General features: G+C 44.0%; 3 protein-coding genes across 7 annotated transcripts; 1 reads left to right on the top strand and 2 right to left on the bottom strand.

Moving 5' to 3' along the window:
• Positions 1-22,421: 22,421 nt before the first annotated feature.
• Positions 22,422-24,005, bottom strand: LOC139565956 (putative nuclease HARBI1). Its single transcript, XM_071386668.1, has 4 exons — positions 23,682-24,005; positions 23,497-23,612; positions 23,289-23,400; positions 22,422-23,194 (listed from the first exon to the last, which is right to left on the bottom strand). The coding sequence occupies exons 1-4, from the start codon at positions 23,881-23,883 to the stop codon at positions 22,824-22,826; spliced, it is 801 nt and encodes a 266-aa protein (XP_071242769.1). The 5' UTR covers positions 23,884-24,005; the 3' UTR covers positions 22,422-22,823.
• Positions 24,006-25,649: 1,644 nt separating this feature from the next.
• On the bottom strand, positions 25,650-27,787 carry LOC139565967 (myb/SANT-like DNA-binding domain-containing protein 4). Its single transcript, XM_071386706.1, has 9 exons — positions 27,384-27,787; positions 27,014-27,084; positions 26,750-26,926; positions 26,598-26,659; positions 26,429-26,515; positions 26,300-26,341; positions 26,058-26,231; positions 25,943-25,978; positions 25,650-25,844 (listed from the first exon to the last, which is right to left on the bottom strand). Exons 1-8 carry the CDS (start codon positions 27,539-27,541, stop codon positions 25,943-25,945), a joined length of 807 nt encoding a protein of 268 aa, XP_071242807.1. The 5' UTR covers positions 27,542-27,787; the 3' UTR covers positions 25,650-25,844.
• A 40,422-nt stretch (positions 27,788-68,209) lies between these two features.
• dock4b (dedicator of cytokinesis 4b) lies at positions 68,210-215,022 on the top strand. 5 transcript variants are annotated; one of them, XM_071386968.1, is made up of 52 exons: positions 68,210-68,402; positions 107,817-107,900; positions 110,556-110,596; positions 110,943-110,998; positions 111,320-111,416; positions 112,327-112,475; positions 112,957-113,041; positions 126,316-126,467; positions 133,144-133,225; positions 133,374-133,434; positions 133,633-133,765; positions 134,297-134,385; positions 150,877-151,002; positions 157,132-157,256; positions 157,950-158,112; positions 161,802-161,908; positions 163,747-163,900; positions 164,938-165,035; positions 165,270-165,353; positions 166,158-166,258; positions 169,805-169,886; positions 170,348-170,518; positions 174,946-175,138; positions 175,532-175,668; positions 176,469-176,603; positions 177,236-177,334; positions 177,628-177,722; positions 177,858-177,933; positions 178,041-178,141; positions 178,267-178,325; positions 178,476-178,624; positions 178,818-178,903; positions 179,737-179,763; positions 180,032-180,188; positions 180,668-180,761; positions 180,899-181,047; positions 181,730-181,816; positions 181,946-182,050; positions 182,440-182,581; positions 184,849-185,015; positions 186,680-186,766; positions 187,297-187,473; positions 193,034-193,117; positions 193,247-193,366; positions 193,550-193,674; positions 194,309-194,429; positions 194,628-194,709; positions 201,226-201,335; positions 201,563-201,635; positions 203,296-203,415; positions 204,557-204,618; positions 212,558-215,022. In XM_071386968.1, exons 1-52 carry the CDS (start codon positions 68,366-68,368, stop codon positions 213,023-213,025), a joined length of 5,964 nt encoding a protein of 1,987 aa, XP_071243069.1. In that variant the 5' UTR covers positions 68,210-68,365; the 3' UTR covers positions 213,026-215,022. The 5 variants fall into 5 exon arrangements, with proteins under 5 accessions (XP_071243069.1, XP_071243068.1, XP_071243072.1 ...); XM_071386967.1 differs by having other exon boundaries at positions 111,320-111,440; XM_071386971.1 differs by lacking the exon at positions 179,737-179,763.
• Positions 215,023-288,358: the final 73,336 nt, after the last annotated feature.

Genomic DNA, 288,358 nt, shown 5'->3' with positions numbered 1-288,358 from the left:
CACCTGGATTGTACAACATTTACACATTATTATTTTTTTATGTGCTCAAATTGGTTGCTGATCATTGCTAGACAGCCATTTTCAAGTCTTGCCATAGATTTTCAATTCAATTTAAGCAAAACTATAACTAGCTAACTCAGAAACATTCAATGTCGTCTTGGTGAGCAACTCCAGTGTATATTTGGCCTTGTGTTTTAGGTTATTGTCCTGTTGAAAGGTGAATCTGTTTCCCGGCGTCTGGTGGAAAGCAGACTGAACCAGGTTTTCCTCTAGTATTTTGCCTGTGCTTAGCTCTATTCCATTTATTTTTATCCCCCCAAAAAACTTGCTAGTCCTTGCCGACAACAAGCATACCCATAACATGATGCAGCCACCAACATGCTTGGAAATATGAAGAGTGGTTCTCAGTGATGTGTTTACATTTACATTTACATTTAAGTCATTTAGCAGACGCTCTTATCCAGAGCGACTTACAAGTTGGTGCATTCACCTTATGATGTCCAGTGGAACAACCACTTTACAATAGTGCATCTAACTCTAAGGGGGGGGGGGGGGTTAGAAGGATTACTTTATCCTATCCTAGGTATTCCTTAAAGAGGTGGGGTTTCAGGTGTCTCCGGAAGGTGGTGATTGATTCCGCTGACCTGGCGTCGTGGGGGAGTTTGTTCCACCATTGGGGTGCCAGAGCAGCGAACAGTTTTGACTGGGCTGAGCGGGAGCTGTACTTCCTCAGAGGTAGGGAGGCGAGCAGGCCAGAGGTGGATGAACGCAGTGCCCTTGTTTGGGTGTAGGCCTGATCAGAGCCTGAAGGTACGGAGGTGCCGTTCCCCTCACAGCTCCGTAGGTAAGCACCATGGTCTTGTAGCGGATGCGAGCTTCAACTGGAAGCCAGTGGAGAGAGCGGAGGAGCGGGGTGACGTGAGAGAACTTGGGAAGGTTGAACACCAGACGGGCTGCGGCGTTCTGGATGAGTTGTAGGGGTTTAATCGCACAGGCAGGGAGCCCAGCCAACAGCGAGTTGCAGTAATCCAGACGGGAGATGACAAGTGCCTGGATTAGGACCTGCGCCTGGTTATCAGAAGGGGGAAAGGAGAAGATTAATTGTGTGTCGTCTGCATAGCAATGATAGGAGAGACCATGTGAGGATATGACAGAGCCAAGTGACTTGGTGTATAGCGAGAATAGGAGAGGGCCTAGAACAGAGCCCTGGGGGACACCAGTGGTGAGAGCACGTGGTGCGGAGACAGATTCTCGCCACGCCACCTGGTAGGATTCAGGAGGGAGGAGAAGGTGGCAAAGAGCTTCCTAGGGTTAGAGGCAGATGCTTGGAATTTAGAGTGGTAGAAAGTGGCTTTAGCAGCAGAGACAGAAGAGGAGAATGTAGAGAGGAGGGAGTGAAAGGATGCCAGGTCCGCAGGGAGGCGAGTTTTCCTCCATTTCCGCTCGGCTGCCCGGAGCCCTGTTCTGTGAGCTCGCAATGAGTCGTCGAGCCACGGAGCAGGAGGGGAGGACCGAGCCGGCCTGGAGGATAGGGGACATAGAGAGTCAAAGGATGCAGAAAGGGAGGAGAGGAGGGTTGAGGAGGCAGAATCAGGAGATAGGTTGGAGAAGGTTTGAGCAGAGGGAAGAGATGATAGGATGGAAGAGGAGAGAGTAGCGGGGGAGAGAGAGCGAAGGTTGGGACGGCGCGATACCATCCGAGTAGGGGCAGTGTGGGAAGTGTTAGATGAGAGCGAGAGGGAAAAGGATACAAGGTAGTGGTCGGAGACTTGGAGGGGAGTTGCAATGAGATTAGTGGAAGAACAGCATCTAGTAAAGATGAGGTCAAGCGTATTGCCTGCCTTGTGAGTAGGGGGGGAAGGTGAGAGGGTGAGGTCAAAAGAGGAGAGGAGTGGAAAGAAGGAGGCAGAGAGGAATGAGTCAAAGGTAGACGTGGGGAGGTTAAAGTCACCCAGAACTGTGAGAGGTGAGCCATCCTCAGGAAAGGAGCTTATCAAGGCGTCAAGCTCATTGATGAACTCTCCAAGGGAACCTGGGGGGCGATAAATGATAAGGATGTTAAGCTTGAAAGGGCTGGTAACTGTGACAGCATGGAATTCAAAGGAGGTGATAGACAGATGGGTCAGGGGAGAAAGAAAGAATGTCCACTTGGGGGAGATGAGGATCCCAGTGCCACCACCCCGCTGACCAGAAGCTCTCGGGGTGTGCGAGAACACGTGGGCAGACGAGGAGAGAGCAGTAGGAGTAGCAGTGTTATCTGTGGTAATCCATGTTTCCGTCAGTGCCAAGAAGTCGAGGGACTGGAGGGACGCATAGGCTGAGATGAACTCTGCCTTGTTGGCCGCAGATCGGCAGTTCCAGAGGCTGCCGGAGACCTGGAACTCCACGTGGGTCGTGCGCGCTGGGACCACCAGGCAGCGGCCACGCGGTGTGAAGCGTTTGTGTGGTCTGTGCAGAGAGGAGAGAAGAGGGATAGACAGACACATAGTTGACAGGCTACAGAAGAGGCTACGCTAATGCAAAGGAGATTGGAATGACAAGTGGACTACACGTCTCGAATGTTCAGAAAGTTAAACTTACGTTGCAAGAAATCTTATTGACTAAAATGATACAGTGCTGCTGAAGTAGGCTAGCTAGCAGTGGCTGCGTTGTTGACTTAGTTTGAAAGTGTAGCTGGCTAGGTAGCCTCGGTAACTGGCTAGGTAACCTCGACAATTACTCAAAACTACACAATTATCTTGACAGCAAAGACAACTATGTAGCTAGCTAACACTACACTAACCAAGTCGTTCCGTTGTAATGTAATAGTGTTGTGTTGGATTTGCCCCAAACATAACGCTTTGAATTCAGGACATAAAGTTAATTTCTTTGCCAAATATTTTACAGTTTAACTTTTTGCAGTGCCTTATTGCAAACAGGATGTCTGTTTAGGAATATTTGTATTCTGTACAGGCTTCCTTCTTTTCACTCTGTCATTTAGGTTAGTATTGTGGAGTAACTACAATGTTGTTGATCCATCCTCAGTTTTCTCCTATCACAGCCATGAGACTCTGTGACTGGTTTAAAGTCACCATTGGCCTCATGGTGAAATCCCTGAGTGGTTTCCTTCCTCTCTGGCAACTGAGTTAGGAAGGATGCCTGTATCTTTGTAGTGACTGGGTGTATTGATACACCATCGAAAGTATAATTAATAACTTCACCATGCTCAAAGGGATATTCAGTGTCTGCTTCTTTTTTTTTACCCATCTACCAATAGGTGCCCTTCTTTGCGAGGCATTGGAAAACCTCCCTGGTCTTTGTGGGTGAATCTGTGTTTGAAATTCACTGCTCGACTGAGGGACATTACAGAAAATTATATGTGTGGGGTACAGAGATGAGGTAGTCATTCAAACATCATGTAAAACACTATTATTGCACACAGAGTGAGTCCATGCAACATATTATGTGACTTGATAAGCAAACGTTTACTCCTGAACTTATTTAGGCTTTCCATAACAAAGGGGTTGAATACTTAGTGACTCAAGACATTTCAGATTTTCATTTTTCATTAATTTGTAAATTTAAAAAAAAACATAATTCTACTTTGACATGATGTGGTATTGTGTGTAGCCCAGTGACACAAAATCTGAATTGAATCCGTTTTAAATCCAGGCTGTAACACAACAAAATGTGGAAAAGGTCAAAGGGTGTGAATTCTTCGTCATATTAAAATGTGAATATATCGTCATATTAAACACTGGGAAAGGAATCTGTTTTCCATTATTTGACCCATTGATGCACTGTACAAAGTATCAAATGCTATGGCATACTAGTCCTACAATATGAAAGGTTTAATACAGTGTTTACATGTCAAATGAATGAGATCGGAGCCCGGAATTCTATCCATTGTATACAGTGATGTTCCTGCACTTCCAAATCTGCCACCCTTCTGAAACTGACTATCTGCAGTTGGTTGAAATCCAGAGCTCCATATGGACTCCATACGCTAAAGTGGTAATAGTGTAAAGTCATTGTCATCTGGCCATGCCATTTAGTAGATTAAAAGGACATTTAGCAGCTCGTTAGGTGTCAGATGGGTGTAGGGTAATGACAGTACTCTCTCTCACCTGTTCTGCTGTGCATTCCTCCTTACTGATGGGCATCAGTGGGCTCCTGAGGCAGCTGCCATTTTCCTAACCTGCTGTTACGCTGTTCCTCTGACACTAAGATCCACTATCTATCTCCACTAGAGATGGACCTGGGCCAGGACTCACTACGTACGACGTAATGACCTATGAACTCAGTGAGGAATTAGACCTAGAGATCAAGTAGCTGGACGTTTGTATGTACAGGTCATTTTTCGTTCAACTCAGGTGATCCGATTGAGATAAAACATTTATTTGACAGTTCAAGCAATTATCTCCTACTAGCAGCCCTCTTTGACTTCCTGAAGTGTATTTGTTAAGATACTTTAGAGCCTGTCCTACATGTGGTTGATGAAAAACAGAAATGTGCTCTGTGTCTGGCAGAGTAACAGATTGGTTACTTCTCCCCACTGTATGTGTCCATTTTCCAGGTTTCTTTCCACAGACAACTATTTCCTGGGCATGGAATCAATGGAGGGCTGAACTGTGGACAGACTTAATGAATTCCACTTCCTCAAACCTCCTCCTCCCCATTATTGGAATTGCCTCCATCTTCTTTTCACGGGGGGCTAAAACGGAAAACGTTTGGCAGAAGTGTGTTTTAAAAGAGTTCAGACTTGCTACTATCAATAGGTTCATTTAGAAGACAGCCAAACTTCAAACATGAGAGAGTGTATACCTGCTAAGTGCCCTGTGCAGCAAGCAATACTGACTGAAAAATATCCTAAAAACTAAACCTATAGTTCTGAAATGAAGGTATTTTGTACCCTAGCTGTTGAACTATCTTAGTAAATAAAGAGTCATATACTTTGATTCCAATTAGAGACAAACGTATTTCTACACCAGACCCATCATTACAAACATTGATACTGAGTCAGGATTTGTCAGTAACACTAGTTCAAGTCAGGGACAACAGCAATAGCAATTCTACACTCAAACCAATTATTTACCAATAGCTAAAGCAGAAAGCAGATATTACAGTATATTATAGCATCAGTGCCCATGAAAACTGTCTCTGTGAATGGGACGCTCTCTGTTAAATCCAATCTGAAGTAGACGTCTTGCCCCAGGGCCTTGATAACATGGCTAGGATGGATAGTATGACGGATAGTTCGCTCCGATGGGTTGCGTACCTGCTGATGTCCGACTGAAACGGCACAGGGTCCTCTCTCTAGCCCTTCTCTCTCGTCACTCTCTATTCTATCTCTATCGACCCCTGATTCCTTTTTCTCAACCTCTCCCTTTCTCTCAGAATCCTTCCTAAACTCATACGGGAGATTATTGAGCCACAAGTTTTTTATTAGTTCCCCTCAGGGTTGAGAAACATGCACAAATCACCATGCCCGGGCTACATCTTAACCAGACTGGAGGCATGTGAAACAGGGATCAAGTGTGTTTCCAACCCAATTTTTATACATGAGAAATCTACACCCGAAAGATAATACTATCATGACTCTTGCTTAAAATTGCTCCAACAGTTCTCTGTGGGTATGCCACAGTCACGTAATCATTTGGACAACAGTTGGGTTATACCAGAGGTGGTTGTTCATACACACGGTCACACATCATTCTCAACCCTGACAGGACTGCAATCTCTCACCAAAAAAAAAAGATCTATATATAAAACCTTTTTTTAAACGTGAACAAAGAACAAATTGTTATTTACAATGACGGCCTGGCGAGAGACAAAAATGCCTCTTTGGAGACGTGGGCTGGGATTAAAAAGAAACAATGTAAGACAAAACGAAACAACGAACAACACAGACAGAAGACAGCAACAACAGCAACAACACAACAGCAAACAAACAGTGGATATGTGTGCGTGCAGGCAGGTGTGTGGTGTGTGTGCTTCTGAGATATGACATAAATCTACAAGGGCCCTCTGTCTCCAATCCTCTCCATATGGTTCATGTCTCATGCACCTGTAGTGAGCTATAGAGCCAGGGCACTCTGTATCCATTTTTTGAAAAGCTTGGCCCGAGACATCTTTAACTAATACATTTCTAATGAAGACAGTGGGGGTATTGTTCCACTTCCCAATCCAGTTTCACAGTAATGCCGAGGGGAAATCACTGCTGTAATCGCAGCATAATAGATATCTGATAAGAACAGCAAACAGCGAAAACACTAGGCCAATCAAACTCCATCACAGATAACACAATGCATGGAGAAAATAGGAACATTGTATTTTTCTACTCTCGGGCAAGGAAATAGTTTTCCATTAAAGGGATACTTTTTTTGCATGCTAGCAGATACCCATAGACTTCCAGTCATTGCGCTAACGCTAATTGGCTCACAAAACGACCTCTAACTTCCTTCATACTGGACACAGAGGCATACACACATACATCCATGAGTTCATCTGACTCTGGGGAAGTAAATGAAGGGCCTCATTTCAAAAATCTCCAAGTATCCCTTTAGGAATGTACACATGAAGCAGCTGTACTGTACACCCTCATACATGTATGGTAAGCGTTGTATGTCCATATTTAGTACAACAGAGGCTATTTGGTGTCGATCAAATTGATGTATGTGACTGTAGATGGTTGTAGATTCGTCAGTCAGTTGAAGCAGAGCTCTAGAAGGAGAGACCGAGATGAACGGCTGTAGATTTCTCTAAAAGCACAGACCTCCATCATCGTCACCATAATATCTCCCTCCCTCCCTCCACCTCTCTATCCCTCCCTCCATCCATCCCTCTCTCTGTACTCCACAGCCCTCCATCATTGCCACCAGCATCTCTCTATCCCTTCCTCCCTCCACCTCTCTATCTCTCCCTCCATACATCCCTCCCTCTGCCCTCCGCAGAATCTCAGTCATCGGCCATGAACTAATTGTCAGCATGTCAGACGTGATTTCTCCCTGATAGCAGGTCCGTCGTTTCCCTAATGTTCATATTCCCAAGGCTCCCTCTCCCTAAAGCCAGGATAAACAGCCTCAGTATCAGGTCCGATCTGATATCGATGTTAGTTAATGTATCCTGAGGCGGTAGCAGCAGATGTCAGTAGACAGGACCGGAAATCTTTGGTAGACTCCCTTTCTGGCAGTCTTGGAAAGCATAGGTCATCAGAGGAGAAAAGGACTCAGACGTTCCTAGCAAAGAAAATAAAAAAAAGTGTTTTATTTGTGCTTCAAAGTTTCAGTTCTGACTCATAGTGGTCAGAAGTTATCGTTGGCCGAATGATATCACTTCTCTGTCACGTTCCCTCTGCCTTTTCTGGAAGAGAAGAACTTGCGGTTGGGGACTTTGGCCGTGCCACTCAGGAACCTAGGAAACTCCATGCTGTGACAAGTTTCTATTCTTTATATCACGACTTCCCATTTGTGTCACACACATGGTTAAATAAACACAGTCAACTTCTCTCACTGAAGGGAGACTGGTAAAAGAGAAGGAATAGGTGGTGTCCGGTGATTTAAGAGACTATCCAGACACCTGTAGTCTGATGTTGTTTTCCGTGCACAAAAGGTTACAGACTGTGGGTTGCCTGGTGCTGTGAGTTGCCTAGCAACCCCTTTAGCCATATAGAAAGACTAGTTCTGATGAGGTTTAATATTACCACAATGATCTGCGTAAGAGAGAAGGAAATCACACTAGTTCCTCTTTCATAATTCATAGTAATACAATCCTTTGAGGCACTCTTTATTATTGGGAATGTGATCAGGTCATGTCTTTGTCACTATTGACTACAATAGCTATTATCACTCAACAACATTGCTTATCATTGACATCCTGAATAAATGTCTCTATTGAGAAGTTAAGGGTGGTTTGTCTCTATCCTAAGCTACAATCCCTTGACGCTTTGAGGCATCACTCTGCAATGTCTCCCGAGTGGCACAGCGGTCTAAGGCACTGCATATCAGTCCAAGAAGCGTCACTACAGACCCTGGTTTGATTCGAGGCTGTATCACAACCGGCTGTGATTGGGAGTCCCATAGGGCGGTGCACAATTGGCCCAACGTCGTTTGGCCGGGGTAGGCCATCGCTGTAAATAAGAATATGTTCTTAACTGGCTTACCCTAGTTAAATAAAGGTAAAAAATTTTTTTTTATCATGAACACTGTATGTGTTTACATGATTTGACTGATTATTTTTCTGTTCGTCGTCAGCACCATCTGTGTGGTGTGTGATCTGATACCATCATCACTCATGGAGAATGGCTCTGGTGAACCTGCAGAGAGGCTTATCCCTTCAGAGAGCTTACAAACAGCCTGGGACAAACACCAGTCTCCCAGCATCCCGTAAACCCCTAAACTCACTGGCAGGGATCATCAACTAGATTCATGCACTGGACGATTTCTTTCTTGAGTGGATGGTCAGAGGGCCGAAACCTAAAATAAACAAGTAGTTTGCAGACAGCAAACAGATATAATATTTGACTAAAACATAATTTCAAACCTTGCTTACATTTGTAGACAATCACATATATCTCTCTATTATACGTGGGAATACTATGGAACAGATTACACTATATATACAAAAGTATGTGGACACCCTTTCAAATTTGTGGATTCGGCTGTTTCAGCCACACCTGTAACTGACAGGTGTATAAAATCGAGCACACGGCCATGCAATCCCCATAGACAAACATTGGCAGTAGAATGGCCTTACTGAAGAGCTCAGTTACTTTCAACGTGACACCGTCATAGGATGTCACCTTTCCAACAAGTCAGTTCGTCAAATTTCTGCCCTGCTAGAGCTGCCCTGGTCAACTTTAAGTGTTGTTATTTTGAAGTGGAAATGTCTCGGAGCAACAACGGCTCAGCTGCGAAGTGGTAGGCCACATAAGCTTACAGAACGGGACCGGCGAGTACTGAAAATCGTCTGTCCTCGGTTGGAACACTCACTACCGAGTTCCAAACTACCTCTGGAAGCAACGTCAGCACAAGAACTGTTCGTCGGGAGCTTCATGAAATGGGTTTCCATGGCTGAGCAGCTGCACACAAGCCTAAGATCACCATGTGCAATGCCAAGCATCGGCTGGAGTGGTGTGCTTCCAACTTTGTGGCAACAGTTTGGAGAAGGCCCTTTCCTGTTTCAGCATGACAATGCCCCTGTGCATGTTTTCATTTATTTATTCATTTCTTGCAACAACAAAAAACATGGGGGGCGGGGGGGGGGGGCAATAAAATCACCCGCGGGCCAAATTCGTCCAGCAGGCCATCAGTTGGCGAATCCTGCTCTATGGAGTAGCAGCTATGTTTGTGATTACAGGAGAGGGAGAGCGATGAGGGAGTAGAAGAGGAGAGGGAGAACTAGGAACCTGGGGGGAGAGAGAGAAGTTGGGAGCAACAGAGAGGGAGAGGGAGAAGCCCTCCTGGCTCCTCCTCCGCAGAGCAGAGATGGCACCCAGGGAACCAGGCTTGTGCTCCAAACCCAGCTGCTGCACGCTTCCCTGCTTCTCCTCACCATCTGTGTTCTCTCCTCTGCTCTCTGGGTGATTCACTCCTCATTCACCAAGCCCCCCAACACCCCTCCATCCACAGGCTACATATACAGCACTCTACAAAATATATTATTAGTAGGGGGTGGATTGTAGTGATGGGCATTCCAGCTCTTTTCCGGCTCACCAAAAAGTGCCAGCTGTTTTGCCTCCCAAACGGCTCTTTAAAAAAAATATGTTTTGTATTTTTTCAAGTCAAACAGTTTGCGATAGTTTGACTATGATTGGTGTTAAAACAATTCTACTTAAATTATTAAATGAAATCATACTCTACCTTAATGTATTTAAAAATGCATTGGTTTGTTATGAAAAAGAATGCTATTAAACATTTGCATTTAAAGTATACCTTTTTAATGTATATTAACAAAGTGCATATAAATCTAACCATTCAAAACTAATATAATCTGAACAGCATAATAGAATAATGCACCATATCAAAGAAAAATAGATAACAATGTGCAAAACTGCAGCATCCCACTTAAAACATTAAACTGGTCCCTCTTTTCTCTCTCTTCTTTATTGCCATGTTATAACCAGCAGCACACGGCAATGCTGACCGTATTTTGCTTTTATGAGAGATTTTCATTCAGAAATGCAAGCTGCCTCACTTTTGAGGGGCTGATGCGGTATCTTCTCTCAGTAATGATTTGTCCCGTTTTCGAGAAGATCCTCTCAGAGGGAACGGATGTGGCCACTATGCAGTCTCCCTGTCATGACTTTAGTAAGCTGTAGGTTAACAGAGGCCTTGATCTTCCACCAGCTCAGAGGATCTGCAGATCTTTGGAGGTGCTCCTCCAAATAGGATCGGACCTCCATTATGACATCTGCTGAGGGATTCCTTCGTGCTGCATCCCCAGTTGTTCTCTCGTCAAACAGCATCCAATCAGCAGACGTTTGTGGCACTACTGCTGGTGCTTCTGCTCCATCTGATCCCTCTTCTTCCTGTTGCCCTGGTGCCTGAGCCAGCTGACTGCTGGAGCTGTCCCTCCCTGCTGCTGAGGTTATTCTTTGAAGAGCCTCATCAATTGCTCTGGCATCACTGAAGGATAACTTCTTAAACCTGGGGTCAAGTGCAGCGGTTTCTGTGGAACTTTCTGTCCAATGATGAACATAGGGTGTCCATCAACTCTGTCACATGTCCTGTGGTTACGTTTGCTTCTCTCTGGCGGCTGGCTGTGATTCGCTGCAGACCCTTACACAGGAGTATTATTTTTGAGGCTGTCATATAGCTGAAAAGAGAGAACAGTAACTTATTAGTTCAGGTTCATGTTTTGTCTACTGATACTACATTCTCCTCTACTGCTCATATACATATATAATACTGGATTAAATAATGATGTAGTAATAACTGCTTACTGTACCTCTCTCCACTGATCTCCACAGTGACCTGCTCAAAGGGTTCCAGGACTCTGCACACCTCATCCACCACCTCCCATTCCTCTTGGGTCAGAGCATCAACAGGTGCATTGACAATGGCCAGGGTAGAGATGATGGCATCCTTTGACTCAAGAAACTGCAGTCTTGTTTAGGCCTCAGCTCAGGCATCCCCATCTGGCGTTGTGTAGACTTTAGTTTTTCAGCGCCTACTGTGCTCCTGTGGAAGTATTCCACAGCTGCTTTCACTTTGTCCACAGTGGGCTTCATCACCTTCAGAGCATCTCTTACAGTCAGGTTGATTGTGTGGGCAAGACATGGATGATGGGTCCATTTTAAAGTGTTCATGGCTTTGCCCTGTCGCTAACACAACAGACCACTTTTCCATCTTCTTGCCATTCTCTGGCCACTCTCAACAGTTCCTCTGCCAAGTTCTCTGAGGTGTGTCTGTCGCTGAACTCAAAGCAGTCCAGAAGACAGCTAGACATTGGAAAATCTTCAATGAGGTGACATGTAACCGACATGTAAGAAGTGGTTACCCTTGATGACCAGCAGTCAGTGGTAAGGCAAACTGCAGTAGCTTTGTGGACTCTTTCCCGCACTGAAGCCTGTGTGCTCTCGTACAGTTGTGGAATAAGTGATTTTGAAAGGGTTTTCCTGCTTGGAATTGTGTATATTGGATTTAGACTATTGCTATAATTTCTAAAACCTCTGCCCTCCAAGATCGAAAATGGCTGGAAATCGGTGGCAATCATTTTAGCCAATGCAATATCAATTTGGCCTTGTTTTGCTACAGACATAGACTTTGGCATAAGCTGGTCTATAGAAGACTGCGTTGCTGTGGGTCGCGGAGTAGGCCTACTTGACTGAGTGGATACATCTCCACGTGTGGAGGTGCTGGCTCCACCACTATCACTAGCAGGCCCGCTAGTTTCTCGACGCTCCACTACAGCTAGCTTCACAGTTGGGTGCACAGTTCACATATGTGTGTCGGTAGAACCGGCTTTATATGAGATTTTGTTTTGGCAAATTCTACACTGTGCTCTAACATTGTCTACACTATTAAAATGCATCCAAATGCTACTGTGCTTCCGACTCATTTTCCAGCTGTTGTTTTCACAGCTGTCCTTCCTCTCTCCCCTCAGCTGCTAAGTGTGTGACTGTGTGAGTTGGCTCGGCACTCCCTCACCCATCTTTGGTTCATTGGTTGACACTGCGTGTCTGATTGACAGGAACAACAGATTAGTCTGAGCAGAGAGTCAGAACGAATGTGTGTGCGCTTGAGCATTTAGGCCTACATTTTTTTTCTCTCTCATTCTTTGAATGAGTTAATTCTATTCATTGAAATATTTTGATTATTCATATCTTAATTGTTTTCTATTTTTATGAATAGATTCGGCTCTTCTGATATGCGAGCCGGCTCCCAACGTTCACCTACATCGCGAACGACCCATCACTAGTGGATTGAGCCACAGATATGTAGACACTAGCCAGCAGTGATGAGTGACGTTCAGGGAAGACAACATGCTCCTGATAAAGGTTCCCTTCCTAGGTGGACGATCTGCTGGGTATCAGTGTATTTGTACAGTTAATCAATAGAAGTTAATTCATTCATTCACTAGCCTATGATGAAACCTGAAGGAGTGGAATGTGTTTCTCCTTCTTCACTATTTGCTCTCTGTATCACCAGAGGACACAAACAAAGACAAACAAATCTGTGCTGCATCGTATACCCCAAACTCACCCCTCGCTCTGGGGAATGGGGGAAGAAGGGAGACAGAGCGGGAAGAGGAGGAGAGAGGGAATGAGAAGCAGCAGAGCTAGGGAATGAGAGATATGGTGAGAGGGAGAGAGAGAGAGGGAGAGAAAGATAGAGAGAAAGAGTAGGATAGAGAGAGAGAGAGAGAGAGAGAGAGAGAGAGAGAGAGATGGAGAGAGAGCAATAGAAAGAAAGAGAGAGAAATAGCTGTGGGCAGTATTTAAATAAGTCTGGTAGTCAAACACACAGCTGAGTGTGAATTAATACCACTGTGTGCTTCTCTCCCGGTCCTCTACTGGAGCTGTTTCCCCACAGATCTCTGTCATCTAAAAAAGACCAACATCAAGAAAGGAAAGTAGGAAAGGTGAGGTTAAAAAACAGGACCTGGTGGATCGGAGGAGAGGACTTCCCCTTTCTTTCTCCCTCAGTCTGCCTGGTTTCCTGACCCAGAGAGAGAGGGGCCCCGGCCTGGGGAGAGATGGGCAGATCAAGGGCACTGGTAGGGTAGAACCAGGGAGCTGGGCCTCTCCCCTGAGTTCTACTACTACCTACTCCCTCCCTACTCCTTCTGGTGCAGACGCAGCAGGGTGGCGTGATCCACATACTGTAATGTAGCAGCTGGCAGACACCGCAGGTCGTCACCAAATGTTCTGGGTCAGCTCTAGTCTGGTTTTAGAAGGCTGATGTGTGTGTGTTTGAGAGAGAGAGAGATTGTGTATTTTGGTGTGTGTGTCCTACCTGCATGCCCCTCATATCAGCTGCAGTCACTGGTGTTTCTTTCCTCCTGTTTTATACATTTACATTTAACTAGGCAAGTCAGCTAACAACAAATTCTTATTTACAATGACGGCCTAACCTGGCCCAACCTGGACAACACTGGGCCAATTGTGTACCGCCCTGTGAAACTATCAATCACGGACGGATGTGACACAGCCTGGATTCAAACCAGGGACTGTAGTGACACATCTTGCACCGAGATGTGGTGCCTTAGACCGCTGCGCCACTCGGGAGCCTCAATTCATGTGGATTATAATGTCCAGTTCGTGTCCATTATTCAAGGCAGGAGAAGATGGCTCAGAGCGCAGAGCAGGACACAATAGGAATACTTTCAGCATTTAGCTTGTTGAAAATTGACAATATCATTTCTCTCTCAACCCTACTACCAGTATGCATTTACTTACTCAAATGTTTTCTCTTTTTTTGTCATGGTGGGATTGGTTTTGGCTTACAGAATAATAAATACATTCTGGGCGGTTCCAGAATGATTGTTTTGTATCATGACCTGACTAAGTTAGAACCAGCCTCAGCAGACATGTTAAGACTGCAGCACATACAGTAACACGTACAAAAAAAACTTGTGTTATTGACTGAGCACCTATATGGTTGTTGTTATGAGGTAACCTGTTGTTGACTGAGCACCTGTATGGTTGTTGTTATGAGGTAACCTGTTGTTGGTTGAGCACCTGTATGGTTGTTGTTATGAGGTAACCTGTTGTTGACTGAGCACCTGTATGGTTGTTGTTATGAGGTAACCTGTTGTTGGTTGAGCACCTGTATGGTTGTTGTTATGAGGTAACCTGTTGTTGACTGAGCACTTGTATGGTTGTTGTTATGAGGTAACCTGTTGTTGGTTGAGCACCTGTATGGTTGTTGTTATGAGGTAACCTGTTGTTGACTGAGCACCTGTATGGTTGTTGTTATGAGGTAACCTGTTGTTGACTGAGCACCTGTATGGTTGTTGTTATGAGGTAACCTGTTGTTGACTGAGCACCTGTATGGTTGTTGTTATGAGGTAACCTGTTGTTGACTGAGCACCTGTATGGTTGTTGTTATGAGGTAACCTGTTGTTGACTGAGAACCTGTATGGTTGTTGTTATGAGGTAACCTGTTGTTGACTGAGCACCTGTATGGTTGTTGTTATGAGGTAACCTGTTGTTGACTGAGCACCTGTATGTGTTATGCTGATGAATGAGGACCCAAAAGCGACGTAATAGTAACAGAGTCTTTATTCCAGTATAAAACAAATAATGATTCTCCTGGATATAAATCAATGGTAATCCAAAACAGGAAACTGAAATCCTCTCGTCAATAGAGAGGAACGACTGGAGACGCGACCACAGACTGCAGGTCGCTTCAGGAAGGCACAGGCCGTAGCTGACATAGACACCTGCTCACACGCAGCATCTGAAGAAGGCAAAAGAACACGACAGGGCGGAACAAGGACACAGGAACTGCAAACATCAAACAAGAATCCGACAAGGACAGGAGCGGAAAACAGAGGGAGAAATAGGGACTCTAATCAGAGGGCAAAATAGGGGACAGGTGTGAAAGAGTAAATGAGGTCGTAGGGAGAATGAGAAACAGCTGGGAGCAGGAACGGAACGAAAGAGAGAGAGAAAGAGAAAGAACCTAATAAGACCAGCAGAGGGAAGCACAGGGACAAGACATGATCAAAGACAAAACATGACAGTACCCCCCCACTCACCGAGCGCCTCCTGGCGCACTCGAGGAGGAACCCTGGCGACAACGAAGGAAATCATCGATCAACGAACGGTCCAGCACGTCCCGAGATGGAACCCAACTCCTCTCCTCAGGACCGTAACCCTCCCAATCCACTAAGTACTGGTGACCACGTCCCCGAGAACGCATGTCCATGATCTTCCGTACCTTGTAAATAGGAGCGCCCTCGACAAGGACGGGGGGGGGGGAGGGAAGACGAACGGGGGCGCGAAGAAAAGGCTTGACACAGGAGACATGGAAGACAGGGTGGACGCGACGAAGATGTTGCGGAAGAAGCAGTCGCACAGCGACAGGATTGACGACCTGAGAGACACGGAACGGACCAATGAACCGCGGAGTCAACTTGCGAGAAGCTGTCGTAAGGGGAAGGTTACGAGTGGAAAGCCACACTCTCTGACCGCGACAATACCTAGGACTCTTAATCCTACGTTTATTGGCGGCTCTCACAGTCTGCGCCCTGTAACGGCAAAGTGCAGACCTGACCCTCCTCCAGGTGCGCTCACAACGTTGGACAAAAGCCTGAGCGGAGGGAACGCTGGACTCGGCGAGCTGGGACGAAAACAGAGGAGGCTGGTAGCCAAGACTACTCTGAAACGGGGACAGCCCGGTAGCAGACGAAGGAAGCGAGTTGTGAGCGTACTCAGCCCAGGGGAGCTGTTCTGCCCAAGACGCAGGGTTTCGAAACGAAAGGCTGCGTAAAATGCGACCAATCGACTGATTGGCCCTTTCTGCTTGACCGTTAGACTGGGGATGAAACCCGGAAGAGAGACTGACGGAAGCACCAATCAAACGACAGAACTCCCTCCAAAACTGTGACGTGAATTGCGGACCTCTGTCTGAAACGGCGTCTAACGGGAGGCCATGAATTCTGAACACATTCTCAATGATGATTTGTGCCGTCTCCTTAGCGGAAGGAAGCTTAGCGAGGGGAATGAAATGTGCCGCCTTAGAGAACCTATCGATAACCGTAAGAATCACAGTCTTCCCCGCAGACGAAGGCAGACCGGTAATAAAGTCTAAGGCGATGTGAGACCATGGTCGAGAAGGAATGGGAAGCGGTCTGAGACGACCGGCAGGAGGAGAGTTACCTGACTTAGTCTGCGCGCAGTCCGAACAAGCAGCCACGAAACGACGCGTGTCCCGCTCCTGAGTAGGCCACCAAAACCGCTGGCGAATAGAAGCAAGCGTACCCCGAACGCCGGGGTGGCCAGCTAACTTGGCAGAGTGAGCCCACTGAAGAACAGCCAGACGAGTAGAGACAGGAACGAACAGAAGGTTACTAGGACAAGCGCGCGGCGACGCAGTGTGAGTGAGTGCTTGCTTTACCTGTCTCTCAATTCCCCAGACAGTCAACCCGACAACACGCCCTTCAGGGAGAATCCCCTCGGGGTCGGTAGAAGCCACAGAAGAACTAAAGAGACGGGATAAGGCATCAGGCTTGGTGTTCTTATTTCCCGGACGATAGGAAATCAAGAACTCGAAACGAGCGAAAAACAACGCCCAACGAGCTTGACGTGCATTAAGTCGTTTGGCCGAACGGATGTACTCAAGGTTCTTATGGTCAGTCCAAACGACAAAAGGGACGGTCGCCCCCTCCAACCACTGTCGCCATTCGCCTATGGCTAAGCGGATGGCGAGCAGTTCGCGGTTACCCACATCATAGTTGCGTTCCGATGGCGACAGGCGATGAGAAAAGTAAGCGCAAGGATGGACCTTATCGTCAGACTGGAAGCGCTGAGACAGAATGGCTCCCACGCCCACCTCTGAAGCGTCAACCTCGACAATGAATTGTTTAGTGACGTCAGGAGTAACAAGGATAGGGGCGGATGTAAAACGCTTCTTGAGGAGATCAAAAGCTCCCTGGGCGGAACCGGACCACTTAAAGCAAGACTTGACAGAAGTCAGAGCGGTGAGAGGGGCAGCCACTTGACCGAAATTACGAATGAAACGCCGATAGAAATTAGCGAAACCGAGAAAGCGCTGCAACTCGACACGTGACTTAGGGACGGGCCAATCGCTGACAGCCTGGACCTTAGCGGGATCCATCTGAATGCCTTCAGCGGAAATAACAGAACCGAGAAAAGTGACAGAGGAGACATGAAAGGCGCACTTCTCAGCCTTCACGTAGAGACAATTCTCTAAAAGGCGCTGGAGTACACGTCGAACGTGCTGAACATGAATCTCGAGTGACGGTGAAAAAATCAGGATATCGTCAAGGTAAACGAAAACAAAAATGTTCAGCATGTCTCTCAGTACATCATTAACTAATGCCTGAAAGACAGCTGGAGCATTAGCGAGACCGAACGGCAGAACCCGGTATTCAAAATGCCCTAACGGAGTGTTAAACGCCGTTCTCCACTCGTCCCCCTCTCTGATGCGTACGAGATGGTAAGCGTTACGAAGGTCCAACTTAGTAAAGCACCTGGCTCCCTGCAAAATCTCGAAGGCTGACGACATAAGGGGAAGCGGATAACGATTCTTAACCGTTATGTCATTCAGCCCTCGATAATCCACGCAGGGGCGCAGAGTACCGTCCTTCTTCTTAACAAAGAAAAATCCCGCTCCGGCGGGAGAGGAAGAAGGCACCACGGTACCGGCGTCGAGAGAAACAGACAGATAATCCTCGAGAGCCTTACGTTCGGGAGCCGACAGAGAGTATAGTCTACCCCGAGGGGGAGTGGTCCCCGGAAGGAGATCAATACAACAATCATACGACCGGTGAGGAGGAAGGGAGCTGGCTCTGGACCGACTGAAGACCGTGCGCAGATCATGATATTCCTCCGGCACTCCTGTCAAATCACCAGGTTCCTCCTGAGTAGAGGGGACAGAAGACACAGGAGGGATAGCAGACATTAAACACTTCACATGACAAGAAACGTTCCAGGATAGAATAGAATTACTAGACCAATTAATAGAAGGATTATGACATACTAGCCAGGGATGACCCAAAACAACAGGTGTAAAAGGTGAACGAAAAATCAAAAAGGAAATGGTCTCACTGTGGTTACCAGATACAGTGAGGGTTAAAGGTAGTGTCTCACATCTGATACTGGGGAGAAGACTACCATCTAAGGCGAACATGGGCGTGGGCTTCCCTAACTGTCTGAGAGGAATGTCATGTTTCCGAGCCCATGCTTCGTCCATAAAACAACCCTCAGCCCCTGAGTCTATCAAGGCACTGCAGGAAGCAGCCGAACCGGTCCAGCGTAGATGGACCGACAAGGTAGTACAGGATCTTGATGGAGAGACCTGAGTAGTAGCGCTCACCAGTAGCCCTCCGCTTACTGATGAGCTCTGGCTTTTACTGGACATGACATGACAAAATGTCCAGCAGAACCGCAATAGAGGCAAAGGCGGTTGGTGATTCTCCGTTCCCTCTCCTTAGTCGAGATGCGAATACCTCCCAGCTGCATGGGCTCAGTCTCTGAGCCGGTGGGAGGAGATGGTTGAGATGCGGAGAGGGGAAACACCGTTAACGCGAGCTCTCTTCCACGAGCTCGGTGACGAAGATCTACCCGTCGTTCAATGCGGATGGCGAGAGCAATCAAAGAGTCCACGCTGGAAGGAACCTCCCGGGAGAGAATCTCATCCTTAACCTCAGCGTGGAGTCCCTCCAGAAAACGAGCGAGCAACGCCGGCTCGTTCCAGTCACTGGATGCAGCAAGAGTGCGAAACTCTATCGAGTAATCCGTTATGGATCGATCACCTTGACATAGGGAAGCCAGGACCCTGGAAGCCTCCTTCCCAAAAACTGAACGATCAAAAACCCGTATCATCTCCTCTTTAAAGTTCTGATAAACGTTAGAACACTCAGCCCTTGCCTCCCAGATAGCTGTGCCCCACTCCCGAGCCCGACCAGTAAGGAGTGATATGACGTAAGCGATCCGAGCTCTCTCTCTTGAGTATGTGTTGGGCTGGAGAGAGAACACAATATCACACTGGGTGAGAAAGGAGCGACACTCAGTGGGCTGCCCAGAGTAACATGGTGGGTTATTAACCCTAGGTTCCGGAGACTCGGAAGACCAGGAAGTAGCTGGTGGCACGAGACGAAGACTCTGAAACTGTCCAGAGAGATCGGAGACCTGAGCGGACAGGGTCTCAACGGCATGGCGAGCAGCAGACAATTCCTGCTCGTGTCTGCCGAGCATTGCTCCCTGGATCTCGACGGCAGTGTTGCGAGAATCCGTAGTCGCTGGGTCCATTCTTGGTCGGATTCTTCTGTTATGCTGATGAATGAGGACCCAAAAGCGACGTAATAGTAACAGAGTCTTTATTCCAGTATAAAACAAATAATGATTCTCCTGGATATAAATCAATGGTAATCCAAAACAGGAAACTGAAATCCTCTCGTCAATAGAGAGGAACGACTGGAGACGCGACCACAGACTGCAGGTCGCTTCAGGAAGGCACAGGCCGTAGCTGACATAGACACCTGCTCACACGCAGCATCTGAAGAAGGCAAAAGAACACGACAGGGCGGAACAAGGACACAGGAACTGCAAACATCAAACAAGAATCCGACAAGGACAGGAGCGGAAAACAGAGGGAGAAATAGGGACTCTAATCAGAGGGCAAAATAGGGGACAGGTGTGAAAGAGTAAATGAGGTCGTAGGGAGAATGAGAAACAGCTGGGAGCAGGAACGGAACGAAAGAGAGAGAGAAAGAGAAAGAACCTAATAAGACCAGCAGAGGGAAGCACAGGGACAAGACATGATCAAAGACAAAACATGACAGTATGGTTGTTGTTATGAGGTAACCTGTTGTTGACTGAGCACCTGTATGGTTGTTGTTATGAGGTAACCTGTTGTTGACTGAGCACCTGTATGGTTGTTGTTATGAGGTAACCTGTTGTTGACTGAGCACCTGTATGGTTGTTGTTATGAGGTAACCTGTTGTTGGTTGAGCACCTGTATGGTTGTTGTTATGAGGTAACCTGTTGTTGACTGAGCACCTGTATGGTTGTTGTTATGAGGTAACCTGTTGTTGACTGAGCACCTGTATGGTTGTTGTTATGAGGTAACCTGTTGTTGGTTGAGCACCTGTATGGTTGTTGTTATGAGGTAACCTGTTGTTGACTGAGCACCTGTATGGTTGTTGTTATGAGGTAACCTGTTGTTGACTGAGCACCTGTATGGTTGTTGTTATGAGGTAACCTGTTGTTGACTGAGCACCTGTATGGTTGTTGTTATGAGGTAACCTGTTGTTGACTGAGCACCTGTATGGTTGTTGTTATGAGGTAACCTGTTGTTGACTGAGCACCTGTATGGTTGTTGTTATGAGGTAACCTGTTGTTGACTGAGCACCTGTATGGTTGTTGTTATGAGGTAACCTGTTGTTGGTTGAGCACCTGTATGGTTGTTGTTATGAGGTAACCTGTTGTTGACTGAGCACCTGTATGGTTGTTGTTATGAGGTAACCTGTTGTTGACTGAGCACCTGTATGGTTGTTGTTATGAGGTAACCTGTTGTTGGTTGAGCACCTGTATGGTTGTTGTTATGAGGTAACCTGTTGTTGACTGAGCACCTGTATGGTTGTTGTTATGAGGTAACCTGTTGTTGACTGAGCACCTGTATGGTTGTTGTTATGAGGTAACCTGTTGTTGACTGAGCACCTGTATGGTTGTTGTTATGAGGTAACCTGTTGTTGGTTGAGCACCTGTATGGTTGTTGTTATGAGGTAACCTGTTGTTGACTGAGCACCTGTATGGTTGTTGTTATGAGGTAACCTGTTGTTGACTGAGCACCTGTATGGTTGTTGTTATGAGGTAACCTGTTGTTGACTGAGCACCTGTATGGTTGTTGTTATGAGGTAACCTGTTGTTGACTGAGCACCTGTATGGTTGTTGTTATGAGGTAACCTGTTGTTGACTGAGCACCTGTATGGTTGTTGTTATGAGGTAACCTGTTGTTGACTGAGCACCTGTATGGTTGTTGTTATGAGGTAACCTGTTGTTGGTTGAGCACCTGTATGGTTGTTGTTATGAGGTAACCTGTTGTTGACTGAGCACCTGTATGGTTGTTGTTATGAGGTAACCTGTTGTTGACTGAGCACCTGTATGGTTGTTGTTATGAGGTAACCTGTTGTTGGTTGAGCACCTGTATGGTTGTTGTTATGAGGTAACCTGTTGTTGACTGAGCACCTGTATGGTTGTTGTTATGAGGTAACCTGTTGTTGACTGAGCACCTGTATGGTTGTTGTTATGAGGTAACCTGTTGTTGACTGAGCACCTGTATGGTTGTTGTTATGAGGTAACCTGTTGTTGACTGAGCACCTGTATGGTTGTTGTTATGAGGTAACCTGTTGTTGACTGAGCAGCTGTTTGGTACTTGTTATGAGGTAACCTGTTATTGACTGAGCACCTGTATGGTTGTTGTTATGAGGTAACCTGTTGTTGACTGAGCACCTGTATGGTTGTTGTTATGAGGTAACCTGTTGTTGACTGAGAAGCTGTATGGTTGTTGTTATGAGGTAACCTGGGGCCTGTTGCACAAAACTAGGATAAGGGATTAAGCCAGGATATCTTGGTGATCCTGGCTCAATTGATCCGTAATCCGGTTGCACTAAAGATGGATAGGGGGCAGGAGGATATGTTATGGTATAAATTACCATGGAGATTTATTCTGTGGAGCTAGCCTGCTCCAGACCAGGCTAAATTCCAGGATCTATTTAATCTCATCCCTAATGTCAGTCAGCAGTCACCACAAATGGAAACCAATAGTTATTTCACTGCTCACTATACATTGTTATCACATATAACTAGACCCACTGTTATTATTTAAACGTTTGTGATCATTAATTTCAATGATTTTGGATAAAAAATGATTTTTAGATGATGTTGCTATCATTAGATAATTTACAGTTTCCCATAGACTATAAGGCTATATATAAAATGATAGAATATTAGGGCCACAGAGGGGAAAAAAACACAAGTCATAATATTGTAACCAGTTGTTTTAAAGGAGGACAGTTGTTAAAATGACAGATGTGGGGCATTTCGTGAAATTGTACTTCAGTATGGTTTCATAAACAAAGACATGCTGATGTGCCAGAATATTAAGTATCACATTGTCATAAGTATCAAAACTGTAAAAACAATATGTAGCTTTTCTGCAGAAAGAACCAGCCTCATAAATTTATGACTTTATCCTTTTTCTTCAGTGTGGCCCTAGTACTCTGTCATATAAACAAATACACATTCCATATGAATATAAAAACACAATGTGTAACATTATGTTCCTTTATTGAATAAGGACAAAACAAAGCAGGTAAACCATCAGCTCCTTTCGAAACTGAAGTCACAGTGACTCTACAAGATGGAAAGCACAGAATCCAAGCATATTATACAAAATGATACATACACATTCAAAGGTCTGTATATAACACACCCTGCATGTCTGCACACTAAAATAAATGCAGGACAAATCCATACACATCAACTGAACAGACAAATGAATGGATGCAGTAGCCTCCCTGCAGCCTTGTATTACACACAGTATACCGCACAAACATCATAAGAGGCCAAATTCGTCAAAAAACGAACCCAAAAAACCCCAAATTCCTCTGCCACCGCAGGACATATTTAACCAAAATTGAAAGCACACATACTAACTAAAATAATTCAACACATATTGGTCCCTCAGCAGCCGACCACTGTCGTCATCAGGGAAGATTGCCGGATTGTCCCAGTCCATGGCTGGTGGCACTCTGGGGGCCCTCTCCTTCCTCAGGCAGGCCACATTGTGGAGGACAGCACAAGCCACAGTAATATCACATGCCCTAACAGGGCTGACCCTTAATTTGTGAAGGCAGTGAAAGCGTGCCTTCAGGAGGCCAAAGGTCATTTCAACTCTGGCCCTGGTCCTGGCATGGGCATGGTTGTAGGCCTGCTGTGCTTCCTGGGGGTCTGTGAAAGGTGTCAGGAGAAAAGGCTGGCAGCCATACCCCCTGTCTCCCAGCAACACACCAGAGAATTCACCTGTCAACACAAAATCTCATCATTACTACCTCATAAACACAGTGATATTCTTGACACAGCCATGATGGTTATAAATAGGGGTTGTGTGGCTTACCTTGTGATAGGCACTGATAGATTTCAGAGGCCCGAAAGATTCTGGAGTCATGGACTGAGCCAGGCCATTTTGCCACAACATTGCTGATCACACAGTCAGCATTGCAGACCATCTGAAATCATAAGATGAGGAATATTACACCAATCAATGCACATCACTGGCAATGCAGAGTGTTCGTCAATGGACAATATCAAAAAGTTATGTTCACCTGAACATTAATGCTGTGAAAGGATTTCCTATTCACAAAATCGGCCTCGTGGGCACCTGAGGGGGCTTTTATCCTTATGTGTGTGCAGTCCACTGCACCAATGACATTGGGGAAACCTGTCACACAAAGTAATGAGTATCCTACTATGTGTTAACAGTTGTCCTGTAATTTGTAGATCCTCTTACCTGCAATCCTATAGAACTCCTCTTTGATGTCACAGAGTCTTCTGTGGCCAGGGAAGGAGATGAAGACATCTGCTAATGCTTTGATAGCCAGACACACACTCCTTATTGTGCGGCAAATTGTGGCCTTGTTCAGCTGTTCTGCATCCCCCACTGAGTACAGGAAGGCTCCACTAGCAAAAAAGCGCAAGGCCACACAAACCATTTGCTCCACACTCAGTGCATGGCTCCGTGCAGTGCGGTGCTTAATCCTGGGACCCAGTAGTCTGCATAGATACCTGATGCCATCTGCAGAAAACCTGTATCTTTCATATACAGTGGGGAGAACAAGTATTTGATACACTGCCGATTTTGCAGGTTTTCCTACTTACAAAGCACGTAGAGGTCTGTCATTTTTATCATAGGTACACTTCTACTGTGAGAGTCGGAATCTAAAACAAAAATCCAGAAAATCACATTGTATGATTTTTAAGTAATTAATTTGCATTTTATTGCATGACATAAGTATTTGATACATCAGAAAAGCAGAACTTAATATTTGGTACAGAAACCTTTGTTTGCAATTACAGAGATCATACGTTTCCTGTAGTTCTTGACCAGGTTTCCACACACTGCAGCAGGGATTTTGGCCCACTCCTCCATACAGACCTTCTCCAGATCTTTCAGGTTTCGGGGCTGTCGCTGGGCAATACGGACTTTCAGCTCCCTCCAAAGATTTTCTATTGGGTTCAGGTCTGGAGACTGGCTAGGCCACTCCAGGACCTTGAGATGCTTCTTACGGAGCCACTCCTTAGTTGCCCTGGCTGTCTGTTTCGAGTCGTTGTCATGCTGGAAGACCCAGCCACGACCCATCTTCAATGCTCTTACTGAGGGAAGGAGGTTGTTGGCCAAGATCTCGCGATACATGGCCCCATCCATCCTCCCCTCAATACGGTAGAGTCGTCCTGTCCCCTTTGCAGAAAAGCATCCCCAAAGAATGATGTTTCCACCTCCATGCTTCACGGTTGGGATGGTGTTCTTGGGGTTGTACTCATCCTTCTTCTTCCTCCAAACACGGCGAGTGGAGTTTAGACCAAAAAGCTCTATTTTTGTCTCATCAGACTACATGACCTTCTCCCATTCCTCCTCTGGATCATCCAGATGGTCATTGGCAAACTTCAGACGGGCCTGGACATGCGCTGGCTTGAGCAGGGGGACCTTGCGTGCGCTGCAGGATTTTAATCCATGACGGCGTAGTGTGTTACTAATGGTTTTCTTTGAGACTGTGGTCCCAGCTCTCTTCCGGTCATTGACCAGGTCCTGCCGTGTAGTTCTGGGCTGATCCCTCACCTTCCTCATGATCATTGATGCCCCACGAGGTGAGATCTTGCATGGAGCCCCAGACCGAGGGTGATTGACCGTCATCTTGAACTTCTTCCATTTTCTAATAATTGCACCAACAGTTGTTGCCTTCTCACCAAGCTGCTTGCCTATTGTCCTGTAGCCCATCCCAGCCTTGTCTAGGTCTACAATTTGATCCCTGATGTCCTTACACAGCTCTCTGGTCTTGGCCATTGTGGAGAGGTTGGAGTCTGTTTGATTGAGTGTGTGGACAGGTGTCTTTTATACAGGTAACGAGTTCAAACAGTTGCAGTTAATACAGGTAATGAGTGGAGAACAGGAGGGCTTCTTAAAGAAAAACTAACAGGTCTGTGAGAGCCGGAATTCTTACTGGTTGGTAGGTGATCAAATACTTATGTCATGCAATAAAATGCAAATTAATTACTTAAAAATCATACAATGTGATTTTCTGGATTTTTGTTTTAGATTCCGTCTCTCACAGTTAAAGTGTACCTATGATAAAAATTACAGACCTCTACATGCTTTGTAAGTAGGAAAACCTGCAAAATCGGCAGTGTATCAAATACTTGTTCTCCCCACTGTAGATGGTCATCAGGGAAGGCCAGTGGGTGCAACCGGTCCCTGAAGACCCTTTCTCGCCTGAAGGCTCTCCTCAGCACAAGTGCTTCTTCATCCACCCATCTCGCACGAATGGGCATGCCATTGTCAGAGCAGAAAGGAACACACAATTTTGGGCCTTCATATAGGCTAGTGGCCACACCTGGTGCTGGGGGGGTGGGCAAAAGAGGGCGATGCCTTATAACGATGACTTGGTTGTACTGATTGCTGGGAAAATAAAAAAAACCTTAGAAAGATGCCACCGTCCTGTGTGCTCACAATAAGAGCTCATATGTCATGGCTCACTTGACTTTACGAGAATATACCTAATTTTTATTTTGAGCTGTGTCATCTTCTTGGAGCTGGGGGAGGAAAGAAAAATAATGATTAATACATTTGTGTTACAGTTAGCATACAGTGTACATTGAAGGCATATCTCACCTCCCTCTCAAGTTTTTTTATTTCAAGGTCCAGTTTCCTAATTGTCCTCTTTTTTATTTCGGACTCCAGTGCAAGATTTTCCATCTTTTTCTTCTTGTACTGAATGTCTATGTCTGCCAGTTCTATTTGGCGCCGGAGGTGGTTGCCATACAACTTTCTGATAGCTTGTGAGCTCTGTGAACACAATACAATTAGCGCAGCTGGAATTTGGCAGGATGTGGTGTCCTTTTATTAATACGCACTATGTTGCCAGGCTGGTTTTCCCACTGTATAGCTTCTGGGTCCTGTAAAAGAAATTAGATTTTTTGATTTTGATGAGGACTCCTCACCATTGTAGAGTAAATAGTACTTTCACAGTCTTAACATGATACCTCATGCCTTCTGGAATCCAGAGAGATGGTCTCCTCCTCATCATCGTCTCCATCATGTGCTGTTGCTGCTGCACTGGGGCCTTCACCCTATCACATTTAATCGGATTCATATTGAAGCTAGTAGACAAGACATGCCAGGCCTACAGTATGCCTTTGATGGAGTACTCACTGGATCAGCATCGTCTGGTGCTTGTGCTGGTGGCTCTAACAGGAACACAGTGCTGCCAGACACTGCAAGGCAATAGGTAAACCAAAGTCAGACAGTCCAAATTGATTCAATATGAATGTGGTTGTATCCCATGTAGAGATGGAAGGACATACCTTGAATGAAGCGGGTGGCATCTTGGGAGGAACCTATGCTCGTCTCTTTCCCCCCAGGGATCCCCTCTAAGACGGGCCTGCCTTTATTTAGCTCCAAGGCCATGTCCTCTGCTGGGGTAAGGTCAGCCTTTGGTGACCCACCACCCGTGCCTTGTCTGTGGGTATTATTTTTCACTGCTAAAACAGTACAGACAATGTGTGAGCAGGCACCTTCTGGGTACAATATATGCTTGTGCTTTGTTAAATATTAGTCAGGGACCATACCATTCTGCAGAATGTTCTTGTATTTGATTTTGACCTGCTGCCATGTCCGTTTTGGCCCGTTCATGTTTAATCTACACACACACACACACACACACACACACACACACATTTAATGGAGTCACACTGCAAAAAATTACTTGGTATTTTTGTCTTGTTTTCAGTAAAAATATCAAAAAATGTATCATAGCTTTATACAGTGTGATGGAGTTACTTTACACAATTTCACTCATATCTGCAGTGCATTTCAATTAAAAATTTAACCGTTTCATAATTACAGTACAACTGCATTTTTGGAGATGTGAATTAAATATTTGAATTGTAATTGTGATGTTTCAGCGGAGCGGTGAGTGTGTAATTGTGCACTACTTACGCATTCAGGCGGTCTGCAATACTTTGCCACGCTTTTTCTCTTTGCTTTATCACTGTGGCGGTGTTGCCTTTCTTCTTAATTATATCTTTTACCTCCTCGTATGCCTCCATGAGGATTTGTGCTTCCGACGGGGAAAAGTACGCGGCTCTAGTTGCCATGGTAAATCAGTTAATCTGTGATCTGTGGCGGGGTCTATTTGAGTGAGCCGTGAGCGCGCACCTATCCAGGATTGGTTTCACCTGGCTTAATGAATCCGTGTCTGCTCATCCTGGCTTGGTCTTTGTGCAACCAATTAAGCCTGGACGCACATGTTTTGGCTTCATTGAGCTCAGCTGAGTCATTTATCCCGGATGTCTTAATTCTACTTTTGTGCAACAGGCCCCTGTTGTTGACTGAGCAGCTGTATGGTTGTTGTTATGAGGTAACTTGTTGTTGTTGTGTTGAGGGATAAACCTTCCAGGTTGAGAGGGCTTTGTCTGCTTTCTACCTGGCTGGTTTGGTCTGGAGGACACACACACATCACAGGAGGCTGCTGAGGGGAGGACGGCTCATAATAATGGCTGGAACGGAGTGAATGGAATGGTATTAACCACATGGAACCCATGTTTGATACCATTCTATTCCGTTCCAGCCATTACTATGAGCCTGTCTTCCCCAATTAAAGTGCAACCAGCCACCTGTGACCCACACGGGAGGGCTGACACAGTGTCCACAGGGCTTCCCTGGATGCTTTTTGTCTTCCTGTTCTCATTGATTCTGTAGTCTGCTCCTGACACTAACACAACGTTACAGGGAGTCCCTCTTCCTGCTACTGCTACTGCTACTGCGTGTGTGCGTGTGCGTGTGCGTGTGCGTGTGCGCTTGCACGTGCGTGTGCGAATGTGTTTGTGTGCGTCTGGCATCACGACCAGTAGTCTCTGACTCAATTTATAATCCTAAAACAAATGCAAAAACGGCAGCCCAATGACCCCTCTATGACCCTCTCAATGTTATTCACACATCAATAATGTTTTTTTTATTTTTTTTTATTTCACCTTTATTTAACCAGGTAGGCTAGTTGAGAACAAGTTCTCATTTGCAACTGCGACCTGACCAAGATAAAGCATAGCAGTGTGAACAGACAACACAGAGTTACACATGGAGTAAACAATAAACAAGTCAATAACATGGTAGAAAAAAAAGAGAATCTATATACAATGTGTGCAAAAGGCATGAGGTAGGCAATAAATCGAATACTTACAATTTAGCAGATTAACACTGGAGTGATAAATCATCAGATGATCATGTGCAAGAAGAGATACTGGTGTGCAAAAGAGCAGAAAAGTAAATAAATAAAAGCAGTATGGGGGGTGAGGTAGGTAAATTGGGTGGGTAGTTTACAGATGGACTATGTACAGCTGCAGCGATCGGTTAGCTGCTCGGATAGCAGATTTTTAAAGTTGTTGAGGGAGATAAAAGTCTCCAACTTCAGAGATTTTTGCAATTCGTTCCAGTCGCAGGCAGCAGAGAACTGGAAGGAAAGGCGTCCAAATGAGGTTTTGGCTTTAGGGATGATCAGTGAGATACACCTGCTGGAGCGCGTGCTGCGGGTGGGTGTAGCCATCGTGACCAGTGAACTGAGATAAGGCGTCACTTTACCTAGCATAGCCTTGTAGATGACCTGGAGCCAGTGGGTCTGACGACGAACATGTAGCGAGGGCCAGCCGACTAGGGCATACAGGTCGCAGTGGTGAGTCGTATAAGGTGCTTTAGTAACAAAACGAATGGCACTGTGATAAACTGCATCCAGTTTGCTGAGTAGAGTATTGGAAGCTATTTTGTAGATGACATCGCCGAAGTCGAGGATCGGTAGGATAGTCAGTTTTACTAGGGTAAGTTTGGCGGCGTGAGTGAAGGGGGCTTTGTTGCGGAATAGAAAGCCGATTCTTGATTTGATTTTGGATTGGAGATGTTTGATATGAGTCTGGAAGGAGAGTTTGTAGTCTAGCCAGACACCTAGGTACTTATAGATGTCCACATATTCTAGGTCGGAACCGTCCAGGGTGGTGATGCTAGTCGGGCGTGCGGGTGCAGGCAGCGAACGGTTGAAAAGCATGCATTTGGTTTTACAAGCGTTTAAGAGCAGTTGGAGGCCACGGAAGGAGTGTTGTATGGCATTGAAGCTCGTTTGGAGGTTAGATAGCACAGTGTCCAAGGAAGGGCCGGAAGTATATAGAATGGTGTCGTCTGCGTAGAGGTGGATCAGGGAATCGCCCGCAGCAAGAGCAACATCATTGATGTATACAGAGAAAAGAGTCGGCCCGAGAATTGAACCCTGTGGTACCCCCATAGAGACTGCCAGAGGACCGGACAACATGCCCTCCGATTTGACACACTGAACTCTGTCTGCAAAGTAGTTGGTGAACCAGGCAAGGCAGTCATTAGAAAAACCGAGGCTACTGAGTCTGCCGATAAGAATATGGTGATTGACAGAGTCGAAAGCCTTGGCCAGGTCGATGAAGACGGCTGCACAGTAATGTCTTTTATCGATGGCGGTTATGATATCGTTTAGTACCTTGAGCGTGGCTGAGGTGCACCCGTGACCGGCTCGGAAACCGGATTGCACAGCGGAGAAGGTACGGTGGGATTCGAGATGGTCAGTGATCTGTTTGTTGACTTGGCTTTCGAAGACCTTAGATAGGCAGGGCAGGATGGATATAGGTCTGTAACAGTTTGGGTCCAGGGTGTCTCCCCCTTTGAAGAGGGGGATGACCGCGGCAGCTTTCCAATCCTTGGGGATCTCAGATGATACGAAGGAGAGGTTGAACAGGCTGGTAATAGGGGGTGCGACAATGGCGGCGGACAGTTTCAGAAATAGGGGGTCCAGATTGTCAAGCCCAGCTGATTTGTATGGGTCCAGGTTTTCCAGCTCTTTCAGAACATCTGCTATCTGGATATGGGTAAAGGAGAAGCTGGGGAGGCTTGGGCGAGTAGCAGCGGGGGGGGCGGGGCTGTTGACCAAGGTTGGAGTCGCCAGGAGGAAGGCATGGCCAGCCATTGAGAAATGTTTGTTGAAGTTTTCGATTATCACGGACTTATCAGTGGTGACCGTGTTACCTAGCCTCAGTGCAGTGGGCAGCTGGGAGGAGGTGCTCTTGTTTTCCATGGACTTTACAGTATCCCAGAACTTTTTGGAGTTAGAGCTACAGGATGCAAATTTCTGCTTGAAAAAGCTGGCCTTTGCTTTCCTGACTGACTGCGTGTATTGGTTCCTGACTTCCCTGAACAGTTGCATATCGCGGGGGCTCTTCGATGCTATTGCAGTTCGCCACAGGATGTTTTTGTGCTGGTCGAGGGCAGTCAGGTCTGGAGTGAACCATGGGCTATATCTGTTCTTGGTTCTGCATTTTTTGAACGGAGCATGCTTGTCTAATATGGTGAGGAAGTAACTTTTAAAGAATGACCAGGCATCCTCAACTGACGGGATGAGGTCAATATCCTTCCAGGGTACCCGGGCCAGGTCGATTAGAAAGGCCTGCTCGCAGAAGTGTTTTAGGGAGCATTTGACAGTGATGAGGGGTGGTCGTTTGACCGCGGACCCGTGGCGGATACAGGCAATGAGGCAGTGATCGCTGAGATCTTGATTGAAGACAGCAGAGGTGTATTTGGAGGGCAGGTTGGTCAGGATAATGTCTATTAGGGTGCCCATGTTTACGGATTTAGGGTTGTACCTGGTGGGTTCCTTGATGATTTGTGTGAGATTGAGGGCATCAAGCTTGGATTGTAGGACTGCCGGGGTGTTAAGCATATCCCAGTTTAGGTCACCTAACAGAACAAACTCTGAAGCTAGATGGGGAGCGATCAATTCACAGATGGTGTCCAGGGCACAGCTGGGAGCTGAGGGGGGTCGGTAGCAGGCGGCAACAGTGAGAGACTTATTTCTGGAGAGATTCATTTTTAAAATTAGAAGTTCGAACTGTTTGGGCATAGACCTGGAAAGTATGACAGAACTTTGCAGGCTATCTCTGCAGTAGATTGCAACTCCTCCCCCTTTGGCAGTTCTATCTTGACGGAAAGTGTTATAGTTGGGTATGGAAATCCCAGAATTTTTGGTGGCCTTCCTAAGCCAGGATTCGGACACGGCAAGGACATCAGGGTTGGCAGAGTGTGCTAAAGCGGTGAGTAAGGCAAACTTAGGGAGGAGGCTTCTGATGTTGACATGCATGAGGCCAAGGCTTTTTCGATCACAGAAGTCAACAAATGAGGGTGACTGGGGACATGCAGGGCCTGGGTTTACCTCCACATCACCCGAGGAACAGAGGAGTAGTAGGATGAGGGTGCGGCTAAAGGCTATCAAAACTGGTCGCCTAGAGCGTTGGGGACAAAGAATAAAAGGAGCAGATTTATGGGCGTGGTAGAATAGATTCTGGGCATAATGTGCAGACAGGGGTATGGTGGGGCACGGGTACAGCGGAGGCAAGCCCAGGCACTGGGTGATGATAAGAGAGGTTGTATCTCTGGACATGCTGGTCTCAATGGGTGAGGTCACCGCATGTGTGGGGGGTGGGACAAAGGAGGTATCAGAGGTACGGAGAGTGGAACTACGGGGTCCATTGCAAACCAAAACAATGATAATGATAACTAGCCTGAACAACAGTATGCAAGGCATATTGATATTTGAGAGAGACATACAATAAGGCATAAAGTGATTGCAGGATTGCAGGATAACAGCAGCTAGTCCACTAACACAGCAACAACAGGTAAAAATGGCGACGACTAGGCAGAGAGGGTCGGATTAACTACACACAGATCCTGAGTTAAAGCACAGAGCCGACAGATAAAACACAAATAAACAGAATGGAGTACCGTGAATTAATGGACAGTCAAGCAGGCATCAGCTATGTAGCCAAGTGATCATAGTGTCCAGGGGGCAGCCGTAGATGGAGCAGGGAGGCCTCCACTAAGCTAGCACGCGGCGTTTAAAGTTAGTAGCCCGGGGGGTGGTCTGCTCAGACGGAGGCCGGTTGAGGGCACAGCGGATGGGGTATTCGTCTGCAGACCAGACGTGGTCGTGTCGACAGAGAATCCAAGCCGGATGGCGATGGCGAAAGAGAGGTTGTGAATTGTAGAATTGTGTTTGCTAACTGGTGCTAGCTTCGTGGCAGTGGCGCTAGCTGCGCTAGCTGCAAGCTAGCTGTGAGGATCAGAAGTAGTGGCTCAGGGATTACGGCAGGAATCCGGCGTTGTTGTCGAGAGACAGTCCGATGCTGGTAAATTGGTGAGTAATATCCAGGCTAATAACAGGGCTGGTGTCTGTGCAGAAGGTAAAAGCTGCTAGCAGCGGCAAAAAATGGCTAAATTAGCTTGTAGCTGATTAGCTGGTCAGCTACTGGGGGTTCTTGAAAGTGTTCCAAAGTTAAAAAATAATAGCGATTCCGTATCACATTGGGTGAGGTAGGAAGGTATAATCGAATTAAAAATCGAAAAGAGATAGAAAAAAAATGTTAAAATATATACAAGAAATACGAAAAAATACGAACGTACACGAGAGGACTAAAGAAACACGTCTACACTGCTACGCCATCTTGGATTAAAGCTTAAATTTAAATTTAAAGGATTAAATGTAGCGGCAGTAGATGAGATGAGTAAGGATTCAAGAGACGAGGCTTTTACTATCAAATGAAACATCATTGCTAATTATTGCTAATACAGGGTGATAATTTGGCTGTGGTGGCGGCAGGTAGCCTAATGGTTAAGAGCTTTGGGCCAGCAACCAAAAAGAAGGTGGTTTGAATCCCTGAGTTGACTACATGAAAAATCTGTCGATGTGCCCTTGAGCAAGGCACTTAACCTTTATTGCTCCTGTAAGTCACTCTGGATAAGAGTGTGACTAAACTGATGAATAAGGTTTACGGATGTTTTTATGGTAAAACTGGGATTCCACCAGTTTCTTGCTTCATCCAAACATGTCATCCCCCACCACCATTTCATCTATAATTGAGGGTTCACACTCTCTTTTTAGGATTCCAGATTACTTTATGATTTTAAGCCCTTCACCTTCCTACACCTCTCAGAGGTAAAACTCCCGTGATGCACTTTACTAATCCATGATGTGACCAACATCTAGATTTTTTTAAGTATAGAAAAGACTGGAGGCTAGAGATATGATACAACACAACCTTGCAAACAACATTATACTGGCCTTGAAAGACCGGAGGCTGTGAGGCAGATAGGTTTTTGAAGTTCACATTAAGGACCTCATAACAACCATAACAAACAACATTATAGAGGCAACGTGAGGTGATGTCAGATGCGAAATCGTAAAGCATCGCCAATATCTGCTGACTGACCTTGAAATGGTTATAACTTCCATAAATAAAATGTATAACATAAAAAAGCCCTCGAGGTACTGCCAACTGCCTTAACTACCTTCATGCATACATAATCTGGAAAATAAACGTATTCAAAACACTATTAAATCTTCTGCATGACATTTTCTTAGTGGAACAGTGGAAATACTGCACAGTACAGTGATAGGGAAGGCAGTGGCAAGGTAAAAACAGAGCTGTGATGTAAGAAGTTAAGCCCAAGGGCTCATAAAAGGTTATGGCACTGGAATGACAGTTTGAGGAAAAAGATAAGTTGAGCTGTATCACTACCAGTGTCACGTTCGTCGTAACGATGAGACCAAGACGCAGCGTGACGTGAATACATACTACATACGAAGAACACTTAAACAAACTAACAAAACGAACGTGACGCGATATACAACTAGTGCTGACATGCAACTAAACATAGACAGCTGCCTCTGATTGGGAACCACACTCGGCCAGAAACAAAGAAATACAAGACCTAGAAATAAAGAACATAGAATGCCCACCCAAATCACACCCTGACCAAAGCAAAATAGACATAAAAAGCTCTCTACGGTCAGGGCGTGACAACCAGGCCCTCTATATGGTCTAGTCTATGGTAGAGGTTAGTATCCTATGAGAGAGAGAGGATGAGAGAGAGAGAGAGAGAGAGAGAGAGAGAGAGAGAGAGATGGAAAATATTTGAGAAAGAGTTGTATCGGTGTACCTTTGTTTTCAGAAAGTATTCACACCCTTTGACTTTTTCCACTTTGTTGTGTTACAAGGTAGGATTAAGATATATTTTTGGGTGTAGATCGTTGGCAAAAAATGACTAACATAAAATGTTGCACAAATAATACACTAATATACAGTATATTGATTATACAGTATATACAGTTGAAGTCGGAAGTTTACATACACCTTAGCCAAATACATTTAAACTCAGTTTTTCACAATTCCTGACATTTAATCAGAGTAAAAATTCCCTGTTTTAGGTCAGTTAGGATCATCACTTTATTTTAAGAATGTGAAATGTCAGAATAATAGAAGAGAGAATGATATATTTCAGCTTTTATTTCTTTCATCACATTCCCAGTGTGTCAGAAGTTTACATACACTCAATTCGTATTTGGTAGCATTGCCTTTAAATTGTTTAACTTGGGTCAAACGTTTTGGGTAGCCTTCCAAAAACTTCCTACAATAAGTTGGTTGAATTTTGGCCCATTCCTCCTGACAGAGCTGGTGTAACTGAGTCAGGTTTATAGGCCTCCTTGCTCGCACACGCTTTTCAGTTCTGCCCACAAATTGTCTATGGGATTGAGGTCAGGGCTTTGTGATGGCCACTCCAATACCTTGACTTTGTTGTCCTTAAGCCATTTTGCCACATCTTTGGAAGTATAATTTGGGGCAATGTCCATTTGGAAGACCCATTTGTGACCAAGCTTTAACTTCCTGACTGATGTCTTGAGATGTAGCTTCAATATATCCACATAATTTCCCTTCCTCATGCAGTCATTTACTTTGTGAAGTGCACCAGTCCCTTCTGCAACAAAGCACCCCCACAACATAATGCTGCCACCCCCGTGCTTCTCGGTTGGGATGGTGTTTTTCGGCTTGCAAGCCTCCCCCTTTTTCCTCCAAACATGACGATTGTCATTATGGCCAAACAGTTCTATTTTTGTTTCATCAGACCAGAGGACATCATGAGGAAAAGTACGATCATTGTCCCCATGTGCAGTTACAAAACGTAGTCTGGCTTTTTTATAAAGGTTTTGGAGCAGTGGCTTCTTCCTTGCTAAGCGGCCTTTCAGGTTATGTCGACATAGAACTCGTTTTACTGTGGATATAGATACTTTTGTACCCGTTTCCTCCAGCATCTTGACAAGGTCCTTTGCTGTTGTTCTGGGATTGATTCGCATTTTTCGCACCAAAGTACGTTCATCTCTAGGCGACAGAATGCGTCTCCTTCCTGCGGTATGACGGCTGCATGGTCCCATGATGTTTATACTTGCGCACTATTGTTTGTACAGATGAACGTGGTACCTTCAGGTGTTTGGAAATTCCTCCCAAGGATGAACCAGACTTGTGGAGGTCGACAATATTTATAATTTGATTTTCCCATGATGTCAAGCAAAGAAGCACTGGGTTTGAAGGTAGGCCTTGAAATACATCCACAGGTACACTTTCAATTGACTCAAATGATGTCAATTAGCCTATCAGAAGCTTCTAAAGCCATGACATAATTTTCTGGAATTTTCCAAGGTGTTTAAAGGCACAGTCAACTTAGTGTATGTAAACTTCTGACCCACTGGAATTGTGATACAGTGAATTATAAGTGAAATAATCTGTCTGTAAACAATTGTTGGAAAAATGACTTGTGTCATGCACAAAGTAAATATCCTAACTGACTTGCCAAAACTATAGTTTGTTTAACAAGAAATGTGTGGAGTGGTTGAAAAACGAGTTTTAATGACTTCCGACTTCAACTGTAAGTATTCAACCCCCTGAGTCATTACATGTTAGCATCACCTTTGGCAGCGATTACAGCTGTGAGTCTTTCTGGGCAAGTCTAAGAGCTTTTCACACCTGGATTGTACAACATTTTTTAAATTCTTCAAGCTCTGTCAAATTGGTGTTGATCATTGCTAGACAGCCATTTAAGTCATTTTATTTGTGAAAACTCTGTTTATTCAGTTTTACACACATAAAACACCACAATAAACAATATACTCAACTAGAAAAAAATCGAATAAAGAATAGCTGTAAAGATACCGTACTTTAGACAAGTTAAACACACTGGGCAGAAGGGTACAAAGGTTAAAGGGCAATCTGCAGTTAATACAGGGACAGAATGGTCCCCTCGCCATTGTTTCTGTAAACAGATGAGGGACAGGGGTGGAGAAATACAACCACTCACAGACAGTCATGGCCACAGACCGACCATCCACTGGAGCAAAATGAAAGTTGTAAGAGTGAACAAAATAAAAAACTGGGACAACAAGCTCATTGTTAGTCTCTGACAGGACAAGAGGAATAAAGCATCCGCAAGTCACATTCCATAAGAATCAATAGGCACATCAACCTCAGTGTCCCCCCAGGAAACCCACAAAGAAATGCTCCTCCAACCCGTGAGCCACAGGGATGTCAAATACAGACTTATCTTTGTTTTAATAAGAAGGCCATCAGAGCACAAGCATCATAGAACAGTTTGGAGTTCCCAAGTGTATTGAATAAAAAAATATATAATTTCAGAGAGCACAACACATCTCCCACCCAATATTTATAAGATGGGGGAACTGCCATCTTCCAGTTCTGGAGTATTAGCCGTCCAGCTAAAAGAGTTGTTTAAAACGTCTTTCAGCTAGGGGGCAGAATTTTTATGTTTGGAAAAATAACGTTCCCAAGGTAAACAGGCTATTTCTCAGGTCCAGATGCTAGAATATGCATATAATTGACAGATTAGGATAGAAAACACTCTAAAGTTTCCAAAACTGTCAAAATATTGTCTGTGAGTATAACAGAACTGATTTTGCTGGCGAAATTCTGAGGAAATCCAACCCGGAAGTGCCTTTTATTTGGAAAAATCCCTGTTCCGTTGCCTGCCCCTCCTCCATTTAAAGGGGTATCAACCAGATTCCTTTTCCAATTGCTTCCTCAGGCTGTGACCAGGCTTTAGACATAGTTTCAAGCTTTTATTTTGAAAAATTAGCAAGATTTTTCAGGTGTCAGGTGTCCTTTGATTAGTTCCTGCGCGCGAGAGATGTAGCTCGACATTTTCTTTCTCTGTAGTATTGAATAGGTTACCGTCCGGTTGAAATATTATCGATTATGTATGTTAAAAACAACCTGAGGATTGATTATAAAAAACTTTGACATGTTTCTACAAACATTACGGATACTTTTTGGAATTTTCGTCTGCCTTTCAGGACCGGAACGAGCCTGTGGTTTTCTGAACATAACGCGCAAACCAAATTATTATATTATAAAACAAATCTTTATCAAACAAAAATAACATTTATTGTGTAACTGGGAGTCTCGTGAGTGCAAACATCCGAAGATTATCAAAGGTAAGCGATTAATTTTATTGCTTTTCTGACTTTCGTGACCAAGCTAATTTGGGGCTAGCTGCTCTTACTGTTTTGTCTAGTGATTGATAAATTCACAAACGCTTGGATTGCTTTCTCTGTAAAGCATATTTTCAAAATCTGACATGATAGGTGGTTTAACAACAAGCTAAGCTGTGTTTTGGTATATTTCACTTGTGATTTCATGATTATAAATATTTTTTGTATTATTTTTGAATTTGGCGCTCTGCAATTCAGCGGTTGTTTACGAAAGTGATCCCGCTAAAGGGATCCGTGCGGCAAGAAGTTTAAGTAACAGAGTACGACTGAATTCTTGACAGGGGGGTACCTATGGGCAGTACTTCAAAAATGGCTGTAAGAGGAGACGGATCTATAACAGTGTCATAGATACGTATACACACAGCAAAAAAAGAAACGTCCCTTTTTCAGGACCCTGTCTTTCAAAGATAATTCATAAAAATCCAAATATCTTCACAGATCTTCATTGTAAAGGGTTTAAACACTGTTTCCCATGCTTGTTCAATGAACTATAAACAATTAATGAACATGCACCTGTGGAACGGTCGTTAAGACACTAACAGCTTACAGACGGTAGGCAATTAAGGTCACATTTATGAAAACTTAGGACACTAAAGAGGCCTTTCTACTGACTCTGAAAAACACCAAAAGAAAGATGCCCAGGGTCCCTGCTCATCTGCGTGAACGTGCCTTAGGTATGCTGCAAGGAGGCATGAGGACTGCAGATGTGGCCAGGGCAAATTGCAATGTCCGTACTGTGAGACTCCTAAGACAGCGCTACAGGGAGACAGGACGGCCAGCTGATTGTCCTCGCAGTGGCAGACCACGTATAATAACACCTGCACAGGATCGGTACATCTCAACATCACACCTGCAGGACAGGTACAGGATGGCAACAACAACTGCACGAGTTACACCAGGAACGCACAATCCCTTCATCAGTGCTCAGACTGTCCGCAATAAGCTGAGAGAGGCTGGACTGAGGGCTTGTAGGCCTCTTGTAAGGCAGGTCCTCACCCGACATCACCGGCAACACCGTCGCCTATGGGCACAAACCCACCATCGCTGGACCAGGCAGGACTGGCAAAAGTGCTTTTCACTGACGAGTCGCGGTTTTGTCTCACCAGGGGTGATGGTCGGGTTCGCATTTATCGTCGAAGGAATGAACGTGACACCGAGGCCTGTACTCTGGAGTGGGAGCGGGATCGAGTTGGAGGGTCCATCATGGTCTGGGGCGGTGTGTCACAGCCTCATCGGCCTGAGCTTGTTGTCATTGCAGGCAATCTCAACGCTGTGCGTTACAGGGAAGACAGCCTCCTCCCTCATGTGGTACCCTTCCTGCAGGCTCATCCTGACATGACCCTCCAGCATGACAATGCCACCAGCCATACTGCTCATTCTGTGCGTGATTTCCTGCAAGACAGGAATGTCAGTGTTCTGCCATGGCCAGCGAAGAGCCCGGATCTCAATCCCATTGAGCATGTCCGGGATCTCTTGGATCGGAGAGTGTACGGACATATTCAATCAATCCTTATCCCAGTCTGCTGTTCCCACATGCTTCAAGAGGGCCACCATTGTTCCTGTTCCCAAGAAAGCTAAGGTAACTGAGCTAAACGACTACCGCCCCGTAGCACTCACTGCCGTCATCATGAAGTGCTTTGAGAGACTAGTCAAGGACCATATCACCTCCACCCTACCTGACACCCTAGACCCACTCCAATTTGCTTACCGCCCCAATAGGTCCACAGACGACGCAATCGCAACCACACTGCACACTGCCCTAACCCATCTGGACAAGAGGAATACCTATGTGAGAATGCTGTTCACCGACTACAGCTCAGCATTTAACACCATAGTACCCTCCAAACTCGTCATCAAGCTCGAGACCCTGGGTCTCGACCCCGCCCTGTGCAACTGGGTACTGGACTTTCTGACGGGCCGCCCCCAGGTGGTGAAGGTAGGTAACAACATCTCCAACCCGCTGATCCTCAACACTGGGGCCCCACAAGGGTGCGTTCTGAGCCCTCTCCTGTACTCCCTGTTCACCCATGACTGCGTGGCCATGCACGCCTCCGACTCAATCATCAAGTTTGCGGACGACACTACAGTGGTAGGCTTGATTACCAACAACGACGAGACGGCCTACAGGGAGGAGGTGAGGGCCCTCGGAGTGTGGTGTCAGGAAAATAACCTCACACTCAACGTCAACAAAACAAAAGAGATGATTGTGGACTTCAGGAAATAGCAGAGGGAGCACCCCCCTATCCACATCGACGGGACAGTAGTGGAGAGGGTAGTAAGTTTTAAGTTCCTCGGCGTACACATCACGCACAAACTGAATTGGTCCACCCACACAGACAGCGTTGTGAAGAAGGCGCAGCAGCGCCTCTTCAACCTCAGGAGGCTGAAGAAATTTGGCTTGTCTCCAAAAGCACTCTCAAACTTCTACAGATGCACAATCGAGAGCATCCTGTCAGGCTGTATCACCGCCTGGTACGGCAACTGCTCCGCCCACAACCGTAAGGCTCACCAGAGGGTAGGGAGGTCTGCACAACGCATCACTGGGGGCAAACTACCTGCCCTCCATGACACCTACACCACCCGATGTCACAGGAAGGCCATAAAGATCATCAAGGACAACAACCACCCGAGCCACTGCCTGTTCACCCCGCTCTCATCCAGAAGGCGAAATCAGTACAGGTGCATCAAAGCAGGGACCGAGAGACTGAAAAACAGCTTCTATCTCAAGGCCATCAGACTGTTAAACAGCCATCACTAACATCGAGTGGCTGCTGCCAACATACTGACTCAACTCCAGCTCACTTTAATAATGGAAATTGATGGAAATTGATAAAAAATGTATCACTAGCCATTTTAACCAATGCCACTTAATATAATGTATATGTATATACTGTACTCTATATCATCTACTGCATCTTGCCATCTTTATGTAATACATGTATCACTAGCCACTTTAAACTATGCACTTTTATGTTTACATACCCTACATTACTCATCTCATATGTATATACTGTACTCGATACCATCTACTGCATCTTGCCTATGCCGTTCTGTACCATCACTCATTCATATATCTTTATGTACATATTCTTTATCCCTTTACACTTGTGTGTATAAGGTAGTAGTTGTGGAATTGTTAGGTTAGATTACTCATTGGTTATTACTGCATTGTCGGAACTAGAAGCACAAGCATTTCGCTACACTCGCATTAACATCTGCTAACCATGTGTATGTGACAAATAAAATTTGATTTGATTTGAGTGAGGGCTAGGGCCAATCACCCTAGAAATGTCCGGGAACTTGCAGGTGCCTTGGTGGAGGAGTGAGGTAATATATCACAGCAAGAACTGGCAAATCTGGTGCAGTTCATGAGGAGGAGATGCACTGCAGTACTTAATGCAGCTGGTGGCCACACCAGATACTGACTGTTACTTTTGATTTTGACCCCCCTCCCCTTTGTTCAGGGACACATTATTCCATTTCTGTTAGTCACATGTCTGTGGAATTTGTTAAATTTATGTCTCAGTTCTTGAATCTTGTTATGTTCATACAAATACTTACACATGTTCAGTTTGCTGAAAATAAACACAGCTGACAGTGAGAGGACGTTTATTTTTTTGCTGAGATATATATCAGAGAAACATTTAAATATTAATTCCCAGAAACCAGACTGTTTGTAAACATACGAAACAATGTTGCTTGTTCCGTTTTTTACGGTTCTGGGAGTTTAGGGTTATGGCCGTGAGAGGTGCTGCCACCGCACCAATGTTGAGTATAAAACAACTTTGGTGAGGACTTGTTTAAGTGAGGCGCTACGAGGCCAGTCGGTGACCGCCCTCACCTTTACGGGGTCCATTTGGATGCCGGTGCTAGAGATAATGTGGCCCAGGAAAGAAACTTGGGATACATGTAACTCACACTTCTCTATCTTAGTTCATAGTTAACTCTGCAGGAGGCATCTCAGGACTTGGCGGATGTGCAGGATGTGTTCCAGAAGGGTCTTGGAGAAGATCAGGATGACGTCGAGGTAAACAATGACAAACCGATGCATCCCTAAGTGTGTCATTGACTAATGCTTGGAAGACTGCCGGTGTGTTCGATAATCCGAAGGGCATGACTAAATACTCAGTGGCCACTCGGAGTGTTAAAGGCAGTCTTCCATTCATCTCCCTCCCTGATTCTCACCAGATTGTAAGCTTTGCAGAGGTCCAGTTTGGTGAAGAATTGGGCCCCATGGGCCAAGTCCAAGGCGGTGGACATCAGGGGTAAGGGGTAACGATTCTTAATCGCAGTACTGTTCAGCCCTCTGTAATCGATACAGGGACGCAGGCCTCCATCCTTCTTTCCCACAAAGAAGCCTGGACGAGCTGGGTATGTATTGGAGCGAATGAAACCTGCCCCCAGCAACTCCCGGATGTAATTGTCCTTGATTGCTATTTCAGGGGTCAAGAGGGAATACAGACGGCCCCAGGGAGAGGTGGAGCCGGGGAGATGTCTTTCCCCAGTCTAGGTGTCCCGTGGACCAGGAGAATAGTGGATACGTAGCACTAGCCAGGGGTACCCTTGGATAAGGGGGTTCTCTGGAGCAGGGTTCAAAAGAAAATTAAGAGTCTCAGAGTGGTTCACCCCAACCTGCAGTAGAATGGGCTTGGTCTGATATTCCACCTGGCCGGAGCCGATGGGGTGTCCATTGAGGGCTTGAATCTGCAGATGGATGGGACATTTCACCAAGGGGATTTGTAATTCTCTGGTGAAGTATTGGTCAATGAGATTATCCGCGGCCCCTAAGTCCACGAAGGCTTGAATGTGGTGCTGACGGTTGTCCCAATGGAGGGTTGCCGGTAGTGTCAGACGGTGACCGGGGGTGTAACTCCACAGCTCGTCAGGGTCTCCCCTTGTCCTGGCGAGCCCTGGCGTTTCCCGTCAACTCTGGGCATGTAAAACGGAGATGGCTGAGAACTCCACAGTAGAGGCAGCAGCTGTCGCGCATGCGCCTCTCACGTTCCTGTGGGCTCAGACGTGTGTGTCCCAGCTGCCTGGCCTCCTCAATGCTGGGCTCAGGGGGCTTGGGGTGCTCCGGAAACCGGGATGGTGTCAAAAAGGCCATGTCTCACACATTCTCGGATGTCCATCCTGATGGCCAGCGTTATCAGGGACTTGAGGTCCTCTCCAAATTCCCAAGTGGCCAGTTCATCCTTGATGGAGTTAGACAGACCCTGGCGGAAAGCGGTGACCAGTGCCTCAGTATTCCACCCACTCTCGGCAGCTAAGGTGCAGAAATCAATGGCGAAGTCAGCCACTGGTTTTTCCCCTTGGCGGAGGTTGAACAGTTGGCTTGTTGTTTCTCGTCCGCCGACTGAGTGGTGGAAGACTCATCGCAGCTCGGCAGTAAAGACTAATATGGAGCTGCAGGATGGTGGTTGCTGTTCCCACACCGCCGTCGCCCACGTCAGGGTCTTGCCCGAGAGTAGAGAGACGATAAAGGCAATCATGGCCCAATCGGTGTGGGACGAGGAGGACTGTAGCTCGAACACCAGAGAGCACTGAGTGAGGAACCCCTTGCATCCTCCCGGGTGGCCATCATACCGCCCGGGGGCTGGGATCTTGGGTTCCTGGTGCAGGTTCCCTGGAGGAACTATGGCATCGCTTGTAGCACTGGGCGATGAGACTTGGGCATTGGCCTCTCCTGGGCTGGGCCATTTTTGGAGGGAATCGGTAAGTGCCCGGAGGGTCTCTGATATTTGGGAGAGTTGTTCTTGCTGCCGGCCCAGTAGTGCTCCTTGATGGGTTATAGCATTCTGGATCTGGTTAATTTCTGCTGGGTCCATGTTGAGGCAGAAGCTTGCTGTGACATGGTGAGGTTGGACCCAGGTGCAGAGAAGAGACCAGATGAGGAATCAGGGATTAAGGATAAACATAATTCTTTACTGAGAAACGGTAGCCACAGGATCACAGTACACTTGAAAACCAACAAACACTATGTCTCATAAACTCACTCAGGAAACAAACACACATGGTAAACAATTCAAGCTTCTGCAAAGGGCAACAGAAAACACACCTCTTTTAACAGGGAAATCATAACGACTAAATAGGACACACCTGAGTGTCGTTAATGTCTCTAGAACGGTCTCTGCCGCCCTCTGGTGACAGGTGGAACCATGACACCTTACAAATAGTTTTATATGTTGGGTCCAGAGATGAGGTAGTCATTCAAAAATAATTTAAACACTATTGTTGCACAGAGTGAGTCTATGCAACTTATTATATAAAAAAATGATTGCCATAACAAAGGGGTTGTCTTATTAACTCAATAAATGTCAGCTTTTAATTTATAATTAAATTGTAAAACTTACGAAAAACATAATTCCACTTTGTCATTATAGAGTATTGTGTGTAAGGCAGTGATACAAAATCTCAATTTAATCCATTTTAAATTCAGGCTGTAACACAACAAAATGTGAAAAATGTCAAGGGGTGCGATTATTTTTCGGAAGACACTGTATGTGTGGAAATCTTCCCAGGCCCATCGGTGGCAATAAAACTATACCATCTCTGTTTATGTCGAAGAAGGGACACAATTTTCCACTCCAAGGAGCAGATGGAGCAACATTTTTATATAAACACTAAGCAACGCAGTGAGAGGGAAACAAATTAAGCCGAGCTCACTCGCCTACAACGATTCTCCGCCAGGGCTTGTTGAGCTCAATCTATTTTCTAACCATCACTGAAGGAGGTGTGTGTGTGTGTGTGTGTACAGTATGTGGGGGTTTTGTTGGTTATGAAAGCAGCCACTGACAGCCCGAATACCTTCGGTGATAAAACACGCATGCTGATATCTCCTTCACTGAAGCAGCCGTCCACTTCAATCAATAGTATCTGTAAAAGCTGTGCCAAGAGTACCAAGTACCAAGACTGTAGCTAAAACATGCACTAAAAAGATCACAAGATCACCTTGTAGGACTGTCCAAAAGTTTATGTGGACAAGATGAGACTGTCAAGTGAAGAGGGAATGTATATATTATATCTAGTCATCTGACAGGCTAGACATTTGGTAATGTAGCACATTCTGTTTGATGTAGAGGTCTGACATTTGAGGAGGGTTTTTGATGTGGTAGGGATGGCATGGGATGTGTGTGTGTGTGTGTGTGTGTGTGTGTGTGTGTGTGTGTGTGTGTGTGTGTGTGTGTGTGTGTGTGTGTGTTTGTTTGCCTCTCCATGTGTTTGTGTCAGTGTGTGTTGATTCAGGCGAACATTTGTTTTGTGTGTTTATCTCTCTATATGTTTGTGTGGGAGTGTGCATGTATGTGTGTAGCATACAGGGGCATTGTGGGATAGCCAGTACTCCCAGGCCAGTGCTCCCAGTCTGCAGGTTATCAGGCTGCAGTCCCGTGCCTCTCCCACTGTGTCAGTCTACACACTGCGCTGCCACAACTACCCATGATTCCATCTCTACCCCAGCTTTGATCTGCTCTTCCCTGGCCTTCAGCTGCTACAGACAACAGACTGAATATGTTTCACACTGTATTGCTCTGGGTGTAATGAGCCCCGACTTCAACATTCACCACAATTCATGTTACAAAGGCAGAAAGCTACACACATGATTTATGTATTGTTGTATGTATCGTTCATTGCGTTTGTAATGTATGCCTATTGACTGTATCTTCCGTATGTGTGTATTTTTTAAAGGGTAGATCAGCTTCAATATTGCAGATAGATTGTGGCTTTGACTAATTTAATTTTCTGCATCATTTCCAATATATCTATTTTTTTAGGTCTATGCATGTATGTACAGTGCATTCGGAAAGTATTCAGACCCCTTGACTTTTTCCACATTTTGTTAAGTTACAGCCTTATTCTAAAATGGATTAAATCGTTTTTTCCCCTAATCAATCTACACACAATATCTTATAATGACTAAGCAAAAGCAGGTTTTTATACATTTTTGCAAATGTATTAAAAGTAAAAAACTGAAATATCACACTTACATAAGTATTCAGACCCTTTACTCAGTACTTTGTTGAAACACCTTTGCCAGCGATTACAGCCTTGGGTCTCCTTGGGTATTGTTACGCACGCCTCTAAGAAGAGGGAACGCAACACCCTGCTACAACTCAACTCCCCGTGAAGTGAAAGAGGTATGGGACTGTAGGTGTGAGAAAGGACGACAAAAGGCAGAATAGACCATTTACTAGGATTTTATTCCTTTACACGGTAATATGGGGAAAAGGGGCTGGACGGAACCAAAGCAAAGAAAGTAAATATCAAAGCTCCCCCTCTCCTATCTAACCTGCCTACCCACTACTTACCTAAATTAACACCACCTGGTGCCTAACCAAAATACAGGGGGTGGTCCGCCCAGGTCTTACCTAGTGTGCCTAGACAGTGAATATACTACGGGTATATGTATGCCCACGGGCCTCTTGCCTAAGCACTCCCTAGGTGCCTTCCCCTTCCCCCCTGGGAACAAATGAAACAGGATAACAAAAAATTACTCAAACAAACTAAGAAACATAGGACATCAAATAAGCTCTATCTGAGCAACAATCTCACACTGAACATACCAACTGCTCCCAGCAACAACTAACACAGTACATACCAACGACCAACATGCTATAACCCTCAGCCATCAACCTTCTCTCAGCAATGATCTATATCACATTCAATCTCTCCAGCAATGATCTCAGCCTGCCTATGATCTCTCTCTTCTGAACAACAGAACACTGGCTTATACAGCTTCAGAAGGCATTGCTAGTTGGAGACAGCTGCGTCTTGACGAGGGGGCGGGGTCAGCTCTCCAATCATCAATTGGGGCCGACCAATCAGCTGCTTGGGGAGAACTCAGGAAGCCATCTCCTGAAACACACACTCAAATACACAAGCTACAACACAGAAACTGGGGAACGTAACAGGTATGATGCTACAAGCTTGCCACACCTGTATTTGGGGAGTTTCTCCCATTTTTCTCTGCAGATCCTCTCAAGGGCTGTCAGGTTGGATGGGGAGCGTCGCTGCACAGCTATTTTCTGGTCTCTCCAGAGATATTCGATCGGGTTCAAGTCCGGGCTCTGGATGGCCCACTCAAGGACATTCAGAGACTTGTCCCGAAGCCACTCCTGCATTGTCTTAGCTGTGTGCTTAGGGTTGTTGTCCTGTTGGAAGGTGAACCTTCGCCCTAGTCTGAGGTCCTGAGCGCTCTGGAGCAGGTTTTCATCAATGATCTCTCTGTACTTTGCTCCGTTCTCCCAGTTCCTGCCACTGAAAAACATCTCCACCACAAGATGCTGCCACCACCATGCTTCAGCGTAGAGTGAAGAATGGCTTCCGTCGGGCCGATCTAACATTAAGGTCTGATTGGTGGAGTGCTGTAGAGATTGTTGTCCTTCTGGAAAGTTCTTCCATTTCTACAGAGGAACACTGGAGCTCTCTCACCTCCCTGACCAAGTCCCTTCTCCCCTGATTGCTAATTTTGGCTGGGTGGCCAGCTCTAGGAAGAGTCTTGGTGGTTGCAAACGTTTTTAAATTAAAAATGATGGAGGCCACTGTCTTCTTGGGGACCGTCAATGCTGCAGAAATGTTTTGGTACCCTTCCCCAGATTTGTGCCTCGACACAAATCTGTCTCGGAGGTCTACAAACAATTCCTTTGACCTCATGGCTTGGTTTTTGCTCTGACATGCACTGTCAACTGTAGACAGGTGTGTGCCTTTCCAAATCATGTCCAATCAATTAAATTTACCACAGGTAGACTCCAATGAAGTTGTAGAAACATCTCAAGGATGATCAATGGAAACAGGATGCACCTGAGCTCATATTTGAGTCTCATAGCAAAGGGTCTGAATACTTATGTAAATAAGGTATTTCTGTTTGTTGTTTTTTATACTTTTGCGAAAATGTCTAAAAACCTGTTTTTGCTTTGTCATTATGGCGGTATTGCGTGTTGATTGATGAGGAAATGTTTTATTTAATCAATTATAAAATAAGGCTGTGACGTAACAAAATGTGGAAAAGGTCAAGGGGTCTGAATACTTTCTCGAGGCACTGTATGTTCAGTATGTACTGTATACTTGTTGTATGCACTGTATATGTACTGTGTCTATGGTACATTCAATGGTATGTGAGGGGTTCTGCTTTGATATTGCAGTCACATAAATACACGGTATCTCATCCCCCGTGGTGATTTATAAATCTGTGGACGTGTTTCTCCCCACCAACAGTCATCTCTTGCTGTTACAGCTTAAACACACTAAACCTGTGAGCTGCGTCCTCTGATAACATACAGCACAGCACTGTGCAAACATAGACACCACAACACACTAATATTCATTTTACTCAGTCTCATACTTGCATCATCCTGATATATGGTGTACATATTGATGGAGTATGAGATATAGAGAATGGAGGTTGTTTACTTGAATGCATTCATAGTCATTTGTTTCGCATACATTTAATCTCCTAGCTATATTATCGGCATTATGTACAGTGTCTTCAGAAAGTATTCCCACCCCAAGATTTTTTTCACCTTTTGCTGTGTTACAGCCTGAATTTAAAATGTATTCAATTGAAAACCTTTTGTCACTTGCCTACACACAATACCCAATAACGCCAAAGTGGAATTCTGTTTTTTTATGTCTTGAGTCAATAAGTATTCACACCCTTTGTTATGGCAAGCCTAAATAAGTTCAGGGGTAAAAATGTGCCAAACAAGCAGTGGTGTAAAGTACTAAAGTCAAAATACTTTAAAGTACTACTTAAGTTTTATATTCTTGACAACTTTTACTTTTACTTCACTACATTCATAAAGAAAATTATGTTATTTCGACAAGAAAATGGTCCAATTCACACACTTATCAAGAGAAAATCCCTGGTCATCCCTACTGCCTTTGATCTGTCGGACTCACTAAAAACACATTCTTCATTTGTAATTATGGAGTGTGCTCCTGGCTATCCGTAAATAAATAAAAAACAAGAATATCGTGCCATCCGGTTTGCTTAATATAAGGAATTTGAAATTATTTATACTTTTACTTTTGATACTTAAGTATATTTCAGCAATTACATTTACTTTTGATACTTAAGCATATTTAAAACCAAATACTTTTAGACTTTTACTCAAGTAGTATTTTACTGGGTGACTTCTATTAAGGTATCTTTACTTTTACTCAAATCAAATCAAATGTTATTAGTCACATGTGCCGAATACAACCTTACAGTGAAATGTTTACTTACAAGCCCTTAACCAACAAATAAAGAAAAAAAATAAGAAAAAAACACTTGGAAAAAAAGAAAAAATAAGAATAAGAAATAAAAGTAACAAGTAATTAAAGAGCAGCAGTAAAATAACAATAGCAAGACTATATACATGGGGTACGGTACAAAGTCAATGTGAGGGGGCACCGGTTAGTAGAGGTAATTGAGGTAATATGTACATGTAGGTAGAGTTATTAAAGTGACTATGCATAGATGATAACAACAGAGAGTAGCAGCGGTCTAAAAGAGGTGGGGGGGGGGCAATGCAAATAGTCTGGGTAGCCATTTGATTAGATGTTCAGGAGCCTTATGGCTTGGGGGTAGAAGCTGTTTAGAAGCCTCTTGGACCTAGACTTTGTGCTCCGGTACTGCTTGCTTAGTCTATGACTAGGGTGGCTGGAGCCTTTGACAATTTTTAGGGCCTTCCTCTGACACAGCCTGGTAAAGAGGTCCTGGATTGCAGGAAGCTTTGCCCCAGTAATGTACTGGGCTGTACGCACTACCCTCTGTAGTGCCTTGCAGTCGGAGGCCGAGCATTTGCCATACCAGGCAGTGATGCAACCAGTCAGGATGCTCTCGATGTTGCAGCTGTAGAACCCTTTGAGGATCTGAGGACCCATACCAAATCTTTTCAGTCTCCTGAGGGGGAATAGGTTTTGTCGTGCCCTCTTCATGACTGTCTTGGTGTGTTTGGACCATGTCAGTTTGTTGGTTATGTGGACATCAATGAACTTGAAGCTCTCAACCTGCTCCACTACAGCCCGTCGATGAGAATGGGGACATGCTCGGTCCTATTTTTTCCTGTAGTCCACAATCATCTCTTTTGTCTTGATCACGTTGAGGGAGAGGTTGTTGTCCTGGCACCACCCGGCAAGGTCTCTGACCTATAGGCTGTCTCATTGTTGTCGGTGATCAGGCCTACCACCGATGTCATCGGCATACTTTTATTTTATTTTATTTATTTTACTTTTTTAAAATAAATTTTACCCCCTTTTCTCCCCAATTTCGTGGTATCCAATCGCTAGTAATTACTATCTTGTCTCATCGCTACAACTCCCGTACGGGCTCGGGAGAGACGAAGGTCGAAAGCCATGCGTCCTCCGAAACACAACCCAACCAAGCCGCACTGCTTCTTAACACAGCGTGCCTCCAACCCGGAAGCCAGCCGCACCAATGTGTCGGAGGAAACACCGTGCACCTGGCCCCCTTAGTTAGCGCGTACTGCGCCCGGCCCGCCACAGGAGTTGCTGGAGCGCGATGAGACAAGGATATCCCTACCGGCCAAACCCTCCGTAACCCGGACGACGCTAGGCCAATTGTGCGTCGCCCCACGGACCTCCCAGTCGCGGCCGGCTGCGACAGAGCCTGGGCGCGAACCCAGAGACTCTGGTGGCACAGCTAGCGCTGCGATGCAGTGCCCTAGACCACTGCGCCACCCGGGAGGCCGTCATCGGCATACTTAACGGTGGTGTTGGAGTCGTGCCTGGCCGTGCAGTCATGAGTGAACAGGGATTACAGGAGGGGACTGAGCACGCACCCTTGAGGGGCCTCTGTGCTGAGGATCAGCGTGGCGGATGTATTGTTATCTACCCTCACCACCTGGGAGCAGCCCGTCAGGAAGTCCATGATCCAGTTGCAGAGGGAGGTGTTTAGTCCCAGGGTCCTTAGCTTATTGATGAGCTTTGAAGGCACTATATCAAGGCACAAGGCGAGACCCAGATGCAGACACAGGAGGCAGATGGTTGGAGTTTTACAATGTTTAATAATCCAAAAGGGGTAGGCAAGAAGGTCAAAACCAGATTAGAGTCCAGGAGGTACAGAGTGGCAGACAGGCTCATGGTCAAGGTAGGCAGAATGGTCAGGCAGGTGGGTACAGAGTCCAGAAACAGGCAAGGGTCAAAACGGGGAGGACTAGAAAAAGGAGAATAGCAAAATGAGTACGGGAAAAACACACTGGTTGACTTGACTAAACATACATGCTGGCACAGAGAGACAGGAAACACAGGGATAAATACACTGGGGAAAATAAGCGACACCTGGAGGGGGTGGAGACAAACAAAGGAACAGGTGAAACAGATCAGGGCGTAACAGTATCCCCCCTAGGGACGCCACTTGGTGTCCTACCTGGGCGCATACCTGGCTGACGGGGTGTCGGCGGTGGAAATCGGCGATGAGTGCCGGGTCCAAGATGTCTTTAGCAGGGACCCAGCACCTCTCCTCCGGGCCATAACCCTCCCAGTCAACCAGATAATGGAAATCCCTGCCCCGTGGTCAAACCTTCAGGAAGCGTCTGACCGTATACGCTGGTTGGCCACCGATAACCCAGGGGGGATGGATGGGCCTGGAGACAGAAGACAAAGGACAGTGAGACACAAGCTTAATCCTAGACACATGGAAGGTAGGGTGAATACGGAGGGTATGGGGTAACACAAAACAGACAGCAGTGGAACTCAGGACTCTGGAGATGGGAAAAGGACAAATGAACCGGGGAGACAGCTTGCGGGACTCTATGCGAAGGGGCAGATTCTGTGTATGAGATTCATACCCCCTGCCCAATGCGGTAGCGGGAGGTGGGGTCCGGCGACAGTCCGCTTATCGAGGATCCCTGGAGATGGTCTTGAGAATAGCCACCCTGGCTCTTCTCCAGGTACGTCGACAGCGGCGGACAAACATCTGGGCCGAGTATATGTTGACCTCCTGCTCTTGTTCAGGGAAGAGTGGAGGCTGATACCCCATGGAGCACTCGAAAGGGGAGAGTCCCGTGGAAGAACTGGGAAGAGTGTTCCGGGCATACTCCACCCGGACCAGTTGACGGCTCCAGATAGTGGGGTTGGTTGAGACCAGGCACCTTCAGGTGTTCTCCAGGTCTTGGTCAGTCTCGCTCCGACTGATCGTTAGTTTGGGGATGGAATCCGGATGACAGGCTGGCCGACGCCCCAATAAGGGTGCAGAATGCCTTCCAGAACTGAGACGAGAACTGAGGACCCCGATCGGAGACCATGTCTACCGGGAGTCCATGGATTCGGAAGACATGCTGCACCATAAGCTGGGCCATCTACTTGGCAGAAGGTAGTTTGGGGAGAGGGATGAAATGGGCGACCTTGGAGAAGCGATCGACTACCGTCAGAATGACAGTGTTGCCATCAGACGAAGGGAGCCCAGGGACAAAGTCCAGAGATAAATGAGACCAGGGACGATGAGGGACCGGTAGTGACTGAAGGAGGCCAGAAGGAGCTTGCCGTGGAGTCTTGTTCTGAGCACACACTGTGCATGCGGCGACGAAGGCAGAGACGTCAGGAATCATTGTGGGCCACCAGAAACATTGTCGGAGGAAGGCTAGTGTATGATGGGACCCTGGATGACAGGTCAGCTAGGAGGAATGAGCCCATTCCAGGACCAGGGACCGGACTGGATTACGGACAAACAATCGGTTAGCCGGGCCCCCTTCAGGTCCAGGCTGAGAGCATTGTGCCTCGTGGACCAGGTTCTCAATACCCCAATCCACAGTGGCAGCAAGGCATGAGGTAGGGAGAATGGTTTCAGAGGTTGAGGGTGTGGTAGAGGGAATGTAAATGCGGGAGAGGGCATCAGCCTACACATTCTTAGACCCTGGGCAGTAGGAGATGGTGAAGTTAAATCTGGTGAACCGGAGGGCCCACCGGGCCTGCCTGAAGTTGAGGTGCTTGGCTGTACGGAGATATTCCAGGTTTTTATGGTCGGTCCAGACCAGGAATGGCTGTTCTGCTCCTTCCAGCAAGTGCCTCCACTCTTCCAATGCCATCTTCACCGCTAGGAGTTCTGGTTGCCAACATTGTAGTTCCTTTCAGCAGGATTGAGACGATGGGACAGGAAGGCACAGGGATGAAGCTTCTGGTCCTGGGCAGATCGTTGGGACAAGATGGCCCCCACTCCAACATCCGAAGCATCCACTACCCCCACAAATTGACGCGAGGGGTCCGGATGGATGAGGATGGGTGCGGTTGTGAACCAATGCTTCAGGTCCACAAAGGCTTTGTCGACAGCTGGAGACCATTTGAGCGGTACCTTTGGAGAGGTCAGTGCCGAGAGGGGGGTCACCAGGGTGCTGTAGTCCCAAATGAAACGGCGGTAGAAGTTTGCAAACCCAAGAAACCGTGGCAACTGCACCCTGGTCATTGGTTGAGGCCAATCCACCACTGCTTTCACCTTTCCAGGATCCATCTGAACATTGCCCTCAGCATTGACAGATCCCAGAAAGGTGATTGTAGAGCGGTGGAACTCACACTTCTCGGCTTTCACGAACAGTTCGTTCTCCAGGAGACGCTGAAGGACCTGTCTGACATGAAGAACATGTTCTTGTGCAGATCGGGAAAGAAACAGGATGTCGTCAAGGTACACAAACACAATCCGGTTTAGCATGTCCCAAAGCACATCATTGACCAAAGCCTGGAAAACAGCGGGGGCGTTGTGATTCCAAATGGCATGACCTGGTACTCATAATGTCCACCGGCTGTGTTGAAGGCTGTCTTCCACTCCTCCCCCTCACGTATCCGAACCAGGTGGTAGGTATTTTGAAGGTCCAACTTGTAAAATATGTAGGCCCCTTGGAGAGGTTCAAATGCTGAGGAGAGGAGAGGTAGGGGTTAACGATTCTTGACAGTAATGTCATTAAGTCCCTGGTAGTCAATGCACAGACGCAGGGTCATGTCCTTCTTCTCCACAAAGAAAAACCCTACGCCGGCAGGAGATGCAGATGGACGGACGGCCCCTGTGGCCAGAGACTCCTCTATGTACTCCTCCATAGCTTTGGTCTCTGGTTCAGACAGAGAATACAATCAACCCCGAGGTGGTGTAGTGCCTGGGAGCAGATCAATGGCTCAATCATAAGGATGGTATGGTCGAAGGGAAGTAGCACGTGCCTTACTGAACATTTCCAGGAGGTCATGGTATTCTGAGGGGATAGCAGAGACATCCACAGTCTTGCTAAAATCCCGAGGAAGATTACTAGAGGAAGGCTGGGCTGCTTGAAGGCAGTGGGAATGGCAAAATGGGCTCCAACCCAGGATAGAGCTTGTGGTCCAATCAGTCATTGGATTGTGCTTTTGAAGCCAGGAAAATTTCAAGCAACCGGAACATGGAGAGATGCAATGAGGAGGAACTGTGTTGTCTCACTGTGGTTACCAGAAACCCGTAATTGAACGGGTACAGTTCTATGGGTGATTTCCCCTATAGAGCGGCCATCCAGTGCACTAGCATCCATGGGCACAGAGAGAGGCTGAGTGGGAATGCCAAGCTCCGAAGCTATCGTTGCATCCATAACATTTTCATCAGCCCCAGAGCCAATGAGCACTCGGAGAGACTTAGATTGATCCCCCCACAGCACAAGAGCAAAAAGGGGCGTACGGGTGATGGGAATTAGGGAACTCCCAGTCTGACTCACCATAGTACTGGTACCCACTAGAGACAAGGGTTTCCTAGTAGGGCAGGTAGCTATAAAATATCCTGCCCCTCCACAGTACGGACAACAGTTATTATTCATCCTTCGTGAGCGTTTCTTGACTGATAACCTAGCTCTTCTTCTCTAGGTAGATAGTGTGGTCTACAGCTGATCATGAGATACTCTACCTCAGGCGAGCAAAACCTTGAGACTTCCTTAGATATCGTGCACCCGCTGTTATTGACAGAAATACACAGTCCGCCGCCCTTTGTCTTACCAGACGCCGCTGTTCTATCCTGCAGATACAGTGTATAACCGGCCAGCTGTATGTTGATAATGTCGTCGTTCAGCCACAACTCCGTGAATCATAAGACATTACAGTTTGTGAATGTCCCATTGGTAGTTTGATCTTTCGCGTAGGTCATCGATTTTATTTTGCAAAGATTACACGTTTGCTAGCAGAATGGAAGGCGTTTCTCAAAATCTCAGAAGGCGGCTGCCACCTCTGGCCCCTTTTTCTCCGCCTCCTCTTCACGCAAATGATAGGGATCTGGGCCTTTTCCCGGGAAAGCAGTATGTCATTCACGTCGGGCTCGTCGGACTCTGCCAGTCCGTGAAGAGTAATCGCAGTTCTGATGTCCAGAAGTTATTTTCGGTCATAAGAGACGGTAGCAGCAACATTATGTACAAAATAAGTTAAAAAATAAGTTACAAACAATGCAAAGAAACAAACAAAAAACACAATTGGATAGGAACAAGTAAAACGTCAGCCTTCTTCTCCGGCGCCATCTTGTAGTACTCAAGTATGACAATTGGATACTTTTTCCACCACTGTCAACAAGTCACATAGAGAGTTGCATGGGACTCACTCTGTGTGCAATAATAGTGTTTATGTCACGACTTCTACCGAAGGTAGCTCCTCTCCCTGTTCGGGCGGTGCTCGGCGGTCGGCATCGCCGGTCTACTAGCCATCACCGATCCCTTTTTCATTTTCTGTTTGTTTTGTCTTTGGTTCTTTTTCACACCTGGTTTCATTTGCGTTAATTTGGGTTGGGTGGGTTATCTATGTTTGTCTTTCTATGTTGGGTTTTTCGTTTGGCCTGATATGGTTCTCAATCAGAGGCAGGTGTTTGTCGTTGTCTCTGATTGGGAACCATATTTAGGGAGGTTGTTTTCTATTGTGTTTTGTGGGTGGTTGTCTTCCGTGTCTGTGTGTTCCACACGGAACTGTTTCGGTTTTAGTTCGTTCACTTTATTGTTTTGTATTTCAGTGTTCAGTTTGGTTCCATTAAATATTCATCATGAACACTTACGACGCTGCGCTTTGGTCCTCCTCTCTTTCTCCCAACGAAGATCGTTACACTGTGTGTATAATTGTAACCTGTTGCCTGCCTAAGTTTGTGCGGGATTAGTCTTTTATTGTGATGTGCTCGGTTAGATTATACCGTTATTTGTTTTCACAGATTCTTAAGTGTATGAGTGTCGGAACTTTGTTTGTTCCTCCGTGCGTTTGTACGGGTTCTCTGTTGTCGAGGGCATTGTACCTTTTCGATTGTGCCATTCCTGTGTTGGTGGGCTTTCTTATTAAAACACGCTTCTCAGACATCCCTGCTCTCCTGCGCCTGACTCCTACACCTACCACCTAGACGCACATTATCACAGTTTAACATGATTTTCCAATTACTATCTCATCTCTGTCCCCCACACATACAATTATCTGTAAGGTTCCTCAGTCCAGCAGTGAATTTCAAACACAGATTCAACCACAAAGACTAGGGAGGCTTTCCAATGCATCACAAAGACGGACACCTATTGGTAGATGGGGAAAAAACTGAAAAAGCAGACATTGAATATCCCTTTGAGCATGGTGAAGTAATTAATTATACTTTCGATGGTGTATCAATACACCCAGTCACTAAGTAGATATAGGTGTCTGGGTGTAAGAAAACCACTCAGGGATTTCACCATGAGGTCAATGGTGACTTTCAAAGAGTTACAAAGTTTAATGGCTGTTATAGGAGAAAACTGAGGAAGGATCAACCACATTGTAGTCACTCCACAATACTGATCTGATTGACAGATTAAAAAAAAGAAACGGAATGGAGCTAAGCACAGGCAAAATCCTAGAGGAAAACCTGCTTCAGTCAGCTTTCCACCAGACACTGGGAGATGAATTCACCTTTCAGCAGGACAATAACCTTAAACACAAGGGCAAATCCACACTAGAGTTGCTTACGAAGAAGACAGTGAATGTTCCTGAGTGGGCGAGTTACCGTTTTAACTTAAATCTACTTGAAAATCTATGGCAAGATCTGAAAAGGGTTGTCTAGCAATGATCAACAACCAATTTCACAGAGCTTGAAGATTTTGAAAACAATAATGGGCAAATGTTGCACAATCCAGGTGTGGAAAGCTGTTGGAGACTCACGCAGAAAGACTCAGAGCTGTAATCACTGCCAAAGGTGCTTCTATAAAAATTGACTCAGGCGTGTGAATACTTATGAAAATAAGATTTTTTTGTTCTCACTTTGTCATTATGGGGTATTCTGTGTGGAAGGGCAAGAAAACAAAAATATTTCTTCCATTTCGAATTCAGGCTGTAACACAAGAAAATGCTAAATAAGTCAAGGGGTATGAATACCTTCTGAAGGCACTGTATATTGTTCGACAATATATTCAGATATTGATAGACAATGCAGAATGTGTTATTTGCCTCGGTTCTACATTTAGATCACAATGCAACATGTGTTGTTTCTCTGACCAGTGTACAGCTTTTTACTACCGGTATATTTCATTCGGATTATATCAGTGTGACTGTGATGCATCTCATTTCAAGTCGTCAGGGCAAGGACAGTGCATGCATGTGCTAGGAAACGCTAGGTGTTACATGCTACAATTAAAGGTGTGAGCAGCATGTATTTACTGTAGGGCATTAGGCCATATATACACACTCTAATCACACACACACACACACACACACACACACACACACACACACACACACACACACACACACACACACACACACACACACACACACACACACACACACACACACACACACACACACACACACACACACACACACACACACACACACACACACACACACTAATTATACCATGCATCTGTGCATCAAGGCTTATATCAGAGAGACAGAAATTATGTGTTTGTTTGCCCTGTGGTACCAGCTACCAGTGTAATCACCACTATGTCTGTGTCTAGATAATGCTGGGTTAAAAATAACTTAGTGCTTGGTAAAAAGAACCCACGTTGGGTTATTTATGACCCAGCCAGTTGGGTCACTTACTGTAATTGGGTTTATGAGCTATGATCCACCGGGTCAGATCAGAAGGCAGGAGGCTTGGCTTAGTAGGGGCGTGGCTTTCAGATAGTTATTTTTGGCCACCAAGAGAGTAAATGTAATTCCTGTTCTATTGTCTTGTCAACACACGTTAAGATTGAGCACTGACACTTTTGTAGTTTAATTAGGCGTACACAAGTTGAGTTCCTCATGTGGCTATGCATATCCCCATGTTGGGATAGTTACCACATTGTTATAAAATGTTGTAATTGTATATTAAACTATGTAATGTGGAAAAATATTGAAGGGAAATTTTAAGTGGTCTCTATGCACACTCACAGGGCCATACACACTCATGCACACTGACACTCCAACACACACACAAACACTCACTCCATAATTTGCTCACACACACATAATATGCACATACATTTACACTCACATAACTCTTCTTGTGTTCTTCTTATTTCTATTCCTCGTGTGTTTTTGTTCTACGTTGTGTTATTTCTGGTATTACATTGTTATTGCTTACTGCATTGTTAGGTTTAGAGCTTGCGAGAAAGGCATTTCACTTTACTTGTGCATATACTTCACATAAAAATTTGAACCTTGAAATTTTTTATTTTTAAATACCCATTTGCTGTGTCAACCCAGCATGAAAGTGAATAAAAGCTAAACTGATGGTTAAATTAACACATGTTTTGGTAATCCAAAGGTGTGGCCTATTGGGGGCTTTCAGATAATTATATTTAGCCACCCGTGAGAGTAAATGTCCTCCATGTTCATCATGTTAAGTTTGTACACTGCAAATGTATATTTCCCTTCAATATTTTAGCACATTACATATTTTAATACAACATTTATAACACTATTATTAAAATATAATAACAAAGTAGTAACTATCAGAAACGTTGGGATATGCAAATGCATTTAAGGAACTCATACTCTTTTGTAAGCCTTATTAAAGTTACCAAAGTGTCAGTGCTCAACCGTAACATGTGTTTGACAATACAACAGAAAAGATTAAGCAGAATTGCATTTACTCTCACGTGTGGCCAAAAAGAACTATCTGAAAGCCACACCCCTACTCAGCCACGCCTCCAGTCTTCTGCTCTGACCCAGTGGATCATCGCTCAATAACCCAGCATCAACAAACCAACTTAAATAAATGAATGGCTGTTTTAACATCTCAGCAAAGAATTGTGGATAGTCATCTGCAATTCAGGGAGTGTAACATTTGTCAGATCATGCATGTGACCATGACTGTGTCTGTTTTAACAACCCAAGTTGTGTTCTGTCCAATAATTACCCAAATTGGGGTGGACCCAACCCAGCGTTTTTTTGTGTGTAGGTCTTGTGGGCAGAGCTTTAGTCAGTAGGACCGACTGTTTTTCACACCAACACCCACTAACCACCAGTCAGTGAGATACACATCACAATCCCACAAAATGACAAAATAACATTATGAGTGTGCTGTACATCACCAGCCTCAGACGCACAGATATGACTAAGTTCACTGTCTACGGAGAGCAATTACAGGAGTCTCACTAGTGTGTGTGTTTGTTTCTGTGTGTGTGTGTGTGTGTGTGTGTGTGTGTGTGTGTGTGTGTGTGTGTGTGTGTGTGTGTGTGTGTGTGTGTGTGTGTGTGTGTGTGTGTGTGTGTGTGTGTGTATCTGCGTGAATGTGTGCATGCGTGTCAGTCTTTCAGCGTCTGTATGTATCTGTGTGTGTGTGTGTGTGTGTGTGTGTGTGTGTGTGTGTGTGTGTGTGTGTGTGTGTGTGTGTGTGTGTGTGTGTGTGTGTGTGTGTGTGTGTGTGTGTGTGTGTGTGTGTGTGTGTGTGTGTGTGTGTGTGTGTGTGTGTGGGGTAACAATAGGGACAGGCCGTGGCTGGTTGGGTGTGGAGGGGTCAGGTTGACTGGGCCTGGGAATACTTTCAACTCTCTTACAGACAGAACCAGTAGTGAGTGTTTTTACGACAGCCATCTGGCTCAGCAAGTGTGTGTGTGTGTGTGTGTGTGTGTGTGTGTGTGTGTGTGTGTGTGTGTGTGTGTGTGTGTGTGTGTGTGTGTGTGTGTGTGTGTGTGTGCATATGTGTGTGTGTGAGAGAAAGAGGACTGGAGACTGCAGGTGGGCATGGTGCTCCAGGTGGCTCTGCACCTATATAGAACAATCCAAACTTGCACCCTATTCCCTATGTAGTGAACAGGGCCCATAGGACTCTGGTGAAAAGTAGTGCACTACATAGGGAATAGGGTGCTATTTCGGATGCGCATTGATATTTCTCCCACTGAGCCTATAACAGCAGGGGAGATATGGAGGCTCGATATGACAGCAGCTCTTAGTCACAGACACACAGTCACAGGCACAGCCCGCCGAGCTAGGAACTCACACTGATACTGTCAATCTGGTATACCAGACAACTAATAATCCATTCTCAGAGAAAAACTGTTTATTCGTTTTCCGCACCAAATGCACCGTACCATATTAAAACGCCAAACTACAAAAAGGTAGACAGGCCTGTGTAGGCTACTCCTGTAGATTCTCAGAAGCCATTTAGTCAGACTGTTCAGTGCTCACACATGGACTATGAGCATCTCATAGGCTCAGAGACTCTACCCACTTGTGTGTGGGTAACGGGACGCAGTGGGAGTGAGTAGAGAGGGACAGTAGACACATTCCAGTGCTAATCTCTGCGTTATAGGCTGCCCAGGGAAGCTTCGTGGCAGTGAAATGAGAATTTGTCACTGCAGACAGGATTACAAGCATACACACACACACACACACACACACACACACACACACACACACACACACACACACACACACACACACACACACACACACACACACACACACACACACACACACACACACACACAGTGTAACACGCCTCAGCTCAGCCCTAAAGCCTAGCTCTGGTGAAAGAAGCGGCAGCTGGAAACGTGTTAGCGCACAGGGGGAAATAATTGGATCTGAATCCCTCCTCTCCTCTCCTTTGCTCACTCACAACTACAGGGTTTTGATGGTAAACGGTTCCAGCGAATCAGAGAAACGTGTGAACGAGATAAGACAAGAAACACCTGCATTTTCAGTCGTTTGATTCAGACAGGATGCCGGGAATTCAAGTGACAAAATTAAATTCCAACAGCACCACCAGAAACCTAATCGTGTTTCCTTTTGAATCTTCGTTCTTTGTAAATATCAAGTCAGTGAAAGAAAAGGGAAACATCCTTGGTGCATTCCATTTTAACGTTTACCGTCTCGAGGCGGGAGATGTGGAAGCTGTATTTTTACCTACAGGAGATGTTGTTCTGAAGTGTAGGCCGCATCTGAGGGGAGAAAAAAGACTGAAGCTGACGTCTCTCCTACATCTGCTCAGATCTGCGGAGGCACACTCTGTTGTCAATATCTTTGATCGCGTGCGCATAAATGTGATGGGCAGAAATGTTGACTGGCTGTAAGCTTATCTCACACTCACACACGCTTTTACACTACCTGATTCAATTTCAAGCTGTGGTGTGGCCTAATCTCAGCTATGCGTTGGCTTCTATGATCCAGTTGGTAAATGAAGGGGGGATACAGTAGCACTGCATCTGACATGGCACCCTATTCTGATAGGGTTCAGGTTAAAATTAGTGCACTATTAAAGGGAATAGGGTGCCATTTCAGATGCAGCCTAGGTCTGGATAGCATTGTGATGTGTGCACCCATATGAAGACACACAGTGCCTTCAGAAAGTATTCATACTCCTTGACTGATTGCACGTCTTGTTGTGTTACAGCCTGGAATTTCTATGTCACCCATCTTCACAATACCCCATAATGACAAAGTGAAAAGTATCAATACTATGTAGGAGAACCTTTGGCAGCGATTACAGAGTGTACAGCTCCATTCCATTTCGTTTTTATCCTGAAAAACTACCCAGTCCTTAACGTTTACAAGCATACCCTTAACATGATGCAGCTACCACTATGCTTGCAAATATTGTCACACCCTGATCTGTTTCACCTGTCTTTGTGATTGTCTCCACCCACCTCCACCCACCTCCACCTCCCCATTACCCCCTGTGTTATTTATACCTGTGTTCTCTGTTTGTCTGTTGCCAGTTCGTCTTGTTTGTCAAGCCAACCAGTGTTTTTGTGTCAGCCCATGCTTTTCCCCGGTCTCTCTTTTCTCGTCCTCCTGGTTTTTGACCCATGCCTGTCCTGACCCTGTACCCACCCACCTGACCACTCTGCCTGACCGTGGGCCTGCCTGCCGACCTGTACCTTTGCCCCACCTCTGTATTACCAATCTCTGCCTGACCTGACCCTGAGCCTGCCTGTCGTCCTGTTCCTTTGTCCCTGTTGCTGTAATAAACATTGTTACTTTGACACGGTCTGCATCTTACCTTGATTCCTGATAAATATTGAGAGTGGTACTCAGTAATGTGTTGTATTAGAATTGCCCCAAACATAACTCTTTGTATTCAGGATACATCCAAGACACATATTTTGCAGTATTACTTTAGTGCTTTGGAATATTGTGTTCTGTACCAGCTTCCTTCTTTTCAATCTGTCAATTAGGTTAGTATTGTGATGTAACTACAATGTTGTTGTTCCATCCTCAGTTTTCTCCTGTCACAGCCATTAAACTCTGTAACTGTTTTAAAATCACCGTTGGCCCCATGGTGAAATCCCTGAGCGGTTTCCTTCCTCTCCGGCAACTGAGTTAGGAAGGATGCCTGTATCTCTGTAGTGACTGGGTGTATTGATACACCATCCAAAGTGTAATTAATAACTTCACCATGCTCAAAGAGATATTCAATGTCAGGTGCCCTTCTTTGCGAGGCATTTGTAAACCTCCCTGGAGTTTGTGGTTGAATCTCTTTTATCTCTAATCTCTACTGCTTGACTGAGGGACCTTAGAGATAATTGTACTTGTGGGGTACATAGATGAGGTAAAACACATGTTATTTCATACAGAGTGAGTGCATGCAACATATTATGTGACTTGTTGAGCACATTTGTACTCCTAAACTTGTTTCGCCTTGCCATAACAAAGGGGTTGAATACTTATTGAATCAAGACATTTCAGCTTTTCATTTGTAAATATATAAAAAAAAAAACATAATTCCACTTTGACATTGTGGAGTATTGTGTGTAGGCCAGTGACAAAACATCTCAATTTAATTCATTTAAAATTCAGGTTGTAACACAACAAAACGTGGGAAAAGTCAAGGGGTTTAAATAGTTTCTGAAGGCGCTGTATTAATGGGTATTTTCTGGAGGATTATGGTTTAAGCAGGTATTACTTCTACAGAGCAGACTGGCTAATCCTTATAGGCTATATGTGACAATGCTGTAATGTGATGTGCTGTCTAGGTACAGTAATACAGCCAGCCTTCTCAGTACAATTAAGGCCAAAACTAAGGCTATAATTTTCAGATGAATGTCGTCCTTCATAAATATCCTTCAGCACGAGAATAGGTATAGCCTCTATTTAACCCTCTTACTGTGGCGCTGTTTTCATGTTGCTTAGAAAGGTCAGATACGTACATCGAGAGCGTGGGACTATATGGTTACATCTGCATTTTTGTCAAAATGTTGTTTTTGACATAGCCTTGTTCTGTTCAATGTTCTCTACCTGTACAGTACTATATAGTACTCACTTCATGTTGTTACAGTATATTAAAAAGAATACAAGATAGAAATTGCTGACACCGTTCAAACCAATGAGGGTTCGGAACATTAAAGCCAATTATCTCAGAATCCTCTTTTTGCAGATAGAACTTTAAAGTCCCAAGATCTCGACATGCACAACATAAATCATAAATGGGCTCTTTTTATGAGATATATTTAGACATTTCTATCCTGTGGTCGGAAAAAGGAAATTGCCAACTGTTAGTTTGTTACAGTAGGACATACAGTATGATATCCTTGGCAGACCAACACAGCATGATGTAATAAAATGAAAGGCAGAACTGCTGTAATACAGATAGAGTACTACTCTCTTGTGATTTCCAGAAGTACTATTACTTAACTCAACAAGCCAGCAACGACAAAGTCAATGAACACCGAGCAGCTTAATTTGGCTGAATTAACAAGCAAGGTGACTGTTATGATGCCTGAAGGAATTCTCTAGGAGAAAGGGAAGGACATGAGAAGGACACTCCTGGGGAGAGAAGGAGACTTGAAAGGTTTGGTGCCATTAAATATGTATCACTGGCCATAGCCTGTCTCCACAAACGCACGGTAGAGTACAAATGGTATGGTCTCTGCGGAAGTAATGAATAGAAGTATGAACGTAGAAGTAGTATGAAAAATAGAGTAGAATAGAGAATAATTCTAGAATAGTAGAAACACATTTATCTTCATCACTTTCCTTTCCTCTCCTTTCTTTCCCTCTCCTCTCCTGTTCATTCTTCTTCTCTCCTCTCAGACAGAGCAAATGGCTCTTCTTGTTGTATGAATTGTAGATGAAAAGCGATGGTGGGTGATTGGCGGAAACGAAGCGCTGAGTTCTATCTGGGTTACTGGGTCTGTCTAGTGTGGTTCAGCCTCAGACATCCTCTCACTCTCTCTCCATCTCTCTCTCTCTCAGTCTCACCCTATGTGAAGTATTCAAACTATGTACAGTAAGTGTGTCTTTCCAGGGACCATATGGCACCAAGCTGGGACTAGGACACTGTGAGCCTGCAGTGTCATCTCGGTTATAATCCACACAACCGCGTGATCAGTGGAAAACACTGTAACCTGACTGACCTTTCTCCCTGTTGGTGTTCTCTGCATCCGTTTTACTCTCTCTGTCCATCCTCGCTTCTCTGTTGATCTATATTTTTCTTTACCATTCCTATCCCCGTGGTGGTGTTCTATCCATCTCTCTCCTTTATCCCTCTGTGGTCTCTCCATCTCACCTCTTCAAAGAGCATGGGCTTTACTCAGTCACATGGGATACTCACAGTGGTAGAGGACACACTATGTCCTTGTGAGACTTGATGCTTCGATAAAAACCGGAGATGCATTATATATGCATATGCTGAAAAATACCAAAGGCATTATTGATCCGTTATAAATCACCTGTTATAAATAAATAGTCAACAACTTCTAAATGTCTTCACTCATTTTTATTCATGGTATTACTTCTCCCTGGTTGACCCGAGATAGAACTACGTACTGGAATCGACTAGATTTAAGTTTCCGACCCTTAATGAAAGGGCACTACACGCTCAGATCTCTTTTCTCCACAGGGAGGGAGGAAGGAATACATCTACAATAAAATAAAATAAACTTTGCCTCTAGTCTCCTCTTATGATTAATTCATCTCAGATGGAGTGTTCCGTGAGACCATCTCTCCATGCACCATCGAGACATGGCCGAGACCACGATGGGGTGTAGGGTGAACGACTTGTAACATGGCGGAGACACTGTATAAACTGTAGTCTAAACCCAGCCAGCTAGCTCAACCACCCATATGTGTGCTCAACACAATTGTATTTACAGCAGTGGGGTGAAGGTGTGAGAAGCTAGGTCCATAAATGGTAACCAACCAACCCACAGCTTCACAGTAGAACAGAGTATGAGTGAGGAAGCTTCTGGGCAGATGTTTAATAAATAACATCTATGGTTTCAGTGGCAAAGAGAAGCAAACTACACAGCTCAAAGCTGGAATTACTATTAGAGGCTTTTGAAAGGGGTGGCACTGCCTCTGAACTGAACTGAAACAGAGTTGGAGGGAAGGAGGATAGCTGGGTGAGATTAGGAGCAGAGAGCTATAAAATCATACAGATTGACTGTATGACAGAGTAGTTCATTCCAGGCATCATGTGAGCTACAAACCCAACAGTGCCTCGAACTCTTGGCTGAATAATGGAGTGCCTGCCTTGCAGTCCTCAACACACTCATGCATTATTTGTGTGCTCACCCCAGCAGCAGAAGACCTGTATGAGGACTCAACTGCATGCCCTACTACAGCCTTCCCTTCCATGCCTGGCATGTGAAATATGGGTTATGTCGGCCAACACGTACACCATCTGTAGTCAATGAGCAACCTCTGAATCTGAAACACCATGGTGCCCACACCACTTGGGATCCCTTAGCAATATCACTGTCGTATTGTTAGACCCATAGAGATTCTATAATTGACTTATGTATTTGTTTTTCATCTATACGTCATGGTATGGTTAGACCAACCTTAGACCAGGGGTTCTCAAACTTTTGGGACCCCTTTTGTGACAGCAAATTCCTCAGGGACCCCCTCATAATCATAACATAACTCGAGTTATGACTATGGCAGTGCATGTCAGTATGAACCAAGTCTTGGGCCCTGGGAAATAACATTTTAAAGCACATCTAAACATTTTGCCATGATGTTGAGAGAAAACTTTGGAGTTTTAAAGCTTACATTAGAGTGCATTTATGCTAAAAATAATTGGGGAATACAAGAAGTATTGAGTTGAAAAATGTGATAATTGGTGGAGTTCTGTGGATATCAATATCCCTGTGAGCCTTCCAAGCCCATGTTGCCCAGGGTTAACTGCACTCAGAGATATAAAAATGGTATCCACAAGATCATCTGATAAAGGGTCTAATTTGTACTTTCATAATGTTACATTGTGTTGTATTACACCCTCTAAACTTATTCCACAGATCCGTTGGCCAAAATATGTTTATTCTGTTCATTTATTTATTTGACCTTTATTTAACTAGGTAAGTCAGTTAAGAACAAATTCTTATTTACAATGACGGCCTACTCCGGCCAAACCCGGTCAACGCTGGGCCGATTGTGCGCCTCCCTATGGGACTCCCAATCACGGCCGGTTGTGTTACAGCCTAGAATCGAACCAGGGTCTGTAGTGACGCCTCGAGCACTGAGATACCTTAGACCGCTGCGCCACTCTTGTTAGTAATATACATTTTTTTAAATCCACTATAGCGGGCTTCTAGACACAGAGTGTATTTCAATCAGTTGGTTTCAGTTGTTGGGATGAGAAGGTGGGCGGGAAGAGACATACATAACATTAAGTTTGAGCCAATTAATTTTTCTACAAGTGAAGTGCAAAGTGACACTGAGCCAAAGTGTATTTTGTGAAAAAGAAAAGAAAACTGGTTTTGAACATGAATGCAGTTGTAAATGATTACTCCCTACACCTGCAACTATATGATATAATCTTGTTTCCTCTGCCTATAGGCCTACATACCATCTCCAATGACCGTGAGACATGGTAGGCAACACTTTGACAAGGCGTACAATTTCATATTGGATTTATAGGCTATGTGTAAAAATAATTTATCTCTCTCTCACTCTCTCTGACTGTCTGTCTATCTGTCAATGACAAGGCAGTAATCCATAGCTCATGTATGTATGTATTCATAGAGAACCACACTGGAGGTGTCATAATACCCATAAAACCTAGCGGTCAAACAGGGTGATGGTTCAAATCGTTGTTCCACCATTCATTTTTAGGGGATTTTAGAAACACTTAAAATAAGGGCTGTGTTTCGTGTAAGCTTACCCTGGTGTGACGTTTTGATAACCATGTAATTCTCTCTTGGACAAGGTGACCTTTATCAATATATTTGGCTCTATTTACTCTCAGATTTGAAAATGATAATTAGCATCACAGTAGACATCATGCAAAATTACAAATCCCTGCATGTCATCTCTAGCTAACACCTTTGATAACAAGTACTGTGTCCATTTAAAACTTGCACAAGACATTCCACAGAATTGTGAATTTAAAGATATTTAGCCAATGTATTAATTAATACATTTAGCTAACATTAGTGTGCTCTGGGCGTTCGTAAATTCAGAGTGTTGTCAGATTGTCATTCGTATATATTCAAAGCGTTCTGACCTCACAACGGCAGTCAAGTACCCAAGCTAACTGGCTAAAGTTGGCTAGCATGCTCGCTACTTCCAGACATAAATGAGAGAACACCTCACTCTGACCATTTTACTCGCCCTAGCAGAGCTGGTTAGGCTGTTTTCATGTTATCCATTGGTGATTGTAACAGTTGGTGACTGTAACTGTGCTGCTAGCAACAATTTAATGAAGCTTTTTTGCCGACGTTTGCTGACACCGGCCATATTCAACGGGTGTTGAGCTTTTTTAAATTCATCAGTTATTCTGCGCTCTGGCACACAGACAAGAGTGCTCTGAAATCAGAGTAGATAGCCAGAGGGAATTTACGAACACAGCCTAAAATCCCCTATGGGAAAAATGAATGGTGGAAAAAACGATTGGAACCATTTCCCTGTTTGACTGCTAGGTTTTATGGGTATTATGACTCATACTGTGGTCCTCTATGTCATCCATGTATTCAGTATGGCTTTGTGGGACTCTGAGTCCTTTTTTTCTCTCAGTTTGTTTACGTCATTCGTTTTTACTACATGCCCCACAATCCTTCTCCGTCTCAATCCACTATGAAGATACAGTAGCCACTCTCTCCCCTGCAATCTGAACAATGACTTCAGAGCGGAGGAAAGGAATTCAATAGCCTAGAATGCGTGATACAGCTCGAAATATCTCCATTGAGCTGCTGTTCTCACAAATTACTTCAATGTACCAACCGTAAATATGTGGATACCTACAGAACACGAGAAATACGGCGTCGGTAAGTTTTGTGATTCTATGTTTTAAAACTGCGGTGCTCTCGTTTACTCACAAAATTAAAATTAGTTTCAAACTAATAGGGAATATGCTGCTGTTTCATTTAGTTGCACAGCATCAAAATAACAACGATCACTGTCTTATCATGTAGCCAACTAACGGTTACTAACGCGTGTTTATTTCATAGGCACCACCACTTCCACGCGTTTCACGAGTCTTTGCTCTTTCCATGGATTTGTAGGCTATAGGCTATGAATACATGATGGTTTTACAGCTATACAAATGAACGCATGGCTTGAGGCTACAGAACCTCTCTTATCAGTGTATCTCTTTGCACTCTGCGCGTTCAATCGCTTTTTTTGGTTGTTGTTACATTGTGTCTGCTAAATGAATGGAAGCAAACAAAATATGATACTCTGTGCAAAACATTTATTTAGCGCTTTACATGTGTGTATTGTGTTTACTCCTCATTGAAAAGAAAATGAAAGTGTCAAGATAAAAACATATTTTTCTAACGTCCTGGGACATTGTTTTTGGTATTCGGATATTCCACTGAACCTTCAACCTTTTATCTCGTCTCAGTGAAAATAGCGGGTGAAGCTGTCCTAGTGTGCATTGTTCCGAGCGGCATGGGTGTCGTAACCAGGGATAAAAGTGAAGCAAACACAATGCGAGTGAAAGATAGGCTATGGGCTTAAAGACTAGTGTTATAATATCTAATCGAAGTGGGGGGATATTCACTCTGCGCCCATATTCTGTGAAAATATCCTATTGAGATGCGTTCCCCAATGGACCAAAATAGGGTAGAAAAGCCTATTTGTTGGTTGAAGGAGTGCATGTTTGGGATGCTTTATCAAGCCCCCAACAGTCACTGCTTGAAATCTCAACATTGCCATATTGTGTAACGTAGGCCTATCAGTCACACCTCAGGTGCCGAAGGTCTACCTTGTCTTGACCTGAAATCATTGGAACACAGTGATTCACTGAACCAGAAACTGGCCTCTGCCCTGTATCTGTTACAATTAGTTTTTGGTCACTAACTGACCCCCCCCCGTGTGTGCCTGTCTTTCTTCCCTCCCTGTCACAAGTTAGAACCCAAAGCTTCCAGTGTGATACACTGCTGCATTTCACAACTTCCACCTCTTTCCAAGTCCAGTCCGTGGAGCTAGGTGGGAGGAGGGTTGTATAACATTCCATCTATTCTCAGTGCTTAAATGCCTTCATTGTCTTAAAAATGGCAAGTGAGGCTTTAAGTGGATTAAGCAGTCTTGATCCTATTTTCAATAAGAGCAATAAGACTCTTTTAATTACCTCGGATTTCGAAGGCTGTGGTTGGGCAGTAGGGGACTTCCTCTCTGTGACTGTGGTGATTCTGGGGAAGAAAGACTTGTTTCCTTGTTGCGCAACTCTGGCCGCAAGCCCACGGTTATTTTTAAGTGGACAAAGAAACAACACAACCAACGTTGAGCAAATGTCGTGATTTGTCAATGTTTTGTAACTCAGGTTAGAGGTGACGGACACACGCGGTGCAAAAACAATTACATCCAATTACATTTGGACGTATTTTAATGATGTAGAATGATGTTTGATGGCTGGAAGATATACCCCTAGATAGTACTCTATTTGGTTGATTGTTCGGATGCTTTTGGACTGTTAAATAGGTTGAGTGGGGAAATCTGGAGACCATGTGTTTTCATCATCAAGACTCCGTCCCTTGTTTATAAATTCCTTTTGCTTATAGGTACACAGGCGGCTCATTTTATCGAAGGGTTGTGGCCTTTTCCTGGAACAGATAGTTGAGGTAAACAAACATGTTGGCTTTTGAGTTTCTTTTATTAGCATCTTTAAAGTCTTAGTCACCGTCGTTTTGGTTCAAATCAAATGTATTTTAATGGAAATAGGATGCACACATATGCTTGATTCCAAATGATCCGAACATGTAGAGCATATTGATATTCTATAGCTATATGAAGTCGAACAGCTAATTACATTTGTGATCACCATTGATCGTGATCACTCGCTGACGCCGAAGTTCAACACAGTGTTATTTGAGATTATTCGTGTTTCAGGGAAGCATCTGTCTTCAAAACCCTGGTTTTAACCGTTTCACCCCAGGGTCTTTAGTCTCAAGATGTATGGATGTCCATTATGTCTTTGACGTACCAGTAGTATTGATATAATAGCCTACAGTATTTGAATATGATTAATATAGTATGCACTGTAAATGTGATATCCTTGAGGCCCTTTCAGTGAACATTTTCCCCCCCTTTAAACCAGGGCTGGCTTCCCAAAATGGGTTGAGATTCTTGGAGCCTTGGTGCGAACCATTTGATCTTTCGCGACGGAGCGAAAAAAAAAAAATCAGCTCCTAATTGGGAGGTATTTGGCCTTTGATGTTGATTTGCCTCATGCATGGGAGGTGAGCCAAGGAGGACAGCCCTCTATCTATCTACCATTGATGAAATATGAATGGAGTCCAGCAGAGGAAGACAGTATAGCATTAAGACTCCTATTAGTGCACCATTTGAGTGATTATAGGTTTGCAACCAAGATTGATGCGCTTTACTGTAAAATCGTATTCTGCCAAGAGGAGAGATTTTCATATCAAAGAGGGTTGGAATGTATTTCAGTTAAACATGAGGTAGGAATTTGAATAAAAATGTGTACATTGAGAAAGGATGGTGGACTAATGGAATAGTAGGATTGAATGTGCAAGGAACACCCATGAGACTATCTGGGAATATTTTCACCAGAATTCCCACCTTTGGAATATCCACGGCATGTGGTTCCTTTTGAACACTGGAATACTGGAATTCTCAGTGGTTTATCCATCATCAATTAAACACACAACAGCTAACAATGTAGCCTCACCGTCTTGGAGAGAGAACATTGCCTCTGTTTTGGGAGATTGTATTTGCTGCAAATAGTCTTAAATGATGATTTAACAGGAAGAGAAGGGGCCTTTCTCCCCTTGTTAATAAGACTGATATTGCAGCCAATCAAGCATGTCATTGCTCATCATAATTTAATGAGCTACGTTAGATCTTGTGTGTGTATTGAATATAATTTTCCAGTGAGCATTCAAACTAAATAGTTTGTGTTTAGCATATAACCACAGCCTAGTATTTACTTTTTGAAATCTCAATGTTTACCCACAGCAGCCTATGGAAACAAATAAATAATACCTTCAAGCGAATGGTAGAAAAACAGAATGGAGTGCTTGGGTAGTGTGTGCAAAGTGCTGCCCTTGAATGGCCCTGGCCCTTGAGCAATGCACGCAGTAGAGTAGAGTGGAGGAGTTCGAGGCCTGCTATGTAGTGGGGGTCTGTGTCAGGCCTGGGGCTGTCCTTCTCCCCCGGCTGCTGTCGCCTGCCCCCCTGGGGAGGATGTCACTGGGCCGAGGGGTGGGTGGCGGGCCCTGCCTGGCGGCGTGTGTCAGGGGGGCTTATTGTTGGATGTGGCCACCGTACCCAACACCCCCTACCCCTGTGGGATTAGCAGGTTGTTTGGCAGTGGGAACGGGGGCTTGTGGTCCCATTCCTTCATTATATTACACCCCCCTGCCTCCTTAATGAACATAGTCCCGGGGCAGAGGGAGGCGTGGCCCCACAATGCCACCGCAGTATGTCATTTCTTCTTCATCCACTCCCCTCTGCTGTCTTCATCCACTAGGCTTCTAGCCGCGGCCGGGCCGACACAGGCAATCATTTAGGGATGGAGATCGCTGGAGGGAGTTGCTCCAGTCAATATTGGAGCTCCCTGGTGAATTAGACAGGCACGGTGGGATCAGAGAGAGGGGGAGAGAAAGAGGGAGCAAAACCGTTGACATGTTAGCCTAGCTGATGTTATAGCTGGACAGGGGCAACTAAGTAGAGTCACGTGTTTTTTTTAATTTTTTTATGCCTCCGCTCCAACAGATTTCTTTGTGTTTATTTACAATGGCAATCATGCACAACAACACCTTTCAATTTAACGTGGATGGTGAATACTAGACTGGGTTGAAAAATGCTGCATTTAGCCTGTTTGTGCTATCCCATTACTGCAGCTCTATTTACTTTCAACTGAAAATATAACAAACATCATTCTATCCCATTTATTATGTAAAGACACACAGAAAAAAAACACAGCTATTTTCCGGTCTTATTTCCTACTAAATCAGCATGTTTACCTTTTCTCTCCCCCCCATGGCGAGGCAGCCTTTTGATATGAATACAATGTAATGTGTGCGTCCCGTTGGATTCGATGACACCACCGCGGTCTAATTGGCGGCATATGTTTTTGTGGAAGCATGCAGCTGAGGCTAGTCGGCTGCAGCCAGCCAATGAGGGGACCGGATTGCAGCTCACACACAACCCTCCAGTATAAATCCCAGCCTGCTTTTCACCACAGCACAGTCGGCTGACGGCAGGGCAGTCTGGAGGTAGCTAGGGCTGCTGTTTCCTGGTAACAACTGGACTGGAGAGGGCATCACACTGTACATACATTCATGTATGTCCTATTAATGCACATTAAAATTACACTATTGTAAAACAGATATTTATAGGACAGTACTGTGAAATAGATATATTTTAAAAGCCAATGTTTTAAAAATGGGATGATATTAGCCTAATCATTGTTCTGTAGAAACCGCTTCCCCTCAGAGTGATTCAATGTGTTCCTTTCAGGCCTATAGGGCCTACTTATTGAAATGGACCCTATATTTAAATCATACTGATATAAAGCCTACTTTAGTTGCACTACTGGTCAAAGGTTTGGGGTTACTTAGAAATGTCCTTGTTTTCCATGGAAACATACATGAAATGAGTTGCAAAATGAATAGGAAATCAAACTTTGCTTTCGTCAAAGACTCCTCCATTTGCAGCAATTACAGCCCTGCAGACTTTTTGGCATTCTAGTTGTCAATTTGTTGAGGTAATCTGAAGAGATTTCACCCCATGCTTTCTGAAGCACCTCCCACAAGTTGGATTGGCTTGATGGTCACTTCTTATGTACTGTTACGTACGCCTCTTGGAGGAGGGAACGCAACACCCCGCTACATCTCAACTCCCTGTGTAGTGAAAAAGTATGTGATCGTAGGTGCGGGGGAAGGACGACAGAGGCAGAGAAAAATACCGCTTTACAGGGAATTTATTATTCCTACACACGGTAAGGTGGGGAAAAGGGTCTGGACGGAACCAAAGCAAAGAAAGTAAAAATTAGTCCCCTCTCCTACCTTACCTGCCTTCCCACTACTTACCTAACCTTTAGCACCACCTGGCGCTCTAACCAAAATACAGGGGGTGGACCGCCCACGTCTTACCTAGTGTGCATAGACAGATTCAATACTACGGGTTATGTATTCCTGCAGGCCTCTTGCCTAAACACTCCCAAGGTGCGTTTCCCTTCCCCCCCGGGAAAAAATGAAACAGAATAATTACCAATACTGTAAGTGAAAAATGTCATTAACCAAAAACACTAAGTCCTATTGGCATACACGTACCTCTGAAGGAGCGGCTACGAAATAATATCCACAACTTTTACTGACCGCCACAACAATCAACAGAGGACATAAAAAGTATCTCTCTTCCCTGACGAAGAAATACTGGCTTTTATCAAGCTGGAGAAGGAGTTGGTAATTGAAGAGACAGCTGTATCCCCTGACGAGAGGGAGGGGTCAGAGCTCCAATCAGCGACGGGGCGGAACCAATCAGCTGCATAATAATCCAGGAAGCCATTTCCTGAAATACAAACACATATAAACCCACAACAACACAGAAACTGGGGAACGTAACACGTAAATACAGTTAAGCTGCTCCCACAACAGCTCAATAGGTTTGAGATCTGGTGACTGTGCTGGCCACTTTATTATAGACAGAATACCAGCTGACTGCTTCTTCCCTAAATATGTTTTGCATAGTTTGGAGCTGTGCTTTGGGTCATTGTCCTGTTGTAGGAGGAAACTGTTTCTACAGGATATGGCATGGCGTTGTAAAATGGAGTGATAGCCTTCCTTCTTCAAGAACCCTTTTACCCTGTACAAATCTCCCACTTTACCACCACCAAAGCACCCCCAGACATCACATTGCCTCCACCATCCTTGACAGATGGCGTCAAGCACTCCTCCAGCATCTTTTCATTTTTTTATGCGTCTCACGAATGTTCCTCTTTGTGATCAGAACACCTCAAACTTAGATTAGTCTGTCCATAACACTTTTTTCCAATCTACCTCTCTGTTCTTTTGCCCATCTTAATCTTTTATTTTTATTGGCCAGTCTGAGATATGGCTTTTTCTTTGCAACTCTGCCTAGAAGGCCAGCATCCCGGAGTTGCCTCTTCGCTGTTGATGTTGAGACTGATGTTTTGCAGGTACTATTTAATGAAGCTGCCAGTTGAGGACGTGGGGTGTCTGTTTCTCAAACTAGACACCCTAATGTACTTGTCCTCTTGCTCAGTTGTGCACCGGGGCCTCCCACTCCTCTTTCTATTCTGGTTAGCGCCAGTTTGTGCTGTTCTGTGAAGGGAATAGTACACAGCGTTGGACGAGATGTTCAGTTTCTTGGCAATTTCTCACATTGAATTGCCTTCATTTCTCAGAACAAGAATAGACTGACGAGTTTCAGAAGAAAGTTCTTTGTTTCTGGTCATTTTGGGCCTGTAATCGAACCCACAAGTGCTGATGCTCCAGATACTCAACTAGTCTAAAGAAGGCCAGTTGTATTGATTCTTTAATCAGAACAACAGTCTTCAGCTGTACTAACATAATTGCAAAAGGTTTTTCTAATGATCGATTAGTCTTTTAAAGTGATAAACTTGGATTAGCTAACAACGTGCCATTGGAACACTGGAGTGATGGTTGCTGATAATGGGCCTCTGTACGCCTATGTAGAAATTCCATTTAAAAAATCAGCCGTTTCCAGGTACAATAGTCATTTACAACATTAACAATGTCTACACAATGTATTTGTGATCAATTTGAGGTTATTTTAATGGACCAAAAATGTGCGTTTCTTTCAAAAGCAAGGACATTCTAAGTGTCCCCAACTTTTGAACGGTAGTGTACATTGTAACGAGGTCGCCTTTCTATTCCAGGGGTCTATGTATCGTATGGTCACCGTGGTTTCCCTGATACCAAGCCGTGAACCCAGTAAGAGGTTAATGGGATGTGTGCCATTATGAATTCACAGTTCCTGCTCATCAACACTGTGACAGTGGAGGTGGGGGTGTAAGAAATGACAGCCTGTCACCAGCGGTTTCAGAAACGAATGCTATATTCATAGATGACAATCATCGTGATTCATGTGTGAAAGGAACTATTGATGCCTTGGGTTTTCGTGCACATGCTCGTTTTTAAAGGGGCAAAAAAATAACGATTCCCTAAAAAATTGCATTTCCAGAAGTGTTGAGTTATATATATATATATGTGTGTATATGTGCACCCTATTCCCTTTTAAAGTGCACTACTTTTGACTAGAGCCCCATGTGCCCTATAAAGGGAATATGGTACCATTTTGGGACGCAGCAGCCATTGAAACTCTGACCCATACAGCGCACCAGTGACCCCCCCCCCCCCCCCCAGGCATCCATCTATTTCACCATAACCATCATGGCTTTCCTTTAATAAGCATCTTGCCCTCACCGTCTGACAACCTCTTGTCCTCAGTTATTAAAAGGAACAACGATATGTATGCTATTCATGCATTATTAATGCTTTATAATACAATTGTTGTGGTTGAACCAGGCCTTTCTGTGCAGTGATGCTTGTGTTAGTTGTTTGCTATTAATACATTATGAATGCCTAATAAAACAGGTTGTTGTGGTTGGTTGTACTAAGGTTGAACCAGGCCTTTCTATGCAGTGACTGTCCTGGTTGTGTTAGAGTCATCAGGAAGGCTCTCTCCTCTTGGCAGACAGAATTCCTGTCAGTGTCAGGAGGAGACCGATACAGGAGTTCTGAGGCGCCCTGACTAAGGCTCTGTAGCTTCTACCACTGTCGCCTCTCCTCCTTTCTCTTTCCCGCTCTCTCTCTCTCTTGGCAGGGAGTGAGCTGTTTGCAGAGATTGAAGGTTACACTCTTCCCCCATCTCTTCTTATCTCGATATCCCTCTCTTTCATTTCTCTTTCTCTCTCTTTCTTCTCTTTCTCTCTCTGTCTGTTGATCTGTCTGTCTGGTGGTTCTCTCTCTGTCATTTTCTCTCTTTACCCACCGCTCTCCGTATCCGTCTTTCCATCTGTCTTCCTCCCATTTGTCTATTTCTCTTCCTCTCTTTTGTCTCTTTCTCTCCCTCTGTTTGTCCATTCTTCCTCCTCCCCAGACACTTCAGTAGTGTTGTTCAGTGGTCTTTCTAGGGCAGAGAACCAGACAGAGCGAATGAGGATGATAGTAGTAGTGAGAACTCACTGGCTCTCTGTGTAGTGTCTACCTCTTCCACTATCTCTATGTATTTAGCTATGTCCCCGTCTCCCCATTCGGCTCCCCAAATGAATATGGATGATCATATCTGGGCATGGAGCTGGTTGCTGCTGCTATCACAAGACACACAAAGGCTTCCGTTGAGTACAGAACGCCACCACTGAGCTGGTGCCTGGCCACAATTCATTTAGGTGTCAAAGCTGTCTCTGTCTGTGTCCCAATTCAATGACACTCTATTCCCTATGTAGTGCACTACTTTTGACCAGAACCCTATGGGTCCCCTTGGTTAACATTTGCGACCCACAAACTCTCTCTTTCTAGGTTATGTTGTGTTGGGAAAGTACAATGTATCAGGCCAGATGGCTTTAATGTTTTCCTGGCTCTCCATGTCCTTGGCTCCTGTTTTAGTCGTGTCGTTGAAGGGTGATGTTTGAATGCTGTTCTGGCTCGGAAAAGCAGGAAGTACGATCCATCATCGTGGTATGATTTTACTCTAGGCTCTTCAGCTTGCCCAGCTCTCATCACTGTCTTTCATGTGAGTCATAATGATGTCTCTCTCTCTTAGCATCCCCAACTCTTATTTTACCCTGCTGATTAAAACTCTTCCCTCTGTCTGTCACACGTACAGTATGAGTGAATATATTTGGCTGCCAGTGTTTGACTTGGTACTACCTGAGCTGTTAGTGAGGTGTTACATTTCCATCTGTTATATCACTACACACACTATACTGTGTTAGTTTTCCATTCACGCCACTTGCATGCTCACACACATAGGGACACACGCAACCTCCACATGGAGGAACACATGCTTGAACGCACACACACACACACACACACACACACTACATGAATCAGCTCGATGCGGCTGGGCAGATGATGGTTTGACCTTGGCTGCTGTAAGCCATCATCTTACTTGTCAGTGTGTGTGATCTCTGTTTCCTTGGCCTGCCTGGTTCAGGGTCTGGCTCAACGCCCACACACACACACCCTCAGGTAATTTATATCCTGTCTTGCACATCCACAGACAAGCCAGTTTAACTTAATGTTAGTTTGACATTCAAAGGAGATTTATTGTAATTCACTGTTGGTCCATGGCTGTTTTTCACCCAGTGAAAAGCTGAGTGGGTATTTAGACCAATTGCAATTCATTTTAACATGGTGCGCTGGTTGAAAAGGCTTCGTTCTCCTTAAAGAGAGTATGTTTAGGGTACCGTGTGTAGCAATCTACATGGGTTGTTCGATGTTCCCAGGTCGGTTTGAAAGGACCAGAATAGAATAACAGTTTAACTGTTTTCAGTATGACTGAACACTAGAAATGCAAGCCTATTGACGATTTCCTTATGGAATAAATAGCTTCATCTGAAATCTTACACTGCAAAGAATAGCTCTGTATCTGAACCAGTTGTTCCCCTAGGATTTTTTTCAGCAGCGGTGAATGGTGCGGTTTTAGAGGGCCTCCTCTTGGCCACGGAGAGAAAATGTCACTGTTTTAAAACTTCTTAAGACTAGGTGGGATGCTAGCGCCCCATCTCGACAACATCCGGTGAAATTGCAGAGCGCGAAATTCAAAATACAAAAATGTTAATATTAAGCATTCATGAAAATACAAGTATCATACATCATTTAAAATCTTAACTTCTTGTTAATCCAGCCGCTTTGTTAGATTTCAAAAAGGCTTTACGGTGAAAGCATACCATGTGATTATCTGAGGACAGCGCTCCGCATACAAAAACATTTTCCAAACCAGCAGAGGCGTCACAAAAGTCAGAAATAGCGATAAAATAAATCACTTACCTTTGAAGATCTTCCTCTGTTTGCAATCCCAAGGGTCCCAGCTACACAACAAATGGTCGTTTTGTTCGATAAAGTCCTTCTTTATATCCCAAAAAAGTCTGTTTAGTTGGCGCGTTTGATTCAGTAATCCACCCGTTCCAGTCTTTCAAAATGCAGACAAAGGAAGCCCAAAAGTTGCCAATAAACTTAGTCTAAACAAGTCAAACAGCGTTTCTAATCAATCCTGAGGTACCCTAATATGTAAATAAACAATGCAATTTAAGACGGAGAATAGTATGTTCAATACCGGAGATAAATAACGAAGTATGCGCCCTCATCCACACGCGCCACAAAACTACAGTCCAAATGAGAGCCACCTTGAAAAACTACAAATTCTAGCTCATCTTTCAAAAAACAAGCCTGAAACCCTTTCTAAAGACTGTTGACATCTCGTGGAAGCCACAGGAACTGCAAGCTGGGAGGATTTCCTTTGAATATCCCATAGACAAGTGTTTTGAATGGGTGGTGACCTCAGAATCCGGATGGATTCTCCTCTGGTTTTCTCCTGCCATATCAGTTCTGTTATACTCACAGACATTATTTTAACAGTTAGAAACGTCAGAGTGTTTTCTATCCAATACTACCAATTATATGCATATCCTAGCTTCTGGGCCTGAGTAACAGGCAGTTTACTTTGGGCACGTCAGTCATCCGAACTTCCGAATACTGCCACCTAGCCCTAAGAAGTTAAAGAAGATTTACTGCAATTCTACACATTTTGATATGGGACAGAGTGAATATTTTCCCGTTTTCAAGCTAGCGTCCTGCAATTTTACACATTTGTCATGGGGCTGAGATCATTTTTTTATTTTTAAAGGTAATTTCCTGCAATTATTCACATTTCGCAATGGTTTATTCCTTGTTCTTATGCTGTCTGAGTCACTCAAACATTATAACAAAATCAGTGGGTGTTCCATGCCATTTTTGGAATTTCAGATTCTCTCCGACTGTCTAGTTTTTTTTTATTTTTGGGATTGTTAAGTTCTCCAAAGAGGATCTTATTTAAAAAGATATAGGTCCATTATCTTTTCTAAATACTTTGACTGTCTGGTCTTAGTAATTTAAGTTTAAACTGAAAACGTTTTACCATCCAGAAAATGATTGCCATTGTCACTGGGTGGTAGAGGTTTTACCTAAAAGAACCTGTGTTTAATTTATTGAGTTGACTATACCTCCGACTGTTACCCGCTCCACTTAGTCTCCTACTTAACCTGTCTTTTGGAGCTTTTTTTCCGTCTGAATCGTTTATCCAGCTAAACAGACAGCCTTTAAACCATTTAAGGCAGAAACCAGAATTCTTTTAAGCTTTTCCTACATATTAATAACCCGGTTCTCTCTCAGGGTGCTGTGTCTTGTCTTCCTCCTCCTTCTCATCATTGATTGAATGGGGGCTTTTTTTGTTGCATTTCAGCATCAACACCAAAGGTTGGCATTGCATAGCATTCTGGGATGCCCCTTTTGATTCCTGGCCTTTTTACTGGCTCTGAGGATTCCTTCGATTGATTCATTAGGCAGCTTTTGTATCTATGTCATTTAACAGTCTTTGTGTTACACATCCGTGACCTATTAATTACAAAGCAAGAGTGGATTGTTTGCTGTATTCATTTTTTTTTTAATATATAGATTAAGAAGTAACTTATTCAGCAGTGGCTGACCCAGACAGACATTATCCCTGTCTGGCCTCAGTGATTTGATTTATTAGTAAATACTGTACTGAGTTGCCTCTGGTCTGGCATTTCAAGTTCATACAGTATGTGGAGCGAGGGTGTAGTCTAGTTCACATCTCGGTATCGTGCATATCTGATGAAGAATCTAACGTGACACTTTTTCTCTCTCAAGGTAGCTACACCAATAAGAAGCTGCCACAGTCCAGCCTGTTATGATATTGCAGAATTGCATGTCTCACAGACATGTTACATTCCAGTTCAAATGAACCTCAGACTGGGGTCGATCCTAATGCTGGTGTCTCTTACACCTCTCTCCCCGACCGATGGGTCACTGAAACCAACTGCAGTGGGACGGCTGCGAGTGAAGTGGCCCGCTTTGCTCACAAGCCCTTAACCCCACGACCCCTTTCCTCTCTCTCTTTCCTTTTCGTCTCCACCTGGTCCCTTTTATTTCACTCCTTCACTTCCCCTCAGGGGTGAACATTTAGTCATAAGTGTCTGCAGCGAAGTGCATTTCAGCAAAAAGTCTGTGTAATGTATACCCTTTGTGTGGGCGAGTGGGCTGGGAAGGACTGCGGCTGTCCCGCTGTGAGATCCTTTGTGTGGGACGTTAATGCACACTTTTTCATGTGATGACAGATGGAGACCTGGGGCCATAGTCAATGCAGCAGGAGAGAGAAGAGATACTGTATGCACAACACTGGAGAAACACTTAGCCTCTATACGGCCGACTTTCTGTGGGTTCCAGTGGAACCCATTTGGTCGCAACAAATATTTAACAAATTTGGTAATAATTGATAATGACCTGGCGTCTGGCCAATAATGGGCCTGCGTTCCATACAGAACCAGGCTTGTCCATTTGATTTGGGTAGATTTAGTGTAAAAGCAGATTTCAAAGTGCCAAGTGTTATTTTCTGCAGAATCATCGAGGGCAGAATTTGAAGGGGAAAAAATGATAGTTGATACCACGGCAAAAAAAAAAAAGAATGTGGGAAGAAAGACTATTTCCCCCATTTTTTTCCCCCCCCAGGTTTTATTTTATTTATAGAAAACAAGCAAATGCTCTAAGTCCACAAAAATGCTTAACTTCTCTGGGATATGTGGGACGGTAGCGTCCCACTTGGCCAAACGCCTGAAAAAATGTAGCACGCCAAATTCAAATATATTACTATAAAAATCAATCTTTCATGAAATCACACATGCAAGACACCAAATTAAAGCTACACATGTTGTGAATCCAGCCAACATGTCTGAATTCAAATCGGATTTACGGCAAAAGCTCACCAAACGATTCTGTTAGCTCAGTACATAGCCACAGAAAAACACAGCCATTTCCCCAGCAAAAGATAGTTGTCACAAAAAGCAGAAATAGAGATAAAATTAATCACTAACCTTTGATGATCTTCATCAGATGACACTCATAGGGCATCATGTTACACAATACATTTATGTTTTGTTCGATAATCTGCATATTTATATCCACAAATCTCGGTTTACATTGGGGCCATGTTCAGAAATGCCTCCAAAATATCCGGAGAAATTGCAGAGAGACACATCAAATAACAGAAATACTCATCATAAACTTTGATGAAAGATACACGTTTTACATAGAATTAAAGATACACTTGTTCTTAATGCAACCGCTGTGTCAGATTTTTAAAAAGAATTACGTAAAAAGCACACCATGCAATAATCTGAGACGGCGCTCAAAAATAACAATATTTCTCTGCCATGTTGGAGTCAACAGAAATACGAAATTACATCATAAATATTCCTTTACCTTTGATGATCTTCATCAGAATGCACCCCCAGGAATCCTAGTTCCACAATAAATCGTTGTTTTGTTCGATAATGTCCATTACTTATGTAGCTACTTTTGCTAGCATGTTTAGTGCACATGTCCAAACGCTCGCGCAGATGCTGGCGAACTCGGACGAAAACTTAAAAATGTTATTTAACAGGTCGAATAAACTGGTCAAACTAAGTAGAGAATCAATCTTCAGGATGTTGTTATCATATATATCCAATAACGTTCCAACCGGAGAATTCCTTCGTGTCTGTATAAGTTATGGAACGCAAGGCAATATCATGAGGAAAGCGCATGACCAGGAACTGGCATTCTGCCAGACCACTGACTGAAACACCTCCCATCCGGCCCCACAACACACTAGAGGCTTCATTCCACGTTCTACAGACTGTTGACATCTAGTGGAAGGCGTAGGAAGTGCAAACAGATCCATAACTTACAGGGAATTGAATAGGCGATGAGTTGAACGTTGACCAGTCTCAGAATTCTCACTTCCTGTTTGGATTTTTTCTCAGGGTTTTGCCTGCCATATGAGTTCTGTTATACACAGACATCATTCAAACAGTTTTAGAAACTTCAGAGTGGTTTATATCCAATAGTAAAATAATATGCATATATTAGCATCTGGGACAGAGTAGGAGGCAGTTCACTATAGGCACGCAATTCATCCAAAAGTGAAAATGCTGCCCCCTATATCAAAGAAGTTAAACCACATCAGGGGGCCATTTTATTAACATGACAGAAACAGAAATACCTTATTTACATAAGTATTCAGACTCTTTGCTATGAGACTCGAAATTAAGCTCAGGTGCATCCTGTTTCCATTGATCATCCTTGAGAGGTTTCTACAACTTGATTGGAGTCCACTTGTGGTAAATTTAATTGATTGGACATGATTTGGAAAGGCACACACCTGTCTAGAATAAGGTCCCACATATGACAGTGCATGTCAGAGCAAAAAACAAGCCATGAGGTTGAAGGAATTGTTCGTAGATCTCAGAGACAGGATTGTATCAAGGCACACATCTGGGGAAGGGTATCAAAACATTTCTGCAGCATTGGAGGTCCCCAAGAAGACAGTGGCCTCTAACATTCTTAAATGGAAGAAGTTTGGAACCACCAAGACTCTTCCTAGAGCTGGCTGCCCTGCCAAACTGAGCAATCGGGGGAGAAGGGACTTGGTCAAGGAGGTGACCAAGAACCTGATGGTCACTCTGACAGAGCTCCGGAATTCCTCTGTGGAGATGGGAGAACCTTTCAGAAGGTCAACCATCTCTGCAGCACTCCACCAATCAGGCCTTTATGGTAGAGTGGCCTGAATGCAAAGCGTCACATCTGGAGGAAACCTTGCACCATACCTACGGTGAAGCATGGTGGTGGCAGCAGCATCATGCTGTGGGGATGTTTTTCAGTGGCAGGGACTGGGAGACTAGTCAGGATCGAGGGAAAGATGAGAGAAAGTACAGAGATCCTTAATTAAACCTGCTCCAGAGCGCTCAGGACCTCAGACTGGGACCTTCCAACAGGAAAACAACCCTAAGCACACAGCCAAGGCAACGAGCCAAGACAACACAGGAGTGGCTTCGGAACAAGTTTCTGAATGTCCTTGAATGGTTGAACCCCCTCGAACATATCTGGAGAGACCTGAAAATAGCTGTGCAGCGACGCTCCCCATCCAACCTGACAGAGCTTGAGAGGATCTGCAGAGGAGAATGGGAGAAACACCCCTAATACAGGTGTGCCAAGCTTGTAACGTCATACCCAAGAAGACTCGAGGCTGTATTTCCTGCCAAAGGTGTTTCAACAAAGTACTGAGTACTTATGTAAATGTGATATTTATGTTTTTTCTTTTCTTTGTCATTATGGGGTAGATTGATGGGGGGGGGGACGATTTAATACGTTTTAGAATAAGGCTGCAACGTAACAATGTGGAAAAAGTCAAGGGGTCTGAATACTTTCCGAATGGACTGTATATGCCCTACGCATACCGTACACACAGGGATCGACATTCCGGTAAATTTGCCAGCGGCACACCGGGCCAGTGCCAACTCAAAGCTTCTGGCCCCCCAAAAAATGCTGTCCCGGGCCAAGATCTGACAGGAATGTGAATAATACATGTATAATTTCAATAGCAGATGATTTTGTATTTCATTTACGGGCTGAGCAAGTAGCCTATACAGGGTTCATACAGACATTGGAAAGTCAAATTGAAGGACTTTCAAGGACTTTTTCAAGAACTTAATTGTAATTTTCAAGAACCTACATTTTTTATATATAAAAAAAATAACTCCCACCAAAATGTATGCAAAAGAAGCATTAACATTTTTTATATAGGCCTACCCAATCGCTTTATGGATTGACATTCACATTTTTACATTCTAAAATATGTCAGAATAATGTGGGCAGTGTCTGACTAAATACACAACATACTCCTGAAACAAACACACTGAAGTCTGTCCATGTATAGTCAATGTAACCATTTGAGATGTTCAGGGGCTACTGTATCATGTTTTACAATGAGATAGCGAACAAAACCAGGCTCCCTTCGTAAAGGAACGCTTTGTATGGAAAAACCAAGTTGAAGCCAACATTCGATGTTCTCCTGCTTATAATAACCTTTACATGGTTCAAGGACCTAGATCATCTTTGAAATATGATTTCTGTGATTTTTGCCCGTTGGTGCTGAGAACTCTGGCCAACATAATTACCATGAGGCTTGTAGCTGACTCTATAGTAACAGCAAGGTGTTGATGGATGAATGGTAGATAATTTGTCATTTTTGTCCATTTTTGTCCAATGCAATTATTTAATTGAATATAAATATATATATATATATATATATATATATATATATATATATATATATATATACAGTGGGGAGAACAAGTATTTGATACACTGCCGATTTTGCAGGTTTTCCTACTTACAAAGCATGTAGAGGTCTGTAATTTTTATCATAGGTACACTTCAACTGTGAGAGACGGAATCTAAAACAAAAATCACATTGTATGATTTTTAAGTAATTCATTTGCATTTTATTGCATGACATAAGTATTTGATCACCTACCAACCAGTAAGAATTCCGGCTCTCACAGACCTGTTAGTTTTTCTTTAAGAAGCCCTCCTGTTCTCCACTCATTACCTGTATTAACTGCACCTGTTTGAACTCGTTACCTGTATAAAAGACACCTGTCCACACACTCAATCAAACAGACTCCAACCTCTCCACAATGGCCAAGACCAGAGAGCTGTGTAAGGACATCAAGGATAAAATTGTAGACCTGCACAAGGCTGGAATGGGCTACAGGACAATAGACAAGCAGCTTGGTGAGAAGGCAACAACTGTTGGCGCAATTATTAGAAAATGGAAGAAGTTCAAGATGACGGTCAATCATCCTCGGTCTGGGGCTCCATGCAAGATCTCACCTCGTGGGGCATCAATGATCATGAGGAAGGTGAGGGATCAGCCCAGAACTACACGGCAGGACCTGGTCAATGACCTGAAGAGAGCTGGGACCACCGTCTCAAAGAAAACCATTAGTAACACACTACGCCGTCATGGATTAAAATTGTGCGACAGAGCCTGGACTCGAACCCAGAATCTATAGTGGCACAGCTAGTGCCTTAGACCACTGCACCGCTCGGGAGGCCCAAGGACCTAGATGTTTTAAAAACTTTTTTTTTGTTGCATTTGTTCTTTGCACTCAACATGCACTTTCTTTTTGTATTCTTTTGAGCATCGATTAAATTAATTATATTATTTTTGCATCTCGGCGTCATTGGGTTATTCCTTTTTCATGTTTAAAATATATATAATCTAGGCAAGTAAGTTAAGAACAAATTCTTATTTAGAATGACGCCCTACCCCGGCCTACCCCGGCCAAACCCTAACCCGTGTACCTTTTGAACTCTACAGATATTTTCTCTCCCACGATTCTGTCTTCAGCCGCGTCTCATTCTCGCCGAGCGCAAACCCTCATACTGGCTTTCTATGAACATGGTATTACCTGGTAACAGTGTAATTATTTCCCCCCCTATTTAATACAGTATACATACAGTATGAATCTTTCTGGTTAATACTGAAGTCAAAGGCCAGGATATTAACCTGATGATTGGATTGATAGGAATCTGAACCCAGGCCGATAATTTAGTAATTCATCATTTTACCTAAGGAATGTCCCCACTCCACTCCAGACATCCTCATCATCAGCACCTGCGGTGTTTTAAATCTCTCCTGGTTGGTTTTCATCTCGATTCGTGCCACAATCCTCTTTGATGTTGGCCCTAATGCAGTGTGAAGGCTACTGCCTCCCTCCACTCACACCACCAGTGCCACCAAGGAATTAAGACTACCCTATCAACAAGACAGCAGCAGAGAAGTTCAGAACCTTCCCCTGAATGGATTCCCCAGCCCAGTCAGCGTAACACAGCTCTGACAATAGGCCACACCGAGGCCTGTCACCCTGCCAGGCCGGATCCTACCTGCAGGACTGAGAGGATTACAGAGAGGGGAGGGGTACACTGTCTGAGCCATCTGTAGCCCAGTGTTGGGTTTCATCCCCAGCTGGATCTGTGGATGAGGGGCTCGTGTTGTGTTGTTGCACATGTTTGAGTGTGTTGAGAGACAGAAAGTAAGTTAACCACTTCTGTCAATTGATCGTCAATAAGGCCTTGTCCTGTGTGGATACATTTTGCAGCTTAGTCCCATATAATTCATATCAAGGGATCGACGGACAAATTAGCCAGGCACTGCGTTGGCATGAGGATTGTGCCTGTTTGGCATTGAGGAGCTCATTAGAGGTTTTATACTAACCCAACGATAGCCCCCAGGGAGCTGTGAAGATGGAATGACTCGCATGCACAAATTAGGCTACTTTCCTTTTTTGTTATACGCTCTTATACACCTAGTACTGAGGGACTGTGAGGGGAGTAAAACAAAGATGAAATTAATCACACCAACCAACTTCCCCTTTTCCTCCCGTTCCATTTCCCCCAACACCTCCACATCCTCAGCCTTCTACAAGGCTTTTAACTCGTTCTGTTTAATTACAGGCAGTTTGAGGGTGTAAATGGCCGCCGCTGACCCAATTCAGGGTGGAAACTGGGGCACAGATTTTTATTTTATTTTTTTCAACCTCACTTACTTTCCTCTATCGATTTTGCCTGGCTGTGTGGACCTCGGTCGGCATGAATAAATTAGCAGAGCTTAGCCACTTTGACTCACGACAGGAGCAGCAATAGCTGCTGCATCTAAGTCATCTAGCTGACCAAGTGATGCCTGACTGGGTCCCCTCGGGCATAACTGTTTTCCCTCCCAATTTTTAATCTGCCAGCAAATGGATGAGCTATAATTCATTATGGAACTAAATGAGGGGCCCGGTATTAGTTTCAAGCGTGATAGGCTCTGGCTGGACTGTAATTGACAAGATAAAGGTAATAGCAGCAGATGTGTGAGGTAGCTGTTTCACCTCAACTCAACGCAGAGCCTTGAGACATGAACTCCTATGACAGCTGAGTAGCAGTTAATCACGACCATGTTGTGAGGTAGCTGGAGAATGCACTCTCTTGGCTGTGCTGTGTTCTTCTCTCCTGTCCTCTCCCCTCCCCACCCCTCTGTGGCTACTGGCTATGCCTCCTGTCTCTGTGGCTGGCTTTGACAAACAGAGCTCCGTTCCTGAAGGAACTCTGGATAATGGCGGTCTTCGCGGTTCCGCCGTGGCTCTCTCGCACAGTTCCTCGACCCCCTGGAATAATCCGGCATGATCCACCAACGGCATGCACCGGCAGCGCCGCACAGCAAAATAACTCAGACATCTGAAGCCCTTAGTCTCAGAGGATTGCTAAACCATGAGCTCCCAACACAGAGGGCCATAGTGTTGGGAATCAAGCTTAACTGTAGTTTACTTTAGCCCTTTCACTGTTTCTCTCTCATACTTCATTGAATATTTATTTTATTCAACAATAGTCCATTGTAACCTGAGAACCTGTACTTGGTGTGTCCGTGGTTCTCCATGTGCCTCTATCCCATTCCCATGACTGATCTACCGCAGGCCCAGGCTCATGTCCACACCACACCTCAGAGTGTCAGTGGGCTGTCAATTGGCCAAATGGAAGCCAGGGTGGGTGGTTATTGATGAGTCTAAATCCACGCAGATGGATGGCTGACTCTGGCAGGCTTATAGAGCCTCTCCACAACCTCGTCCCTGAGCTATCGAGGAGGAACACATGTTCCACGGAGGAAAAAATGAAACCACAGCAGCATGGATGGACTCATTTGGTCGCTTGGTAACATCTTCTGGCAGCCGGGGAGGGAATGTTTTTTTTTTGGTTTGGATGACACAACTCATTTTCACTTTTGTTTTTCACTGTCACCATATTGTATAGGCTCTGCAGTGGACTAGTTCTGTAGACAACACACACATATATATATATATATATTCTTAATGTAAGACAACAGCATTCCCTCAGTCCATTAAACATCGTTACCCTTCACTTCTCCTCCCAGTGCTCTGTTGTAAATGGATGATTAGCTATACCAGCGCCTGTGGTTCTGGGGTGTGTCCTAAATAGTGCCCTATTCCCTTCATGGTGCCCTACTAAAAGTAGTGGACTATATAGGGTGTCATTTGAGATGCAGCCATTGCGAAATTGTGTTGTGTTAGTGCCACTGTGCTCACGGGCCGCGCTCCTTTCTGACGGGATGAATGGCTTAATGCTAAAACAAACGGTGTTGTCACCCCTATAACCAGAGGTATCAGATTATAATAGCTGGGGGGTACTGGAACATCTCTGATTCTGTTTACAATGCTGGCTGCCTGGCCTTCATTTTGGTTGCGTCCCCATATTGCACCCTGTTTCCTTTACAGTGCACTACTTTTCTGGTCAAAAGTAGGGCGCTGTATAGGGAATAGGGTGTCATTTGGAACGTGTTCTTTTCCTCCGTCACCAAACCACCGATGAGTGAGCATGTTGGGTGGTGTGATGTTATAGGCTGCTGTGGAACTGTACACCACACACTCTCAATCCTGCTTGACCCAAATACAGTACAGATTTAGGTGTACATACTAATACTCTGTTTACTGAGTAAACGTGTTCTCAAAATGCCTTTTCAAATGATGCGTTTTGATGTAATTGAAATAGGCCTACATGGGGCTGTGATTGTAATTGAATAACCGTGTAACAGATGGTTATGGATGAAGACCGTCATGAAAGTAAAATAACAGTCAACCATTTTTAAATAGGCCTACATTATCTTTTTATACATTTTGTTTTCATGTAGATTAACTTTACCTCATAGCGGGAGTATTTACTAATGATTAGAAGCAGTTGTTTTGCTAACTTAGTCTGTCTGTTAAACTGTCTACATCTCCTCCTCTTTCCAACTGTAGTTTGATACTCCAGCAGCTAAACCGCAAGATGCAGGGGGGTGTAGATGCGTTAGCCTATGGCACTTGATGTCAGACTTTCTTTTATACAATGCCCGTTTTTCAGTGCCTGCTAGTAAATAAATAAATCGGATCTTCTTTAAAAAAAAGGTTGGATGTGTCTGACTATTCATTAATTATTCAACAGCAGTCGACAAGGTCGTTCAGGCTCTGAGGCCTATAATGCACTAACGTTGTGTCAAATGGACAATGCGCCAAAACTCTCAAACCTGGCGTGGTATAAGAGTGAATCTTTTCTTCATTTATACACGAATCATCGCTGATAAATAGGGTATGGACATGTTGCGTGTATTAGTTTCTATTTTGACCATTGTCAATTTCATACTGTCGCTTAGCTATCTCCCCTTTATACTTCCCTCGTCAATTCCTTATCTTATAGCCTGCTTTCGGGAAGCCTAGGTTTTTTTAATACGTTTTAAGGAAAGGATAAATATTTGCTCTTGTGTCTGACATTCGCTGGTGGCTTTGATTGACGGGTCCTTTTTACGGGGTTGTGTAAGTCGCTCTGGATAAGAGCGTCTGCTAAATGACTTAAATGTAAATGTAAATGTTGTGCGTGTGTGAGTTCGCTGATTCTCTCTATTGGCCTATATGCTCATTCAGATTCCTAATTTAGCCCGTCTGGACAAGAGTCAAACGGTCCTGTCATGGTGTATTCTTGTTTTCACTAGTTTAGGCTACATTATTTCTCTCATTACGGCGCTTTCTTTTTGAAGAACATATGCCACTGCCATCGAATTACCACAGCAGCAGGGTTTGTGCGAATATTTTCAGACGTTTTGAGAGAAACATCGGACTTAATGTGAATGGATTTGTGCGTCAAAATAGGATCCCTAATACATGTTTTTAATAGCAGAAAAGCCAACAGACAAGGGCAAAGGGAGGCATATATCTTTATTTTTGACTCCGTCATGCACTCATTTTGTGTCAATACGAAAATGCGATAGATCTTCTCCAACCTGGAGAATGGCATTAATTCATTTGTAGATTAATATGTATAAATAATAACCTGAATAATGATAATGAAATGCCATGATAATAACGACGTGTAATGGCTTGTTTCAAATAGGTTTTTATTAAGAAGCATATCCATGTAAACAAGTGTACGAACAGCCTAAATCAACAGTAACATACATTTAAACATAATGGACACATCAAAAACAATATGAAAATTAATGAAAAGGAAAAGAAAAGTTAAAAACCAGTAACGAAGTGTGACGCAATAGTGAAATTGCACATGTTTACTTTGAGTCTGATAGCCAATGCATTAGGCTATTAGTTGTGTCAATTTGAAAATCCTCTCCAATCTGACATTTCTTCATTTATATACAGGACAAATATTTAGAGGTAACTTGAATAATAATGAAAATGCTACTGATAATAGGAAGTTGCAGAGAAAAGTCACGTTTTCTTTCGTCTGATATGTGCCAACCCCCCCCCCCCCCCCCCAACTCCAACACTTTTCAATATCTCCAGCACAGAACCAGTGTCAACATACACTGAGTGTACAAAACATTAAGGACACCTTCCTAATATTGAGTTGCACCCCACCCGTTTGGCCCTCAGAACAGCCTCAATTTGTCGGGGCATGGACTCTACAAGGTGTCAAGCGTTCCACAGGTATGATGGCCATGTTGACTCCAATGCTTCCCACAATTGTGTTAAGTTGGCTCAATGTCCTTGGGGTGGTGGACCATTCTTGATACACACAGGAAACTGTTGCACATGAAAAACCCAGCAGTGTTAGTTTTGACACAAACCGGTGTGCCTGGCACCTACTACCATACCCCATTTGAAAGGTGATTCAATATTTTGTCTTGTCCATTCACCCTCTGAATTGCACACATACAGAATCCATGTCTGAATTGTCTCGAGGCTTAAAAATCCTTCTTTAACCTGCCTCCTCCCCTTCATCTACACTGATTTGAAGTGGATTTAACAAGTGCCATCAATAAGGGATCCTAGCTTTCACCTGGATTCACCTGGCCAGTCTATGTCATGGAAAGAGCAGGTGTCCTTAATGTTCTTGTACAGTCAGTGTATGTGAAAACAGTGCATTTCTACGTTTTGTAAAACCAAATATAAAGTTCTACCCGATGACATCATCAGAAACAGTAATTTTCGAACACTATGAGATTTGCGGTGACGTGGGGAGCAAGAAAATACCCTCCATTGGGGTAGGAATTTGTTGCAGGTTTTGATGTCACAGATAATTATTTATTGAGGGATTTAATTTGTATCTTTTTAACCACAGATCATAGAAACATGCTGTTTTCACATATGTAGACGCTGTGCTGTGGATAATGATTTTGAGGTTGAAAAGTAGTGGAATTGCCCTTTAACCATTAGGAGGATGAACCTTATATTTGACCCTGTATCAGTGGTTATGTGAGTGATGCTGTGTAGCAGTGCAGAGTAGCCCTTATGTCCTCCCACTATACCAGCCACTCAGAGCCTCTCCAAGTATCTGTCCTCGTATCCCATCCAGCTCATCCAGACCATGCAAGCTAACCAGTCTGTTGTACGGCATACGCCTGACCACCCCTCTCACATTACTAATGTCTTCACCTGCCCCTTTCTTTTGTCTGCCACATAAAGGCTTCTTTCTACCCTTCCAACATCCTCTCTGTCTCCCCCTCCTCTCTTTCTCAACTGTCTCTCTTTCTCAACCTCCTCTCTTTCTCCCCCTCTCTTTCTCAACGGCCTCTCTTTCTCAACCTCCTCTCTTTCTCCCCCTCCTCTCTTTCTCAACTGCCTCTCTTTCTCCCCCTCCTCTCTTTCTACCCTGCCATTCATCCTCTCTTTCTCCCCCCTTCTCTCTTTCTACCCTGCCATTCATCCTCTCTTTCTCCCCCCTTCTCTCTTTCTACTCTGACAACCCTACTCTCTTTCACCTCCTCTGTTTCTCCCACTCCTCTCTTTCTGCCCATCATCCAGCCATCGAGCTAGTCATTCGGCTACGACTGATTCCTACAATACTGCATCTCTCTCTTCAGTCGCCACCGCTGCTTCTTCTGCTCGTCTGTGTCTGGCCCCAGGCTTGATTTGTATGGATTAAATATCTCATGACCCCGGATGAGTGAGTGTGTTTATATGGTTAGCATGGTGGTTTCTGGGGCTGTTCTCATATTGTGAGCTTGGGATGGTTGCGTCACTTGCTTCTTGTGCTGAATCTAAAATCACAGATTGGGATATTGTAGTCAGAGGTTGGCTAGATGAGTTGATAATAAGGTAGGCTCCACTGGCTTGTGCGTGCTTGTATACTCTGGCTAGTGTCTCCTTTGTAGGGACTTCCTCTGCCCTGGCTGTGCTCTCAGCCGAGCACCGTCTGTGTGTGTGTGTGTGTGTGTGTGTGCGCGCCTTGTGCACTGAACCCTAACACACATCTGAAGACCAGGCGTGTGTCCGGTGCTCCCACTGTACCCTCTTCCTTCTGTAGCTCTGCAGTGACCAGAGACTCAGCATTTCATACACTCACTGCTCTCACAATGCTCAATACTCTACCCGTACACTCCCTGCACTGTGATGCTTCGTTTGCACTAGTTCACTTTTATTGAGGCCGAAGTGTCTAAATAAGCAACCGATAATGATTAAACCGATAGACATTCTGTCGGCTGATAATGGTGATGTTGATGCTCAGAGAGAAATGCCTGATTCATTCCATCCTTTAGCCCTCCAGTCTTAGAGCTGATGGGCTTTAATCATGTGTGTGTCAATACCACTTCCCTCGCTGCTTCCTATACAGAATACATGTTCACTGGGGTCAGCTGAGGTGCGGTAGGGCCTATATATCCTTGCCCCATTACCACAGCCATTCAAAGTGACAAGTTAGTCTGATCTTTATTGAAAGGTATTTTTATTGGTGTGATAATGAGATGCAAATGGCTGTAGTTTTAAAGGGAATCCAAACCTCCGGGCCCCAGCTCCATTTTGTCCTGAGAATTCAATCCATCTCCTCTGCCTCCCTCGCTCTGATCTGCTCTGTCTCCCTCGCTCTGTGCTCTGATCTGCTCTGCCTCTCTTTATCCCTTCATCTCTCCCTCCCTCCCTCCCTCCCTCCATGTATTCATCCCTCTGTTCTTCTTCCCCTCTATCTCCCTCTCTTCCGCTCCTCTTGCTCCTCTGTCTCTTCCTCCCTCGTTCTGCCCTCTCCCTCGTCCTGTCTCCCTCCCTCCATGAACCATAGGGCTGAAGGTGCTAATCAGATGAGGCAGTGATGCGGTCCTGGGTGCCCAGGGGGGAGGACGCCAGCCAGCTTTGACTTACTGTGATACTGCCAGCTAGTGTCGTGAACACACACACACACACTCACACACAAAGCTGTGGTGTTTTTGTCATTCTGAAGTGGTGCCGGTTTGCTTGCAGTTGTCAGGGCTTTTCAAAATGGCTAATCGTGTGCATCTGTTTATATGTAACGAACAACGTTAACTGACTGACAATATTTCAGTGGGTACTGTCATGCAACAATCCATCAGATTCACAAAAGACAACCATATGGTCTTCATGGCTCAGTGCGGATTGAAATATGTTAGGCAATCCCCTAACACCACACTGTGTGGGACAAGTTGGGGTAGAAATATTTTCATATTTTGAGCTGAAGTGATGGGCACAGCAGCTGTCGAGCATCATATTTGATCAAGTGGAGTGTTTTTAATAATCCATATTAACAAAGTGATATCATAGCACTTCAGTGTCTGTATCGTAGGGAATGAGATGGCTGTGGTATGGACACTCCAAACTCAAGTGGGAGAAAAGATGCAGCTCTTCAGAAGGACAGGAATAGTGAACGTGTACGGCCTTACTGTTAAATAGTCATTGAAAAACCACGCTATTCTCCCCAGACTACGCAGTCTCCACGCAATATTCACACACTCGCATGCTCACACACACACACACACACACATCCTGACCGTTAACATCAGTCCTCTCGTGTGTTTAGCTCACCCCCCGCCCCCCCATTTTCCTTCCCCCCTGGTTCAGTCCAGGGCTTTTGTGTTGGGAGGAGAGTTGAGTGCTAGTGAATCCCTTCTATATTAGACTGACACCAGACGGAAACAGAGAATGGGAGAGTGTAGTATAGAAGGATATGCATGAGGTCTGACAGGCACTTATCTCTCCTCCTTTCCCTCTCTCTTCATCGTCTTCTCCCTCTCCCCTCTCCCCTCTACACTCCCTTGTTAGTCGTAACCCCACTGGTGTCTGAGTGCACAGACGGGCTTGAGCTGGGTGCTGTTTGTATGTCTGCTCTCAGATCCATGGACTATCTAGTAGCCTACTCTCTGTCTGCTTTAGGGCTGTCCCCGACTGAAAGAAATCTTGGTCGACCGAGAGCCGTCTGGTCTTTTGACCAATCGATTGGTTGAAATAAAAAAAAGTGTATTTCTCCATTTATAGACACACCTTTATGTGTTTTAATAAAATCAACCATATGCTCTGAGCTTGTCTGATGCTGTAAGTAGGCTTGGTCGGTATCCAGATTGTCACACCTTCATACTGACCTTGTGCCATACCGGGATATTCTGTAATACTGGCACTTAACACAAGGGGCGCTGTTTACAAACCCCGCTGATACTTTGTAATCCGAAGGGTAGCAATGCTAACAAGTACTGTCGTAGAAATATCGGCACAATAATATTTCTCAGATACCGGAACTTGTGAATTCAAAGTAGACTTTATTACAAAGTAACAAGCCGAGCTGGTCAATGGATCAACTGTCTTCCCAGCCTCGGCACACTCCTTTTTTATACAGTTTTCATCCTTACATGACATACATAGTTACTCCTCTTTATGTTAATGATTCATACCCTTTGGCATTCAGCCACTATTATCTCTTTGTCTTGCTTCTAACTAGTTTAGGCCCATCTTAACTTGGTTTCCCTCCTCTTATTGGCACAGACATTAGGGCATAGATTCTATTAGTGGCGTAACCATAGTAATAATACAAAAAAATAATACAGACATATGCTCCTATTGCTGGTGCATGTCTAAAGGTGCCTAAAGGGTTGATTAATGGCTTCAGAGTGCATGTCTAATGGCCCTCATGGGACTAGGTAATGGCTCCCCTTAACCTAATGACCCAGACACACTGTAACGAGTGCGCTGAGAGTCGGGAAGCAAGTTTAGGGAGAGAGTGTTTTTAATAAATAAAAGAAACAATGAACACGAAACACAAACAACGCAGCGACATGAAAACAGGGTCAATAACACGTGAGGAAAGAACCAAGGGGACTGCCAGATATAGGGATGATCAACAAGGAGGTGATGGAGTCCAGGTGAGTGTCATGAGGCGCCGGTGTGCGAGACGATGGTGACAGGTGTGTGTGATAATCAGCAGCCTGATGACCGAGAGGCCGGAGAGAGGGAGTATACGCGACACACACACACATAATGGTTAAGCCTATATTGATTCTGCTTACTACTCTAAGATGCATAACACATGTACTGGTAAATCCCCAATAGCACATGTGAAATCCTGTAGTCCTTTAGCGTCTTCTGAACCATACCGCCGAGCTTTAAGCGCACTGTTAGATTTAAATAATTTAGACACGTAAATGACTCGAGTGAGCCAGGGATCAAGATAACCAGGAGAAATAAACCTACCCCTCCTCCCGCTGCTGCAGATTCTGCCCTTACGCTCCTGAAGTTCCCGGTAACAGGCTACACCAGTGGTTCCCAACCAGGGGTACTAGGACCCCCTGTGGTTACTTGGCCTATCCACGGGGGGGGTACTTGAGAAAACACATGAGACCCTAAGCCTACCGGTATAATGCACATGAGGGAGGTAGTTCAGGGGTAGTTCACAACTGAAAAAGGTTGTGAACCTCTGGGTTACGCAATAGGCCCTGTTGTAATGCTATTTGAGAAGGCCAAGTAAAACGCAGGAGAAAGCGCTCACTTTCCAACACGGGGGAAAAGCGCTCGCGAAAGATTCAGTTCAGCACCTTGGAGAGCGCCACTGCAGCGACCGCTGTCAAGCATATAAAACCCACCAATGTTTTCGCATGCAACTAGGAAAACAAAGTAGGCTAACTTACTGTTTTCAAGTGGTGTGTCATATTCGTTGTCGAACTATGAGCAAACCGCCGTTTGCAGACTTTCCATTCCACTTTTTTGGCGTCATCCTTTACCACAATGAAATGCAGACTTTTTCTTTCATTTGGTCTTAAGTAGGCCTAATTTAAAGTATCTAGTAGGTACCGTATGTAACGGTATGCAAGTCTTAGGCTATAGTCAGGCTCATTTGTGCGTGCCGTCTGCAAAGAAATCACGTGAATACACAGTTAAATGAAACGGGATGTGTGGCATTTCTATGTTAATAGTAAGAGACCTTACAATTCGGGAAAACACATTTGTTATAAAATGTTGCACCATTGTTCTTACATAATATAACCATATACAATTTCAGTAGCACATATGTCTTGGAGTGCTGGACTGTGCCATCCCCGCAGCCTCTGCAATGAATTAGTGTGTCTCGTGTGCCATGAAAAAATATATTTGCAAATGCTCTCCAAAAAAATAAAATCTCCGGTCGACCAAGAGCCTATCGACCAAACAAACCAGTCGACTAAATAGGGTCAGCCCTCGGCTGCGTGACCACATCCTGACTTCCCTCAAACATGAAGTAAAACATAGCGAAGAGGAAAAGGCTTAAAGTCAGTGTGACATTTCTTAAAGTCGCAAAGGGAACATTTTACTTCAAAGGTCAACCTCACACCCTCTTACGAAGACTTTCATCATCCCCAAAAGGTAGCGCTCCACAAAGATTACTCACATCTCTTTTTTTTGGGGGGGGGGGGGGGGGGGGGGGGGGGGGGGGGGGGGGGGGGGTTATTACAAGTATGCAGGATATTTATTTTCTCCTAGCCGTGATTTCTTGGCTGAGGCTGAAGCTGAGACCGAGACGTCCCCCTTCCTGGACAAGACAGCTGTCATCTCTGTTACTCTGTCACTCAGACAATGGGGCTTAGGGAAAGAGAGCGGGGGAGAGTGGGGGCAGTTTGTCACATGCCTAGTCAGTGGCCCCTTGCTCACTTGTGTCTGCTGTACACGTGTGTGTGTGTGAGTGTGTTGCGTGAACACACACGTGTGTTTTGTTTTCCTCTCTGACTGCTAGGTATGTACACTCAAAAACTTCTTAATTTGATATCCTGTGTGTGTGTGTGTGTGTGTGTGTTTATACACGTGCAGTGGGAAGAGCAGGTCATGGATGTAATTTCACGCAGAGAGATTGAAGTGTGGGTGGAGTAGGTGGTCCCTCACTCCTTCCCTCTTCCCAGATGGAGGGATGTGGTGAACAAAGACAGATGAATATAGAGGCCTCACAAGGACCTCACAGGGGGGGCTGTGTGTGTTTGTGTGCGGAGACCGGCAGTAAAAGCTGATGCAGCACGCTTCATATTGGGGCAGTAGGTAGCCTAGTGGTTAGAGTGTTGGGCCAGTAACCGAAAGGTTGCTAGATCGAATCACCGAGCTGACAAGGTAAAAATCTGTCGTTCTGCCACTGAACAAGGCAGTTACCCCATTGTTCCTAGGCCGTCACTGTAAATAATATATTTTTTCTTAACTGACTTGCCTAGTTAAATAAAGGTTAAATAAATAAAATATAACCTCTACACTGCCTCTACCCTCCCCCCCACACAAAGACACTTTACCTGAGAATACAGGCCTGTTTTTCCTCTCTCTCTCCACTGTGCCTCTCTCTCTCATCTCATTATCCTCACCAATCCCTTTTTTCTCTCCTCTTCATCTGTCGCTCTGTATCCTCATCTTTCTCTCCTCCCGCTCTCCTCTCCTCTCAGCTGGTGTGAGGAGGCGTAGGGATCTGTGTGTTCTCAGTGTGCGGTGCTGTTGACATGCAATATTTCGTAAAGGTACAGTATCTCAACATCCCTTTTCAGTGTCAGAGAGAGAGAGAACACAGACATTCCCCTCAGCTTGTCCCCGCACACAAACATGTACACACCCCAGCCAGCCCACAGATACAGGCAGTAGGCCTGAGACTGAGGTGAAGTGGGATAGCTTTGCATTGGACTCGCTCTGACCTATATTCCCCTTTAATCTGAGTCATGAATGATTTCCTCTGCCTGGCCTAGTCATTAGGCAGGCTGTCACCATTTCACTGTTTTCATGGCTTTATTTCAGCAATATGGGACCTTGATCTGGTCAACAAAGATGAGATATTACACTGCCAATACTGTATATGTTTGTCATGATGATATGCAGATGTTAAAACCTCTGGGCAAGGGGGCAGTATTTTGACATCTGGATGACAAGCGTGCCCAAAGTAAACTGCCTGTTGCTAAGGCCCAGAAGCTAGGATATGCATATAATTGGTAGATTTGGATAGAAAACACTCTAAAGTTTCTAAAACTGTTAAAATAATGTCTGTGAGTATAACAGAACTGATATGGCAGGTGAAAACCCGAGGACAAACCACCCAGAAAAAATTCAGCCCACCATTGATTCCTATGGCTGTCATTTTTAATATGAAGGGAATTACCTCCCAGATTGCAGTTCCTATGGCTTCCACTAGATGTCAACAGTCTTTAGAAAGAGTTTCAGGCTTGTTTTTGGAAAAATGAGCTAGAATTTGTAGTTTTCTAAGTGGCTCCCATTTTGGCTGTAGTGTTTGTTATGCGTTCTGGTGAATGCGCGTACTTTGTTGTTTTTCTATGGTAATGACAATAACGATTCTCCTTCTTAAATTTGATAGTTTATTTAAATATTAGGGTACCTGAGGTTTGATTATAAACGTTGTTTGACTTGTTTGGAGAAGCTTATTGGTAACGTTTGGGATTCATTTTGTATGCATTTTGAGGGAGGGAAACCGATGGATTACTGAATGAAGCGCGCCAGCTAAACTGAGTTTTTGGGGATATAAAGAAGGACTTTGTCCAACAAAACAACCATTTGTGATGTAGCTGGGACCTTTTGGAGTGCCAACAGAAGAAGATCTTCAAAGGTAAGTGATTTATTTTATCACTATTTCTGACTTTCGTGGCGCATCTGCCTGTTTGTAAAATGTTTTTATTGCTTTTGTTGATGGGTGCTTTCCTCAGATAATCGCATGGTGTGCTTTCGCTGTAAAGCCTTTTTGAAATCTGACACAGCGGCTGGATTAACAAGAAGTTAAGCTTTTAAGTGATGAATGACACTTGTATTTTCATGAATGTTAAATTTGACTATTTCTGTAATTTGAATTTCGGCTCTGCAATTCCACCGGAAGTTGTGGATGGGACGCTTGCGTCCCACTGATCCGCAAGAAGTTTTTAAACAATCAGTTTCGTTTGACATTTTTACTCTATTTTCATTGATGATCTGAATAAATCACTAGATACTCCGCTGATTACAATCAGGCTATGTGGTTTATTGCAGAGATTGAGTGCGTGTTTGTGTGTCAACTTCCTTGTCAAGATGTGGCGTACCATACGCGGTAAACGAACCCTGTTCGTGTTTTAGGCTGACAGTCCGTCACGTAAAGTGCGATTTATGCGACGTCGTTCAGGCCTAGACACGTTTCTCAGAGCCAGGGGAGCTCCATCTTTACGAGAGGCTTTAGTTAGTGCGATTCACACACTAGGAGAGATCTGCATGCTGAAGCAGCCACAGCAGAACACCCACTTCCTCTCAGACTTCCTTTTGTAATGAGCAGAAAGAGAAGGGGCTCTGAAGGGTCTCACAGGATGCTGCTGAAAGGTGGCGGACACACACGTTAGCATGCACATGTACACAAACTCACACACAATTAGCGCCTCTGTAAGAGCACACAACTCATAATCTCGCCTTTTTATGAATACATTCAGACCAGAGCGAACAAAGCACCGAACAGGCAGAGTTTCTATCTTACTCCTTGTGAGGTCTTGCATGATTTACTTGCATTGACATTTGTAGGAGTAAGCCTATTGCGTGGCTTACATTTGTGTTCATCGAGCGTTATGGATCCCGGTATGATGCTATTTGTAGTAATTACTTTGGTTTTAATTTATTTATATTCTGTGCGTGCCCTTGCCACCTCGGAGAAGCTATACACTTATCTTTTATGAAAGCTCATTTTGAGGTGTTATGATTCGAGGGAAGGCTATTGTTGCCAGCGAGCGCTTGTTTCCCCGAGCCTGCTTATCGCTGTTATCTCGACATACAAAGGCGTCGAAAGGACAACTGGAAAAGGTGAAATGAAAGCCGTTCCTCGTGAGCGATTTCACCAGCCTAGCTTTTGTTGGCCTGTCTTTCCCAGAGAGAGCCTATATATCTCTCTCGCTGAGCTGACGCGGCGCAATCTGGGTCTTCTCGCTTCACGGCCGTATCGTCTAGATGCTGTGAGGCAGGCGCTGGTGTGTGCATATACTGTGTGCTGTGAGACCGACCTCTGCTGCCTCCTCACGCAGTCAGCTCCTGTTGATTCCTCCTGCTTTCAAATGCATAGCGGCCTCTTCCAGGGTCGAAGCTCATCCCGAGGAAATCACATTTTGCGAGAGAGAGAGCAGAGCGCTGAAAGCATGTCGGCATGTCTTTAATCCGCGTCTCAGTGTTACAGGGCTCTGTCAAATGACCAGGCTTGGCCCAAAGCTTCGTGCACCATGTCTCACTGGACTGTGGTGCGCGTATACACACATATACATTTCTCTGCGCCAACGCTGCTAAGTGTGTTTGGAGGGGCTGAAGACTGTAGGCATGTGTGTACTTAACCACGGGGGCTGAGTCATTGTCTCGTGTCAGTAACACAGTGGAAAAATATGTTAGGAGTGGGTATTTAAAGACGCATGCCTGTTCTCCGCAGAATGTCCAACTGTAATGTTTCCCTAGAACTGGGACATAATGGGTTGGGACCCATTCAAACAACGTGGTTAATTCTGGGTTACTCTGTCATGTTTATTCGCATAGCTAGAATAGAGAGTATTTTGGCCACGGTTGAGTCCAGAAAGTGGCACAGCAAAGCAATATAAAGACGGTCTTAGACAGATGCTGTCTTCGTTTCGATCGGGGCTCCGCTGTATGGCAGAAATAATGCTGTTTCTCTACCCGTGTCGAAGCCACAATGCCATGCCTGTACCAACAGGTATAGTGATGCACCGATGTGACACTTTTGGCCTATATCTGATATTTTCCTTGCCAAAAAACCTTTCCCAATTATTATTTTTTTGATCTGACTTTTAAGTATTCTAGTACAGTTAAATAGTTAGACCCCTGCGTCCATGTGTGTGTTAAGGCACTGCATCTCTGTGCAAGAGGCGTCACCACAGTCCCCGGTTCAAATCCAGGCTGTAGCTAATGTCGGCCGATACCGATATGTTCACCGATTTTATATCGTGCATCCCCACCAGAGAACATTAAGAATCTGTTCAGAACTTTGAATAAATCACTGATTCTATAGGGAATTTGGATATTCTAACTCTGCTGTCAGAGTTCCTGTTATGAAACCCAACCGTTTCATGGTTGTGAAGTCAAACCCAAGCAGATGGCTGTGGCTTGAGATGTAAATTCTGCAGACGCCAGAGTATAAATAAAGCAGGACTTAACCATCCTCAACTCACAGCCTTGCATATAGCGAAGGAAGGGAGGGAACGAGAGGAGGGACGGATAAGAGCAGGGGAAAAGCGAGGGATTCCATTTTTTGGACTTCCATTTTTTGAATATCACTTACTGCTGATTAATTGTTTTGCAACTTCCTGCAACTCAAGTGCGGTCCCGTTCTCGCCATTATTTATTAACCTGATTACATTACATTCCCGTATGTGTGGATTGAAGTAGGAATCCAACACCTACACATCTGAATAATGCAAAATGCATGCTGGCTCATTCTGGCAGCAGTGTCAATGAACCACCGGTGTCTGTGGCGACGAATCAGCATATTAATGATGCGTTGAATAATTGACGACGGAGGAGTGGATTACGAGTTTGATTCGTTGTCGGAACACAAATCGGAGAGAAAAGGGGGTGAGGCCGGGCTTTTAAAACCACTTTTATGGAGCCTTTTGAACTCATTGGTTGGAGTCGACTGCAGGTTGTTTTTCTAGGTCTTTTGGCAGAGACTCTCTGTACTAAGAACCTGCTTTGTATGTCTTCTCTGAATATTCTGCCTGGTTCATGCAAGTCAACGGTTTCATATTCTTTTAAAGTACACTTTCAAACGTTGTTATGCCTGCCACACCCAATTGGTAGCTACTTACCTTTTACATCTTGCGTGGTTTGAACACATGACACCAAGGTCTGTGTAATACCTAGCTAGCTGTAAACCTGGTATTGCTTGATCAATTCAGTACAACCTGTGAAACCCAGTGCCTTTGAACACAACAAACTACACCAAAGCCTGTCTGAACCAGTGGTCTGCATCATGTTCCTATAAGGAGCTTAGAGGGAGACCGACAAACCAACTGTAGGATCACTTGACAGGCCTAGACTGCAAATGGCAGCCTAAAGCACATGTAAGCCTAATTCACACAACCACTCTTTGTACTGATCTGCCTGCCTTTCCCCATCCACCCTGGGCAGAGCACTGAGCTCACAGTACACAGCCAGTCTTCTCTCTGGCTTTGGGGGGACTGCCTTAGGATTAGGGCAAGGTGAGAGTCGCAGTCAGCCCATGGGTAGATTACTGGACCTCAGGAAGGGAGCCTACAGTAGTTACCTACTTCCCGTTTGGACATGCGTCTTTACATCTTAAGTCTGAAGGAGTTCATGGATCTCAGTCACTGTTTATTTAAGTTTGACTTTTATCACAGTTCCTGAATTCCTGTGTGTGTGTGTGTCTTTTTTTTCAGTTTCCTGCGGTCCTTACGTAATGTCTAAGTTAGTTCAGCATGAGCGAGGCTGCCTGGTCAGAAATAGGAACAGCCATTTTGCCCACGAGTAGATGTGTGTCACAGCAGAGCAGAGCACAGCTTGTGGTGACTGAACTCCTGCCTCAGACCAAGCCGACTGGAAACATGGGCCCTGACCCTGTGTGACAGGTTCACCACTATGAGGCTATGTGTTCATGTACACATATCATATCTGTGCGTCTGTGGTTTTGCTATATTTGTGTGTGAGGCTTTTTTTATGGACTCCCGAGTGGCGAAGCGGTCTGTGTATCTCAGTGCAAGAGGCGTCACTACAGTCTCTGGTTTGAATCCAGGCTGTATCACATCATGTCCCCTTCTTTCTTTCCTGTGTGTGTGTGCTTTCCTGCCTATAAGGCGGCACTTCCTCCACTCCCCTGGAGAGAAAATAACAAATATTTTCCTCGCTGAGTGAACACCTTTCAGGTGCCAACATCTCTGGAAAAGAGCCATGCCAGTTAGCAGACAGACACCAGCTGGGGAATGGATTACCAAGAAACGATTAAAAACTCTACTTCAAACTGCATAAGTTAGTACACTGCAGCTGGAAAACTCTACTTGTGGTTCAAGAGTTAGCACGGTGCAAGTGAAGTGTGTTTGAAGTTATATTTCATGTAGCGGAACCTCCCAATTAAAATTTCACTGACTTTGCAGCCAGGTCAGGTAAACAAGGTTGCCCTATGCCCCACGAAATGAAACCCCTCTCCAAAACCCTTGCCTGACTCCAGTCTTCCTCATTTCCATGTTGTAGTACTATCCCTATTAGATGTGTTTCCCCCAGAGTGTGGCAGCTCGGAACGTTCTCTTGAGTTCTGTTATCATGTCCTGTTTCTCAGAACCACGGAGAATGGCGTCTGTCGACACTCCTCACTGCTAACCCAGCTATTAGACGCTGTTAGAGAAAAGTGCTCCGTGCTGATCGACTGAGATTGTTACTCTTTATTTTTCTCGCTTGTTCGCTCCCTCTCTCGCTTTTTTTCCCCTTTCTCTCTGTCTCTCTTTCCTCCTCACCCTGCCCCTGTTCTTCAGGCTCTCTCTCCCTCTAACTGACCGTGGGTCTCATCAAAGAGACTCTTAAGCCTCCGCAGGTGTTACCTCCCTCCTCTACAAGAGCCCTCCTGGCAGAAAGACCCAGGATGACATTATATTCCCAGCTTATTTTCCCTGTAGTTCAGCCTGACACCCAGAGGCTTCCTCAATCTACCAGCAGGCCATTCTCGTCTCTGTTTCTGTCTGACTAGGGAACACTAGAAACAAATCACAGCACAACCTCAGTCAAGACAGTTGAGCTCGGATTCAATTCCAGTGACATGAAAAGAGTGATTTAAGATGTTTTTTTTTTTTTTGGACTGTGTGTGTGTCGAGTTGGTGTGTGTTCAAATCAAATCAAATCAAATCAAATTTAGCGGCAGCGGCCGCTAAATGTTAGTGGTGGCTGTTTAACAGTCTGATGGCCTTGAGATAGAAGCTGTTTTTCAGTCTCTCGGTCCCTGCTTTGATGCACCTGTACTGACCTCGCCTTCTGGATGATAGCGGGGTGAACAGGCAGTGGCTTGGGTGGTTGTTGTCCTTGATGATCTTTATGGCCTTCCTGTGACATCGGGTGGTGTAGGTGTCCTGGAGGGCAGGTAGTTTGCCCCTGGTGATGCGTTCTGCAGACCTCACTACCCTCTGGAGAGCCTTACGGTTGTGGGCGGAGCAGTTGCCGTACCAGGCGGTGATACAGCCCGACAGGATGCTCTCGATTGTGCATCTGTAGAAGTTTGTGAGTGCTTTTGGTGACAAGCCGAATTTCTTCAGCCTCCTGAGGTTGAAGAGGCGCTGCTGCGCCTTCTTCACAACGCTGTCTGTGTGGGTGGACCAATTCAGTTTGTCCGTGATGTGTACACCGAGGAACTTAAAACTTTCCACCTTCTCCACTACTGACCCGTCGATGTGGATAGGGGGGTGCTCCCTCTGCTGTTTCCTGAAGTCCACAATCATCTCCTTTGTTTTGTTGACGTTGAGTGTGAGGTTATTTTCCTGACACCACACTCCGAGGGCCCTCACCTCCTCCCTGTAGGCCGTCTCGTCGTTGTTGGTAATCAAGCCTACCACTGTAGTGTCATCCGCAAACTTGATGATTGAGTTGGAGGCGTGCATGGCCACGCAGTCGTGGGTGAACAGGGAGTACAGGAGAGGGCTCAGAACGCACCCTTGTGGGGCCCCAGTGTTGAGGATCAGCGGGGTGGAGATGTTGTTACCTACCCTCACCACCTGGGGGCGGCCCGTCAGGAAGTCCAGGACCCAGTTGCACAGGGCGGGGTCGAGACCCAGGGTCTCGAGCTTGATGACGAGTTTGGAGGGTACTATGGTGTTAAATGCTGAGCTGTAATCGATGAACAGCATTCTCACATGGGTATTCCTCTTGTCCAGATGGGTTAGGGCAGTGTGCAGTGTGGTTGCGATTGCGTCGTCTGTGGACCTATTGGGTCGGTAAGCAAATTGGAGTGGGTCTAGGGTGTCCGGTAGGGTGGAGGTGATATGGTCCTTGACTAGTCTCTCAAAGCACTTCATGATGACGGAAGTGAGTGCTACGGGGCGGTAGTCGTTTAGCTCAGTTACCTTAGCTTTCTTGGGAACAGGAACAATGGTGGCCCTCTTGAAGCATGTGGGAACAGCAGACTGGGATAAGGATTGATTGAATATTTCCGTAAACACACCAGCCAGCTGGTCTGCGCATGCTCTGAGGACGCGGCTGGGAATGCCGTCTGGGCCTGCAGCCTTGCGAGGGTTAACACGTTTAAATGTTTTACTCACCTCGGCTGCAGTGAAGGAGAGCCCGCAGGTTTTGGTAGGGGGCCGTGTCAGTGGCACTGTATTGTCCTCAAAGCGGGCAAAAAAGTTGTTTAGCCTGTCTGGGAGCAAGACATCCTGGTCCGCGACGGGGCTGGTTTTCTTTTTGTAATCCGTGATTGACTGTAGACCCTGCCACATACCTCTTGTGTCTGAGCTGTTGAATTGCGACTCGATTTTGTCTCTGTACTGAGACTTAGCTTGTTTGATTGCCTTGCGGAGAGAATAGCTACACTGTTTGTATTCGGTCATGCTTCCGGTCACCTTGCCCTGGTTAAAAGCAGTGGTTCGCGCTTTCAGTTTCACGCGAATGCTGCCGTCAATCCACGGTTTCTGGTTTGGGAATGTTTTTATCGTTGCTGTGGGTACGACATCGTCAATGCACTTCCTAATGAACTCGCTCACCGAATCAGCATATTCGTCAATATTGTTGTTGGACGCGATGCGGAACATATTCCAATCCGCGTGATCGAAGCAGTCTTGAAGCGTGGATTCAGATTGGTCGGACCAGCGTTGAACAGACCTGAGCGCGGGAGCTTGTTGTTTGAGTTTCTGTTTGTAGGCTGGAATCAACAAAATGGAGTCGTGGTCAGCTTTTCCGAAAGGGGGGCGGGGGAGGGCCTTATAAGCGTCGCGGAAATTAGTATAACAATGGTCTAGTGTTTTTCCAGCCCTGGTAGCACAATCGATATGCTGATAGAATTTAGGGAGTTTTGTTTTTAGATTAGCCTTGTTAAAATCCCCAGCTACGATGAATGCAGCCTCAGGGTGTGTGGTTTCCAGTTTACAAAGAGTCAGATAAAGTTCGTTCAGGGCCATCGATGTGTCTGCTTGGGGGGGAATATATACGGCTGTGATTATGATTGAAGAGAATTCCCTTGGTAGATAATGCGGTCGACATTTGATTGTGAGGAGTTCTAGATCAGGTGAACAGAATGACTTGAGTTCCTGTGTGTTGTTATGATGATCACACCACTTCTCGTTAATCATAAGGCATACCCCCCCGCCCCTCTTCTTACCGGAAAGATGTTTGTTTCTGTCGGCGCGATGCATGAAGAAACCAGCTGGCTGCACCGACTCCGTTAGCGTCCCTTGAGTTAGCCATGTTTCCGTGAAGCAGAGCACGTTGCAATCCCTGATGTCTCTCTGGAATGCTACCCGTGCTCGGATTTCATCAACCTTATTGTCAAGAGACTGGACATTGGCGAGTAGTATGCTAGGGAGTGGAGCGCGATGTGCCCGTCTCCGAAGCCTGACCACGAGACCGCCTCGTTTTCCCCTTTTTCGGCGTCGCACAGGGTCGCCGGCTGGGATCAGATCCATTGTATTGGGTGGAAGGCAAAACACTGGATCCGTTTCGGGAAAGTCATATTCCTGGTAGGAACGATGATGAGTTGACGTTAATCGTATATTCAGTAGTTCCTCCCGACTGTATGTAATGAAACCTAAGATTACCTGGGGTACCGATGTAAGAAATAACACGTAAAAAAACAAAATACTGCATATTTTCCAAGGAACGCGAAGCGAGGCGGCCATCTCTTTTCGGCGCCGGAAGTAGATAGTAGTTACGTAGTTACACACGTAAAAATACACACAGGTATTAAAGTATATCTTCTATTGTGTTTCAGTGCTGGCCAGTTTCAGAGGGACGGTCCAGCATGGCTTGCCATTGGAGATTGGGGACACGGTGCAGCTCCTGGAGAAATGTGAAGGTAACTGATAACCTCTACTCATTTCACACCCACATAAACCATGAATCCCCCTTCGAGCTTCACAGACAGCCACTGTGACTCACAGATGGGCTGCTATTGGGTCTGTAGTCAACCTTTGAAGTTGGGCCACGTTTCCTTCCCCAGTCTGTCCCTCCAGGAGTATTGTGTTGCACATGAAAGGTTAATAGACTTTTTTCCCCTTCTATTTGATGAGATAAACGTTTGTGGAGGCTCTCAGTTTGCTACTGTTTCCTGTGCCGCGAGAGGGAGAAGACTTTGGTTCCTGCTTCCCGCCCACACTGAGCTCAGAGTGTGTGTGTGTGTGTGTGTACATGCTAAGGTGTGTGTGTGCTTGCCAGTGTGTGTGTCCCTACTTGGCTGTGTATTGCGAAGGAGTGTGTGAGCCTCAAGGCCGACTCTTGGGTTCATTTTTGACATAGTTTCAGACAGAGGTGCCCATCACACTTTCCTGTTTCCACCCAGCTAACTTACACAGCATTGACGCAACCTTCCTCCCTTCTCAGGACGTCACGATCTCACTTCCTGTTGTTGCTCAAGGACACACAGACAGACAGATGACAGATCCGTCTGAGATGGCTGATGATGCATTCCAAACTCCCCAAAGGAAATGATCTGACATCTAATACACACTATAAATGCGAAAGTATGTAGTCACCCCTTCAAATTAGTGGTTTAGACTATTTCAGCCACACCCGTTGCTGACAGTTGTATAAAATCGAGCAGACAGCCGTGCAATCTCCATAGACAAACAATGGCAGTAAAATGGCCCGTACTGAAGAGCTCAGTGACTTTCAACGGGCACTGTCATAGGATGCCACCTTTCCAACATGTCAGTTCATCAAATGTCTGCCCTGCTAGAGCTGCCCCGGTCAACTGTAAGTGCTTTTTATTGTGAAGTGGAAACGTATTTCAAGAAGCTCTCGACGAACAGCTCTTGTGCTGATGTTGCTTCCAGAGGCAGTTTGGAACTCAATAGGAGCAACAGCGACTCGGCCGTGAAGTGGTAGGTCACACAAGCTCACAGAACGGGACCGCTGAGTGCTGTAGCGTGTAAAAATCGTCTGTCCTCGGTTGCAACACTCACTACCATTGTTCCAAACTGCCTCTGGAAGCAACGTCAGCACAAGAACTGTTCGTCGGGAGCTTCATGAAATGGGCTTCCATGGCCTAGCAGCTGCACACAAGCTTAAGATCACCATGCGCAATGCCAAGCGTCAGCTGGAGTGGTGTGAAGCTCACCGCCATTGGACTCTGGAGCAGTGGAAACTTATTGTCTGGAGTGATGAATCACGCTTCACCACCTGGCAGTCCGATGGATGAATCTGCGTTTGACGGATGCTAGGATAACGCTACCTGCCGCAATGCATATTGCCAACTGTAAAGTTTGGTGGAGGAGGAATAATGGTCTGGGGCTGTTTTTCATGGTTCGGGCAAGGCCTCTTAGTTCCAATGAAGGGACATTTTAACATTACAGCATACAGTGACATTCTAGACGATTCTGTGCTTCCAACTTTGTGGCAACAGTTTGGGGAAGGCCATTTCCTGTTTCAGCCTGACAATGCCCCCATGCACAAAGCGAGGTCCATACAGAAATGGTTTGTCGACATCGATGTGGAAGAACTTGACTGGCCTGTACAGAGCCCTGACCTCAACCCCATCGAACACCTTTGGGATGAATTGGAACGCCGACTGTTAGCGAGGCCTAATCACCTATTATCAGTTCCCGACCTCACTAATGCTCTTGTGGTTGAATGGAAGCAAGTCCCTGCAGCAATGTTCCGACGTCTAGAGGAAAGCCTTCCCAGAAGAGTGGAGGCTGTTATCGCAGCAAAGGGGGGACAAACTCCATATGAATGCCCATGATTTTGGAATGAGATGTTGGACGAGCAGGTGTCCACATACCTTTGGTCATGTAGTGTATGTGTTTGGTTTGGAAGAAGGGACGAAATACAATATGTACCGGTCCCCACAATGCAAAGACAAGGGTGTTGACAAGAAGGTCTATCTATTCTGTACTAGACAGGAGACAAGTTACTAAAAAATGGTTTCTGCCAGTGCTGATACTGTGTCATCAAGTTACTACTGTAGTGTGATGGGTAACAAACATAGCTTCTTCTCTGACACTCTGGCCAAGCGAAACCTAGAAAGAGTTCGTAAAGAAAATGCCTAGTGGAGGTCCTTCAGTCGGTAAGACCACAAGGCACCTCTTTACACGAGGAGCACATTATGACCTTGGGTTACTAGTTCTACTTCCTGGTGCTACTTACAGCTCCTGGTACTACTGACACCCCCCTGGCTCACCAGCTTGGCCTGTGGCCACAACAAATACTGGGTGCTCAGTGCCACGTAACACCGGGCCTGGTAGGCTGCAGTAAACAGTGCAGCGACAAAATCCTGCCTCCCGTGATAAAGTGTTCCAGCTGGCCGTTTTTCTTCCCTTCCATTTTACAGCTCGGCGACTGGTGCTGTCGGCGCTGAAGTGGCGACGCTTCACTAACCCGGGCTGCGTCCCAAATGGCAACCCTGTAAACTCATAGTGCTCTGGTCAAACGTAGTGATAGAAAGAAAGACGGCGGGTCTGAACGTCACGGTGACACGATGAAAATGTCTTTTTTTATTTTTTTGTCTCCTCAGGCTGGTACAGAGGGTTCGTCCATAAGAATCCAAATGCCAAGGTGGGTGAGACTCTCTTATGTGTCACTGAGGCTGTCAGCGCAGCTGCTATTTTCAGATTCAGAAATATCAGCTCTCTGCTTTGATCTGAGGGCTGTGCAGTGAGCAGGTCAGTAGGGAGAGGCTCATAGTTTGATAATGTCACGTTGACACGCACTTACACACACACACACACACACACACACACACACACACACACACACACACACACGCGCGCTATTAATTTGTATTGATTATATGCATCATTTACGCTCGCTAACCGAATCTGTTAGCGGCAGTGCCGTTTAATGGTACAGTTCAAATGACATTCACCATTCATTACTTTGGTTTATTCTCTCCCCCCCCCAGGGTATTTTCCCATGCGCTTACATTCACTTGAAGACCGCCCATATCAATAACAAAGGGTAAGTAACGAGTGTATTGTGTGTGTCTGTTTCCGTGTGTGTCTCCCCGTGTCTGTCTCTGAGAAGGCAAACAGCCTTATTAGATCAGCCAGTCCGGGAGGTGAGGTAGGTTTTCTGTCATTTTTGTGGAGAGGAAACGTTAGATAAACATTTAGATTAGCGTCATAATAGCAGAACGGAGGTTGAGTGCTTCTTCGACCAGCCTCTCATAATGACATATACGTTATTAACTGCGCGCGAGTGTGTATTTTAACCCATGCTCGGTAGGTATGCTGTAGTAATGTGATGTCCCTCTCTCCTCTCTCTCTCTCTGACCCACAGGCAGTTTGAGACTGTCATCCCCACAGAGGACTCTGTTATCACTGAGATGACATCCACCCTGAGAGACTGGGGGGCTATGTGGAAACGGCTCTACGTGGTAAAGACTGTTCAACACACACATGTAGGAATGCATGCAGGAATTCGCACAGACATGCATGAATTTACACATGCACACACACACACACACACACACACACACGCATGTACGTGCATGTTCCCATGTGTACCCCACACCTCCTGCAGAGAGGAGAATAGACCTGAGTATTAACCATTGCAGACAGGGAATGCCTTTCAACTAGTGGGCAATACATTTTGTCTCAGGTGTTTTTCCTGCAGCAAACAGTGGAAGCTTTTTTTCTGCATATTAATGAGTAACATTGCTTGTGTTTGTGTCTAATAAATGATCTGTGCTTGTTAGACAGAAAGTCTGAATTTGTGATTAATTCCTTGTTATAGCAGGCTGACTGTCTGGCCCCAATTGTTTTACTCTGAAATGTCTCTCTTGCTCTCTCGCTTTCTCTCTCTCTCATGCTCTCTCTGTCGCTCGCTCTCTCTCTGTCGCTCGCTCTCTCTGTCGCTCGCTCTCTCTGTCGCTCGCTCTCGCTGCCGCTCTCTCTGTCGCTCGCTCTCGTTGCCGCTCTCTCTGTCGCTCGCTCTCGTTGCCGCTCTCTCTCTCTGTTGCTTGCTCTCGTTCTCTCGCTCTCTCTCTGTCGCTCGCTCTCTCTCTGTCGCTCGCTCTCTCTCTGTCGCTCGCTCTCTCTCTGTCGCTCTCTCGCTGTCTGTCGCTCGCTCTCTCTCTGTCGCTCGCTCTCTCTCTGTCGCTCGCTCTCTCTCTGTCGCTCTCTCGCTGTCTGTCGCTCGCTTTCGCTCGCTCTCTCGCTGTCTGTCTCTCGTGCTCTCTCTGTCTCTCGTGCTCTCTCTGTCGCTCGCTCTCACTGTCTCTCTCTCACTGTCTGTCTCTCGTGCTCTCTCTGTCGCTCGCTGTCTCTCTCTCTCTGTCTCTGTAGAAGAATGATGGGGATCTATTCCATCGGTTGTGGCACGTGATGAATGAGATCCTGGACCTGAGGAGACAGGTTCTGGTTGGTCACCTCACCAACGACCGCATGAAAGACGTCAAACAGCACATCACTGCCAGGTTGGACTGGGGAAACGAGTGAGTAGTGGAGAGAGAGAAACATTCCTGCATCCCAGTCCCCAGTCCCTCTGTCTTTGAATGTCACACTCTCCCCAGGCACATGCTGTGCTCAATGAGTTCCGTTCCCCTTCAAACAGACACACCACACGTTCATACAGACACACACTTTTCATTTTGTATCAGACACACACACAAACACTTTCCACTCCCGGGCAGATAAAACGACACCTGTCAGTCCCTTGCTATTGGGTGTGGACAGATGATAGACCGCCCCCCCTGCAACACCAGTTTGAAGAGTTCTGTGACACAGCCTCTCCTTGTCTTATACCATCCCATGCTTTGAAAGACTTATCTATGCATGGGAGATTAGAGTGTGTGTGTGGGTACCCCTTTATGCCTCTATGTCCCTGTGAGACATAGCAGACTTGCAGTTCTGTCAAGTGTGTCCTGTCTGAATGGTTTGATGCACTGACAGTCCTGTTGTGTGTGTGTGTTCCAGACAGCTGAGTTTGGACCTGGTACCCCGCAGGGAGTTCAGCATGGTGGACCCAGACGAGATCAGCGTCACAGAACTCTTCAAACTGGTGAGTTCTATTCCCAAAACCAGGAACAATTGTCTGAACACTGTTCTCTTGTTAATGTGTATTCCCCACTCACTATCCTCATCAATCCACTGTCCACTATACCTTTCTCTAGCATTAAGCCACATAGCTAGCCCTAGCGACTGCTGCGTGTTTGCCAGTATTCTCATCTGTAATTCAGGCGTGTATTTTACGCTTTATTAAGGCAGAATAAAGGTACATTCGAGTCTCCCTTCATCTTTCCCTTCCTCACTCTCCTCCTCAGGCAGCCCCCCCCTTCCCCCCACACCCCCTTCTGTCTCCCACTCCGAAACCATAGCGACCACATCCCCTGCCTGATGCTCTAATCCTGATGCGAGGCACTTAGTCCTTTTTTGCTAAACAAATAATGTACAGGGGATGAGAAGGAGGGGAGTGAGGGATGAGAGAAGTAAAAGCCCAATGCATGTGGAAAATTACGGTCGTTCCTCAGTAACTGAGACGGAAGATACAACAGGGGAAGAACAAAGCAAATTACTGCTGTCGTCATGTATGCAAAACAATAATAACATCGCCATCATCATGACAAAGGCATCAGAGAACCCGTTTTAATTTGTTTGGTGACAAAGGCATATCTTTAGTTGTGTCCCTCGTTGTGTGGTTTTATTGAGTTGTTCCTGATTTATTCCTGATTATTATTTGACCATGCTTGTCATTTATGAACATTTTGAACATCTTGGCCATGTTCTGTTATAATCTCTACCCAGCACAGCCAGAAGAGGACTGGCCACCCCTCATAGCCTGGTTCCTCTCTAGGTTTCTTCCTAGGTTTTGGCCTTTCTAGGGAGTTTTTCCTAGCCACCGTGCTTCTACACCTGCATTGCTTGCTGTTTGGGGTTTTAGGCTGGGTTTCTGTACAGCACTTCGAGATATTAGCTGATGTACGAAGGGCTATATAAAATAAACTTGATTGATTGAGTTGTAGATAGGGCTGTTGCATTACCGCGACACCGGCAGTCGTGAGTCATGACTGCGGTCAAATTCTGTGTGACCATTGCGTCACGGTAATCTCCTGTTATGCACTCTGGACATGTGTTGGTAGTACCCGACTCTATAATGATCATCAGGTCACTAATGGCCTGGTACTCAGGGCTCTATTGTCCCTCTAACCACTCTGACATCAATGCAAATGGTTTTGAAAAACACATCAAAACAATATTGTGCTTTTAAAACTCACCTCACTGTGGTGATCAATTTGACGAAAGAAGTTCAACAGCAGGTTGAAACTGAGTGGGAAACATGGTCATTGTGGGTGTTGTTTCAAAGCCGAACACAACGAAATGGACAGCGCTTTTTAAGGTGATGATTCATTTAAAACAGCCATATGCATATTAGAGAATGATGCATACTGATAGGCCTATATGAGCCCAAGCCTGAAACGACACTGAATTAAAATGATGACTGTTCTGTTATATTGCCTACCTGCATATTACAGAAGGCAGAAAAACATGACAAAAAAACTGATTTACAATATATTTGGTACGTAATTGGTCTAGCCTAAATTAAACAAATTCAGAGTTAGCCTGCATTTATAATGAATTTGTATTCGATTTTGAATAGCCTAGTAATAGGGCATTTTTATATTTCATATTTAATAGGCTGACACATTACCTTTGGCTACAGAATATTTCGCCACAGTGCGTTTTCATCTCCTCCCCTTTCTCCTCTTCAGTGCGCAGAGAGGGGGGCTGTCAACATTTTAATGAAATACAAAAGTATGTGGACACGCCTTCAAATTAGTGGATTTGGTTATTTCAGCCACACCCGTTGCTGACAGGTGTATAAAGTTGAACACACAGCCATGCAATGTTCATAGACCAATATTAGCAGTAGAATGGCTTTACTGAAGAGCTCAGTGACGTTCAACGTGGCACATTCATATGATGCCTCCTTTCCAACAAGTCAGTTCGTACAATTTATGCATTGCTAGAGCTGCCTCATTCGACTGTAAGTGCTGTTATTGTGAAGTTGAAAAGTCTAGGAGCAACAACGGCTCAGCCGCAATGTGGTAGGCCACACAAGCTCACAGAACGGTACCGCTGAGTGCTGAAGCAAGTAGCGCATAAAAATCGTGTGTTCTCGGTTGCACCACGTTCTCTGGAAACACGCACTCTGGAGTAATGAATCACGCTTCACTATCTGGCAGTCCAACAGACAAATTTGGTTTTGGCGGATGCCAGGAGAATGCTACCTGCCAACTGTAAAGTTTAAGTTTGGTAGAGGAGGAATTATGGTCTGGGACTCTTTCATGGTTTGGGCTTCCAGTGAAGGGGAATCTTAACGCTACAGCATACAATGACATTCTAGATGATTCTGTGCTTCCAATTTTGTGGCAACAGGTTGGGGAAGGCCCTTTCCTGTTTCAGCATGACAGTGCTCCCATACACAACGCGAGGTCCATACAGAACTGAGATTGGTGTGGAAGAACTTGACTAGCCTGCACAGAGCCCTGACCTCAACCCCATCTAATATCTTTTGGATGAATTGGAACGCCGACTGCAAGCCAGGCCTTACTCCATATTAATGCCCATAATTTTGGAATGAGATGTTTGATCATTGATCATTTTGTGTATGTTCTGTTGGGAAAACATGTTACAATCGATGTTCCCGAACTAAGCACTGGGTAGCTGCAGGAACAGGGTTGGAGAGGCCATGGCATACATAGTTTGGACGGAATATAACCTGCTATTCAGTGAAATAACCGGAGTAGCCTACCCGACATTGGACGAACCAGCGGGAAAGTAGCCTCCATTCGCTATTCGAGTGCATACGGTTGATGTCTTTTTCCTCTTACGTCTGTTCCTGCCCATTTTCATAATGGGCCATTCTAAATCTAAGCAAATTTGACATATTAGTAAAGACAAGATTAAATTGAGAATAGTCTGATGGGTGAAATAATGATCACTTGATGACAGAGCAGCGTGTGCAGCCTGAGGCAAGGAAAAGAGCACAAGCTTTTTTTTGGGCACTTTCTCAAATCGTCAATAGCCTAACGTCGTATCATGCAGCCTATATATCTTTGGGTTTCTTAGGCATTCAAAGGTTTTTATCATTCACAGTTAAAGTTGTCAAGTACCTCTAAATCTAGCATATTGGACCTGTTTCAAATGATCACTTCTACGCTCAACATAGCTACTTCGTATGCGCACTCTAGCTCCGGAATGGGAAACATATCCTTTCTCTGTTATTCAGCTGAGTTGAATTATAATCTTCTTACTATAAAATCATATAATATAAAGTAATGGCATGAACAAGCCTACAGCCTATGGCATGGCACATAGGCAGATAACATACAGTAGGCCAACTCATATTCTGCTCTTCTGAAATAATTTTCTGCATATCATCATGTTTCTTTAGACCTTCCTAAAATAAATAATGGATGTATTGTGATGGGTATATTCAATTGATTTATTATATATTTTGAAAATTTTAGATGTTCCAAAGGCGCGCGCATCAGCGTGTGTGGAGGCCTGTAGATGCTAAACGTGAGACCGGCAGTCTTTTGCATGACAATAACCGGCTGACATAATTACATGACCGCCACAGCCCTAGTTGCGGATGGAGTGCTTTGGAAGATTCAACTTGTGTATGTACAAGCAGATGAGGAAATGTCTTCTCTCTGAGTCCATCGACCAAGCCCTACAGTTACTATAGGTGTGCACTGTGAAAAATGACTATTTGGATCAACCTAAAAAAAACACTGTTTACAACTAAATGGGTTAGGTTTAAAAATTTTTAAAAACATTTGTTGAAACCAAATATGATTCAATGCCAACTGTTATATTTGATTATTAACAAACCTATATTTCAAGTTGCAACGTATTTCTTTGAACATTGAACTTACTTTTATCCTGTTGTTAAACCTAATAAATAACAAATTCAAACTAATATATATATATATACAACCCATTTTGAAACAAGTACATTTTAGATTTTTACCTATCCACATTTCTTTAATTGGGTTACAAGCAATTAAATATATTTCCTTTTAATCAAAATATTAAGTTGGTTCCATAACATGAAATAATATCTCCAAACACTTTCTTTACATGCGACTTTCACATGAACTGGTTACAATATTGTGACCAGCTCTTTACTATCACATTACTGATGCAGATATTATTTTAAAATCCTGTACAGTCTGAAAGTACTTTTTCCTCTCATGGTTAACTACCAGGAGGAGCTTATATTCATGAGCTCACCTTGAGTGACAGCTCTTTTGAAACATCTATGCCAAGAAACTTGGATGCAGTGTTGCAGTAAAAATCACCTCAAGCTACATTGGTGATGCACAAAGCAACTCAAACAACATTGAAATTGCATTAACTATATATATATACACACACACACACACACACACACACACACACACACACACACACACACACACACACACACACAGCTGAAGTCGGAAGTTTAAATACACCTTAGCCAAACACATTTAAACTCAGTTTTTCACAGTTCCTGACATTTAATCCTAGCAAAAATTCCCTGTCCTAGGTCAGTTAGGATCACCACTTTATTTTAAGAATGTGAAATGTCAAAATAATAGTAGAGAGAACTATTTATTTCAGCTTTTATTTCTTTCATCACATTCCCAGTGGGTCAGAAGTTTACATGCACTCAATTAATATTTGATAGCATTGCCTTTAAATTGTTTAACTTGGGTCAAACGTTTTGGGTAGCCTTCCACAAGTCCACAATAAGTTGGGTGAATTTTGGCCCATTCCCCCTGACAGAGCTGGTGTAACTGAGTCATGTTTGTAGGCCTCCTTGCTCGCACCTGCTTTTTCAGTTCTGCCCACAAATGTTCTACTTTGGAAGTATGCTTGGGGTCATTGTCCATTTGGAAGACCCATTTGTGACCAAGCTTTAACTTCCTGACTGATGTCTTGAGATGTTGCTTCAATATATCCAAAATTTTCCTCCCTCATGATGCCATCCATTTTGTGAAGTGTTCCAGTCCTTCTTGCAGCAAAGCACCCCCACAACATGATGCTGCCACCCCCGTGCTTCACGGTTGGGATGGTGTTCTTCGGCTTGCAAGCCTCCCCCTTTTTCCTCCAAACATAACGATGGTCATTATGGCCAAACAGTTCTATTTTTATTTCAAAAAAGTATGATCTTTGTCCCCATGTGCAGTTGCAAAACCGTAGTCTGGCTGTTTTATGGCGGTTTTGGAGCAGTGGCCTCTTCCTTGCTGAGCGGCCTTTCAGGTTATGTCGATATTGGACTCGTTTTACGGTGGATATAGATACTTTTGTACCTGTTTTCCTCCAGCATCTTCACAAGGTCCTTTGCTGTTGTTTTGGGATTGATTTACACTTTTCGCACCACAGTACATTCATCTCTAGGAGACAGAACACGTCTCCTTTCTGAGCGGTATGACGGCTGCGTGGTCCCATGGTGTTTATACTTGCATACTATTGTTTGTACAGATGAACGTGGTACCTTCAGGCATTTGGAAATTGCTCCCAGGGATGAACCAGACTTGTGGAGGTCTACAATTTATTTTCTGAGATCTTGGCTGATTTCTTTTGATTTTCCCATGATGTCAAGCAAAGAGGCACTGAGTTTGAAGGTAGGCCTTGAAATACATCCCCAGGTACACCTCCAATTAACTCCAATGATGTCAATTAGCCTATCAGAAGCTTCTAAAGCCATGACATCATTTTCTGTTTTTTTCCAAGGTGTTTAAAGGCACAGTCAACTTAGTGTATGTAAACTTCTGACCCACTGGAATTGTGATACAGTGAAATAATCTGTCTGTAAACAATTGTTGGAAACATTACTTGTGTAATGCACAAAGTAGATGTCCTAACCGACTTGCCAAAACTATTGTTTTTTAACAAGAAATTTGTGGAGTGGTTGAAAACAAGTTTTAATTACTCCAACCTAAGTGTATGTAAACTTCAGACTTCAACTGTATATATTTTACCTCTCCCGTTTGGCATGTCTTTTGTGATGCGTTTCACAGCAGCACTGATGGATGTGTTGACATGACAACTGCGTCAGGGTTTTGAACGACCCTTCTCCCCCTTTTCTTCCATGCTGACTGAAGACCTAGCTAGCCAGTAACTCGCTAACACCAGACACAGATGAAGACCTAGCTAGCCAGTAACTAGCTAACACCAGACACAGATGAAGACCTAGCTAGCCAGTAACTAGCTAACACCAGACACAGATGAAGACCTAGCTAGCCAGTAACTAGCTAACACCAGACACAGATGAAGACCTAGCTAGCCAGTAACTAGCTAACACCAGACACAGATGAAGACCTAGCTAGCCAGTAACTAGCTAACACCAGACACAGATGAAGACCTAGCTAGCCAGTAACTAGCTAACACCAGACACAGATGAAGACCTAGCTAGCCAGTAACTAGCTAACACCAGACACAGATGAAGACCTAGTTAGCCAGTGACTAGCTAACACCAGACACAGATGAAGACCTAGCTAGCCAGTAACTAGCTAACACCAGACACAGATGAAGACCTAGCTAGCCAGTGACTAGCTAACACCAGACACAGATGAAGACCTAGCTAGCCAGTGACTAGCTAACACCAGACACAGATGAAGACCTAGCTAACCAGTAACTAGCTAACACCAGACACAGATGAAGACCTAGTTAGCCAGTAACTAGCTAACACCAGACACAGATGAAGACCTAGCTAGCCAGTGACTAGCTAACACCAGACACAGATGAAGACCTAGCTAGCCAGTAACTAGCTAACACCAGACACAGATGAAGACCTAGCTAGCCAGTGACTAGCTAACACCAGACACAGATGAAGACCTAGCTAGCCAGTAACTAGCTAACACCAGACACAGATGAAGACATAGCTAGCCAGTAACTAGCTAACACCAGACACAGATGAAGACCTAGTTAGCCAGTAACTAGCTAACACCAGACACAGATGAAGACCTAGTTAGCCAGTAACTAGCTAACACCAGACACAGATGAAGACCTAGCTAGCCAGTAACTAGCTAACACCAGACACAGATGAAGACCTAGCTAGCCAGTGACTAGCTAACACCAGACACAGATGGAGACCTAGCTAGCCAGTGACTAGCTAACACCAGACACAGATGAAGACCTAGCTAACCAGTAACTAGCTAACACCAGACACAGATGAAGACCTAGTTAGCCAGTAACTAGCTAACACCAGACACAGATGAAGACCTAGCTAGCCAGTGACTAGCTAACACCAGACACAGATGAAGACCTAGTTAGCCAGTAACTAGCTAACACCAGACACAGATGAAGACCTAGCTAGCCAGTGACTAGCTAACACCAGACACAGATGAAGACCTAGCTAGCCAGTAACTAGCTAACACCAGACACAGATGAAGACCTAGCTAGCCAGTGACTAGCTAACACCAGACACAGATGGAGACCTAGCTAGCCAGTGACTAGCTAACACCAGACACAGATGAAGACCTAGCTAACCAGTAACTAGCTAACACCAGACACAGATGAAGACCTAGTTAGCCAGTAACTAGCTAACACCAGACACAGATGAAGACCTAGCTAGCCAGTGACTAGCTAACACCAGACACAGATGAAGACCTAGCTAGCCAGTAACTAGCTAACACCAGACACAGATGAAGACCTAGCTAGCCAGTAACTAGCTAACACCAGACACAGATGAAGACCTAGCTAGCCAGTAACTAGCTAACACCAGACACAGATGAAGACCTAGCTAGCCAGTAACTAGCTAACACCAGACACAGATGAAGACCTAGCTAGCCAGTGACTAGCTAACCCCAGACACAGATGAAGACCTAGTTAGCCAGTAACTAGCTAACACCAGACACAAATGAAAGGGGAAACGTATAAGTATATTTGCCATAGATAAATAGGGTCAACTTTTAATTATATTTTCTGACACCTTACAGTAAACATTTGGCACCAGTAGAGTAGCTATCTAGCAAATATTAACCACTCCCCTCTGCAAACATGCCTTCTTAGGCACGAGAATATCATGTTACCGTTGGTGTATAAAATGTATATTAAGATTTCGCATTGTCCCCTTAATAATTAATCAACAGGAGGGGACCAGTAACTTTAAGTTCAAACTTTATCAATGTAGAAGCAACAGTAATTTTTCATACTTTGATCAGATTTCCTACAAATATCCTCCAATTTCTTTAAGATTCAGTGCTGGCAGTGAACATATTACCTGGAATGACATTCAAGCTCAAAGTCACACCCCCAATAGGCCATTCCTCCAGCTCTTCTGATAGGCTGCTGCCGCTACATTGCTCCCACAGCTATGCAATGCGCTTGAGGTGTTGAAAGCAATTTAGCTTTCATCCAATTCAAAAACGCATCTGTCAAATTCGTTATTTGATTTCAGACACAAATTGAATAGAATATGGTGAACGAACCAAAGCGTAATTTTGGATCATACGACTCAGAAAAAGCACTTCAGATGAACAACAGTGCCGTTCCTCTTTTTACACTGAGTATTAGAGAAAGATACCAGGGTGCGCTTGGCCAACAAAGCACAAATGATTTGCATCAGAGCATGAGTGTTCGGCTAAATGATTTCTTCAAGAGTACTTGGTGGAGCATGGCGCTTGGTTCGATTCCCAGGACTGTAAAACACTTTGGATAAAAGCATCTGCTAAATGGTATATTAATATATATTATTACTTTATTGGGACCCAGTCTTGGTGATTAAAAAGCAAAAAAAAATCTACAATATTGTGCCAACCTCGCTACCGGTAATTCAGATGTGTGTGTTAGGACCACTGAGCTGTAGGTCAGAGAGCCCAGAGCAGGGACAATAGGGCTCACTACACTGTCATACTGAACAGTGGTGATGGATAGTTCAGGTTTACCTTGGTCAACATACGGTCTCCAATTAGCACTGGCATACATGGAGATGGCATGAAGAGAGTAACCCGTTTCACACTATTGTGCCGACCTGAACCGGATATTTTCTTTTTAAATTGTCCTTTGCCACACGTTTCATGTGATAAAGGCATAATGGAAGGATCCTTATATACTGTAGCCTCGATCTCTTAAGAATCTCAGTAGGCTGTATTTAACCCTCTCTCTAAAGCCCAGGGACTATTAGACTGTTACAATACTTGTTTCTGTTTTTCACGCTACTTACTGGTAAATGTTACCTGGTGAACCTGGTCCTCTGTCGCAGCTGGATAGTGAGTTCGATTACAAAAACCACTCATACGTAAAAACTGTATGCATTCATTGACTTTAAGTCGCTTTGGATAAAAGCGTCTGCTCAATGGCATAATTATTAAATATATTATGTGAACAATATTGGAACAGCTTATTAACTTACAGTACTACACTGTACTAGTTCCCCTCCCGTATTAAGTGAGGCAGAAACAGTCACATGAGATATTGTCTCCCCTCGGTTGCTTAACGTACTGCGTAGTTGAGACAGAGAAGAAAGCTGCTAATGAAATTCTATCAGTTGTCACACAAGCCTATTCAATCCAGATGAAACTAAACTGGGCGATTTAACCCTGTTACGTGAGCCGCGGGAAACATAACATCTCAATGCCTGCTGGTGCCCTCTCCTCTCCTCCTTCATCCCTCTTTCTTCCTCTTCTCCACCTCTATTAGTCCTCTCCCTTTGGCAGGGACTATAGCAGCCATCTGGTGGAATGAATGAGTGGGTGCGTGCAAGGAAGACTTGGATTGGGACCTGGCTCGATGTTAAGTTGTTAGCCACCGGTTCTTCTTTTGTCCTTGTACTGGGCACCAACACAGACAGTGACTAAGGAAGATGTGAGCTCAGTGTTTTTCTGTCCTCAGTTTATGCAGACTTGTGCAGTGAGCTGTGAGTAATCTGTATTAAGGCGTCCGCATGCTTCAGTTCGGCTGGCAGGTGGACGAAGTTGGCGAACCTAACGAGTGTGTTCGCATACTACCTTAACAGACAATCGCTTGAAAAGTGGGAATTGTACTGCATGTCCATTTTGAGATGCCGTAGCTAGTATACACTTCCTCAAAATAGTTTAACTCAAGAAATCTGTCTTTTTTACATTTTTTCCGAGGAGATCTTAGTTGCGCAATTTTACATCTAACTAAGATGTTTGGTGCAGTATTTAAATGTAAAAAAATAAAAATTCATAACTAGTAATCTCTCGTTGAATGACAACAAAGACTTTGCTGAAGAATCCTTAATGTTGACCAATCACCGACGAAGAGGCGTAGACTTCAGCTACCAACTTCAGCTTGCCTCAAGAAAATATTTTGTGTGCCCGAACAACCCTTACCAAAGTCCAAAACAAATCAAAACGCCACAAAATGTCGTCATAATATATGCACAGTCTCTTCCAAACTGTTTCGGCTGGGAAGCATGCGCCAGGCCTTTACAGTACTACCCCAGACACTGCTGTGTCAGATAATAATGTAGAGATATACTGTGGACCTGGTTGAGTTAATACATTATTATACAGTGCTTAAGAGCGCATAAGGCTTGATGCTGTGGGTACATTGTGCTACTGTTCACTCTATCCCAGTTTGACATGGCTGATTGTGCTGTGTATGTGTGCGCAAATGAAATAAATATAATTCCTTTGAAGCACTCTGTGTTGTGACATTCTTCCTGTAAAGGTGTAAATGGCATTTGTGTGTGTGTTTGTTCATTTCCTCATGCGTGTGTGTGTTGGACCGATCATCAGTTATTTTTTTCTACAAAGAGGGCAGCATATTAACTGAAACAAATTAGATTTGGGCGACTATTAAGGAAGCGTGCTGTGAACGTACATTCTCTGGAATTACATGGAATGCTTAACACATTTCTGGGAAAATAATATGCATCGTTTTTCCACAGCTTCACTTAAAGGGCCAATCAGCAGTTGAAACAATAAAAAAGCATTTTGACCCGCCATTGTTTTGATAAAACGTTGAGGGATGTTATAGTTATAGTTTTAAATATGTGGTGAGGCTATACAGGGTTTGTTTACAAACATTAGAGTTAAACAAGTGTCCTGATGGGGGTGTGACAGTTGAACTAACTCATGAGGCATTTATACGTTATATTCTTCAAGAATCAATGGGTACATATCATTCATTTATATGTCCAAAAAATGGATGCTGCAATTGCTGATTGCCCCTTTAATGGGTATTGGAACAAAAGGGTAAAAATGCAGCATACATTTGACATATACACTACCGTTCAATAGTTTGGGGTCACTTAGAAATCTCCTTGTTTTCCATGAAAACATACATGAAATGAGTTGCAAAATGAATAGGAAATATAGTCGAGATGTTGACAAGGTTATAAATAATGATTTTTAATTGAAATAATAATTGTGTCCTTCAAACTTTGCTTTCGTCAAAGAATCCTATATTTTCAGTAATTACAGACTTGCAGACCTTTGGCATTCTAGTTGACAATTTGTTGAGGTAATCTGAAGAGATTTCCCCCCATGCTTCCTGCAGCACCTCCCACAAGTTGGATTGGCTTGATGGGCACTTCTTACGTACCATATGGTCAAGCTGCTCCCACAACAGCTCAATAGGGTTGAGATACGATGACTGTGCTGGCCACTCCATCATAGACAGAATACCAGCTGACTGCTTCATCCCTAAATAGTTCTTGCATAGTTTGGAGCTGTGCTTTGGGTCATTGTCCTGTTGTAGGAGGAAACTGGCTCTAATTAAGCTCCGTCCACAGGATATGGCATGGTGTTGCAAAATGTAGTGATAGCTTTCCTTCTTCAAGATCCCTTTTACCCTGTTCAAATCTCCCACTTTACCACCACCAAAGCACCCCCAGACCATCACATTGCTTCCGCCATTCTTGACAGAACTCCTCCAGCATCTTTTCATTTTTTTCTCCGTCTCACGAATGTTCTTCTTTGTGATCCCGAAACACCTCAAACTTAGATTTGTCTGTCCATAACACTTTTTTCCAATCTCCCTCTGTCCAGTGTCTGTGTTCTTTTGTCCATCTTAATCTTTTCTTTTTATTGGCCAGTCTGAGATGGCTTTTTCTTTGCAACTCTGTCGAAGGCCAGCATCCTGGTCATCTGTTTCTCAAACTAGAAACTCGAATGTCCTCTTGCTCAGTTGTGCACCGGGGCCTCCCACTCCTTTCTATTCTGGTTAGAGAAAGTTTGCATTTTCTGTTAAGGGAATAGTACACAGCGTTGTACGAGATCTTCAGTTTCTTGGAAATTTCTTGGAAATTTCTCGCATGGAGTAGTCTTCATTCCTCAGAACAAGAATAGACTGACGAGTTTCAGAAGAAAGGTCTTTGTTTCTGGCCATTTTGAGCCTGTAATCGAACCCACAAATGCTGATGCTCCAGCTACTCAACTAATCTAAAGAAGGCCAGTTTTATTGCTTCTTTAATCAGAACAACAGTTTTCAGCTGTGCTAACATAATTGCAAAAGGGTTTTCTAATGATCAATTAGCCTTTTTTTAGCTATCACAACGTGCCAATGGAACACAGGAGTGCTGATAATGGGCCTCTGTACGCCTATGTAGATATTCCATAAAAAATCTGCCGTTTTACAGCTTCAATAGTCATTTACAACATTAACAATGTCTACAACTGTATTTATGATCAATTCGATGTTATTTTAATGGATAAAAAATGTGCTTTTCATTCGAAAACAAGGACATTTCTAAGTGACCCCAGACGTTTGAACAGTAGTGTATCTGAATCCCCTCTTCCCCCTTTACCTGCTCTACTCAACCAGATATAAAGCGCTTTCCTCTCCTGAAATGAAAGGCAAACGCCAGATTAGACAGAACAGCTTAAAAGCCAATGCTGCCGTTTATTTTCACAGAGCTAGGTCCCCTTTGAAGCATTTAATTCAAGTCAAATTAGATCGTTTTAATATTTTATGAATGTCAAAGCTGAATAAATCAGTTCATTGAAAAAGGGCAAGTGATTAAATTGTGTTCATGGGATAATCTCTGCACTGAGAGCCAATGTTAAGGCTGTGTCTAGATACTATAATAAAACACCTTTGGGTAATAAACCACCGGTGTGTTTGCACCAGCCGATGACCATCAGGGTTTTGACATGTCTAATCCTGTGTGCACACAGTACAGAGCGTTAGCTTACTGTCTTTATGACTTCCCTAGTTCGGATAATAAACAACCACTAGACCCGTGTTTGCGCCGGCTGATGCTCGTCAGGGTTTTGACATTTCAGATCCTTTGACGATAAAGCACCGCTAGACTAGACTGGTGTTTGCACCGTCCAGATCATCTCGGGTTCCTGTTTGTCCACACTACAGATGGAGCACCGTCACCGTAAGAAGGAGACTCCGGTGCCGGCCAGCACGCACCACCTCTTCGTCCACATGAAGAGTCTGATGAGCTCCAACCTGGGAGAGGAGCTGGAGGTGTTCTTCCACATCTATGACGGCAGGGAGAACAGGCCACTCAGGTAAACGTTGCAACCACTGTGACTGTATATTAAACACTGGTATACTACTTAGAATGAAACACTGTATTGGGCATGCATTCTCAGTATTTTCTCCTATCGACTTTAAAGTGTGTGCTCAAAGTGTAAATTATAGTATGTGTGTCTTACATCCGCTGGCGACTGCCCCAAATCAAATTGAAAGGGATGAACGCATTTGTGTTGTTTTATTGTATTGCATTATATATTTACGTAGGTGGGGTAAGCAGGGTCTCATGGTGTGGCTTTGAAGTGAACAGGATTAACTGACCTCTGACCTTGTGTTGGGTGTCTTTGCAACTAACAATGGAATTACATTTGAACCAGTTCTGGCATCTACAGTAGCAGTTTATCGGTTGTTCTTCCCTTGACCTCCGTTGAGGCTAACACACTTGTAGCTAGTCCTCCTGGACTGTAATGCTGCATCACAATCAGCCGTTAACTGGTGGCATAGTTGAGGTGGGTAAGGCCATGTTCCTTTTCATCTGGCTGTAAACACACGTCTGTCTCAAAGCCACGTCACTGGGTTGGTTTGGGGTCGGCCATGGCTGGTGGTAGTAGTTATGAGGGAGGCACACGGGTGGTTATGTGGGAAGGAACACCACACACACACACTCATAGCGTTGGTGAGAATGTTGTGTGAATTAACGTCACTGTTTCCTCTTAAGAGTTGAGTGTTGGGAGTCAAAGTGCAGCAATTCCATTTCAACTCGCAAATGAATCAATTGTTCAAAACAGAAAAGGAGATGTGAGAATAGTGGCTCAAGCGTCTTCTATCTGTACGACAGTGTCTGACGTCTGTACCCTGGTGGCTAACATGACAGGAACTAGGCCGACAGTGACGGGGTGAATGTTTCAGCATGTACAACAGAGACGAGAAGCCACGTTTATCCAGTCAACTATTACTAATACACAGTCATTCGTAGGCATCGGTAGACTGAGGTCCTAGAATTCATTGTAGAGTCTGTTGTCCAGATAATTGTCAACGGAGGTTGCTCTGTCGTGTTTTCTCCCCCCGGAAGCTATTCAACCTGTAGTTCGTTAGTCACTACACTTCTTCCCTTTGTGTGTTGCTGTGACTAATATCACATGAGAGAACATCTATTTTTACCTTCCCTGCTCAAGGCTGTGTTGACGGCGTGTTTCTTTGTGTGCCTGAACGTCGAGAGTGTGCACTGGGGAATAAGAGCAGAGCACGTTCTGAATAAAAGACCTACCTGCACAGAGTGCCAGTGGGACTCACTTTAACAAGGGGCCTATTTAAGTTTGTTCTCTTGGCTCTGTAACTCACAGCTCTGAAGTCCATGATAATGAAGGCAATTTTTTTCCCACTTTCCCAGCGAGCAACTTTGTCGCAGAGTATATAATTTTCGCTCCAACCAGCTCTAGAGAGAGCTCACTCTCTCTCGCTTTCTTTTAAAAAGCTTGCCACTAAGTACCTGTGCCAGATAATTGGTCCTTCATTGTAATGCCATGCCGTTTGAAATGCATTTTAAGCACACTACCTAGAAGATAGTTCTCATATTAAGAAGTAAGCGTGCTTAGAACTATTTCATAGCTGTTGCACAGTTGCTTGACAAATATAGACATAATCCCCCCACCACAAAACATAGTCTTTCAAACGATTCTGACTATATCATTTATATGACTCTCACCTTGATATAGACTTGATGGAATTGTGCATCTTCTAGCCCAGAGACATGAGAAACACGTCGCGTCCAACTTATCCCAGCCAACTTGTCACATTAAATGAATGAGTTTCTCTATGCCAGCAGCATTTTATCTTATCTCGTCTTAACTAATGACTTTCTCCCCCTCCCTCTTTTTCTCTCTTTCTCTGGCTGGGGAGGGCTGTTCAGCTGTCTGCCCAGTGTTCCTCCGTTGTCTGGGAGCTCTGAGTGTCCGCTGAGTTTATCTTCCTCCCACCTGTGTTGTCTTGAAGGGGAATCTGTCTGCATCCCAAATGGCACCCGCTACTTTTGACGTAGGGCTTTGGTCAAAAGTAGTGCCCTATATAGGGAATAGGGTGCCATTTGGGATGTGGACTATTTGGCGGTTTTCCCAGGCTGTTTTCTCTACCTGGCTGGCAGCCATTAGTCCTGATGGTGTTGTTGGTCTGGGGTTTGACTGGACCCAGATGGGGGTCCGACCTGCTCTTTCTCGACCACAGCTAGAGGAAAGTGAAGCAATGCCAGTAACACCAGCTCAGCAGAAGCAGAGTCAGACATGGCATGCGTGTTATATCTAATGACCCTAGCATGGATACACACACACACACACACACACACACACACACACACACACACACACACACACACACACACACAACTACAACCGCTCTGAGGAGTGGATGACACTGACAAGCCATTCAGACACTGCGCTCTCTTTCTCTACTTCGCAGGTCTACCAACATTCACTCAAGCCCCTGTCTCTCTGCTGTCATGGAAACGAATGGGTACCCTCTCCTCTTCCACGCTCCGGTCAGCTTTAACAAGACTAGGGATGGATGGATGAGTGGAGATGGGGCACTAGCTGCTGTCTACATAAACATCTATTGTTAGAGCAGCCAGTAAAACAACAGCAGTCTAATGAGAGCTGTCACAGATGGTATAGTGGGGACACATTCACTGATGGCTTGGATGTTGATTGGTACGCTTGGAATTAGTGACACTTTTTTTTATGTGTCTGGGTCTGTGTGACACACTCTTCTATGAGACACACTCCCGCGGTGCCTCACTCTCTGTTTGTCTGTGTGTCTGAGTGTTTGTGTAGGCCATATTGTGTGGCTATACGATAGACTGAATCAGACAGTCCATTGAGGAGTGATATCCCGTCTCCCCTTCCCCTGGAGACTGCCTGTATAGCATGGTTAATTTAGCCAGTCATCAATACCGCACCAGCCAGGTCATTCTGGCCCACGCTCGTGTCTGGATCTCTTTCCTAATGCAATCATCGATACCAGGGGAGGAAATAACAAACGCTCGGATCACCGCAGATGGACTATGTGATGAGAGGGAGAGGGATGGAGGGAGAGGGAAGCCATTCATGATATTTAAATGAACCTGCTGATAGGCGGTGATATGGTCCCACTAGGGGCCTGCTAGTGGTCTGAAGCAACCGGATCAGCAGCCTTGCAGCTGTGTGTGTGTGTTAGGGGGCTCAGGGACCTGTATGCGCTGGGGCGGCTGGTAATTGGAGGATGAGGTTTCAACAATGTAGTGTTAATTAGAGATTGGAGCGTGTGCGTGTGAGTGAGTGTGACTCCCATGCTTAATGCATAGGAATCTGTCAATCGCCTTGTTGGCTTGTTAATTCGGCTAGCTAGCTAACGGTCCATGTAATGCTATAGCTGTAGTAGCGAAGTTGGAGTTGGCTTGCTGTTCCAGCATTACAAGACACTCTCTCTGCTTATCTGAGGGCTGTGAAAGTCACCTAACGGGATTAGCTGGCCATTGGCAGCAGGATGGGACAAACACGGCAGGGGATGGTGTGTGTGTGTGTCCTCTGTCTGACAGTCGCTCTTCCTCCCTATTCTTTCAGCATGGGAGCATCTGAGTTCAGTTCTGTTATGCTGCAGTTTGTTAAATGCACATTCTGTAGATTTTTCTGAATTTGTATATGCGCAGTATGTATAATAAGCATGCTATGTACATATTCAAATAATATGGCTTGTGGTCAACTGTTCTGCAGCCGGACGATGATGCATATTAAAATACTAGCGGTTATTGTAAACAACAATTATTTCTAATAATTTTAACAGCATCTATAATTTATGTTTCTAGACAGCAACACAAGTCAGAAGTTTATTATGTAAGGGATAAACGCTGATGTTCTGTACATTACCTTGGAAATAATGGACGACTCAGCGGGACAAGGCGGCGGTAATGTACGAGACGGAGGGATTTATCCCGTTTTATACCACAGTTACCAGAGAAAACGATACTAAAGCAGACATTTACTGCTCGAAAAAAATGAGATGCAACCCAGTCATTAGTTCCATTAGTTCTATATTTAAGGACGCGACTCAGTTGTTTATTCTGTATGTTCCGTTGCCATATATATATATATATTTCCCCTTTATTTAACCAGGTAGGCTAGTTGAGAACAAGTTCTCATTTACAACTGCGACCTGGCCAAGATAAAGCAGAGCAGTTCGACACATACAACACAGAGTTACACATGGAATAAACAAACATACATTCAATAATACAGTAGGGAAAAAAGTCTATATACAGTGTGTGCAAATGAGGTAAGATGAGGGAGGTAAGGCAATAAAATAGGCCATAGTGGTGAGGTAATTACGATATAGCAATTAAACACTGGAGTGATAGTGCATTCAGACGATGAATGTGCAAGTAGAGATACTTGGGTGCAAAGGAGAAAAATAAATACAGTATGGGGATGAGGTAGTTGGATGGGCTATTTACAGATGGGCTATGTACAGGTGCAGTGATCTGTGAGCTGCTCTGACAGCTGGTGCTTAAAGTTAGTGAGGGAGATATGAGTCTCCATCTTCAGTGATTTTTGCAGTTCCTTACAGTCATTGGCAGCAGAGAACTGGAAGGAAAAGCGGCCAAAGGAGGTGTTGGCTTTGGGGATGACCAGTGAAATATACCTGCTGGAGCGCGTGCTACGGGTGGGTGCTGCTATGGTGACCAGTGAACTGAGATAAGGCGGGACTTGACCTAGCAAAGACTTATAGATGACCTGGAGCCAGTGGGTTTGGCGCCGAGTATGAAGCGAGGGCCAGCCAACGAGAGCGTACAGGTCGCAGTGGTGGGTAGTATATGGGGCTTTGGTGACAAAAAGATGGCACTGTGATGGACTGCATCCAATTTGCTGAGTAGAGTATTGGAGGCTATTTTGTAAATGATATCGCCGAAGTCGAGGATCGGAAGGATAGTCAGTTTTACGAGGGTATGTTTGGCAGCATGAGTGAAGGATGCTTTGTTGCGAAATAGGAAGCCGATTCTAGATTTAATTTTCGATTGGAGATGCTTAATGTGAGTCTGGAAGGAGAGTTTACAGTCTAAAAAGACACCTAGGTATTTGTTGTTGTCCACATATTCTAAGTCAGAACCGTCCAGAGTAGTGATGCTGGACGGGCGGGCAGGTGCAGGCAGCGATCGGTTTGAGAGCATGCATTTAGTTTTACTTGCATTTAAGAGCAGTTGGAGGCCACGGAAGGAGAGTTGTAATGCATTGAAGCTCGTCTGGAGGTTAGTTAGCACAGTGTCCAAAGAAGGGCCAGAAGTATACAGAATGGTGTTGTCTGCGTAGAGGTGGATCAGAGAATCACCAGCAGCAAGAGCGACATCATTGATGTATACAGAGAAGAGAGTCGGCCCGAGAATTGAACCCTGTCGCACCCCCATAGACTGCCACAAGCAATCCCTTGCTTGCTTGCTAGCTAGCCAACTTGTTGCGGCTAACACAGTCACGACCTCTGCAGCCAGGATAACAGCAAATTAGCTGCATTTGTGTTTGTTTAAGCTGTTTTCTATTGACATTCATTTGGTTACTTCCATAACAATGAGGTGATGCCCTCAATTTTGTCTGGCAAAGTGCCTTCTCGTCAGGACACTTAACACTGTTCATTACGAGGAGATCACATTGCATATCAAACACTCGGCTAGAAGCTGGCTAAATAGTTTGTTGCTAGCAAACCTGGCGATATGACAGCCAAATAAAAAAAAATATCAGTTGCTGAAAACAGCTGGTTAAACTAGACATTTCATGTGGGAGGATTTGACAGCATAGCGCCACTTGCGTCATGAGATTCATGTTCATCCCTCACCACGTTAGGTTATTTTCCCCCAAAATATGGCTGCAAAAACAAATAAATTGCTGGCTAGCTAAGTTTTTCTACGTCGGACCTGCGTTTACAATGTATCCAGTTTCGGTTTGTGTGCGGTTTAGCTTTCTGTAACTTTGTAACAAGTATGGTCTTCATATGTAGGTGTATATTGCAATGTTTGCCATTTCACTGCTTTTCTTCCATGATCTCGAAAGTTTTTATGAATTTCCCCTTCATCTCCTTGCCATACTACAAAATTACAATAACGTCCAACATTGCAGTGTATCCCCAATGTTATTGCAAAACACTTTTCTTTGTTCATTCTGATCTACACTTACTCACTTTCCTTTCCGTGTGTTGACAGTCCAAGAACTGGGTTAGTATCTCTCCTGAAGAATTTGCAAAATTCTATGAATATTTAATCTAGTTTCATAGAACGGAAGCATCATTTTCTTGCGTTGTCCGATATAGAATTGAAGCATATTTTATTTGTGTTGTCAGATATGTTGGCTACAATCTCGTCATGGCGCTATGGCATTAATTCTTCATCTTTTTTTTCCTTCTTCTCCTTCTTTTCATTTTTTTTCTCTTCTCCTTCTCCTCCTCTTATTTTGCCCCAGGGCTCGCACTCTCTGTGAATATGGAGGAGCTTACCTCTGGGTTACCTCTTGTTGTACTCTACATCTGCTTGTACTGTGGTACACTACTAGTGCCAGATCTAGTAGCTAGCTTGTTGTTTTAGCCAACTTCCCACCTCTGTCATGTTTACTGTCATCCCCAACATGTATTTTATTCACGGCGTGACAATGAATAACCTCTCTTCCCCTCCTCTTTCCTCTTCTCTCCTCTTCTCTCCTCCTCCAGTGAGAGGTTCTTTGTCAGACTGAATAAGAACGGAGTGCCCAAGTCGCCAGAGAAGACAGAGAGACAATGCACCCTCTTTGTGGCGAGTACTGAACTTCACTGTGTCTTCTATGCACCCTAGGGGGGTATAGAAGTAGTAGTAGTATGGCACATGACGCTTTGCCTGTTATTGTGTTGAGGATTCTACCATGACCCTTTGATTAAAAATGTATGTGTTATTCTCTCTTCAGGATTTGGGGAGCAGCGATCTCAGAAAAGACGTCTACATTGTTGTTCACATAATGAGAATTGGTAAGATTCCAGTGTCACCCCCCCTTAGTTAGTCACACACTACATTTATAGTGCATACATAAAAAATAAATGAACACAGTAATAACATAGTGTTATAGTATTGCAGTAATTATAGTATAGTGGTAGCACTGTCTAATATAGTAACTACAGAGCGCTGATGGACAGACATTGACTGTGTTGTCGTTGTGTTGGTTGCAGGGCGGATGGGCACCGGGGAGAAGAAGAACCTGTGTAGTGTCCAGTACAGACGGCCCTTCGGCTGTGCCGTGGTCAGTATCGCTGACCTCCTCACGGCAGACTCTAAAGACGACCACCTACTGAAGGTTTACGCGTGAGTCACCTTCCATCATATCGAAAGTGCATTTTACACAGACGCCATAACTCACAATGCACTTCAGTACCCTCTCACAGACAATGAAATAATGAGTGAGACAGTACTGGCTGAGGTAGTGCAAAATGCACAGAGTATGCAGATACCCTGTTCAGCTTTCACAGTGGATGGATTGTGGTGAAACAGTGTTGACCAGTTTTCACACACACACACACACACACACACACACACACACACACACACACACACACACACACACACACACACACGGGTACTATTTAAGCACTCTAGATGCATGCCGAGGGGGATTGAAATAGCCATTATGGACACAGTAACAGTTTGACCTATATACAGTAGGGGCTGAAATGGGTGGACAATATGCCTATAGTATTTAGCCCAGAGAAGTGACCCTTCTCTACCCTTGTGTTTCATTGGATTTATATTAGAAAGTTCAAGAATGTTATTGGGCTAATGTTATCGTGTTGACCCAAATCATGCATGACACACCATGCTTGGCCTTTTGTGTTCCAGATGTACCACGGAAAGCGAGTGGTATCAAATCCACGAGAACATCATCAGGAAGGTCAACTCCAGATACAACCTATCGGGTTCCAACACGGGTAAGGAACAACCTCCCTTTGTACATCTCACCTCTAGCCAAAACATTATACCTCAACATTTCTGCAAACTGAAAATACATGAGATGCGATGGATGGGAGTTTAATGGCAAGCCGATTAGCTCTCTGCTGAAGAGTTCCCCTGTAGCTGGGCTTGTACCTCGCTGCTCGGCGGGAAGCCTGCACAGCTCAATATGCATTGAACTGATATAAATAGCAATCCCTTCCATATGAAACTGACTGTCTGCAGTTCTCCCTAGCAACAGGTTGATGGATATGAGGAGAACATTAGGTTTTGGCTGTGAGAGGAAATGGTAAATCTGATGGAAAGAAAGTCGACGGAGGAGCCTTTAACATATGTATGAATCTTTTCTCAAATAGGCCTACATTTATATTGTGTGTGTATTTGTCTGTGCATGCATGGGTACGTGCGTGTGCATCGACAACGGCTAATTTCAATAACTGCCCTATTCTTATATAGCTTGTTTACAACAATACGATTAGTAGCTAACTGGTCTGTATTCTCTCCACATAGAAAACACTGGGAAGGATTAAAGGATTTGAATCACCATAAACAGAGTCTATCGCAGAGACAGATCTACAAGTCTGCTCTTATTTCTGCCTCAGCGCCTCAAAAGACCAGCGGTAATTGCGTGAGGTGCCGTCAAAACTCGGGGGAGTTTGAATGATCTAGTAGTGGAGGGAGCAGCAGCAACACAGTAATTACGATGACTGACACAAAGTCATTTAGCGCTATCCACGGCGAATTTACATGACTTCTGCATCTGAGAGTTAATAACGATAGTTAGTCGACCAAGAGTCATCTGTCCTGACATTTTTAAACGTGTATTTTTCCACATGAACACCAACATGTGTTTTATTCCAATCAACGATATGCATTGAGCTTGTCTGATGCTTTAAGGAAAATGTTTGATGAAATAATTAAGACACACAAATGACTGGAGGGAGTCTGACCGCAATTGATTTGATTGTGCCGTGCCGGGCTCAGACGTACTGCACTGTGTTATAAAAGAAAGACAGCGAGTGACTGTGTGTGACTAGCACCCGTTGTCTCTCTCTCTCCTCTGCTGCAGCGACCACCACAGCACATCGACAGTGTGTATCGCGCTGTCCGTGTTGCTGAAGCTGCAACATAACTTTTCGGTCAGAAATTGCAATGTTACCGAAATCCCTAATTTGTTTAGGAAAAACATTCCCTTTTCCCTCAACTCTTGCATTATTTACATGACACATATATGCATCGCATGCATGCGACCAATAGGGCCCGACCTATAGCCTATCATAATCACATCAATAAGTTGGTTATAACAAACTCTGAATACCGTAACACGTGACAGGAAAATGAATGCAGTGGACGTGACAAATAAACTCGAAACAAATGTGACTAGTTGTGGAAAATACTGGAGATAAGCGCTGCGTGCATAATGTGTGTGCCAAACTAATAACAATACGAAGGAGATAATAACAATACGAAGGAGATCAAGGAAAAAGGAGGGTCATTATTATAAATAGAATTTTTGGAACAGAACAATTTGGAACAATTTGGAACAGTGTGAACAACACTAAGTAAATGATAGATAATACCAGGGAGGCTGTTCTAATGAATACATGTTTAAAGCCTTTAGAACAGCAAAGCAAAGAATTAAAAAACAGCCGCATTTGTGAAATTGTTTATTCGACAGGTGGTTGCGCGAGGCTTGGTGCTCACGGAATCAGTAGACTATTAACCAAACACTCAAACAGGCAACAGAAACAGTGTATGTCTTATTTCTGTAGATGTATATGGATGATTTATAAAGCCAGGCACATTTTAAGTTAGGCTAATGATTATAGTCCTAATTAAGTTGAGGTTTACTCTATCCTCACTTTTCTTCGACAATTAAGGCAAGGGCGGTTTTCTCAAACAAATCAAAGTTTATTTGTCACGTGCGCCGAATACAACAGGTGTAGACCTTACAGTGAAATGCTTACTTACAGGCTCTAACCAATTGTGCGGGGAAAAAAGGTGTGTTTGTGTGTGTGTGTGTGTGTGTAGGTAAGTAAAGAAATAAAACAACAGTAAAAAGACATTTGAAAAAAGAGTAGCAAGGCTACAGTGGGGCAAAAAAGTATTTAGCCAGCCACCAATTGTGCAAGTTCTCCCACTTAAAAAGATGAGAGAGGCCTGTAATTTTCATCATAGGTACACTTCAACTATGACAGACAAAATGAGAGAAAAAAAATCCAGAAAATCACATTGTAGGATTTTTAATTAATTAATTTGCAAATTATGGTGGAAAATTAAGTATTTGGTCACCTACAAACAAGCAAGATTTCTGGCTCTCACAGACCTGTAACTTCTTCTTTAAGAGGCTCCTCTGTCCTCCACTCGTTACCTGTATTAATGGCACCTGTTTGAACTTGTTATCAGTATAAAAGACACCTGTCCACAACCTCAAACAGTCACACTCCAAACTCCACTATGGCCAAGACCAAAGAGCTGTCAAAGGACACCAGAAACAAAATTGTAGACCTGCACCAGGCTGGGAAGACTGAATCTGCAATAGGTAAGCAGCTTGGTTTGAAGAAATCAAATCAAACCTGTGGGAGCAATTATTAGGAAATGGAAGACATACAAGACCACTGATAATCTCCCTCGATCTGGGGCTCCACGCAAGATCTCACGCCGTGGGGTCAAAATGATCACAAGAACGGTGAGCAAAAATCCCAGAACCACACGGGGGGACCTAGTGAATGACCTGCAGAGAGCTGGGACCAAAGTAACAAAGCCTATCATCAGTAACACACTACGCCGCCAGGGACTCAAATCCTGCAGTGCCAGACGTGTCCCCCTGCTTAAGCCAGTACATGTTCAGGCCCGTCTGAAGTTTGCTAGAGAGCATTTGGATGATCCAGAAGAAGACTGGGAGAATGTCATATGGTCAGATGAAACCAAAATATAACTTTTTGGTAAAAATTCAACTCGTCGTGTTTGGAGGACAAAGAATGCTGAGTTGCATCCAAAGAACACCATACCTACTGTGAAGCATGGGGGTGGAAACATCATGCTTTGGGGCTGTTTTTCTGCAAAGGGACCAGGACGACTGATCCGTGTAAAGGACAGAATGAATGGGGCCATGTATCGTGAGATTTTGAGTGAAAACCTCCTTCCATCAGCAAGGGCATTGAAGATGAAACGTGGCTGGGTCTTTCAGCATGACAATGATCCCAAACACACCGCCCGGGCAACGAAGGAGTGGCTTCGTAAGAAGCATTTCAAGGTCCTGGAGTGGCTTAGCCAGTCTCCAGATCTCAACCCCATAGAAAATCTTTGGAGGGAGTTGAAAGTCTGTTGCCCAGCAACAGCCCCAAAACATCACTGCTCTAGAGGAGATCTGCATGGAGGAATGGGCCAAAATACCAGCAACAATGTGTGAAAACCTTGTGAAGACTTACAGAAAACGTTTGACCTCTGTCATTGCCAACAAAGGGTATATAACAAAGTATTGAGATAAACTTTTGTTATTGACCAAATACTTATTTTCCACCATAATAATGGGTTCCGGTCTGGAGACTGGCTAGGCCACTCCAGGACCTTGAGATGCTTCTTACGGAACCACTCCTTAGTTGCCCTGGCTGTGTGTTTCGGGTCGTTGTCATGCTGGAAGACCCAGCCACGACCAATCTTCAATGCTCTTACTGAGGGAAGGAGGTTGTTGGCCAAGATCTCGCGATACATGGCCCCATCCATCCTCCCCTAAATACGGTGCAGTCGTCCTGTCCCCTTTGCAGAAAAGCTTCCCCAAAGAATGATGTTTCCACCTCCATGCTTCACGGTTGGGATGGTGTTCTTGGGGTTGTACTGATCCTTCTTCTTCCTCCAAACACGGCGAGTGGAGTTTAGATCAAAAAGCTCTATTTTTGTCTCATCAGACCACATGACCTTCTCCCATTCCTCTGGATCATCCAGATGGTCATTGGCAAACTTCAGGCGGGCCTGGACATGCGCTGGCTTGAGCAGGGGGACCTTGCGTGCGCTGCAGGATTTTAATCCATGACGGCGTAGTGTATTACTAATGGTTTTCTTTGAGACTGTGGTCCCAGCTCTCTTCAGGTCATTGACCAGGTCCTGCCGTGTAGTTCTGGGCTGATCCCTCACCTCCCTCATGATCATTGATGCCCCACGAGGTGAGATCTTGCATGGGGCCCCAGACCGAGGGTGATTGACCGTCATCTTGAACTTCTTCCATTTTCTAATAATTGCGCCAACAGTTGTTGCCTTCTCACCAAGCTGCTTGCCTATTGTCCTGTAGCCCATCCCAGCCTTGTGCAGGTCTACAATTTTAGCCCTGATGTCCTTACACAGCTCTCTGGTCTTGGCCATTGTGGAGAGGTTGGAGTCTGTTTGATTGAGTGTGTGAACAGGTGTCTTTTATACAGGTAACGAGTTCAAACAGGTGCAGTTAATACAGGTAATGAGTGGAGAACAGGAGGGCTTCTTAAAGAAAAACTAACAGGCCTGTGAGAGCCGGAATTCTTACTGGTTGGTAGGTGATCAAATACTTATGTCATGCAATAAAATGCAAATTAATTACTTAAAAATCATACAATGTGATTTTCTGGATTTTTGTTTTAGATTCCGTCTCTCACAGTTGAAGTGTACCTATGATAAAAATTACAGACCTCTACATGCTTTGTAAGTAGGAAAACCTGCAAAATCGGCAGTGTATCAAATACTTGTTCTCCCCACTGTAGGTGTTCCTTTTGTCCAGGTGGGAAAGGGCAGTGTGGTGTATAATAGAGATTGCATCATCTGTTGATCTGTTTGGGCGGTATGCAAATTGGAGTGTGTCTAGGGTTTCTGGGATAATGGTGTTGATGTGAGCTATTACCAGCCTTTCAAAGCACTTCATGGCTATGGACGTGAGTGCTACTGGTCTGTAGTCATTTAGGCAGGTTGCCTTTGTGTTCTTGGGCACAGGGACTATGGTGGTCTGCTTGAAGCATGTTGGTATTACAGACTCAATCAGGGACATGTTGAAAATGTCAGTGAAGACACCTGCCAGTTGATCAGCACATGCCCGGAGCACACGTCCTGGTAATCCGTCTGGCCCCGCAGCCTTGTGTATGTTGACCTGTTTAAAGGTCTTACTCACGTCGGCTACGGAGAGCGTGATCACACAGTCGTCTGGAACAGCTGATGCTCTCATGCATGCCTCAGTGTTGCTTGCCTCGAAGCGAGCATAGAAGTGATTTAGCTCGTCTGGTAGGCTCGCGTCACTGGGCAGCTCGTGGCTGTGCTTCCCTTTGTAGTCTGTAATAGTTTGCAAGCCCCCTCGTCTCCTAACTTCGCTGCTGCCTCCTCCGCATTGTTCTCAACACCAATATGCTGGTTAACTTTACTATTATGCACATAGCAACATGGTCTATGGAAATGCGGTAATTCAACAGCGCTCTGATGTGTTTCAGAACCCCGGACAGCGACCACTACCCAACGTGGGAAAAAGCACACTTATTGAAATTTATATTTGTGTTGCACCATTCTTTTATTTTTATTTTATTTTTTTTAAATAAATTTATTTATTATTATTTTTTATTTTTTTTGGGAGGATCAGCTTAATATTGCGGAAAGAATGTTGCTTCCAATGTAATTGTCTGCATCATTTCCAATCCCCCATATTTTTTTGGGTAAATATATATATCCATACACGCATGCATACATATACACATATATACATACACATACCTATATAGACATACATACTTTTTTAAAGAATATACCTTTATTATTATTCCCCGCAACCCTACCACCGCTCCCCCAATTGGAGTAAACTAATAAACACTTCTGCTTTTACCTTCAATTTATACATCTTATACACATTTTACAGACACAGTCTACTTTACAATAGTTCTCTCTTGTTTGTTCTTAGTCCTTCCTCTATTTCTGTTGTCCATCCAATTTTATTTCCACTTGTAACTGTGCTATTTCACAAAAGCTCCGCACCTATACACATTTCACAGATCCCGCATGCCCTACATTGTTTATCCTGTTATTAGTCCCACCCTTCAGTTCCACTCAACCCCTCCCATCTATCTTCCAACATCATCCATTTCGGATTTTTATTTGCCATATATTTTTCAACTGTGCTGTGATGCTTCACAAAAGATTTGAACCTTCCTATTCTCATAGCTTCTACAGATTGTAAATTAAAAATATATTTTTTTGCTAAAATAATTATTATATTATTGATTGATTGACTATGGCTTTTCAAATCCCCCAGTATTGCTATCTGTAGCGTTAGTTCTAGGCAAATGTTGCAATTCTTCAGCCATTCCTGGACCTGTGACCAAAAACGAGCTACATATGGACAATACCAAAATAAATGATCTAATGACTCTGCCTCCTCACAACAGAATCTGCAGAGCTGGGAAGATTGTATACCCCATATATATAACATTCTATTAGTTGCAAGAATTTTGTACAGTAATTTAAATTGAAAAATTCGAAGTTTTGAATCCGGCGTTGTTTTCCGTATCAATTCATAAACCATGTGCCATGGAATGGGTACATCGAAAATCTCTTCCCAACTATTTTGCAATTTATATGGCACAGTTGTCAGTTTTTTGGTCCTTAAATGAAATTGGTATATGTTTTTATTTATCACACTTTTCTTTAACCATTTATGTTCTTTAATACAGGGCCGACATACAAGTTCCTTACTTTTTTCCCCTTCTACTTGCCTCTTCCATTTTTGTGGTAATGCTGCAATTAATTGGTTGTAATTTTGGGTAGAGCAGACATTTCCATATGTCTGTGTTAGCTGCATGTGTGACATAACTCCACCAGTCCTATTTATGATATCATTCACAAAAATTATACATTTTTTAAACATTTCTTCGATAAATACAGTTTTTTTTTATCAATTACTATATTTGAATTTAACCACAATATTTGTTGTACTATTTGTTCCGTCCTTTCAGGTGGATTAAACTGAAATTGCAACCAACTTTCTAAGGCTTGTTTAAAAAATAAGGATATTTTGGAGATTATTTCCTTTTCAAACAACCGAAAGTGAGCAGGTGTAATCTGAATAAAGGGAAAAAGGCCCTTCTTGAACATAGGATGAGACATTCGTACCAATTTACTAGAGAACCAGTTTGGATTTAAGTATAACTTTTGTATGACTGATGCCTTTAGTGAGAGGTCTAATGCTTTAATATTTAATAATTTCTGCCCTCCGAATTCATATTCGTTATATAAATAGGCCCTTTTAATTTTATCTGGCTTGCCGTTCCAAATAAAATGGAATATTTTTTGTTCATATAATTTAAAAAGCAGGTCACTAGGTGTAGGCAAAACCATAAGCAAATAGGTAAACTGTGATATGACTAAAGAGTTAATCAGGGTGATTTTTCCACAAATAGACAGGTATTTCCTTTCCATGGTAGCAAGATCTTATCTATTTTTGCTAACTTTCTATAAAAATTTATTGGAGTGAGATCATTTCTTTCTTTTGGGATTTTTATACCGAGTATGTCCACATCTCCGTCAGACCATTTAATTGGTAAACTACATGGCAATATAAAATGTGTATTTTTTAGTGATCCAATACGTAATATGGTACATTTATCATAATTTGGTTTTAATCCAGAGAGGATAGCAAAGGTATCTAGATCCTCTATGAGGCCGTGGAGAGACTCTAGTTGTGGTTTTAAAAGAAAACATGAATCATCAGCGTACAATGACACCTTAATTTTTAAGCCACGGATTTCTAATCCATTAATATTAATGTTTGATCTAATTTTAACAGCTAACATTTCGATGGCAATAATAAATAGATATGCCGATAGTGGACAACCTTGTTTTACTCCTCTAGATAGTTTAAAATTTTCTGAGATGTAGCCATTATTTACTATTTTACACCTAGGGTTACTATACATAATTTTAACCCATTTTATAAGAGATTCCCCAAAATTGAAATATTCTAGGCATTTATATATAAACTCCAGTCGTACTTTATCAAAAGCCTTTTCAAAATCAGCTATGAAAACCAGACCTGGTGTCCCCGATATTTCATAGTGTTCTATTGTTTCCAGTACTTGCCTTATATTATCTCCAATGTATCGTCCATGTAAAAAACCTGTCTGATTAGGATGAATAATATCTGACAAAACCTTTTTTATTCTATGCGCCAAGCATTTTGCTAGGATTTTTGCATCACAACACTGAAGTGTAAGAGGTCTCCAATTTTTTAATTGGACTGGATCTTTATATATACCACTTGGGTCCTGTTTCAGTAATAACGATATCAGACCTTCTTGTTGCGTGTCTGATAATCTACCATTTATATAGGAGTGGTTAAAACAAGCTAATAATGGTCCTTTGAGTATATCAAAAAAAGTTTTGTATACTTCCACTGGTATGCCATCCAGCCCTGGAGTTTTCCCATCCTTAAAGGCCCCAATTGCATCAAGCAGTTCCTCCTCTGTAATTTGGCCTTCACATGAGTCTTTCTGTACAGATGTTAATTTTACATTATTAATAGGAAAAAAATCCATACAATTAGTTTCAGTTAGTGGAGATGGAGGAGCCTGAAATGAAAACATATTCTTAAAGTACTTTACTTCCTCTTTCAAAATATCATTTGGTGAATCATGCGTGACTCCATCATTTGTAACAAGTTTTAATACATTTTTTTTGGTAGCATTTCTATATTGAAGATTGAAAAAGAATTTGGTGCATTTTTCCCCATATTCCATCCAGTTCGCTTTATTTTTATAATATATTACACTGGATCTTTCTTGAATAAGTTCCTCCATTTCTTTTTGTTTTTCCTCTAACTTATTCTGTGCCTCTATGATACCGTTTTTATTGCTATCTAACTGTACTGTTAGTCCTTCAATTTCCTTTGTTAATATGGACTCTTTTGATCTAAATTCCCTTTGTTTTATAGATGAGTACTGAATTGCATGGCCTCTAAAGGCACACTTAAAAGTGTCCCATACAATAAGGGGATCTGCTGTACCTATGTTATGTCTGAAAAAGTCAGTTATAAAATCTTCTGTCCTAGTTCTAAACAATTTATCATCTAGTAGACTTTGATTAAATTTCCAATATCCTCGCCCACGTGGAAATTCTGTAAGAGAAATATATATGCCAATTATGTGATGATCCGACCGCATTCTGTCCCCTATCAACACTTTTTTAACTTTTGGCGCCAGAGAGAATGGTATAAGAAAGTAGTCAAGACGACTAGCTTGATTCAGCCTCCGCCATGTATATCTCACTAAATCAGGGTATTTAAGTCTCCATATATCCACTAATTCCAATATATCCATGACATTCATGATTTCCTTAAGTGCCTGAGGGTGATAGTTTGTAGTGTGATTTCCTTTCCGGTCTATAGAGGTATTTAAGACCGTATTAAAATCTCCCACTATAATAATAGAGTCTAGTGTTGCTTGTAGAGTTGATAAATTCTTATATATATTTTCAAAGAAGCTTGGATCATCATTATTCGGACCGTATAGGTTAACAAGCCATATTTGTTTATTGTCCAATAACATATTTAAAATAATCCATCTACCTTGAGGATCTGTTTGGACAATTTGAACATTTGGATCAAAATTATTGTTAATTAAAACCATCACCCCTTTTGAATTTCTTTGCCCATGGGAGAAATATATTTTGCCCCCCCAGTTCTTTTTCCACAAAACTTCATCTAAAACTGTTGAATGGGTTTCCTGTAAACAATAGATATTATAATCCTTATCTTTTAGCCAGGTAAATACTGATCGTCTTTTCTTATTATCTGCTAAGCCATTACAATTGTAACTGGCTATACTTATTTCACCACTTACCATAATGAGACACACCTTTCATTCTTTTAATCAGAATATATTTTTGTAAACGTACTATTAAAAAGTAACATAATGATTGAGTGTCTATATAGTTGTACCATGATATTTGCATTTCTACTAAGTAAACCTCCAATTGGTCCCTACTATTCCACCCGCTAAAAGGCCTCATCTCGAGATGGCTTGTCATCCCAATGCCCGGCAGACCACCCTCGACCCCCTGTATCCCATAGCCCTGAACCGACTGGGATCCATTCTTTGAAAAGAGCATACAGTGCCATTTACCGAATTGAAGTAGATCAATTGCCATATGCATTTCCATTGCCCTCACCTCGATTTGTATTATATATATCTGTGGATCATCCTCTATTGTCCCTAACATCTTTTACTTCTTAATTCGCAACAGTTGTGGGATACACACATACACCCACACACACTCAGCCCTTACCCCCACACAACCATAAGCTCACTTTCTCAACAATTGCACCATCCCAGAGCCCAACTCAAGATGGGTCATGATTTACAAATGCACTTGCAGTTGCAGCTGCATGAGAAGGCCTGCAAGACCGCACAAAAAATGAGCAAAAATTGAGAGATTTATTTACCATTGTCACATCCTAGATAATGGAGGTCAAATGTACACCTTATTCCTGAAACACCCACAATACGGCCACCCGTCATGACCATGTCCCCACGCATCTCCATGCAGTCCGACTTTGATTTTGTGCCGCCAGGGCCACAATAATATACCCCCTCTCTGAATGTCCGAGTGTGACCCCCTCCCCATGGGTTACTGCAGCTAGTGTTGCCAGCACTGCCACTGCCTGGGTGGGGGCACCCCACCGGAATCCCCACCGGCTAGGTACAAGGTCGTCAAGGTTCTCATTAGCAGCTTTGAGAATTTCCTTGTATATTATGCTCTCCCTTTAGGGGGCTTTGGCTTTGCAGGACCAACCCTGCCAAGCAGGCTCAGAATCTTGAGGGGGCAGTGCTGCTCTTGGTCTCTGACCTCATTTTAGCTGCATACAGACCGCTTACAGCGGGCACATAAAACAGTTAGGGACTTCACAGCGAGCACATAAAACAGTTAGGGACTTCTCCTTAGTATCTGGGTCATTCAGGTGGGTGTCTAGGGTATAGTGCCATGGACCGTACCATTAAAATAGGATAATAAATAATTAGAAAAAAATGTAAAAAAATGTAGTTCTCCATGATAGGACAATAAATAAATAAGACGTATAATTCATTATAAAAGTATATCCATCATCTGAACAACATTGAAAGCCCTCTCATACCCGGCTCACAGCAATACATTGGCTCTGGGATATGCAACCATTTCATTACTCACTCACTCAACTTTCCAAACATAGCAAATAAAATAAAAAATAAACACAAACCATACCATCCACACATACTGTGCCTTCTGTTTACTTAGTTTTTATCTTCACTATGTTGAATTAGTGCTTGTGTGTTCAATTAGTTATATGTGAAGATTTATAGATAAGCTATATTTTTTATTGTATTGTTACAATCAGTAACCGGGCTTGAATTGTGTTTATTTCCCTCGTCTATGAGAACTTTGTAATTTTTAAAATAACCATGGAGTAGTCTTTGTGTCTCTGAACAACTGGTTATCAATATATAGTTTATCAACGACGAGAGCTACTCGTTTCGCTTTTAATCTATTTTCTTTGAAAATTGGATACAGAACTTTGCGCCGTTCTGCAATTTCCTTCGGAAACTGATCATTCATGCCAATTTTGGTCCCAGCAAGTCTTTTACCCAGGCTTTTAACCATTATTTTATCTTTAAATGAAGCAAATTTGGCAACGATTGGGCGTTCGTACCTCTGCCCTCTCTGTCCGAAGCGGTGAACGCGTTCAAGTTGGATTTTGTCGATAACTTCGCGTGGAACCTGAAGCGCTGTAAGGAGGAAGTCTCTAACTATAGATTCAGGAACTTCTCCTTCTTTTTCTTGGATACCTGTAAGTACCAAATTCTCTCTCATGGATCTAGTTTGTATGTCCAGTAAGGCTTCCTTCAGAACGGTGTTCTCCTTTTTAATTCCATTCATTTCGGTTTCAATCTTATTGACTGTCCCTTTTAGCTTGTGTGTTTCCTTCTCCAATGTCGCAGTTTTTTCATCACTCATCTCTAGGCTTGCCTTCAACTCTTTTATATCCTTACTAACTAATTCAAGTATACCCAGTTTGTCATTTATTGATTTTAACAGATCGGTTTCGACCTTTACCATTCCCGGTGGTGAGAATATTAAATCATCAGTGTCTGTAGAAGAGTCACGTTTTCGTTTTGTAATCGGTTCCCCTGTCTTACTCTCCGTCATGTTTGGTTGTTGCCTGTTTTCGTAATATTTGTCGATAAATGTCTCTAGTTTTAGGATTTGTTTTGTGTTATTGTCCAGATTGAAGGTTATCACTCACCAGATTATGTAGTGCTAATATTTTAGTCTAATTTAGCAGATATTTCGAATATTATGTTTTATCTTGAGGTGCTCTACATAAATCTACATAAATCCCTTCAGTCCGCCATTACCCTTACCCTTGCACCATTCTTCTTACATGTTAATACCATATAGAATTTCAGTACCATGTCTCAGATTGATGGATTGTGTCATCCCAACGGCCTCCGCAATCGATTAGTCCACTCGCAGGCGCCAATCAGACAGGTGTCTTGCGCACCGTGATATTTTTTTTGCTACTGCTCGACTAAAGACATTTTGGTCGACCAACAGCCTATCCGCCAAACAATCGACCAGTCGTCTAAATGGGGTCAGCCCTAATAGCTAGCAATCGCAATATCCAGCACCGGCGCCAGCTAAAATCCCAAATGAAAGATTGGCTTTGGAATAAATGAAGATGTCATTTGCTCAGTTCAATTGATGAGCCAGAAATTGGAATGAATTCCCATACAAAGTGAACTGGGGATTGTCGCATACAGGATAACACGCTGACCCTGTAGGGTAACATTATCCTTACAGAGATAAACTTTCATCAACCATTTACTGCACTCTCTCTGACTCAATGGAGTTGAATGAATAACTCCTATAAGATGAGTTGCGTATTGTAGTAGTGTCTCGTAGTCTGTTGTGTTGTTGTTGATATCAGATAAGACATGCAAATTAGATGTTAACTAAGAGGATGGTGTCGCTGTTTAAAGAGGTTGCAGAAAAGTCTAGGAGGTTTAGAACATGAGGGTATTTGTGACAATTTCCATTTAGGACGATATGGTCCAATAGCAATTCAGTGTTCTGCTCTGCTGAATTTAGAAGAAGTGGTAGCCAGGCAGTTGACAGTTGATAGTGGTATATAGCAACTTATGACACTGTATGCTTCAATACATCACCAAAGGGGAAGGGGAAAGGGGATACCTAGTCAGTTGCACAACTGAATGCATTCAACCGAAATGTGTCTTCCGCATTTAACCCCCCTGAATCAGAGGTGCGGGGGGGATGGGCTGCCTTAATCAACATCCACGTCATGGACGCCCGGGGAGCACTTGTTGTTGGGAGCCGTCTTGCTCAAGGGCGGAACGGCAGATTTTTCCATCTTGCCGGCTCGAGAATCGACCCAGCAACCTTTTGGTTACTGGCCCAACGCTCTTAACTGCTAGGCTACCTGCCGCCCCCACTTCACATGCGGTTTCTGCACTGAGTGCTGCTCTTTCCATGACACAGATGAATCCAGTGCCATTGTTACAGCGATGAAACAGAAAGCATATGCATTGGAACACGGTAGTATATATTTTTTTTTATATGGACAAAATAACAATAACCCAACCACCAACACACATGTTCAAAAGAGACGAGGTCAAATGATGAAAAAGTAGCCTAAGCCTTATTATTAGCGCCAAGTGGCCTTGATAAATAGTGAAACTCGGCACAAAAGCAATAACGGCATTATAATGAGTATAAGTGTAGATATGACAGCAGTGAAAAATAGTCCATCATTGCCAGCTCGTGTTTGTGTGCATCTTCACGCAGCGGCTTTCGTTGGATTTAATCTAGCTGTTATTCCTCGTCCTAACTGTTGACACCAATATTTTTTGGGGGAAACTTTCAAACTGGACACACTTTGGTTGTAGTCTCCGTTTTTCTCTTCATTGTGTCAATAACTCGATATTAGGAAGGTGTTCTTAATGTTTTGTACACTCAGTGGATACGGTTAGTTTAGTTCATCGAACCCACAGCTACATCTCTGTTAAATTGAATGAGAGAGTAAAAGCTACAGACATGGGACCTTTGCATATGGTCTTTTAGAGGTCGACCTGATGTTGAAGCCACTAACGGAGATCCTGCTAGGTGTGGTGATCAGCGTCAGCGTGTTCCGTACACTGCGTGTCTCTGTGTAGATGCGTACCACACCAGACCATTGAACACGCTGACCCTGTTCACCTCTGTAGTGGAATTATATTAAATTGCACATTTTCTCTGACCCTGGCCTGTTAAGTTGTGTTTATCGGTGGCTCCGGCGCTTTCCATCGAATACCTTCCAGATTGTGTCATCGATCATACTGAGCGCTGGATCAGGCTTCCCGTTTCTGTTTCGCAGCCGCTGAAAAATGAAACGGGACATCTCACAATGCGTTACAGTAAAGCTGTGTGCGTTTCATCTGAATGATTTGACGATGAGTAATGTCAACCCAGTTCGCTTCATTGAGGAGAGAGGGCACATTCATTAATTACGACTCTGCATAAAACTTTGACATAGTTACAGTGCATATGAAGTAGTTCCATGGAAACCCGGCATGTGCAAATATTTTCTAGTAACAGCATGTTATGCATAAAAGCAGATTAGGAATTCTGAAGAGACAGAAATGTTGACTTCTGCAGAACAAACCCCATTACATTTCACTTGGATTTTCCCCCTCTAATTCTGTGTATTTAAAGCCATCCACCATTCCTACTGTACAGTATGTATCCGCTTCATTTCAATATCACCTCCAGCCTCTTACACGTTCTGCTGTACCGCAGCAGACTACTATACTACCGCACTACGAGACAATCGGTTGAGCCACACGGCCTTGCAGCCAGGTGACTCCGCTCATCTTCTCTCTTCTCCGCGGGTCCTGCGCTTATAGATCATTGATGCAGGAGACGGTGGAATACCTTGCATAATTAAAGGCCTTAAATTCATTAGTCTGGTTGTCAGGGGAACAATTAAAATGGAGTGGTGGTGTGCAGTGCTGTGCTGCGTAGCGGGGCTCGCTGTGTAAAGCTTCCAACTACTAACCAAAACCAGCCATGGACCTGGCTCTCAGCCAGAGAGATATTAACTAGCTGCTAGCCAATTAACAAGGGAGAGACAAATTAAAAAAATATGATAAAATCTGGAGCAGAGGAATGTGGGAAATTATATTGGTTTGAATAATCATAGAGCGAGAGGATGAGAGGGAGAGAGAATAAGCAGGAACAGAGAGATGGAGAGAATATGGAGAGAGAGAGAGGGTACGGAGTCAGCAAAAGTGACAGAATGATGCTCCACAACGGACAGGAACAACACAAGACTGTGTGTTGTTGCTGAACAGGAGAAATGTTCCATCCTGTTGCTCCCTGTGCTCCTTGTGTTAAGTTGATGAAAAGCCAGTGAGGAGGACAGAGGGGAGAGTTTGTCAAAGCGATGACAGGCAGGCTGGCAGCACTGAGTACTCTGTGAGTTACTGTGTAGAATAGTAATGAAGCAGGGGTTGCCTAATTGTGGCCCTGGAGTGGCTGTGAGGCTGTGCCATGGGCTTCATCCACATGAAAGGGAGGGCAAGGCGTACATGCCCCAAGCACTGTGGGCCCCCCAAACTTAATGGGTTTCTTTTCTTTCGTTATTGATCAAGCCTGGACTGTGCCATGTAAAAACATAACGTTACTGTGGAAGGATTTCAGTGTTGTTACAAGTCCGCTGTCTCTATTTTCCTGTGGTTTGAGCTATGACAGGCAAATCTGTTTGAGGAGTGTGTGTGCGTGCGTCTATGTGTGCGTGCGTTTTTGTGTGTGGATATTGTAGTTTGGGGGGAATTAAACCCTTGCCATCTTGGGCCACAAAGTACTGTAGCTTCTCATTTTAGCAGGCCCGGCCAAATATGTCACACTTTCTAAATTCGAGAACATAGTGACCTGAAACCTTCCAGAATGACAGGATCAATGGCCTGGTTGACCAAAAGCCTCTTTCACTTCCCTGAAAAACGGCGCAATATCTAGCTTGGCGTCAAGGAGATATGGAACGTTATGAACGTGAAAGAAACTGAAAATAGAAGCAGGGGTTTTATTCCAAGGCCACAGTCTGACATTTTCAATTATTTACATGCTATCCAATATATTAGATGCAGACGACACCAATCCTTTCTCTTATTATTTTTTCTTAAAGCATACCGTAGTCTCTGTGTGTGTGTGTGTGTGTGTGTGTGTGTGTGTGTGTGTGTGTGTGTGTGTGTGTGTGTGTGTGTGTGTGTGTGTGTGTGTGTGTGTGTGTGTGTGTGTGTGTGTGTGTGTGTGTGTGTGTGTGTGTGTGTGTGTGTGTGTGTGTGTGTGTGTGTGTGTGTGTGTGTGTGCGAGTCATACTACATGTCAAATTTTCAAGACGCATAACTTTAATTCTAAACATTTGTGTGGGCTTCTTCTGTTCCCAGGCCTGGCTGTGTCTCTCCAGTTGCTGCACGGGGACATTGAACAGCTGAGGAGAGAGTACATGGTGTTGTTCACCAGAGGAGTGTCCATCACCAAGAAACTGGGCTTCTCTGACGTCATCATGCCAGGTACGAAACCGCCCACACAGCCAGCCAGCCTCTTCTTTGGTCAAAACAGAACGACGTCTGTACTGCACTGGTTTTTGCAGGTAAATCTACACTCGTGTCCAGGTATACCACCGCGTTCACGAAAATGGATCGCTCCTACAGACAGTGAGTCACGTGGCCTGCTATATTAAGAAGACCTACTCTATTAACGTTAGAATGGGCAAAACAAGTGACCTGAGCTACTTTGAGCGAGGTATGATCGTCGGTACCAGGTGCGCCGGTTCCAGTATCTCAGAAACCGCCGGCCTACTGGGCTTTTCACACACGGCAGTGTCCAGGGTTTACCGAGAATGGTGCGACAAACAAAAACCATCCAGTCAGCGGCAGTCCTGTGGGCCAAAACAGCTCGTTGGTGAGAGAAGTCGAAGGAGAATGGCAAGAATCGTGCAAGCTAACAGGAGGGCCACAAACAGACAAATAACGACGCAGTACAACAGTGGTGTGCAGAACGGCATCTCGGAACGCACAACTTTTCCTGGCACACGTTAGGTCCCTTGGTAACAATTGAGCAACAATTGAACGCCAGGCAAAGTGTGGTTTGTTCTGGAGGAAAAGGGGGCTTCAACCCGATACTAGATGACCTAATAAACTGTCCGGTGACTGTATATTGGCATGAATGACTGTACATAGTAAAGTGTACAGTAAAATGTACCTGTGAAACAAACAATTAAGAAAAAATTTGATGTGTACATTCATTCATAGAAAGAGAAACACAAAAAGAGGAACCGTTCGCTGTGTGTCCCCTAGTGTTCTGCCTAGTAACTCAACATTTATACATCTCTGTGTCAGAGAGTCTTCTCCCACTTTCAGTGTGCCCCTGGGCTAGTGATTTTAGTCTGTGTATGCTCCTGTAGGCAGAGGATTATAGTCAGGCTGCGCTGCTCTCTCTGTCAGCCTCCAGGCTGTGTGTGTGTGTGTGTGTGTGTGTGTGTGTGTGTGTGTGTGTGTGTGTGTGTGTGTGTGTGTGTGTGTGTGTGTGTGTGTGTGTGTGTGTGTGTGTGTGTGTGTGTGTGTGTGTGTGTGTGTGTGTGTGTGTGTGTGTGTGTGTGTGTGTGTGTGTGTGTCAATCTCTCTGGGTTACCATGGCGATGCCTATTAGCCAGTTGAGTTGGACCCGGAACACCATTAGATAGAGATGGGGAGAGCTATTTACACACACACACACACGCACGCACACACGCACGGGCTGAGAGAAGATGACTTCCTCTCGTTTCTATTCTGTGGCTAACCATTCTCTGAAGCGGATACGGACCTGTCTTCTATCGTGCAGATGTTGCCTTGCTACGTTGTACTACTTCTCCAAAAACTCTATTTTTAAAACATGTACCACCACCATTCAGCATTTTTCCTACCTAAGACTGCCCTTCTAATTTCTGCACCAGTCAAAGGCTGCCTTGAGTGTATACATGTGTCCTTTCCTGTAATTATTCTCTAGGCGGTGAAGTTACAGACAGACCTTCTCAGGAGACTGTTTTCATATGAGGCAGCTACTAGCTACTCTTGTGTATGTGTATATATATGTGTGTGTGTGTGTGTGTGTGTGTGTGCACTTATCTCAGTACAGCTCTAACACTTCCCACTGGCTCAGATAGTTCAGTTATCTATGTACAGCATCAAAATACTAACACTTCCCACTGGCTCAGATAGTTCAGTTATCTATGTACAACATCAAAATACTAACACTTCTCACTGGCTCAGATAGTTCAGTTATCTATGTACAGCATCAAAATACTAACACTTCTCACTGGCTCAGATTGTTCAGTTATCTATGTACAGCATCAAAATACTAACACTTCTCACTGGCTCAGATAGTTCAGTTATCTATCTACAGCATCAAAATACTAACACTTCTCACTGGCTCAGATAGTTCAGTTATCTATCTACAGCATCAAAATACTAACACTTCTCACTGGCTCAGATTGTTCAGTTATCTATGTACAGCATCAAAATACTAACACTTCTCACTGGCTCAGATAGTTCAGTTATCTATGTACAGCATCAAAATACTAACACTTCCCAGCAGATCAGAATGTAAGTGAGGATGGAATTAAGAGCGTCTGGTGAGGTGATGGAATAGCACATTAATGTGTTACCGCTAGACGACTGTGTGTGTTTGTGTAGCCACGTGGCATCGATGTCACCCGTCTTGAGTCATACTGCAGGAAGCACCTGCCATCTTTAATGGTGTAGTTGCTTAGCCGTAATGTCGTACTGTGACTGTACGTCCGTTCTTCTTCCTAAGCCCCACACACGCCGGAAAGTGCAACGGAAACGTGTCTGAAAGAGAACGCATTGATTTATTTCAGTCATATATTACATGTTATTGTAAGCTTATGAAGTATGCAGGGAGGGTGCCACTGTACAGTCCAGTGTGACTCAGCTATACGCCTTTTGCCAGCCTTTGGGAAGTTGTTTTTGTGGAATGTTCAGATTCAGAACCCTCCGACCCGTCTGCCCTGAAACCAGATCTGTGCCCTGTGCCGACCCTGTCACTTCCATGTCTGTCAATGGGGTGAGGAGGTCACCCTATCCTTGCTGACAGTGTGATGTGTCAATGCATTGTTCTCCTCTTTGCTGATAGTTATGAACAGACTTTTCTCCTGAACTTATTTAACTCTGTACTGACATTTAACTCGAACATTTATGTGTATTTACGTAAAATGTAAATGACCACTGAACAGCAAGAAAAATTGCAGGTTGGCTTTACGTGTATTTATACTAACATGCATGACAGGGAACTTCTTTCACATTTTTACATTTGTCATTTAGCAGACGCTCTTATCCAGAGCGACTTACAGTTAGTGCATTCATCTTAAGATAGCTAGTTGGGACAGGCACAGGAAGTACATTTTTGCTGATTAAGGTTATATTTGGGGGGGGGGGGGGGGTCGCGGTGACAAGGATTATTTAAGATACTGTTTGAAGAGGTAGGGTTTCAGATGTTATCTGGAAGATGGGCAGGGACTCTGCTGTCCTAGTTTCAGGGGGAAGCTGGTTCCACCATTGGGGTGCCAGGACAGGGAAGAGCTTGGCCTGGACTGAGAGGGAGCTGCCCTCCCGTAGGAGTGGGAGGTCCAAGAGACCTGAGATGGCAGAACGGAGTGCTCGGGTTGGGGTGTAGGGTTTGAGCATAACCTGAAGGTAGGGAGGGGCAGTTCCTCTTGCTGTTCCGTAGGTAAGCCCCATGGTCTTGTAGTGGATACAAGCTTCAACTGAGGAGGAGCGGGGTGACACGAGAGAACGTGGGAATGTTGAAAACCAGGTGGGCTGCAGCGTTCTGGATAAGTTGTAGGGGTTTGATGGCAACGGGGGGAAGCCAAGCCAACAGCGAGTTGCAGTAGTCCAGACGGGAACGGACAAGTGCCTGGATTAGGACCTGTGCTGCTTCCTGTGTGAGTTAGGGTTGTACTCTACAGATGTTGCAGAGAATGAACCTGCAGGAGCAGGTCACTGCTTTGATGTTTGCAGAGAATGACAGGGTGTTGTCCAATTTCACGCGAAGGTTCTTTGCACTATGGAAGGGCAAAACTGTCAACTGTGATGAGCGGGCAAGCCTTCCCTTCTTGCGGAGCCGAGTGACTTGGTGTATAGAGAGAAGAGGAGAGGGCTTGGAACCGAGCCCTGGGGGACGCCAGTAGTGAGAGTATGGAATGCAGACACAGATCCTCTCCACGTCGCCAGGTAGGATGCAATCCAAGAGTGTGCAGTGTCTAAAACGCCAAGCCCTGAGAGGGTGGAGAGGAGGATCTGATGGTTCACAGTGTCGAAGGCAGCGGATAGAGCTAGGAGAGAGAGTCAGCTTTGGCAGTGAGGACAGCCTCCGTGACACAGAGAAGAGCAGTCTCGGTTAAGTGACCCGTATTGAAGCCTGACTGGTTGGGATCAAGAAGATCGTTCTGAGAGAAATAACAAGAAAGTTGATCAGAGACAGCACGCTCAAGTGTTTTGGAAATCAAATAAAAAGGGATACAGGTCTATAGTTTGACGTCAGATGAGTCGAGTGTTGGTTTCTTAAGGAGGGGAGCAACTCGGGCCATTTTGAAATCAGAGGGGACACAGCCAGTGGTCAGGGATGAGTTGATGAGGGAAGTGAGGAATGGGAGAAGGTCTCCAGAGATGGTCTGGAGAAGGGAGGAGGGGATGGGGTCGAGCGGGCTGGTTGTCGGGCGGCCAGACCTCACTAGTCACATGATATCATCTGGAGAGAGAGGGGAGAAAGAGTTCAAGGCATAGGAGTAGTTCTGTGTGATTGAAACCAGTGGACTCAATAGGCTGAGTGAATGAGTAGTGGATGTAGTCAACCTTTTTTTCAAAGTGGTTGACAAAGTAGTCCGCAGAGAGGGAGGGGATGCAGGATTAAGAAGGGAGGAGAAGGTGGAAAAGAGTTTCCTAGGGTTAGAGGCAGAAGCTTGAAATTGAAAGTGGCTTTAGCCACTTACAGAGGAATACATAGGAAGAGAAGGTAGAGATGTGGGAGTGAAAGGATGATAGGTCCTCTGGAAGTTTAGTTTTGTGCCATTTTTGCTCAGCTGCCCTCATCCCTGTTCTGTACGCTCGCAATGAGTCACTCAGCCACGGAGAAGGAGGGGAGGGCCGATCTGGCCGGGAGGAGAAGGGACAGTGCGAGTCATAGGATGTGGAAAGGGAGGAGAGTAGGGTTGAAGATGCAGAATCAGGAGACAGGAGGGAGAAGGATGATAGGATAGAAGAGGTGAGAGAGTTAAGATTGTGACAGTGCATGAGCATCTGGGTAGGGGCTGAGCGGTTAGGGTTGGAGGAAAGGAGACAGAAAAGTAAGCAAAGTAGTGATCAGAGACCTGGATAGGGGTTGCAGTGAGATTAGTAGGCGAACAGCCTCTAGTAAAGATGAGGTCAAGCATATTGCCTGCCTTGTGAGTTGGAGGGGATTGCGAAAGGGTGAGGTGAAAAGAGACAAGGAGGGAAAGAGAGAGTTGGAAAGTAATGAATCGAAAGCAGACGTTGGGAGGTTGAAGTTGCCAAGTACGAAGAGCCGGTGAGCCATTGTCAGGAAATGAGCTTATCAAGATGTCAAGCTCATTGAGGAACTCTCCAAGGGCACCTGGTGGGCGATAGATGACAAGAATGTTAAGCTTGAGTAGACAAGTGACAGTGACAGCATGGAATTCAAATGAGGAGATGGACAGGTGACAGAGAGGGAGAAAAGAGAAAATCTCCATTTATGAGAGAAAACATAGTCAGATGAAGGAAGTGCATCGGGATTAGCAGTGTTCTCTGGGGTGATGCATGTCTCCGTCAGGGCCAAAAAAGTCAAGGGATTGAAGGGCAGCATAAGCCGAGATGAACTCTGCGTTCTTGACCGCAGTTCCAAACGTGTGCCAGAGAACACAGAATTCCACATGGGATGTTTGCGCAGTATACACTAAAATTAGAACGGTTGCAGCCAAGGGGTGGGAAGCGTCTGTAAAGCCTATCGGGAGAGGTGAGAGAGTGGTGTGGAGCCTTCCTCGAACAACTTTGTTTCGGCGACGGTCTTAGTTTTGTGACAAAACCGACAATGACACGAGCGTCGCTTACAGCTGCCTCTGAAAAAACAATAATTGCTACTTGTCTAGCAGGGGGTGGAGAGTACACCTCCCTGTACTAATTGCTGATTGCCTAGGAGAGATGAAACCACTCCCCCTCCAATACTGCCACTGATTACAAAAACAAGTCACAAATTGACCTACCCCTTGATCCTGGTCGATGTGTCAACCATCATCTGAAAGTTAATAGCAGTCAGCACTTCACACACCAAGTAGGCCACTGGGTAGCACTTAAAGTAGATGGCCCTAGCTAGCAAAAAGACAGTACTAGACCACAACAGACAAAGCAAGTATACTTCTCACTCCTGGAAATATCCTCTAGCTGTAGAATGAAGCAAATGACATATTTTTCGACATTAAAATATAATCAATCAAACACTATATGAGTGTGTCTGTTATTTCAACCGCTGAAAAGAACCAGGCACTGCATGCCACAGTGTTGCTTAGGTTTACCCAGATACAGAGTGTATGAGCAAGAAGTTCTTTCCTTCTTGCTATTTGAACTACTCTGTTCACTCTCCTGCAGGAGAGATGAGGAATGACCTGTACATGACGCTGGAGAAAGGAGAGTTTGAGAAAGGAGGGAAGAGCGTTGCCAGGAACGTGGAGATCACGGTCTATGTGCTGGACATCGAAGGCCAGGTCATGAAGGTAAGATGATACATTCCTTAATTACTACATTCATTACTTTTAGCAAATTTCGTTTTTCATATCACAGCCATGATTGTGCTTTCAATTCTCGTAGCTCTACTGTAGTAACCTGGTTCAATCAGACTGAACGAGGCTGTTGTCTAATGTTGAAGGCCTATATGGGCACGTCTGGTTGTGTGATTTATGTATCTGCCTCAGCCAGCTGTGAGATGAGGATGAGTGTTGGTCATTGGTGGGGTACTCGTTTTCTCTGTAAAACACTGTGGTTTCCTGATCAGACAGGATGCTGCTGCCATACACAGAAAATAGATTTGATTCTGCTGCTGGTAGAGCTCTCCTCTGCATGCAACCCTGTCACTCACTCCGCCAGAGCGAGAGGCAGAGAGTGCTGTGCGTCACAGGTCCAGTAAACCGTGTGTGTGTGTGTCCTGCAATCTCCCTCCTCCTCTCGCCATCTCTTGCTTTCATCTCCACTGCCTATTAACACCCCTCTCTCCCCACTCTCTCCTCTCCCCTCTGCCCTCTCGTATCTACCCCTCCTCTCTTACCTCTCCCCTCTCTCTCCATCTCTCCTCTCTCTCCTCACTCCCTCTTTTCTCTCCCCTCTCTTTTTCCTCCCCTCTTTTTTTCCTCCCCTCTTTCTCTCCCCCCTCTCTACCGTCCTTCCTCTCTCCTGTTCTCTCTCTCCTCCAGAGTTATGTAGCGGCTGGTTCAGGGGAGCCAGGTGGGGATGTGTACCACTCCTTTGTGCTCTACCACAACAACAGTCCCCGCTGGGCTGAGCAGATCAAACTACCCATCCCTGTGGACATGTTCAGGGGCTCGCACGTCCGCTTTGAGTTCAGACACTGCTCCAGTAAGACACTACTCCACCACTACTCTGGGATAATGTATTGTGAGTGTGGGAGAAGAGGGATGCGTGTGTGTGTGTGTGTGTTTTTCTGGTTGTTTGTCTGTCTCTGTGTGTGTGTGTGTGTGTGTGTGTGTGTACTCCAATATTACTATATACACTACTGTTCAAAAGTTTTTGGTCACTTAGAAATGTCTTTGTTTTCCATGGAAACATGCATGAAATGAGTTGCAAAATGAATAGGAAATATGGTCAAGACGTTGACAAGGTTATAAATAATGATTTTGAATTGAAATAATAATTGTGTCCTTCAAACTTTGCTTTCGTCAAAGAATCCTCCATTTGCAGCAATTACAGCCTTGCAGACCTTTGGCATTCTAGTTGTCAATTTGTTGAGGTAATCTGAAGAGATTTCACCCCATGCTTCCTGCAGCACCTCCCACAAGTTGGATTGGTGGGCACTTGATGGGCACTTCTTACGTACCATACGGTCAAGCTGCTCCCACAACAGCTCATTAGGGTTAAGATCCGGTGACTGTGCTGGCCACTCCATCATAAACAGAATACCAGCTGACTGCTTCTTCCCAAAATAGTTATTGCATAGTTTGGAGCTGTGCTTTGGGTCATTGTCCGGTTGTAGGAGGAAACTGGCTCCAATTAAGTGCTGTCCACAGGGTATGGCATGGCATTGCAAAATGGAGTGATAGCCTTCAAGATCCCTTTTACCCTGTACAAATCTCCCACTTTACCACCACCAAATCACCCCCAGACCATCACATTGCCTCCACCATCCTTGACAGATGGCGTCAAGCACTCCTCCAGCATATTTATCATTTCTTCTGCGTCTCACAAACGTTTTTCTTTGTGATCCCGAACACCTCAAAGTTAGATCCGTCTGTCCATAACACTTTTTGCCAATCTTCCTCTGTCCAGTGTCTGTGTTATTTTGCCCTTCTTAATCTTTTCTTATTATTAGCCAGTCTGATATAAGGCTTTTTCTTGGCAACTCTGCCTAGAAGGTCAGCATCCCGGAGTCTTCTCTTCACTGTTGACGTTGAGACTGGTGTTTTGTGGGTACTATTTAATGAAGCTGCCAGTTTATGACTTGTGAGGCATCTGTTTCTCAAACTAGACACTCTAATGTACTTGTCTTCTTGCTCAGTTGTGCACCGGGGCCTCCCACTCCTCTTTCCATTCTGGTTAGAGCAAGTTTGCGCTGTTCTGTGTAGTAGGGGAGTAGTGCACAGCGTTGTACGAGATCTTCCGTTTCTTGGAAATTTCTCGCATGGAGTAGTCTTCATTTCTCAGAACAAGAATAGACTGGCGATTTTCAGAAGAAAGTCTTTGTTTCTGGCCATTTTGAGCCTGTAATCGAACCCACAAATGTTGATGCTCCAGATACTCAACTAGTCTAAAGAAGGCCAGTTTTATTGCTTCTTTAATCAGCAAAAGGCAAAAGGGTTTTCTAATGATCAATAGCCTTATAAAATGATCAACTTGGATTAGCTAACATAACGTGCCATTGGAACACAGGAGTGATGGTTGCTGATAATGGGCCTCTGTACGCCTATGTAGATATTCCATAAAAAAATCTGCCGTTTCCAGCTACAATAGTCATTTATAATATTAACAAGGACATTTTCTAAGTGACCCCAAACCTTTGAACGGTACTGTACATGTTTTGTATTATGAGACTAATATCAAGCCAGTCATGACTCCTCTTATGTGTGATTTGGGGATAACATACTCTCTCACGCTAAGTGTTGATGTGCTCTGTGGCCCTGTAGAGCTTGGAGGCCTGTTCAGTTGATATTGGGTTATTACGGCTGACTCTGTCTCTCTAAAGGAACTTTAGCTTGCGATGATCCTGAAGCACAGCCAGTGATATTATGGGTGTGGAGTGTTTACTGTTTGTTAGGTGCTCTTTGAGCCCACTGTCGAGGCTAACCTGCCAAGAGAACAGACGGCATGCACAACTGAAGCACAAGTCAAGAACATTACAACACACAACAACTTTACCCACACCACCACCACCGTGTCTCACACACATCTAACACCAATATCTTCCATTTGGTGGTGGCTCCGGTGATTGCAGTTTTAGAGGTTCTACTTTGTTTCTATGGTAACGGCTATCTGTTGAGACTGGGGCCAGTGTTGACAACTATTCTTCAGTGCGAGACGCTATTTGCTCCTTGATCTGTCGCTAGGTGACGTTTTGCCGTTGCCACGACGATGTCACCGCACCAATTTCTTGCTGCGGCATCTGATGTAGTGTTTTCACCCACCGCACACCCCCTCCCCTTGTGCTCCTCTGCCTGTCTGAAAACTTGCAAAAATATAGCGACCATAGTCGCTAAATTGGCGACACTGTGTGGGGCAGAAGCCGTAAGGTCAGAGGTCACAGTTGGGTCAGAGGTCAGGGGAGACATTTACAAAGATCTGTGGGCTTATTTAGATTCAAGAGAGTTGCAGCAGAGGCACCACGATGTGATTTCAATTGACATAATATGTACGTTAACTTTTCAATTGACATTAGCAACGGGCGGTTATGTTATTGTAAGCTTATGAGGTATGCAGGGAGGGTGCAACGGTACAGTACAGTGTGACTCAGCTATACGCCTTTTGCCAGCCTTTGGGGCGTTGTTGTTGCAGAGAGAGAGTTTGGGTGCTTGGCAACAGACATTCTTGCATTGCAGCTTAAAATTGACCGTAAATATCCCAATATCCCAGCCTATAGTGTAGCCGCTAGCCAGTAAGCATGTTAACAACAAACTATTAAACTACCATTACAAAACAACGTTGCAGTTTTGAAACAGCAGTGAAAGTGCAGCAACTTCAGCCGACTGTGGCATTTTGGACGCAGTAATTGCAGAATGACTGCAGTTATACTGCACTCTGACTGCAATCTTTTTTTGTAAGGGTATGCAAGAAATATGTGTTCATCTTAACAATATTACACTCTTGAATAATGCAACAATTCACAAGCATGTGTAGACAATAATAAATAAATAAAATGATTGTCCGTACACTCATTACATTTTAGCTTCAAGACAAAAGCAGTGAGTGCTAGCTAGCTAGACGTGAGCATTTCACAGCTTTACATGACAGTAATTAGTCTATTCTCTGGATTTTTTTCGAGAACCTCCTTCAACTTTCGTCAGTGTAAAAAGGGCCTGTGTCTCAATCTCCTCATAATCCTCTTCCTGGCCTGAAGTTGAGCGAGTCTCGGTATGTCACCCACTCCCACGACACTGAGGAACACTTCTCATGTGATGTCCACCTCCTGCTCTGACACAAGGCTGCCCTCATGGGCATACTGCAGCCTCTACAGAACTATGACTCATAGGTGTTGTTTTTCAACCTGCTACCTTAAAGGTGCCATTTTCTCTCCCTTCCTCCACGGCTCTTAAAATAGAGATTCGAGCTTTCAGGTTGAATGGATGCATAACACAGGAGTCTGGTGAGGGGAGGATGGCTCATAATAATGGCTGGAGTGGAGTAAATGGAATGAATTCCATTCCCAGCCATTGCTGTAACGCCGTCATCCCCAATTAAGGTGCCACCAGCCACCTGTGATGCATAACTGCACAGTCTAGTGCTCTATAGTATAGCTGTCTGATCGTAGAGTAGCAGAGGGTATCAGCGACCAGTGTGTTTCCGGGATAGTGACGTTGGATGTGTGCGGTGTTCCACAGCCAAAGACAAAGGGGAGAAGAAGCTGTTTGGCTACTCCTTCGTTCATCTGATGCAGGAGGACGGACGGACACTGCCGGACGGCACCCACGAGCTCATCATTCATAAGGTACTGGAGTCCCGCTGTACACGCACGCACACACGCAATCATTTCTCACCCGTCCACCGTGATAGTCGTCACTTAGGTAGGCGTTCCACATTAGTGGCGGACGAGTCGATCCATACTGCTTAATGCAAATCTCTTTGAGACCTTGAGGAAAAAAAGCTGTAATAATACGGTCTCGGTATTATTATTGATTGTGGCTGCTTGGCTCGACAGTGAAGGCTAGCTTCAGCTTCAGCAATGAGCAGGCTAGCAGGATGATGAGTAATATCTGTTTATGTGATGTCCAATAACCGTGAGACATTGGTGGAGTGTGTGTGTGTGCTGGGTGGGTGGGTATTTTCTGTAAGCACACATGCACAAATGCACACACACACACATCACATGCTCACACTGCTATTTCCCGTTGAGACTTTTCCAGCTTATACTCTGTCATAAACAGGCGCTTGCCACCCCAGCTGGTTTTCATTGCTTCCCCAGTAAGCTCTCCACTTAACACATGGCCTGTCCAAAGCAAACAGCAGCTAAACCAACCCTCAGGCACAGCCAATTAAACACAGCTCTGCGCTACGGGGCCTGTTTTGGGGTGTAGCTCGGAGTAATTGCCGGTTGAGCTAGACAGGGCTAGGGAGCATAAGCTGCAGAGACAGAGGTTACAGAGCACACAATAGTTCGCTGCTGGCTAGCAAGGAACTGTTCTGAGAGACGGGCAGGGCTAGTTAGCACCTAAGGCAGGGTAAGAGAGCATGCACAGGTTGTGGGTAGTCTGGACTATTCTGAGACAGAGAAAGATACACAGGCAGGGGTAAAGAGGTTTTGGCCTGAAAGAGAGACAATATATTCCAAGGTACTGTAGAGAGACACAGGTTATAGGTTGTCGAGACCCATCTTAGTTAGACAGTCATACAGGGAGAGAACAGAGGAGTTGAGACAGTGGGAGGAGCCATTATGCGGCCACTCCCTCCCTGTGGTTCTGGGCTTGGCTCTCTGCAGGTTGACCCCGCTGCCCTGTCCTAGGCCTGCTCACCACCTCATTAAGAAGACTCCCATTGCTGACAGGTCATTTCCCCTAACGCAGGAGAAACGGAGAGGTTAAAAACACCTTGGCCTGGCTTCAGATGCGTAAAGTGCTATAATTCATAACAAATACAGCTGCTTTTGGAGCCTTGCGCTTTGAAGTGCTTACATGCGTCTCCCCTTTTGTGGATCTTTGATGTGCTATTACCTGAGACATCCGGTTCTCTGTAGGATTTTAGGGGAATTGCATTTGATGCCGCTTAAGAGAGAGAATCTTCTTGTGTTGTTTTCCATTGGCGTAAAAAATCCACTCCCTGTCAGATGGAAGTCAGGACAAAAAGCTGAAAGAAATTGACGTGGCCTAGTTCCTCATCGCCAAAATGGGGAAGAGGGATTCAGCACTAACCACGTGTAAGCATCAGAGTGGGAATAGCCTGCCTGAACTGTTAGTCAGAACACATTTAAACACTAGCTTCAAAATACTTTCCAATCTGTGCCGATAAATTAGAAAGCATGGCTAAAATAATTTAAAGTTAGAGAATTGTAAAATACACAGTGCTCACTTTATAGTGTCCCCAGCCCTTTGCAATATTTAATTGAAATAAATATACTGTAGTTGTTTGAATGATGGTGATAATAATAATGCTATATTAAATCCCACCATGAGCACTTTCCGGGGTGTATGGAAGCAGCATATTGTAGTGGAACAAACTCCTTAATGTTTGAGAATGCAGTTAAGTAATGAACCAAATACCGTAATACTTTAGCCTTTTTCTCCAATCTCCTGTAGTGGCTCTAACCCACTACTGCATCTCTGCTCCTTTCAGTGTGAGGAGAACGCTAACCTCCAGGACTCTAGCTGCTACCTCAAGCTGCCCTTCTCCAAAGCCAATCTGCCCGGCAACAACCAGGCTGTGAAAGGCACCAAGGAATCCTTTTGGATCACGTCCTTCCTCTGCTCCACTAAACTCACACAGAATGGTAAGAGGGGAAGTCAAAGTACTAGAGCTTGCATCTGCACGGTAGACCTACACCCGAACCAGTAGACCGACACCTTCCCCACACCACAGTAGGTCCGCTCCAACTTTCTATGGATCTATTATCCAGCGACAGATCACTTACTAGTGTGACGTGTATCCTTTTGTCTGGATAGTGGATAATCTGTCTGTTTCTGACTCGTCCGGAGTCGTTGTCTTGCCTTGAATATTACTGTAGTATTGCTGAATTCTCAAACAGTCTACCACTCAGTGTAAATATTCTAAAATGTGAGCTGCACATAGTGAGTAGAGACATTGTGCAAGGAATATATCTAGGTTATTGTCTGGGGAAATGCAGGTAGTTCCTCACATCTAGACTGACAGCATTTTGCAGACACCTTCAGAAGTGCAGGTGGAGACTGAGTCCTTTATTCTTCAACCTGGATATTTTATTCATATCGTCTGGGGGTTTTAACACTGGGAGAATTGCTTTATGTCTTTTAAAGCTCGTTACATTATGAGATGTCGTCATTATTTTGAATTTGTGGATTGTTTGAATGTAAATGTGTTCTCTTTTTATATCTTTTAAATAGAATATAATTTCATTGTTTTTTTCCCCAGAAGGAACTTCAGTAATTAAATTATAGCGCTTAAACCATACGCCCTCATATTGCTTTGACAGAAATGTTCTGGTTTTTCCAAATAGTGAATTAAAGTTGTTTCTCTGTACGCATACTCAGAGTAGTGTATTCAATAACGCTTCTTCATTGCCTTGCCATGATATTGTTTGACAAGACAACGGCACGTTGCCATTTTATGCAGAAACCCAGGCTACTGTGCAGATGTAGAGTCTTAATTTGATCACTTTTGTTGCTGAGAATTTTCCTGCTGTAACAAACTGGATCAAATTAAGATCCTACATCTGTATGTTTCTCTCTGTGGGGGTGTGTCTGTGTCTAGGAACCAAGAGTCAACAGTCTCTCACATCATGGACAACCTTAGTTAGTAACGGTGGTTGTTTCTCTTCATGTGTCTCTGTAGGTGACATGTTAGACCTGCTGAAGTGGAGAGCCCACCCAGAGAGGATCAATGACAGCCTGTCAAAGCTGAAAGAGATCGATGGCTCTGAGATAGTCAAGGTACCGCCCTTCCCCGGGGCCTCTATCTTCACCCTGATTGGTTCAGGATCACGTCACTCAAACAATGTCCTGTTTTAGATTGGCCTTTTTGTGATTTACTTATAAAAGTCTGCCCATCTTCAAAAGAGAAATGTGTTCAAGACGTGTTTGATAGATGTATCATATGATTGTCATCCACATGATCTCATAGATATTCACTCATGTACATCTATCACTCTATCTCTCCCTCACCAGTTTTTACAGGACACACTTGATACGCTCTTTGGGATCTTGGACGAGAGTTCCCAGAGGTATGGGCTGAAGGTGTTTGACTGCCTGGTAAGTGGCTACTGCTTCTGTGGTCTTCTATTTCCTAGCATATTGTTTTCTCCCTCCCTGACAGCTAAATCGTTAGTTGATTCTACACACTGCTGGTTTGAATGCTGGTTGGAGGCAGGATTGGGATGTCATGACGGCAGAACTAATTGTGTGTGTGCGTGCGCATGAGTTGGGAAGTAGACCAAGCCTCGTTAGAGAAGAAGGCCTGTGTCCAATAGTGGCTTACTGTGGTCAGAGAGAAAAAAGTGCAATGATGCATGGTAAACACAGACACACAGACACACTGGAAGCTTGAGCCAATGGATGGGCTTAATACTGTAACGCTTCACAGCCTTCGTTGATCAATCCCAGTCCAGTCATGCTGCATCACTCTAATATAGAGCTGAGGGATTGGTCTGCTTGCAATTGACTTGGTCCAGTCAATCATTCACTCTCACTCACTCACTTACTCACTCACTCACTCACTCACTCACTCACTCACTCACTCACTCACTCACTCACTCACTCACTCACTCACTCATCTCTGCTCTGTTCTTCTTTATCATGGGTGAAAGTGAGGCAATCAAACTGCCTTTGTGATTGCAAGATGAATCGGGACAACTAGGCCAGTTTGTGTCACATAGGAGGTTAGGTTGAATAAATATGTATATATCTTTTTTAATTTAACCTTTATTTAACTAGGCAAGTCAGTTAAGAACAAATTCTTGTTTACAATGGCGTTCGTTGTTGGCTAAATAAAGGGCATTGCATTTTGTGGAAAGCATAAAGCGGTATGTGACGGAGTTATTTCCCTTCCTCTTTCAGGTCCACATCATTAACCTGCTACAGGACAGCAAGTTCCATCATTTCAAACCCGTCATGGATACCTACATCGAGAGTCATTTTGCTGGAGCCTTGTCTTACAGGTGTGTTTCTCTCTTTCTCCTCCTAGGGTGTATTATGGTTGTTTTATGGTTATCCTATGGTAGGACCTACAGTATACTACCTGGTAATAATGGTAGGCGGTAAAGTTGTTTCCGTGGTGTGAACGAGTCACCTGCGGCGCCACCTGTTTTGAAAATTATAATTAGGATCATGTGTACTCAATGTCTCACATTGATTTGGCCCGGCAAGCACACACTTCCTGCCATATACACTCACTGTTCCACAGACGCTGTGCTGTCGCCTCAAACTCACAATGTGATACACTCACACTGTTCTGCACACACTACCTGCTAAGAGCTCACACTGCTCATTTCTCACTAACACCCCTCTCCTGTCAGGCTCACAGCTAAAGCTCTCACCTCTTCCTTACCTAAAATAAACTCAATAAACTCACCCTCATTTAGAGAGAGAGTGTTGCCTGCCTCTAGACTCATAGTCTACGGTGGTTTAGTTGAGTTGTTCAGTGACTTCAGTAGGATATAATACTGTATGTACACTATACACTACCGTTCAAAAGTTTGGGGTCACTTAGAAATGTCCTTGTTTTGCTTCATCCCTAAATAATTATTGCATAGTTTGGAGCTGTGCTTTGGGTCATTGTCCTGTTGTAGGAGGAAACTGGCTCCAATTAAGTGCTGTCCACAGGGTATGGCATGGTGTTGCAAAATGGAGTGATAGCCTTCAAGATCCCTTTTACCCTGTACAAATCTCCCACTTTACCACCACCAAATCACCCCCAGACCATCACATTGACTCTACCATGCTTGACAGATGGCGTCAAGCACTCCTCCAGCATCTTTTCATTTTTTCTGCATCACACGAATGTTCTTCTTTGTCATCCGAAACACCTCAAACTTAGATTTGTCTGTCCATAACACTTTTTTCCAATCTTCCTCTGTCCCGTGTCTGTGTTCTTTTGCCCTTCTTCATCTTTTCTTTTTATTGGCCAGTCTGAGATATGGCTTTTTCTTTGCAACTCTGCCTAGAAGGCCAGCATCCCAGTGTCGCTCTTCACTGTTGATGTTGAGACGGATGTTTGTGGGTACTAATTAATGAAGCTGAGGACTTGTGAGGCGTCTGTTTCTCAAACTAGACACTCTACTGTACTTGTCTTCTTGCTCAGTTGTGCACCGGGGCCTCCCACTCCTCTTTCTATTCTGGTTAAAGCGAGTTTGCACTGTTCTGTGAAGGGAGTAGTACACAGCGTTGTGCGAGATCTTCAGTTTCTTGGCAATTTCTCACATGGAATAGCCTTAATTTCTCAGAACAAGAATAGACTGACGAGTTTCAGAAGAAAGGTCTTTGTTTCTGGCCAGTTTGAGCCTGTACTCGAACCCACAAATGCTGATGCCCCAGATACTCAACTAGTCTAAAGAAGGCCAGTTTTATTGCTTCTTTAATCAGTACAACAGTTTTCATCTGTGCTAACATAATTGCAAAAGGGTTTGCTAATGATCAATTAGCCTTTTTAAAATGATAAACTTGGATTAGCTAACATAACGTGCCATTGGAACACAGGACTAATGGTTGCTGATAATGGGCCTCTTTACGCCTATGTAGATATTCCATAACAAATCTGCCACTTATAGCTACAATAGTCATTTACAAAATTAACAATGTCTACACTGTATTTCTGATCAATTTTATGTTATTTTAATTGACAAAAAATGTGCTTTTCTTTCAAAAACAAGGAAAATTTGAAGTGACCCCAAACTTTTGTACGGTAGTGTATATGCAAAGGTATGTGGACACCCCTTCAAATTAGTGTATATGGCTGTTTCAGCCACACTCGTTGCTGACAGGTGTATAAAATTGAGCACACAGCCATGCAATTGCCATAGACTAACATTGGCAGTAGAATGGCCTTACTGAAGAGCTCAGTGCCAATGTGACACCGTCATAGGAAGCCACCTTTCCAACAAGTCAGTTCGTCAAATTTCTGCCCTGCTATAGCTGCTCTGGTGTGCTGTTATTGTGAAGTGGAAACGTTTAGGAGCAACAATGACTCACAGAATGTGAATGTGAGTGCTGAAGCCTGTAGCGCGTAAACAATTCTGTCCTCGGTTGCAACTGTTCGTTGGGAGCTTCATGAAATGGGTTTCCATGGACGAGCAGCCACACAAACCTAAGATCACCATCCACAATGCCAAGCGTCGGCTGGAGTGGTGTAAAGTTTACCGCCATTGGATTCTGGAGCAGTGGAAACGCGTTCTCTGAAGTGATGAATCAGGCTTCACTCTCTCGCAGTCCGACGGACGAATCTAGGTTTGTCGGATGCCAGGAGAACGCTACCTGCTCGACTGCATTGTGCCAACTGTAAAGTTTGGTGGAGGAGGAATAATGGTCTGTGGCTGTTTTACATGGTTTGGGCTAGGCCCCTTAGTTCCAGTGAAGGGAAATTTTAATGCTACAACACAATGACATTCTAGACAATTCTGCGCTTCCAACTTTGTGGCAACAGTTTGGTGAAGGCTCTTTCCTGTTTCAGCATGACAATGCCCCCGTACACAAAACAAGGTCCATATAGAGATTGTTTGTCGATATCGTTGTAGAAGAACTTGACTGGCCTGCACAGAGCCTTGACCTCAACCCCATCGGACACCTTTGGAATGAATTGGAACGCCGACTGCGAGCCAGCCATAGTCGCCCAACATCAGTGCCCGACCTCATTAATGCTGTTGTGGCTGAATGGAAGCAAATCTCTGCAGCAATGTTCCGACGTCTAGTGGAACGCCTTCCCAGAAGAGTGGAGGCTGTTATCGCAGCAAAAAGGGGGGACCGACTCCATATTAATGCTCGTGATTTTGGAATGAGCTGTACGTCGAGCAGGTGTCCACATACTTTTGACCATGTAGTGTATCAATTCAGTAATAGAAATAAGATTGTACACTTTATTAGCTGATTATGTCCAACAAAATGGTGGCTGTCTCTTCAGTACGCTATGTACCCAAGGGAAAAACCAATCAACCTGTGATCACGGTCCAATCACAGAAAAGCAGGCGACACATCTCTCACACAGATGTTCGTTCCGTGGAATTTACAGTGCTCTCTCCACCGTTTCCCCTTTGCTTGTACTCATACTGTCTCTGATGATTTTGTTCAATTATCTGTAAGCGTGTGCTCTCTCAAACCTGGCCATTAGTGTTAATACACTACACAGTGTGAATTTGAAAATATTGTGATCGCACCATTGCACAGCCACACACAGACGTTTTATAAACCGACCCTTGGGTTCTGTATCTTTTTTGTCGAATAAACAGAACACGATCGGAGGTTGTTCAGGCCTAGACGTTGTTGATGAACACCATCGCCATACATTTTTAACAACATGGGTGTATCATACGCAAATATTTGACATGCGCTATACAGCGTTCACTCGCGCCACACCAAGGCGCTCTTTGTGTGTTGTGCCTCTGGGATGTGTAGGTGGATGCTTGGGATTGTTGGTGGAAATGCATTGTGATCCGCAGAGAAAGGTCGAGTTCAGTAGTTGATGCTAGGCGTGTGTGTGTTTTTCTCTCTCGCAGGGACCTGATCAAAGTACTGAAGTGGTACGTGGATCGCATCATAGACGCTGAGCACCAAGATCACATTCAGCAGGTCCTCAAGGTGAGTGTGTGCTCCTGAACGCACGCACACACACACACACACACACACACACACACACACACACACACACACACACACACACACACATCCTCTTCAGCGTGTGTTGAGGATATCTTTCCAATTTGTAAGTCGCTCTGGATAAGAGCGTCTGCTAAATGACTTAAATGTAAATGTAAAAATATCTCCGTATCGTTCATTAGTCTCTTTTCGCCACCTCTCTCTCATATTGTTGCTGCATGCAGTTTCAAAAGTGGAAATACTACACCTTGGGTGTTCAACATTTCCGTAACATGTTACTTTTAATGGGCCTAGTAGCACACATAATTGCAGGGACCCACATTCAACGACACTAATATGTTTCCCCATTATGTTTTAATACCAGTGTTGTCTAGTGTTATGGTGGATGAGTGATGTTATCAGGGAGTAACTGGGTGTTTCTTTATGTTCCCCCCCCCCCCCAGGCCACTGAGTACATCTTTAAGTACATCATCCAGTCCCGGCGTCTCTTCGCCCTCGCCACGGGGGGTCAGAGCGAGGAGGAGTTCCGCTGCTGCGTCCACGAGCTCTTCATGTCCATCCGCTTCTTCCTGTCCCAGGAGAACAAGATCACCAGCCCCGTCACGCAGACACAGGTGTGTCGGTGTGTGTGTGTTTTTGTGACGGTGTGTGTGTGTGTGCACCTGATACGGACACAGTGGCTTGACGCAGTGCAGACATGATACATGCCCCACATGATTGATAGAGAGCACAGAGGTCATCAGCATTGCATCCTGGTCTGGCTTGCTTTATTTGCGATGGGCAATAACAGCAGGTGGCAGGCTTCTCTGTGTGTATGTGTGTGTGTGTGTGTGTGTGTGTGTGTGTTGTTTCAAGCAATAAGCAATCCCACTTAATTCAGTTTGATTTGTAAGAAAATGTTTTTAATTGAATTTCACGCAGATAATAAGCCCTGGAGATACTTTGTAATTCATACTTTGTCTTGGGGGGCTGCACAGCAACAAACCAGGCTGAACTGCTCTCCAGGAAGACTAAAACAAAGCTGCTAAACACGCCCACAAATAATCTGAATTTCACACAGTGTAGCGTGTGTGTCTTCACGTGTCTGCGTGTCTCCGTCTTCAGCTGATGTCTTTGTTTGTACAGACACACACGGTACTATGAGGGTGTGTGTGTGCTTATGTGCTTATTATACACCAGAGACCTTGTCCTCCTTCCCCCAAATCCTCGAGATCCTAATCTACAGTAATACATTATATGTGTGTGTGTGTGTGTCCCTGCTCTCTCTAATAATCATCTCTCCCCAGTGGCCTCCAGCCTGTCTCACCCTTGGGCCCTCCACAGATAATGTGTGGGTCTAATTCATGGTTGCACACTAAGATATAAGCCACTGGGGTGTGTGTGTGTGTGTGTGTGTGTGTGTGTGTGTTTACTGCACACTTAGCTGTGTAAACTCCCACAGCAGCCCACCCTAATGAACCCAGCTGATAATGACCTGGCCCGTCAGTCTGTCTGTTCACCCTGTTGCGTGAGTGACCATTCACTCTGGCTCTCACTCTCTGCTGGAGATCCTCGCCACACACCGCACTGTTATTTTCACCTTGTGTGGGTTGTTATTACGCCCTGGTGTCATCATGCTGCTCCACCTGTCCTCCCTTCCAGTGCCGCCGGGAAATCATTTTAACTAGACACAGAGGCTCTCTGTCAGAACAGTAACAGTAACAGTGTGCACCTCTTAGCACAATCCAGTAAAACAAATGGCTGATTGCTGAGCTATTGTAATCTTGATCTACAACAGAACAGAACAATGGCTATAGGAGAATGCAGGTCAGGCCACTCCTAATCCATGTTAATCTGGCGCCCCCCCCCCCCCCCCCCCGTCCTGTATTACACTGTGCTGCTGTTGATGGCACCTCTGGATTAGGTGTGTTGGAGGCATTAATGAATGCTGCCTACATGGCAAACTCTCCATGAAGACCAGTGGTTTGGGATTGGAGATCAGCATAAATGTAAATTCCAATTTTGCCATGAGGATGAGATTTATTTAGCAGTTTTACATCTAATTACCTTCAATTCTACACATTTGCCATGGGGCAGAGATAAAAAAAAATATATATATTTTAAAGCTCTTCTCATGCTACACTACACATTTGCAACCGAGGACAGAATTTTTTACGCGCTACGGGCTTCAGCACTCACATTCTGTGAGCTTGTGTGGCCTACCACTTCACAGCTGAGCCATTGTTGCTCCTAAACGTTTCCACTTCACAATAACGGCACTTACAGTTCAACGGGTCAGCTATAGCAGGGCAGAAATTTGATGAACTGACTTGTTGGAAAGGTGGCTTCCTATGACGGTGCCGCGTTGAAAGTCACTGAGCTCTTCAGTAAGGCCATTCTACTGCCAATGTTTGTCTATGGCGATTGCATGGCTGTGTGCTCGATGTTATACACCTGTCAGCAACGGGTGTGGCTGAAACAGCCATATACACTAATTTGAAGGTGTGTCCACATACCTTTGCATATACACTACCGTTGAAAAGTTTGGGGTCACTTCAAATTTTCCTTGTTTTTGAAAGAAAAGCAAATTTTTTGTCAATTAAAATAACATAAAATTGATCAGAAATACAGTGTAGACATTGTTAATTTTGTAAATTACTATTGTAGCTACAAGTGGCAGATTTTTTTATGGAATATCTACATAGGCGTACAGAGGTCCATTATCAGCAAAGTCCTGGTACGTTATGTTAGCTAATCCAATGTTAGCTAATCCAAGTTTATCATTTTAAAAAGGGAAATTGATAATTAGCAAACCCTTTTGCAATTATGTTAGCACAGATGAAAACTGTTGTACTGATTAAAGAAGCAATAAAACTGGCCTTCTTTAGACTAGTTGAGTATCTGGGGCATCAGCATTTGTGGGTTCGATTACAGGCTCAAAATGGCCAGAAACAAAGACCTTTCTTCTGAAACTCGTCAATCTATTCTTGTTCTGAGAAATTAAGGCTATTCCCTGCGAGAAATTGCCAAGAAACTGAAGATCTAGCACAACGCTGTGTACTACTCCCTTCACAGAACAAACTGGCTCTAACCAGAATAGAAAGAGAAGGCCCCGGTGCACAACTGAGCAAGAGGACAAGTACATTAGAGTGTCTAGTTTGAGAAACAGGCGCCTCACAAGTCCTCAGCTTCATTAAATAGTACCCACAAAAACCCAGTCTCAATTCTACACATTTTGCCATTGCTTATGACACGTTCATATGCTATCTGGTGGGTTATAACACAACACAATGTGGATTGAGTCAAGGGGTAGGAATGCTTTCTGAAGGCACTGTAGGTTAGAGATAAGGGATATCAAGATATAACTTATATTATACTGTCGTGGAATTGTGTTTCTGTACAGGCATAGAATAGACGTTCTGCTGTGTGTGTTGGGGTCCTAGACTGTATCGGTTGAAGCGTTGGTTATGATTGGTTTGATTTCTCATGGGCCACATTTACTGAATATACAGTATCCTATTTGTTACTGTAACTGTTGATGACTTTAGGTAAAAGCCTCCTAGATAAGTGTGTTGGGGTCCTACACATAACTGTATATGGTTTGAGTAACATTTTATCATAAGGCACATACAGTATACTGACTATAAAGTAGCTTATGTGTTAACCGTAAGTCACACCTGTACTACATACTGTTAGATAGCTACTGTGCCTTGCAAAATTATTCGTCCCCTTGGCGTTTTTCCTACGTTGTTGCATTACAAGCTGTAATTTAAATTCGATTTTTATTTAGATTTCATGTAATGGACATACACAAAATAGTCCAAATTGTTTTTTTACGGAAGAGTGTTGCGTGCGTATGTATTCACCCCCTTTGCTATGAAGCCCCTAAATAAGATCTGTTGCAACCAATTACCTTCAGAAGTCACATAATTAGTTAGATTGCACACAGGTGGACTTTATTTAAGTGTCACATGATCTCAGTATATATACACCTGTTCTGAAAGGCCCCAGAGTCTGCAACACCAGTAAGCAAGGGGCACCACCAAGCAAGCGACACCATGAAGATCAAGGAGCTCTCCAAACAGGTCAGGGACATCCCACGGAGCACCATAACCCTGAAGGAGCTGGAAAGCTCCACAGCGGAGATTTGAGTATCTGTCCATAGGACCACTTTAAGCCGAACACTCCACAGAGCTGGGCTTTACGGAAGAGTGGCCAGAAAATCTCCCCAAACATATGGAAGAAGGTACTCTGGTTAGATGAGACTAAATTGAGCTTTTTGGCCATCAAGGAAAACACTATGGTGCAAATCCAACACCTCTCATCACCCTGAGAACACCATCCCCACAGTGAAGCATGGTGGTGGCAGCATCATGCTGTGGAGATGTTTTTCATCGGCAGGGACTGGGAAACTGGTCAGAATTGAAGGAATGATGGATGGTGCTAAATACAGGGAAATTCTTGCAGGAAACCTGTTTCAGTCTTCCAGAGATTTGAGACTGGGACAGAGGTTCACCTTCCAGCCGACTGCTAAAGCAGAACTTGAGTGGTTTAAGGGGAAACATTTAAATGTCTTGGAATGGCTTAGTCAAAGCCCACACCTCAACCCAATTGAGAATCTGTGGTATGACTTAAAGATTGCTGTACACCAGCGGAACCCATCCAACTTGAAGGAGCTGGAGCAGTTTTGCCTTGAAGAATGGGAAAAATCCCAGTGGCTAGATGTGCCAAGCTTATAGAGACATATCCCAAGAGACTTGCAGCTGTAATTGCTGCAAAAGGTGGCTCTACAAAGTATTGACTTTGGGGGGGGTGAATAGTTATGCACGCTCAAGTTTTCAGATTTTTTGTCTTATTTCTTGTTTGTTTCACAATAAAAAGACATTTTGCATCTTCAAAGGGGTAGGCATGTTGTGTAAATCAAATGATACAAACTCCCCCAAAATCCATTTTAATTCCAGGTTGTAAGGCAACAAAATAGGAAAAATGTCAAAGGGGGATGAATACTTTCGCAAGCCACTGTATATTTATACAGTGTCTGTTTATGTCTGTGTATTCCCAGGCGGTGTTCCTGAGGACGTTCCCTGCGGTGTACGGGGAGCTGCTGAAGATCTTCACTGTGAGGGAGGTGGCAGGCTTCGTCAGGGAGACGCTGGGCAGCCTGCCCGCCACCGCTCACGCTGAGTGCCCCCTGGAAGCCGTCAAGCTACATTGTATCGCCAGGACCGTGGAGAGCCAGCTGTACACCAACACAGGTAGGAACGCACGCACACGCACACACACACACACAATATTTAATAACTTACACAACACTCACAAGCAAACATTTGGGGCTTATGTACGCACACACACAAACACACATATCGCGCACACATGATTATGCACAATTGCTAGTAATTACATACCTACACAGGCGCACTTGCCAGTTAATTGTAGTTAATGATAATTATATACTCGCACAAATATCCGTGGTAACATTGTATTAGCTGCATGCTCAGAGGCAAGGCTAGGGGTTAAAAACCCAAGAGAGGGATAAAAAATTTAAAACAGGTGTTTGAGCAGAACATACATGCTAGTAATTTTGTGTCTGTGAGTGTGTGTGTGTGTGTATTTTCATGTTCAAGTGTGTGTACTTGTGTGCATTCCAGAGTCGAGGTGCATCCTGCTCCCGGTGGTGTTGCGTCTGTTGCAGGCCCACATGCAGGAGCAGAGAGACCTGGTGATGTGTGCCCGTATCCTCACCAGCATGCTCTCTCTCATCAGGAAGTACGACTCTGTCGCCACCGTGAGTACAGCTACAGCAGAGCACCACGGGTAGTGTAGTCTTTTAGACTGACCTCACGTTTAGTCATGGGCGGACGACAAATTGTGCACGATTTGAGATCGAGGTTACTTAACTCACTGTTAATAGCTCAAAAGGCATTGCTGAAAAATGTTATTGTTCCCTTGGATATTTGATGACAACAATGTGTATTGTGATCTGAACACCGCTTTGTTTGTTTGCGTGGCGTTTTATAACAAACTAGCAAAACCTGCCAGACTGACATTAGAGTCCAATAAATCTGGTTCATTGATCAAGTAAGGAAGTAAACAGATAGCTAGGTACCAGAAAAAAATAAACAATCCAATTGGAATCAATCAATGAAACATGAAAGTGTGAATGTGGCAGTTTGTCCCTGTGAGCGTGTTAAGTCTCGTCCTGACCTTGACATGGTGCTGGCCTGTTTGGCTGAGAAGCAGCTAGTCACACACACACACACACACACACACACACACACACACACACACACACACACACACACACACACACACACACACACACTCTCTCTGAGAGACCGGGCTGTGAACATGGCTAAGATGAAGTGACAGCAGGAGCAGCCAGTCTGACACACACACACACACACACCCACACTAATGTGTGTCCAATTTGTTTAAGTATTGGCTAGTGGTCTATCTTTTTGTGTCCCGTATGTTTTCATACTGTCTGTATGGGTAATGTGTTTGTGTACACATGCAAACTTCAGGCATGATTATGTACCATATGTACCTGTGTGAAACTTAATATGAACTTGTGTGTGTCCCTAGGAGCCGGTGGTTTCTGAGGAGGTGGATCTGATAGTGGACAGTCTGCTGGTTGTCCTGATGAGGACCATCCTTGAGATCACTAACAGACCACAACCAGCCGGGACCAATATGAGACTGCAGTTCCAGGACATCACGGTCAGTGTGTGTGTGTTCTGTGTGTGTGTGTCTAACTGCTAGTCATTCTAAATATAGCATGAGGTTTTAAGGTCACTGATTGAAACTGCATTTGTGGTCAAAAAGAGCTGTACTTCTGTCCTGCTCTTAACCACAGCCGAGTTCATAGAGAACCATTCTCTTCCATTTCCATTTCACATTTTGCCAAATGTCAAACCACCTAAAAAAGTAGAAAATAACCACTTTATTTCTCTCCCAGCCTGTACTGACTGTAGTATTTACAGGTCTTACATCGAGATACATGGTCTTCCATCTCTCTCATTGTTAGATATAGTATATGTGGCCAATGTCCCAGATGTTAAAAGCTGTTTCTCTCTGTCTCTCTCTGTCTCTCTCTGTCTCTCTCTGTCTCTCTCTGTCTCGCTGTCTCTCTCTGTCTCGCTGTCTCTCTCTGTCTCGCTGTCTCTCTCAATTTCTGTCTCTCTCTCTCTCTCCATTTCGCTCTGTCTCTGCCTCTGTCTCTCTCTCTCTCTGTCTCTCTCAATTTCTGTCTCTCTCTGTCTCTGTCTCTCTGTCTCTGTCTCTGGCTCTGTCTCCGTCTACATTTCTCTCTCTGTCTCCGTGTCTCTCTCTCTCTCTCTCTCTGTCTACAGGGGGAGTTTGTGGCGTGCCTGCTGGCTCTCCTCAGACAGATGAGTGATAAACATTACCAGCAGCTTCTGCAGGCCTTCACCAGCAAAGATGACCTGAGGGTAAGCCTACACACTCACACACACCACTCAGCAGAATCTGACTGATGACTCCGGAGGAGTGTGTGTGTGCGTAATGAGGAACAGTCATGCCAGGGGTTGAGGAAGAGGTTCGATGGAGAGAGAGGGGTCACTAAGTTCACAGTAATAGGAAGGAATACATTGAACACTATGGATATCATGAATGCACTCCCACTCTGATTACATTACTTTCGATTCACAGTTTGGTGATGTGCTGAATGGCAATTGCTGTTAAACAAAGTAAACATAGTGTGCTCTTTTTTTCTGTTTCTCAGGACTTCCTCTTGCAGATTTTCACCGTTTTCCGCATTCTGATTCGGCCGGAGATGTTCCCGAAAGATTGGACTGTCATGCGGTTGGTCACCAACAAGTAAGACCCCTTTTCCCACATATCGGATTCAAAATGGTGTCCCTCCATAGTTACTCATTATTAGCTGACACCTGCTTTTAGTTTGGTTTATCGACATAATCTTGTTGTCCACCCCCCCCCCCCCCCCCGTCTCAGTGTCATCATAACAACAGTCCTGTATCTCTCTGATGCTCTGAGGAAGAACTTCCTCAATGACAAGTTTGACTACAAGGTAAGAGTTCTAACTTCCACTTTGTCTTTTTTTGTTAAAAACATAAAACAACGTGAAAAAAGCATGTTATTGACATGCTGCAATGTGGTTTAATGCGTCCTCCCTAGGTGTGGGACTCGTACTTCTATCTGTCCGTCATCTTCATCAACCAGCCCTGTCTTCAACTAGAGTCCTTCTCTCCCTCCAAGAGGAAGAGGGTACTGGAGAAGTAAGTCTCGTCTCTGCGTGCGCGCCACAAACGTTCTACGTGCACACTCACTAACTTTCTCCACTTTTCACACGCTGGCTTCGGCGCTGTTGTGACCTGGCGCTGTGTGTCACCTCGTTGTACAGGTACGGGGACATGAGGGTGATGATGGGTTGTGAGATCTACAGCATGTGGCAGAACTTGGGTACGATGCAGCCACATTCTCGTTCTCCTTCTGTGTCACTTCGTTGGATTCTTGCTCGTCTCTCAGAGGAACGGAGTTGATCTCCCTCTCTCGCCCTCTCCTGCTCTCTCCATCGCTCCCTCTCCTGCTCTCTCCCCTCTCTCTCTCCAGGTGAGCACAAGTTGAACTTCATCCCGGCGATGATAGGTCCGTTCCTGGAGGTGACCCTGGTTCCCCAGCCTGACCTGAGGAACGTCATGATCCCCATCTTCCACGACATGATGGACTGGGAGCAGAGGAGGAGCGGAAACTTCAAACAGGTAATGGACAGAGCCGTCCGTATTTATGCCGTTCATATAGCTCTGGTACTGGACTGGCCGGGACCAGCCCTAGCACGTCCTGGCGGCACTTTATGGATATTGCAGTCCCACCAGACCGTTACCCACTGTACCCGGCGGTGGCATCCGTGTATTGCTCTCGATTGATTACGCAATCAATCTGTTCTCTCGTCAGGTGGAGGCCAAGCTGATCGACAAACTGGACGGTCTGATGTCGGAAGGCAAAGGGGACGAGACGTACAGAGAGCTCTTCAACAGCATGTGAGTCAGGGGGAAGGCGCATGCGGTCACGCCGTACTGTAAACGTCAGTACCCGGATCAGTTTGTCTGTGTGTAAGAGGACTCGTGACGGGATGGAGGGAAGTATGTGGGGTGGGGAAAAGGGAAGTGTTTTGGAGTTCTCCAGACAAGCACCTCCTCTCATATCCATAGTCCTTCACGCCTCCTCTCTGAGATCTCCTTGTCCGTGTGCTCAGGTTGGTCCCGTCACCTTGCATGCTTTGTGCTGTAGTGCTTGTGTGTGTGTGAGTGTTGGTCTGTGCGGTGTTCGTGCAAGTCTCTCTCTAACGCACTGCAAGCCCATACGTCATAGTCCCACTTCTTGTCAGACATCAACTGGGCCGTTTATGAATGTTCCACCAGCTTTCATTGAGACGTATACGCTTTATGAGCTTTATATGGGCGTTATAAGTCCGTTCATGTAGCCACTTTATAAACACGCTTCTGCATCAGGTTAGAACTCAGCATAAGGCACGTTAGTTTACAGTACGTACAGTCCAACATCCATATATGTCACTGCCTTTGTCCACCGTCACGTGAGGAACACTGTAACGCATAGTGCCACCACAATGCTCTCCCTTCTCCACCACATTGCTCTTTTACATGTGTGGTCTGGACACAGCTTATTTCCATGTATTGGTGACGTGTCCCCTAACATGGGATGCAGACACTTTATAGCTGTACGTAGTCTTTTTTTGTTTCACTCCGTTTCCTTATCTACCTGACTGACATCACTAACCCTGAACTAACTTGTGTGAGTGTGTGCTGATATTATTAATCTATTAATTTGTTTTGCCATTGCTTTCCCGGAGTAGAATCCCTCTGTTTGGTCCGTACCCTAGGTAAGCCACTCCAATACTCTACACACCGTGTGTTGTCCTTCTGTTAGGGATGTCCTTTACTGCTGGGAGACGGGACAACATGATTGACAGCAAGGTTGAAGAGTTTATTTCTCTCCTCTCTTTCTGTCTTTTTCTCTGCTTTCTCTCTTTCTTTGTTTCTCTCTCTCCTCTCGTTCTCGCTCTCTGCTCTCTTCTATGTCCATTTCTCTCTCTCTCTCATCTCTTCTCTCTCTCGCGCTCCCTTTCTCTCTCTCTCTCGCCATTCCAGTCTGTTGAAGAAGATTGAGAGGGAGACGTGGAGGGAGAGTGGCATCTCTCTCATCGCCACCGTCACGCGTCTGATGGAGAGACTGCTGGACTACAGGGACTGCATGAAGCTGGGGGAGGTGGATGGGAAGAAGATTGGCTGCACCGTCAGTCTGCTGGTCAGTGACAGTCTCTCTCCGCCTGTGGCCCTTGAACAGATTCAGTCACTGCTCTCCTGTCACCATAGAAACCCCATTTTATTTGTTGCTAGCCTTTTGTCCTTTTCAACTATTGTGTTAAGAGAGCAGGACCAAAGCTGTGTTTCTGTTCCTTTCCCACTGATGATGAAGTTGCTATGATGATCGTGCTTTTTAGATCAGGGCTCAACTAGTTCACAGCCCCCCCCCCCCCACATACAATACAATATGTTCTGTGTTGTCTTGTTACCATGCCAACCTGGGGGATTTATGTTGTGCGTGGTGTCTTTCAGTCCTGCAGGTTTATCTTATATAACGGACCGAAGCACTCGAGCCTGAAAGGCACCCGTTTATGTGGGCAGATAGCACTGAGTTCGTTACTGCTCAGCGGCTGATAAACATCAGTGCCCTTTGCTCCCTCCTCAATCTCTCGCTGTCTCCCCCTCGTTGCCTGTCTCTAGAATTTCTACAAAACTGAGTTGAACAAGGAGGAGATGTACATCCGCTACATCCACAAGCTGCACGAACTGCACCTGAAAGCACAGAATTACACAGGTACACTGTAAAACATGACCAGGAAATGAAGCCGTGTGTGTGTGTGTGTGAACTTAGTGTTTTTTAAGTGTGTGGCTGTTCCGGGGTTCAAGGGTTTGGCATAACCATGACTGTGTGGTGCTGTTTGTGTTGTGCAGAGGCCTCCTACACTCTCCTGTTGTATGACGAGCTGTTGGAGTGGTCCGAAAGGCCCCTCAGAGAGTTCCTCAACTACCCCATGCAGAGCGAGTGGCAGAGGAAGGAGTACCTCCACCTCACCATCGTACAGAACTTTGACAGGGGGAAGGTGGGATCTCTCTCTCTCCGGCCCTTTCTTTCACTCTCTTTGTCATCCTTTATTTACATTTACATTACATTTAAGTCATTTAGCAGACGCTCTTATCCATTATCTCTTGTTCGTTCTTTCTGTCTCTCGTTCTCGCTTTCGTTCTCTCTCTCTTGTTCTCTCGTCCTCCCTACTCTCTCTCTATATTAACAATTACCCTGGGACAGTGTCATAAGAAAAAGCCAATATCATTTGAATGCTCTGCTCAGCATCTCCCAACACATTATTAGTCTGCTGAATCATTCAACATGTCCTCCCCCATTTATTCTTTGCCCAATTTCCCTGTGAATTCACGACCAAAGCCATCTGCTAGCTGCCACTGCCTTGGGATTAACACGCAGCAGGAAAGGAAAGCTTTCATTTCATTAGCATGTTGGCTGGTTGCTGCACCTACATTGTGACGGCAGGTCTGCCTTGGCAGTTGGCACGGTTATTGTTAGTACACTACCGCCACCCACTGGTCAACACTCATACCGCAGCCAGTGTCCTCTGCAGGCCATTTTTACATGTTTTGTCAGCGTCTCAATATTCTAAAGAGGCTTCCTTTCCTTTAACCCTTATCCTGCTAATGTGAAAGAGGTGAAAACACATTCCTAATTGAGATGTGACCATTGTTAATGTGATGATGTGTTTGGTTCCTCAGTGTTGGGAAAACGGGATCATTCTGTGCAGAGAGCTAGCGGACCAGTACGAGTCTTACTACGACTACAGGAACCTCAGCAAGATGAGGGTGAGTTACTTTACACCTTCTCAGTATGTCCTCACACTGACTTATCCCTGACCAGTTCTCAGTTTAGTTTATTAGTAGAACATGACATAACCTAATAGTGTTTTGTAACCCGACGTTTCCTGTTGACAGATGATGGAGGCATCGCTGTATGATAAGATCATGGACCAGCAGAGACTGGAGCCAGAGTTCTTCAGGGTCGGCTTCTATGGCAAGAAGTTCCCCTTCTTCCTAAGGGTACCTCTCTTTTCTACCACGGGTTGTTTTGTTAAAGAAAGGACATTTAAGAGGCCGTAGAACTACTCATACAGGGGTTTGCCCTCCAATTTCCATCTGCACTCCTAAGCAAGTTGCTGATGAAGTATGTTGTCAATCTGTTAGTTTCCTCAAAAGGACTTTGAACTCTGCGTTCATAACCAACGTAACGCAAAAGCAACGTCATATAAATTGTTAGCATGTGTTTATCATATTTACAAAGAAATCACAAATCCTATTTTGAAGTTACAGAATTAGGTCTGACCTCTAGATACTGTAACTGTTGCAGATACTCTAACTGTCCACTAGATGTCATGCTAACCCCTGTGCTGTCTCTGTTCTGCCTCTGATGCTCTCTGCCTCGTCTGCAGAATAAGGAGTTTGTGTGCCGTGGCCATGACTACGAGAGGCTGGAGGCCTTTCAGCAGCGCATGCTGAATGAGTTCCCCCACGCCATCGCCATGCAGCACGTCAACCAGCCTGACCAGACCATCTACCAGGCCGAGGCCCAGTGTATCCTTTATTGAGCTGTTGACATAGACTACGTGCATTATGCGCACACACACACACACACACACACACACACACACACACACACACACACACACACACACACACACACACACACTAGTTTGTTTTACCATCCTTGTGAGGACCAAACAATTGATTCCCATTCAAAATCCTATTTTCCCTAACCTTAAACCTAACCCTTTTACACTCGTGGGAATTGGCCTATATGGATAGGACTATATTGAAACGTTTCTTATGGAAAGAATATGGAAAACGTGTATAACCATGGTAGGAATGAAACAGGAACAGTTTAGAGGATTGTGGGAAAATGATTAGACTAAAGGTGAGGACACAACAGTTCACCTGACAAGACTGAATCCAACCATTACACTGTAGATTTTACGTGCATTTCACATTTACTGTACATTTTGCCGCATTTGTTACAAAATCATTCATTCAGTAACATAACATTCAGTAACATGATAAGAATGTTCTTGGAAAATGTGAGGTAGGTGCAGACAAACGAACGACAAGGGTTTGAGGGAGAGGTCAAACTGGTGTCTCCAAGTGGTCACACACCTCTCCAGTGGGCACAGTCCCTAAGTCATGTCAACGCACATTTATGACTCAAAGAAGAGTCTTCAACTATAAGCTGTGCCGTTTAGGAACCAGAGCAAGCACACTTGTAGTTGTTTTGATTGGAACACAGCCCTGCATCCCCACCATCCATCCCCGGGCATCATTTGAAAGCTTGTTCTATTGCCAACATGATTAGCTTTCACAAGGCAATTTAGAGAAGCAGACAGTCATTTTGGTGGAGTCATCAGTGCCTTCAGATGCAAGGTCCGCGGCAAATTTTCTTCATAATAAAACAAAGGCTCATTCTGTTCGGAATAACACCATGTCATATTTGAACTGTACATCAAACATAGTGATCATAAACGTTGACACTGTCATACTTCACGAGTGTATTATGTGGACTCACGGGTGTTTGGGCTGGCTTGTATGACATTAAAGCGGTATTTATTCGAATCCTCAACGTGTCATCTTTACAAATACATTGAGTCCTCTTTATTTACAGCACTTCTCTCGCTCAGACAACCAAAACATTAGCAAAAGTTGCCCAATTAGCAGGAGGGATAGGGGCAAACTTCTCGTCGCTCGCGGTGCTCAAGTTCATGAACGGTTGTCAGTCAAAACCCTTACAAGCGCTCTGATGTCAGTGCCCAAATCGGCCATTTTTAACCCGTATACGGGTTATGAGGGTAATGGGTTAACCTGAACCATAAACTTAATGCCTAACCTAACTCTTACGCCTAAAATATCCTAAAATATCCTTTTTCCTTGGGGGGCCGGCAAAATGTCCCCACTTGTCAAAATGTTCCTTGTTTTACTATCCTTCTGAGGATGGTCCCCACAAGGGTAGTAAAACCAAAAACACACACACACAGTAGTGCACTGCGTCCCACATGTCTAGTAGGCCTAAATCATATAAATGACATATTATACTATACTATAATTCCTTATGAATAAGGATATCAGTGCGCGTCATAATAGGAGTGTAACCAGGGAACCCCTTGGACTTTGGCTTTCTTACGCTGCGTACAGCCTTCCGTTACAGCATGTCGTTTATAGAGGAGCAAACCAAAGGTATGACTCCCTCCCTCTTGGTCCTGAGCCAGATCTCTGGCCCGTGCTGTAAATACATACACGAGTGCTTAGCGAAGATCGGGATCGATCCCTTAATAAAAATGCACAAGGTGGCTGTAGGATGCGGCAGCCATCTTAATGATCCTCCGCTAGTGATTGATGGGACAGCTGTTCGGAAGGAGCCGCTCTCTCTCTCTCTGTGTGTGTGTGTGTGCGTGCGAGTCATCTGTTCTGTGTGTGACTTTTCTCAGAGTGCAATTAGAGCAGACAAGGCCCCTCAAATAGTATTAGCATACAGCTTTGTTATCCTCATGTGTTGTTAATCATTGAGGCTCCTGGACCCATGCCCGTCCCTATTTATATCCATGGGCTGATGAGCTCTCCCTGCACTACACTGACACAGGCCAGTCCTGCTGCAAATGGGTATGTATTGTGATATAGTGTGGGGTAGAGATTCAGATAAATGGCTACAGGATGTGATTAGTGGAAAGGATGTATTAACACATGAATTGGATGGATAGACCTGTGGAACCAAGGTGGGGGGGGGGGGGGGGGGGGGGTGCTTGCGTTCATGTGTGTATGTCCAACCCATTGTACGCATCCTTGACGTGCTGGCCCAGACCTACAGATCTACGCGGTGAGCCCCATCCCAGAGAACCAGGACGTGCTGCAGAGAGACGGCGTGCCTGACAACATCAAGAGCTTCTATAAGGTCAACCACATCTGGAGGTTCAGATACGACAGGCCGTTTCACAAGGGCACCAAGGACAAGGAGAACGAGTTCAAGGTGGGGGTGGGGGGGGCACGCACTGTTTGGGCACTCAAAAACACCCCTCTGTGCCTTTTTGTTTCTCTCTTTTTGCCTTTTTGTTTTGCTCATCTCGTCATCTTATCTCACCTTTCTGGACTTGTTAGTGTCTTCCTTTGATGTCTACCACACATCTGTCTCCTTACTCATTTTCCCTCCCTCCCTCCCTCCCTCCCTCCCTCCCAATCTCTCGTCCTCCCTCTCTTGTTTATTGAGTGCTTGTGTGGGTGGCTCATGGTCTTTCTCTCTGTATACTGGTGTGTTCAGGTGCTGTTTATTTCATAGTCCTACTAATTAGACTCCTGAGCTAGGAGAGGCTGAGACTGTGGTTACGGTTCAATCACTTAAAAGACACACCCTCATCCACTTACCCTCGCCTCGTGCCCTTGGGGGAATCCCCGTCGCCGTCTTGGAGGGTGGTCCAAATGATTAGCCGAGCAAGGGAAGTTTGCAACGTAAGCCCCTCAGCCCTCGTCTTCAGTCGGCTTTGCGAGTGTACAGTTATGTTCACTCCGGGGGCTGAAACTCCCCATAATTCAATTTGCGACGATTGTACATCCGCTAAGAAAAGTCAGCCAAAACTTAAAAACAACATCAATGGAGAAGTCAACATACAAGTGTAAGTAAAAACGAATGCAAATAAATTAGACATTTTGCTACTATAGTAAAAGATAAAAAATGTTTTTGGACATTGTAGAAATAAAACATTTCCCTTCTTCAGTTCCAGCTAGGCAGGCTAACGTTATTTAGCTAATTCATTTGCTAGCTATCATACAGTAGGTGTATATTAATAATTATATAGTTAATATAAGTAGACATACACTCATAATTGAATGTAGCGCATATAAAGCACCCACAAGCTACCGGTGGCTGAAAACACGATCATCGTGGGATGAACGAGGGAAGAATATCCGGCCAAGGGCGCTCCATTTAAAAATCATTCCTTCCTCCATCGCACGGTCGCGATACGTCATCAGAAGTGTCCACTTCATTTGAGGGCTGAGGGGATAGGGCGCAGCCATGGAGCTCAGTCTAAATATCGTCTCTCCAGACTCCACCCACCCACGCTCACTCAATCTCCATTCGTTAACCTAATATCGTCAGGTTTATGAATTGGATATCATCGTATCATATCGTACTGAGGTTTAGGTTTCCCAGCTGTCTCTTTTGAGTCTAGTTAGTGCTTGAGAGACACTGTTCAGGCCAGGTAAATTTGACATTTAATATGGGAATATGAAGTAGCATGAATCAATTCTGTGTCGATATGATCTCGTAAAAAGGATGGACAGAAAATGCAATTTGGTTTCCAAACTAATTGTGGGTTCAAGGAAAGGTATTAGAGGAATATATTAGAATCATGTGTTAATTCATTAAATGAAGTGACACTGCATCATTTGTAGATCGGTGTAGACTGTTGCTATGAGAACTCTGTATCCATGAGGATGTGTAGTACTTGGACATTCTATGAACCGGTGCCTACACATCATATATTAACAGGAGAGGAAAGCAGTGATCTGTGCTGCTCAGATGTGTGGGTGAATGTGTTTTCCGAGCAGTATATTGCCAGCATTAACATGAAGTGTGTGTGTGCCTGCCTGAACATGTCCGTGTGTGTGCTAATGTGTGTGTGTGTGTGTTTTCAGAGTTTGTGGGTGGAGAGGACGACACTAACCCTGGTCCAGAGCCTGCCAGGAATCTCCAGATGGTTCGAGGTGGAGAAGAGAGAACTGGTGAGTCTCCTCCAATAACCTCCTCATATAACCCCATTCACAACACACTGCTCGATGCTGACCCTGCTATGTTCTAACTTTGCAGAGAGCCCCACCGAGCTCCCTGAGCGTAGACCTATATCAGCATCTTTGAAAATTGTGCTTTTCTATGTTTTGTAGTAAAAAAAATATATGGGAAGAAAAGTGTTCCCAGTGATTGTGAAATGTCCCTTTAAGAGAAGGGTGAACGTTATTCATAATATTCATGAGATTCATAATTATAATGTTACTCTGTAATTTATGAAGGATCAAGCTGCGTACGGAAGGCTGTGTATTAGAGAGATTGTGTGTGTGTGTGTGTGTGTGTGTGTGTGTGTGTGTGTGAGAGAAAATGCATTGTGTTTATGTGGCCTGCCTTATTTTGTGTTTCTTGTCTCTACTTATACACATTCTGTGTGTGTGTGTTTTGTGTGTTGTATCTCTCCATAGAGCTATGCATATGTCTGTATATATATACTCATACCTTATCACCCTGTTTTCTCCTCCTCTAGGTGGAAGTGAGCCCGTTGGAGAACGCCATCGAGGTGATTGAGAACAAGAACCTGCAGTTGCGGACGCTGATCGCCCAGTGCCAGAGCAGGCAGATGCAGAACATCAACCCCCTCACCATGTGCCTCAACGGGGTCATTGACGCCGCCGTCAACGGGGGGCTCGCACGCTACCAAGAGGTCAGAGGGCAATGATGATGTCACTGGCTTACATTGGTCACTCAATATTGTGTGGAGACATTGTCTGGGCTTGCTAGATCTGCAGTCTGCAGTATGCATTATGTGTTTGTTTAAAGAGAGACACAGACGGAGACAGACAAAAAGACAAGGAAAGATAGACAAAGACAGACAGACGGACGGAGGCAGAGACAGACAAAGACAGACAGACGGAGACAGACAAAAAGACAAGGAAAGACAGACAGACGGACGGAGGCAGAGACAGACAAAGACAGACAGACAGACGGACGGGGAGGCAGAGACGGACGGGGAGGCAGAGACGGACGGGGAGGCAGAGACGGACGGGGAGGCAGAGACGGACGGGGAGGCAGAGACGGACGGGGAGGCAGAGACGGGCAGACGCGGGACAGACAGAGACGGGCAGACGCGGGACAGACAGAGACGGGCAGACGCGGGACAGACAGAGACGGGCAGACGCGGGACAGACGCGGACAGACGCGGACAGACAGACAGACAGACAGACATAGAATAAGGAGTTCCTTCAGACACATTCAAGGGAATATAAATCACACATTACATTGAAATATATACTAATATATACAAAATACATACAGAAGTTAATGTCCTGCATCTCTGTACTGTAAATTAAGTGTTGAATGAACCTGTTATTTTCTTTTCAAATCCATCACGGAGTGCTATAGCGTCCGAGCTATAATCACTCCTTTTCCAGGAGACCTCCGGCGTCAGCCAGCGAACTGTGTGTCCTGTACTGTGGCTCTCGGTTGCTTAGCAACTTCACATTATCACTACAGCTAGCCATATTGAGTTTGCAGCGAGGCTTAAGAGGGCCAAGTTAGCAGGGGTCTGCTCTCCTCATGACCGCCACTACCTCTCACCTCTATTAAAACTGGTGGTGGAGATGATGAGATGATGCTAGAGATGAGGATGTTGTAGGAAATGAGTTTGACCCGGGAGAGAATAGCTAGGCTAGCTACGGCTGTGTTGCGCAACGCCCACCTGTTGCTGCTTGAAGTACATTATCTGCCAGAGCTTTGATCCGATAGGCTCCTTGTATGAAGGATATGATGATATACGATTCTGCAGAATCTATAGACTACATGCCGTGACTGTTTAGACCCAGGAGGTTTCATATATACAGTGGGGAGAACAAGTATTTGATACACTGCCGATTTTGCAGGTTTTCCTACTTACAAAGCATGTAGAGGTCTGTAATTCTTATCACGGGTACACTTCAACTGTGAGAGACGGAATCTAAAACAAAAATCCAGAAAATCACATTGTGTGATTTTTAAGTAATTAATTTGCATTTTATTGCATGACATAAGTATTTGATACATCAGAAAAGCAGAACTTAATATTTGGTACAGAAACCTTTATTTGCAATTACAGAGATCATACGTTTCCTGTAGTTCTTGACCAGGTTTGCACACACTGCAGCAGGGATTTTGGCCCACTCCTCCATACAGACCTTCTCCAGATCCTTCAGGTTTCGGGGCTGTCGCTGGGCAATACGGACTTTCAGCTCCCTCCAAAGATTTTCTATTGGGTTCAGGTCTGGAGACTGGCTAGGCCACTCCAGGACCTTGAGATGCTTCTTACGGAGCCACTCCTTAGTTGCCCTGGCTGTGTGTTTCGGGTCGTTGTCATGCTGGAAGACCCAGCCACGACCTATCTTCAATGCTCTTACTGAGGGAAGGAGGTTGTTGGCCAAGATCTCGCGATGCATGGCCCCATCCATCCTCCCCTCAATACGGTGCAGTCATCCTGTCCCCTTTGCAGAAAAGCATCCCCAAAGAATGATGTTTCCACCTCCAAGCTTCACGGTTAGGATGGTGTTCTTGGGGTTGTACTAATCCTTCTTCTTCCTCCAAACACGGCGAGTGGAGTTTAGACCAAAAAGCTCTATTTTTGTCTCATCAGACCACATGACCTTCTCCAATTCCTCCTCTGGATCATCCAGATGGTCATTGGCAAACTTCAGACGGGCCTGGACATGCGCTGGCTTGAGCAGGGGGACCTTGCGTGCGCTGCAGGATTTTAATCCATGACGGCGTAGTGTGTTATTAATGGTTTTCTTTGAGACTGTGGTCCCAGCTCTCTTCAGGTCATTAACCAGGTCCTGCCGTGTAGTTCTGGGCTGATCCCTCACCTTCCTCATGATCATTGATGCCCCACGAGGTGAGATCTTGCATGGAGCCCCAGACCGAGGGTGATTGACCGTCATCTTGAACTTCTTCCATTTTCTAATAATTGCGCCAACAGTTGTTGCCTTCTCACCAAGCTGCTTACCTATTGTCCTGTAGCCCATCCCAGCCTTGTGCAGGTCTACAATTTTATCCCTGATGTCCTTACACAGCTCTCTGGTCTTGGCCATTGTGGAGAGGTTGGAGTCTGTTTGATTGCGTGGGTGGACAGGTGTCTTTTATACAGGTAACGAGTTCAAACAGGTGCAGTTAATACAGGTAATGAGTGGAGAACAGGAGGGCTTCTTAAAGAAAAACTAACAGGTCTGTGAGAGCCGGAATTCTTACTGGTTGGTAGGTGATCAAATACTTATGTCATGCAATAAAATGCGAATTAATTACTTAAAAATCATACAATGTGATTTTCTGGATTTTTGTTTTAAATTCCGTCTCTCACAGTTGAAGTGTACCTATGATAAAAATTACAGACCTCTACATGCTTTGTAAGTAGGAAAACCTGCAAAATCGGCAGTGTATCAAATACTTGTTCTCCCCACTGTATATTCAATGATATTCAATGCATACATTTTATAAATGTATTACTAATTTAATATGTGTACGATCAAGAGATATAATGATGATCTATGTACTGTCCATGAAGACAATGAGAGCGTCATACATAGGCATTTTGTATGCCTAATGCTCCATGGTATTGACGTATGAAGGTCTCTTGAGGAATATTGCACACAATACAGTATAAATCAGTTCCTTTATTAGGATAACGCAATTGACTTTTATGCCAATTTGTTCAGCCATAAATGAAGCAGACATCAGCATTCATATTTCGATTTATTGCTCATGGTTATAGTTCCAGCCCTGAAGGAGAATCCAGCCTGGTTTAATATCTATTTATTGCCGCCGTTTCGTCTTTTAATTGAGGTTTTATAATGATTCACAATGTCACTTGACACTTGGAGTTTCTCCTCCAATCTCAAGTCCAACCAGCACGAGAGTATAAGTATAATTTGATGCAAATATTGATTATTTTTCCACCTTTGGCTATGTGTTTCAGACCGTATTATTCATACAGCCGCGCTACGGTTCACTGAGACGGAATAAGTCCCTTTTCCCCTTTGAATGTATATTTCTATGGCTTTGGACTGTCTTTCACGCCAGTTCTTTCGGTCAAATCGACCCTGGCGTTCACAGCGTCACAGCAGGGGTCGTGAAGCTGTGTTTTGTGTCGGGGATAACAATCGGGAGATGAGCGTGCTACTGTAGCCTAGCTAGCGCTGTTATATTGTTGTCAAGCGTCATGGTAGAGGTTGCCTCTCACACTCAGATGGTAGACACAGATAGGACCATGCCTGTTTGGGAGTGGGCTTTGAAGTAAGCAGTGAGCTCCTCTCCCTTTTGAGTCCCCCACTCCCGCTCTCCCATATCTCTCTCTGTCTCTTTGGAGATAGTCCGCCACAAAGACCTTGTAAGGGAGAGAGAACCCTGCTTTCTCCTTTGTGGCGACTCTTCCCCCTTTGCTCTCTCTCCACTGAAGATTTTTGAGTTTATGTTGTTCATTTTCTGATGTGTTTTTATTAAAATTTTATTGTGACGCAGATTAAAAAGCCTTGGCTCTAATCTGCACTCATCTCAAGAGTTGCGATACCAACATCAGGGAATATGCACTTAACCTCACTAGGGTATGTGGAACGGTAGCGTCCCACCTCGTCAACAGCCAGTGAAACTGCAGTGCGCCAAATTCAAAACAACAGAAATCCCATAATTTAAATTCCTCAAACATGCAAGTATTTTACACCATTTTAAAGATACACTTGTTGTAAGTCTAGCCAAAGTGTCCGATTTCAAAAAGGTTTTACGACGAAAGCACACCAAATGATTATGTTATGTTAGAGCCAAGTCACAGAAAAAGACAGCCAAAGAGAGGTGTAACAAAAAGCAGAAATAGAGATAAAATGAATCACTAACCTTTGAAGATCTTCATCAGATGACACTCAGAGGACTTTAGGACTTCATGTTACACAATACATGTATGTTTTGTTCGGTAAAGTTCATATTTATATCAAAAAATCTGAGTTTAGGCGGGACGCTACTGTCTCACTTGGTTTAAAAGCCTGAGAAAATGCAGAGCGCCAAATTCAAATTAATTACTATAAAAATTACTATAAAAATCAAACTTTCATTAAGTCACACATGAAAGATACCAAATTAAAGCTACACTGGTTGTGAATCCAGCCAACATGTCAGAATTCAAATAGGCTTTTCAGCGAAAGCAAACGATGCTATTATCTGAGGATAGCACCATTGTAAACAAAGAGAGATAAGCATATTTCAACCCTGCAGGCGCGACACGAAACGCAGAAATAAAAATATAATTCATGCCTTACCTTTGACGAGCTTCTGTTGTTGGCACTCCAATATGTCCCATAAACATCACAAATGGTCCTTTTGTTCGATTAATTCCGTCGATATATATCCAGAATGTCCATTTATTTGGCGCGTTTGATCCAGAAAAACACCGGTTCCAAATTGTGAAACGTGACTACAAAATATCTCAAAGGTTACCTGTAAACTTTGCCAAAAAATTTCACACTACTTTTGTAATACAACTTTAGGTATTTTTTAACGTAAATAATCGATAAAATTGAAGACGGGATGATCTGTGTTCAATACAGGATTAAAACCAACTGTAGCTAGCTTTCTGGTCACTTCTATCTAACAGGACACTTCAAGTGACTCTCCTTCAAGATGGCCGTACTTCTTCATTACACAAAGGAATAACCTCAACCAATTTCTAAAGACTGTTGACATCCAGTGGAAGCGGTAGGAACTGAAAGTCCCTTAGAAATCTGGTTTCCCAATGAAAACTCATTGAAAAGAGAGTGACCTCAAAAAAACAAATCTGAATGGTGTGTCCTCGGGGTTTCGCCTGCTAAATAAGTTCTGTTATACTCACAGATATGATTCAAACAGTTTTTGAAACTTCAGAGTGTTTTCTATCGAAATCTACTAATAATATGCATATCTTATCTTCTGGGGATGAGTAGCTGGCAGTTTAATTTGGGCATGCTTTTCATCCAAAATTCCGAATGCTGCCCCCTACCCAAGAGAAGTTAATGTATGATCAAAATTATGCAAAACATGTTTACATTATGAATATTATTTCTTCCTTTTTGTCTTTTGCCAACAAAAAGACACAGTCGGACAGACAGTCGGACAGACAGTCGGACAGACAGTCCGACCGTCCATCCATCCGACCGCCCTGGGGGAAACATGGTGACACAATGAAGTAAATTGATGAAATCAAACAAATTCAAAACATACAATGAATTGTGTTCGTGCAGGCATTCTTTGTGAAAGACTACATCGTGAATCACCCGGAGGACGGGGAGAAGATCGGACGACTAAGGGAACTCATGTTCGAGCAGGTCAGTTTCCAATGTTGGAAAACACTAGCCCTACTTTAATAGGAGAACTGCTAAACCTTTGTGATGATATTTAATCTGGAAGAGATTAACGTTAACAAAGGAAATGCACTGTCTCCGACTCCCCTCTAGGCTCACATCCTGGAGTATGGCCTGGCCGTCCACGAGAAGTTTGTTCCTCAGGACATGAGACCTCTACACAAGAAGCTGGTGGACCAGTTTCATGTGATGAAGTCTAGTCTGGGGATCCAGGTTAGTGAAGGCCACTCAACAGGAGCACAATCTGTCAAATCCTCAAATTGACCTTCATCAAACCTGCGTCAGCACAACCTTAACTCATGCTAGCATAAACAATATGCTAATCACATGTTTACCCCCCCCCCCCCCTCTTCTCCTTCTCCCTCCGTTTGCCCTTCTCTCTAATCCCCACCGCAGGAGTTTCCGGCGTACGTGCGCGCCAGCCCCGTGCACTTCACCAATGGCAGCCCGCGTAGTTCATGCAGGAACTCGGTCCCCAACATCATCAGCCCAGATGGCGCTCGCGTGGTGGCCAGACGCAGGTGAGAAACACTGTCCTCGTCTCTATCTCTCTCTCTCTCTGTTCTTTCCACTCTTCCTTTCGCCTTCTCCCTTTTTTTCTTCTGTCTCTTCCTCTTTTCACTCCCTTCCTCATACTCTTTTCTTTCCTCTCCCTTTCTGTCTGCACATCCTATACTCTCTAGCTCACTCTCTCTCTCCTCTCCTCTCTTTCTCACTCCCTGGTATGGCACCATATGGGCGTAGGTGGGCAGCTCTCTGTGTGTGTGTGTGTGTGTGTGCTGCCAGGCTGGTGGACAGATTGTGTGTGTGCTCAGTGACCCTGCCATTCTCTACCTGTGACATCCTACCTCCATCGAGCGTAAAGAGGCACAAACCTACACTGCCCAGAGGGACACACAAACACACACACGCACCACCAGCCTCAATCTGTCACTGACATTTCTCTCACTGAGTTTTTACTGTTCTCTTAAGTCGACATCTTGCAAATGTAAAACTCACTAGCAGTTACAACATGTGATTTAAGGAGAGATATTGGGCCTTTTTATCAGAACCATATGGTATTATGTCAGATGAAGGCTCAACCAAATTCTGAAAGTAACTGGTCTTATTTTCTCTCTCTCTTTCTCTCAATGTGTGTGTTATGTTTGTGATCAGTCCCCTCACCTACCCGGCTGTCAACCGCTACTCGTCATCATCGCTGTCCTCTCAGGCCTCCAATGAAGTGAGCAACATCACAGGGCAGTCGGAGAGCTCTGACGAAGTCTTCAACATGCAGGTACAATTCCAATTGAATTTACCCTCAACCACCCTTTTTCTGTGAATTCCTTCTTTTTGTTGGTGTTTGCAAAAGCTCACTTGAGAAAGGCACTGATCTAAACTAGATTTGGATAATTTCACTCCCCCACACGATCCTGGCTGTCTATAATTCTTAACTTGTCAGTGATGTTGTTGATGTAGTTGTTTGTCCCTGCAGCCCAGCCCATCTACCTCAAGCCTCAGCTCCAATCATTCTGCCTCTCCCAACGTGACCAGCTCTGCTCCGTCCAGCGCCAGAGGTAAGACTAGCAGAGAGAGAAAGAGAGGGGGAGGGGTTGAAACCAATGAAGAACAAAAATAAAAAGATATCACCTATTGGAAAGACACCACAATAACCCAAAACACAGTTGAATGCTTTTTGGCCTCAAACACTCGGTGGCATGGCGACTGATAGATCAGTGTTTTTCTCAGTTTTCTATGTACAGACTCAATGAACACAGCCTGGCCATAGAGACCTGCCATCACAGGCAGATCAGGCAGAGAGGACAGGCTGTGCACACTCTGCACTCAAAGAGAGGTCGAGACAGAGCTGCATTTCCTTTTACACTGCGAGGACTTTGCAGACATACAGGCAATTTTCTTCCCTAAAACTGAAAACAAATATGACTTTGAAAGAAAAACATTGGGAGAAAATATCCTCTCTAGAAAGAGAGAGAGAGAGTAAGAGAGAGAGGAAAAACATATCATATCTGAAATATTATCAGTACTTGCCCTGGTAACAATCTGTATTCAGACCAAAATACTTCACTGAAACGAAAACGTTGTACTACTCGAGAACATCAAGAAGTCACTAGATAAGGGAAATGTGGTCGGAGCAGTCTTCCACGACATGAAAAAGTCCTTTGACACAGTTAATCACGGTGTTCTGATCTCCAAACTCCACGAGTTTAATTTCTCAGACAAAGCCATAAGCTGGTTTGGTTCCTATCTGGAATACCATGGACAGTGTGTGGTCATCAATAACATCAAATCCACATTTAAAAAATAAAAAAAGGAATTCCGCAGGCTTTGGTACTTGGCCCGATTCTCTTCACATTATGCATCAATGATTTATGTACCAGAGACCAGTGTAAGTGCCGATAGTGTTGTCTATGTGTTTGGTAAAACCTTTACTGCTGTCTCTGAACAACTGACAGAACACCTGGACTCAGTTGGACACTTGGTTTAAAACGGCCTCATTTTGTTTCTCAACAAGGAAGCTGACAGCATCACTCTCTGTCAGCATCAAAGGAGAGACAATTGAACAAGTCAAAGTGGTGGAGTATCTGTCGATCAGCCTGGACCCACTAAAAGATCAGTAGGAGCATCAAAGCAAACCTCCACTGTTTCACATTAATAAGACGTGTCTGCCTCTTGACCGTGTCTTCTTATTCGTACATGCAGGGGTGTTCTCTCACATGTTCTACTGTTTAACATCCTGGTTCCAGGCCAGCCAGCCAGTGCTGAGACCCCTTGAGTCTCTGTTTAACCTTGCACTGAAAATCCTGGACCGAAAGCACAACATTGTCACATCTTGAAAAGTGTTGAACTCTTCATCAAATTTGCAAATGGGAATCTTGTGTGTAAGTGTCTCAATGATTTTGCGCCTAAATCCCTGATCAAGCGCATGCAGAAGCTGCAACGGCTTGGCATGTCCACCAGGGGGGGCCTCCTGTTGAAACCAGGGTCCCTCTAAATATCCCTCTAAAACTTCTATTGGCCAGTCCTCCTTCTCTTACAACGGAGCACATGCAGGGAACACTTCATCAGAAGATCATAAACAGCCGGAACTTTTAGTACATTCAAAAGAAACACCAAAGAACGGGTTGCTGTAGCTCCAACAGTGCAACCATGTATGAGCTGCTGTGTGTTATCAACAGACGCGTTGAGGCCCTCGTTCCGCCTTCAAGTTGTAAATATGGGTAAATACGTAGGACATTTGCTTAGTGCTTCTAATTGTTGTGGAACATTTGATCCGAAGATTAAGGCAGAGACTATTTAATTGTATAATAGAAAAATCTTTAAGTAAGCAGCTGCAGGGGAGATCTATCTCTGATTTCACAGGGAAGAGCTCCAAGAGTAAATTGTTACATGCCCCTTATATAGTGGGAGGTGATTATACAATCATATAGTTTACGCAACACAGTTATTTAACACAAGCAACAGTTCCAGAACACAATGGCCTTGTGTTAGGGTGCAGACATACCAGGAGTCTACGAAAGGCATAACATCACAGTCCAACACAGAACACATCCCTTGAGAAGTTACAACAGCTCACCCCAAACTCTGCCACCACAATATGACATTTGCTTTGTGCGTTTAATTGTGATAATGTACTGATATGTGATTTTAAATGGGATTTTAATTGATTATGCATGACTTCCTTTCCTTTTGTTTCCATAAAAGCCATTCTAGGGACTGTTGTTGAAAATTAGCATGAGATGGAAACACCCTAGGGATGATTGTTTGTTCATTGTGTCCATGTGTTTGTACTTGTCCCTATCCAAATCAACCAAACGACAAAGGAGATGAAAGTAGACAGAAAGAGTGATGTAGTTAGATTGGTAAAAACAAAGGATTGTTTGATTGAGAAATGTATGCATTGAACGCATACATGGGAGAAAGAAAGAGAGATGAAATGGAGAGACGAAGAATATCTTGAGAGGGTGCATTGTTGATTGCACCTGGGAATCATAGAGAATGTCTCGAAGTCCTATAAGAAGCTTTTAACCACAGCCATGTGTTAAACATAAGAATATATGGAGACATTTACGGATGCCTATACACTCCTCTTGGCATCCTGTGCAACCAGAAGGACCCCTATAAAGCCACTGCCAGGACCATAAAGTGTTTAGAGAAGTACAGCAAACTGAACTGCCTGTAAGATGGTCATCTCATTCCCATATGATGTCCATTTTAAAGCTAATTGCCATATAATGTGTAATGGAAAAGGATCTATGGGCAGCCAGTGAATAGCTGTAATCATTACTGCCCGTAGTGTGTGTGTGTGTGTGTGTGTGTGTGTGTGTGTGTGTGTGTGTGTGTGTGTGTGTGTGTGTGTGTGTGTGTGTGTGTGTGTGTGTGTGTGTGTGTGTGTGTGTGTGTGTGTGTGTGTGTGTGTGTGTGTGTGTGTGTGTTTATCCCTGGAATGAGTGTCTGGTGCCACCACAGTGTGACAGCCAGCCCGGCAGGTCTTTTATGTGCTGAGGTTAGTGAGGTGGAAACAGCCAGGGTGGAGGATGTGAAACAGGGAGCTGTTGGTTGGTCGATAGTTGTTGACTACCAGCTTCTATGCTCGTTTATTTGTGTGTCTCGCTCGTCTAACAAGACCACCTTTTGCACTTGTGTTTTTTGTGTCATCATTGGTTTAACATCTATTCTCACACTCCCTCCCTCTTCCTCTGTCTCTCGCTCTCTCTCCAATAAAACAAATAACACAACGCCTCTCCCCTATCTGATCTAGGTAACCTAGTTAAAGCATATTTATAATGTAACTTCACCATACTGCTACGATTGGATAGGGCGAGGCTGTAACTCCACTCCTTCTCACATCTCTTTGCGTCTCTCTCCATCACTCATATCACTTGGAGCTGTGTACTGCTACTATGAGAACTAGCTCAATGGCGATGTAATTTGCTACCAAGCTATAAATGTGCATAATATCTAACAAGGAGAGTGAGGGTAGGAAGAAAGAGGAAACGACAATGCATGTTCTGTCTGAATGTCTCAAGTCTGCCCATTAGGCATTTTAAAACACTTCCTTCTTTCCTTATTACGACAAGCGTCTACTTCCTACTATTAACTGTCAGTTTACGGATACGATTGCTGCTGGTCAGATTAGCACAATAGTAAATAGCTAACTTTACACCGCAAGTCAGATGGCTCGTTGCTGAAAATGCTGCATGTTCAAAATGATAACCAGCTAACACTAGCTAGCTACATTGGCTCTTAGCAAAGATAATGGATATGCTGACAAGATACAGTACGTGTCTTCCGCCCTAACAATAATTGTCCACAAAGCGGCATGGTGGGCTGTAACTCCCACCTATCCTTTCTTTGGATCAATTTTTAGAATCTTCGATGAGGGTTGATTACACAACCGCCTGTATTCAATGGAGAGAGATGCTATGCTACTAGCCTCATGCCATGAATATGCATAGTTATCTCAAGATAACTCCGATATAAAGTGTTTTTTCTCAAAGTTGCCAGAATGTGACGTGTCGTACTTGTATCAGTACACTCGTAACAACTTAAGCATTACAAAACATCTATTAGATCAAATTAACCTTACGTAGAAAAAAAGCCATACATGTTTTTGTTGACCAAATTCGACACTCATTGACCTCAATACAAAAATGTCCTTGCTTGGTGGGCAAAACAACGAATAAAACGCCACCTGCTGGAGAGAGACAGATTTTTGGCCGAGTTGAGCCTCTCTCTTCCTCTTCCTCTCTGCTATTAGCTCCTATCTGATACCTTAGCACCATGTTTATCTAGCCAGCTAACTAGCATGGTAGCTAATATAGCTAGCTAGCTAACACCACAGACGAAAGGGTTAGTTATTCTAATCGTCGCTAATTGGTCACATAGCTATCTGCTTAGCTAGCTTCCTTATTGCATGCTTCTCCGGGCATGTCGACACGAGCCTTATTATTAGTGAATTAATTAAACTTATATTTGCAACAGAAGTTCGATTTTGGTCACTGTGTCAATTCACCCATTTCTCAATACTGCACCTTTCTGTTGTAGAATAAGCTAGCTTGCTGCTTCTGATTTTCTTCTGCATTGTGCAGTGCTCGTGGCTCAGGCAGAGGGGACTATCAGCAAAGCCAATAGAGTTAGACAATAGACTAGAAAAGGCCAACATCGTCCCGATAAATCGGTTCAGACGATTATTTGTCATCTAATATGTATTATAAACTGGGTGGTTCAAGCCCTGAATGCTGATTGGCTGACAGCCGTGGTATATCAGACTGTAGACCATGGGTATGACAGAACATTTATTGTTACTGCTCTAATTGCGTTGGTAACCAGTTTATTTAAGTGATAATGCCTGAGGAGATATTGGCAGGGGTGTTGTTAGGCATGAGACGAAGTCAAGGTCTGACAAACCGTGCCAATATATCCTCCAAACACCGGCTTCTCAGGCATTATCACTTTTATACAAAGGGTTACCAACATATTCAAATAATGATTGACATATTTTCATTACTTTATTTTGATGAATGTATTCATATCATTTCGTCCTTCCACAATATATATTCCCGACACAAATCTAAGGTTGCTACCCAAGCCGGCTGGTCGTTCGTTCTATTGGTTTGGTTACCAGAGACGCGACCCAGTCGTTCAGTCTTTTTGTTCTGTATCTATGGACGCGACCCAGTCGTTCAGTCTTTTTGTTCTGTATCTATGGACGCGACCCAGTCGTTCGTTCTAAATGTTCCATTGCCATACTGGCTGGCAACGTTCTTATCCCTTGCTTGCTAGCTAGCCAACTACGGATAATTTACAGTCACATCAAACAGTGCAGACAGAATAACAACAGTAGCTGCATTTGTTAAGCAGTTTTTCTAGTGACATTTATTCGGATACATCCATAACAATGAGCTAATGAGGCATGATTTCGCCTGGCATAGAAAATGTGCTCTCTCGTTAGGACACGGTTCAGAGGAGCTAGCCAACAACACAACTAACACAATAACTTCAAACTAAAGCTGGAAAGACTGAAAACTAGCTGCACTTCGTTTCGTTTGACCTTTTTTCAATTGACATTGTTTTGTATATATCCATAAAAATGATTCATGATTTCGACTGGCTGAGAAACGCTGCCTGCCTCTCTCTCGTCCCGACTCCTGACACGTTCATTACTATGGGACAGTTGGAGATCGAATTTGAATATTGAAACAATGTTGCAAATGCCGGAGAGACAGACCGCAAGGTTTATACAAATCTCCGCTATTGAAAACTAATGTTAGTCCAAAAGAAATGTGACATAATGTCTAGATGCTTTTTATAGTGGAGATCAAGTTTATAACTTCCCTGCCTATATATATATATATATATATATATATATATATATATATATATATATATATATATATATATATATATATATACTGTACTCTATATCATCTACTGCATCTTGCCATCTTTATGTAATACATGTATCACTAGCCACTTTAAACTATGCCACTTTATGTTTATATACCCTACATTACTCATCTCATATGTATATACTGTACTCTATACCATCTACTGCATCTTGCCTATGCCGTTCTGTACCATCACTCATTCATATATCTTTATGTACATATTCTTTATCCCTTTACACTTGTGTGTATAAGGTAGTAGTTGTGGAATTGTTAGGTTAGATTACTCGTTGGTTATTACTGCATTGTCGGAACTAGAAGCACAAGCATTTCGCTACACTCGCATTAACATCTGCTAACCATGTGTATGTGACAAATAAAATTTGATTTGATTTGCCTGGGCTGATGAGACAGTGGATTGCGCAGTCAGATGGAACAGAGTAAAATAGGCATTTTAACATCATAGATTTAGTCGGTGGTAACTTGTGGAATATGGCCAATATACCACACCCCCTCGTGCCTTATTGCGTAAGTAATGTTTGTATCCGTGTAAGACTGTAATGTCATTGATAATGTTTTAAAATGAATGTACATGTTAAAGTATTTTTCTTTATGAGTTGGACCCCAGGAAGACTAGCTGTTGCCAGTAAAATCTACATCTAAATCTCTCCTTACCTTTCCCTCCAGGTTCTCCCCAGCTGCAGGACAAACACAAGCATTCCAGAGAGAACTCCTGCCTCTCTTCCAGGGAGAGACCCGTCAGTGCCATCTACCCCAATCCCCTAGACCCTGCACAGGTGAACACACACGGACAAATCAATAGACAAAGTATAGTTATAATACCTTTTTATTAAGATCTCTGCAGTTTGAACCCGAAGAGCTGTTCAGCAAGCATGACATGTCACTCACAGTATGGATTTCTCAAAGTTAAGACTAAACCTGAACTCCACAAAGTCAAGATATCTTACTTTCCTTTATGGATTTTGTAGCTTCAGTATTGTGCTGTCTCGTTTGATTTTTCTAGAGGGCGACCCCTCATCAAATAGGTGACACCACACTACCCCGAAGTGATCCTAACCTTTCTGCACCAGACAAAGGTAAAACATGTCTCATTGTCTTGTATGTCATCTCAGTCATTGTCTCCATCTCTCTTTACAGTACATGAGTGTATATAAGCCCAAAATCATTATAACACCAAAGTATCCTTGCCTATGTGTCGTACCAAGACACTAGCGTGCTGCTTAACAGTCGCTTCTCATCCTCCAGTCGGTCAAAGAGATCATAGCTATGGTCATCTGTCCGGACATGAGTGTAGTTGACAGACTGACCGGTGAGAGTGTGACAGACTTTGTCTGGAGAGTAGACATCTGCTTCAATGACAGCCTCTCCTCACGAGGTCTGTTCCCTCCCAGCTCCATCAGCATTCACAGGCAACAACAGACACGTGAGGAATCCCAAATGGCACCCTATTCCTTAAATAGTGCACTACTTTTGACCAAGGGCCATGGGGCTCTGGGCCAATAGGGTGCCATTTGGGATACAGACACGTTCAATTGATGCTTCTTATTTATTACTATCAGAATGCGTGAAAACATGTTTATTCCCCAAGGGTTGATGGGATATGCCTTTTCAGAAGGCTATGCATATGTATAAATGCATATGTGTCTCAGTTTTTTACCCACCGATGTCCGTTTTGTATATTTTGTATGTTATATAAGCGCTTTATATTTTTACATATTCCAGTGGGGCGGCATTTCAAATCTAGTTTGGAAGGGCCCTTGTGTAATTAAGAAAAGTTCAGCTGTTTGATTGCTTTCTGTGAACTTCACTGAAGGTTAGAGGTTCAGGGAAAATTAATGAAATTAGTATTTTATAGAAAATACACAAAAAATAATGTCAAACCACAAGCACAGCGGTGTGCCTCTTGAAGGTGTATTCACTTAGCTCAAGTGGAAATGCACAAACCAGGCAAACCTGCTCTTTTACACCAGTTTGTGGAAGTATGAACTAAGCACAGGAAGAGCACCTTCATATTAACAGGAGAGAACAGGGAAGTGTTATTTACAGTGGGATTTCTCTCACTGCATTCTTAACAGCACAGCAAGCGTTTAAGACCAACACTTGTCAGTTTCATGATATTCAGTACATAAGAAGATTGAGGTGTGGGTGATTGTTAATAATAATAATTCATCATTTGGTGGGTGCTTGTATTTGTCCTATTTCACACATGTATTAATTGGAAATGTGTTTTTTGCATATCACACTCTCTCTGAGACACCCTCGGAGAGCTCGGTCACACCCAAGGTCTGCCATTCAGCAGGGATCATGGAGCAGTTAGGATTAAGTGCCTTGCTCAAGGGCACATTGACCGATTAAAAATAAATAAAAATAATAATAATCTTCACCTTGTCTGGGATTCTAACTAGCAACCTTTCGGTTACTGGCCCAACGCTCTAACCGCTAGGCTATTTGCCACCCCAACAAATTTAAAGGTGCAGTCTGTCAAATCTCCATCTGACCATGCTTTATATTTAGGCTAAGAAAATCTTGAAATGTAGTAACTGTGTCATAAATCATCAGTTACAACAACGGACACGAATCCCTACCTCTGTTATTACATTTCCTGTTATCCACTATGATTACTAATATAGATCTAGATTCTGGTCTACATCATCTGTTGTGTTCTGATGTGTTGTGTTGTAACTCAATGAGCAGTGATTGATGCATGTCTGTCTATATGTTTGTACACCAACATAGTGAGACCCACCTTCAGTAGCTGGAGTCTAGACAGTGTAAAAGAGGTCAACAACACACAGTTCTCTGACTCTGTGGGAAAGTTGCTCTGTCCCCCTGTCCCTCCTAGGCCACCATACTCAGGTAAACCAATCAGAACACTCGACCAATGAGGAATGGCACTAATCCTTTCCCCCATCTTTTGACACCTGGTGCTTCCACCTGCTCTCTTACAAGGCTCGTTGTCACGCTGTCAACTCTCTGCTATAAACTCAGCTGCTCTCTTCTGTTCCTCCTGGTTTGCTTCTATAAATAACTTCTCCTTCACATGATGTACACATACTGTGTAATAATGGTCTGTATTCTAGCCTGGGTGCCTGTCTGTTTCTGCTCTAGCCAACTTATTGTCCTGCCAAAGGCAACCATCTAGCACTGTTGAGTACACAAATAGTCCAGTACCCAAGCTATTTATTCCTTCTCCTTATTGTAAATAATATTTTGTTTTTCTGAACTGACTTGCCTAGTTAAATAAAGGTTTAATAATTGACTATCTGACAAGCTTTGGTCCAGGAGAAAAAACATAAAACAATCTATATGATTGACTTTGATTGCAGTAGAATCCCTATGTACAAATAAATTGGTCAAGCTCACGTCATAAAGCTGCGAATACTTTACTTTATGAATGCCCTTTATCTGAGCGGGAAAACCAACAACAGCCTAGAGGATATATTTTTCCTCTGCTATGACGCCTGCTACTCTATAATTGTAACTATATAGTATAATAACTGTAACCAGTTAGACTCAACTATACTATAAGATTGTATAGATGAGCCTTCTCATTCATTAAATCCCACAACAGCAGGCCTACACACACGCAAACAGACACATGCAGCGCACAAACACACACACACACGCAGTGCACACAACTCCCAAACTCCCACTTCTCAAACCCTGAGCTTGACCATTTCAGTAAACTTAGACTTGTTATTATATTTTTTTGAGCTTTATATTTATTTTGTGATTCACTAGAGCTGACTTGTCCCCCTGTTGTAGCGTTGAATTGAGTGTTTTGCCCTCCAAAGAACAGCTGTTGGATGTATAAACAGCTTAGTGCTGACTAAGGACCCGCGCCTGTGCGATTATTTGATTCATAGATGCCCAAACCTACTGAAGCCCTCAGCTGTGGAGGACTCACTCCAGTGTCATCAAGTCGACTGGTCCAAAGTGGTGGCAGGATTTAAACGTGCCCTCTTTTCTCTGTTTCTCTCTGGTTGACTGTCAACAGGCTCTTCAGCCAAGACTATGAGGTCGCAGTCCCCAGTCCCAACGTCCAGATCGCCACAAAAGGTTGGTGTTGTGTGTGTGTGTGTGGTTGCATTTACAGTTGAAGTCGGAAGTTTACATACACTTAGGTTGGAATCATTAAAACTCGTTTTTCAACCACTCCGTAAATTTCTTGTTGACAAACTATAGTTTTGGCAAGTCGGTTACTACATCTACTTTGTGCATGACACAAGTCATTTTTCCAACAATTGTTTACAGACAGATTATTTCACTTATAATTCACTGTATCACAATTCCAGTGGGTAAGAAGTTTACTGTGCCTTTAAACAGCTTGGAAAATTCCAGAAAATTATGTCATGGCTTTAGAAGCTTCTGATAGGCGAATTTACATAATTCAATTGGAGTCAATTGGAGGGGTACCTGTGGATGTATGTCAAGGCCTACCTTTAAACTCACTGCCTCTTTTCTTGACATCATGGGAAAACAAATGAAATCATCCAAGACCTCAGAAAAAAAATTGTAGACCTCCACAAGTCTGGTTCATCCTTGGGAGCAATTTCCAAACGCCTGAAGGTACCACGTTCATCTGTACAAACAATAGTACGCAAGTATAAACACCATGGGACCATGCAGCCGTCATACCGCTCATGAAGGAGCCGCATTCTGTCTCCTAGAGATGAACGTACTTTGGTGCGAAAAGTGCAAATCAATCCCAGAACAACAGCAAAGGGCCTTGTGAAGATGCTGGAGGAAACAGGTACAAAAGTAGCTATATTCACAGTAAAACGAGTCCTATATCAACATAACCTGAAAGGCTGCTCAGCAAGGAAGAAGCCACTGCTCCAATTCCGCCATAAAAAAGCCAGACTACGGTTTGCAACTGCACATGGGGACAAAGATCGTACTTTTTGTAGAAATGTCCTCTGGTCTGATGAAACAAAAATAGAACTGTTTGGCCATAATGACCATCGTTATGTTTGGAGGAAAAATGGGGAGGTTTGCAAGCTGAAGAACACCATCCCAAACGTGAAGCACGGGGGTGGCAGCATCATGTTGTGGGGGTGCTTTGCTGCAGAAGGGACTGGTGCACTTCACAAAATAGATGGCATCATGAGGTAGGTAAATTATGTGGATATATTGAAGCAACATCTCAAGACATCAGTCAGGAAGTTAAAGCTTGGTCATAAATGGGTCTTCGAAATGGACAATGACCAAGCATACTTCCAAAGTTGTGGCAAAATGGCTTAAGGACAACAAAGTCAAGGTATTGGAGTGGCCATCACAAAGCCCTGACCTCAATCCTATATAAAATTTGTGTGCAGAACTGAAAAAGCATGTGCGAGCAAGGAGGCCTACAAACCTGACTCAGTTACACCAGCTCTGTCAGGAGGAATGGGCCAAAATTCACCCAACTTTTTGTGGGAAGCTTGTGGAAGGCTATCTGAAACGTTTGACCCAGGTTAAACAATTTAAAGGCAATGCTACCAAATACTAATAGTGTATGTAAACTTCTGACCCACTGAGAATGTGATGAAAGAAATAAAAGCTGAAATAAATCCTTCTCTCTACTATTATTCTGACATTTCACATTCTGAAAATAAAGTGGTGATCCTAACTGACCTAAAACAGGGCATTTTTACTAGGATTAAATGTCAGGAATTGTGAAAAACTGAGTTTAAATGTATTTGGCTAAGGTGTATGTAAACTTCCGACTTGAACTGTAAGTGCCCTCTGGTGTATCTCTGATGATGCTAATCTGAGTGGACTGTGCACTACAAATAGGGTCAAGAGGACAGCATGGGATCAGAACCCAGAGTCCTTCATTCCAGCAGTAGATGACTCATTTGATCCTGTTTGCGTGCATGCTTGTCTGAATGTGTGCGGGTTTGCGTACATACATGCGTGCTTGTACGTGGTGTATGTATTTTTGCATGCATGCGTCCATCTTTGAGTGTGTGGTTACTGGGCTGTGACAGATGACACTGATCCAGTTGGCAGTACAGTGGCCAGCCAGCCCAGCTAAACAGCATCCTTCTCACCACTAAACCACTCACACACACAATTTCACGAGTTTAAGTACCAGGCATTAAAATGGGTTTAGAATATTTATTGAGGAAATGGAATGGATGTTAGAATGAGGATTCAGGAGGGGAATGAGAATGGACCGGATGAAGTCGAGGACTGCAGATGAAGGATCCAAGGTAGGGTTTGGCTTTGAGTCTCAGGTAGACATCATCGCCAGGCCGTGGTAGATAGGCTGCTGTGGTGATGGCAATCACTCCAAGGAGATCCTTGGAAGAACCTAAAAGATACCAGATAGAAGGTAGAGAAGGAGCAATGCAAGACTTCAAAAGGCTAGCAACACCACGCAACATGCACTGCAGAACAGAGTGGAGTCCGATTAGCAATGAGTAGCAGCTGATGCTTGTTGAGTTGCTAGGGAGCTGCGTTCAAGGTAACAGGTTAAAGTGTTGCATTCAAGTCTGGTCCTCTCGCCTGATTTTTTGTTAATTCTTAAGACCATAACAACCCTCCAGCTCCCTCTCTATGTACCCAGAGGAAGAGCCTCTTCATTATATATCCCTGAACCTGGTACAACTACATGTATTTATAGTTCTCTCCATATTTTATGAAATAACTGCCCGGTACCTTTGCTAGAATCCTTTATGGGTTGTGGGCTGGCTGCTGGTGAAGATATGGTGTTGAGGGTTGAGGCCAAGGGAGCTTTGTATGTACACTACATGATCAAAAGTATGTGGACACCTGCTTGTCGAACATCTCATTCCAAGATCATGGGCATTAATATGGAGTTGGTCCCCCCTTTGCTGCTATAACAGCCTCCACTCTTCTGGGAAGGCTTTCCACTGTGGGGACTTGCTTCCATTCAGCCACAAGAGCATTAGTGAGGTTGGGCATTGATGTTGGGAGATTAGGCCTGGCTCGCAGTCGGCGTTCCAATTCATCCCAAAGTTGTTCGATGGGGTTGATGTCAGGGCTCTGTGAAGGCCAGTCAAGTTCTTCCACACCGATCTCGACAAACCATATCTGTATGGACCTTGATTTGTGCACAGGGGCATTGCCATGCTGAACCTGGAAAGGTCCTTCCCCGAACTGTTGCCAGTAAGTTGGAAGCACAGAATCGTCTAGAATGTCATTGTATGCTGTAGCGTTAAAATGTTTCTTCCAATGACCAATGACATTCCTCCTCCAACAAACTTTACAGTTGGCACTATGCACTTGGGCAGGTAGCGTTCTCCTGGCATCTGCCAAACCCAGATTTGTCTGTCGGACTGCCAGATGGTGAAGCGGGATTCATCACTCCAGTCCAATGGCGGCGAGCTTTACACCACTCCAGCCGACGCTTGGCATTGCACGTGGTGATCTTAGGCTGCGGCAGCGCGGTAGATGAAACGTGGAAACCCATTCATGAATCATAATAAAAGTTATTGTGCTGATGTTGCTTCCAGAGGCAGTTTGGAACTCGATAGTGAGTGTTGCAAACGAGGACAGACAATTTTTTTTCACCACGTTTTTCACCACTTGGTGGTCCCGTTCTGTGAGCTTGTGTGGCCTACCACTTCAAGGCTGAGCCGTTGTTGCTCCTAGACGTTTCCACTTTACAATAACAGCACTTACATTTGACCAGGGCAGCTCTAGCAAGGCAACATTTTCACAAACTTGTTGGAAAGGTGACATCCTATGACGGTGCCACGTTGAAAGTCACTGAGCTCTTCAGTAAGGCCAATCTACTGCCAATGTTTGTCTATGGAGATTGCATGGCAGGGTGCTAAATCTTACACACCTGTCAGCAACGGGTGTGGCTGAAATAGCCGAATCCACTGCACACATACTTTTGTGTATATAGTGTCTGTTAGGGCTGTCCCCAACAACAACAAAAATCTTGGTATATCGAGAGTCGTCTCCTTCTTTCGACCAATTGATTTTTCCATATATAAATAGACACACCCTATGTGTTTGAATAACATTAACTAGAAATGCACCGAGCTTGTCTGATGCTTCAAGCACCATGTTTGATTAAATAATTACGACACACAAATGACTCAAGAAAGAGCCCGATGGTCATATTGTGTTAAAAAAATGACAGCCAGTGCCTGTGTGACTGGCGCATGTTGTCTCTCTCTCCTCCTCCTACTGCAGTGAAAAGGCACCACAGCACAGCAAGTGTTTATTGCGCTGTGCATGCTAAAGCTGTAACATCATGTCAGCCATTTAGTTTCTTTCTTGTTTCTGACTGAAAAGTTCTGTTACCGAAACCCCTAATTTGTTTAAACATAACATATTCCTTCATCCCGTGGCTCTTTTTTACGTGAAACATGTTAGCATCGCATGCATGAAACCAACAGGGCCTGACCTATAGCCTATCATAATCACATCAATAAATTGGCTATAACAACCTCAGAACGCAGTACGTGACCGCAAAATGGATACGGAAGACGTGAAAAAGTCACTCCAAATGGGCAACTGTTTACTGGTTGCTCAGGAGGGAAAGGGGAAGTCTGTGGAAGACATTTGACTTGGTTGTGGAAACTACGGGAGATCAAGAAAAAGCAGGGTATAGGAGCAAGCGTTGTGTGACTATCTGTGCCAAACTGTTACTGTATGACTTTCTGACCATTTGGAACAGTGTAAACAACACCAGAGTCTGTTCTAATGGGGGGAAAAATATGTATAAAGCCTTTATTACGGCAGACTTAAAACATTTGCATGAATTCGTGAATTGTGGTTTATTTTTGGTTTTGGCTGATTATTCAAAGCTCCATTTTTGTTATTTCATTTGAAAACTAAAATGCTTGATTGCATTTCAAAGCCTGAATATCTCGTATGCTGTGTGATGGAATGAACGAACGGATGAATGATTGATTGATAGACACAGTAGCTTAGATATTGGAAATATAGGCCTAAATATGTCGGATAAAGCAATCTGTGAAATTGCTTTATCCGACATTTTGCCGTTGCATGAGGCTTGGTTCTCACGGAATCAGTAGGCTATTAAATAAACACTCGAACAGGCAACAAAAGCAAGATCTGTCTTATTTCTGTAGATATAAACTCAGCACAAAAAGAAACATCCCTATTTCAGGATTCTGTCTTTCAAAGATAATTTGTAAAAATCCAAATAACTTCACAGATCTTCATAGTAAAGGGTTTCAACATAGTTTCCCATGCTTGTTCAATGAACCATAAACAATTAATGAACATGCACCTGTGGAACGATACTAACAGCTTACAGACGGTAGGCAATTATGGTCACAGTTATGAAAACTTAGGACACTAAAGAGGCCTTTCTACTGACTCTGAAAAACACCAAAAGAAAGATGCCCAGGGTCCCTGCTCATCTGCGTGAACGTGCCTTAGGCATGCTGCAAGGAGGCATGAGGACTGCAGATGTGGCCAGGGCAATAAATTGCAATGACTGTACTGTGAGACGCCTAAGACGCCTACAGGGAGACGCCTACAGGGAGACAGGACAAACAGCTGATTGTCTTCGCAGTGGCAGACCACGTGTAACAGCACATGCACGGGATCGGTACATCCGAACATCACACCTGCGGGACAGGTACAGGATGGCAACAACAACTGCCCGAGTTACACCAGGAACGCACAATCTGTCCATCAGTGCTCAGACTGTCCACAATAGGCTGCGAGAGGCTGGACTGAGGGCTTGTAGGCCTGTTGTAAGGCAGGTCCTCACCAGACATCACCGGCAACAACGTCGCCTATGGTCACAAACCCACCGTCCCTGGACCAGACAGGACTGGCAAAAAGTGCTCTTCACTGACGAGTCGTGGTTTTGTCTCACATGGGGTGATGGTCGGATTCGCGTTGATCGTCGCAGGAATGAGCGTTACACCGAAGCCTGTACTCTGGAGCGGGATCGATTTGGAGGTGGAGGGTCCGTCATGGTCTGGGGCGGTGTGTCACACCATCATCGGACTGAGCTGGTTGTCATTGCGGGCAATCTCAAAGCTGTGCGTTACAGGGAAGACATCCTCCTCCCTCATGTTGTACTCTTCCTGTAGGCTCATCCTGACATGACCCTCCAGCATGACAATGCCACCAGCCATACTGTTCGTTCTGTGCGTGATTTCCTACAAGACAGGAATGTCAGTGTTCTGCCATGGCCATGGAAGAGCCCGGATCTCAATCCCATTAAGCACGTCTGAGACATGTTGGATCGGAGTGGGAGGGCTAGGGACATTCCCCCCAGAAATGTCCGGGAACCTTTAGGTGCCTTGGTGGACTAGTGGGGTAACATCTCACAGTAAGAACTGGCAAATCTGGTGCAGTCCATGAGGAGGAGATGCACTGCAGTACTTAATGCAGCTGGTGGCCACAACAGATACTGACTATTACTTTTGATTTTTACCCCTTTGTTCAGGGACACATTATTCAATTTCTGTTAGTCACATGTCTGTGGAACTTGTTCAGTTTATGTCTCAGTTGTTGAATCAGTTGTTATGTTCATACAAATACTTACACATGTTAAGTTTGCTGAAAATAAACGCAGTTGACAGTGAGAGGAGTTTTCGCTGAGTTTATATGGATGATTTATAAAGCCAGGCACATTTAACAGTTAGGCCATAGACCTAATTAAGTCGGGGGTTCCTCTCTCCTCACTTCTTAGACAGTTAGGCTAAGGAAAGGGCTGTTTCCTCGTCTCTGCTGCTGCGTCCTCCACCACATTGTTCTCGTCTCCAATATGCTGGTTCATTTTGCCGTTATGCACATAGCAACATAGGGAATCATCTTGCACCGTGAGAATATAAAAAATACAAATGCGACTACTTGACTAAAGAAAGCTCGGTCGACCAACATCCTATCGTCCAAACAATTGACCAGACGACTAACAGGGGTCAGAGCTAATGTGTACGTGCGTGTGTGCCTGACAATACCTGTGTGTGTGTGTGTGTGTGTGTCAATGGTATGTGCATCTCTTTTTGTTCTCCTACTAATGCTGTTGAGTGTTCTGACAGTGCTTTTGAATGTCTGTGTGCTATATGGTTTCTCTGTTGGTTGTCAGGCAGTATTGAACCACAGTTGAATTATCTTCCCCCTGCATGTCGTCTCATGTTCTCATCCACATTGGCTTTCGCCTGTCAGATAACTCTGCTAATGAGCCATTTATTATCTAGCACCAGTCTGCATGTGTCTAGACAGTTTTAGAAGGAGTGACATTTTATTAACAGGCTTTTACAAACCTGCATTGAGAGAGTCTTGTTTTTTGTTAGAAAATAAAATACAGTTCTTTGCACTGGCAGTTTATTGTAAGTGAGGCACAAACAGCAACCCAAATACAACGCAGATCTTGCGTGCGTGCGTGCGTGCGTGCGTGTGTGTGTGTGAGATAATGGGGCCTGTTGGAGGTCTGCTGTGGGGTCTTCTTTGATTGTGCTGCGAGGGGCAGCTCCGCGCTCTAGGCCTTTGAGATATGTGGGGAATATTAACATATCAACGAGCATTTAGCTTCAGTCTTGTTGAGAGTAGTTATATTCATGTAACTTCTCTCAACAAGACCGAAGCTAAATACTCACCATACTGACGTACTGTAGCATACATAACAGGTCAATTGTGCTCTCCACTGAATCCAGTTAAGTGTAACAAGATATAACACTATTTCCGTGTCATTTCTCAGAAAACATTTTGACACCGTATTGGATTCTTCACGATGGAACTGCCGCATATTGTGTTTCTCCGTCTCAGTGCGCACTGACGTATGATGAGGTGGAAAAAGCAGCGTGGCGCTGTCAATCTGTCTGGTGTCTTTATGATTACGCTTCATAGGCTTTATTGTTCCTTTATGCTGTACCTCATTAGGCTGTGAAGGACACATGTGCAGTCTTAAGGAGATTGGTACCCTCTCTGTTTGAGCTATGGTGGTTGGTTCTCCATTTCTGAATGGTTCTCTATTTCTGTTTGGTCCTCTGATTGGGTCTCTGTTTCCGTCGTCTCTGATTGTCTCTCTGTTTCTGTCTCTCCATAGAGTTCATTGCCGCCCTTCACGCCCTCACCCACTGAGTGCCAGTCGGCCGGACTGGTGTCCAACTCGCCCGTCCTCTCTGGTAGCTATAGCAGCGGCATCTCCTCCATGAGTCGCTGCAGTGTGTCCGAGGCGTCGGGCACCGAGGCAACCACTGGAGACCACCCCGCCCACCAGGGACCCACCATGCCCAACTCGGTCTCCTCGGGCTCGGACGAGCTCATCCGCCGCGAGAACAAGACGCCGCCGCCCTACAGCGTGTACGAGCGCACCAACCCTCGTCGGCCGGTTCCCCTGCCCCACAGTCTCTCCATCCCTCCCAGTGTGGAACCCCCGGCCCTGCCCCCCAAGCCCCACCAGCAACGCACTAGCAGCATGAAGCTGGACCCAGCATCGGACCCTCGCAGGGCCGACGGGGTGCCCCAGGTCCCCAGACCCAGACCTCTCCCCAGGAAGGTCTCCCAGCTATAGGCTGGGTGAGGACCTACGACCCTCGTGGGTTGATGGGTGACACCACTGGCGCGTTTTGCACTTTTTTTTCTTCTCTTCAATTTGGCAATCCCAGGCTCTGCCCAAGACAGACTCAAGACTCTTGAGTCTGTCTCATTGTGAAGATCTTTTTTTCGAAAGGGCTTTGCATTGACTGACTTTGTCATTCCGCACTTTTAGCTCCAGTAGGTTCCACGCGGTAAATTGCTACGTTTATCAGAAGAGAAATGAACACAACAAACTTAGGCATTGATTTTTAGATTTTTGATAGATGTAATAGTCCCAATATGTACATATTGGTTATATATAAGAAGTGTTTTGCCTTAAGTATTGGAAAGAGTCTTCTATCCATGAGTCTTGCACGTTTTATGAAGTACACTGTACTTTTTTATATGGCTGAAAGGTGCTAGAGGTCTCATTCGTAGGCATTTCAGTTTATGGTAGTAGCTGAGGGTGTGTTCACATACATCCACGTTGTACCGGAACAGGAAGCAAAGATTGACCTATTTGGCTATTTTTTTCATTGTCATGACCATTTGAAAAGTGCTGTATAGCTAAAAATCAGTGCCACGTTTTTATTCTTGGTCAGTAATAGAACATCCCTTCCTCGTAGGAATGGAGAATTTGTAGTCGTAACAAGTCACTCTGAAATACACCCCCTTCGTGATATTTAATCACTCAAATCTCTTGACTTTTCTTCAAACTCCCCTCTAAGACATAAAGAGCTCCTTCCGTCTTTGAAACCCCCTTTGACCAATGCACATAGTTCTTGCATTTGACATGTGCCACTAAATTGTATGTAGTTCCAAGTAAATCAACTGGAGGCCATTGCTGTCAGAGGGGCCAGAGACGTGGACACACCCTAACCCTCCTGCATGGAGTGTAGTATGTATGTGACGGTGGATCTTTGGGGTTTTTACCAAGTATTGTGCCAAAGGAAGATGTACTGTGTGTATGCTGTAACGACAAAGTAGGAATCCTGAACCTGGAAACACTCAATTGACTAGACAAGCTGATCTTGTACTAGCCCACAATGAAAACAACAGACGTTGAGACAAATCCAGTCATTTAGATGAAAAGTCATTGTGGGGGTGTAAGAATGGCAACTGTTAAAGTAAGGAATGGTGATATGATATTAGCACAAATTGAATCTACGTTAGCAGTGGTTACCAAGGACTCCAACTCTCAAAATGTTAACCCCCGACCACAATGGGCATTTGAAGTGCAGTATGTATTGTAGAAAAGATGTCCTCTATTTGCCGCTCAGTGAATGCCAGCAACTCGTACACACACACGAGGGCTGCCGTTCTATAATTTTTTCGAATCTTTTTTCGAAAACCTTTTCAACTAATCATTGTATAGTCACGCTTGTACAGTACAGCCGAGTTAGTTTGAGGCGTTCTCTCTGTGTTTGACATACAGTACGTGGTGGACAGAGCGTACTGGTATCGAGTCCTCTTCTCCTGTCCTACGGTGTCTAGGCAGTCGTCGCGTCAGGTGGTTTCCTGTCCGTGTTTTATGAAGAGAAGAACACACTGTTTTTGTAATGAAAATAAATTAAAATTGCACGTAATATTGATCACTAAATTCAGTACAACGGTTTTCACAATTAACTTGGGTCTGGTTTGTATGTTTCACTTTTGTATGGCTCATTTCCTTTTTAATTTGTTGTGAATTTTTTTCATCAAATATTCACATTAATCAGTACTTGAGAAATTGTAAATTATATAATGATGAGATTGTTGTAAGTATGCCAAATATAGTACCTTTGTGTATTACTATTATTGTAAATATTGTGTTTTTAACGAAATAACACATTTACAGCTTTGAATGTTGGAACAGCAAATTATTGTTATAAATGTCACAAAAAATGCTGTTTTAGTGAGTGTAGAAGTCTATAGTAATGCGTATCTACACCTACAGTAACACATTTACATGCTCATTAAACTGCCCTATGTAATAAAAACATTTTGCTCGAGCATACCTTTAAATCATTCCCAGCTCGAACCTGTTAAAAACAATGAATTGATAGTTACTTCTATAATAGTTGCATTGTACAGTCTATGTGTACAGCCATGTTTGTTCAATTGTTATAGTGGTCTTCTGTGTACTCCAACGTTCCGCGATTCAGGATCAGCTTCGTGTCATCAAAGTCATTCCCACACAATTCAACGGTAATCACCTACTGTGGGCGCTCAAGGTGATGTAATTGTTTATGAGGAACTGGTGCGTGATCAGATAAGACGACGTGTGCACACGGGGGAAATATTCCTTTAAACCGAACACATCTCATGAATGTCTCCTCTTTAGTCTGCTGGGTGGGTTAGGGCCTGGATGATGGCACTCTTCATAACGTCACATCACCGCCAAGAGGAGTACCCTTCACCCGATCAGATAGACGCAGTAATACAGTAATTGTGTCTGAGGCTGGTAATTTGACAGTGTTTAATCGTGTCAGAAACGAATTTCCTCTAATCCTGAAGACTTCTCGGAAGAGAGAACACGTATCGGGGTACCGGAGGAGCGATTAACGTGCCTCCGTTCTGGTACCCAGGAGAATGGGTTGTCAGTCCTACCCTCAATGGGCTTGTCAATCATCCTCACATTCAGCTTTCACTAGCAGGAAGCTGCGTTTCATTCATGGACTGAAAAACGGTCTCAGCAGGGTCGGGGAAGGGTTTAATCATTATGTACAAAACTTTTTGCGGATGCAAAAACTAGACATCCTGTGTTTAAGTGAAAATAGCTTCATTCTAACTGAGCTAATAGCTCGAAGGCACGACAGCAAATTATATTTATATGTCGTGAACTTGTGTGGCTTCCAATAATCACTATAACATAACACCCATACGTTTTAACAATACATCATTCAAACTGTGGTCCAACTCGGCAGAACAATTTATCCTCGTTATTTGGATGCTAAACATCCGACAAAGTGTTCCATAGGTGCTAAAAAGGAATTAGCGAGGGAAGGCAGGTTTTAATTTAACCTTGCCTAGGGCACATTTTGAATAACACACAACCCGAGAGAAGCCCCTTGGTGTTTTTCTCTCTGTGCTAAATCTCCCTGGGATAAGAAAGCTGGAGCAATTCGACGGTGCACTGAGATCCAGCGAGGGAATTTTCAAAAGAACCTCTGAATAATTGATCTGCTTTTTATCCGTCTTATTTCCTATATCAACTTTGTTGTGCTCCTGGCTTATGGGGATTTACCTGACAGCTTCAAGTGCTCTTTTTTTTTTTCATGCCAGAATGAGTGAAGTTACATTTTTAGTGTGTGTTGTTCTCAGTGGAAGAGTATTGTCTCCACTATGTAGGGATTTACCTGGCAGTTTCAAAGGGTTCGGCTGTTAAGGACGTGTGTGTGTGAGAGAGAGAGCGAGAGAGAGAGAGAGGGGACTATCAGTTTGTGACTTACTCGTCCAGATAAATGAATGTTTGTGCATAGAGTGGCTTCGCTGAAATGGCCAATGCAATTATAAAGGTATTACTTGTCGATAATGAGGACACAATACCAACACGCCTGCTAAAGAGTCCATACCTTAGTCCTCGAGAACACGTGAAGGTCTTAGATTAGATCAGAATCGGCAATCATGGGAATCCAATGGGAGTCCCGTGCAGTGCTTAGGACAGCACAAGGACTACGTTAAATGGACTTTGATTGGTAAATGACCAGTAAAAAAAGCACAAAGGAATGGTTGTCTTGGGGAAAGGACACGTGTTGAAGTGCACCGTTAACTACCTCGGTCTGTCCTGGTTGGGACTAGTTTCTTAGCATGCCTTTGAGTTTCCTTCCTGCATGGTTGACTATTTGAGCGTTTGTGCAAGTTCAAGTAGCAAGGTGTGGGTCGAGGAGTGTTTACGTCTTCAGTTCACTACAGATAGGATCATGCCATCGCTCTCTTTTATTATTCAGACACTGCTATTTGTTATCAGAGGACCCACACAGACGGAGAAGTGGCTTGAGGTAGATTATGGTACAGAGGTAATTTCACTGAACTCAAAGAGAGGAAATGAACAGCCCTGGATGCGCAATGCTGATCACTACTGCATGGTGAGAGGTGTAGCACTCTCCACCGGGCACTTGAACTTGTACTTTTATTATCTCCCTCCCCATCCTCAACACTTACTCATTGTCCAAGGTCACCAGACTAGAGGCCCTGTTTACCCTGCTCCAATACCCACAGAGGACCCTCCTCTCTGGCCCTCTTGACACCAGCTCCACCCCCTGTGCTGTTGAGAAGCTCCAGAGGGACCCCTTTATCTGGAGCTCAACACTGCCAAAACACATCTTCTCTCGCTCTTTCTCTGATGATCACCTTAGTTCTGCCTGGGTGACCTTGCTACAGCGATGCGCAGATGAATAAACATGAGCCCGATGAAGCCGGTTGGGGGATTACAAATACGGCACCGCCACCTAAACACTAATAAAGTGTAGAGCACAGAGTCACTTGCTGTAACGTCACACACTCATTAACTTAACCAATCAGGATTAGACCCACCCGTTGTATAATAAAGTGTAGAGCACAGAGTCACTGCTGTAATGTCAAACACTCATTAACTGAACCAATCATGTACAGGAGGAGCTGTCAGACACTGTAAGGTGTCATGACTTCAAAAGCCATACTATAAAATATATTAGTAAAACGACTCAACGATTGAATACAAGTTTATGGTTTAGACTAAAGTTAGAGTTATAGTAGGGACTAAATGGTTTAGTGAAGTGACTGAAAGCGTGAAAAACAATATTTCAAAGGCAGGATAAACTCAAACAAACTGTGTGTCGTCGAACCAGGATGCAGAAGAAAAACCCTTTCTCGGGTTTCCCCAACTCCATCTCACTTCTGATATTGCATTTTGATTGAAGAGCAGCGGCAGAGGCATGTGTTGTTTGAGTAGGGAGGGATGGTTGCTGTGGACCAGGATATTACAAAGGCTCTGGTGGGAGTGATATACTGCTTGGGTACACATGGTTTGATTTTAGTGTGAAAATGACTTGACTGTGCTGAGGGCTTCAGTGAGCTTTCCATGAGTGATTATTTTGTCCTTCACAAGGCTCAGGGGGCCTTCACAAAGCATCCTTATGGATTTTTCTGGTCATGTCATAAGATTGTATGTGGTGGGAATCATGACTACTGTTTCTCATTCTTCTCCCTACGGTTGTCCTCTATTCACTTTTTATCCTGTTTTGATGGGTCTAAACGAATCAAGAAAGAGAGAGAAAGCAAGAGATGGGGGGGGGGTAGAGAGAAAGTACTGCGTATAAGGCAGTAAAAATATTTGAAAACACCACAGTAACATTGTAGCACTCTAGTACAATGTATTATATGGACACTACTGGTAGCCACCCACCCTACTGGTAATTTACCAAAGTTACCAGAATCTTCTGTAATTCTGTGTTAATGAAGCTCTCATCAGGCTAAATCAAGTGCTCCAGGTCCGCACCCAGACTATCTGATCAATAAGGTATCCCCCCAAGAACTTCCAAGCCTCAGCTCCCCCTCGTTTGTCCAACACAGGGTAGCATGCTGATGGGGTCGTATTCTTCACTCTGTGTGTGGTGTGTGTGGTGTGGATTTCGATGTGTGGTATAGTGGAGTGAAGGTATAATGTATTGGAGATTAAACCCAAGGTCTTTCTGCTTAGATAGCATACGGCAATGCTTTAGAGGAGATACTTCATGTGATTTCAGAGTTGTCTCAGTCGAGTACAGCTCCACATTTTGGTGGTTTATGAGCTGATTAGAATATCACGCGGTGCACATTAGCCATGGTGGCAGGCTTGGCATAACCCATTGGCCTTCTAGACTGAATGAATTTCATTGGACTTCTTTTGAACAACCTTTGAGGGATTCCTCATGGAACTAGAATTTTTTTTAAACAACATGATTTGGGGGATTTTTAATGAATGTATCCATAGAAAGGTCCTTTGTAGGAAGGATTGTTGACATATGTTTGACATTTCTATCTTAAAGCATAGTTGAGAAATGATTTATTGATGTTGGAATATCGGAGGGTTTCCTCAAAGGGTTTCATCTCAAAAACAAAAGCAAAAGTTGGTGTCATATGAAGCTTTACCGTTTTCTCTGTAATATGAGAGGTATTTTGATTAAGAAAAATTGTCTTACTTTCATCTATGAATATAAAAAAAATACATAAACATGCATATTGAAAATACACCATTTTTTATTTGTAAAATTGGACAGTATGTTATTGAACATAATATACTGTATGGTCATATCAAAGTTTGAGAGTGGGATCTCTGCTAGTTTTAAATGGCCCATTTTATACAGATAAATTGGCAAAGTAGGATTAGCAACCAATCACAGCCCTTTAATTGTATTTGCACATCCTGCAGATTTCCAGCAGAGGGCGACCATTTTGAATCCATTTTCACATTCACTATGTTGGTAATGCTTACAAATTGGATAATAACTCTTAAAAGCGGCAGAGATCCTGCTCTGGAACTTTGATATGCTCGTAGAGTATATTGTGTTTAATAATTTATAAAAACACTTGCCAAATCATTATAATCATTAATATTAATCGTTTTCAATATTCAAACATTTATGTAAGAAATTTGTTATTGAAATCAAAATATTCATATTACAGAGCAAGCGGTAAAGTTTCAAATGACACCAGTTTTTTCTTTGTAAAACCTATATATGAAACATTGAGTCTTCTAGAAGGCCTGGGTGAGGCCAAAATGTCAAAAGTATTCCAACTTCAAGGAATTATTTATCAATTATACTATACAAATGTCAAATATGTCAACAATCCTTCTTTCAAAGGATCCTTCTATTGATTACGTTTTGTGAAAATCCCCCAAATCATAGTATATTTATGTTCTAGTTTCGTGTTACTTCAGCCACTGTGTACCCAGTGGGGTGTTTGTATGTGTGTGAGATTGTGTATGTGTGTTAGAGGCTGCCCGGCCAGACCAGCAGGGAGGGTCCTGCTAAGCACCAGCTGCTAGCTGCCTTTCACACTGATTCCCACCAACTGTGGTCCCTGAAATATTTACAGTGGAGGCAGCTAGCGTGTTTTGATGGAAAACTAATTTTCATCTCAGATCAATTTTTTGGGCATCACTCTCTCTTCCTCCCTCCTCTTCTTTCTCTCTCTCCCTTCCTCACTCTGGCCTCCTAATGGTGTTATGAGGAGTCAAGGAGGTACATAAAGAACAACCCTGGTTAGTTGTTGCACTCAAGTTTGTTTACTTTTCTGCCTTTGCTGGAAATTAATTTTCGGCTTCATTTGTGTGAGGTGATTGGGACATGGCATAGCGCATAGACATATAATGAATAGATTATATTTCCATGGCATAGCCACCGTGGCCAAGTGTTTAATGTGATCTATAGACTGATATAAAGTGATGTGAGTCTAGCCTGAACAGCTCAGGACCTGTCGTCATTCTACCTATTATCGTGGTTACCACAGCTTCAGCATGCAATGTCAGAGAAAGGTATATGCAACGTCTGTCTGTCTGTCTCTGTCTCTGTCTCTGTCTCTGTCTCTGTCTCTGTCTGTCTCTGTCTGTCTCTGTCTGTCTCTGTCTGTCTCTGTCTGTCTCTGTCTGTCTCTGTCTCTGTCTCTGTCTCTGTCTCTGTGTCTGTCTCTGTCTGTCTCTGTCTGTCTCTGTCTGTCTCTGTCTGTCTCTGTCTGTCTCTGTCTGTCTCTGTCTGTCTCTGTCTGTCTCTGTCTGTGTCTGTCTGTCTGTGTCTCTCTCTCTCTCTCTCTCTCTCTCTCTCTCTCTCTCTCTCTCTCTCTCTCTCTCTCTCTCTCTCTCTCTCTCTCTCTCTCTCTCTCTCTCTCTCGTAACAAATCAAACTTTATTTGCCACGTGCCGAATACAAGTGTAGACTTTACTGTCAAATGCTTACTTACCTTAACCAGTGTTAAGTGCAGTACCAGTGCAGTTCAAGAAGAAGAAAATATTTACCAAGTAGGCTAAAATAAAAAGTAGCACAATAAGAATAACAATAACTAGGCTATATACAGGGGGTACCGGTACCGAGTCAGTGTGCGGAGGTACAGGTTAGTTGAGGTCATTTGTACATGTAGGTAGGGGTGAAGTGACTATGCATAGATAATAAACAGCGAGTAGAAGCAGTGTACAAAACAAATGGGGGGGGTGTCAATGTAAATAGTCCGGTGGCCATTTGATTAATTGTTCAGCAGTCTTATGGCTTGGGGGTAGTGATGTACTGGGCCGTACGCATTACCCTCTGTAGCGCCTTATGGTCAGATGCCGAGCAGTTGCCATACCAGGCAGTGATGCAACCGGTCAGGATGCTCTTGATGGTGCAGCTGTAGGTGGAGGAGAAGTGACTATGCATAGGTAACAAACAAACAGCGAGTAGCAGCAGTGTACAAGGGGGGGGTCAATGTAAATTGTCCAGTGGCGATTTTTATGAATTGTTCAGCCGTCTAATGGCTTGGGGGTAGAAGGTGGTGAGGAGCCTTTTGGTCCTAGACTTGGCGCTCCGGTACCGCTTGCCGTGCCGTAGCAGAGAAAACAGTCTATAACTTGGGTGACTGGAGTCTCTGACAATTTTATGGGCTTTCCTCTGACACTGCCTATTATATAGGTCCTGGATGGCAGGAAGCTTGGCCACAGTGATGTACTGGCCCGTTCGGACTACCCTTTGTAGTGCCTTATGGTCAGATGCTGTGCATACCGGGCGGTAATGCAATCGGTCGGGATGCTCTCGATGGTGCAGCTGTAGAACCTTTTGAGGATCTGGGTGCCCATGCCAAATCTTTTCAGTCTCCTGAGGGGGAAAAGGTTTTGTCGTGCCCTCTTCACGACTGTCTTGATATGTTTGGACCATGATAGTTCATTGGTGATGTGGACACCAAGGAAGTTGAAACTCTCGACCCGCTCCACTACAGTGTTGTTGATGTTGTTGATGGGGGCCTGTTTGGCACGCCTTTTCCTGTAGTCCACGATCAGCTCCTTTGTCTTGCTCACGTTGAGGGAGAGGTTGTTGTCCTGGCACCACACTGCCAGTTCTCTGACCTCCACCCTATAGGCCGTCTCATCGTTATCGGTGATCAGGCCTACCACTGTTGTGTCGGCATCAAACTTAATGATGGTGTTGGCGTCGTGTTTGGCCATGCAGTCGTGGGTGAACAGGGAATACAGGAGGGGACTAAGTACACACCCCTGAGGGGCCCCAGTGTTAAGGATCAGCGTGGCAGACATGTTGTTACCTACTCTTACCACCTGGGGGCAGCCCGTTAGGAAGTCCAGGATCCAGTTGCAGAGGGTGGTGTTTAGTCCCAGAGTCCTTAGCTTAGTGATGAGCTTCGTGGGCTCTATGGTTTTGAACGCTGAGCTGTAGTCGATGAACAGCATTCTCACATAGGTGTTCCTTTTGTCCAGGTGAGAATGGGCGGTGTGGAGTGCGATTGAGATTGCGTCATCTGTGGATCTGTTGGGGCGGTATGCGAATTGGAGTGGGTCTAGGGTGTCCGGGAGGATGCTGTTGATGTGAGCCATGACCAGCCTTTCAAAGCACTTCAAGGCTACCGGCGTGAGTGCCACAGGGTGGTAATCATTTAGGCTTGTTACCTTTGCTTCCTTGGGCACAGGGACTATGGTGGTCTGCTTGAAACATGTAGGTATTACAGACTCGGTCAGGGAGAGGTTGAAAATATAAGAGAAGACACTTGACAGTTGGTCCGCGCATGCTTTGAGTACACGTCCTGGTAATCCCTCTGGCCCAGCGGCTTTGAGAATGTTGACCTGCTTAAAGGTGTTGTTCACATCGGCTACCGAGAGTGTTATCACACAGTCATCCAGAACAGCTGGTGCTCTCGTGCAGTGTTGCTCGCCTTGAAGTGAGCATTAAAGGCATTTAGCTCGTCAGGTAGGATCGCATCACTGGGCAGCTCACGTCTGGGTTTCCCTTTGTAGTCAGTAATAGTTTTCAAGCCCTGCCACATCCGACGAGCATCAGAGCTGGTGTAGTAGGGTTCAATCTTAGTCCTGTATTGACGCTTTGCTTGTTTGATGGTTCATCTGAGGGCATAGCGGGATTTCTTATAAGCGTCCGGATTAGTCTCCCGCAGCTCGAAAGTGGCAGCTCTAGCCTTTAGCTCGATGTGGATGTTGCCTGTAATCCATGGCTTCTGGTTGGGATATGTACGTACAGTCACTGTGTGGATGACGTCATCGATGCATTAATTGATGAAGCCGATGACTGAGGTGGTGTATTCCTCAATGCCATTGGATAAATCCCAGGAACATATTCTAGTCTGTGCTAGCAAAACAGTCCTGTAGTGTAGCATCCGCGTCATCTGACCACTTCTGAATTGAGCGAGTCACTGGTACTTCCTGCTTTAGTTTTTGCTTGATACAGGAATCAGGAGGATAGAATTGTGGTCAGGTTTGGCAAATGGAGGGCGGGGTAGACCTTTGTATGCATCTCTGTGTGTGGAGAAAAGGTGGTCTAGAATTTTCTTTTCTCTGGTTGCACATGTGACATGCTGGTAAAAAATTTGATAAAACTGATTTAAGTTTGCCTGCATTAAAGTCCCTGGCAAGTAGGAGCGCCGCTTCTGGGTGAGCATTTTCTTCTTTCCTTATGGCCTTATAGAGTTGGTTGAGAGTGGTCTTAGTGCCAGCTCTGTTTTGTAGTGGTAAGTAGATGGCAACGAATAATACAGATGAGAGCTCTCTTGGAAGATATTGTAGTCGACAACCATAAGGTACTTTAAGGTACTCTACCTCAGGCGAGCAATACCTCGAGACTTCTTTAATATTAGACATCGATTAAGATTTTTTGGTGTAGATCATTGACAAAAAATTACTAACATACATTTTTGTACAAATAATACACTAATATACAGTATATTGATTAGATATAGTTGAAGTCGGAAGTTTACATATACCTTAGCCAAATATATTTAAACTCAGTTTTTCACAATTCCGGACATTTAATCCTAGTAAAAATTCCCTGTCTTCGGTCAGTTAGGATCACCACTTTATTTTAAGAATGTGAAATGTCAGAATAGTTGTAGAGAGAATGATTTATTTCAGCTTTTATTTCTTTCATCACATTCCCAGTGGGTCAAAAGTTTACATACACTCAATTAGTATTTGGTAGCATTGCCTTTAAACTGTTTAACTTGGGTCAAAAGTTTTGGGTAGCCTTCCACAAGCTTCCCACAATAAGTTGGGTGAATTTTGGCCCATTCCTCCTGACAGAGCTGGTGTAACTGAGTCCGGTTTGTAGGCCTCCTTGCTCGCACACGCCTTTTCAGTTCTGCCTCCACATTTTCTATAGGATTGAGGTCAGGGCTTTGTGATGGCCACTCCAATACCTTGACTTTGTTGTCCTTAAACCATTTTACCACAACTTTGGAAGTATGCTTGGGGTCAATGTCCATTTGGAAGACCCATTTGTGACCAAGCTTTAACTTCCTGACTGATGTCTTGAGATGTTGCTTCAATATATCCACATGCTTTTACATCCTCATGATGACATCTATTTTGTGAAGTGCACCAGTCCCTTCTGCAGCAAAGCACCCCCACAACATGATGCTGTATTGTTTGTACAGATGAACTGTGCTTCACGGTTGGGATGGTGTTCTTCGGCTTGCAAGACTCCCCCCTTTTCCTCCAAACATAATGATGGTCATTATGGCCAAACAGTTCTATTTTTGTTTCGTCAGACCAGAGGACATTTCTCCAAAAACTACAATCTTTGTCCCCATGTGCAGTTGCAAACCATAGTCTGTCTTTTTTATGGCGGTTTTGGAGCAGTGGCTTCTTCCTTGCTGAGCGGCCTTTCAGGTTATGTCGATATAGGATCGTTTTACTGTGGATATAGATAATTGTGTACCTGTTTCCTCCAGCATCTTCACAAGGTCCTTTGCTGTTGTTCTGGGATTGATCTGCACTTTTCGCACCAAAGTACATTAATCTCTAGGCGACAGAACACGTCTCCTTCCTGAGCGGTATGACAGCTGCATGGTCCCATGGTGTTTGCGTACTATTGTTTGTACAGATGAACGTGGTACCTTCAGGCGTTTGGGAATTGCTCCCAAAGATGAACTAGACTTGTGGAGGACTACAATTTTTTTTGTGAGGTCTTGGCTGATTTATTTAGATTTTCCCATGATGTCAAGCAAAGAGGCACTGAGTTTGAAAGTAGGCCTTGAAATACATCCACAGGTACACCTCCAATTGACTCAAATTATGTCAATTAGCCTATCAGAAGCTTCTAAAGCCACGACATAATTTTCTATCCAATACTACCATGCATATGCATATCCTAGCTTCTGGGCCTGAGTAACAGGCAGTTTACTTTGGGCACCTCAGTCATCCAAACTTCCAAATACTGCCCCCTACCCCTAAACATGTAAAGGCACAGTCAACTTAGTGTATGTAAACTTCTGACCCACTGGAATTGTGATACAGTGAATTATAAGTGAAATAATCTGTCTGTAAACAATTGTTGGAAAAAATACCTGTGTCATGCACAAAGTAGATGTCCTAACCGACTTGCCAAAACTATAGTTTGTAAACAAGAAATTTGTGGAGTGGTTGACAAACGAGTTTTAATGACACCAACCTAAGTGCATGTAAACTTCCCGACTTCAACTGTACATGTACAAACCAAAACCCACGAGCACACTGTTAACAGTAAATAGATCTAGATGAAAAAGCAATGTTGAAATGGACAGTGACGGACTTCGCGTGACCCTGTGGAGTATAGGGCACAGTGACACATTGATTTGAGAAAGCCTGGTTTCTCAGCATGGCTGGAACATAGAGCTAAATAAGTTACATGATATATTGGGCCTCGCCTTTCAGTTCTATTGAGTGAGGTCATGTGGCCTGTTAAATGATTGGACGCTTCGGGTGCCAGGGCACAGGGGTTTCCATGGAAATCCAAAATGCTAAAGGTACTAGTGAGCCATTGATTGAACCTTTTGATTTCCTCCCTGTACTGTACATGAGCAGGAACACACCCACGTGAGCTCACACACACGTGCACACACCGAAACCCTCATGGGAACCGTAGAATGTCAGAATGTAGCGTAGATTCTATTTCTCCTTCGATCGGAGCGGAGCAAATATGATTATCATAATTACAATAACACCATTAAATCAAAATGTTTTGCCACACAAAGAAAGTATGGAGTACGGTATGGACAATAACAGCATCATTCTACCTGCAATGATAGTTTAGAGCTGCTACAGTGTGGGTTGTTTTATATGCCTTCAGGCCATTGTCTGATTGTATGTCCTATATCAGTGTTTCCCAAATTTGGTCGTGTCACCCCCCCCCCTCCCCTCCCCGGGTGCACATATTGGTTTTTGCCCTCGCACTACACAGCTAATTCAAATAATCAAAGCTTGATGACGAGTTTGGGAAACCCTGTCTTATATCATTATGGTGTGTCGCCAACCAGGCCTACAGTCCAGGAAAGGATGTATTCTTTCGTATGCGGGAACGTTTCTATTTCCCATCAGAGAGGAAGTTACAGTAATGCACTGAAGTGGAGTTGTCATGCCACAATAAACAGCGTCATGCGAGGACGATCGGCAGTACAATTGATAGTGATGACAATTACATGTGCTGGCAGGCCAATAAAAGAAGATGTCTGGGCCCAGTGGCAAACTGCTTTTCATCCCACAATGCATAGCATGATCCCCGCGGGTGGGGTTGAGTCAGAGCCAATGGAGGTGTGTGTGTATGTGTGCGTGTGCAGGCGTGTAGAGGAATCCATCCTCAAGAGAGAGCCTTTGGGACCAGTCTCACTCTCAGAAGCTCATCTGTTCAAGTACCTGTGATGCCTCCGGTCTAGTTATCCACATGTAACCGCTGCAGGAGGAAAGAGGAAGAAGGGAGGAAAAAGACAGAGAGGGAAGGATGAATGAGAGATAAATACTGTAATGCAGTATGAAACTACAGTGAATAAAGTTAGAACACACATACCAGCCTGGGGCATCTCTCTCATAGTGTTCTTAAAGCAGTATGGGCCCAGGGACCCAGGGGCAGACTACACTGAATCATGACCTCAGTATCTAACAGAGCAGGTTTAGGTCAGGGTACGGGTAAGGGAGTGGTGGCATTGACTACGAACCGAACAGGCCCTTTATCCACTATCCACTCATCCTGGCATCCCTGCCGGGCCCTGAATGAGAATAAAAGTTTCTCTGTCTGCGTTTGATTTTACCCCCCCTTTTTTTAATATATCCAATTACATTCTTGTCTCATCACTGCAACTTCCCAACGGGCTCGGGAGAGGCGACGGTCGACTCATGTGTCCTCCGGAACATGACCCGCCAAACCGCGCTCCTTAACATCCGCCCGCTTAACCCCGGAAGCCAGCTGCACCTATTGTGCGCCGCCCTATGGGACTCCCGGTCGCGGCCGGTTGTGACACAGCCTGGGATCGAACCCGGGTCTGTAGTGACGCCTCAAGCAATGCGACGCAGTGCTTCCGGCTGCTGCGCCACTCGGGAGGCCTGTTCTCCAATTCTAATAGAAGAGGCATGGAACAATGTGGAGGTTACTTTTCTCTCCACTGTTTTCTTCTTATTTTCTCTTCTCTTTCTCCGAGGCTTCATGACGACGGCTTCTGTGACAAAGGCTAATTGTGTTAGATTTGGACAGTCGCTGCATGCGTTAGAGCCACAGCTTTGTTTATGATATCGCCTGAATTGATCTGTTGGAAAATGAAAAGGCAATAATAGGCAATCAGATCTGGGTGAGGCTTGAGGCGTTGCAGAGCTTTTTCATTATTCGGACCCCTTCCAGCGATTTCTCTGCCTTACACCAACGCCGGCTCCTCACCTAGACTGTAACGTTCAAAGACACATTATTTTGTTTGAAATCTTACTGTCCATTTTCATAATTTTCTCTTAGTCTCTCTCTACAGCTTGATGGGATTATCCCCAGAACCTTAAACTATGTCTCCTCTTATCCTGACTCATCCATAGAGTACCACAGTATGATTCATAATACCCATAAAACCTAGCAGTCAAACAGGGAAATGGTTCCAATCGTTTTTCCAACATTCAGTTTTCCCAGAGGGGATTTTAGAAACACTTAAAATAAGGGTTGTGTTTTGTGTAGGCTTACCCTGGCATGACAGTTTGATAACTGTGTAAATCTCTCTAGGATAAGGTGACTTTTATCAATTCGCCTGTATTTATCCCCCCAAAATGAAATGCTAATTAGCTGCTACAAATGCCATGATGATCTGGACGAGACTACAAGGTAAGAATTTCTGGATTTACTATCTAATGTTAGCTAAATATAGTGATGAATAAATTGGCTACATTTCTTTAACCTCTCTAGGGTACGTGAGACGGTAGCGTCCCACCTCTTCAACAGCCAGTGAAACTGCAGGGCGCCAAATTCAAAACAACAGAAATCCCATAATTAAAATTCCTCAAACATACATGTATTTTACACCATTTTAAAGATACACTTGTTGTAAATCCAGCCACAGTGTTCGATTTCAAAAAGGCTTTATGACGAAAGAAAACCAAACGATTATGTTAGGTGAGTGCCTATTCACAGAATAACACAGCCATTTTTCCAGCCAAAGAGAGGATCCATAAAAAGCAGAAATATAGATAAAATTAATCACTAACCTTTGATGATCTTCATCCGTTGACACTCATAGGACTTCATGTTACACAATACATGTATGTTTTGTTTCGGTAAAGTTCAAATTTATATCCAAAAATCTGAGTTTACATTGGCGCGTTATGTTCAGAAGTTCCAAAACTTCTGAGAGCCACATCCATTTACAGAAATATTCATTATAAATGTTGATGAAAATATGCGTGTTATGCAAGGAATTTTAGATGCACTTCTCCTTAATGCAACCGCTGTGTCAGATTTCAAAAAAGCTTTACGGAAAAAGCAAACCATGCAATAATCTGAGTCGGCGCTCAGAGCCCAATCAAGACACAAATATATCCGCCATATTGTGCAGTCAACAGAAGTCAGAAATAACATTATAAACATTCACTTACCTTTGATGATCTTCATCAGAATGCACTCCCAGGAATCCCTGTTCCACAAGAAATGTTTGTTTTGTTCGATAATGTCCATCATTTATGTCCAAATTCCTCCTTGTTGTTCTAGCGTTCAGTACACTTTCCAAACTCACGACGCACGGGCAAGTCCAGCGGAAAGTACGGACGAAAAGTAAAAAAAGTTATATTACAGTCCATAAAAACAAGTCAAACTAAGTATTGAATCAATCTTTAGGATGTTTTAACATAATTCTTCAATAATGTTCCAACCGGAGAATTCCTTTGTCTTCAGAAGTGCGATGGAACAGAGCTCGCTCTCACATGAACGCGCATGGTCAGCGCATGTTCAGGTCATGGTAGACCTTACTCAATCCCCTCTCATTCGGCCCCATTTCACAGTAGAATTATCAGACAAGGTTCTAAAGACTGTTGACATCTAGTGGACGCCTTAGGAAGTGCAACATTACCAATATCCCACTGTATATTCAATAGGAGCTGAGTTGAAAATCGACCAACCTCAGATTTCCCACTTCCTGGTTGGATATTTTCTCAGGTTTTTCCCTGCCATATGAGTTCTGTTATACTCACAGACATCATTCAAACAGTTTTAGAAACTTCAGTGTTTTTTATCCAAATCTACTAATAATATGCATATTCTAGCTTTTATGGCTTTGGAGCAGGCCGTTTACTCTGGGCATGCTTTTCATCCGGACGTGAAAATACTGCCCCCTACCCCAAAGAAGTTATATTGAGAATTCTGTGAACGGTCTTGTGCAAGTTTTAAATTGACACAATACCTGTTAGCTAAGGTGTCAGCTAGAGATTACGTGCAGGAGCTTGCAGGGATTTGTAGTCTTGCATGATGTCTACTGTGATGCTAATTAGCATTTTATGAAACTGAGAATTAACAGAGCCGAATATATTGATAAAAGTCACTTTTGTTTACCTTTATTTAACTAGGCAAGTCAGTTAAGAACATATTCTTATTTACAATGACAGCCTACCGGGGAACAGTGGGTTAACTGCCTTGTTCAGGGGCAGAATGACAGATTTTTACCTTGTCAGCTCAGGGAATCGATCCAGGAAACTTTTGGTTACTGGCTCAACACTCTAACCGCTAGGCTACCTGCTGCCCAACCTTGTCAGAAGATTTACATGGTTATCAAAACGTCACACCGGGGTAAGCCTACACGAAGCACAGCCCTTATTTTAAGTGTTTCTAAAATCCCCTTTGGGAAAAAATGAATGGTGGAACCATGATTGGAACCATTACCCTGTTTGACCACTAGGTTTTATGGGTATTATGACACCTCCACTGTGGGGCTCAATAGCCTTTTAAGCGGTGTAAATGATACCACGTTGCTTGCTTATCAAGTACCACTTCCACCTAATTCGGCTCACACCGAGGCTCAAACCCAGGATCTCTGACTTGCTAGCATATATGACCACCCTCCCGAAGTGTCTTACCAGTCAACGCCACTGAAAAATTAACAATTTGAAGCGCAAGTGGTGACAGTCCAGGCTGAGGAGTAAGTTTCACACATCCCTTCAGGTTGAGGAGTAAGTTTCACACATCCCTTCAGGCCGAGGAGTAAGTTTCACACATCCCTTCAGGCCGAGGAGTAAGTTTCACACATCCCTTCAGGCCGAGGAGTAAGTTTCACACATCCCTTCAGGTTGAGGAGTAAGTTTCACACATCCCTTCAGGCCGAGGAGTAAGTTTCACACATCCCATCAGGTTGAGGAGTACGTTTCACACATCCCCATGTGCTACACAAAAGCAGGACTTGAATTGTGAAGCCCCCGAAAGACAAACTAACATATGGCCTGCTTAAGGTATCCATCTCCATGGACACTATAACCTTTCAAATGTTAATCATCAGTCTGCATTCATCAAGGGAAAGGCTCAGCCTGGATACTGTAGCTCTTCAACCGGCAGTAGTGCCCCTTCAAATGTGACAACTGTGATGTATATTGCACAGGAGTCAAGTCAAGAAAAGTCCATGCGATATGAAAGAGAGAAGGGGATGGAGAAAATCAGTTGAAATCTCTCTTTCTCTTTCTCTCGCGCTCTCATGCTCTCTCTCCCTTCATCTCTATCTCCCCCTCTCTACTCTCTCTCTCTCTCTCTCTCTCTCTCTCTCTCTCTCTCTCTCTCTCTCTCTCTCTCTCTCTCGCTTTCTTTCTCTCTCTTTCTCTCTCTCTCTCGCTTTCTTTCTCTCTCTTTCTCTCTCTCTCTCGCTTTCTTTCTCTCTCTCTCGCGCTTTCTTTCTCTCTCTCCATCTCCCCTCTCTGTAGCTTTAAAAAAACATATTGTTTCACAGCACCTCTCCTCTTTCTAAATGTCTAATTTAACTGTACTGTATATACAAATATGTATACACTGTATGAATAGTGTGTAAATAGTATTGTTGTTGTCTCTTGGTGTCTTTCCTATATAAGTGTAATGTATTTGTACGTTTTATGTGGACCCCATCCTAAAGAAGTCAATTCAACTCTACTCTCGCTCAATTCAATTCAATTCAAAGGGCTTTATTGGCATGGGAAACATTTGTTTACATTGCCATAGCAAGTGAAGTAGATGAACAAAAGTGAACAAAATAATCAAAAATGAACAGTAAACATCAGACTCACAAGTTTCAAAGGAATAGACACATTTCAAATGTCATATTATGGCTATGTACAGTGTTATACATACAGTGTTATACATAGTCTCTTCCTCTATCTCTCTCTCTCTCTATCGCTATCCCTCTCCATCTGCTCCTCTCTCTCTCTATCGCTCTCACTCACCCGCTCTCCTCTTCCAACCCTCTCTCTCTCCCACCACTTTCTATCTCTATCCCTCCCCTTTCCCCCTCTCCTCTAGTTTAGAGATTTAATATGCCTGTTTCAGGAGAAAGGCATCACAATGCTACTTAAAGCAGCATGCAGTCCGCTTAGAGCCAGTGCTGTGTGTGTGTGTGTGTGTGTGTGTGTGTGTGTGTGCGCCTGTGTGCATCTGGAAGGCATGTGGCTGCCAGCGGGTCCTCAAGTGCTCCACTCATTTTTCTCTCAAATTTGATTCTCAAAGCACTGCGGAGAATAAATGTTATATTATGCCGCCATATCCTGCTGGGGGAGACGTTTCATTTTTTTTGTGTTGCTTCTTTCCTTCTGTTCAGTTCCCTTTTCAATTAAAAATTGATTTTAGCGGCCATCTTGAGCTAATACCAGAGAGTATTTCCTCGTCCTGTTTTGATTGGGCTATCCTTGTTTTCCTGTCTGTTGGTATTGGGTGCGATCAGAATGAACCAATGACTTGTCAGTCTAGAAGATTTATTGGAAGTATGTGTGTGTGCAGCCATATGTGTTTGTGTGTGCAACCTCTACCAGCTCCTCATAGACCTAGAGAACGAGAATTGATTGTGTGATGTCACAGACCCCCCAACCATTAGACATACAGGTAACTGCCAAGATAATTGACAAACTAGAGTACATGAGGGTTACGAAGTGTATTGAAAGCAGGTGGTTCCACACAGGTGTGGCTCCTATGTTAATTAAGCAATTACCATCCCATCATGGGCACTGCGTTCATCCACCTCTGGCCTGCTCGCCTCCCTACCTCCTGAGGAAGTACAGTTCCCGCTCAGCCCAGTCAAAACTGTTCGCTGCTCTGGCACCCCAATGGTGGAACAAACTCCCTCACGACGCCAGGTCAGCGGAGTCAATCACCACCTTCCGGAGACACCTGAAACCCCACCTCTTTAAGGAATACCTAGGATAGGATAAAGTAATCCTTCTAACCCCCCCCCCCCCCCTTAAAAGAGTTAGATGCACTATTGTAAAGTGGTTGTTCCACTGGATATCATAAGGTGAATGCACCAATTTGTAAGTCGCTCTGGATAAGAGCGTCTGCTAAAAGACTTAAATGTAAATCATGCTTAGGGTCATGCATAACAATGTTGGGCAGGCCATTATTTAGGCTATCAGAGCTATGCCCCCATAAGATGACAATGCCCTCATCCACAGGGCATGAGTGAGTGGTCACTGAATGGTTTGATGAGCGTGAAAACAATGTAAATCATATGCCATGTCCGTCTCAGTCACCAGATCTCAACCCAATTGAGATTCTGGAGCGGTACCAGAGATGGGGTTTTCCACCAACATCAACAAAACTCCAAATTATGGAATTTCCCATGGAAGAATGGTGTCGCATCCCTCCAATAGAGTTCCAGACAGCTTTAGAATCTATGCCAAGGTGCACTGAAGCTGTTCTGGCTCGTGGCGACCCAACACCCTATTAAGACACTTTACAGTGCCCTCCGTAATTACTGGGACGTTAATATTATTGCATTTTTTGTCCCAATACATTTTGTCCCCTAACATGGGGGGGGGACTATGTACAGAAAGTGCTTTAATTTCTAAATGGTTCACCCGATATAGATGAACATACCCTCAAATTAAAGCTGATAGTCTGTACTTTAACCTCATAGTCATTGTGTAATTGCAAATCCAAAGTGCTGGAGCACAGAGCCAAAACAACAAAGAATGTGTCACTGTTCTAATAATTACAGAGTGCAGTGTATGTTTGTGTTTACTTGCGGCAGGTAGCCTGGCGGGTAGGAGCATTGAGCCAGTAATTAAAATATTTCTGGATCGAATCCCAGAGGCAACAAGGTAAACATCTGTCGTTCTGCCCCCAACAACTGCTCCCCGGCCACCGATGATGTCGATTAAGGCAGCCCCCCTGCACCTCTCTGATTCAGAGGGGTTGGGTTAAATGCGGAAGACACATTTCAGTTGTACAACTGACTAGGTATCCCCCTTTCCTTTATTTTGGCAGTTACCTGTATATGTCATATTGATCTTTGTTGAGCATATTTGTTTCATGCATCTGACTTTTGTATTCATCTACAACAGGGCTGTCCAACCCTTTTCCTGGAGAGCCAACTCTGTTCTTTTCAATCCCAGTTTTAACTCATCTGATTTCGCTTATACACAAGCTAATTATTAGAATCAGGTGTACTAGATTAGGGTTGGAGTGAAAACCTACAGGACGGTAGCTCTCCAAGAACAGGGCTGGAGTGAAAACCTACAGGACGGTAGCTCTCCAGGAACAGGGCTGGAGTGAAAACCTACAGGACGGTAGCTCTGCAGGAACAGGGTTGGAGTGAAAACCTACAAAACGGTAGCTCTCCAGGAACAGGATTGGAGTGAAAACCTACAGGACGGTAGCTCTCCAGGAACAGAATTGGAGTAAAAACCTACAGGACGGTAGCTCTGCAGGAACAGGGTTGGAGTGAAAACCTACAAAACGGTAGCTCTCCAGGAACAGGGTTGGAGTGAAAACCTACAGGACGGTAGCTCTCCAGGAACAGGATTGGAGTAAAAACCTACAGGACGGTAGCTCTCCAGGAACAGGGTTGGAGTGAAAACCTACAGGACGGTAGCTCTCCAGGAACAGGATTGGAGTGAAAACCTACAGGACGGTAGCTCTCCAGGAACAGGATTGGAGAGAAAACCTACAGGACGGTAGCTCTCCAGGAACAGGGTTGGAGTGAAAACCTACAGGACGGTAGCTCTCCAGGAACAGGATTGGAGTGAAAACCTACAGGACGGTAGCTCTCCAGGAACAGGGTTGGAGTGAAAACCTACAGGACGGTAGCTCTCCAGGAACAGGATTGGAGAGAACCTACAGGACGGTAGCTCTCCAGGAACAGGATTGGCGTGAAAACCTACAGGACGGTAGCTCTCCAGGAACAGGATTGGCGTGAAAACCTACAGGACGGTAGCTCTCCAGGAACAGGGTTGGAGTGAAAACCTACAGGACGGTAGCTCTCCAGGAACAGGATTGGAGTGAAAACCTACAGGACGGTAGCTCTCCAGGAACAGGGTTGGAGTGAAAACCTACAGGACGGTAGCTCTCCAGGAACAGGATTGGAGAGAAAACCTACAGGACGGTAGCTCTCCAGGAACAGGATTGGCGTGAAAACCTACAGGACGGTAGCTCTCCAGGAACAGGATTGGCGTGAAAACCTACAGGACGGTAGCTCTCCAGGAACAGGGCTGGAGTGAAAACCTACAGGACGGTAGCTCTCCAGGAACAGGATTGGAGTGAAAACATACAGGACGGTAGCTCTCCAGGAAGAGGATTGGAGTGAAAACCTACAGGACGGTAGCTCTCCAGGAACAGGGCTGGAGTGAAAACCTACAGGACGGTAGCTCTCCAGGAACAGGGCTGGAGTGAAAACCTACAGGATGGTAGCTCTCCAGGAACAGGATTGGAGTGAAAACATACAGGACGGTAGCTCTCCAGGAAGAGGATTGGAGTGAAAACCTACAGGACGGTAGCTCTCCAGGAAGAGGATTGGAGTGAAAACCTACAGGACGGTAGCTCTCCAGGAACAGGGCTGGAGTGAAAACCTACAGGACGGTAGCTCTCCAGGAACAGGATTGGAGTGAAAACCTACAGGACGGTAGCTCTCCAGGAACAGGGTTGGAGTGAAAACCTACAGGACGGTAGCTCTCCAGGAACAGGATTGGAGTGAAAACCTACAGGACGGTAGCTCTCCAGGAACAGGGTTGGAGTGAAAACCTACAGGACGGTAGCTCTCCAGGAACAGGATTGGAGAGAAAACCTACAGGACGGTAGCTCTCCAGGAACAGGATTGGCGTGAAAACCTACAGGACGGTAGCTCTCCAGGAACAGGATTGGCGTGAAAACCTACAGGACGGTAGCTCTCCAGGAACAGGGCTGGAGTGAAAACCTACAGGACGGTAGCTCTCCAGGAACAGGATTGGAGTGAAAACATACAGGACGGTAGCTCTCCAGGAAGAGGATTGGAGTGAAAACCTACAGGACGGTAGCTCTCCAGGAACAGGGCTGGAGTGAAAACCTACAGGACGGTAGCTCTCCAGGAACAGGGCTGGAGTGAAAACCTACAGGATGGTAGCTCTCCAGGAACAGGATTGGAGTGAAAACATACAGGACGGTAGCTCTCCAGGAAGAGGATTGGAGTGAAAACCTACAGGACGGTAGCTCTCCAGGAAGAGGATTGGAGTGAAAACCTACAGGACGGTAGCTCTCCAGGAACAGGGCTGGAGTGAAAACCTACAGGACGGTAGCTCTCCAGGAACAGGATTGGAGTGAAAACATACAGGACGGTAGCTCTCCAGGAAGAGGATTGGAGTGAAAACCTACAGGACGGTAGCTCTCCAGGAACAGGGCTGGAGTGAAAACCTACAGGACGGTAGCTCTCCAGGAACAGGGCTGGAGTGAAAACCTACAGGATGGTAGCTCTCCAGGAACAGGGCTGGAGGGTGTCTGTACCGGTGTTCAAACGTGTGAACTACCGCCACCATCGTCCTCTTGCTTGTATGTAAAATGTACAGCAGAAGCGTTAAGATTCAGATCACTGTCTCATTACATAAATGGGTTTGCCCAGAGGAGCAGCCAGCGATTAAAGAGAATATGCTCTTTTTAATAACATTCACACCACAATATGGAGGCATCTTGTACTCTGCTCACACTTCAGAACAACTGGAGAATACCGTGACCCCATCTCAAAGGCTGGCTGTTTGTTCTAATTGGTTTAGACAAGGGTGTTTCCCAAATCGCACTCTATTCCCTATATAGTAGCTACTTTTGACCAGGGACCGTAGGGCTCTGGTCAAAAGTAGTGCACTATATATGGAATAGGATGCTATTTGGAAAGCAAACAAGGGAAAAAGATGAACCCCTTGGGTACAACTTAAGGTTGGATGGAGATGCTTGCATTCATATCAAGGGAGTTTTAACTCATATGTAATATGTAATTCAAGGAAGAATTAACTTCTTTATCCCTCTTCTGGTTGAATTTGGTGGCTGGAAGAGAAAGGAATTTCCTCACTGACTATCAATTGGTTTCAATGGCTGGACCCTAATTAGCATATTTTGTGAGTTAAAGACATTCCCTGTCATGGGAATGGCTCTGTTTTGGGGCTTGATAACCGTGTTGTAATAGGACGAATGTACAAGCATTGAATCTGTGTACATTATAATTAGTTATCACCTTACTTTGGTGCACAGACATGAAACAATTGGACTATGTGACAATGATCTGAAAGCAATAAAATGCTTTAACAGGTTTTTTTTTGTTTTTTTTGTTTATTTAACCTTTATTTAACTAGGCAAGTTAGTTAAGAACAAATTCTTATTTACAATGACGGCCTACCAACAGGCAAAAGGCCCCCTGCGGGGACGGGGACTGGGATTAAAAATTAAATATAAATATAGGACAAAACACACATCACGACAAGAGAGACAACACAACACTATATAAAGGGAGACCTAAGACAACAACATAGCAAGGCAGCAACACATGACAACACAGCAGGGTAGCAACACAACATGACAACAACATGGTAGCAACACAACAAGGTACAAACATTATTGGGAACAGACAACAGCACAAAGGGCAAGAAGGCAGAGGCAACAATACATCACGCAAAGCAGCCACAACTGTCAGTAAGAGTGTCCATGATTGAGTCTTTGAATGAAGAGATTGAGATAAAACTGTCCAGTTTGAGTGTTTGTTGCAGCTCGTTCTAGTCGCTAGCTGCAGCCAACTGAAAAGAGTTTAAACAAAAAGGTTTAAGAAAAATAATAATATAATTCAATTTAGCTCTTGGTTGACAGTTGGAGAATGTAAAAAAAAATACACTGTGCTGTAAAGAAAACAGTCACAGTCAGTGTTAAATGGTGCTATCTTCTACTGTGGCTCTTTGTAGAATTCTAAAAGGTTTCAGAAGTCACAAGATAAGAGTGTGCAATTGTGCGTGCCTGTGTGTGTCTCTGCGCAGAGAGAGAGAGAGAGAGAGAGAGGTTTGAAACCTACTTGCCTTTCAATAGTCTGAGTAAAATCTGCTCAGTTTCTGAGGTCCTGGGACTTTCTGGATAGAGGATGAAAGGAAGGGTGAAACAGACAGCGAGAGAGAGAGAGAGAGAGCCATGAGCATGAGAGGGAGGGAGAAAGATTGAGAAGAGGAAGAAAGAGCAACGGAAAGAGAGACAGTTCGGCATGAAAGAGAGAGAGCAAGAGAGAGAGAGAGAGACAAAGGAGAAAGAGTGAGTGAACAGTTTGCCCTCTAGACTATAGTAAAGAGAGAGAAAGAAGAGAGAGAATCAATTTTCTGTCCTATGTGTTAATTTTCCTATTTCCTATTCTATTATCTATCATATGTGTTATATCCTATTTTCTCTCCTATGTGTTAGTGTCAATAGTTGAATGTCACTAATGCTTGGATCTGTCCTTCCTGGTGGCCATTAGATGTTGTTGTGACCCATTTATGTGTTGTTATTTAGTCTCTCCCTGTGTGTGTGTTTGTGTGTGTTCTCTGCGCTGGCTGTCTGTCTGTGTGTGATAGGTTCTAGCAGTCCTCTCCTCTCCTTCAGGATGACTCCATCGCTCACTCTCCTCAGACAGACAGAGTAAAGCCCCAGGTGAGCCTGATAGCAGCCCCCCAAAATAGCCCTGTCTAGGTCTCACACTGATCCTCAGACCAGCATGAGAAGATGAGAAGGAGAGGAAGGGATGGAGAGAGAGCGAGGGTAAGATGGAGAGAGAAAGAGAGCGATGGATGGAACTGTAGAAGGGAGTGAAAGAGTGTGCGTGCAGTATGTGCGAGAGAGAGAGAGAAGGAGATTGAGGGAGGGAGATGAAGAGAGAGGGATGGATGGAGAGAGAAAAGGAGAGATGTCATCTATGGGGAAGGAGAAGAGAAAATATTGTTGTCGCCAGCATGGTGTGATTGACTGATAAGTGTTACTTCAACTCCTGTTGCGATATTGTTTTGGAAAATCACAGCCCTGCATTGTTTCACAGCAAATACATTGCTCTTGTCAGAAATACCTCCAAAGAGTAAATTACTGTTATGGGATTTTTATGAATAATGACTAAATGCTGTATACATTTAACGTAGAACTATAACTAAATTATATCCTGTCTGATGAAGAATGTTTGTCCATAAGAAAGAGATACTGTTAGCAGGCAAGGAGCTGTGGCAGACAACTTGTGACCACTGTGAAACTGATAACAGAGAAGGAAGTCTCCCCACCCAGAGAGGGGAGAGACCTTGGGCTTGTAGTAGATTGTATAACAGGTGGCAGGCAATGTATGAGAAGGAGAAGACTTGTGAACTATATTGTCATTGTATTAGAGGAGGAGGGACAGTTATGACGAAATGTGAGGTATATAAACCAATGTACATGTAATGATAGGGAGAGCGCTCTCGTAAATACTTTTTCTGACTATTGTGGCTGGGCCTCCGTCTGATTCATTTCAACCAGTTTCTTACAAATTCTGGGTTTCAGGCTGAGTAATTAATTCAATTGGGTATTATGAACACTGAGAACAAAAATCTCGTGACAATTACCCCCCACAGTTTTCCTTTTTCCTTTTTTGTTTGTTCTTCATCCTTTTACCCAAAACAAAAAAGGCTGGAGTTGACCACTTTGTCAGAAGAGAAACTTGTTTAAGCTGTGTTCAATCAAGGCTGCTGTTTTTTTAAAGTTTTTTTTTAATGAAAGGCCCTCCAAATTCTATCAAGCTTGACCGCAAGGTCGATAAAATTACAGATTGAGTGAGTGTGTCTGCAATGGCCAAACTACTTCAGCCAAAGGATGGCGAAAGAGAAGGGAGAGAGAGAGAGGGAACTAAAGCAAAGGAGAGAGAGAGAACGAGAGAAAAAGAAGAGAGTCAGACCTGGAGATTTGATTAGCATGTTCTAGTGGCCCAGTCTCTGGAGACAAGAGCTGTACCACTACCTAGGACCCTCTCAGGAGGGAAACTGACTGGCCGCCTACCAGCTGCAGGATGATTCGTCTGTCACAAATTGAGCATCACATTTAAGGTACTAGGGTCCCTGACTTCTGGTTTTGCTCTTAGGATGTGTGTAGTAACCGTAGAGATTATCTTTAACTTGTAGTGACTGTATGTGTATAGTGTCTGTTTAACTTGCTTTGCACACTGAGCCCCACTGCTCTGGGTCTGGGTACAGGAGACTGTATCTCAAGGGGACTGTGGTGAGACGGGTAAGACACAGGCATCCAACACTAGGGATGTGCTCTGGTTCCTTTCTACCTGATACTTGGCAAATATAATACGTGGAAGGAGGTACTATAACTGTGGTTTGAGTGGAAGTAGTGATTCATTTGGACGGAGTGTGTTATCCGTGCCAGCCGTTCCGTGTACAAGGATTCCCCATCCTGAGAGAGTCTGTGTCGGCCTGTGGCCCTGTCGAGCCTCAGGGTGTGTGACCACTCTAGCTGTCTCCTCACATCTGTCTCCTCACATGAATTCTTCCTCCAGTCCCCCGTAGAGGATGGACACAAACACACACACACACAAAGCCCCTGGGCTGACATGTATCGAGCTATGGGTAGTTCAGTTGGGGATGAGTGCTGGGTCAGTGAACAGACTGACACACACGCAGACACGCGCTCAAGCGGCCTCGCACACAAGCACGCACACACTGTATGTAAATAGACCCATGCTACAAGCAAACTCACAATCACTCATGCAAAACACACACACACACACACACACACACACACACACACACACACACACACACACACACACACACACACACACACACACACACACAATCATTGCACACGACTGAATGAATTGTACCTACACATATACTAATGCTTCCATAGACAATGTTCATCTTTCTCAGAAATCAAAAGTAAGAAAGCTCCAAGAAGACAGTAGACAGTGAATCATATTTCTCTCTGTGTTTTACACGTGACATGAAAGAGAATGGAGTGCACTAGATCCCACCTTTGTATTCCTTGTCAACATGCTGATTTCTTCTTCTTCATGCGAGGCTGACGGCTTCCAAGTTTAATTTGTTTAGTCGTGCCGCTCAGATCAGAGGCCCCGGAGAACAGAAGCTCTCGCTGTCTTTCCTCTTACACTACAATGCGTTCAACACAATAGGATCTGCTTTGTTACTCTGCCATGCCATGAAACACATTCTCTCATGAATCAAACTGAAGTGGAAAACCCTCAAAAGGTAAAGTGGATGTGTATTCTGAAAAAGTATATGTTCTCTGTGTGTGTGTGTGTGTGTGTGTGTGTGTGTGTGTGGGGGGGGGGGTGTTGACCTGGAATCCTTCTTTCTTTACAGCTACCTATTGAATCTTGTTGCAGTGACAGTCAGTCCTGGCTGTTTGACACAGTGGCACAATGCAGTGTGTGGCTTTGATCTCCTACCAGGTTCCTTATTAGCAGAACTTTCACACTGCGGCAGAATCTGTCTCACTGTGGCAGACTCCGTCTCACTGTGGCAGAATCCGTCTCACTGTGGCAGACTCCGTCTCACTGTGGCAGACTCTGTCTCACTGTGGCAGACTCCGTCTCACTGTGGCAGACTCCGTCTCACTGTGGCAGACTCCGTCTCACTGTGGCAGACTCCGTCTCACTGTGGCAGACTCCGTTTCACTGTGGCAGACTCCGTTTCACTGTGGCTGAATCCGTCTCACTGTGGCAGACTCCGTCTCACTGTGGCAGACTCCGTCTCACTGTGGCAGACTCCGTCTCACTGTGGCAGACTCCGTCTCACTGTGGCAGACTCCGTCTCACTGTGGCAGACTCCGTTTCACTGTGGCAGACTCCGTTTCACTGTGGCAGACTCCGTCTCACTGTGGCTGACTCCGTCTCACTGTGGCTGACTCCGTCTCACTGTGGCTGACTCCGTCTCACTGTGGCTGACTGTCTCACTGTGGCTGACTCTGTCTCACTGCGGCAGACTCTGTGTCACTGGGAAAGACTGTGTCACTGTGGCAGACTGTCTCCACACGTAAACTCTTTGTTTAGAAGCCCTGTGTAGAGCCAAATGTGTCTGCTGTGTAAGAAATGGGCACTGTAGTCCCATGTAGAGCCCCTACCCAGCACTACCCAGCACTCACACATCTGGTTAGTCTCTTTTTAAATAGATAAACACTAATGAACTGACGGTTCCCAAGCTCTCGTTGCTTTCAGAATTATAAAATGGGGTATATTGTGTTTCTCTTTGGTGTGCTGAACCATGGCAGCAGAAGATTAACAGACTGGGTGGCGATATTATGTTTTGTCATTTTTCTATTTCCCAAACTGTGTTGGGCCAAGAGGTCTATCCGCATTCAGCATTACAATTTCTAAGTACACGTTGTTCATAATGATAATGACAGCCTATGACATATGTTATAATCTCTCATATACCTGTTATAAAAAAATGTATTAATACATTGTCTATATAAGTGACCTATAGTAAAGTGTCAGTGAACTATGAGCTATGCTCCTCACCTCATCCAGTATAGCCCAAAGATGGCAGTGTCTCCCTGCAGGGTGATGTGTAGGCTAGGCCCTAGGCAGCGATGTGCAGGTCAGAGAACCAGGACATTTATCCCCCATTAGAGAGCTGACAAAGTGTGCAGGGCGCTGCAGGAGAATACTAATCTATCCGATTTGTATGTGTTTCTCGCCGGCTCACTATTCAACACAATTGCATTCATTTGGCAGAGGCGAAAACAACCCAAACCAACAACAGCCAATATGGACTGTGGATAGTATTTATCTCCCTCTTGTTTGCTGCTTGAGAAGTGGATTTATGGCTACAGAGACACAAGGATCACACGTTCAAACGTACACAGGGATGCACAAAAACGCACACACACACAAGTAGGCACATGTACACATTTTGTTATGTACACACTTTGCTCGCTTGCTCATTTGAAAAGCACTTGCATGGAATTTGAGATTCAAGTTGAAAGGCTTTAGAGATGTTTTGCTGTTTAATTTGACAAGAAAATCCTCCTACAAACAACGCTGTCGATGCCATTTCTTATTGATAGTCGTCTGTCCGTGACCCAGTAACCTCTACGCACGTTGCCAGCATACCCGTGTCGAGAAACATGTTGTATCAGAAAACCCATTTCAATATTAAATATTCAACACATCCACTTGCCATGAGGATAAAATCTAAATGTGGGTGTCTTTGCCAATAATTAATACACCAACAACATTAATAGGATCTGTATTGACAGTTATAAACACCAGGGATTTCCTCCAAAAAAGAAAAGCTTGTTTTTTCCCCGGGTTTTTTGTGAGAACGAGTCTTATCTGGTATTTCAATTTCAAATGTGATGTTTGTATTCTTCTGGAGACGCCTAATTCCCACACATAATTGATATTCATTTTTGAAAGCAAATAGTTCAAGGGAACTATGTGTCCTCAGAGTCATATTTTATTTATAGAAAACCCTTCTTAATTTGTTCATGTTTTTCCCGGCCAATGTTTGATAGAGAAAAGCTGAAAAGCGTACTGTCATTGGTTTCTTCCGTTGGTCTCCATATGAGATTCGGTCAACGCTCTTTTTTTGTGTTTTTGTCATGCTTTCAGCGGAAGCCATTATAAACGTGATTTATTGTACATGCTGCTGTGAGCATCCTCATCTGCTTTCTGCCTGAAAACTGATTTCTGCAAAGCATTATTTCCAATCTGATGGATATACCGTATATCATATCGACTATATTACACCGGATAAGAATAAATGCTGGCAGAAAGAGGAAGTGAGTCATTTTCCACATTGCTCTATTGTCTGCTGCATGTTTTTACCAAATTATCGAATACAGTGATGTCACATTAGCCTCTCACTTAGCCTAGCTCTTTCCCGTTTCCCGTAGCTTTTACCACATACATTATACCGTTTTACATTCTGATATGGAATGACAGGTGCATTTTCTAGTAAGAAATGACAGCAAAAAGGGCAATATTATTATTATTTATTTTGTATTTATTTTGGTGATGTTTGTCAAATTTTGGAAAACAGTAAACAACCATGCATTTGCACATCCTAAAAGCTACTAAAAAAACATTGGGCATCAAGAAAAAGTTATTCCTTGAATTCCCTTCCTTCCTATAGAATGAGTGTCAAACAAGCCTGTCTCCGTCTGTGACTCATTAGCTGATGTGTAATGGACTTGCTTTAACTCCAAGTGTTCCCGCTGCTTCCTCCCTCCTCCTCATGCCACTGCAGTTACAACGTCACGCCAAGCGATACTTAAAACTGAGGCGTTTTGGCTTAATTCTCGGCCTCGGAAACATGACAGAAAAGGTTTTAGGCAGCTTTGGGAGGCTTCTGAGCATTCCGGGACGCAAGCAGAGAGCTGTATGGTGTGGCAGCAGGAGAGGAGGGAAGGCTTCATATGAGTCGTGGCTGGATCCAGAGTATTGTTCCCTCAGCTACTGGTAATAAACAGGTTCCTGACTGGGCAGATTGGGAAAATTGGTCCCAGGTGGGAGACATTTTCCCTGGTGGTGGTGTGGCTTGGTTGTGTTCCCTCTAATGAACAATGATTCCCTGGTAGTGTCTGTGTTTGTGGGGTTGTCCAACAAGGAATCTTTGGCCCCTAATTGTGGTGCCTTTATTCTGGACACGAGTGTTAAGAAAAGGATGATGAATGACGATGAGATTTGATATTATAGGTCATTATAAAGTAGCCAAACTAAACCCACCGTCTAGGATGCTCCTGGTTCATACTTTCCTATTCATTACTGTACTGTACAGTCTTACGTCAGCTATGCACATTGAGTAGGGCCTAGCCCATATGCTAAATATTTGATAGATCTTAATTCATTTTTATTCACTCTCACCCACCACTGCGACCTGTACGCTCTCGTTGGCTGGCCCTCGCTTCATACTCGTCGCCAAACCCACTGGCTCCAAGTCATCTACAAGACCCTACTAGGTAAAGTCCCCCCTTATCTCAGCTCGCTGGTCACCATAGCAGCACCCACCTGTAGCACGCGCTCCAGCAGGTATATCTCTCTGGTCACCCCCAAAACCAATTCTTCCTTTGGCCGCCTCTCCTTCCAGTTCTCTGCTGCCAATGACTGGAACGAACTACAAAAATCTCTGAAACTGGAAACACTTATCTCCCTCACTAGCTTTAAGCACCAGCTGTCAGAGCAGCTCACAGATCACTGCACCTGTACATAGCCCATCTATAATTTAGCCCAAACATCTACTTCTCCCCCTAATGTATTTATTTATTTTGCTCCTTTGCACCCCATTATTTCTATCTCTACTTTGCACATTCTTCCACTGCAAATCTACCATTCCAGTGTTTTACTTGCTATATTGTATTTACTTCGCCACCATGGCCTTTTTTTTGCCTTTACCTCCCTTATCTCACCTCATATATAGACTTATTTTTCTACTGTATTATTGACTGTATGTTTGTTTTACTCCATGTGTAACTCTGTGTTGTTGTATGTGTCGAACTGCTTTGCTTTATCTTGGCCAGGTCGGAATTGTAAATGAGAACTTGTTCTCAACTTGCCTACCTGGTTAAATAAAGGTGAAATATATTTTTTAAATAAAATATATTAATAATTATGTGGTTTAAATAAAGACATATCTGCATACAGGGACTTAAATATTGCGCACATTTTATTTGTACTGTGTTCATGATATGAGTGGACAAAATGTGTTTATGAGTAACTCATGTTCTGTTGAATCTCTCTACCATTTTATCTATTTGTTTGTGCTGGAGCAGAAAATGAAATATTTATGACTTTTTTGGTGCTGAAATATGTATGTGCAAATCATAATATTCAGAATACTACTCGTCTTCATGATCAGTTATCTGTTAAAGAAAGTGTTGACATCTGCCTTGAGTAATCACAGATCATATGATGGGCTTGTAGTCAGAGTCCTGTCAAACACAGAAACGTGTTGACGGGATACGCTAGGTGTTAGCTAAAGCTGACAGACGTTTTGAATTCCTTAGAGGGCCATTCTCGCCGTAGATACTAGCTTATAAATACCTTGTGAGTGCGTGTATACGCTATAAATACCTGTACAGGTTCCCGCTGTGCCAGTTCAATACAAGGTTAAATGCAAGGTTTGCCTATTTTTGAGCAAGAAATTAATTCCACTCTGCGACAGTCTACCACTTACTGACCATTGCCAAACAAGACGTACTGAGAGAGATCTTCTCCTTGTATTATCTACATACTACAGTATTACATATATATATATATATACTACAGCCTTTGGGTCTCTCGTCCCTCTCATTTAGATTGCAATACCCATGAAGATTCTCCATCATTTCTATGGCTGAATAAAAAACTATATATTTTGCGGTTATATGTCTAATGTACAGTACAATACACTTCCCTTGAAATGTACAGTTGAAGTCGGAAGTTTACATACACTTAGGTTGGAGTCATTAAAACTCGTTTTTCAACCACTCCACACATTTCTTGTTAACGAACTATAGTTTTGGAAAGTCGGTTAGGACATCTACTTTGTGCATGACACAAGTAATTTTTCCAACAATTGTTTACAGACAGATTATTTCACTTATAATTCACTGTATCACAATTCCAGTGGGTTAGTAGTTTACATACACTAAGTTGACTGTGCCTTTAAACAGCTTGGAAAATTCCATAAAAGGATGTCATGGCTTTAGAAGCTTCTGATAGGCTAATTGACATAATTTGAGTCAATTGGAGGTGTACCTGTGGATGTATTTCAAGTCCTACCTTCAAACTCAGTGCCTCTTTGCTTGACAAAATGGGAAAATAAAAATAAATCAGCCAAGACCTCAGATTAAAAATTGTAGACCTCCACAAGTCTGGTTCATCCTTGGGAGAAATTTCCAAACGCCTGAAGGTACCACGTTCATCTGTACAAACAATAGTACGAAAGTATAAACACCATGGGACCACGCAGCCGTCATACCGCTCAGGAAGGAGACGTGTTCTGTCGCCTAGAGATGAATGTACTTTGGTGCGAAAAGTGCAAATCAATCCCAGAACAACAGCAAAGGACTTTGTGAAGATGCTGGAGGAAACAGGTACAAAAGTATCTAAATCCACGGTAAAACAAGTCTTATATCGACATAAACTGAAAGGCCGCTCAGCAAGGAAGAAGCCACTGCTCCAAAACCGCCATAAAACAGCCAGACTATGGTTTGCAACTGCACATGGGGACAGATATCATACTTTTTGGAGAAATGTCCTCTGGTCTGATGAAACAAAAATAGAACTGTTTGGCCATAATGACCATCCTTATGTTTGGAGGAAAAAGGGGGAGGCTTGCAAGCTGAAGAACACCATCCCAACCATGAAGCACGGGGATGGCAGCATCATGTTGTGGGGGTGCTTTGCTGCAGAAGGGACTGGTGCACTTCACAAAATAGATGGCATCATGAGGTAGGTAAATTATGTGGATATATTGAAGCAACATCTCAAGACATCAGTCAGGAAGTTAAAGCTTGGTCGCAAATGGGTCTTCCAAATGGACAATGACCCCATGCATACTCCCAAAGTTGTGGCAAAATGGCTTAAGGATAATAAAGTCAAGGTATTGGAGTGGCCATCACAAAGCCCTGACCTCAATCCTATAGAAAATTTGTGTGCAGAACTGAAAAAGCATGTGCGAGCAAGGATGCCTACAAACCGGACTCAGTTACACCAGCTCTGTCAGGAGGAATGGGCCAAAATGTACCCAACTTATTGTGGGAAGCTTGTGGAAGGCTACCCAAAACTTTTGACCCAAGTTAAACAGTTTAAAGGCAATGCTACCAAATACTAATTGAGTGTATGTAAACTTCTGACCCACTGGGAATGTGATGAAAGAAATAAAAGCTGAAATAAATAATTCTCTCTACTATTATTCTGACATTTCTAACTGAGTGATTCTAACTGACCTAAGACAGGGAATTTTTACTAGGATTAAATGTCAGGAATTGTGAAAAACTGAGTTTAAATGTATTTGGCTAAGGTGTATGTAAACTTCCGACTTCAACTGTATTGCCATAATGCATTGCTCTATGGTTACCACAGTCTATCCAGGCTAGTGAGCGTTTATGTTGCTGTTTCTGTCCTAAATACATTACTCAGACAGAGGGAGAGAAGTTATTGGTTTGAACCTTGACCTTTTAGAATTCCCATAACACACCTCTAGTGCTCCACCAATTACCACTCAGTGTGAAACATTACACCCAGTTACTTTCTTCCGTTCAGGAAACCTGCCGGCTTCCAAAGGGCACATCATAAATATTGATTGCTAGGTGTTGCTGTGGGGTCGCCATCATTTTATTCCCTGCTCGTTTTATGGCGAATTGCGCTTATTCTTCAGAAGTGTTCATTTAGAGCGTGAATTGCCGAACGCACAATAGGGGAGGGCCAAGTCGTGGCTGAATGTAAATGCGCTATTAATATGTTGTCGGCCAGGCTTTATTGCTCGTCTTGCTGTATATTTTATTCATAAGAGAAAGGACGAGGGACAAAGGGCCCAGCTAGCAGCTTCTGAAAATACCAACGGAACGACTGGAAGGGAAAACCTGGGGTTGTTTTGTTCTTCCGCCTGAGAGACGGGGGCGAATGGTCAAGCCCGGATCCCCGCCCCGCCCCTTGGGCAGAACAAACCATGCTTATTAGTGGGGATCATGGCAGGGTGGAAGTGGGTCCTTCAGTTCTTTAGATCCTACAGCGCTGCTTCTTCTCATACATGGTGGGTACGGAGCTCCGGAACTCATTTCCAGTAAATCTTTAACTCCGTGATTGTGCTAATTAAATCGCCCCATGAGAGGTTTTGCCCTTCTTCTCTTCTTGCGTTCACGAGCCAACCGCCTCCTCTTTTAAACACTGTGGGGTGATGAGTCAGTCAGTGGGCTGAGCCGAGACAACACCAGCATTAATGTGTGAAATTAAGCAAATGTCCTCACTTTAAGCAGGATTTTACCTTGCATCCCTCTGATTCTTGAGGGAATTGGGATGCCCCCCCCCCCCCCCCCCCCCCCCATGCCCCCCCCCCCCCCCAGGTGTCTTTTGATTGATTTACTGTGCGGAGACATGCAGTGGGGTTTGAAATTATTGACACCCTTGAAGATTAGCAGTAAAGACTGTATAAAATAAATAATTAAAGTACTGAGCTATATTGTATGCTCAAAATAATGGGGAAATTATACACTTTTATATTAATACAATTGCTCAGAGAAAGAGATTTTTTTTTTAAAGTATTATTTCTTTTTTTTTTAAAGGTAGGGGTCAAAATTAATTGACACCCCTAAAGATTCTTATAAATAAAGTAGTCAAAAGTTTAGTATTTGGTCCCACATTCCTATCACGCAATGATTACATCACGCTTGTTCATTTCATTTGCAGTCCATTTTGGTTGTGTTTCAGAGCAGTTTGTGCACAATAGAATGTAATGATAAGTCATGTATTGTATCATTTTGGAGTCACTTTTATTGTAAATAAGAATAGAATATGTTTCTAAACACTTCTACAATAATGTGGATGATACCATGATTACAGATAATCCTGAATGAATTGTGAATAATGATGAGTGAGAAAGTTAGAGGGTCAAAGATCATACGTCCAAGACATGATAACCTCACCTGTTATTTGACCCTCTGTAACTTTCTCACTCATCATTATTCCCCGTGTTTTTGAGCAGTCAATATAGCTCAGTATTTGATTTTTTTCTTTTATACAGTCGTTATTGCCCATCTTTGTCAAGGGTGTCAATAATTTCAGACCCCACTGTATGTCTGTGGTTTACATGTAAGTTAGTTCAATGATCTTTGGGTAAAGATTTCTAGTTTACAGCAGTGTTATCAGTGAAATGCCATGTCTGTCAACATGCCAAACATACCTAGGGGTGGTTTTAACACAGTAGGGGAGGGTAGGCTGATGTAGCATTTAATTATAGTAATACAAATCTAAGGAATGAAACATCAAACAGCAATTTGGCATGTCTGTCAGAGCAAATACTGTGAGAAGGGAACTACTGTAACATAGAATGTATCCTCACTGCTTGGTATAACAGGCATTGATACGCAGACATAGCAGTCAGGCTAGCTACACATTTGACACATTGAGGCCACGCTGAAAGTAAATATTCAGAAACCTTCAGATAAAAAAAGTCTAATCTATGTTTTAGTGTAGTTGTTTCCAGAATACCTTAAAGTCGATGGCATTATCCAGGATTGTGGTTTTCAGGATGGAAAGGGTCCAGATTCAATGGAATGTATCATACATTAACACATAATAGTGCTTTCTTTGTATACAGAAGTCAGTCCTCAGAGATGTATTAGAATAAGTCACATACTTTATACAGTGCACCACAAAGGTTGGATAATTGCATCAGGACCTTGGACAGCTACCTACACATCCGGGCCTTGAACAGCTGTGCATACACATCAGTGGTATCTTCCGACAACTATACTCAGCTTTAACTCAGGACATTTATTCATGTTTGAAATGGAATTTAATCTAAATGGAATCAGGACCCTTGGACAGCAACCCACACATCAGTGGCATGCTAACAATTATACTCAGCTCAAACTTCTTACAGCTATTTGTGTTTGAAATAACCAACAGAGCTATTGACATAGCGCTCGACTTACCCCACTTCTGTAAAACTCCACTGGTCAGTATTTCTCCTCGGTCAGAGTTTGTTCAGCGGCCGCCCTGCCACACGTCTGAAGTGATTATGCTTATCTCCATGCAGAGGTGCACCGTGTTGAGCCCTGTATCCTATCCTCAGTGGCACACAGCAACGCTGTCCCTTCAGCCACAGACATGTTGATTTAGCCTGCGTGTGTGTGTGTGTGCATGCGCCTGTGACGGTTGGCCAGAGGATCCTGGTTGTTTGATATGAAGGGGACACACATTAAGATGCATGAGTGCACAGTCAACACTGTAATCCCTTAATAAAGAGAAGGGCTTTGCTGAGATTAGACATCTCCTGAAGCACACTTCCTGAAGCTATGTCCTTTTCTCCAACCACTATCCTTGGAATGTGATATCATGTTTGACTGTGAAGTGTGGTAAAATGCTTGCAGCTGTTAAGTCCATCCAATAGCATTGGCGTTCATCATGTTTGGTTGAGAAATGTCAATTTTGCTACTTTGAGAAAGTTAGGCCCAACTAGCTATTAGCTTCGCTCTCGGCTAGCGGGCGCTAATATATTAGCCGACTAGCTAGCTCGATACTCATTAGAAGCTTGTCTGTTGTCTGCATTTTTTACTAAACCAGCGAGTTTGTGTGTGTTTTATGCCTTTCACTCTATCAGAGTTTTTCTGGAGAACTGTGGATACAAGGTTGATTTCTCTTTCGGCTAACTGGCACCTACTGTATAAAGTTGGCTAGCTAGCTATTTTTCTAGCTGTGCACAGTGTGGCTTGCCTAATTACGAGAAAAATGACGATATTTCAAATCGATTTTCGTCTTTTTCCATCATATCTCATCTGGTGTGGTAATACTAGTGCCTAACTTAAATGGGCTAAAGGGACAGTCAGTAACAGGTAAATGATAGCCTTCTCTCGTGGAAAGAACAAGTAAGGAGAGTCAGAGAATTAGCCTCATAAATTATAGAATTCCCAATGTGGATTCATAATGACCAAGGGTGTGATTTATAAAGCGTTTGTTCTTGTTGTTCTGAGACAGGAATACTGTAAAAGACCAAAAAGCTTGACATACGAAATGTATTCACTTGAATGTCATTCATTCCCCTCCTAATAATACGTTTTCTCCCATTCATTATCCCAATGTAAGATAACTGGTGCAAACATTGGACTAGTGTGAAAGAATTCCGTTTTGCATTTGGCTGGGAGACTTTTAGAGGGATCTCCATGGAGAGGACTCAAAGACAGACATGTGTGTTCAGTGACTTGATCAGTCCATTTTCAGTGTTTGAAATGTTCGCCCTGAAAAAAATGCATCTCAACGTTTTACAGTGTGTGTTTGTGTTTGTCTGTTCCCTCTCCGTCTGTGGTTACACACTCTGTAGGTGGTTAGGCAGCAGTGGCTGGAGGCTCACCTCCAGTCAGATTTTAGGTATTTATAAACCGGCAGTGAAGAAGACAGATCACCAGCCCTCAAGCTGCATGTGTCCCATCGTTCTCCAGTCTAGGCCTGCCTTCAAACAGCATTACACCATTCTCAGTCACTACCAAACAACATTCATGTTGCCTTCTACTGTATTTCAATTTCTGGTTGAGTTCCGAGTCTTCATGGAGGGCTATACATCCAGAGCGTTATTCTCTGACAATTTGTAGCTAGTCAGTCCCATTGTATTTCAAATAAAGCTTTACCTTGTGTCACTTTAAATACCTTCTCCCTTGCATTTACTGTAGCCGGCTGTCTGCTACTGCATATCGAGTTCCATATGAATGTGTGTGTTGGTGGAACCGCACGGTAGGGACAAATATAGGCTCAAGGTGAGCTGTGCTTGAGCTAGGAATAGCAAGTGACAGGTATAAGCATGTGTCACAACAGAGAGGTACCTCGTCAGGTGACTGGCATAATGTATAGCACTTAAACCATACATTTCATCCGGGAGCTAGTGACAATTCTCTGCTGTGCAAGATGTCTATGTCACAGAGCAAGAGATATACAGTAGTATATTTTGAGCAGTAGTTTTACCAAAAGATTTTAAGCAAGCAAATGTAATCAGAGTCTTACTCTTTCACGGGTTGGCCAGATTCTCTGAAAATCCAATTCAAGTTTTGTAGTCAGGCCATGTTTTAAGAAATGAAAACATGCGGTTGAACCGCATTTGGTTAATCCACGCAGCAACACAAGCACACACTCCACATACTGGCAATGACCCTGGTGGGTTCAGAGGAATGTACTCCCCATATGATGGATAGTCTCCCGTATCCTTGGCCACTTTAAGACCCTTACATTGTGGATGCTCTACAAAAGAGAAGCACACAAGGGACAACACTGCCTTTTCACATCCATAGAGTACTAAATCTCCACTATGATTCAAGTCCAGAAGAACAAAAACCCGCAGGGAAGGAGGGAAAATGAAGGCGGAATTGGGTATAGGGAATATACAGCTATTGAAGCAAAGCCGTTTGAATATAACAATGGAGTGTTGCTCGCGCTATGATGTAGCCTCAGTTGGCTGTACCAAGGCCCACAGGTATTTTTTCATATTTCATATCATTTGAAGTGCTTGTAGTCAGTTACTGGGTCACGCACACACTGTGCATCATTCAGTGAACAGCGTAGAGGCTTATGCTCACTTAATGGAGTGGTTTGACTGTGTTGGACGGGATGTGCTGTGCCTTCTAAAGAATTCTGACTGGGTTGTGTAAGTGTGTTACCTGGGCACTTCCCCATTTCTCTCCCCTCCTCATCCTCACAGATACCTGTACCTTGCTCCCCTGCTGAGGTTAGAGAATCGAGAGGGAACGTTTGGAGCCCAAGTCAGGAGAGTAATTACTAAACTGTACTATGTAGAAATAAATGAGCCATCTAGTCCCAAAACGATGCATTAGTCCCTGCAATGGATTATTGCAGGACCCATGTTTGAATATATGCACGATACTCCAAATGCTCATATGGAGCAGCTAGTTTAAATTGGTGGTGATTTGCTCTGTTATGTCCGAATGAGTAATAGCGAGAGCTTTGCTGTTGTAGAGTTTTACTGTAAGTTTGAGCAGTTTTTAATGAGATCTTGAGGAGTATAACTATACACCTTATCTCCTCATTTAAAATACAACAAAACCTTCACCACTGAACGGTAATAGGTCGTGGTAGCAATCAGAAAGGAGTGAAATGGTTGCTATGCCGTTATTATTCAACCTTTATTTCAACAAGGAACACAGACTGAGACCAAGGTCTCTTTTACAGCTGGGCCCTGCGTATACATGTTTACACATACAGTTTAGGTACAATGCTTAAGAAACTACACAAGACAAACATAACGATCACAGATAACACCCCAAAAAAATACAGCAGCAGATTATTACATTTACACAGGTTATTCCCCTAACAGCACAAGAACTTGCATTACCCGAAACAGTTACAAGCAATACAAAAATAAAAATCATCCAATAAATGTTTAAAATGGGCAATGGGGACAAGAGTCTCAAGTTTAAGTTTAGTCTGCAGGCTATTCCATAGGCAAGGAGCGTAACAGGAAAAGGCAGCCATACCCAACTCTGTGGAAATCGCATGGGCCTCAAGTGTAATCCATGTTGAGACCTGGTTTTAGGAATTCTAATTCTAATGTTGATGAGTGATGATAAATAAGAAGGTAGCTTATTCAGAAGTGCTTTATAGACAAACACGAGAGCATGTTGTTCTCGTCTCATGGACAGCGAAGTCCAACCCACATTATGATATAAAACACAGTGGTGGGTTCTGTAGCTAGCACCCGCAATAAACCTAAGTGCGCAATGATAAGTAGCATCCAGTGATTTAAGTGTGGATGCCGTAGCATGTAGATAATATCCCCATAATCTATAACAGACATAAAAGTAGCTTGCACAATTTGTCTTCTATTTGTAGAGGACTAACATGTCTTGTTTCTATAGAGGAAGCCTAGCTTGATTTTTAGCTGTTTACAAAGTTCGTCAACATGCATTTTAAAAGACAGTTTATCAACCAACCATATCCCTAAGTATTTATATGCAGAGACCTGATTCATTCGAGAACGATCTAAGCTCGTAAGTGCAAGTGTATTTTCAACCAACTTTTTTAACCTATTAAAAATCATAAAATGTGTTTTCTTTGCATTTAAAACAAGCTTCAGCTGTATAAAATACCCTTGTAATATCTTAAAATCTGTCTCCAATAGTGATAATGCTTGGTCAGCCATTGAGGCAATAGAGTACATGACAGTGTCATCAGCATATAAATTCATTTGACACTTTATCTCATCACCGATATTGTTTATGTAGAGAGTAAACAGTACTGGACCAAGTATAGAACCTTGTGGGACCCCTTTAACCAACTCCATTGGCTCCAACTGGATGCCGTCGACTCTAACAGCCTGGCTTCTATCCTTTAGATAGTCATGAAACCAACGACAGGCATCCAATCCCAGTCCTACTGACGACAGTTTACCCACATTTTTGCATGGTCTACAGTGTCAAAAGCTTTAGACAAATCTATGAACAAGGCCGCACAGTACTTTCTATTATCTAGGGCATTTATAATATAATTTACAACACATACAGTGGCCGTAATAGTACTGTGTTTAGGTCTGAAGCCAGATTGATTACCAGAAAGAGTATTGTTAACAGTTAAAAAAGATTGTAGTTGCCTATTCACCAATGACTCTAGATTTTTTGCCAAACAAGAGAGCTTAGAGATGGGCCGATAATTATCCAATTCACTACCATCACCTCCATTGAGGAGTGGTAAAACGAAAGCTCCTTTCCAAGCTTTAGGAATCTTTCCTTCGACAAATGTTTGATTAAAGATATGCGTCACTGCACTAGCAATAATAGGTACTGCACACTCTAGTAAATATGGATCCAGATTGTCAGAGCCTAATGATTTCTTAGAATCTATAGCAGATAGTGCAGATAAGACCTCATCTTCTGTGATTATTTGAAAATTAAAAACCGGCTTACTGTTTTCCACATCAGCTGAAGGCCGAGGGACTGAAACAAGAGACCGGCCAGGATCATGTTGGCCATGTTTTCTTTCAAAAAGCAAACCAGCCAAAATAAAATGCTTATTAAAAACATCTCAAATTTCAGTTCGGTCACTGATGATCCCAGATTCCAATGTAATTTGCTTCGGCAGGGAAGTCAAGGAGTTTCCTCGTTTAAGTGAGTTAACAGTTTTCCAGAATATAGCGGGATCACCAGCAGACTCTGTCAGACTCTGTCAGCTAGATTTTGCCTTTTTTATTCCTCCGGTCCATTTATTTCTCAATTGCCTAAAAAGCAGCCAATCAGCTGTTTCATCAGTTTTCCTCGCCAAGGCCCATGCTTGATTCTTTTGCAGAAAAATGATTTTCAAATCACAGGAGAACCAAGGATTAGTTCGATTTTTTTTTTACCCTAAGTATCTTTAATGGGGCGTGTTTATCAGCCATGTGGGTACACATTTATGAAAAGAAAGAGAAGTCTAAAACTGGGTCCATTATCCTCATGGGAGCATTTTATTATTCCAAATGTATTCTATCCAACAGCTACATTTATCCCGTGTATAACTGTGGCAGCTGTATATATAACCTATGGTAATTTAGTCGCGTAGCTGTTCTCTGAAAACACCTGGGCTCCTATTTTGGGCCTGACCGTCTGCAGCAGAGTGGATGCTTGAACACTGTGTGTATGTGTGTGATTACTGATGAGATGTGTTACTACCATTACGCTGCTGTTCATTGATTATTGATTTCCATTACCATTAGTATCTATCTATTTATCCTGCCACTGGTCACTATTACTCCTGTTACATGTATATATCCCATATGAATCTTCTCCTTGTGCCAGATTGGGTTCAAGTGACTTAGGTTTCTTTTTTTCTGTATTTATTTACCTGTATGTCACGCCCTGACCTTAGAGATCCTTGTTATTCTCTATGTTTGGTTAGGTCAGGGTGTGATTTGGGTGGGCATTCTATGTTCTCTATTTCTTTGTGTTTGGCCGAGTGTGGTTCCCAATCAGAGGCAGCTGTCTTTCATTGTCTCTGATTGGGGATCATACTTAGGCAGCCCTTTTTCCCTCCTTCAGTGTGGGATCTTGTTTTTGTTTGAGTGCATGTAGTTTGCACGACAAAACTTTTAGTTTGTTGTATTGTTTATAGTTTTTTCTTGGTGGAACATTTAAATAAAAGAATGTACGCCTACCACGCTGCACCTTGGTCTCCTTCCGACGACAAACGTTACACTGTATAAGTTATGTACTGTATGTATGTGTAAGATTATTCGACGATAAATACACAACGCAGAGGACTAAAGGTCAAGAGGGAATTAATGATCAATGGAAATAGTTTTTTTTCTATAATGGCAAACTGAAGATGAATGGGTCATGGACACGGGAGGAATTTCAGTCCAGGACTCATAGTGGCAAGTTCTCATTGGTTCGAATTGTCTATACTTCGAGCCTGAAACGGGTTACTTGTTATTTGGCCATTGGCTCTATTTTACTGCAAGGAATTCTAATTGGTCAACCACAGGCAAGGTTTGGGTTACAAACTACATCCTGTCTCTTTGTTCAGGGGAGAAGACATTGAGGACAGGTGAAGAATGACCATCTACCTTCCTGCATAACAACTATGATTTGTTCTCCTTGAATAAAAATTTGCTTTGGGGTCTGTGATTTTGAAGAATAACATCAACTGCTAATGTATGTATGTGTGTGTGTGTGTGTGTGTGTGTGTGTGTGTGTGTGTGTGTGTGTGTGTGTGTGTGTGTGTGTGTGTGTGTGTGTGTGTGTGTGTGTGTGTGTGTGTGTGTGTGTGTGTGTGTGTGTGTGTGTGTGTGTGTGTGTGTGTGTGTGTGTGTGTGTGGTGTGTGTGTATGTTATTTTACTGCTTTGGGGATGTAATTATTGTTTGGATAACCTTATTTACTATTATGTATAGATTTTTACCTTTACTTCTTTTCACTCTTTATGCGATGCCCAATGCAGAGAACACCGGAAGAAGAATCATCAGTTAATTACCATCGTGAATTATTGTAAGGTTTGGTTATGTGTCAATTAATCCCGTAAGGGATGGGTTGCCAGTTGGCAATTTGACACAAAACATTGTTTTCATTCATTCAGTATATTTCCAAACGTATTTATATATTCCTGCTATCAGTCACTTTTTTTTGTTGACAAGCTTACACACACACACACACACACACACACACACACACACACACACACACACACACACACACACACACCCACACACACACACACACACACACACACACACACACACACACACACTGCCTGCATGTACATATCTACTGCAAATACTCCAGTATCCCTGCACATTGTACATTTGGTACCGGTACTGACCCTGTACATTCTTCTGTTTTTTATCTTTTTTTCCCTCTTTTTTCTTATTTCTCATGTTATTGTTTGTTTTTTATTAGTTATAAGATTTTGATATTGACTACTTCACTGTTGGTTAGGGTTTCCAAGTTAAGCGTTTCACTGTACTGCATGTGACAAAGAAAACTTGAAACTTGTGTGAGCGAAATAGAGCCTGAGTGTGTGTGTGTGTGTGTGGGTGTGTGTAAGCATCTGCCTGTCAGTATGTGTGTAAGCTCAGTGGTTTTGTCTTCAATGCTAATGTAGGCGACAGGCGCCTGGCTTTTGAAAGTGAAAAGTGGAGATTCTTTACTTAAGCATGGCCTCGTTTGGCCTGGACATCTGAAACTCATTTCACCATAATGACTCTATTCCACAGCGAGCTCCCCAGGGAGATGGTCAGCTCGCTTTGTGCTCTCGTTCCTCCTCTCCTTCTCCAGGGAAGTGAGGGAGGAAGGAGGGGAGAAGGTGCATTGTACAGTACTACAATGAGTGAACACTGATGTAGGACAATTATTATGCAGACATGATTATATATCTCTCCTCGAGAGCAGGGACATGTCAGCAGTGGGTCTGTTCATTAAAGCCATTAAATATGACCTGCCGCATAGGGGCCAGCCCAGCAGGGCCACACCACACACACACACCTCAAACTCCTTATTTCTCTCTCTTGACCGTACAGGTATATACACTCTTGATCTGGCTCTCTTTCTTTTTTCTCTCTAGAACACTTTCACTTTCAAGCTCACTCTCTCTCTCTCTCTCTCTCTCTCTCTCTCTCTCTCTCTCTCTTTCTCTCTCTCTCTCTCACACACACACACTTCCCCTTCCCCCTCTTTCCTCTACGTTTGTCTTCCCCTTGCCCCTCATTCCTCTACGTTGTTTCTCTTCCCCTTCCCTTCCCTCCTATCTCTCTCTCTCTCTCCCTCCCTCTTACCCTCTCTCTCCCTCTCTCTCGCTCTCCCTCTCATTCACTCACACATCCTCTCTTTTTCTCCATCTCTGGTGCTAAGAGCGGTCTCAGACCCAGAGCACCCCAAGCCAAAGCACCTGCCCAGGCTTAACTGTGATTAATGCTGAAGGGAGGACCAGGTCTCTCCTGGTGTCCCGTCACTGAGACCTCTGTGTGACACATACCGGGACTCAGCATATCAGACGCCATTTCAATCTTTGGCACTACAGGCTCCTGGTATTTTACATATCATTTCTGTCTTTAAAACGTTCCCAAACCTGACTGTTGCGGACTTTCTTCTAGGTGTTTAAGAACCTTTTGAATGACAGTCCCATTGAGATACACATATTTCATGCGATATTATAGTGTTTTATTTAATTCTATGGATTGAATAGAAACCATTGAACCGTTAACGAGTATGTAGACTGCATGCAGGTTACGAAGAACCATGTAAATAAAGAGTACAGTACATGCATCACATAACAGTATTCTATCCACCTAAGCTCTAATTTGGTTCCCACTACAGGGTGATGATGCTGGAAGTGGGAATGTGTTCAGCAGTGTGTAATGTCCCAGGTACAGTAACACCTCGTTGTTTGTGCGTAATCGACGGTGAGAAACGGATGATGGAGGCAGCAGCAGGTGACACAGCCTCAGCACCAGATGCTAGGTGTTAAAGTACATCATGTGTCTATGAGCTCAACCTAAAATTATTTTTCACAGAAGCAAAAAAACAACATATCCCATTAAGTTAAAAAAATGTACCTTTACCATTATTTCTAGGATAGAGAACATTTTATGGCCGCATTTATCCTTTTTTACAGTTCCATTAAAAAAGAAGATGCCATTTCAGGTTTATGGATGTGGCCAGACCTAAGTAGACTATTTGTCATTGCAGTCTTTCTGTCATAACAGATCTCTCATCAGACTTGGTATTGCAGCACTCAGCTATCAAGCCATTGGTGGCCATGTTTCATTCAGTTGCTACGGCAACAAGTTGATTGTGTGTGTGTGTGTGTGTGCTTGCATGTGCGTTTCATCCAAGCATCCCTGAAACCACAGGGTTCCAGGCATTTTCAAATGTATACTGCTGTTTGTATGTTTATAATACACTACCGGTCAAAAGGTTTTCTGTATTTGTATTATTTTCTACATTGTAGAATAATAGTGAAGATATCAAAACTATGAAATAACACATATGGAATCATGTAGTAACCAAAAAATATATTTTATATTTGAGATTCTTCAAATAGCCACCCTTTGCCAAGATGACAGCTTTGGACACTCTTGGTATTCTCTCAACCAGCTTCATAACGTTGACCTGGAATGCATTTCAATTAACAGGTGTGACTTCTTAAAAGTTAATTTGTGGAATGTATTTTCTGAAACTGTCTCCCACAGGAATGGAAGACCCAGAGTTTCCTCTGCTGCAGAGGATAAGTTCGTTAGAGTTACCAGCCTCAGAAATTGCAGCCCAAATAAATGCTTCACAGAGTTCAAGTAACAGACACATATCAACATCAACTGCTCAGAGGAGACTGTGTGAATCATGCCTTCATGGTCGAATTGCTGCAAAGAAACCACTACTAAAGGACACCAATAAGAAGAACAGACTTGCTTGGGCCAAGAAACATGAGCAATGGACATTAGACCGGTGGAAATTTGTCCTTTGGTCTGGAGTCCAAATTGGAGATTTTTGGTTCCAACCGCCGTGTCTTTGTGAGACATTATGTTGGTGAACGGATGATCTCCGCATGTGTATTTCCCACAGTAAAGCATGGAGGAGGAGCTGTTAGGTGATGTGGGGGTGCTTTACTGGTGTCAGTGTCTGTGATTTATTTAGAATTCCAGGCACACTTAACCAGCATGTCTACCACAGCATTCTGCAGCGATATGCCATCCCATCTGGTTTGGGCATAGTGGGACTATCATTTGTGTTTCAACAGGACAATGACCTAACACACCTCCAGGCTGTGTAAGGGCTATTTGACCAAGAAGGAGAGTGATGGAGTGCTGCATCAGATGACCAGGCCTCCACTATCCGTGAAGCTGGTTGAGAAAATGCCAAGAGTGTGCAAAGCTGTCATCAAGGCAAAGGGTGGTTATTTGAAGAATCTCAAATATATTTTGATTTGTTTAACACTTTTTTGGTTACTACATGATTCCATATGTGTTATTTCATAATGTTGATGTCTTCACTATTATTCTACAATGTATAAAAAAAAAAAATAATAATCAAGAAAAACCCTTGAACGAGTAGGTGTTCGAAAACTTTTGACCAATAGTGTAGACTATAATGACAAGCTAAATGTCTGCATACAGAAGATGAAACATCTCATGTAAATCAACCACCGGTAGTATCGCAACTAGTCTACTGAATCACGTTAATGCTCTCCGTGTCATAACATAGGATGTCAAGTGGCAATGGATTTACAAAGCACCGAGGAGATCTAATAACCATGTTATTACTGATTACAATCATAGTGATTCATTACAATTCCCTTGGTTATTAAATAATGAACTGAAGTTGTGCAAACGTATTCCTTTTCCACCCTAGAAACACATGGGACTTGTCACCATTTGAATGCAGTGAACACAACCTTATAAGCTGTCATCCAGCTCCGCTTTAATTGGTGAACCAGTGACTTGCTGTAGCTTTGCTATTGATTTGTATTTGCATAGTTATTTGTTGATGGATACAAAGCCGGTGGTACTCTATTGACCATGCTTCCATAACGTGCACTGAGTGCATGAGGGCAGCGAGGTGGCGAGAGCCAATCGTTAATGCAGACATGGAGAGAGGGTCGTGCTATGAAACCCCAACAAGATCTCATGCTTTTACAGAGTTCACTTCAGGATTTGACATTTATCCAAGGGGGGAGATAAGCATCACATTTCGGTGGTTAAGTTGAAGCGTCAATTCCGAATGGTTAAGGTAAGGGCTAAGGTTCGGGATAGGGTTTAAACCCATACTTTCAAACGAGTGCCTAGTACTGGGACAGAACACACAACCCTCAGAGCCTGAGCTCGCGGCGTAAGCCTATCCACCATCCCCATTCACAACACCATAGCACAAGCCTACTTGATGGTAACGATGCTCACCGTTGCCCCTAGTGGCCGGTTTTGAAGGCATGTCCCGACGTCCTTGTGTTTGGGTTTAGATTGTTGGACTGAATCCACAGTGACACAGGCACATGATTTGATTTGAAGGGTAAATTTGATTCCGCAGGGTCACAGTGGCGGTTTGACACATACCAGCCGTTCTCTCACTCCATCTACCTCTCCTTTTGTAGTGATATACAGTACCTCTGATCAATCCCTGTCTAGATTATCAGGTTTCAGATGCTGACACGAACCCCGTAAGAATAAAGCACGTTTGAAACCTCAGCTTGATTCAGCTCAATCCTTTTCCACAATAGAGCCAAACAACAAAGGCACTAAATGGATTAGTGTAGGTAATTATTGCCATTGTCACCAGTCAATAGCTTGTGTTTGTCTCGTGTGGCCTTTGTCTGTGATCGTTTGTGTGTGTGTGTGTGCGTGCCTGCCTGCCTGCCTGCCTGCCTGCCTGCCTGCCTGCCTGCCTGCCTGCCTGCGCGCCTGCGCGTGTATGTGTGTGTGCCTTTAGATTGCGTGCGTTTGCATGGCGTGCCTTGGGGGGACATCCTTGTAAGCGATTTGTGGGTGAGATCCTCACTTGACAGGGTGATCGAGATGAAGGGGTGAAATAGAAAGATAGGATGACATGAGAAGGAAGAGGAAGGGGGATTCTGCCACAAATGGCATTAGTGACCCTCACTGTGGGGATTGAGGAAATTGGCCAGAATGAAGACGGACTGTCTGCTGGGGCTCTGTGTGGTGTGTGCTGTGTCTGCCGGGCTCCTTGGCCACCAGCCTGGTCTCATAAACTAGACGTAACATTATAAAAGTAAATCCGTGACACTTAAATTAGTATGATATGTTATGTTTGGAATGGTTACTTAAGGCAGATGGTTACTCAAGGCAAAAACGAAAGTAGGGTGGATGGGTGGTCGTATAATGTGAAAGTCTAGCAACTCAAAGGTCGTGAGTTCTAATCTTATCACGGGCAACGTTAGCATTTTAGCAACTTTTCAACTCCTTGTTACTTTTTAGCTACTTTGCAACTCCTTTGCATGTTAGCTAACCATTCCCCTAACCCTTTTAGCTAACCATTCCCCTAACCCTTTTAGCTAACCATTCCCCTAACCCTTTTAGCTAACCATTCCCCTAACCCTTTTAGCTAACCATTCCCCTAACCCTTTTAGCTAACCATTCCCCTAACCCTTTTAGCTAACCATTCCCCTAACCCTTTTAGCTAACCATTCCCCTAACCCTTTTAGCTAACCATTCCCCTAGCCCTTTTAGCTAACCATTCCCCTAACCCTTTTAGCTAACCATTCCCCTAACCCTTTTAGCTAACCATTCCCCTAACCCTTTTAGCTAACCATTCCCCTAACCCTAACCCTTTTAGCTAATCATTCCACTAACCCTAACCCTTTTAGCTAACCATTCCCCTAACCCTAACCTTAACCCTTCCCCTAACCTTAACCCTAACCTTAACCCTTTAACTTAACTCCTAAACTTAACCCTAACCCTAACCCATAGCCTAGCTAACGTTAGCCACCTAGCTAGAATTCGTAGCATATAGTGCAGTTAGCAATGGTTGATGGACATACACAAATTAATACATACCATACAAAATGTAACATGTCATACTAAATGGAGTATATTGGATTTACATACTGTGGATAATCATACGAAATGCTCTGAGACCAGGTTGTGGCCACAGATAAGTCACACACAGGAGTGTTGGCAGGAGGAGAGGTGTGGGGGAGGCCGCCACGGCCAGACCACAGGCCCCACAAGCAGGGAGGAGAGAAAGAGGGAGAGAAGGAGAGAGAGGTGGGAGGTGGAGGAAGAGAAAGGAAGAGAGCGAGATGGAGAGAGATTGAGAGAAAAAGAGAGACATACAGAGAGAGAGAGCGATAGAGAGAGGGGTCCAGGTGACTATAAATAAGTGGAGACCCTGAGGTGCAGATTCTCTCTGGGGTTTAGTACAGATCATTATGTGCAAAACAGTGGGTGGAGTGGGCAGCTGGGAGGGGGGATAGACTGCATATATATACAGTATGTACACTACCGTTCAAAAGTTTGGGGTCACTTAGAAATGTCCTTGTTTTTGAAAGAAAAGCACATTTTTTGTCCATTGAAATAACATCAAATTGATCAGAAATACAGTGTAGAAATTATTAATGTTGTAAATGACTATTGTAGCTGGAAACAGCAGATTTTTAATGGAATATCTACATAGGCGTACAGAGGCCCATTATCAGCAACCATTACTCCTGAGTTCCAATGGCACATTGTGTTAGCTAATCCAAGTGTATCATTTTAAAAGGCTAATTGATCATTAGAAAACCCTTTTGCAATTATGTTAGCACAGCTGAAAACTGTTGTCCTGATTTAAAGAAGCAATAAAACGGGCCTTCTTTAGACTAGTTGAGTATCTGGAGCATCAGCATTTGTAGACTCGTCAGTCTATTCTTGTTCTGAGAAATTAAGGCTATTCCATGCGAGAAATTGCCAAGAAACTGAACATCTTGTACAACGATGTGTACTACTCCCTTCACAGAACATCGCAAACTGGCTCTAACCAGAATAGAAAGAGGAGTGGGAGGCCCCGGTGCACAACTGAGCAAGAGGACAAGTACAGTACATTAGAGTGTCTAGTTTGAGAAACAGACACCTCACAAGTCCTCAACTGACATCTTCATTAAATAGTACCCGCAAAACACCAGTCTCAACGTCAACAGTGAAGAGGCGACTCCGGGATGCTGGCCTTCTAGGCAGAGTTGCAAAGAAAAAGCCATATCTCAGGCTTGCAATAAAAATAAAAGATTTTGATGGGCAAAAGAACACAGACACTGGACAGAGGAAGATTGGCAAAAAGTGTTATGGACAGACAAATCTAACTTTGAGGTGTTCGGGATCACAAAGAAAAACGTTTGTGAGACGCAGAAGAAATGATAAAAATGCTGGAGGAGTGCTTGACGCCATCTGTCAAGCATGGTGGAGGCAATGTGATGGTCTGGGGGTGCTTTGGTGGTGGTAAAGTGGGAGATTGTACAGGGTAAAAGGGATCTTGAAGGCTATCACTCCATTTTACAACGCCATGCCATACCCTGTGGACAGGACTTAATTGGAGCCAGTTTCCTCCTACAACAGGACAATGACCCAAAGCACAGCTCAAAACAATGCAATAATTATTTAGGGAAGAAGCAGTCAGCTGGTATTCTGTCTATTCTGTCGATGGAGTGGCCAGCACAGTCACCGTATCTCAACCCTATTGAGCTGTTGTGGGAGCAGCTTGACCGTATGGTACGTAAGAAGTGCCCATCAAGCCAATCCAACTTGTGGGAGGTGCTTCAGGAAGCATGGGGTGAAATCTCTTCAGATTACCTCAACAAATTGACAACTAGAATGCCAAAGTCTGCAAGTCTGTAATTGCTGCAAATGGAGGATTCTTTGACGAAAGCAAAGTTTGAAGGACACAATTAATATTTCAATTAAACATCATTATTTATAACCTTGTCAACGTCTTGACTATATTTCCTATTCATCTTGCAACTGTTTTCATGGGAAACAAGGACATTTCTAAATGACCTCAAACTTTTGAACGGTAGTGTGTGTATATACTGTATATATATGACAAGCATTCCCATAACATGATGCTGCCACCAAAATACTTGAAAATACAGAGTTTAAAATCAGAGACAAGGTTTGATCATTAGGCAATGCTGTCCATCAATGATTCCCAATCAAATGTACTGAGTTTTGAGAAAAACAATGGATATATGTTGCCCTAAGAGTTGTGCAGTGTGGGTAGAATCTTAATTGAAATTATTCACAGCTAAAATGTCTGCCAAATGTGCTTCCACCAAGTATTAACTATCGGGTGTTTAGACATACAGCAGACAATCAGTACATCTTCATTTTGTATTTTTTAGTCATTCGTTTTGTAACATTTTAGAAAAATGTTCTTTCACTTTCAAAATGTGGGGTAGGTTGTGTATATCGGTAGCAAAGAAATCTATTTGAATCCCTTTTTAGATTTAATTTTAAGGCGGCAAAATGTGAACACTGTGCGTGGGATGAGTAGACTTTATCTAGGCACTGTATTGTATACTATACTGCTGCTTGTCACTTTAGAAGTCACCTGCGACTCTGCTATATTGCACACAAATAGAGAGGGGGGAAGGGGCCTCTGCAGAGTTTTTGTCTTTACGGAGTGGCAAATCATATGGCTGTGGTGGTGGATGAGATGGTCTTCTTTTAAAGAGCCTGGTGATTGGAGAAGACATGGTTGACGTGCAGCACGTTCACTTGATTCTCTGCTCATGTCACGTTTGCCGCTGTTGCTCACCTTGTGAGGCCTTCCTCCTCCTCCTCATCTCTCTCATTCTCTTTGAGCTTGTCAAGAAATCTAACAGAGTTCGAGAAATAAAGTCATGCTGTCCTTAGTTTTCTTTCATTCCATTTAGGCAAATGGTCAAATTAGACCAAATTTCATTACACAGAGTAGACAGCTGGAAATGAAAACCTTTGAGAGTCAACTTGGGTAAACAGCGTGGGGTTGTTGAACTCTCACTTAGCGTTTTCGAGCGCTCTGCTCTCTTGTGTTATTATTTGAGAAGACAGAGAAAACACTCGGCCTGATTAGTGCCGAGAACAAATGATGAGTAATTATGCTAAGTGCCTCAGAGGGAATATTTTATAGGAGTAGAAAACAACAAAAAAAAGCCACATTTCCAAGAACAATTACAGTCTTTAGAGGGCAAGAGGAGAGAGACTTCTCAAGAAAATGTACGTAAGTGCAATCATTTTAAAAAGGCACTTTACAGCAAAGGGTGTCCCACGGAAGTCTTTGAGGGGCTACCGCACTCTCCGTGATCTCTCTCCACTTAATTGATCAGTTAATGTCATTGATTGGCTATAGAGTTGACACTTCGGAATACCCATGCAGAAATTGGCCTGAATAGAAGACCAGGAAGAACTTCAGCCATTGAGGTCCTCAGTGGTTCCCTGATACTGTCTAAAAAAGGTAAAAGGAGACGTAAACATCTAGGAACCATCCATCTACTGCACCGCCCACCTCTGACTCATAGGGAAGATTTCTATCAAACATCAAAGAAGAAGAGGACATCTTTATTTCGTAAACACATGTTGCATCACTAATTCCATTGCATCATTCATCACGTCAAAGAATAACACTTCCGTCGCAGTCCAAAAACTGTACAATATGATCCGGGGGAGATTTATTTATTTTATTTGCAGCAGGATTAAAAGCTGGTTATCATTCAATTCCTTTAATGTCGCTCCCTCTCGCTGTCATTTCCAGCTAATTAGATTCCAGCCGGGGTGCCAGTGGCTGGCGCAGGCTGACGTTTATTGCCATGAGTCTTGTCCTGGAGGCAGAACTGAGCAATTTCCCCTTAGATAGGCCAGCTGCAAAGTCAAAATTGGCTATATTGTAAAAAATAAAAAAACATTTAATGCTTTTTGGTCTTAATTTAAGTTTAGGGTTAGGCATTAGGGTTAGCAGTGTGGATAAGGTTCCAGCTTGTAAACACCGCAGAGCTGCCTCCAGAACAACATTCACGATGAAAAACGCTGACCTGCATGGCGTGCTGCAGTGTTTTGGCAGACTGACAGATAACATTATAGAGCATGACCTTCCTCCCTTTGTTGTCACTGTGACAGCCAACAGCTTCTGCTGCTGCTACTACTGCAGCTATCCTATTACACAAAGTGCCGTTTTAGCAGGAAATGTTCTTCGTCAGTTTACTGTACATATAATCAGTGGGGTTTTACTGTAGGCTATGTGGCAAAAATGACTTTGCAAAAAAATTTATTGTACATTCCCATGCTCCACAAAAACATTTTGTGGACCGCTAATCTTCATGCTGTTCCCCTCACCCTCTCTGTGTGTGAGAGTGTGTGTGCAGGTGTGCTTTCCCGCGTGTGTGTGGACGAGCGGCAGCTATACTCAGTTGTATGATAACTAAACTCAGCGGAGCACTAGGGCCTGCGGTCAGACTGCTCAACAGTTTAAATGGCTGTCAAGCCTCATTGCAGATCCCCACTGTCAGTCCTGCCTCAGCACTCCTGTCACTGACCTCCCTTCTCTCTTCTCTCTTCTCTGTCTCTTCGGTGGGCTCTTCAACGCCGTGTGAAAACAAATCTCTTGTTCTTTCTTTGTCTTTGGGTGAGGAGGAGAAGCTAGGTCAAACAAAAAGGCAAACCGAGTTAAACCTCGCATCTTGTCTTGTGCGAGAAGACAGCTACTCTGGACTTGTAGCTTTCACATAGCAGTTAGGAGGGGATTTGCACAATGGTGCTTGGTGTGTTCATGGTAACTACTCCACTCAATGCATTTTGGTGAGAGGTAGAGCAAATACTGTTTGGATTGATACAATCTACAACAGCGTAGGCTACTGAAGGGAGTACGGCTCATATTAAATGGAGTGCAGTGGAAGGAATAGACTGAATGAAATGGTATTAAACCATGTTTTTTAAACCATTCCATTTGTCCCTCTGTCCCCCCAGGGTGACAAACACATGCCTGGAGGTGACAGCATTCCCTCCCTCATATGCCCCCCTAGGGACAACTATGACAACACTAACCAACAAAAACGGGGTCAACTCGTGCAGTTCTTCCGCACGCTGAGTATATACAGTTGAAGTCTGAAGTTTACATACACCTTAGCCAAATACATTTGAACTCAATTTTTCACAATTCCTGACATTTAATCCTAGTAAAAATTCCCTGTCTTCGGTCAGTTAGGATCACCACTTTATTTGAAGAATGGGAAATGTCAGAATAATAGTAGAGAAAATGATATATTTCAGCTTTTATTTCTTTCATCACATTCCCAGTGGGTCAGAAGTTACACTCAAGTAGTATTTGGTAGCATTACCATTAAATTGTTTAACTTGGGTCAAACGTTTCAGGTAGCCTTCCACAAGCTTCCCACAATAATTTGGGTAAATTTTGGCCCATTCCTCCTGACAGAGCTGGTGTAACTGAGTCAGGTTTGTAGTCCTCCTTGCTCGCACACGCTTTTTCAGTTCTGCCCACCAATTTTCTTTGGGATTGAGGTCAGGGCTTTGTGATGGCCACTCCAACACCTTGACTTTGTTGTCCTTAAGCCATTTTGCCACAACTTTGGAAGTATGCTTGGGGTCATTGTCCATTTGGAAGACCCATTTGCGACCAAGCTTTAACTTCCTGACTGATGCCTTGAGATGTTGCTTCAATATATCCATGTAATTCTCCTACCTCATAATGCCATCTATTTTGTGAAGTGCACCAGTCCCTCCTGCAGCAAAGCACCCCCACAACATGATGCTGCCACCCCTGTGCTTCATGGGTAGGATGGTGTTCTTTGGCTTGCAAGCCGCCCCCTTTTTCCTCCAAGCATAACGATGGACATTATGGCCAAACAGCTCTATTTTTGCTCAATCTCCAAATTCTCCAAATTCTCTGATCTTTGTCCCCAAGTGCAGTTGCAAACCATAGACTTTTTTTATGGTGGTTTAGGAGCAGTGACTTCTTCCTTGCTGAGTGGCCTTTCAGGTTATGTTGATATAAGACTTGTTTTACTGTGGATATAGATTATTTTGTACCCGTTTCCTCCAACATCTTCACAAGGTCCTTTGCTGCTGTTCTGGGATTGATTTGCACTTTTTGCACCAAAGTACGTTCATCTCTAGGAGACAGAACGTGTTTCCTTCCTGAGCGGTATAACGGCTGCACTGTCCCATGGTGTTTATACTTGCTTACTATTGTTTGTACAGATGAACGTGGTACCTTCAGGCTTTTGGAAATTGCTCCCAAGGATGAACCAGACATGTGGAGGTCTACAATTTGTTTTCTGAGGTCTTGGCTGATTTCTTTTGATTTCCCATGATGTCAAGCAAAGAGCAACTGAGTTTGAAGGTAGGCCTTGAAATACATCCATAGGTACACCTCCAATTGACTCAAAGGATGTCAATTAGCCTATCAGAAGCTTCTAAAGCCATGACATAATTTTCTGGAATTTTCCAAGCTGTTTAAAGGTACAGTCAACTTAGTGTATGTAAACTTCTGACCCACTGGAATTGTAAGTGAAATAATCTGTCTGTAAACAATTGTTGGAAAAATTACTTGTGTCATGCACAAAGTAGATGTCCTAACCGACTTTCCAAAACTATAGTTTGTTGACAAGAAATGTGTGGAGTGGTTGAAAAACGAGTTTTAATGACTCCTACCTAAGTGTATGTAAACTTCCGACTTCACTTATAAATGTCCTTGTTTTTGAAAGAAAAGCACTTTTTTCCCATTAAAATAGCATCAAATTGATCAGAAATACAGTGTAGACATTGTTGTAAATGACTATTATAGTTGCAATTAGCAGATTTTTTATGGAATATCTACATAGACATACAGAGGCCCATTATCAGCAACCATCACTCCTGTGTTCCAATGGCACATTTTGTTAGCTAATCCAAGTTTATCATTTTAAAAGGCTAATTGATCAGAAAACCCTTTTGCAATTATGTTAGCACAGCTGAAAACTGTTGTCCTGATTAAAGAAGCAATAAAACTGGCCTTCTTTAGGCTAGTTGCGTATCTGGAGCATCAGCATTTGTGGGTTCGATTACAGGCTCAAAAGGGCCAGAAACAAAGAACCTTCTTCTGAAACTCATCAGTCTATTCTTGTTCTGAGAACTGAAGGCTATTCCATGCGAGAAATTCCCAAGAAACGGAAGATCTCATACAACACTGTGTACTTCTCCCCTCACAGAACAGCGCAAACTGGCTCTAACCAGAATAGAAAGAGGAGTGGGAGGCCCCGGTGCACAACTGAGCAAGAGGACAAGTACATTAGAGTGTCTAGTTTGAGAAACAAACGCTTCACAAGTCCTCAACCGGCAGCTTCATTAAACAGTACCTGCAAAACACCAATCTGAACGTTAACAGTAAAGAGGCGAATCCTGGATGCTGGCCTTCTAGGCAGCCATGTCAGACTGACCAATGAAAAGAAAAGAACACGGACACTGGACAGAGGAACTGGCGACTGGACCAAAAAAGGTCCAGTCGCCAGAACCACAAATACAAACTCCATCTAGACACCATTGCCCTAGATCACACAAAAAACTATACATACCTTGGCCTAAACATCAGCACCACAGGTAACTTCCACAAAGCTGTGAACGATCTGAGAGACAAGGCAAGAAGGGCATTCAATGCCATCAAAATAACATAAAATATGACATAGCAATTAGGATCTGGCTAAAAAAACTTGAATCAGTTATAGAACACATTGCCCTTTATGGTTGTGAGGTCTGGAGTCCGCTCACCAACCAAGAATTCACAAAATGGAACAAATACCAAATTAAGACTCTGCATGCAGAATTTAGCAAAAATATCCTCCGTGTACAACGTAAAACAAACACCAAATAATGCATGCAGAGCAGAATTAGGTCGATACCTGCTAATTACCAAATTCCAGAAAAGAGCCGTTAAATTCTACAACCACCTAAAAGGGAGTGATTCCCAAACCTTCCATAATAAAGCCATCTCCTACAGAGATATGAATCTGGAGAAGTCCCCTAAGCAAGCTAGTCCTGGGGCTCTGTTCACAAACACACCCCACAGAGCCTCAGGACAGCAACACAATTAGACCCAACGAAATCATGAGAAAACAAAAATATAATTACTTGACACATTGGAAAGAATTAACAAAAACAACTGAGCAAACTAGAATGCTTTTTGGCCCTAAACAGAGAGTACACAGTGGCAGAATACCTGACCACTGTGACTGACCCAAACTTAAGTGAAGCTTTGACTATGTACAGACTCAGTGAGCATAGCCTTGCTATTGAGAAAGGCAGACCTGGAAGACAGGCTATGTGCACACTGCCCACAAAATGAGGTGGAAACTGAGCTGCCCTTCCTAACCTCCTGCCAAATGTATGCCCATATTAGAGACACATATTTCCCTCAGATTACACAGATCCACAAAGAATTCGAAAACAAACCCAATTTTGATAAACTCCCATATCTACTGGGTGAAATACCGCAGTGCCATCACAGCAGCAAGATGTGTGACCTGTTGCCACAAGAAAAGGGCAACCAGTGAAGAACAAACACCATTGTACTTTAACCATTTGCACATCGTTGCAACACTGTATATATACAGAATATGACATTTGTAATGTCTTTATTCTTTTGGGACTTCTGTGGGGTAATGTTTACTGTTCATTTTTATTGTTTATTTCACTTTTGTATATTATCTACTTCACTTGCTTTGGCAACGACATATGTTTCCCAGGCCAATAAAGCCCCTTGAATTGAACTGAGAGAGAGAGAAAGGACAGAGGAAGAGAGAGGGAGAGAGAGAGACTGTCTAGTTCCGTCCCACTCTCTCCGCGTACCTGAGAACACCACACATTAGGAGCGTAGTGGATTTGCTAAAGGGTTGGCATAGCTAAACGAAGTGAATCTGAGAGTACATGACCAAGTGTGGCACTATGTGTTCATTCATTTCTCCCGTTGATCCGTTCAGACTGGCTATCAACGTGTTTTCCAACCTCATGAGCAGACGGGGCACTCAACCATGTGATAGGGGTCAATCTCTGTGGCCTCAAGTCATGGCGAGTTGAGCCCGAGAGCCTGGAGATCTGACCTCTTGTCTGAGCAGGTCAAATTTAGTCTATCTTGCCCTTAATATACCGTACTACATGTATTCACACTTTCCCTTCTCAAAGGCATAGATAGAATTTACCAGGATAAATATGTCTGACGCTGTGAATGAATAATCCATGACGAAGAGGCTGTGTTTTGCCTTTGCTAGTATTGGTAGGCAACTATTGAGAGACACATACAGTACAGGAACACTGTGTTCTTTCATTCCCCAGCCTTCTATGGTGGATGAGCTCTGAGATTACCTTAAACTTTATCTGATGATGAAAAAGGCCCATCGGACACCATCAATATGATAACAATGTACACATGTACACACGCACGCACACATGCACGCACTTTCCTGCAACACACTAACCTCCAACAGAGTCCTCTCCCACACAACACCTACTGTCGATAATTACATGCAGTACAGTCTGTTTCTCTCTCTCTCTTTCTCTCTGTCTCTGTCTCTCTGTCTCTCTGTCTCTCTCTGTCTCTGTGTCTTTCTGTCTCTGTCTCTCTGTTTATATCTATCTCTCTCTATCTCTCTGTCTTTCTGTCTCTCTCTGTCTTTCTCTCCATCTGTCTCACCCTTTGTCCCTCTCTGTCCTTCAGTCAACAGTACTTTGACTGGCTGGTGGTTAGCTGCTGTCTATAGAGTACACGCGGCGATGCAACAATACAATAACAGGCAGGCATGCTAAATAGGATCGATATGTACGTGGGCCTCTGTGTTTATGTGACGAGTGTGAGGCTTATCGTCTCTGCTTGCACCAACAGTTAATAACAAGCTCTCAACAGTTAGCCTCCCCATCTGTAGGGCTATAAAGCAATACGCAACCAGATGTTACACCAGGCAGACAGTGACTACAGCAAATTGATACAAATGTTAGTGTTGATTCAGGAGTTAAATTCACTCTGTAAGAGTGAAATTAACACTCAGTGGTGTTAAAGAACCCCCAGTGTTGGTGTTAATAACCTTTGGAGAGTAAAACAGTCCCATCAAACCGAGCCCATCATTATCATGTTTCCCAGGATATTCTACTGCAGGTCGATTTTTTGGGGGGGAGATTGTTTTTAATATTTGTGTTTTTTTAATGTGCATACATTATTCTGGTTGTTACAGTTTACAGAATTGTTTAGGTAGTCTTCTTATCAACGTTCTTAACCTTGACAGTAACCAGGTTTCAATCCAAGCGTTTTCTGCTAGTAAAGTACATGTCGGATACATTTTTCCTTGACAGGCCAAATGTCTCTACAACAAAATACACAAGGTGGGATCTCTTGTGTCTGTAAAAATGAATTAATGCGAGAAATGTGGGTGGAAACGCATCAGCGTGCAAATATTGCTATCATAGCCATCATAAGTCAACTGGGAATCGCACGTTGACGTGTTGTGTGTCCCATTAGGACTCGTCAGGAACGCCGTTTATTAGGCTACAGACAAAATATGTTATGAGGAACTTCACAGGGTGGTGACAGTTCAAAGTGATGCTCCTTTCCAATGAACACTGAGAGTCTTATTCCGGTGACACGATCAGAGAGGCTTGGCTGCCGTTTGACAAATACAAAGACTCTAGCTCTTTTGTCCATAATAATCTCATCATGTAGGCTATACGTGATCTTTAGCCATCAGCACGCATATTTGCATGCCGTGGGAAAGAGCACACGTGTCATTACTGGGGTTGGTAGACTCAATATATTACACACAGTACAGTTGAAAATGCGATGGAAACCCATTTAACGGGTACGTGAGAATTTAAACGCAAAGGGTATTTTTATGTGCACTACGTCGTCACGCACAGCCTCTATCAGCAACAAGTCAATTTGATGGAAACACCGATGGGAAAATGTACATATTGTTTTTAAGCAGATTTTAAGAATAGTCTCATGAAAATCTGGATAGAAACCTCGCTGTCATTGTGAACGCAGGGTTGGTGAATAAACATTTGAACTGTTGCACGTCCTAACTCTGGCTGGATTCCAATAGGAATTACACATCACTTTGCAAACCAGTGTCTTTCAGCCCTGCTCTATAAATCAGGAGTTTCCCAACACGACTGCGTTAGGACAAAACTAAGCCATCAAAGTAAGGCCTGATGATATGTGTATTGTATTGTCATGGTAACCTTTTAATGATAGCATTTGCGTAGGTAAGCGTGTGGTGAAAGTCACAGGCCTTTCGATAACCATGTCTCTGTCACTAACAAATACAGTGGTAATGGGTGGTAACGCTACAATTCACTCGAAAGGAAAGGCAACCTGGGGAATATGCAAATTAGGCTTGATATCATACAGTGTTAAAACCACACCCCCCAACACCCTGAGTGTTAACTGACAACACTGAAAGTGTAATTGGCAAATGGATTAACGCTGTAAGAACTTAATTTTTTAACACAGCAGTGCACAGCACTGCTTAGTGTTGATTTCAAATTTGAACACTGCTAAAATGTTAATTTCCTAACGCCTAGAGTGTTAATCTGTCTACACTCTGCATTGTTAAATAAATCACACTTTAAAAAGTCAGTCAGTGTAGATGAAGGGGAGGAGACAGGTCAAAGAAGGATTTAAAAAAAAGATTTGAGACTATCGAGACGTGGATTGTGCTATTCAGAGGGTGAATTGGCAAGACAAAATATTGAACTGCCTTTGAATGGGGTATGGTGTAATTTCTCAAGGGACTTGTTGCAAGGGACGGGTTGGATTTAGCCAGATTTCCTACAATTTGAATGAAAACCTTTTGCTTACTTACCACCCAAAACAAGAATCAAATCAAATCAAATTGTATTTGTCACACGCGCCGAATACAGGTGTAGGCCTGACAGTGAAATGCTTACTTACAAGCCCTTAACCAACAATGCAGTTTAAGAAAAATAAGTGTTTGGTAAAAAATAAATAAGTAAGAAATACAAATACAAATAAAAATAATTAAAGAGCAGCAGTAAAATAACAGTAGCAAGGCTATATGCAGGGTACACCGGAACAGAGTCAATGTGCAGGGGCACAGGTTAGTCGAGGTAATTGAGGTAATATGTACATGTAGGTAGAAGGGGACTCATTATGTACAATAGCATGACAAGAACAGTACATACAGGCCTTTTATGTCAGTATAACTCCCTGTAAAAGTGACCTCCGGATGTCCCTCCCTGGCTAAACTAGAGTAGAAACCAGTTTCCCCTCTCCCTGTCTCTCTCGCTCTCTCCCTCCCTCTCTCTCTATCTTTCTCCCTTCCTTCCGCTCGCTCTCTGTCTCCACTTCTCTTCCTCTCCCTTGCCACCTCTCTCTCTCCCCCTCACTCCCTGGATAAACTCTCTCATTTTCAATTTCAATTCAATTAAAATTTCAATTGAAGGGGCTTTATTGGCATGGGAAACTCTCTCTCTCTCTATTTCTCTCTGTCTCTGTCTCTATCTATTTCTCTCTGTCTCTATGTTTCTATCTCTCTCTCTCTCTCTCTCTCTCTCTCTCTCTCTCTCTCCTCCCTGTCCGATGGGAGGACAAATTACCCTGGAGATCCCATTGACAAATTAGAGGTTTAGCTCTGTTAGCATGTTGAATATCTACCGAGGGAGAAGGACTATAGTGGCTTTATAAAGGAAATCCAGGCCTGACATTAAATCCTATTTTATATAATGCTCCTTTCTATTGTTTGTCATTTTGAAACTAACAAGTTCAACCCGTGTTCTCTGTTGGTTACTCTGCATTTATTTCAGAGTTGAATTCACTGACCTGAAAGTCTAGACTCATCCAATTAGCCCGGGGTTTTAAAATATACCCCAGTTTCTCATTATATGCAGCAATTAGGCATGAGGTTATTTTGGCAACATTTTCTCTATTCATTCGTTTTTGATCAAAGGCCGGAGTGGCATGGACTCTGTTGCCCGTGTCCATTACTTATGCTCTTGGCATTTCAGAAAAGGCAAAGTTTTCCCGTATGTGCTTTAAGTAAAGATTTCCTGTCAACGTTTAGGCAAACGAGTTCCCATGAATCCATAAGCGGCGGTCTCTAAACTTTTCTAATGGGCACAACAGTAAATTATCCCTGGGTACAACGGTAGTGACAAAGTCAGTCTGCTGATGCACCGGGCTGCTCCGCCTGTGATTGACAGCCAGCCATGAGCCTGGCCATGCTGTTCAGATGGATTTAGGCTCATGGGACTGAGGCCTCTCTCTGTCTGGTCCAACCTGCTATCCTGTGCTGGAAATATAGACCTATTATATGCTTTCTATCTGGTGAAAGCCATCATTCCTATCACCTCTCTATATGGTTGCATTGGCCCAATACTTTATTATAGTACTGACACTGGAATAATTGAGGAAGGAACAGAGCAGGCTAAATTGAATTGGATTCCCTCCCCCACATACACACACACCTACTCACTCCACACCTGTGTTGATTCCTTTGACCAGGTATGATTAATCCTCAAACGTCTTTAAATGAAGATCTGACTCCGAAGAGAGGGAGGATTTGACCCACAGAGGGCTTCAAGTAGACTGAAAATATAATCCCTTCTAAATTCTCCCTCTTTATTTCCCCTGCAGTTGATCGTTTTCAGGTTAAATGTTAATTGGGCGGGAGCCCAGAGCTTCTCTTCTTTTTAATGACTCCACCTTTCATTTCATCTTCTGCTTTGACAGCGCCTTAGCAGGTGGATTATTCCACTGGCAGAACGAGCTCGAAGACACAGTTGTAAAGATAAAGCAATCAACACATATTTCGGAAGACATTTTCTAGACTAGGGCACTAAAACGGTATGGTGAAACTGGATGTTGTTTAGATGCTCGACTACAGTTACACCGACCCCGGGTTTTCACTTTCAGGCCGGTGATCATTCGTAGGCCATTTTATATGCAGCATGGATACTGAAATCAGTGGATATTCTTCTGAAATATGAACCACCCGCATAAAGCTTTGTTACAGAGCTACAGGATATGGTGTGTGTGTGTGTGTGCGTGTGTGTGTGCGTGCGTGAAAGAGAGAGAGAGAGAAAGGAAATAATTGAGACAGAGAGGGAGTCAGGATGCGCAAACGTATTCATTATGACAGATGAAATGGGTTATTGGCATCCCGGGATGGCTGGTTGAATGTGGATGTCATTACAGTATGTGAACGCATTAGATCTAGGTCGTCCATGGACTTAACCTAAGATCCTGCATCAGTGCTGCCTCACAGTGTTACAATGCATGGAAAACATAGGATGCTTGGCCTCTGGCGTCACGCCAAGTACACTGGATTTGATTAAAAACACTGTGAATTTAATTTAGCCTCCTCTGTTCCTTCCTCCTCCCCCGTTCATTATACCTCATATATTTAACATAATCTATATTCCTTTCTTTCCTCCCACTGTCTTCTTTCCATCCATCCTTCTTTTGTTTTCTTTCATTCTCTGCTTCATTACAGAACCATGCTAAACCTGGAGGTTCGTAACATAGGCACAGTTAGGCACAGCTAGTGGTCAGTAAAACTATGATTGCCTGGGATGGATGAAAAGCCAACGGAAGGATATGGATCACATAAAATTGAGGTGAAACACCCTATAGCAGTGATGTGCAGTCGGGGGAGCGATCACCCCGTGATAATCTAATATCAAAGCTGTTATGTAATGCTCAAAATCCCAACATTTACTAAAACCATCAAAACCTCAGGAAAGGCGCCAGGGTATGCCTTTTCCCCCAATGTCCTCATCCATTCAAATCGATGAAGAGCCATGCCGTTCCTGACTCCAGTTTCCGTTAATGGACACGGTCAGCTTTTGGGAACGAATTGATCGATCTGGTGTTAAATGAGCAGCAAAAACAAGTGACCATCCACAATGGCAATGCTAAGGTAAAGGAAAACTGTGAGATTTTGAAGGACCTTATTAGAGTAACATGCTACTTAGGGAAACAGGAGTTAGCATTGCGCGGTAACGGCGAGCGTCCAAGCTCATGTAACCGTGGCAACTATGTGGAGTTATTGCATGCTTTCACTGAAAAAGACAAAAAGGTTAGCTCGACACTTGGAGACTTCCACCGTGTTTTTCGGGTACATCAAACAGAATACAGGTTTGATTGAAGCAGTAAGGGATGTGATTTCGAAAGGACGTTAAAGATGAGATGAATGCAGACGCGTTTGTCGCATTCGATGTAGATGAGGCCACAGATGTTACAAACAAACACCAGATATCTTAGACTTTGCTTTGCTGTGGCTAAAAGCAAAGTCAAGGAGGAGCTTTGGGGATGGCGTGAGTGATGACAACATGACCTGTGACCCTGGCGGATTATGTATTGGGAGGGTTGGGGAAGGACAGCCGCGCCATCCGTGATTTGTTTAACACATTTTTGGTTACTACATGATTTGATATGTGTGTTATTTCATAGTTTTATTCTACAATGTAGAAAATAGTACAAATAAAGAAAAACCCTTGAATGAGTAGGCGTGTCCAAACTTTTGACTGGTACTGTATATGTGTGTGTAATAATACTTTAAATAATAATACATTTACGTGTGTAAATCCATTGTGAAAGGCTATGGAGTTTTCGTTGCGAATTACTTGGATGAAATGTGTCCATATATTGTTTTTTGTGTGCCACCTATCAGGTGTAACTGTGGATGCTACATCGGTCTGTGGCTGAGTTGTGCATTGTGCCATTCTGTCGGATGATGTCAAATATGCCACCATCGGAGGCAAATGCTTGTGTATCTTCGCTACATTGGTATTTACATTTGGTGACATTTTTGTCACTCTGGTTGTTGGAGCTATCTGATATATGGTGAACTTGGGCTTCATCAACTTTTCTTCGTGAGTGAATCTGGCTTTGACAATAGCCAGTGCCTACCCAGCCACCAACCTCACCGCACGTCACTGCCCTATAGAGTTAATGACTCCAGGAGAACGCATGAAACAACACTCTGAAATAATTTGCTCACACAGAAGGCCACAGGTGTAGTTTGAGTAAATAGTGGGTGGTCATTTGATTCGCAATCTTGTTCAAGTAGGTCTCTCATCCGGCAAAGCGTTAGACCCCCGAGCTTTCTGCGTCATCCTTAGTAGTCAGACATGGGGCTTTTGAAAGAGATGGACCCCTCCCAGACAGAGAGGCTGACAGATAGACAGCGCTGTGATAAAGTGTGGTCGTACAGTAGGTTGTCTGTTCAGTAATTGGTCCAGTGTGGCTTCACCTGGCTGGAGAGAGAGACTGGCTATCTAGCACCCAGCAGGACTAGGCTGACTGTCTCTCTTTGTCTGAACCAACAGGCAACCATTAAAAGCTCATTACCAACACTTCTTGAGAGGATTCAAATTGTCATGAAAGAGAGAGAATTTTTTCTGTCATCAATTAATTGAACTCTCGGAGAAGTACTTTGTTTGAAAGTTCTCGACTTCACAGAGGAGCAGACATTTGTCTGTTTCTTTCTAAACGAGTTCTGTACAACCTTGCTTAATTGTTTAATTAAAACAATGGGGTTCCATTTCCAACGTTTTTCTTTTAATCTTAGCTAATTATTTTAGAGGGAATGGAATGGTGGGGCGGGTATCTGTTTTAATGCATGTTTGTTCTATTTTATTATTTGTGTTTTATGTTGGAACTGTCTTCTTGGCCTGGTCTCCCTTGAACAATAATATAAAAAATAAATGTTTCTTCACGTTAATGGTGAAGTTCCTGGTTTACTTCCAGATTCAAACCATACTTCCTGCTTCAGACTAAAAAATTGTAATAGTGTCATGTGCTAAGTTATTAGTGCACCAATCTCACCCATTACTTTCCCGGTAGTAAGGTGGGATGGGGTTGTTGACAGCCCACTATAAAAGCGTATCTATCTGTGATGTATCACACCCCTCCCGGCTTAACAGCTGCTCATCTCAACACCACATGGAAGGACGTCTTCCGGAAAAGGCATGCGGGCCTGGTCCAGAAACACCCCCTAGACCCTACTACCTCCTCCCTAGGCACTTTATGTACATGCTTAATTGGTTGAACAGTTAGCAATATGTTTGTAGCTCAACCTCTGATCGCTAACCCCCCCCCCCCCCCCCCCCACCATATTGATCATACATACCTACTCCTTTCATACCGGTGCCTAGGGTGTATTAGGTAGGGGGTATCGGTTGTTTCTGGCCAACAAGTAATAGGTTGACCCTGTACAACTGGTTCCCGCTGAGAAACAGCATGCTTTGTCCAGGGTGATTATTCACATGTAAGGATGTGTAGCTTCCAGCCAGCCAGCAAAAAGCTCATCTCAGGTAGGAGTGAGAACACCTGGACTAACTCGTGGCCTGTCTCTATGAGATCTCATCTGTAGCTGCCCAGCGGGGCAGCCTGCCTCAGCCTCACACACTGTCAGCAAGGTTGGCTACGCCGGATTTCTTGGAAGGGAGCACCGTAGGGGGCTAAATGTTCCATGTTCCAGCTCATCGCTGTTTTTTTGTTTTTCTCTATGTGACTTACTTAATGCTCCCTTTGACACTCCATTCTGAGCTGCCGGGTAGCTAGCACCATTAGTGCCATTTCATTTGACCTTGGATTGGATTCAGGGTTGACCACACAATAGGACATCAAGGGAATGTACTTAATAAAGGTCAACTGTCCTTGAAAACCAACTTCTTCTTTTGAAAACTGCCTATGTGGCATCAATATGAGTCAGAAACATGTATTCTAGTGTCAATTGACTACAAAGTGTAAATAGGATAATTGGTCAATGGTCAAAATACTATCTCTCCTGGAATTCACCTAACCACCATTGATAGTGTAATGTGTATACTGTATGTGTGTCTTGTATGTTGTAACGAGGTGCCAATGCACTATTCCTGGGCCCGAGTGAGTAATGACAACCAGTCAGTGCAATGCACGTGTCCTTTGTGAATCAGGATCTCTGATTGGCTAAGTTTAACTGTGTATTTACTTTTGGCTTCCATGACTGTATGACAGTCTTTCTCTCTCTCCCTCCCTCTGTGATATAAAAGCTGGGTCGGATATAGGAGCTGAAGTCAGGCTCCTTCATGACCAGTATCTCTGATGAGAGGGGCCTGGAGCTGATCTACACTGCCATGCCCATCAGGCATTGGGGAAACCCCCAGAAGGGACAAAGGGTGATTACTAATAAGACAGCACATCACAATAGTTTAGTAATATCACCCTTTCAATACATGTCACTCATGAACACCTCGTTTTCTACAGATGGAGGACAGAAGAGATGCTTTTGAAATGGAGTCCTCTGACTGAAAGACAGGTTGATACTGATGTCTGAATTTTGGGAGAGACCTTACACTCAGTATTATTGCTTACTATTATACAAGACACATCTAGTGTATGTGGGGGGGGGGGGAGGGGTGCTGTGTGTTCTTCAAACATGTCAAGGTACTCCTGTCATATGGAACACCACACAGAAAGGTATAATATGGAACTGTTACACTTGAAACACTTTATTTCGAATATCTACAGAAGTTCAGCAATTTGCACCCTTCTCATATTACTCTGTCGTCTACTGGCCAACGCAGAGCATTCTCTTAAGGAAGCTTGTAACTGGTCAGTAGTCTACAGAGTGGTATGAAAAGAGGGCTATCCTCCTGCATCTCACATCTGCCTGTAGTTATTGAACTCCGACTGCTGGACCCATGGGTTGAGGCAAACGCTTTCATATTCAGGAGGGAGTGTCATGCACTTACACACCTCCTGCCACCTGACTGCACCTGTCCATAACCTGTAGTAAATAGATGGAAGGGACTTCATCATTCATTGGAGACTTGAAGACAGAACCTGACCCAGAGACCTGTGTTAGACAGCCAAATCCTTAGATTTGGACAAACAGAATATCAAATCAAATCAAATGTATTTATATAGCCCTTCGTACATCAGCTGATATCTCAAAGTGCTGTACAGAAACCCAGCCTAAAACCCCAAACAGCAAGCAATGCATGTGTAGAAGCACGGTGGCTAGGAAAAACTCCCTAGAAAGGCCAAAACCTAGGAAGAAACCTAGAGAGGAACCAGGCTATGAGGGGTGGCCAGTCCTCTTCTGGCTGTACCGGGTGGAGATTATAACAGAACAGGGCCAAGATGTTCAAATGTTCATAAATGACCAGCATGGTCAAATAATAATAATCACAGTAGTTGTCGAGGGTGCAGCAAGTCAGCACCTCAGGAGTAAATGTCAGTTGGCTTTTCATACCATTCTAGTTCTGGTTAGACAGTTGGAGTTGTACTCTACATGCAACTCATTTTCATTTGCTAGGTAAGTGTAGGCATACTGTCTTTATAATCGATATGATATTTTTGTTTATAAATGTATCTACACCTAAGTTGGCCGATCTATTTGCACACGTATCATACACTTAAGGAAAGATGAGACAAAACTAGCCTGTACTGGAATATTGTGTCGTAGGACAGCTGAGCTGACTCAAGAATGGTCATTCAACATGCAGCTGATATCGTTTCCACAGTATTTACATAATGACGTAATGAAATGTTGAAACTAAGTTGCAAGGTGCTTTCGTAGCAAGGTGTTGTAGAACGAGTGTCTAATGAAACACATTCCAGACACTGACTCTTGCTACCTTGCCATAACTGATTTGCCAGAGAAATATCAGTTAGATAGGCTAGCCAGCTGCAGCTATCACCAAGCTATGCTAGCTAGCTGCCTCCAGCTTGGCCAAACACAAGGTCAGCGCAGACTTTAGCCTACACTTAGAGCTGAATTAGCTGACCATCTTGAGACAGCGAGTCAGTCAGGAGGGGAGAAGTCCTCAACTTCAAAACGTTGTTCTCTCCATAGCAAAGCTAGCTTAGTTTACCATGCTGTACTCACAACAGCCCTTGTTTGTTGTGACGGAATGGCAAAGACAAACCCGAGAAACACACACATCAAACCACACCCTCAAGACAACTCTCGTTTACCTTCAATCAAGGTCGCTAGCATTTCTTAATGAGCATTGATGAAAAACGACATTTAAGCCGCAAATGGGGCTCCCGTATGCACACATGTAAATCTTCCTACGGGGATGGGAGTTAGTGGTATTGACTATGAGATACAATGTGTGTCTATGCCATTGTTTTGATGAGATCGTATTTAGAAGCTGTTTATAGTGTGACGCTGCCAATAAAACGAGGGGGAAGTCATAGCACCGGACACGGAGTTACTTTGGCAGCGTTCTCACCCGTTATTTGTCTTTCTCGGTAAACAAATCCACAGCTTCGTTGTTTCCACGGAAGATGCCTTGGAAACACTGCGACAAATGGGCTGGTCGTAAATATACGTTACGGATCAACTCAAGGCCCGACTTGTTTGCGTCGTGTCTGACGGTCAGTCGTCCCTATTTCAGTCCCGCAGACCTTGGAGAGAGACTGATGCACTGGGAGACTTCCTTGTTCCTTTCATGAAGCTCTTGGCTGGAAGTGTGAGCTCGGTGTAGATCCCCCGGGGGTTTAGGGTCAGGGAGGCTGACCACCTTAGAAACCACTAGCACAACACTCTGACTCTCTCACAACACTCAACAGTCTCTCACAACAGTACTGTAGAGCTAACCTTGTGGGGACACACAATTCAGTCCAGTCAAAATCCTATTTTCCCTAACTCTAAACCTAACCCTAACCTGTACTTTTACCCTAAGTATAACCATAACCCAAACCTAACCTGAACCCAAAAACTTTACCTTAACCCTAACCCTAAACTTAACCCTAACTCCTAACCATAAAACTAACCCTAGGTCCTAACCCTTAACGTAATTCTAACCCTATCACTAATTCTAACCTTAACCCTAAACCCTCTAGAAATATAATTTGACCTTGTGGGGACTAACAAAATGTCCCCGGTTGCTCCAATTTTGGTTTGTTTACTATTCAAGTGGGGACCAGAACCCCCCCCCCCCCCCCACACACACACACACACAAATTCAAGCAGCTTGTAACAAACCAAGGCTGAAAGGCCCCTCCATTAGCAAACCATTCTCTTCACCAAACACCCAATGAAGTTAATGGCGCTCTTGTCTTAAAATCAGCCACTCTGGAGAAGAGGTGAAAACAGGACTGTCAGCAAAACAAAGCACAACTCTTCACAGTTTCTTTGTCATAGACCCTGAAGAATAAAAATACATCTACAGCAGTTGCCATGTTTTGTGTTTGTGTGCGTGTGCATGTGCGTTTGTGTGTGTCTCTGTCTGTGTGTGTCTGTCTGTGTGTCTCTCTGTCTGTGTGTGTTTCTGTTTGTGTGCTTCTTCAGGCCAGCTCCTTGAAAATAATGAAGTGGGGCTGCTCTGTATCTGCAGAGATGGCCTTCCCTGTAAGGAGAGACGCATGACACAGGGGATAGAAAGCCAGTGCTTTTAATAAAAATCATCCCTTTTTGTCACAGCCAGCCAGGGTGAAGTAAAAAAGCATTTGCACGGTGTCAATAGGATATTTCTTTTGTTGTTTGTCTCCCCTTTCTTTCCCCCCTTTCACTGAAAGTCGAATGCAACAAAATGGGGAGCCAGCGCCTCAGTACCACTGTCATTGATATCTTCCCAATGGTTTTGTCTCCTTCAGAGGGGCCGACCTCTCCCGCTGTACATTTTCAGGCTACCGAGTGGCTCCGGAAAGTCACACTTATCATCGGTAAGAGATGACTTTGAGCCTGCCATTTATTTCCCACATCTCCTTAAAAGACAATGGAGGAGTCTGTGGTGGCAAAGGTGTTATTGAATTCAAACCCTTTTTTCACTGCTTATAAGAACTATAGGGTCAGATTGTAAGATATTCTTGAAGTATTTAAAAAAAAATGGTACGATAGTTCAAATAATAACAATTTGGTGCTCATATTTGTCCTATTTCACACATGTACACGTTTTTATTATATGCATGAATTGGACATTTGGAGTGGAGTCACAGCCAATCAACGGCGACCCTGGAACAATTGGAGTTTTTGCACCGTTCTCACCAACAGGGATTCAAACAAGCGACCTTTCGAGTTACTGGCCCGATGCTCTAACCACTAGGTTACCTGCCACCAAAATAACAAACCAGAGGAGGTGCAACAGGAGAGAGGGAAAGTGAAGGAGGAGGGTGGGAAGCAGTGTTGTTCCAGATAGATAGGTTGAAGATTGGTCGTAGGTGGAAATGTCTGAGGAGAGGACTGTGCCAGTTCTAGCTTCAGGAGGGCATGAAACAGGATTAAAGAAAGCATATCAACAGGCATATAAACATCCTTATAAGGTCACAGTGTTACTTGTGAGGCGTCATCTTATGTAAATATCCTGTAGACTATCTTGGAAACTGATTACTTGCTTTAAGTGCTTTGGTGCTAGTGCAGCACTGCCAGGTGTGTTTGTTTTTGATGGTCTAATTACAGGATATGGTACACAGTTCTTACAAATGATATACTGTGCATATTTGCAGTTTTGTGTTAGTACACATCGACATAGCTTCAGGCCATGTGTTCCTCTAAAAGGAATATGTCATTTTGGCAAGAAGAAACCTCAAAAGCAATTGCATCACTCAGTACAAAGTAGAACATGTCCCATGAGTGAAATTGGTTCTTGACTTTGAGTGACTGATTTCTCACTTCGGTGTGTCATCTTTCAGCTGGTGTGGTCTGTCTGTGGCTGCTGAGAGGAGTCGTTTCTGGGAAAGATGTCTTGAAAATAGCCATTGGACGCCTGCAGGGAGGAATCCGATTTGGCCTGCTGGTGACTTGGAAGATGACTTCCTTCCTGCCTCAATTTTCTCCTGAGGTATAAAGTGACCCATCAACCCCTGCAGCGCTGTTCTATGACTTTCAGGTAGAAACAGATGCACCCCCCCCCCCCCCACACACACACAGTACTGTTCTATTACCCAGGACTCCATCTACAGCTCCATTTACATCTAAAAGGAAAAAGATGCAGCATTACCGTGTGTGTCGACGCACGCAGGAGGAAACTTTCCAACCTCTTTTGCTTCCCATGGTCCTAAATGGCAGGGAATCCAATCGCTGCAGTGGGGCGGCGTGAAATAAGAAGCTGTGGTCACAGACTAATATGATCTGTGACAGCCTGTTGGATGGAAGCAATACGCTGCAGCGGATTGGCTTACCCTGATAAGCTGAGGAGGCCTTTCTTTTCCCCTCAGATGAAATATGTGCGGATGCTACAAAGGTAGCTTCTTTTCCAAGTCCCAATGTAATGCCTTTTAAGAGAGCCCCTCCCTTCTCTCTTCTTCCATCTCTCCCTTCCTCCACTCTTCTCCTTGGCTTCTACCTCTGTATCTGTATCTCAGATGGGTTTTTTCCCACACCGCAGGCAGACAAGCTCACTTTTAGATTAGTCTGCCACTGTCGTCTCACCGCCTCTCATGTTGTTTTCATAGTTGACAATCCAAAGTGGATGGTATGATAATTCAAATGGGCTCTCACTCCCTTAACAGGAGGGAATATGTGCATACATGTACCAGCCCAGGCAGACACAGCCAAGCACAGATATACACAGGATATACACTATGTGGACACACCTTCATATTTGGCTATTTCAGCCGTACCCCTTGCTGACAGGTGTATCAAATCGAGCACACAGCCATGCAATCTCCATAGACAAACATTGGCAGTAGAATGGCCTTACTGAAGAGCTCAGTGACTTTCAATGTGGCACTGTCATAGGATGCCACCTTTCTAACAAGTCAGTTTGTGAATTTTCTGCCCTGCCAGAGCTGCCCCGGTCAGCTGTAAGTGCTGTTATTGTGAAGTGGAAACGTCTAGGAGCAACAACGGCTCAGCCGCGAAGTGGTAGGCCACACAAGCTCACAGAACGAGACTGCCGAGTGCTGAAGCGTGTAGCGCGTAAAAAACGCCTGTCTTCAGTTGAAACACTCACCACCGAGTTCCAAACTGCTTCTGGAAGCAAAGTCAGCACAAGAACTGTTCGTCGGGACCTTCTTGAAATGGGTTTCCATGGCCGAGCAGCCACAAACAAGACTAAGATCACCATACGCAATGCCAAGCGTCGGCTGGAGTTGTGTAAAGCTTGCCGCCATTGGACTCTGTAGCAGTGGAAATGCGTTCTCTGGAGTGATGAATCACATTTCACCATCTGGCAGTCCAACGGATAAATCTGGCAAGGAGAACGCTTCCTGCCCCATTGCATAGTGCCAACTGTAAAGTTTGGTGGGGGAGGAATACTGTTTTTCATGGTTCGGGCTAGGCCCCTTAGTTCCAGTGAAGGGAAATCTTAACGCTAAAGCATACAATGACATTCTAGACAATTCTGTGCTTCCAACTTATTAGCAACAGTTCGGGGAAGGCCCTTTCCTGTTACAGCATGACAATGCCCCAGTGCACAAAGTGAGGTCCATACAGAAACAGTTTGTTGAGATAGGTGTGGAAGAACTTGACTTGCCTGCACAGAGCCCTGACCTCAACCCCATCGAACACCTTTGGGATGAATTGGAACGCCGACTGTTAGCCAGGCCTAATCGCCCAACATCAGTGCTCGACCTCTCTAATGCTCTTGTGGCCGAATGGAAGCAAGTCCCCGCAGCAGTGATCCAACATCTAGTGGAAAGCCTTCCCAGAAGAGTGGAGGCTGTTATAGCAGCAAAGGGGGGACCAACTTCATACTAATGCCCATGCTTTTGGAATGAGATGTTCGATGAGCAGCTGTCCACATACTTTTGGTCATGTATTGTTTCTATCGGTGATCTAGATGATTGTTAATTCAATCGACAATTCGAATTTTGAAATAGTTCCATTTCTTGACTTTGGAGATCTGCTTTTGTAGTTTTGAAGGTCCTACCCTGTCTGTTCTTTGGTATCATTTCATTAGCATAATTTTCACAGCGTTCAAAAATATTGCTCATACATTTAATTGGTGAAATGTGGTC

This window comes from Salvelinus alpinus, chromosome 37 (genome assembly GCF_045679555.1).
Source record: "Salvelinus alpinus chromosome 37, SLU_Salpinus.1, whole genome shotgun sequence".
Taxonomy (NCBI): domain Eukaryota; kingdom Metazoa; phylum Chordata; class Actinopteri; order Salmoniformes; family Salmonidae; genus Salvelinus; species Salvelinus alpinus.
This window is presented reverse-complemented; position numbering and strand designations above follow the sequence as displayed.

What these genes read in the sequence shown, in the direction of transcription:
- LOC139565956 (XM_071386668.1), bottom strand. Translation starts at nt 23,883, where the DNA reads ATGGTTTGTGTGGCCTTGCGCTTTTTTGCTAGTGGAGCCTTCCTGTAC. An exon ending in GGAGTTCTATAGGATTGCAG is followed by an intron (nt 23,613 to 23,681) that starts GTAAGAGGATCT and finishes TTTGTGTGACAG; the next exon opens with GTTTCCCCAATGTCATTGGT. An exon ending in CTATCAGTGCCTATCACAAG is followed by an intron (nt 23,195 to 23,288) that starts GTAAGCCACACA and finishes TTGTGTTGACAG; the next exon opens with GTGAATTCTCTGGTGTGTTG.
- LOC139565967 (XM_071386706.1), bottom strand. Translation starts at nt 27,541, where the DNA reads ATGGCAACTAGAGCCGCGTACTTTTCCCCGTCGGAAGCACAAATCCTC. An exon ending in CACCAGACGATGCTGATCCA is followed by an intron (nt 26,516 to 26,597) that starts GTGAGTACTCCA and finishes TAAATGTGATAG; the next exon opens with GGTGAAGGCCCCAGTGCAGC. An exon ending in TAAAAAAACTTGAGAGGGAG is followed by an intron (nt 25,979 to 26,057) that starts GTGAGATATGCC and finishes TTCCTCCCCCAG; the next exon opens with CTCCAAGAAGATGACACAGC.
- dock4b (XM_071386967.1), top strand. Translation starts at nt 68,366, where the DNA reads ATGTGGATACCTACAGAACACGAGAAATACGGCGTCG. An exon ending in TGAGTTCAGACACTGCTCCA is followed by an intron (nt 158,113 to 161,801) that starts GTAAGACACTAC and finishes GGTGTTCCACAG; the next exon opens with CCAAAGACAAAGGGGAGAAG. An exon ending in CACTAAACTCACACAGAATG is followed by an intron (nt 163,901 to 164,937) that starts GTAAGAGGGGAA and finishes GTGTCTCTGTAG; the next exon opens with GTGACATGTTAGACCTGCTG.